General features: G+C 43.4%; 4 protein-coding genes across 7 annotated transcripts; 3 read left to right on the top strand and 1 right to left on the bottom strand.

Moving 5' to 3' along the window:
* Positions 1–60660: 60660 nt before the first annotated feature.
* Positions 60661–63609, bottom strand: LOC139406788 (CCN family member 1-like). The gene is made up of 5 exons (XM_071149824.1): positions 63356–63609; positions 62905–63124; positions 62165–62509; positions 61831–62033; positions 60661–61693 (listed from the first exon to the last, which is right to left on the bottom strand). Exons 1-5 carry the CDS (start codon positions 63401–63403, stop codon positions 61391–61393), a joined length of 1119 nt encoding a protein of 372 aa, XP_071005925.1. The 5' UTR covers positions 63404–63609; the 3' UTR covers positions 60661–61390.
* Positions 63610–68450: 4841 nt separating this feature from the next.
* LOC139406789 (N(G),N(G)-dimethylarginine dimethylaminohydrolase 1-like) lies at positions 68451–178099 on the top strand. Its single transcript, XM_071149825.1, has 6 exons — positions 68451–69033; positions 143751–143850; positions 144699–144772; positions 153050–153169; positions 173836–173979; positions 176191–178099. Exons 1-6 carry the CDS (start codon positions 68740–68742, stop codon positions 176305–176307), a joined length of 849 nt encoding a protein of 282 aa, XP_071005926.1. The 5' UTR covers positions 68451–68739; the 3' UTR covers positions 176308–178099.
* An 11249-nt stretch (positions 178100–189348) lies between these two features.
* On the top strand, positions 189349–203120 carry LOC139406787 (UPF0690 protein C1orf52 homolog). Its single transcript, XM_071149823.1, has 3 exons — positions 189349–189806; positions 197443–197656; positions 199191–203120. The coding sequence occupies exons 1-3, from the start codon at positions 189498–189500 to the stop codon at positions 199343–199345; spliced, it is 678 nt and encodes a 225-aa protein (XP_071005924.1). The 5' UTR covers positions 189349–189497; the 3' UTR covers positions 199346–203120.
* Positions 203121–206535: 3415 nt separating this feature from the next.
* Positions 206536–286719, top strand: LOC139406785 (rho GTPase-activating protein SYDE2-like). 4 transcript variants are annotated; one of them, XM_071149822.1, is made up of 7 exons: positions 206536–206867; positions 227705–228439; positions 244455–245644; positions 248565–248691; positions 272799–272980; positions 273351–273582; positions 283908–286719. In XM_071149822.1, exons 1-7 carry the CDS (start codon positions 206759–206761, stop codon positions 284624–284626), a joined length of 3294 nt encoding a protein of 1097 aa, XP_071005923.1. In that variant the 5' UTR covers positions 206536–206758; the 3' UTR covers positions 284627–286719. The 4 variants fall into 4 exon arrangements, with proteins under 4 accessions (XP_071005923.1, XP_071005922.1, XP_071005921.1 ...); XM_071149821.1 differs by having other exon boundaries at positions 244452–245644; XM_071149820.1 differs by lacking the exon at positions 206536–206867 and adding an exon at positions 207213–208964.
* Positions 286720–288358: the final 1639 nt, after the last annotated feature.

Here is a 288358-nt window from a genome sequence, read left to right as displayed (position 1 = left end):
GTGTGTGTGTGTGTGCGTGCGTGCGTGCGTGCGTGCGTGCGTGCGTGCGTGCGTGCGTGCGTGCGTGCGTGCGTGCGTGCGTGCGTGCGTGCGTGCGTGCGTGCGTGCGTGCGTGCGTGCGTGCGTGCGTGCGTGTACCGAGTCCGAGTTTTTCCACATTTTGTAACGTTACAGCCTTATTCTAAAAAATTTTTTTCAAAGTCGTCAGCAATGACAGACAATATCCCATAATGAAAAAGCAAAAACATGTTTTTAGAAATATTTGAATATTTCCTAGAGCTGGCCGCCCAGCCAAACTGAGCAATCCGGGGAGAAGGGCCTTGGTCAGGGAGGTTACCAAGAACCCGATGGTCACTCTGACAGAGCACTAGAGTTCCTCTGTGGAGATGGGAGAACCTTCCAGAAGGAGAAGCATCTCTGCAGCACTGGTCTGATGAAACCAGGATTGAACTATTTGGCCTGAATGCCAAGCATCACATCTGGAGGAAACCTGGCACCATCCCTACGGAGAAGCACGGTGGTGGCAGCATCATGCTGTGGGGATGTTTTTCAGGGGCAGGGACTGGGAGACTAGTCAGAATCGAGGCAAGGATGAACTGAGCAAAGTACAGAGAGGTCCTTGAGGTCCCTGCTCCAGAGCTCTCAGGACCTCAGACTGGGGCAAAGGTTCACCTTCCAACAGGACAACAACCCTAAGCACAAAGCAAAGACAATGTAGGAGCTGCCAAAGGTGCTTCAACAAAGTACTGAGAAAAGGGTCTGAATACACAAAGTAAATGTAATATTTAATTAAAACATTTCTTTTAAATAAATTAGCAAAATGTCTAAAAACCAGATCCTAGAGAGTGACTGTAGTGTTGCCAGAAGATTGTATCAGCACCCATTTATCCTGTAATAGTGGAGACTATTGGTGAGGTTGACCCACGTGTAGCTTGTTACCCCACGGTATTAAAACCACTCCAAGAACGTCATCGATCAAGATCACGATTTGACTTTTGGTTTGTTCCTTGGAACTCTTTTTTTGTCTCTCTCCCTCTCCCTTTCACTCTCGCCTTCGGGGGTATCAGATGACCAGACCTGACCAGATCTTTAACGCCTACATCCACCCTACAGAGTCTGAACCAGTGAGATGTCAAAAGTAAGAAGAGCACTCCGGTCTTATATAACACACTGGAGCACTGACTAATTCCATTGTTGATCTACTGTTCTTGGAAAGTATTTGAATGCCTACAGTAGCTTGTTTGGCTCCATTTTTCCTCCCAAACAGCATGGCTAACGACAGCCTCACCTGGTCTCCAGGTGCTCTCTTGGCAATGGCTGAAGATACATCAATTGGTCCTGCATTACACAAGCTAGAAACAGAGCAAACCAAGATGGAGACTGGTCCAGAGAGAGGAATGGCCTTATCTCTGAGCCGAAGCCAGGGCCTAAATCTAGCTGGAATCTACACACAAAATATATTACAGCTTGAACTATGTTTCTTTAGACATTTAAGATATAGGAATTAAATTAGGCTGTGGTTTTGGGTCCTGATGTAAAGTCCTACTCAACAGCTGGAAGAGAATGTTTACAATGTGATAATAGAGTCCAAAATCAACACAAGTTAGATGGGTGGTTTGGATGACCTACTCAGTGTGATTTCCATTGTTGTCTCGCCTGAAACGGCTAAACGCATCTTATTACAACAAACCTGCACACACACACACACACACACACACACACACACACACACACACAATGTAATTACTGCGGGGATTTGAGCAACGTTGACTGACTGCTCGACTCCACAGGCGGTGTGTTAAGTCACTGCGTTCTCACGTTCAACACTCAACGGGAATGATGCAAACAAAGCCAATTAGATTCCAGTGAATTACTGCTGTTGAAGTGCACAAGCCGCCAGGGACTGACAGTGAAAAGTTGCCAGTGTGATTCATGAAAGCTGCAATGTCAGTGCTGCAAAGCCATTACATTACAGTATCTTCATTTTGTCCTTGAAGCAGTGCCCTCCAACGAGAAGTCATCACATTCTTTAAAAGTATTGTCGTCATTATCAAGGGGGAAAACCTTGGCTCTCTATATCAAGGTAAATATTTATTCAGTTGCTATAACATGCAAATGTTTTTGGATTGTGTCTCCTACTGCTGTCAGGCCAGCTTTAAATCAAGTCTGTCTCCCATAAATGAGTCTTCTATGACAGGGCCTGACTACAGTATAACGTGGATGAATATAGAAATACCCAGAATATGGCCCAAGTGTGAATTCAAGCCTCCCACCCCCTCCTCAGACCAGACCAAACTATAATGTCACACTTTGTCTTACAGTTTGCATCACATTGAACATGTGTGGTTGCATTTATGTTTTTTTTTTTGGGGGGGGGGGGGGGGGTAATCGCGATAAGCGTGCTGTAGGAAAATATTTGATTTCATGTTGTTGCTGTACATTTCCTGTGGTTTTGTGCCGTAAAACATTTATTGTGGTATTCTGCCCTGAAATTGGATTCGGTGGTACACATTTTTAGCTGGAAACGTGGTGATCAGTCTTAGTGCTCACTGCTCAATGAGTAGCTAAGTAGTACCTCAGTAGAGCGAGCATGCAGCCTAAAGGGTCATGACAAACATCAACACCATCATCCCAGAGACCCTGGACCCACTCCAATTCGCATACCGCCCCAACAGACCCACAGATGGTGCAATCTCAATTGCACTTCACACTGCCCTTTCCCAACTGGACAAGAGGGGAAATAACTGTGAGAATGCTTTTCATAGACTACAGCTCAGCGTTCAACACTATAGTTCGCTCCAAGCTCATTAACAAGCTCGGGACCCTGGGACTGAACACCTCCATCGTCAACTGGATCCTGGACTTACTGACGGGCCAACCCCAGGTGGTTAGGGTCGGCAACAACACCTCCGCCATGCTGACCTTCAACACGGGGGGCCCCTCAGTGGTGCGTGCTTAGTTTCTTCCTGTACTACCTGTTCACACATGACTGCGTGGCCACGCACGACTCTAACACCATCATCAAGTTTGCTGTTGAGGGTGGTAGACATGATCGCCGACGGTGATAAGACAGCCTACAGGGAGGAGGGCAGAACCTTGGCAGTGTGGTGCCAGGACAACAACCTCTCCCTCAATGTCAGTAAGACCAAGGAGCTGATCGTGGACTGCAGGAGAAAGAGGGGAGAGCACGCCCCCATCCGCATCGATTGGGCTGGTCGAGAGCTTCTAGTTCCTCGGATCCACATCACTAAGGACTTAACATGCTTCAGACACACCCTCATAGTCATGATAAGGGCACAACAGCGCCTCTTACCCTTCAGGAGGCTGAAAATATTTGGCATGGGCCCTCGGATCCTCAAAAGTTCTACAGCTGCACCATCGAGAGCATATTGACTGGCAAATGCTCTGCCCTCGACTGTAAAGCGCTACACAGGGTGGTGCAGACGGCCCAGTACACACTGGGGTCGAGCTCCCTGCCATCCAGGACCTCTATATCATGCGGTGTAGAGAAGGCCGGAAAATGTATAGACTTCAGCCACCTGATAGACTGATCCCTCCCCCACCGTTCGGCAAATTTTTGTAAAAATACTAAATAACCATAAGACTCCTAAATAGTTAATTAAATGGTTACACGGACTATACCCAAATTACCCCTGTCTTGCACCGACTCTGTGCACACTCACAAGACTACACTCAATGTACAAAACATTAGGAACACCTTCCAAATATCGAGTCACACCCCCTTTTGTCATCAGAACAGCGTCATTTCGTCGGGACCGTGGACTCTACAAAGTGTCGAAAGCGTTCCACAGGGATGCTGGCCCATGTTGACTCTATTGCTTCTCACAGTTTTGTCAAGTTGGCTGCTAGTGAATCTTTACCCCGACTAGCTCGTTCCATCTCATCCCACAGATGGATTGAGATCTGGTGACGGGGAAGGCCACTGCAGTAAGCTGAATTCACTGTCATGTTCATAAAACCATTCCTGAACAATTCTAGCCTTGTGGCATGGGGCATTATCCTGCTGAAAAAAATCAATTCGCAGATGGCTATTCTGCTGCTATTAAGCGATGCACGTGATTGACAATGATGTTCAGATATCCCGTGTCATTCAAACGTTGCTCCACTTTTATCAAGGGGCCCAATCTGTGCCATGAAAACACACCCCACACTCAAACAACCTAGCAGTGCGCCAGGCACCTACTACCATACACTGTTCAAAGGCACTTAAATATTTTGTCTTGCCCATTCACGCTCTGAATGTCACACATACACAATATTCCTCAATTGTCTCAAGGCTTAAAAATCCTTCTTTAACCTTTCTCCTCTCCTTCATCTACACTGACTGAAGTGGAATTAACAAGTGGCATCAAAAAGGGACCATAGCTTTCACCTGGTCAGTCTGTCATGGAAAGAGCAGGTGTTCCTAATGTTTTGCACACTGTGTACATATGAACTATATACCGTGCCTTAAAAAAAGTATTGACACCCCTTGACTTGTTACAACCTGAATAAAAAATGGATTACGTTGAGATTTTGTGTCACTAGCCTACACACAATACCCCATAATGTCAAAGCGGAGTTATATATATATTTTTATATATATATATATATATATATATATATATATATATATATATATATATATATATATATATATATTTTACAACTCTGTTAAAAAGGAAAAGCTAAAAATGTCTTCAGTCAGTAAGTATTCAAGTCTAAATAAAGTAAAATCAAATTTTATTTGTAACATGCGCTGAATACAATAAAATGCTTACTTACAAGCCCTTAACCAACAATGCAGTTTGAAGAAACACAACTGTTAAGTAAAAAATTGATTAAAAAAATTAATAATAATAATTAAATAGCTGCAGTAAAATAACAGTAGCGAGGCTATATACAGGGGGTACCTGTACAGAGTCAATGTGAGGGGGCACAGGTTAGTCGAGGTAATTGAGGTAATATGTACACTACCATTCAAAGGTTTGTCACTAAGAAATGTAATTGTTGTTGAAGAAAAGCAATACATAAGTTAGCGACCTAACAATGTACCACATCTCTGGTAAGCACAAGAGATTAATGTAATGCTGTAATGCTGTTTAGAAAATAAATGTGTGTCAGCTAAGCTAACAGCAGCTAAATTATGATGGAAGCCATTTTTGTTTACGTTTGACAAGCAAAAGCTCCCTAATTCCAGATTGCAATTCACTATGAAACGCAAATAAACAAAGTCAAAGATGGCTGTGCTCATTGCCTGAAAAATATTAACTTAGTTTAGCCACTTTTCAGCATATTACAAATCATTGATGTACTTGTTACAGTGTATACAAGAACCACTGCACATGACTTGACAATTCGTTTACTGTTTTTGACAAATCACAAAGCAAATAAAATATTTTCTCTTCACAGAATATCACATCAAATTTCAAGCCTACTGCCTAACCTAACAGTAGCGCAAAAGCTAAACAGTGATAAAACCATTTTAGGGGGGGGGGGGGGGGGGGGATTTCGGGGGGTTCATTTCATTTGTGGGGGTTTTCAAGTCCATGGGTGGTAGAAATGGGGGACGGTATCGTGGGGGATATGATGCAGGAAATACTACGATGATGGGGGATTTATCAATAAATGGGGGCCAAACACAAGAGAAGGTTATACGCTAAATAAAAATAAACCACCTGGAAAGGGGGGGTCTGAGCTGGCAACCCTGAGGTACCAAAGTTACAATCTGATGCTGCGTTCAAGACAACTGAGAACTCTGAGACAACTGAGAATATTGGACGGTCATCCAATTCGGAATGCCAAATCTGGAACTCTGGCCTCTTTCTAGAGCTCCGACTCTCCAACCTGAAGATCATTGACGTCAGGATTTACTTAGTATTTTTCACAGTTGTCTTGAATGCACTATAAGTCAGTGTCTGACAGACACTAACATGATAAACAGAATGCTTTGCATGATGACAACAAACATGGTGCCACACATAGCTGGCAAATAGCTTAGCATTAGCTCATCATAATCAGTACAACATTCAAATATTTTACACCCATCATATGTGTCCATTACAATCTATGCAATAATCGGAATGCATGATTTGTCACCAGTACTTGAAAACATTTAAGTACATTATGATCCATACATACATATGGTGTGCTACAGCAGAAACGACAACACGATTTACAGACAGTAAGTCACTTACTTTGATAGGAATGCACACATGTCAAAAGTCCAATTTGTAAGACAAACAATCATGAAGGCAATGTGGGTGCCAGCCAGAAAATGTGCTGGGGGAAAAGCATTTGTGCAAGGCCAGATCTGACTGAGATGCACAATGTCTTCATCCTTGATCTGGGGAAACGCATAAGGTTGTGCTTGGGCTCACATTGAAGAGAGAAGTTTGCCCACTCAGTAAAGGTAAATTGTCCGCAAGAGTGAAATGGGCTACTTCTTATGCGAATTAACAGGGAGGCGGAACAGACCTCAATTAGAACTGTTCTTCAAAAATAAAACTTGTTTGAAAATAATTTGAAATTGACAAGTTGAAACATAGCTTATTGATAATTAGCAGGCAACGTGCCTTGGTTTGAGGATAACTGTCCTGATGCAGACAATCACATTTTGGAACATTGAGAACATTCTGACATCACGTGCATGAAAAAAACTTACTCAGGGGTGACGGGTAGAGATATTTGGAACTCTCGTGAAAAGGTTAAAGTAATGATGGACTGTCGTTTCTCTTTACTTATTTGAGCTGTTCTTGCCATAATATGGACGTGGTCTTTTACCAAATAGGGCTATCTTCTGTATACCATGCCTACCTTGTCACAACACAACTGATTAGCTCGAACTCATTAAGAAGGAAAGAAATTCCACAAATGAACGTTTAATAAGGCACGAATGTTAATTGAAATGCATTCCAGGTGACTACTTCATGAAGCTGGTTGAGAGAATGCCAAGAGTGTGCAAAACTGTCTTCAAGGAAAAGGGTGGCTACTTTGAAGAATCTCAAATATAAAATGTGGATTTGTTGAACACTTTTTTGTTAACTACCTTTTTGTGTAATTTCATAGCTTTGATGTCTTCACTATTATTCAACAATGTAGAAAAAAGTAAATATAAAGAAAAACCCTTGAATGAGTAGGTGTTCTAAAACTTTTGGCAAATACTGTATATAAAAAATTCTAAAAACATGTTTTCACTTTGTCATTATGGGGTATTTTGTGTAAATGGGTGTGAAAAAACTCTATATTTAATCCATTTTGAATTCAGGCTGTAACACAACAAAATGTGAAATAAGTCGAGGGGTATTAATACTTACGGAAGGCGCTGTAAATCCATTTCAATTACACTTTGTAACAATGAAATGTGAAGAACTCCAATGGTGGTGAATACTTATGATATTATTCAATGATACTGTATTATTCAATTATATTGCATCTATCAGCAGGGGGATAAGGCAAACATTATTATGATGGAGAGTCACATTATATATTTAAGCAATAAGGCCTCAGGGGGTGTGGTATATGGCCAATATACCGAGGCTAAGGGATGTTCTTACAAACGAGTGCCTGGATACAGCTTTAGCCATGGTATGTTGGCAATATACCACAAACCCCCAAGGTGCCTTATTGCTATTTTAAACTGGTTGCCAACGTAATTAGAGCAATAAAAATGTATGTTTTGTCATACCCGTGGTATACTGTACGGTCTGATATACCGCAGCTTTCAGCAAGTCAGCATTCAGGGCTCGAACCACCCAAATTATACAATTATCTATATGCCATTAAAATGGAGTGGCTCAGGTAGGAGCCATAATGCTCTTCATCCATACACTGACGGTGGACAATGACATGGCATCCCTTTCCATGCGATAGTTGATTTCAAGTCATCCTCACGTTGGTTGGAAAGAAGACTACGAAGTCTGGCATCGCAAGGAATCCCTCCATGTCAGTTATGTGGCATTGCTCTTTCTGGTAACTGGCATGATGGACATCAATTCCATAGAACTGTCTGGATTCTCAATTATATTGAAACACTTTTGTTTATTCAAAGAAGCTGAATTCCATCAATCTCCTCTTAGGTGGTTGGATCATTGCTGGTAAATAGAATACAGACAGAGACACTACGTCACGTTTGGCCCCCCGACACCTCCCAGCTGTGTGCTGCCTGCCTGCCTTCCCTGGCCTGGCCTGGCCAGTACAATGACACACACTGCTTGGACTAGGCTCACAGCACTGTGACTTAATAAGAGATGAAGTGAGAGCTTTAACACTCATCCCCACAGTAGGAATGTTTTGAATATGTGACGGGTGAACGACATAATAAACACAATGTTCCATTTTCATTTGATTTCATTTTCGATTGCCGGCTTGACAGAAAAAGGCTAACAAAAGGAAGTGAGAATTCATTTTCGGGTGGACGAAATATAACATCTGTCGTTATTCTCCACAGTCCACAGTGTCCTTTTTTTTATTTGGACGTGACTGACTCGAGAAGAACACGATCATAATGCAGTAATACAAAATACAATTGCATACTCCCGAGCTCCAGGGACATTATACTACTTCTACTCTCACCTATTTTCCTGTCCCTAATCCTTCATCTTTCCCTCTAAAAACGATGTATCTTTCAAACACTCTCTTCCATTACTCTCGCTCTCTCACTTCCCCTCACCCCTGTCTTTTTGTTTCAACCCATCTCTCATCCTATTTGATATACAGTCTGCCCTCTAACCTTCCATCCGAGCTCCAGTCATGTCAAGCAGGCTAGAGATCTTTGCTTAGTCTGGCTTGAAGTTGGGGGGGGGAGGGGGGGGGTTAGGGGGTTTTACCTGACCAGGCCTCATTTGTTCCCAGTGTAGACTGTTTACAGCAGGCTCAGACAGCATGGCCTTCACCTGTAACTGAGAGAGGTCCCTCAGACGTTCTTCTAATGGGAAACAGAGTAAACAGTCGTCTGTTTCTCTGTCAAAGTGCCAACTAGACCGCAATACAGGCAGCAAAATAAAATAAATTGGCCAATTTGGATAGGGCACAATAGAAACATTTCAATCAGAAGAAATATAAAAAGCACATGAATGACTATGGTAGCAATTGAAAGAGAACACTTTGGATATTAGACCAAAGGTGAGGACACAACAGTTCAACTGACACAAGACTGATTCCAAACATTAACACTGTTGAGTTATGTGTATTTTACATTCACTGTACTTTTCGCAGCCTTTGTCAGAAAATACTCTGGATACATTCAGAAACATAATAAGAATATTCATGAACATTTTGGGGTAGGTGTAACATAAGAAAAAATGATTACAAGTGTTTGAGTGAGAGGTCTAACTGGTGTTTTCAAGTGTCCACGCACCTATCCAAACTGCACAGTTCATAAGTAATTTCAATGCACTTTTATGACTCAAGGAAAGAGCCTTCAAATATAAGGTGCGTTTTAAAGCTTTTAGCTTTGCCGTGACGAACTGAAGCAAGCACACATGTCGTTTTTTTGTTTGGAACACACCCCTGCGTCCCCACCAACACATAATGAATGTTGTTTACGCAATGCACAAACGTTCCATCATAAATATGGGTCAGGGTGGCATCATTTGAAAGCTTATTCTATTGCCAACATGACTAACTAAGTTATAAAATAAGATCTTACAGTGTTACGATTTCACAAGGCTCTTCAAACAAACAGATTGCAATGTTGGTGCGCATAAAATGGAGTCATGAGTACATTCAAGTTCGTGTTCCGCTGCTTATTTTCTTCGCAACATGACAAACAGGCTCATTCTGTTCGGGACAACCCAGGGTGTGACTCATGTCATCTTTGTTGCTGTACATCAATCATAGTGATCACAAAGGTAATATAATACTGTATATTACACGAGTTTTCAAATATGGAAATGCGAAGTGCACATTTTGCACTCACGGGTGTGTGGTTTGCTTGTATGACATTAAAGTGGCATTTATTATCATCCACAACGTCTCCTCTTTCAGAACACATCGACTCCTCGATTTACATCATTCTCCTCACTCAGACTGTAAAGGAGAATTTCAATTGAAATGTCCTTTTTGTTCAGGAGGGAGCTGGGAAGCTAACGTTAAAAGGGATACTTTGGGATTTTGGCAATGAGGCACATTTTATACTTCCGCAGAGTCAGATGAACTCGTGGATACCATTTTTATGTCTCTGCTTGCGGTTTGAAGGACGTTGCTAACTAGCACTAGCGCAATTGCTAACTAGCGTTCCTAACTATGACTTCAAGTGAGCAGATACCCATAGACTTTTGCGCTAACGCTAGTTAACGTTGGCTTGCAAAACAACCTTGGCTTGACTTCATCTGACTCTGGGGAAGTAGATAAAAGGGCCTCATTTCCAAAATCCCAAAGTATCCCTTTAAATGTGCCCAAATTAGATCACAGTTCTCCTATAAACTGTAGTGTCCATTCCATTGATATCCATTCATTGTGTCTTATCTGGTTACAGGATCCAAAATTAACATAGATTGTAATCTCTTCAAAATTGTTGTCAGAATCCTGTCATCAGTCAGGCATTCTGTCCGTCCATGTGAACATTCGGATTCCCCCTTTACGCCAGGCTCGCCACTCGTGACAGATTTTTCTGGCATGTATGAAATTGATTGAATTGGTTTATGAACATGACATCACTTGCCTTGTAAATTCTTGCAAAGCTACGTAGTGAGAAAGCAGAGAGGAGAGGGGCCCAGCAGGGAATATTTTCACTCCCCCCGGTTTTGATAGCACCCAGTTGCCTCGCCCAGTGCTTGGCTTTCCGCCATTTCCACTTGGTCATGGAAAGAGAGAAAGTTGATCCTCTTCACTCATAGCCCACCGTGCCCTCCTAATTTGGAGGCACTTGTTCTTCTTTGCAAACAGTATCAGTATGACAGTGAGTCTCCCCCATCCCACTCCTGAGATGGTCCTTAGTATCCCAGGAGACCTTCTATCTAGCCACAGTCAGACCACTGACTGTTCTTTTTGATACAAAGTAAATAACACACACACTCAGACAGACACACCACCCTGCACGGTACCCTGCCCTGAATTTTAGTTTGGTCGACCACCCGGTTACTCTACCAGGTCGACCACCCGGTTACTCTACCGTGCACCTTTTACTGAGTTACAGTTCATATAAGGAAATCAGTCATTTGAAATAAATTCAATAAGCCATAATCTATTGATTTCACATGACTGGGCAGGGGTGCAGCCAATCAGAATGAGTTTTTCCCCACAAAAAAAAGTTTTTACAGATAAATAATTATTGATTTGCAACACCTGTCAGGTGGATGGATGCTCGCTAACAGGGATATAAACAAATCTGTGCACAAAATTTGAGAGAAATAAGCTTTTTGTGCATGTGGAAAATCTGCACACAATACCTCATAATGACAAAGCGAAAACACATTTTTATAAATGTTTGCACATTTATAATAAACGAAAACAGAAATACCTTATTTACATAGGTATTCAGACCCTCGAAATTGAGCTCAGGTGCATCCTGTTTCCATTGATCATACTTGAGATCTTTCTACAACTTGATCGGAGTCCACCTGTGATATATTCAATTGATTGGACATGATTTGGAAAGGCACATACCTGTCTATATAAGGTCCCACAGTTGACAGTGCATGTCAGAGCAAAAACCAAGCCATGAGGTCAAATGAATTGTCTGTAGAATTCTGAGACAGGATTGTGTCTAGACACAGATCTGGGTAAAGGTACCAAAACATTTCTGCAGCATTGAAAGTCCCCAAGAACACAGTGGCCTCCATCATTCTTAAATGGAAGAAGTTTGGAACCACCAAGACTCTTCCTACAGGTGGCTGCTCGGCAAAACTGAGCAATCGCAGGAGAAGGGCCTTGGTCAGGGAGGTGACTCTGACAGAGTTCCTCTGTGGAGATGGGAGAACCTTCCAGAAGAACAAGCATCTCTGCAGCACTCCACCAATCAGTCCTGTATGGTAGAGTGGTCAGATGGAAGCCACTCCTCAGTAAAAGCCACAAGGCAGCTCGCTTGGAATTTGCCAAAAGGCACCTAAAAGACTTGAAGACTATGAGAAACAAGATTCTCTGGTCTGATGAAACCAAGATTGAACTCCTTGGCCTGAATGCCAAGCGTCACGTCTGGAGGAAACCTGGTACCAGCACTACGGTGAAACATGGTGGTGGCAGCATCATGCTGTGGGGATATGTTTCAAAGGCAGGGACTGGGAGACTAGTCAGGATCAAGGGAAAGATAAACGGACCAAAGTACAGAGATATCCTTGATGAAAACCTGCTCCAGAGCTCCCAGGACCTCATACTGAAGCGAAGGTTAACCTTCCAACAGGACAATGACCCTAAGCACACAGCAAAGACAATGCAGGAATGGCTTCGGGGGAAGTCTCTGAATGTCTTGGAGTAGCCCCAGCCAGTGCCCGGACTTGAAACCAAAAATCTCTGGAGAGACCTGAAAATAGCTGTGCAGCAATGCTCACTATCCAACTTGACAGAGCTTGAGAGTATCTGCAGAAAAGAAAGGGAGAAACTTCCCAAATACAGGTGTGCCAAGCTTGTAGCATCATACCCAAGAAGACTCAATTTTGTAATCGTTGCCAAAGGTGCTTCAACAAAGTACTGAGTAAAGGGTCTGAATTCTTACAGCACAAGTCAAAGGTTTGAACACAGCTACTCATTTAAAGGTTTTTCTTAATTTTTTACTATTTTATGCATTTTAGAATAATATTGAAGACATCAAAGCTATGAAATAACACATATGGAATCATGTAGTAACCAAAAAGGTGTTAAGAAAATCTAACTATTTTATATTTGAGATTCTTCAAAATAGCCACCATTTGCCTACATGACAGCTTTACACACTCTTGGCCTTCTCTCAACCAGTTACATTGACTGGAAGGCATTTCAATTAACAGGTGTGCCTTGTTAAAAGTACATTTGAGTTATTTCTTTCCTTAATGCGTTTGATCAGTTGTGTTGTGACAAGGTAGGGGTGGTATACAGAAGATTGCCCTTGTTAAAAGACCAATCCATATTATGGCAAGAACAGCTCAAATAAGAAAAGAGAAACGACAGTCCATCCTTACTTTAAGACACGAAGGTCAGTCAATACGGAAAATTTCAAGAACATTGAAAGTCGCATAAACCATCAAGCGCTATGATGAAACTGGCTCTCATGAGGACCTCCACAGGAAAGGAAGACCCAGAGTTACCTCTGCTGCAGATAACAAGTTAATTTGAGTTACCAGCCTCAGAAATTGCAGAAATTATTGAAACACGGGGGGGGAATTGAGTGCAGGCCAGGGGAAGCTCGGGCGGGCTCCCGGAAACAAGGTGCGGAGGCTGAGGCTGGAGCGAGAGGTGTTGGAACAGGGTAAGCAGGTCTGGAGGGGAATCCAAGGGAGGGAGCATAGAGTGGGGAATCCAGGACAGAGTAGCAGGACTGACGAAAGTCGGACTGGAGACGGACCAGAGTCAGAGCGGGCAGAACTGTAGCGGAGAGGAAAACAGCGTCAGGCAAGGGAAACAGGCACAACAGGAACAAACGGCAAGAAACGTAGACTGACTGAGCAGAGATTACAATCTGCCAGTGTGGAAGTGGCAGGACTGAGTATTTGTAGAGGTCCTGATTATGGAACAGGTTGCATCTGGTGGGGGTTTGCTTTGACTCCAGCACACCTGTCTCCACCCACACACACACACACACACACACACACGCACACACACACACACACACCCACACACACACACACACACACACACACACACCCACCCACACACACACACACACACACACACACACACACACACACACACACACACACACACACACACACACACACACACACACACACACACACACACACACACACACACACACATTGTGTGAGTGGCGGCAGGTCAAGGAGGCACAGGATGAGCACTAGTTTTGTTGCCCGCTAGTCCAGTCAAGACACACTCTTTAATTTCTTCCCAAATGGCACCCTATTCCCTACATAGTGCACTACTTTTGACCAGTGCCCTAAATGTCCCAATAGGGTACCATCTAGGACACAATCATCCAACCCCCTGCCCTGACTATTGGGGATTGTCATCCATTAAGACGTCCACAGTCTCACCAACCTACTGCCTGTTAACGACACACACACACAGTCACGTACACACACATGCAGGAAGATGTGGGAGGGAGGAGAGCAGAGAACGGGAAGGGTAAGAGAGGTGACGCAAACTTCAGAAATGTGCTCCTGTCAGCATTATGGTAGACGTCATCTAAGGTGCTTAGTGTGTTAATGAAAGATGTGTAACATTACCCTAGTGGCTAGCCCACCCTGCGACGCAGCACAGCTCTAGCTCAGAGTATAGTAGGGAGGGAAACAATAACAGAGGTGTGACTCTTACTTTCCCTATTAGCTAATCACCACCTCTCTCTCTCTCTCTCGCTCTCTGCCTTCCTGTACTATACTTATGCTAAAAACACGTCTCCTATTCTACTGAGCAACTTACTTTATGTTCATATTCTTATCTTCTATAATTTCATATTGTCGTTGCATTGTCGAGAAGGAACCTGCAAGTAAGCATTTTGAGGGACGGTGTATACCATGTGTATCCTGTACATACGACTAAAGAATCTCTCTCTCCCTCTCCCCCCCTTGTCCCCCCCTTGTCAACAACCTAAATGGCCCTTGGTATGGGGCTTTATAATGGCCTCTCATTGCGTGCAGTGTTTTACGTTTTCTAAGTGTTTATAATCAACATTTATATTGTGCTCTTTTATTAGGACAGACATACTCTCTCGTGGCCAAGGTGGAAGGAATTACCTCATAACCTCAGCAAGGTACAGTTACATAACAGGGCCAGGGCTGGAGCAGTGCATAATAGTGAAGAGGGAACAAGCCATACATGTATTAAGGAGAAGGGGCCCAGGCTCCAAACAGGGGTCACATCTAATTGAAGGGCTCCCTAACAGGGGTCAGTGCATCCCAAGCATGACATGGCCTCCCTCCTCTGTGTAGAATAATAGTGATCTTCTGGGGATTCTAGATCCCTCATATGGAAATTGTGTGATTACATGTTATGAAGTCATTCATGTTCTGTGTGCTTCACACAAAGACTGGATGGATCCTATTTGGCTAGTTTTACCTACTGTGTAGCACACGTATAGTACTCCTCTCTTGTTGTTTTGAGGAGAGGGCCCCCTGGGGTTGAAGGACAATTTATTTATTATTGCATTAAAGGCACAATCAGTATTTCATTTTTCTCTCGAACAGCAGCCCTGCAACTCTTTTTCTATAATATTTGGGGAAGGGCCTCGAGAAATGTTAACACTCCAAAATTCATATTTGCAGCTATGGATGCAAGGGAAGGCAGTCCATTAGATCAACATGTATTGTAAGTATTGCAGATTGCACCTTTAAGTACTTGCAGGTGTGCATAGAGCAATGGCTCTCTCCTGTAGGTCGCCTGGGGCCGGAGTTAGGCCTAGGTTTAAATGGATGGGATTTGTCCAGAACAGTACAACTCACAGTTGGCCACAGGGGCCATCCTTATCCTGTGTTGACTTTCTTACCAAATGTCTGCCTGAATATCAAGTATGAATCAAATAAATGGCTCCTCCTGTGCTAAACATAGCTGTGCAAACAGTAAACATCCTCTTACTGGAAGCGAGGTGGCCCGAGCATCAAGAGCCCGATTCACCTAACCCCTCGGATTGGGTGTTTATTTGTTTAATACTTTTTGGATATGTTTTTTTATTTCTGATTCATTCCACTCATTTGGATCCAGAGGATTTCCTTCCCTCCTTCCCCTAGTCAGCTTGCTGCAGGGTAGAGTAGAGTAGAGACACAAGGCCATGAAGCAGCTGGGCTGGCCAGCCTGAATAGGATAAATTATGTTTAGTTTAAAAACACATACGCGGCGCTCTTAAATACCCCCTTATTGTGTTTCTCTCTGTTTAGCACATGCTTGTATTCAGTCACTTGGAGGTGCCATGGCAAATTCCTTGTATTGTTATTAATACGGCTTAACTAAAGGCCACAACCACAGACCAAACCGCAGTCTGGTAAAGCAGTCACATGCACATACAGTTGAAGTTGGAAGTTTACATACACCTTAGCCAAATACATTTAAACTCAGTTTTTCACAATTCCTGACATTTAATCCTAGTAAAAATTTGCTGTCTAAGGTCAGTTAGGATAACCACTTTATTTTAAGAATGTGAAATGAAAGAATAATAGTAGAGAGTACGATTTATTTCTGCTTTTATTTCTTTCATCACATTCCCAGTGGGTCAGAAGTTTACATACACTCAATTAGTATTTGGTAGCATTGCCTTTAAATTGTTTAACTTTGGTCAAACGTTTCGGGTAGCCTTCCACAAGCTTCCCACAATAAGTTTGGTGAATTTTGGCCCATTCATCCTGACAGAGCTGGTGTAACTGAGTCAGGTTTGTAGGCATCCTTGCTCGAACACGCTTTTTCAGTTCTGCCCACAAATGTTCTATAGAATTGAGGTCAGGGCTTTGTGATGGCCACTCCAATACCTTGACTTTGTTGTCCTTAGGCACTTTTGCCACAACTTTGGAAATATGCTTGGGGTCATTGTCCATTTGGAAGACCCATTTGTGACCAAGCTTCAACTTCCTGACTGATGTCTTGAGATGTTGCTTCAATATATCCACATACTTTTCCTCCGTCATGATGCCATCTATTTTGTGAAGTGCACCAGGCCCTCCTGCAGCAAAGCACCCCCACAACAAGATACTGCCACCCCCATGCTTCCCGGTTGGGATGGTGTACTTCGGCTTGCAAGCCTATCCCTTTTTCCTCCAAACATAACAATGGTCATTATGGCCAAACAGTCCTACTTTTGTTTCATCAGACAAGAAGACATTTCTCCCAAAAAATTGATATTTGTCCCCATGTGCACTTGCAAACCGTAGTCTGGCTTTTTTACGGTGATTTTGGAGTGGTGGCTTCTTCTTTGATAAGTGGACTTTCAGGTTATGTTGATTTAGGACTTGTTTTTACTGTGGATACAGATACTTTTGTACCTCTTTCGTCCAGCATCTTCACAAGGTCCTTTGCTGTTGTTCTGGGAATGATTTGCACTTTTCGCACAAAAGTACATTCATCTCTAGGAGACAGAACGCGGTGTGACGGCTGTGTGGTCCCCTGGTGTTTATACTTGCGTACTATTGTTTGTACAGATGAACGTGGTACCTTCAGGCATTTGGAAATTGCTCCCAAGGATGAACCAGACCTGTGGAGGTCTACAATTGTCTTGGCTGATTTCTTTTGATTTTCCCATGATGTCGAGCAAAGAGGCACTGTGTTTGAAGGTAGGCCTTGAAATACATCCATATATACACCTCCAATTGACTCAAATTATGTCAGTTAGCCTATCAGAAGCTTCTAATGTCATGACATAATTTTCTGGAATTTTCCAAGCTGTTTAAAGGCACAGTCAACTAGTGTATGCAAACTTCTGACCCACTGGAATTGTGATGCAGTGAATTATAAGTAAAATAATCTGCCTGTAAACAATTGTTGGAAAAATTACTTATGTCATGCACAAAGTAGATGTCCTAACTGACTTGCCAAAACACTAGTTTGTCAACAAGAAATTTGTGGAGTGGTTGAAAAATTATGACTCCAACCTAAGTGTATGTAAACTTCCAACTTCAACTGTAGCTGTGGTGTGCTGCATCCTCACTTCTAACTGTGAAGCTCTCTCCATGATTCATTATCCATTTTCATCTAGCTTGCATAATAAGATAGCTGTTGTGGTTTTGATCCCATTTTTTTTCTGTCAGCTTACATAAGAATACCTGTTGTGAATGTTCACCTCTATGTGGTTTAGAGCCCCCACACCCTCTATAAATTAGAACAAAGGAATTCTCTCTGAAGTAACTCCTGAGCCTTATATTTGGCTCCGGTCCTGACCATATCTCACTTCTCTCACCCTTCTCCTTGGCCTAATGCTGCAGCTACCTACCCATTCTTCAGTAATAATAGGTAGCTGTTAGGGGAAAACAATGGAAACCCCCAGGAGACAGCATCCGTGTGGTATGGTGTGCTCGGCTCTGCTCTGCTCGTTGAGAAGAACACTATATACAGAACAGATGTGTGTGTGCTTGGCCCAGCCAGCAACCAGCGCTGTATTTCAGCAATGTCAATAGCTTAGTCTCCAGAGAAACCTCACTTTACTGAGCCCAGGGAGATAGGAGTAGGTCTGCTGTGAGATAGACACTACTGCTTTGTTGGTAAACCAAGGGTGGGTGAGCTTTCTTCCGGTGTTGATCGCTTTTAGGGAAACATGCATGTGTGAGAGTGAGTTTACAGATTTGCCAACTCACAGAGAGGAGTCTGAGCTGGAGCTCCTCCTTTGTTTCCTCTCTATTTATCTCTCTCTTTCTCTCTCTCTCTCTTTCTGTCTGTCTTTCTTTCTTCCTTTCTTTCTGATTCTGTCTCTTCCTGGCAGGAAATGCCAGGAGATATTGCTGTTGACTTGTGGGATTGTGTGAGATCCTCTGCCACCCCAGAAAGGGGAAGTTTTAGGAGTTTTTTTTGGAACCAACCTGAGGTACTGTAGTAAAAACCTTTTTTAAATGTCACGTTGCATCCCAGCACTTGGATTGGTTTGACATGTGGGTATATGTCTCACCCCTTGACTTTTTCCACATGTTGTTGTGTTACAGCCTGAATTTAAAATGGATTACATTGAGATTTATTTTGTCACTTTGTCTACACACAATACCCCATAATGTCAGTGTAATTATGTTTTTTATGATTTTTTTTATACTAATTAATTAAAAATGAAAAGCTGAAATGTCTTCAGTCAATAAGTATTCAACCCCTTTGTTATGGCAAGCCTAAATAAGTTCAGGAGTAAACGTTTGCTTAATTAGTCACATAATAACTTGCATGGACTCACGCGTGTGCAATAATAGTGGCTAAGATGATTTTTGAATGACCACCTCATCTCTGTACACCACACATACAATTATATTATGCAATATACCGTCTGACTCCAAAAAGCCAGTTGGGTTCTCAGTACATCACGCCGACAGGAATAAGCACCATTGTTATACTATCTTCCAGAATGCATTTAAGGCCCTCCCCCGCCCTCCATTCGGCAAATCGGACCACGATTCCATCTTGCTCCTCCCCTCCTATAGGCAGAAATTCAAGCGGGAAGCACCCATGTTAAGGACCATTCAACACTGGTCTGACCAATCGGAATCCACGCTTCAAGATTGTTTTGATCACATGTGCTGGGATATGTTCAGAGTAGCTTCAGAAAATAATATCGACACATATACCGATACGGGGAATGAGTTTATCAGGAAGTGCATAGGAGATGCACCCACTGTGACTATTAAAACCGACATCAACCAGAAAACTTGGATAGATGGGAGCATTTGCCCAAAATTGAAATGCGAACCACCACATTTAACCAGGGCAAGAAGACAGGGAATATGGAAAGATACAAACAGTGTAGTTACCTCCGCAAAGCAATCAAGCAGGCTAAACATCGGTATAGGGACAAAGTTGAGTCCCAGTTCAACGGCTCAGACATGAGACGTATGTGGAAGGGTCTACAGACAATCACGGATTATAAAATGAATACCAGCCACGTCACGGACACCGACATCTTGCTTCCGGACAGGCTGAACACCTTCTTCACTCGCTTTGAGGATAATACAGTGCCACCAACACGGCCCACTATCAAGGACTGTGGGCTCTCCTTCTCCGTGGCCGACGTAAGTAAGACATTTATATATGTTAACCCTCGCAAGGCTGCCGGCCCAGATTGTAACCCTAGCCACGTCCTCAGAGCATGCACAGACCAGCTGGCTGGTGTGCTAACAGAAATATTAAATCTCTCCCTATCCCAGTATGTTGTCTCCACATGCTTCAAGATGGTCACCATTGTCCCTGTACCTAAGAAAGCAAAGGTAATTGAACTAAATTACTATCGCCCCATAGCACTCACCTTTGTCATCATGAAGTGCTTTGAGAGATTAGACAAGGATGATATCACCTCCACCTTACCTGCCACCCTAGACCCACTTCAATTTGCTTACTGCCCCAATAGATCCACAGACGATGCAATCGTCACCACACTGCGCACTGCCCAGTCCCATCTGACTATAGCTCAGCATTCAACACCATGGTACCCTCCAAGCTCATCATCAAGCTTGAGGCCCTGGGTCTGAACCCCGCCCTGTGCAACTAGGTCCTGGACTTCCTGACGGGTCGCCCCCAGGTTGTGAAGGTAGGAAAACACACCACCTCTTCTCTGTTCCTCAATACTGCGACTCCACAAGGGTGCATGCTTAGCCCCCTCCTGTACTCCCTGTTCACCCATGACTGCATGGTCAAGCACACCTCCAACGCAATCATCAAGTTTGCTGATGACACAACAGTAGTAGGCTTGACTACCAACAACGATGAGACAGCCTACAGGGAGGAGGTGAGGGCTCTGGGAGTGTGGTGCCAGGAAAATAACCTCTCACTCAACGTCAACAAAGCTAAGGAGATGATTGTGAACTTCAGGAAAGGGCAGAGGGAGCACCCCCCTATCTACATCGATGGGACTGCAGTGGAGAACGTGGAAAGCTTCAAGTTCCTCGGCATACACATCACTGACAAACTGAAATGGTCCAGGTACAACAACTGCACCACCCACAACTGCAAAGCTCTCCAGAGGGTGAGGGCATTACCGGGAGCCAGCCCGCCCTCCTGGACACCTACAGCACCCGATGTCATAGCAAGTATCATAGCAAATATCATCAAGGACATCAACCACCCGAGCCACTGCCTGTTCAGCTCGCTATCACCCAGAAGGCGAGGTCAGAACAGTTGCATCCAAGCTGGGACCATGAGACTGAAAACAGCTTCTATCTCAAGGCCATCAGACAGCTAAACAGCCATCACTAGCACGTCAGAGGCGGCTGCCTATAGACATAGATTTGGTTATCACTGGCCACTTTTAGAAATGGAGCACTAGGCACTTTAATAATCTTTCCGTATCTAGCATTACTCATCTCATATGTACAGTATAAACTGCACTCCACACTATTCTACGATATCTTAGTCACTTTTAAATTGTGCTTACATATTGCATCACCCATCTCATATGTATATACTGTATTGTATTCTATACTACACCACTGACTGTTAAACAGCCATCTCCAGCACATCAGAGGCTGCTGCCTATAGACATAGATAGGAATCACTGGCCACTTTAAGGAAATTAAACACTAGTCACTTTAATAATGTCTCCGTATCTTGCATTACTCATCTCATATATATAAACTGTACTCTATACTATTCTACGGTATCTTAGTCACTTTAATTGTATGTTAATATTGCATCACCCATGCATCACCCATCTCATATGTATATACTATATTCTATACTATGCCACTGTATCTTAGTCCAATGCCGCTCTAACATATGTTGTGAAACTGTTAGATATTACTTGTTAGATATTTGTCACGACCGTCATATGAATAATTGGACCAAGGCGCAGTGTGAGTAGAGTTCCACATTTAAATGATAGTTTAACTTCCAAAACAACAAAGATATAACGATCGTGAAATACGAAGCGCACATAGGCACTCCTACATAACAATATCCCACATTGCAGGTGGGAAAAAGGACACACTAAGTATGATCCCCAATTACAGGTAACGAATATCAGCTGCCTCCAATTGGGAACCATACACACACACCAACATAGAAATATAATACCTAGAAACCCCCCTAGTCACGCCCTGACCTAAAACACCATAGAGAACCCCGAGGGCTCTCTATGGTCAGGGCGTGACAATATTCCTGCGCTGTCAGATCTAGAATCACAAACATTTCGATACACATAACATCTGCTAAACACGTGTATGTGACCAATATTCGATTTTTGGGGTTTGATTTGATCTCTAAGGTCTCTCAGTGAATTTCGAACACAGATTCAACCACAAAGACCAGGTAGGTTTTCCAATGCCTTGGAAAGAAGGGCACCTATTGGTAGATGGGTAAAAATATTTTAAAAAGCAGACATTGAATATCCCGTTGACCATGGTGAAGTTATTGATTACACTTTGGATGGTGTATCAATACTCCCAGTCACTACGAAGATTAAGGCGCCCTTTCTAACTCAGTTGCCAGAAAGGAGGGAACTCACTCAGGGATTTCACCATGAAGGCCAATGGTGACTTTAAAACAGTTACAGAATTGAATGGCTGTGATAGGAGAAAACTGAGGATGGATCGATATTGTAGTTAGTCCACAATACCAACCTAACTGACAGTGAAAACAAGGAAGCCTGTACAGAATACAAATATTCCAAAACATGCATCCTGTTTGCAACAAAGCACTAAAGTAATTGTGGAAAAAATTTGACAAAGCCATTAACTTTTTGCACTAAATACAAAGCAAATCCAATAGAACACATTACTGAGTACGACTCCATATTTTCAAGTATAGTGGTGGCTGCATTATGTTATGGGCATGCTTGTAATTGTTAAGGACTGGGGAGTTTTTCAGGATAAAAAAATAAACTGAATGGAGATAAGCACAGAATCCTAGAGGTAAACCTGGTTCAGTCTGCTTTCCACCAGACACTGGGAGATTAATTCACCTTTTAGGAAATTGAAAATCTATGGCAAGACCAGAAAATGGTTGTCTAGCAATGATCAACAACCAATATGACAGAGCTTGAATACTTTTTTAAACAATAATGTATAAATGTTCCACAATCCAGGTGTGGAAAGCTCTTAGAGATTCAAAGCTGTCATCTCTACCAAACGTGATTTTACAAAGTATCGACTCAGTGGTGTGAATACTTATGTAAATGAGATATTTCTGTATTTAATTGTAAATACATTTGCAAACATTTCTAAAAACGTTTTTTTTATCTTCATCATTATGGTGGTTGAGGGGAAAAAAGTATATTTAATACATTTTGAATTCAGGCTGTAACACAACAAAATGTAGAATAAGTGAAGGGGTATGAATACTTTTTGAATGCACTGTATACATTAGTTATATAATGTACTGTATATGTTGTTGGCGAATACAGAGTAAACTGGATGGGCTTCAAATGGTTGAGCGTCAATGCAATCCATGTCCCTCCTGAGGCCTGTTAACTGTTTAGCATGATGATTTATGACCATCTCTAACACATGACAGGATTACTCAGGCTCTACTGATGTAATCACAAAGAGAGAAAGAAACTAAGTGAGAGAGCGAGAAAGAGAGACTGAGTGAGAGCGAGAGAGAGAGGAGCTTCAAGGGCTACAGCAGTTTTAGTGAGAGATGTTATTGACTTTCTCCATGAGGATGGATGGGGATCAGCACTGTGGGGTTTTACTGTGCCAAGCCATGACTCCTATCCATCAACCCTCCTCCTTGAAAGACAGACCAAGCCACAGCCATGAAGTCATAGAAAGATTCTAGAACTTGAGCACTCTTGAGCAGATGGGATGTGGAGAGAGAATGTCAACAACGAACAGCGGCCATTTTTGTTTCTTTGAATGGGGGGCAGCTGGCTGCTATAGCTTCTGGTAGTGGCTGTGTTGTAAAACATGTTGTTTGTTTGTTTAGGTATCAAGAGCTGGAGGTGGCAAAGACCCCGAATGACAATTTGAAGTTCAAACTGGTTCACTGAAAGGACCGGGTAATAACAAGCCCACCAACTACACCTGCAGTAGGCTGCAAGTAGGCAATCCAGCATCCAATCCCATCCATTTCCCTTAGAACAACCTCAAGGGTGTTGTTAATGAGGGATCAGAACTCATCCATCTTAACATTAACATGCCATCCCCAGTTAGTTCCAGGAGATCCAAGCACCTAATGTCAGATGATGTCCTGGAGTCTCCTGGTGACTCCCCACTGCCCTTCTTTCATGATGACAACAGAGGAAATGTGTGTGTTCTGTGTAACATCAAACACACCAACCCCCCAATACGTTCCACCTCTGTTAAATCGTGCCAAAAAAAGGATCAAAGATGGTTGATGTAGGAACTGTTGCAATTATGGATGGGGGTTAGGGTTAAGGCAGAAAGGGAGAATGGACAGAACTTTGGTCCTCCTACTTAATCCAAGTCCCATTTTACAGTAGGCTTGTAAGCACTGATGCTGGAGAAGAGAAGCAGGTAGAACATTTAATAGGGAACAGACATCAAACAGGACAGAGACAGCGTCAGAACCGGATAAGCAAAGACAAACAAGCATTAATCCTGATGCAGGGAACAGAGCTTGGGTACAGACAGATACAGGGGAGGTAATGACACAGATGATTGAGTCCAGGTGTGTCCAATAATCGCTGATGCGCGTGACGGGGGGAAAGCAGGTGTGAGTACTGATGGTGGCAGGAGTGCATAATGTTGGGGAGCGGGAGCCGGCGTGACAAGGCTACATCTTCAAGTACAGACTTCAAGTTGCTGTAGTACATGCCTGGAGATTCCAAAGTCAGGGACAGCAACAAAACAAAAACAAACAGGAAAGTAATTTTAAAAAACAGACCCCGTGGCCTCGATAACCCTATCGGACTCTCTGAGACCCAGAACAGATGGAGTGTCTTGCTAAGCTGTTGCGCTGTAACACTACAACTACCACCGATAGTCTCTACAACACTGATAGAAAGGCCTGTAGGAAGTGATAAAGGGTAATCGGGCTGTGGCATTTTATCTGTCTTCGATAAGTCCATGTTGCTAAACTGTTGCTCTGTTGTGTTAATCATAGTAACACTATCACTGATAAGTGTTGGAGAGTCATCACAACACTGAGAGAGAGGCCTGTAGGAAGTGATAACACACACACAGACACAAATCAGACCCTGTGGCGGAGTAGCTGATCTGCTGGCTTTAGCACGTCATGGAGGTCCTAACATCCCTCTGGCAGCTTGGTCTGTGGTCAGTGAATGACGGTCAGTCATGGTTCCTTTGCGGTTATGATATGTCCCACTTTAAGGCCAATGAAGACTTGGAGCGTTCTCGTTGTATGTGCATTTACTTGGACATTTTGTGCACCGTCCTCAATCTGTGCAACACACAAGTCATCTCAGAGTTTCATTAGAGACACTTGGCCTGGTCTCGTAAGAGACACTTTGACTAATTAGACATGTCATAGACCCAACCTCATTCAATGATATTTATGATGTATGCATGGTCAATAGTCTTGTGACATGTTCCAATCAATCTTCTGAAAATGTTTGCAGTGAAATGGGATCTTTTGGTGATTTCTGATCTAACACTTTTATGCCCCTGATTCCTCACCCCAAACATACGTCCACCCTACTTTATTGCGTAACTAATGGCCTGGCATACCGCCTCGCTCAACTAAGGCCCGCTAAGCCAAATGATGCCGTCAGCTTAGCCAGACCCTGCCTGTGCTAGTGCGTAAGAGTGTGTGTGTGTGTGTGTGTGTGTGTGTGTGCGTGTGTGCGCGTGCGTGCGTGCGTGCGTGTGCGTGCGTGCGTTTTTGTGTGTGTGTATTGTGCATGGTGAGACTGCATGTTGTGAGGCCGTGTGTGTATGCAGCATGGCAACTTATTCCACTAATTTTCCCACATCCTGTTAACGATTGCCGAACGCCAGCCTTTCGTTTCAGCGAAGGATGTGTCATCCCTTAGCAGTCCCACAAAAGAGGGGGCATGGTGGGGTTACGGCTAGAGGGAGGAGGGGAGAACGGAGGTCTCACAGCCCCAACTGGACTCTCCTGAGACTGACCCACCAAAGGCGAATAGAGACAAGCGAGAACCAGAGGAACTTGAGGTTGGAAACAGTGACGACGAAGATGAAGCTGATAAGACGGTCAAAGAGATTGTTGCCCATGGTGATGATGATAATGGGGATGATAATGGGGATGATGAGATGACAGTTGATGGTTTCCATGGTGACTGCCAGAGTGATGACAACCCAATCGATGGTAATAACCATGTTAAAGCCGATGCTAGTACTTGTATTGGCGATGCATTGATTGCTGCTACTGAAACAGTTGAGGTCAAAATGACTGTGGAGACCCAGAGAGAGGGAGTGAGCCAGAGCCTGCAGTCTGTTAATCTCTTGAGCCATTGCCCAGTCAATAATGATGAGCTCTCTGGTAAGATTCATATTAGTCATTGTGCAAATGATAATGACACTGAGGTTGATAGTCATGTCAATAACTATGAAGACGAGCATGTTAAAAATATGACTGAAGAGTTGGAAGCAGAGGGAAAGTGAGTCTGGGAATACTTTATGTTTTCTTTAGATACTAAAATGTGATGCAGTTGGACCTACTAATAAAAACGTCTTTGTTGCATTACGTCCTCATACAGTAGAGGTCATTTCAACAGCCAGTATGATTTTCATCTTCGAACAAAGTTCATTCGTTTTTTTTTTGTCATCCATTTTTCATTTACAAATCATCTATTGAGATGCTTTCTTAAATAAATAAAAAGTAACATTGCGTTCTTATTGGACTGGGATATCACAGATGCCTTTTTGATTGCATGGTTGCTTCAAAGTCTGTGATGCGTTATAACAACCACTATAGTTGATTAGACTTGACTCCGTACGAGTGCTAGACCATAACCCTCACCATACATACCCAGTTCAGATTCATCTGTTTCAAAGGAGCTTCTTTAAGTGTTAAACAAGGTTGAGCCTAATTCCAGGGTTTTCCTAGTTGTCTACATGCATCTTCTCCCAACAGAATATTCTTGTTCGTTATAAACACAACTAACTCATGTATGTATTTTCTACAGGAGATGTTAATGGCTATACTACCCTGGTGTTTCCAAATGCTGTGTGTGTGTGTCTGTGTGTTGTCATAACCTCCCGTTAACCCCTATGGATGGGGTGTCTTTGATGTTGGGGATGTGATGACACATTTTCCACCCCTCACACAGGGAGAGGCTGCAATGATCTCACGGCCCAGTGTGTTTCCCTCTCCCATGGAGCAGTACACAGGTCTCACACTCTATCCCTCTTCTCTCTCTCTCTCTCTCCCCCTCTGCCTCTTTCTCTCTCTCTTTCCTTGTGCTCTGACCTTCAATTCAAGTGGTCAAACTACACTGAACAATAATATTAACGCAACATGTAAAGTGTTGGTCCCGTGTTTCATGTGCTGAAATAAAAGATCCCAGACATTTTTCATACTCACAAAAAGCTTATTTCTCTCATTGTGTGCACAAATTTGTTTACATCCTTTTTATTGAGCATTCATCCTTTGCTAAGATAATCCATCCACCTGACACGTGTGGCAAATCAAGAAGCTGATTAAACAGCATGATCATTACACAGGTGCACCTTGTGCTGGGGACAGTTTTGTCTCACAACACAATGCCACAGATGTTTTGAGGGAGTGTGCAATTGGCATGCTGACTGCAGGAATGTCCACCAGAGCTGTTGCCAGAAAATGTCATGTTAATTTCTCTACCATAAGCCTCCTCCAACATTGTTTTGGAGAATTTGGCAGTACTTTGAACTGGCCTCACAACTGCAGACCACATGCATGGCGTTGTGTGGGCCAGTGGTTTGCTGATGTCAACATTGTGAACAGAGTGCCCCATGGTGCCGGTGGGGTTCTGGTATGGGCAGGCATAAGCTACGGACAACAAACACAATTGCATTTTATCAATGGCAATTTCAATGCACTGAGGTACCGTGACAAAATCCAGAGGCCCATTGTCGTCTCATTCTTCCACCGTCCTCACTTCATGTTTCAGCATGACAATGCACTGCTCCATGTCACAAAGATCTGTACACAATTCCTGGAAGCTGAAAATGTCTCAATTCGTCCAAGGCCTGCATGGCCTGCATACTCACCAGACATGTCACTCATTGAGCATGATGCTCTGTATCGACGTCTACGACATCGTGTTCCAGTTCCCGCCAATATCCTGCAACTTCGCGCAGCCATTGAAGAGGAGGGGGACAACATTCCACAGGCGATAATCAACAGCCTCATAAGCTCTATGTAAAGGAGATGTGTCGCGCTGCATGAGGCAAAGGGTGGTCACAACAGATACTTACTGGTTTTCTGATCCACACCCCTACCTATATTTTAAGGTCTGTGACCAACATGCATTCCCAGTCTGGTGAAATCCATAGATGTGGGCCTAATTAACTTATTTCCCTTGACACAATTTGCAAATGTGTATGCTTGATGGATATATACAGTAGTAAGGTGGTTCTTTCCTGCAGTTCATTCACATGCAGTTAATTCGGAAAGTATTCAGACCCATTTATTTTTTCCACATTTTTTCCACATTTTGTTACATTACATTACATTTTATAAAATTATTTTTTCATCAATCTACACACAATACCCCATGATGACAAACCAAAAATAGGCTTTTATACATTTTTGCATATGTATTACATTTACAAACTGAAATTTCAGACACTTTACTTAGTACTTTGTTGAAGCATCTTTTCCAGTGACTACAGCCTATAGTCTTCTTGGGTATGATGCTACAATCTTGGCACACCTGTATTTGGGGAGTTTCTCCCATTCTTCTCTGCAGATCCTCTCAAGCTCTGTCAGGTCATATAGGGAGTGTCGCTGCACAGCTATTTTCAGGTTTCTCCAGAGATGTTCGATCTGGGTCAAGTCCGGGCTCTGGCTGGACCACTCAAGGACATTCAGAGACTTGTCCCGAAGCCACTACTGCATTGTCTTGGCTGTGTGCTTAGGGTTGTTGTCCTGTTGGAAGGTGAACCTTAGCCCCAGTCTGAGGTCCTGAGCACTCTGGAGCAGGTTTTTATCAAGGATCTCTCTGAACTTTGGTCCGTTCATCTTTCTCTCAACCCTGACTAGTCTCCCAGTCCCTATCACTGAAAAACATCACCAGAGCATGATGCCGCCACCACCATGCTTCACTGTGGGGATGGTGCCAGGTTTCCTCCAGACATGACACATGGCATTCAGGCCAAAGAGTTAAATATTGGTTTCATCAGACCAGAGAATCTTGTTTCTCATGGTCTGAGAGTCCTTCAAGTGCCTTTTGGCAAACTCCAAGCAGCTTTTATGTGCCTTTTACTGAGGAGTGGATTCCGTCTGACCACTCTATCATAAAGACCTGATTGGTGGAGTGCTGAAGAGATGGTTGTCCTTCTGGAATGTTCTCCCATCTCCACAGAGGAACTTTGGACCTCTGTCAGCATGACCATCGGGTTCTTGGTCACCTCTCTAACCAAGTCCTTTCTCCCCCGATTGCTAAGTTTTGCCAGGTGGCCAGATCTAGGAAGAGTCTTGGTGGTTCCAAACTTCTTCCATTTAAGAATGATGGAGGCCACTGTGTTCTTGGGGACCGTCAAAGCTGCAGAAATGTTTTGGTACCCTTACCTAGATCTGTACCTTAACACAATCCTGTCTCAGACAATTCTTTCGACCTCATGGCCTGGTTTTTGCTCTGATATCCACTTTCAACTGTGGGACCTTATATATACAGGTGTGTGCCTTTACAAATCATGTCTAATCAATTGAATTTACCACAGGTAATCAAGTTGCATACATATCACAAGGATGATCAATGGAAAAGGCATGCACCTGAGCTCAATTTCGAATCTCGTGGCAAAGGGACTGAATACTTATGCAAATAAGGTATTTCTGTTTTTTATTTTTCATACATTTCCAAAAATGCATAAACCTGTTTTCGCTTTGTCATTATGGGGTATTGTGTGTAGGTTTATGCGGGTTTAAAAAAAAAAACTTTTAGGATAAGGCTGTAACGTAACTAAATGTGGAAACAGTCAAGCGGTCTGAATAGTTTCCTAAGTTTCCACCAGTTTATTAGCTACACCCATCTAGTGCCGGTCAGACTCCCCTTTGCCTCCAGAACAGCCTGAATTATTTGGGGCATTCTACACGGTGATGGAAACTTTCCACAAGGATGTTGGTCCGTGCTGACACAAATTTCATCACACATTTTCTGCAGATTGGAAGCCGGTACATTAATGCTGCGAACAGCCCATTCCATCTCATCCGAAAGATGCTATATTGGGTTGAGGTCTGGGGATTGCGCAGGCCACTCAAGTAAACTGAACTTGCTGTCATGTTCCAGGCAATGTTTTTCCACTCCTCAATTGTCCACTGGAGCCGCTTCTTCTTGTTTTAGCTGATAGAAGTGAAACCTTGTGTGGTCGTCTGCTGCAATAGCCCATCCGTGACAAAGATCGATGAGTTGTGCGTTTCGAGTTTCCGTTCTGCCCACCACTGTTGTACTGCGCAATGATGTCTGTTTGTGGCCCGCCTGTTAGATTGCATGATTCTTGCCATTCTCCTTCAACTTCTCTCATCAATGTGTTGTTTTTTCCCACAGGACTGCCGCTGACTGGATGTTTTTTGTTTGTCACACACTGTTGTGCGTGAAAAGCCCAGAAGGGCAGCTGTTTCTGAGATACTGGATCCGGTGTGCCTGGCACCAATGATCATACTATGCTGAAAGTCGCTTAGTTCACTCGTTTTGCCCATTCTAACGTTCAGTCGAACAGTAACTGAATGCCTCGATGCCTGTCTGCCTGCTTGACATAGCAAGCCACGGCCATGTGACTGACTGTCTGTAGGAGTGATCCATTTTCGTGAATGGGGTGGTGTACCTAATTAACCAGTGAGTGTATACATTGAGTATACCAAACATTAGGAACACCTTCCTAATACTGAGTTGTCATCAGAACAGCCTTATTTATTCCGGGCATGGACTCTACAAGGTGTCAAAAGCTGATTTTAAGTGGATTTAATAAGTGACATCAATAAAGGATCATAGCTTTCACCTGGTCAGTCTATTTCATGAAAAGAGCAGGTTCTTCATGTTTGGTATACTCAGTGTATATATAGAACCAAATCACTCAAAAACAAACTCAATAAGCCGTTCTCAGCTTAACATTATGCCAAAGTCAATTTTAGGAGCTCTGGCTGTCACACAGCTACACTTATAGCTGTTTGTGTTCATCACATATTCTACTTAAGCTTAAGTTGCATCATGTAGTTTTATATGGTGTCCTGGAAGGGCGAAATGTAGTTTATAGAAACACTGCAGAGGCTAAGGGCCAGAGGCGGTCCGGTCCAGGATTCTGCTGTGTTAGTTAGCTTGAACCTCATTTACCAGCCAACCATTACCATCAGTATCTGACACATCAAGAGGTAGATTTTTTAGGGGTTGATCAGCTTTAATATTGCAGATAGATTGTAGCTTCCATCAATGTAATTGTCTGCATCATTTCCAATCACTCATATATTTTTTTAAAGCATTGAGACAATTTAGACATTGATTGTGTATGTGTGTCATTGAAAGGGTGAATGGGCAAGACAAAATATTTTTACAAAATTCCAGTCGTATTTTATCAAAATACTAGGGTATCAGGTAAGGTAGAGGTGATATGATCCTTGACTAGTCTCTCAAGCACTTCATGATGACAGAAGTGAGTGCTATGGGGCCATAGTCATTTAGTTCAGTTACCTTTGCTTTCTTGGGTACAGGAATAATGGTGGCCATCTTGAAGCATGTGGGGACAGCAGACTGGGACAAGGAGAGATTGAATATGTCCGTAAACACACCAGCCAGCTGGTCTGTGCATGCTCTGAGGACGCGGCTAGGGATGCCATCTGTACCGGCAGCCTTGCGAGGGTTAACACGCTTAAATGTCTTACTCACGTCGGCCACGGAGAAGGAGAGCCCACAGTCCTTGGTAGCGGTCCGCGTCGGTGGCACTGTGTTATCCTCAAAGCAGGTGAAGAAAGTGTTTAGCTTGAAGCAAGATGCAAGATGTCGGTGTCCGCGACATGGCTCGTTTTCCTTCTGTAGACCGTGATCGTTTGTAGACCCTCCTACATACATCTCATGTCTGAGCCGTTGAATTGCATCTCCACTTTGTCTCTTTACCAACATTTTGCCTGTTTGATTGCCCTGTGGAGGGAATCACTACACTGTTTGTATCCGGCCATATTCCCAGTCATCTTGTCAATGTTTAATGTGGTGTTTCGCACTTTCAGTTTTGTGCGAATGCTGCCAAGTGTGAGATAATCCCATCGAGTTTGCAGAAAAAAGATTTTGGAATAAAAATAGGTATACATTGAAAGAGGTAAGAGAATTTAGGCAGGGTATTCATTTTAACCGAATAAATTCGACCAGCTAATGATAGGGGGTGTAGTGACCATCGTTTAAAATTTTTCTCCACCAGAGTAAGGAGAGGAGTAAAATTAGCTTCAAAAGGTTATCAAATTTGTCTGTGACATGTACCCCCAAGTATGTACATTTGTTGAGAACTACTCTGAAAGGCAATGTGGGTAATGGGTGAAACCTCACCAGAGCATGCCACATTTAAAGGGAAAAACTCACTCGTTCAGATTTGACTTGTAAACATAGACTAGGCCAAATGCATTAAGAACAGATCGCACAATGGGTAAGAATGCATCTGGGTTTGAGATATAGAGAAGCAAGTCATCAGTATAAAGTGAGACTCTTTGTTCGATGTCGCCTCTGAACACTCCCATTTTATGTGAATTGGATCTAAATGCAATTGCAAAGGGCTCAATGGTGATGGCAAAAATTAAGGGAGACATTGCACACCCCTGTCTAGTGCCTCTGGAGAGAGGAAAATAGTCTGAGTGGGTGTTATTTGTTCTAACAGATGCATGTGGAGAAGTGTATAGTAACTTGATCCAAGCATTTCATTTTTTGCCGAAGCCACATTTTTCTAAGGTATGAAAAGGGTAGCCCCACTCCACTCTTTCAAAAGCCTTCTCAGCATCTAGCGTAATTAGAATCTCTGGGAACTCTCTCAACAAGCTTCACCTGGAAAGCTTTTCCAGCAGTCTTGAAGGACTTCCCACATATGCTGAGCACTTGTTGTCTACTTTTCCTTCACTCTGCGGTCCAAATCATCCCAATTCATCTCAATATTTTGTTATTGCACTCAACACTGCCCTTTCCCACCTGAACGAAAGGAACACTTATGTGAGAATACTATTTATTGACTACAGCTCAGGGTTCAACACCATAGTGCCCTCAAAACTCGTCACTAAGCTAAAGACCCTGGGACTAAACGCCTCCCTTTGCAACTGGAACCTAGACTTCCTGACGGGCCGCCCCCGGGTGGTAAGAGTGGGTAACAACACATCTGCCACGATGATCCTCAACACGGGAGCCCCTCAGGGCTGCATGCTCAGTCCGCTCTTGTACTCCATGTTCACTCATGACTGCATAGCCAGGCATGACTCCAACACCGTCATCAAGTTTGCAGATGACACAACAGTGGTAGGCCTGATCACCAACAATGATGAGACAGCCTGTAGGGAGGAGGTCAGAGACCGGGCCATGTGGTGCCAGGACAACAACTTCTCCCTCAACGTGATCAAGACAAAGGAGATGATTGTGGAATACAGAAAAGGAGGACCGAGCACGCCCCCATTCTCATTGACGGGGCTGCAGTGGAGCTGGTTGAGAACTTCAAGTTCCTTGGTGTCCACATCACCTACAACCTATCATGGTCCAAACACACTAAGGAAATCGTGAAGAGGGCACAACATAGCCTATTCCCCCTTAGAAGACTGAAAATATTTGGCATGGGTCCTCAGATCCTCAACGGTTCTAAAGCTACACCATTGAGAGCATCCTGACTAGTTGCATCACTACCTGGTATGTCAACTGCTCGGCCTCCGACTGGAAGGCACTACAGCGGGTAGGGGCTAAGCTTCCCGCCATCCAGGACCTCTATACCAGGCGGTGTCAGAGGAACTCCCAAAAAATTGTCAAAGACCCCAGCCACCCTAGTCATAGACTGTTCTCTCTGCTACCACACGGAAAGCGCTACCGGAGCGCCAAGTCTAGGTCCAAAAGGCTTCTTAACAGCTTCTTCCCTCAAGCCAAAAACCCCTAAACAACTAATCAAAGGGCTACCCAAACCCCTCTTTTATGCTGCTGCTACGCTCTGTTTATCATCTATGCATGGTCACTTTAACTCTACCTACATGTACATATTACCTTAATTACCTTGACTAACCGGTGCCCAGGACATCGACTCTGTACTGGTGCCCCCTTTATATAGCCTCGCTATTGTTATTTTTCTGCTGCTGTTGAATTATTTACTCTTATTTTAAATTTTTGTATTTCTTTTTACTTATCTACTTTTTATTTAACACGTTTTTCTTCTTAACTTTGTAAAGCATTGTTGGTTAAGGACTTATAACTAAGCATTTCACTTAGGAATGTCCTTGTTTTGAATGAAGAGCACATTTTTTGTCCATTACAATAACATTACATTGATCAGAAATACAGTGTGGACATTGTTAATGTTGTAAATGACTATTTAACTAGTCAGCCTATTCTTGTTCTGAGAAATGAAGGCTATTCCATGTGAGAAATTGCCAAGAAACTGAAGATCTCATACAACGCTGTGTACTACTCCCTTCACAGAACAGAGCAAACTGACTCTAACCAGAATAGAAAGAGGAGTGGGAGGCCCCAGTGCACAACTGAGCAAGAGGACAAGTACATTAGAGTGTCTAGTTTGAGAAACAGATGCCTTACAAGTCCTCAAATGGCAGCTTCATTAAATAGTACCCGCAAAACACCAGTCTTATTGTCAACAGTAAAGAGGTGATTCCGGGATGCTGGCCTTCTAGGCAGAGTTGCAAAGAAAAAGCCATATCTCAAACTGGCCAATAAAAAGAAAAGATTAAGATGGGCAAAAGAACACAGAAACTGGACAGAGGAACTCTGCCTAGAAGGCCAGCATCCCGGAGTCGCCTCTTCACTGTTGACGTTGAGACTGGTGTTTTGCGGGTACTATTTAATGAAAATGTGCTTTTCTTTCAAAAACAAGGACATTTATAAGTGACCCCAAACTTTTGAACAGTAGTGTATTATATGAATATTATATGAATAAATCCTTACTATTTCAGCCAACAATGAGGAAAATCTACATATATTGCAAATAAAAAACAGGAGGCACTGTACTATGTGGCGGGCCTTACCTATCAAACATTGCAATGCAGATAGGCTAAATATCCATCATGTTGCTCTGGTCAGTCTCGGGGAGGAGTTTCTTTCAAGTTCTTGTTGATTAAGTAAATTGCAGCGATCGGGTCGTTGAACTTGTGAAGAGCTCCGCTTGGTAGTGTGATCCTGAGCTTGGCTGGGAAGAAGAGGCCAAACTTTACTCCCGGACAGGTGTGCATTTCACTCCATATATTCTAGGTCAGAACCGTCCAAAGTAGTGATGCTGGACGGGCAGGCAGGTGCGGGCAGCAATCGGTTGAAGAGCATGCACTTAGTTTTACTTGCATTTAAGAGCAGTTTGAGGGCACGGATGGAGTGTTTTTTGGCATTGAAGCTCGTCTGGAGGTTAGTTAACACAGTGTCCACAGAAGGGCCAGAAGTATACCGAATGGTGTCGTCTGCGTAGAGGTGTATCAGAGAATCACCAGCAGCAAGAGCGACATCATTGATGTATACAGAGAAGAGAGTCGGCCCGAGAATTGAACCCTGTGGCACCCCCATAGAGATTGCCAGAGGTAAAAGAGTAATGGAGCCTCTTTGGGAGGGTCTCTTTTTTCATACATTTCCGGGATTTGTGGAACAGTGAAGAGTCAGATTATGTTTCGGAAATGAAGCGCAGCAATAGAAGTCAAGTTGTAGACTAGGCTGAGGTTTTAAATAACAGAAATATGACCGTTTGCTCAATTAGCGGCTGTGCTAGTTTGCTGACAAAAATCCGAGGCTTTGCTGCAGCCAACTTTAGCAATCTTCTATTCTGTAATTCACTGCCATTATTACTGTTATTACTGAAGAGCAACAAGACATGAAACTATTTCAACAATACTTAGTAAAACGAAATAAATTAAAAAAATAAATGAAACTGTGCTCTAAATTAAGTAAATTTGTCACAACTTGGCGGAGCTCCGGGAAATGTGTGTTACGTCATTCATGCCCCCGGAAATTCCCTTTAAAAGCCTTTTCAACGTTTGCTGTGTATACCAGGCTTGTTTTCCCATATTTTTCATAGTGTTCCATTATTTCCTGTACTTGTCTTATATTATTTCCGATGTATCATCTATGTAAAATGAATAATATCCGACAATACCTTTGAAATTCTATGCGCTATACATTTTGCTAGAATTTTTGCATCACAACAATGACATGTAAGGGGCCTTCAATTTTTTAAGTGGACTGGATCTTTATATTATCACATGGGTCTTGTTTCAGTGATAATGAAACCAGACCTTCTTGTTGAGTATCTGAAAATCAAAAATGTTTATAGGAGTGGTTAAAACATGCTAATAACAGTCCTCTTAGTACATTTAAAAAGGTTTGTTATACCTCGACTGGTTTGCCAACCAGCCCTGGAGTTTTCCCGGACTTAAAGGCTTTAATTGCATCAAGAAGTTCCTCCTCTGTAATTTGGCCTTCACATGAGTCTTTCTGTACAGCTGTTAATTTTACATTGTTGATAGAAAAATATCCCTACAATTAACTTTGGTTAGCGGAAATGGAGGAGACTGAATCATGGGTGACTCCATCTTTTATAACAAGTTTCAGTAAAAAAGAAATTGGTAGCATTTATATGTTGAAGATTAAAATATAATTTGGCACATTTTTCCCCATATTCCATCCAGTTAGCTTTATTTTTATAATATATTACACTTGATCTTTCTTGAATAAGTTCAATTAATTTGAGTTTTTCCTTTAACTTATTCTTTGCCAAGGATTGTTTACTGGCTTCAGATGTGAAATGCTATGCCTATTTCTGCAGGGATACAGAGAGAGACATAAAATATAGCTGAGATTTCCTCACCTTCCAAGTTACCCACCAACAAGAATGTGCCCTCCACAGTTCAACACGGGCATTGTGGGTAACGTAGGAAGAGGCAAATAGATTTATGGGTAAGATGGAGAGCGTGCAGATACTGTTGCCCCCAAACAAGAATGTGTACAGCAGGGGGGGTTGTGGGTACCATTCAGCAGGGGGCATTGTGGTTAAGGTGGTTGATGGGGAGCATGTAGTAGAGGCTCTTATTTGATGAAGCTGCAGAGCCAAATTATTGACAGGATATTAGGAATGTTTGCCAATGCTGCAATTGGTTGGTAATGTTTGTAGAACAAGAGAGGGACTGTGTGCTGAATGTGTTGGTTTGGAAGTTCCAATTCACTTTTATGCCCTTTTGGTGATGTCCCAAATTGAACAGAGAATATCAGTGTTGTAACTGGTTGTCAACATTTTTGTGCCCTGCACACCCGCATAAAGCCGTTTGAGTTTTTAATAACACTTTATTTGAATGGTACCCAGTACATAATGTCTTCATAACACATTCATAATATTCATTCAACAACTGCTATTTTCTTGTGCCCTTCTGGTCTAGATAAAGATATGATTATATCACAGCACATTCTCCACCAGCATCGCAATAGTGGGTCCCTACCAAACAACCATTGAGAAACTCTGGGAGAGCCATTTAAAAACCTTTAAACACATCTGTTATTCCAGTCCTGCGATAAACTGCCTCCCACTGGGTTATAGCAGCTGTGTCTTAATTTTCTATCTCAATAAAAAATATAAAAAATACACACGAAAGCACCACTTTTGTTTCTGTTTGCTGTTAAAAGAAAATGTGCCTTTTTTAGTCTGTTGGGAAAGCGAGAGGCATTTGAAATAATTCCTCTGATCCAATTTCACTAAATTACCCCTGATATTTTTGAAGTTGGGTTTTGCAATTAATTAGGCTTGATTTGGTGGTTTGCTTTTAAACGACACTGCGTGCGTAATTGTTTGTTTATGAGAACAGCTTGTAGACCCAGCTACTCTGCTGTGGCATGGTTCCGTTTGGGGGAATGTTAGCAGAAGCACTGTGCATCTGTTGTGGCAGGTACTGAGGCACGCAAAGGCTCAGTGGAGGAGAGCACTGGTTTAGCTCCATAGCAATGTTGCATGGAGAGGAGTGTTGCTGCCTGGGTGTTTGAGGGAGACAGCTTGCCTTTAACAATGCTAGTAGGGGTGTAATACTCTTTTTACACTGCCATTCTGACCCAAAATACAGTGCATTCGAACCCCTTGACTTTTTCCACATTTTGTTACATTACAGCCTTATTCTAAAATTGATTAAATAATTTTTCCCCTCATCAATCTACACACAATACACCATAATGACAAAGAAAAAACAGGTTTTTAGAAATGTTTGCTAATTGATTAAAAATAAAAAAATGAAATATCACATTTACATAATTTACTCAGTTCTTTGTTGAAGCACCTTTGGCAGTGATTACAGACTCAAGTCTTCTTGGCTATGATGCTACAAGCTTGGCATACCTGTATTTGGGGAGTTTCTCCCATTCTTCTCTGCAGATCTTCTCAAGCTAAGTCAGGTTTGATAGGGGAGCATCGCTGCACAGCTATTTTCAGGCCTCTCCAGAGATGTTCGATCTGGTTCAAGTCTCGGCTCTGGCTGGGCTACTCAAGGACATTCAGTGACTTGTCCCGAAGCCACTCCTGTGTTGTCTTGGCTGTGTGCTTAGCTTCGTTGTCCTGTTGTTCACCTCAGTCTGAGGTCCTGAGCGCTCTGGAACATGTTTTCATCAAGGATCTCTCTGTACTTTGCTCTGTTCATCTTTCCCTTGATCCTGACTAGTCTCCCAGTCCTTTCCGCTGAAAAACATCCTCACAACATGATGCTTTCTCCACCATGCTTCACCATAACGATGGTGCCAGGTTTCCTCCAGATGTGACGCTTGGCATTCAGACCAAATAGTTAAATCTTGGTTTCATCAGACCAGAGAATCTTGTTTCTCATGGTCTGAGAGTCTTTAGGTGCTTTTTGGCAAACTCCAAGTGGGCCCTCATGTGCCTTTTACTGAGGAGTGGCTTCCGTCTGGCCAGTCTACCATAAAGGTTTGATTGATGGAGTGCTGCAGAGATGGTTGTCCATCTGAAAGGTTGTCCCATCTCCACAGAGTGACCTTCTCCCCTGATTGCTCAGTTTGGTCGGGCGGCCAGTTCTAGGATGAGTCTTGGTGGTTCCAAACTTCTTCCATTTAAGAATTATGGAGGCCACTGTGTTCTTGGGAACCTTTAATGCAACAGAAATGTTTTTGTACCCTTCCCCAGATCTGTGCCTTTTCACAATCATGCCTCAGAGCTCTACGGACAATCCCTTCTACCTCATGGCATGGTTTTTGCTCTGACATGCACTGTCAATTGTGGGACCTTTTTTTTTTAAATATATAAATTAGCAAACATTTCTAAAAACCTGTTTTTGCTCTTTCATTATGATGTAGATTGATGAGGAGTATTTACATGCAATCCATTTTAGAATACGACTGTAAAAAAATGTGGAAAAAGTCAAAGGGTCTGAATACTTTCAGAATGTATTGTATACTGTTCTATTTTCTTTTCATATGGTCATTTTCAGTTTATAAAATGTGGTAGATGTACAACCAGACCAGCCTAGTACAGATCTACCCAGACCGGCTCAGCTCAAAAGTGTGAAAGTGCATAACTGAATGACAGTTCTGAACATCCTCATTTCTTTTTTCCTCTCCCCATTGTTTGTCTTCCCTTTGTAGAGTGGGTTGGTCTGTGTGAAGCGGATGTGTTTGGTGTTTGCTGCCTCATCTTTAACTTACAAGGTAAACAGACGTCAATGCCTCAAAACCAAATCAAATCAAACTTGATTTGCCACATGCACCGAATACAACAAGTGTAGACTTTACAGTGAAATGTTTACTTACAAGCCCTTGACCAACAGTGCAGTTCAAGAAGAAGAAAACATTTACCAAGTAGGCTAAAATAAAAAGTAATATGAATTGTTCACCAGAGCAAACACATTAGGGTTTAGTGGTTGTTTCAGTCGCCATGGATGCAGGTCTAAGTTACTGGCAAGGAGGTTTCCTTGGTTACTGGCAGGAAGCGTTTTGTTCCCATACTGTTGGGATGTGCTTGGTTCTGTCTTGTGTTACACTGCGATCTTTGACAGACTGAATTTGAATACACACAGTCTGTTTTCTCACTGTTTGTTCCCCTCCTGTCTGTCTCCACTCCACTCAGTTGCCATGGATAAGTCAGTTATTTTTAGAATAACTTGTGTGAGCTGCAGACCCTGTGAGAGCTGTGTTGACCATGTGTCTTCTCCAGTGTCTCAACCTAAGGAATACTAGTTTGGAACTTGGAAAAATGGATATGTTGCGGCAGACTTTGGCAGAGAGGTTCTGGTGAGCTGGACTAGAAAAACATTTCTTAAATGAAAGCAAATGGAACGAAATGGGGATAAACATACCTGAATATGTAAAATTGAAACTCTCATTTGCAACTGGTGGACTAATGATTACACCATAGATCAGTTAGATGCAGGTAAGAGTGTGCAAGGCAGTATTGAAAAATGTGCTCTTCTTGTGTGCACCTACGTTGTAAACTTTAATTCATAGGGTAGGTTGTGGCAACCACATGATGGGTACAAGGAACATTTGAGTATCATTTAGTAGCCTAAACCTATCGATGTTACATTGAGCTGGGTGAAAGGAATATGAATGACAGTCATCAAATATGATCATAATATTTTTTGTTAATCATCCACTGATAACTATGCTTGTAACTCTTAAGGCCTGGGGAGTATTTCAGGATAAAAACTAAACAGAATTGAGTTAAGCACTGGCAAAATCCTAGAAAAAAACCTGGTTCAGTCTTGTTGGAAAAGCATTCCAGGTGAAGCTGGTTAAGAGAATGCCAAGCATGTGCAAAGCTGTCATCAAGGCAAAGGGTGGCTACTTTGAAGAATCTCAAATATTACATATATTTTGATTTGTTTGATACTTTTTGGGGATCTTTTTTTGGTTTCCATATGTGTTATTTCATAGTTTTGATGTCTTCACTATCATTCTACAATGTAGAAAATAGTACAAATAAAGAAAAACCCTTAGGTGTGTCCAAACGTTTAACTGGTGCTATATGTAAATTAGAAAAATACATTTTCTAATATTTCAAAAAACATGTTTTCACTTTGTCATTATGGGGTATTGTGTGTACATGGGTGAGAGGGAAAAAATATATTTATTCCATTTTGAATTCAGGCCATAACACAACAAAATGTGGAATAAGCCAAGGGGAATTAATACTTTCTGAAGGCACTGCATAAGCGTGGACACGTTCAGTGAGGGCACCAACCAGATACCCTGTATGCATAAATCATCAGATACATTTTTACATGATTTGGAAAATAACATAAACTTGGTTTTACCTGCATTAACTATCAGTTTCAGTTTAACAAAGGCTTTCTGCAGGGCTACAAAGGCAGATTGATGGGGGCAAGAGCATACACCACAGTGTCATCTGCATACAGGTAAAATATTTGTATTTTTTACAGATAAACCAATATTGTTAATGTAAATAGTGAAAAGCACGGGACCAAGAATCGATCCCTGTGGGACACCCTCTGTTCTCTCCAGAAAACGTGATGTGTTTTGTCCTTTAAATAACTTTCAAACCATTTACACTCAGCCTGGTCCGGACCAATTGATGAAAGCCTCTGAATAAGTATCAAATCAAGCTTTATTCATACAGCACGTTTCAGACATGGAATGCAACACAATGTGCTTTACAAGAAAAAACAAATCACAAAACAATGAAAATAAAAGTTTAAATATTTACTTCACAACAAACATAAGATGCAAAAACAAAGAATTGACAAACTGAACAGCTAAAAAGCATCCTAAGGATGAGTGGTCCACATTGAGTGGTCCACAATGTTGAATGCTTTAGACAGGTCAATAAAAAGGGCTGCACAGTTTCTTCTTACCAAAACAATTAAGAACATCATTTAATACCAAAGAAGTAGCAGAGAAGTAGAAACCTGACTGGTGTACATTTAGAATACATTTCGTAGTTAAAACATTATCTAAGTTTAGTATTTACCAAGGATTCGAGAATTTTTGCTAGGCAAGAGAGTTTAGAAATGGGCCGATCAATATTTAGGTCACACGGGTCACCACCTTTGTGATGGGGGAGTATATGGGCCACCGTCCAGCATGACGAGGCTAACTGGGGTACATATGTACAGCTGCGTTCCATACATGGTCAGAGCCCCGGGGATGGAGGAGTTTCCGTTTGTGTGTGTGTGCATGTGCATGTGCGTACATGTGCAAGTGTGTGCGTGCGTGCATGCATTTTGGTGTGTGTACATGTGTGCGTGCGTGCCTGTGTGTGTCTGCATGAGTGTGTGTGTGTTTACTGTATTGCAGTAATCAGGGAGCCAGAGCCAACTGGCTAGCTGTGAGAGCCTGGACCCTGAGGTCACTGTTCCCACTCATTACCCAGCATGGAGAGGGAATGTTTGTTATAGATGGAACCTACGTCACTCTCACCCTCATGAATTCCATAAGAATCTCTTCAGAATTACACAGTTATATCTGTGACTACTGGCTCAGTTTAGGCCCACATTCGAGTTACAAATTCCAGAATCACCTTTTTTACAACCAATGGCATTCACAATTTGTCCCATCTTTGTGTCCAAAGTTTCCTTTTGTTAGATTCAGAATCTCTTGCATTTCAAAGCTGAAGGTGGAGTAAGAACTTGTCTCTCTCTCTGTCCAACATGGGTCAGAGACGCCTATTGGGTTCAGTACACAGACGTCAAAGCTGCCTCTCCCATCAATGCTCAACTTGTTTGAGGAAATAATCACAATCCAGTCCCCAGCATCCCAGTTGGGAGAGGCCCAGCTAGAGAGGCCCAGAGTTTAATGTTCCTTAAGCCCTGCTCATCAGTTATTCTTCTGTTTTAAATGCAGTTGGGGGCTCTGATGGTGTGTGTTTTCAGGGGGACTTGCGTCATCACTGACATCTTTAGCCTGCATGCGGGTGGTGTTTGTGCGTGTGTGTGTGTGTGTGTGTTTGTGTTTGATACGTGTGTGCTTTCTGTGTGTGTGTGTGTGTGTGTGTGTGTGTGTGTGTGTGTCTTACTGTACTGAGTACTGTATGTCTTTCTAATTACTGGTTGTGACTGAGAAAGAGCGTCACTCACCCTCTTAGGATTTGGCACAGGGATGCCCTTGATATCACTGGCTCTACTGCTTGTTAGGGGTGTGGAATGGGATACAACATGGAAACTGTGTACAGGCCCTAGCAAAGATTTTTATAACTAAACCAAGATAGACCACAGCCTGTCATTTCTAATGGGAACACATTATGCTTAGTGTGAAGAACACTCAAGGGGGGGGCAGAGCCAAGCACGAGCTAGCGAGATCCTATTGGCGCGTTCTAGCATCATCAGCATATTTCCGTTCTGGAACGCCTACTCTGTAAAGTGTGCGTGTGCAATATCTAAATTTGCCTTTGCACTCCTTCTAAACAACACCATGTTTTAAAATGGTTGCAAAGGTTAAAGTGTACAAACCTTAGTCCATTCTGTTCATAACAGATTCTAGTTTTGGGAACAGAAAACTGTATTGAGATCAAATTTTTCATCGATGAGAAAATGTGCAGAATGTCGGCCAAAACCCATCCCGCTCCATCTTTTCCCACTGCCCGCCGATGGGCTTCCTCTCACTGCCATGTTTGGTAGTGAGTGGAAACGCCAAGCGGATGCTTCACATTTATACATCCAGTGAAATATCTGTCTCATTGTTCTATCTGTAGCCCTAGCCTGCGTACCACAGGAGTGATCATTTGGTTACTACTTATAGATGAAGCAAATTTTTTGGCATGACACTTACATTGAAATTCCCAGACAGTTTGCATCACCGTGCAATGCACAACACATCAAATGTTATGGCAGACGGCATCCCTAGCCGCGTCCTCAGAGCATGCACAGACCAGCTGGCTGGTGTGTTTACGGCCATATTCAATCAATCCCTATCCCAGTCTGCTGTCCCCACATGCTTCAAGATGGCCACCATTGTTCCTGTTCCCAGGAAAGCTACGGTATTGAGATCAAATGTTTCATCGATGAGCAAATCTGCAGAATGTTGGCCAAAATCCATCTCGTTCCATCTTCTCCCACTGCCCGCCAGTGGGCTTCCTCTCATTAACATGTTTGGTAGTGAGTGGAAATGCCAAGCGGATGCTTCGGATGCTTCACATTTATACATCCAGTGAAATATCTGTCTCATTGTTCTATCTGATAATTTGGTTACATTTGGTTATTACAAATGTTTCATAGATGAGAGCATGTGCAGAATGTCGGCCAAAATCCATCTCATTCCATCTTCTCCCACTGCCCGCCAGTGGGCTTCCTCTCATTACCATGTTTGGTGAATGAACTAAATAACCATCGGCCCTGTCATGACGTTGGCTTGGGGGTAGGTTTATGACAGTCATAAATACCTCTTTCCCCCTTTTTCCTCTCTCTACCCTACTGATGTTACATTTGCAAACCCCTTTGGTTAACATAGAGATTCTGGGAACATCAGAAGGTGGGGGGAAATGAACTATATTCTGGTAATCCGACCAATTGAACATATGCGGTGGTACTTAATGAATATGATGTCAGTTCGGTTGTCATCTGAGACATTCTCATCAATGATAAGATGACATAAACTCTACAGTGGAAAGTCTACACATCAGAGTTATCGGATTCACATGGAATTGTTGTTCAATTTAAATGATTGAATATGAAATTATTTGTGATGGGATGAAATGTGATTTTCACTTCTAAAATGTGAGATTTGTGTTTTCATAAGGGTAGGGCTCTGCTCAATCAGTAGCCCGCCCCTGTGAAGGGACATGGGCTATAAAACTTTTCAAACACGCCCTCTTCTCCCTTCCTATATAAAGCCTTGACGACAATATAACCTCCTGTTCCGAGGATGTGAGGACGACGGTCCGATGTCAGAATGGTTCAGATAATATCTACAGAACGAAGCTAACATCAGCGTGAGCTTTGGTTGCGAATGGTATGAACTTTGAACTCTTATTCACTACAGAAGTGATACCTCCTAGTCAGGTTAGGAAGGTATCCCATCTACCACACAACGACGTTACTACAACGTATCCAATTACCAACAGAGATATTCTTCAAAGGACAAAGGACTCGGTTTGGCAACACGGCCTTCCATCTACCACTAACCTACTGATGCGCAGCTCAGAGTAAATATTTATTGCATTTTCCTTTTCCAAATGGGCGGTAATTTAGAATGCATAACATACTATATTTACGATAGCACAGCTTCGCCCTTTGTTCCTCAGTCTTCCCGCTCTTTCACTCAAACCCAGACCCTTTTCTTTTGTGTAACCAGCTGTCATATCTGTTCCACCCGCTAGGGATGTTTTCCTTTATGACGTCATTTGTAATCAAGTTGATTAATTATGTGTATGTGTAACTCTGTGTGATTAGTTAGGTATTTAGTAAATAAATAATTAAACCCAATTTTGTTTTGCTGATTCAACTTGTTAGCCAGGGTTCATGCAGATAGCCAAGAATTTACAACTTTCAGATGAGACTGGATTAAGGTAACGATTAATATTGACTGCTATTGATGTAAAATATTACTAGGTCTTTAAGAGTTTATTCGGAAGATAACAGCTCTATAAAAAATATTTTGTGGTGCGCCAAATCTCTAGTTAATTACATTTACATGATTAGGTCAGTCAGTTAATATTAATTACAGAGAAATGATTTTATAGAATAGCATGTCATATCACTTAATCCGGCATAGCCAAAGACACGACACCCGGTAGCACTCACTTCTGTCATCATGAAGTGCTTTGAGAGACTAGTCAAGGATCATATCAAATCAAATCAAATGTAGCCCTTCGTACATCAGCTGGTATCTCAAAGTGCTGTACAGAAACCCAGCCTAAAACCCCAAACAGCAATGCAGGTGTAGAAGCACGGTGGCTAAGAAAAACTCCCTAGAAAGGCCAAAACCTAGGAAGAAACCTAGAGAGGAACCAGGCTATGTGGGGTGGCCAGTCCTCTTCTGGCTGTTCCGGGTGGAGATTATAACAGAACATGGCCAAGATGTTCAAATGTTCATAAATGACCAGCATGGTTCAATAATAATAAGGCGGAACAGTTGAAACTGGAGCAGCACCACGGCCAGGTGGACTGGGGACAGCAAGGAGTCATCATGTCAGGTAGTCCTGAGGCATGGTCCTAGGGCTCAGGTCCTCCGAGAGAGAGAAAGAAAGAGAGAATTAGAGAGAGCACACTTAAATTCACACAGGACACTGAATAGGACATGAGAAGTACTCCAGATATAACAAACTGACCCTAGCCCCCCGACACATAAACTACTGTAGCATAAATACTGGAGGCTGAGACAGGAGGGGTCAGGAGACACTGTGGCCCCATCCGAGGACACCCCCGGACAGGGCAAAACAGGAAGGATATAACCCCACCCACTTTGCCAAAGCACAGCCCCCACACCACTAGAGGGATATCTTCAACCACCAACTTACCATCCTGAGACAATATCACATCCACCATACCTGTTACCTTAGACCCACTCCAATTTGCTTACCACCCCAGTAGGTCCACAGACGATGCAATCGCCATCACACTGCACACTGCCCTATCCCATCTGGACAAGAGGAATAGGTCCACAGACGATGCAATCGCCATCACACATTCTATGTATGAATGCTGTTCATTGACTACAGCTCAGCATTCCATAACATAATACCCTCCAAACTCATCATTAAGCTTGAGACCATGGGTTCCTGATGGGCCGCCCCCAGGTGGTGAAGGCGGGAAACAACATCTCCACTCTGCTGATCCTCAACACCGGGGCCCAACAAGGGCGCGTTCTCAGCCCTCTCCTGTAATCCCTGTTCACCCACGACTGTGTGGCCATGCACGCCTCCAACTCAATCATCAAGTTTGCAGACGACACTACAGTGGTAGGCTTTATAACCAGCAACGACGAGAGCCTACAGGGAGGAGGTGAGGGTCCTCGGAGTGTGGTGTCAAGATAATTACCTTTCACTCAATGTCAGCAAAACAAAAGAGATGATTGTGGACTTCAGGAAACAGCAATGGGAGAATGACTCTATCCACATCGACGGGACAGCAGTGGAGAAGGTGGAAAGTTTTAAGTTCCTTGGTGTACATATCACCAACAAACTTAAATGGTCCACGCACACAGACAGTGTGGTGAAGAAGACTCTACAGCGCCTCTTCAAACTCAGGAGGCTGAAGAAATGTGGCTTGTCACCGCCTGGTACGTTAACTGCACCGCCCACAACCTCAGGGCTCTCCAGAAGGTGGTGAGGTCTGCACAACGCATCATCAGGGGTAAACTACCTGCCCTCCAGGACACATGCAACACCTGATGTCACAGGAAGGCAAGAATGATCATCAAGGACAATAACCACCCGAGCCACTGCCTGTTCACCCCGCTTCCATCCAGAAGGCGAGGTCAGTACAGGTGCATCAAAGCTGGGACAGAGAGATTGAAAAACAGCTTCTATTTCAAGGTCATCAGATTGTTAAACAGCCACCACTAGTACAGAGAGGTGGCTGCCTACCTACAGACTTGATATCATTGGCCACTTTAATAAATGGAACGCTAGTCACTATAATAATGTCACTTTAAGAATAGTTACATATCTCACATTACTCATCTCATATGTATATACTGTATCCTTCACTATCTATTATATACTATGTAATGCATATTAGCCGCTCTGTCACTGCTCATTTATACTTATATATTCTCATCCCATTCCTTTACTAGATTGTGTGTATTAGGTTTTGTTGTGGAATTTGTTAGACATTAGGTTTTGTTGTGGAATTGTTCAATATTAACTGTTAGATACTGCTGCACTGTTGGATCTAGAAGCATAAGCATTTCGCTACACTCGCAATCTGCTAACCATGTGTATGTGACCAATCATATTTGATTTGATTTGATTTGGCAGTTATGTTTTAAGTTGAGATGACCTGATGAATATTTCATTAAATATCCTTCAATAATGTCCACATCGGGCCAGTGATGTACAGTATGTTTTTTGTACGGGCCAGCGTGAGTCAAGTATTGTGTTAACAATATAATAATAACTTAATATCACTGTAGACCAGTGTGAAGCATCTTGTATGTATGCACCCTGGAAGTCTCAATCGTGCGATCCCCCGACATTACAAAACACTTTACTTGCTTAAATCTCTTCATTCACAATGGGGCATGATGCTACAAAGACCTCCTCCTATAAAAGAGAGATCTTATCTCACTCAGTTCAGTCTGTCTCCATCTTATCCGACGTCTACACACCTGGGCCCGGTTTCCCATTATTAAGCTCAATGGTTCTAACGATGAACTTAGGAATGGGTTAACGATGAACTTAAGATGCTTTTGGGAAAACCAGCCCAGAGACATTACAGCAGCTCATATTGGCTGAAGCCTCTCTCTCTCTTGTTCTTTCTCTCTACTATTTATTTCCCTCTCTCCCACTTTCTTTCCCTCCTCCCCCCATTACTCTCTCTTTCTGTTTTATTTCATAGCGCTCATTAAATGGCCCCGGGGCCCCATAAACGTTGTGTACATGCAAAAAATACGCCAAAACATGCGTGCGTCAGTTTTCCCGTAAAAAGTTTGCATTTATTAAAACTGAACTTGGGGGATATGATGACACCCTCATTCATAAAAAAACATAATAACAAGATGCAGCCATTTGCCATTAGTGAGAAGAGCAAAAATCAATTATTTTTGGAATCTAAAATAATTAGACATAAGAATCTATTTCCTAATTATTTGATTTTCTTAACCATTACAGAATAAATGACTCACTTTTTCTGGCCATGATGGGGTTCATATTCCTGAAGGGCCACAGCACACCACACATGAAGGGCCACACCAGCACCCCACCCCACAGTCCCTCTCCCATTGGTCAACCAAAATCTTCACCACACTACTGACCAAAAGATGTGCCACCTCGGTGAGGAAAATAAAACATGGAAGAGACAGACCAACGGACTTCCCCAAGGCCCCTCTCTGGTCAACCTCTACACAAATGGCTTCCCAGAAACCGTCTCCCGAAAATTAATATACGCTAATTATATTTGCCTGACAATGCAAGCTCCCAACTTCAACATCCTGGAGCAGACCCTAAACGAGGATACGGAACAACTGGAACAATACTGCAACACATGGTGACTCCAACCAAGCCCATTAAAAACTGTGTCCAGTATATACCACCTCCATAACGGCCAATGAAAAGCTCATCATCATCATAATGAACAACCACATGCTACTGCACCACCTCACCCCCACATCACAGCAAACCAGGCCAAAGACCCCTCAGAGACACCAATACTCCTTAGCCGGCCCACAAGAAGGGAATGGTCTACCGCATCAAAAGCTTTGGCCAAGTCAATAAAAATAGCAGCACAACATTGCTTAGAATCAAGGGCAATGGAGACATCATTTAGGACCTTTAAGGTTGCAGTGACACATCCATAACCTGAGCGGAAACCAGATAGCATACCAGAGAGAATACTATAGACATCAAGAAAGCCAGTCAGTTGATCATTGTCAAGGTTTTCCAATACTTTTGATAAACAGGTCAAAATAGAAATAGGCCTATAACAGTTAGGATCAGCTTGATGTCTCCCTTTAAATAAAGGACGGACCGTGGCTGCCTTCCAAGTAATGGGAACCTCCCCAGAAAGGAGAGCCAGGTTAAAAAGGTCAGAGATAGGCTTGGCGATAATAGGGGCAGCAACCATAAAACTTCTTCGGGCTAAGGGGCAGTATTCAGAATTTTGGATGAATGAGGTGCCAAAGTAAACTGCCTGTTACTCAGGCCCAGAAGCTAGGATATGCATAAAATTGGTAGTATTAGATAGAAAACACTCTAACGTTTCCAAAACAGACATTAAAATAATGTCTGTGAGTATAACAAAACTGATAAGGCAGGCGAAAACCCGAGGACAATCCATCCAGAATTTTTTTTTCCAGCTCACCATTGATTACAATGGCTGGGAATGGGAATATAAAAGGAAGACCTCCCAGATTGCAGTTCCTAGGGCTTCCACTAGATGTCAACCGTCTTTAGAAAGAGTTTCAGGCTTGTTTTTTGAAAAATGAGCTAGAATTTGTAGTTTTTCTAAGTGGCTCCCATTTTGGCTGTGGTGTTTGTAGCACGTTCCGGTGAGTGCGTGTACTTTGTTATTTATCTCCGGTTATGGTCTTCGGTATTCTCCATCTTAAATTTGATCGTTTATTTACATAATAGAGTAGCTGAGGATTGATTAGGAACGTTGTTGGACTTGTTTAGAAGAAGTTATTGGTAACTTACGGGATTCATTTAGTATGCATTTTGAACGAGGGAAACCGATGAATTACTGAGTCAAGCGCGCCATTGAAATGTACTTTTTTGGGATATAAAGAAGGACTTTATCGAACAAAATTACCATTTGTTATGTAGCTGGGACCCTTGAGATTGCAACCAGATGAAGAAGGTCTTCAAAGGTAAGTGATTTATTTTATCGCTATTTCTGACTTTCATGACGCATCTGCTTGGTTGAAATATTTATGACGCTGTCCTCAGATAATCGCATGGTGTGCTTTCGCTGTAAATCCTTTTTGAAATATGACAAAGCGGCTGGATAAACAAGAAGTTAAGCTTTTAAATGATGTATGACACTTGTATTTTCATGAATGTTTAATATTACTACGATTTCTGTCATTTGAATTTGGCGCTCTGCAATTTCACAGGTTGTTGTCGAGGTGGTTCACTAGAGTCACGTCTAGCCCAAAGAGAAAGGGTCTAAACCATCTGACCCAGATGTTTTTTAAGGGTCAAGTTTCAGGAGCTCCTTTAGCACCTTTGTAGCGGAACAGGGGAAAAATAGGGGAAAGCATTGGGGATAGATGCATTAGAAGGGGTAGGAGATGAGGACGGGCAAGGAGGCATGGCTGAGTCAAATAGGAATCCTGACTTAATTAAGTGGTGATTAAAGAGCTCAGCCATGTGCTTCTTTTCAGTAACAACCACATCATCAACTTTAAGGGACATAGGCAGCGGTGAGGAGGAGGATTTATTCTGTTTAACTGTTTTCCAGAACTTCTTGGGGTTAGACCCACAGAGAGAGAACTGCTACTTAAAGTAACTAACTTTGGCCTTCCGGATAGCCTGAGTGCACTTATGTATCATTTGCCTGAACGAAAGCCAGTCAGCCTGAGTATGTGTGTGCGAGCCTTTCGCCAAATGCAATACTCGAGGTGGAGTAACTTTGCAAGATCACAGTCGAACCAGGGGCTGAACCTGTTTTTAATTTTCTTTATGGGGGCGTGTTTGTTAACAATACTACTGAAAATATCAAAAAAGAAGGTCCAAGCGTCTTCGACAGAGGGGATCAAGCTGATTCTATACCATTTTACCAGTTTACCAATTTTACCAGTTCATGAAGCAAGGCTTACACATAAAAGTTTTTTAGCAAGTGTCTATGACAAATCAGGACAGGTTGTTTCACTGAGCAGCCATTACAAACATAGGCTGTAAAACAATGATCAAGAAGGTCATTACAGAAAACAACAGACTGATACCTATCAGGATTATTTGTGAGGATAACATCAAGAAGAGTATCCTTTTCTGGGTGATTGGAGTCATGCCTTGTGGGATTGGTAATAATATGAGAAAGATTTAGGGAGTCCCATTGCTTTAGGACTTGGTCAGGTGTCCCAGTTTAGGTCAACTAGCAGGGCAAATTCAGACTTGGTATAAGGGGCCAGGAGAGAGCTTAGGGCAGGTAGGGTACAGGCCGGTGCTAATGGAGGACAATAGCACCCAGTAACAGTCAACAAAGAGCTATTTGAAAGTTTAATACTTAAAACCAGCAAATCCAATTGTTTGGGGACAGATTTGGTGGAGACAACCGAGCACTGAAGGTGATCCTTGGTAAAGATTGCCACTCCCCCACCTTTGGAAGATCTGTCTTTGCCGAAAAAGGTTAAAACCATAAAGGTTAACATCAGTATTCAAAACACTCATTCTTATCCACGTCTCAGTAACAACCAACACATCTGGATTGTAGCTGTGAACCCACACTTTCAATTGGTCCATTTTAGGTAATAAGTTTCCAGTGTTAATGTGCAGAAAACCCATTCTTTTACGGGAGCAGAAATGAGGGAAGCAGATATCAAAGCACATGTCAGAATTGGGGCTAGCAACAGTAGATGGGCCAGGGTGTACATGCACAGATATCATCAGTAATACAATCAAGGCACGGCAGAGGACAGGGAGAGCTCTGCAGTGCGGATTTATGACATCTGTATGTGCATAAGATGGCAACAGATCATATTGTACAGCAATTTCATCAGGTAACGTGAATACAAAGCAGGCGAGGTTAGAATGGGAGGCCAAAAATCTGTAACCAATAGAGAGTTCCGAGTGTAGGAACAAACATAGTCTGTCCCACGGTTGGAGAAAGAAAGTTCGTAGTCAACAAAGTGTGCAGGAGTCACGAGGCAAATAGCAAAATAGCTAAATGCACAATAAATGTTTTATATATATAACGACTTGGGGCTAGCCATTGTAAGTTCAGAGTCACTGAACTTTGTTCAGAGGCGTCAACACCTCTCGCTTCACACGTCAGCGCTAATTGAAATTGTATCTCTTTGTCCTTTGTCGATAGCGCCAAATACATTTAGGGCAGCAATGTTATTGAGAGCAGTAGCAATATATTTGCAGTTCTCCATGGCTAATGTTATATCTTTAAAAAAAACTGCAGTAAAAAGGATTATATAGAATTATCTAGGCATCACAGCCTATTTAAAATCAGAGGCAGGATATAGAAACACAGTTCTCTACTGATCAACCGACTATTGAACAACTAGTCATATTTTGCTTTGAAGTGTGGGCTGTAGCATTTAGCCTACTTTTGAATTGTATATTTAGTTTGAAAAATCACTGCAAAATATCAAAACATTCTGCCCACAGCTCTACGGAAATGTGATCAAATTTGTCATCGCACTTTCTCTTAGAAACTGCTGTAGCCTAATTACAATAGTTCCAAATTACAAACGCACCAAGTCTGGAACCAACAGAACCCCGAAGAGCTTCTACCCCCAAGTCATAAGACTGCTAAATAGTTCATGAAATAGCTTACCAGACTGTCTCCATTGACCCCCTTTGCACTAACTCTTTTGACTAATCACATACACTGCTACAATTGCTTATTATACAGTTGAAGTCGGAAGTTTACATACACTTAGATCGGAGTCATTAAAACTTTGTTTTTCAACCACACAAATTTCTTGTTAACAAACTCTATGTCACGGCTGGCTAGGTGTGTAGCGAGGAATCAGGCGCAGAGAGCAGAGAGGTCCCGGGGAAAAGTGCACTTTAATATGGCACCAAAATGAAATGCCCAACACGCAGGGCGCAAACACTGACCAACCCAAAACAACGGGTAACAAGGTTCAGAGCACGAACAACACCAACGATACAACGTGAACATCAAAATAATCCCGCACAACAAAGGGTTCCATACGCTAAATAGGGAAGAAAATCACGCACACACAAAATAGGAACAGGTGTAAGAAATGAGACAAAACTAACCGAAAAGAAAAAGGGATCGGTGGCGGCTAGTAGGCCGGTGACGACGACTGTCGAGCACCACCCGAACAGGCGGGGGAGCCAACTTCCTTCGTGACACTATCTATAGTTTTGGCAAGCCGGTTAGGACATCTACTTTGTGCAGGACACAAGTCATTTTTCCAACAATTGTTTACAGACAAATTATTTCACTCATAATTCACTGTATCACAATTCCAGTGTGTCAGAAGTTTACATACACTAAGTTGACTGTGCCTTTGAACAGCTTGGAAAATTCCAGAAAATGATGTCATGGCTTTAGAAGCTTCTGATAGGCTAATTGATGTAATTTGAGTCAATTGGAGGTGTACCTGTGGATGTATTTCAAGGCCTACCTTCAAACTCAGTGCTTCTTTGCTTGACATCATGGGAAAATCAAAAGAAATCAGCCAAGACCTCATAAAAATAATTGTAGACCTCCACAAGTCTAGTTAATCCTTGGGAGCAATTTCCAAACACCTGAAGGTACCACGTTCATCTGTACAAACAATAGTACGCAAGTAAACATCATAGGACCATGCAGTCGTCATACCGCTCAGGAATGAGACGCATTCTGTATCCTAGAGATGAACGTACTTTGGTACCAAAAGTGCAAATCAATTCCAGAACAACAGCAAAGGACCTTGTGAAGAAGGTACAAACGTATCTATATCCACAGTAAAACGAGTCCCATATCGACATAACCTGAAAGGCCACTCAGCAAGGAGGAAGCCACTGCTCCAAAAACACCATAAAAAAGCCAGACTACGATTTGCAACTGCACGTAGGGACAAAGATCCTACTTTTTGGAGACATGTCCTCTGTTCTGATGAAACAAAAATAGAACTGTTTGTCCATAATGACCATCGTTATGTTTGGTGGAAAAAGGGGGAGGCTTGCAAGCCGAATAACACCATCCCAACCGTGAAGCACGGGGGTGGCAGCATCATATTGTGGTGTTGCTTTGCTGCGGGGGGGACTGGTGCACTTCACAAAATAGATGGCATCATGACGGAGGAAAAGTATGTGGATATATTGAAGCAACATCTCAAGACATCAGTCAGGAAGTTAAAGCTTGGTTGCAAATGGGTCTTCCCAATGGGCAATGAGCCCAAGCATACTTCCAAAGTTGTGGCAAAATGGCTTAAGGACAACAAAGTCAAGGTATTGGAGTGGCCATCACAAAGCCCTGACCCCAATCCTCTAGATAATTTGTGGGCAGAACAGAAAAAGCATGTGCGAGCAAGGAGGCCTAAAAACCTGACTCAGTTACACCAGCTCTGTCAGGAGGAATGGGCCAAAATTCACCCAACTTGTTGTGTGAAGCTTGTGGAAGGCTACACGAAACATTTGACACAAGTTAAACAATTTAAGGGCAATGCTGCCAAATACTAATTGAGTGTGTGTAAACCTCTGACCTACTGGGAATGTGGTGAAAGAAATAAAAGCTGAAATAAATCATTATCTCTACTATTATTCTGATATTTCACATTCTTATAATAAAGTTGTGATCCTAACTGACCTAAGACAGAGACTTTTTGCTCGGATTAAATGTCAGGAACTGTGAAAAACTGAGTTTAAATGTACTTGGCTAAGGTGTATGTAAACTTCCGACTTCAACTGTATGTAAATGTGATATTTTAGTTTTTTATTTAATAAATTAGCTCAAATTTCTGAAACACAGTTTTTGCTTTGTCATTATGGCATATTTTGTGTCGATTTAAGAGGTGAAAAAAAACATTGAATCAATTTTAGAATAAGGCTTTAACCTTAAATCAAGAGGTCTGAAAACTTTCCGAAGGCAACGTACAGTGGGGCAAAAAAGTATTTAGTCAGCCACCAATTGTGCAAGTTCTCCCACTTAAAAAGATGAGAGAGGCCTGTAATGTTCATCATAGGTACACTTCAACTATGACAGACAAAATGAGAAATAAAATCCAGAAAATCACATTGTAGGATTTTTTATGAATTTATTTGCAAATTATGGTGGAAAATAAGTATTTGGTCAATAACAAAAGTTTCTCAATACTTTGTTATATACAATTTGTTGGCAATGACAGAGGTCAAACATTTTCTGTAAGTCTTCACAAGGTTTTCACACACTGTTGCTGGTATTTTGGCCCATTCCTACATGCAGATCTCCTCTAGAGCAGTGATGTTTTGGGGCTGTTGCTGGGCAACACGGACTTTCAACTCCCTCCAAAGATTTTCTATGGGGTTGAGATCTGGAGACTGGCTAGTGGGAGAACTTACACAATTGGTGGCTGACTAAATACTTTTTTGCCCCACTGTATATATACTGGACTTATCTAGCTCAATTACTTCGTACCCCTGCACATCGACTTGGTACTGGTACCCTGTGAGTACTCATTGTTACTCATTGTTACTCATTGTTACTCATTGTGTATTTAATCCTCGTGTTATTATCTTTCTATTATTTATTTAAATGTTTTTCTCTGCATTGTTGGGAAGGGCCCATGAGTAAGCACTCTTGGTCTACACCTGTTTACGAAGCATGTGACAAATACGTTATTGTCACCATAAAAGATTCATGTTTGTTAATATTTTAACAGTAAACATGTATTACCTATTTGATGTGGCATGAACAAATCACTTAAAAAAGTAAGCTACCTGCACACATTCATCCACTGCAAAACAATTCCAGCTTCCAAACAGTTTACTGTGCACCTGCCAGGCCACCATTTGACGACGGGAAGAGACATCTGCTACAAAACACCAAAAAGTCTAAAGACATTCGGGGATTGTTATTAGGGCAACCCTCTTGTAGCCTGAATTAATTTATGTGTCTTGCTGACAAATTAACTTTTTTTAAACTTAAAAAAAAAAAAAAAATGTTGAGACAGCTGAAAAGGTGCTGAAATACAGGACGCAAATATAGCTGTGTCTGTCCTGAGCTCATCAGCACCATTTATAACGGGAAACATGCGTATGTACGGGCGTGCGCCAAGTTTATTGATCTCATTGTTTTTAGACGTAGGACCTACATATTCTTTTCAGAAGTGACGCACCGGATATTTTGTGTGAAAGTTACGCAGCGATTATAAATAAGGCCCCAGTGCCTCTCCAACTGGTGTGAGAACTTATGCAGGGAGCATTATCACGCTCCTGTGGCAGAGAGACAGAGGCATTTATATTGCTAATAAACCTGGCAACTTGTTAGGATTTTGTGTAACACACTCACTGCCTTGATGCAGTCAGGCATTACTGGTACATCGTCTCTCTCAATGTCAGACATGCCCGTTATTGTTTGCCAGTAAAATCTCAGACTCGGACCGGTGCACACAGCATGCTGGTTATGTTCCCGCTATACTGCTACAGGCCACTAGATGGCCCTGTTCTAGAGGAAGTGGGTCTTTTTCTCAATTTGGTCTACTCAAAATGGCTTTTTAAAACTCTCTGTGCCTCTCGCCCTTGGGTTCCCTATAACAGTGGAAATTAACCTGAGGTTATAGACAAGAGGGCCGTAAAAGAGATGACATCAGTGCCTCGGCAGCTTCCAGAATGCTGTAATGCTGTAATGGCCAAGCTTCCCTCTCTCTCTCCATCCCCCGTTAGCTTCTGGGGCCGCACCACAGTACGTAGTGCCTAACGAAGCCTTCATGTTAATGTCTTTGTCATATAAACACACTTTGTGTTCAGGGGGTGAGGTAGTTAGCGAATGATGTAATTTCAAGTGTGCGTGACATGTGATGTGGTGTGGGGTTTGTGTGTCGGGGTGTAGGAGGATTTTAAGATGTTTTTTTGTGGTCTTTCGGTCACCTTTTCATTCCCTTCTGTCACAACAATGTACAATGTTCTCTGGGCCTAGTTTCTTGACACTGTGTTTCGATAAAGCTGACTTACAATGACTGGTAAATGGATGGAACCCCTCTACGGTGGCCGATTGTTGTACATTACTGAGGAATGGTATGGACGACTGAAAAGGACTGCTCACACAGTATTCTGGTGTCATTACTTAACAACCATCTGAGTTGCATTGTGTTAACAAGCATGCGACAACAGTGTGGTTGTTGTGCTCTTTCCAAACAAAACAGGGATTGAAATGATATTATCTTAAATTCAGGAGGGAAAAAATAGGGACGAAGGAGCAAAAAACAAAAACAGACTTCTTTTAAAAAGTGTTTTGACTAAATTAGACTGGGATAAATGGCCAAACACATCCTTTAAATAAGGTAAATCAAGATGCCTTGTGTAAAGCAGATATTTATGTAAAACATTCAGCAGCGGGCACAGTGTGTTCGGTATGCAGCCTAACCATAACCAAAGTGGATGTGCCCTGCACCCACTCTGCTCTACCTCCTATTAAAAGCACTTTCCACCAGCCTTGCAGGAAAGTAAAGTTCTTCATAGGTACCCTGCCATGGCGGTTCTTGTTAGATGGGTTTTCTGTGTCATGCATTGATATGATGCACTTTCTGTGGATTTGAGCGGGCACTTAGTGTTTGTTTATTTTTAGGGCTGCCTGCCGGACTTTAAGTGAACATGTTACTACTCTGAATCCAACATATTTTCCAACATCTGCCACCCATCAGGATGTCTGTCTGCTTTCTGATCCTCCGCTGCATTCCTGAGTCGTTCCCTTCCCTCTACCTGGATCAAACCCTCAGCTCTGTGTGTGTCTGTATGCGTGTGCACTTGCACATGTGTTTATGTGTGTTCTTACGACCTGAGAAGTTGCCCTTAAGCACTGGTCTGCTTACCCCAATTCAAACCATAGGTATTTGGTGACATCTGCAAACATCCACCCTCTCAGCAGCTGCAGAAGAGAGACTAATATTAGCCTCCACAGGTTATAACCTGATGTCTGCTTTCCTAAGGCTGGGAAGCTTTATCCCACCTGGCTTTATCAGACTATTTACAGCAAGTTAGCAACCCCTTGCAGCTAGCCTAGTGGGGAGGGCCAAAGTTTCTATCCAACCACTACAAATGAGGTACAGTGCCTTGCGAAAGTATTCGGCCCCCTTGAACTTTGCGACCTTTTGCCACATTTCAGGCTTCAAACATAAAGATATAAAACTGTATTTTTTTGTGAAGAATCAACAACAAGTGGGACACAATCATGAAGTGGAACGACATTTATTGGATATTTCAAACTTTTTTAACAATTCAATAACTGAAAAATTGGGCGTGCAAAATTATTCAGCCCCCTTAAGTTAATACTTTGTAGCGCCACCTTTTGCTGCGATTACAGCTGTAAGTCGCTTGGGGTATGTCTCTATCAGTTTTGCACATCGAGAGACTGAAATGTTTTCCCAATTCCTCCTTGCAAAACAGCTCGAGCTCAGTGAGGTTGGATGGAGAGCATTTGTGAACAGCAGTTTTCAGTTCTTTCCACAGATTCTCGATTAGATTCAGGTCTGGACTTTGACTTGGCCATTCTAACACCTGGATATGTTTATTTTTGAACCATTCCATTGTAGATTTTGCTTTATGTTTTGGATCATTGTCTTGTTGGAAGACAAATCTCCGTCCCAGTCTCAGGTCTTTTGCAGACTCCATCCGGTTTTCTTCCAGAATGGTCCTGTATTTGGCTCCATCCATCTTCCCATCAATTTTAACCATCTTCCCTGTCCCTGCTGAAGAAAAGCAGGCCCAAACCATGCTGCTGCCACCACCATGTTTGACAGTGGGGATGGTGTGTTCAGCTGTGTTGCTTTTACGCCAAACATAACGTTTTGCATTGTTGGCAAAAAGTTCAATTTTGGTTTCATCGGACCAGAGCACCTTCTTCCACATGTTTGGTGTGTCTCCCAGGTGGCTTGTGGCAAACTTTAAACGACACTTTTTATGGATATCTTTAAGAAATGGCTTTCTTCTTGCCACTCTTCCATAAAGGCCAGATTTGTGCAATATACGACTGATTGTTGTCCTATGGACAGAGTCTCCCACCTCAGCTGTAGATCTCTGCAGTTCATCCAGAGTGATCATGGGCCTCTTGGCTGCATCTCTGATCAGTCTTCTCCTTGTATGAGCTGAAAGTTTAGAGGGACGGCCAGGTCTTGGTAGATTTGCAGTGGTCTGATACTCCTTCCATTTCAATATTATCGCTTGCACAGTGCTCCTTGGGATGTTTAAAGCTTGGGAAATCTTTTTGTATCCAAATCCGGCTTTAAACTTCTTCACAACAGTATCTCGGACCTGCCTGGTGTGTTCCTTGTTCTTCATGATGCTCTCTGCGCTTTTAACGGACCTCTGAGACTATCACAGTGCACGTGCATTTATACGGAGACTTGAGTACACACAGGTGGATTGTATTTATCATCATTAGTCATTTAGGTCAACATTGGATCATTCAGAGATCCTCACTGAACTTCTGGAGAGAGTTTGCTGCACTGAAAGTAAAGGGGCTGAATAATTTTGCACGCCCAATTTTTCAGTTTTTGATTTGTTAAAAAAGTTTGAAATATCCAATAAATGTCGTTCCACTTCATGATTGTGTCCCACTTGTTGTTGATTCTTCACAAAAAAATACAGTTTTATATCTTTATGTTTGAAGCCTGAAATGTGGCAAAAGGTCGCAAAGTTCAAGGGGGCCGAATACTTTCGCAAGGCACTGTATATATGTAGTGTTATTCCCAATTGGATTAAGAGTGTTTTCTAAGAGGGTACATTCTTTCTTTTATAGTATACTATGTGTAAAATACATTCATATTCACATAGTGTCCTTTGCATTGCTACTTCTAATCAATGCTCATTGGTACTACAGGCACTTAAGATTCTTGGCATTGCTCCGTGCTCATTGCTATGCTTGGATTGACTTTTTTTTGTTCGAATTAGTCAAGTGCGTGGCTTAGCCTGATCTGGTGAATGCAAGCTACCTTGGCTTACAGAGCTCTACAATGACATTCCAATTCACAAAACCCGGAAACGGTCTGCAAAACTCTGTTATGTAAGAACAGATCAGCCCAGAACGATCACTCTGTTGGAGTCATTATAGTGAGAATGTCCATGGTATCACTAATGGAGTTCCACCACTGTATATTGTGACTTTGTTTGACCTCTCTCTCTCTGTATAATATGATCCTACATGTATGTACTTTATGTACTGTTGTTTACTCATCCTAATGAAGATGTTTAGCTCAGTAACCTGATAGTTGTTGGTCACCCATCTTCGGTTTGATCAAAAAAGGAAACAAAGATGGTGTTTACATTTCATAAATAAATATGTTTTATTTTTTAACATATAAAATTAAATCATTTTTACAATTTATTCCAGTAAGACACATAATATCCAAATAAAGTAGCTACATTTTTTTGATAAATAATATTAATAGCAATAATAAAAACATGAATTCATTTATTTCACGTTTCACTTTGTCTTTCTTGATAACGTTGGGAAGTTCGATAGCTGCCACAAAACATGGAACATATATGCCCATGTCAGGAAGGAATGGAACCACAGTAACATGGTGTCTTGGTTCCTTCGGTTACGGGATCATGGTATACTAAATTAAGTTACGTATGTGCATATCCATACAACATCTATATACACACAAGTCAAACATTTTTTGGGGTCATGCCTGGTTGGTATGTATCGGTCGAAAATATAGACAGCGAATTGATTTAAACATAATAACATTGTCATTTACACATGTTAATTTACATTTTGCTCCATAACGAAGCTACTATGATGCTCCAGTAGTATGAAGCGAATCTTGATTGAGAATGCTGATTTAGTCACAGCAGACAGTGCACTTCATAAGGTCCTCATGATGTAAGCCCATAATTCCTTGGGAATCTAGTTACAACAGGAAGTTGATAGTTCATTGGCCGGTTAAGTTGGACCCCTGCGTTTAGATGGACTGCCATTGGTCTGTCAATGTTGTTGTTTTGGGATCTCTCAGTGGTCGGTTCTCAGCCCAATCAGATTTGATTTAGTCTCTGAACTTGTGGATGTCGTTGAAGAGTCTGTAGAAGGGGTAGGAGGCTTCGTTGGAATGAGAACAGTTGAAGGTGCACTTGCAGGACTCGATAATCATGACATTCTTGTTGAAGGTCTCTCCATCCTCGCAGCGGAACTTGATCCGGATGGTGCGGGTCTGCTGGGGGCTGCAGCAGCGGCCGTCCACACAGGATCCACAGTACTTGGATCTGTACTTCTTCAGGCTGGAGCAGCCGGCATAGGTGAACTTCTGAGCTTGGGTAGACTTCTTGGTTCTGCTGCACTTCTTTCCCTTCTGTTAGGGGGAACAAGGGGAAAGAAACAGTCAGTCAAGAGGTTCCATAAACAGGCTGAGCAGTGTTATATAAAAGAAAGAAAAAATGATAGTATGCCATGTTTCAGTATAGTATAGTCTTAGTGGCTTGCGCTTACCTTAAGACTGGAGTAAGGAGACTGGGTGCATGGTCGCACTTCACAGATGCGAGTCTCTTTGACCAGCTTGCACTCATTGTTGTTGTTGGTGACTCTGGTGGAGATGCCTGTGCCACAGGTCTTGGAGCACTGGGACCAAGGAGTGGTCTGGACAACACACTTCTGGCTCTCAAACATGTGGCTCTCAGGCTGGACTCTGAAAGCTGTAAGGAGAAAGATCAAACAAACATTACAAACTGTTCCAGTATGGGCTTGAACATTTGAGTCAATGGAAAATGTTATTGTTGAAAGCTGAAATAAAAAAAATGGCTGCTGCTAGAAAGAAGCTGCTTACCAGGTAGAGACTTGAGTCCTCCCTTGACGATGGCGATGAGCTCATTCCTGTTGGTGAGGTCGCTTTCTGACTCGTCAGTCACGCTGTCTTTGCCAAACAGCTTGCCAATGATGTCAGTGTCTTTGCCGTCATCACACACCCACTCCTCGCAGCACTGGCCTGCCACCTTGACCAGCCTTGGGTTGGCACAGCCCAAGTTGGGCAGGGAGAGCTCCTGAGGGCACAGGGGGACGCAGCCCACAGCCCCATCGATGCATGTGCACTGGTGCTTGCAGTTAGGCTGGAAGCTCTCTCCGTTCTGGTAAATCCTGCTGTTGTACTCACAGGGTCTACCCTCTGACTTAGCTGAGGAGAAGAGAGTGGAAATGGCTGTTATTCCTCTGTTCAAAAGGCTAGCGTCTGCTATAGACATCACAAATCACAAGCTGGCTGATGCTGGCTGAGGGAGGCTTGGTTTAACTGTAAAAATTCCTCAGAAGGTTCTAGGCTAGGGCTGCCTAAGGAGAGGAGCCACTTTGGGGGGGATCACTTTCTACTAGAGCAGGATGTTTGTACTTCTGAGTTTAGACTGAGGCACTGAGTTACATTCCTTAGAGTTGAAATCACATGGTCCTCTTTTTCTCTCACTGGTTCATCTTAACTCTACCCTATTACTTTAACAAGGTTACAAACTTTAAAACTAACATTATTCAGACCTAAGATCAGTTTACTGCATAGTAGGATTTGAATGAGACACCTACCACGGCAGATGCCACGCATAGCTCCGAAGCTGGCCCCAAAGTTGCACTCCAGCCCTTTGGTGTGGTCGCAAGGCTCGGTCAGACTGCAGTCCTCATTGAGTTGTCTCGCGCAGACCTTACAGCACCCGCAGCCATCCGCTACGAGGCTCACACCAGGTGCGCACCTGGTCATCTCCATCGGGCACTCGCATACCGAGGGGCAGGAGGAGGAGGAAATAACCTGCGTGGATAACCGAGCACGTTAATGATAGATACTTTGTAACCAACATCTTAAAAGAGTGACATCGTTAGGTTATATTTACATAGCTTCTTTAGTTCGTTATTCAAACAGTGCGGAAATGATTTAGTAAGAGGCAATAAGTTTACAAACCAGTGTTCTACAATGTTGTATTTCCCATACAATAAAGACAAGAAACTTTCAACTGAAATATTTTATAGAAAAATAATTTACCACGTTGAAGGTTCCAATAAACATCACGACGATTGAGCAAATGAACATATTTGCCTTGTTCTCTTGTTCTATTCAAGAATAAGATTAGTCTTCTTTTGCTATTCCTTTTCGATATATTTAAGTCTTTAAGTCTTTGCAAGTGTCTTTTTATCCTAAGTGTAGCAGTCAGTCGTCTCGTCTGTAGCGGTTTGGTTTGTTTTTTAGTATCTTTGGTTAGGAGTTGCTCTAGCTCTGGTTGCAAGTTGCAGTCTGCTGAAGCTAAGTACCTCCTGTCCTTTATACTGTAGTGAAAGCTGACGTCGTTGTTGGCTGACTGCTGAACTGTTCCAAAACTATGCCAGGAATGTTTCTTGGCGCGTTTTCCATCCAAGCTAAGCACCACCCTGTCTAACTTTTTTTTCTTAAATTACATTTTCCCTAGAACTGAACACATTTTCCCCTCGCTGTTTCCCTTCGATACTATCCTCCTTTCTTCCTTTTTTATTTTCTTTATTGGTTTTCTCACAGCTTTTAGGTTATGGGCCGTAGGGTTAGGGTACATGTAACTTTTTTTTTATAGCAGTTTGGTCTGTTTGTTTCCATTCATTTGACTGCTGTTGTCATTATGGGTAACAGGCTTATATACCAATATTAAAATTATTTAAAAAATATTATAAAAATTATGATCATGTAACATTGTCGTTTTGATTTATTTTTCATTCTTTTGATGTAGGTGTTTTATTACGTGCTATAGATTTGTTAAATCTGTTATTATTTTACAAACTCTTTTGCTGTAATTTGTGCAACAGTTGCCAAAAACAGTTGCTATAAAAATATATTGTCATGCTGTCAGTGCTTCTCCTCATACGTTTATGATGAGAATCATTCTGTAAGGGAAGGTCTTATTATAGCCCATATATCAATAGACTGCAATATTAAATGAAGGCTACTGTAACTGTACACAGTTTAGGAGAGCGAAGTCCCGGTATTCGGAGTTTCTTTGCGCGTCTGAGAGTGGGAGAAATATAGTTTATGGTTTCTATTTTTGGCCCGCTCTCCCCTTTATTCCGTAGAACTAAACTATTCCAGATGCGAACCAGACTTCAGACGTAACAATATTGCCATATTTGGTATGGCAGAAGCCTACATTATTAACATATTTCTCCCCTTCTCTAGCCAACCACAAAGCATTCCTGACAGTTTAAAGAATTTTTAAAATTCTTCATACAGGATATTCTTTAGCATTCCTACTTGGGTTAATTTACTTTTCACGCAATCTGCCCACCACGTTTGAAAACATAATCTACTACAGTGATCCAATTTTCTACATACGATGTTAGTTTGGGGAGAAAATACCCAACTAGTTTCTAGTCCTACTATTCTTCGGGTCTCAAATAAGTTACATTTTATAGAATTTAGAAATTCAACGATTAGAAGTCATTTCAAACCGGATTTGACCAAGAAAGCAAAGATTATAGAATGCTTGAAAAACATGCTTTTTTTCCTGCCAAAATAATGTTAATGGACTGTTCACCGAAGGACGACATGACAATCCCCTATTTATAATAACCATAAACACAAGAATGGAAATATTCTTTGAGTAACTTTATACCTTAGACTTAAATGACGAGATACTTTGAGAGCGCTGAACAAATAACTAACGGAGAATGGTTGTCAAGACCACGGAGAAATCTCCCTCCGGTGAGTTTTTCTTACTTTACCTTTACTAATCCATTTGTTTCAAAATGCATTGTATACGCCATTGCTTTATCACTTTGTTCATACTGTGCAAATATATTGAAGTATCTTAACTGATCCGTCATCCGTTGTAACCTTTCCATTTGATGTTGGAATTTGGCAATCATTATTTCTGTACCGAATGATATTTAATCATCTGTATCTTGATGCGCGCTTGCTTTATTTTTTATTTTCATTTGTCCACATTTTCATAATTCCAGTTTAAGACACTAGATGGTGTAATGCTTTGGTTAACTTGCTTGACATTCCCTCTCGGCATAGATGTCAATTCAACGTCTATTCCACGTTGGTTCAACGTCATTTCATTGAAATTAAGTGCAAACAACATTTATTCAACCAGTGTGTGCCCATTGGGTTGTTAACATTTCCCTCACTGTTGTGACTGTTTTCCTCATTTGTTTGAGTCGTTTTGATGTAGCCAAGGGCTATATAATTTGTCATTCATCTGAAATCTTGTGATTCTTCATCAATTAAACCAGACAAACATCTTTAAAGCTCATGAAATGACACTGGCATTATGTCACAGCTTGACAGTTGGCATCAACAATGTCTGTTTGTTTTGAGTGTCAGATTCCCAATGGGGCACTGCCATGTGCCCATATGGATTTAGTTTATTTTGGTTGTTGGTGTGTGTGTGTATTGTATCTAGCCCCAAGTAATACTTATGTCATCCAAGTGATGGTGATAATGATGCTTGTTTCCCAAACATAAATGGACCCTTAATGTCAAATGTTTCCCATGCCATCCTGCCATTCCAATATCCATTATGACCTCATCAGTAAGTCTCTGTGTGGTGAGTTTGACCCCATGAGCTCAATAAGATGCTTTTCTGATTATGATTGTTCTGCTCTGCCAGCATATTGTTCTGATTCTTTCCTCTTTCCCTTACAAGGACACAGTGTATGTTATAGGAAACAGTGCTGTACACCATGGAACCATTGAATAACATCCCATAATGATATTAATCTTGTAATTACCCATTCAGGAAACATCGCCAGGGCGACCAGGGCTAGAAATGTGTATCCATGTAGTAATGGCAATGATGATATTTTCCATCCCCCTCTTCCCCGTCCCCCTTATGAATCACTGGATCCCAGTCTATTGTCCTAGAGAGACTAGTGTAAAACGGAACAAGACCAAATAGGATTGGCTGTTTATTGTAAGCCTGTTCAAACAAAGGATAACATGCAGTGGTTGTTGAAGCTTCCTCTCTATGTCAGCTCATAGAACTCTGGGACGGAAGCTCAGTGAGTTATGGGGTGTTCTTATGTACACACACTGTGCTTAGTCACAAGAGAGCCCTCTTCCATAATACTTGGGTCTTTCTATTCCTGGACCTGGTATGTCCTTTGTTTTATCTACAGCCCTAACAGATGTGTGTTATGAAGTCAGCATGTTGTTGTTGTGTGTCCTAGCCTGCCAAAGGAATGACAGTCAGTGCATCTGAAGTAGGTGGATGGTGGAAGAACTCACTATGGTAGTCCAATCCATAATAGAGTGGAGAATGTCGGCCATTTTAGTATTCTCCTGCCCACTTTTTCTTTTTTTTTACAGACGGGGCATAACGTTACTCCAAAACAACAGTCAGGCCATCTTGCACAAAAGCTGTCCATTTAAGACAGGGGGCAAGAGTTATAGGTGGGTGACTGCCCCTGTGCCCCATTTATACAAGGTAGGCTAAACACAGCGCTACTGTACTACTGTTGTGTCAAAGCAATGGGTAATTTGCATTAGATTCAGTTGAAAGACTTGCCGCCTTTGCCAGAACCTTAGTGTTATTTGCCACTCAAAACGATATATTATCCCTGTGTTAGCAGGACTTTTTATTGATCTAGAGAGAGTAAAGGCTGGTATTGTTATTGAGGTTTAAATCAACCGCAGACCTGGTGTATGGGTTGTCTCTGTTTTCACAATTTTTTATGGTAGATCTCAGAGTCCCAAGTGGTACCTGATTCCCTTTATACCGGACTACTGTTGACCTGGGCCCATAGGGAAAAGGTGCCATTTAGGATAAACACAGATTCTCTGAATGTACCAGGTGTGCCAATGAGAGGTTTCCTTCAGTCTAACCCAAGCACTTAAGCATGGGAGCGAGATATATTTTTCTAGGGCAGAATGTACCAGACAGAGTCAGACATACACAATGTGTAATGGAGAAAAAAAATTGGAGGACTGAGTTGACAGAGCAGGTAGTCCATCCAGGAGTGGAAAATGGAATGCGGGACTCCTGGAATGTTTGGACCAGTCAGGATAATTGAGTGTATCTGGAACAAGAAAATACAAACTTTGGTCCAGGGGTGTGGAAGAATGTGCTTTAGGAAGTCTGGAGAAACATTCCATTCAAAGCTGAGCCCAGAGGCTTCCTTAGATGGCACCCAGAGAATAGGAATAGGAATATATTCCCTGCTTAGTCTGCACACTGAGCACAGCGCAGGATAAATACAATACACTCCTTCATTCAATGGCCATAAGAAGCTAAAGAACTCTTGACTCTCCTTTCCCATGACGCGGAAGACACATTTGAGTTGAACGCATTCAGTTGTACAACTGACTAGGTATCCCCTTTCCCTTTCCTTTCCCTTTCCATGGGTCTCTTATGACTATCACATTAAGAAGACCAATATTAGAGAAATGAAATGTGTGCTTTGTTCATATTTCAGTGGTGATGTGAAATCTGTTATTCCCATATACTTCGACAATAACATGCTGGTGTATGCTGACATTAGAAATGATTCTAAAATATGTGTTTTGTTCACTGTGAATATCTGGTATTCCCATTATTGCCATACACTTTGATTTGCTGGGGGACACTGTAGTCTGAACACAATTGGGCAGGTGTATCGGAGAGTGAATGGCTCAGAATAGCCACTGCACCTCCTTGTCCTTGGACTGTGTCAAAGAAGCGCCCTTTGTTCTGAGCTGGGGTCAGGGGAGAATGGGTTATTGTCAACCAGGGATATGGAATTATGTCAATAGTAGAGCACCGAGCAGAATCTTTCCATTTTTATTTTGCATTGGCATTGGAATCTGCTAAACTGGCAGGTATTGCAGTAACAAGCCAGAGATGACAGCGACCATTGTTCTCGAATTTTCAAAATACACTATGTTTAAGAATGTACACATTCTAAAATAATTTGTATTTGAATGAAAAGACTGAAAAACCCAGGTGGTTGTAAATATTAATAACGGTTTGATTACTGATTGTACACTCGCTTTGATTAACATTATTTTATGTCTAGACACTGTGGTGATTTTGTAACCCATTTGTTCCTCGATGGTAAAACGTTGTTACAAAGTAATAGAAAGTTGTTACAAAGTAACAGCCAGCGCGTCTGTGCTTGCGCTGTTTAAGAGCCACACTGTCACTTGTCCGGCTTTGCTGTGCGCTTCACTGGAAATTGCTACATTGGTACAAGTCGATGATTTGTTAGTGCACGTCATCAGACCGCTTGCTTGCTTGTTGCCTATTTGACCGAAGTGGAGCTGTCAGTTCAGTACATAAAAAAAGAAAGAAAAACAAAGAAAATCAAACAAAGGTTAACCAACAGAAAGAGAACCGGCAGCATTCGCTCTCTCATACGTTTAGCATAGGCTACGGTTCGAGCTGTTTGTTTGAGCAATTTGAGGGTAACAACAGTTAACGGAACATGGCTGGTGTGATGACAGGTTTTGGTAACTTCACTCACGCCGTTGTACGAGCTATCCCCTCATCCCTTGCTAAAGAGGCACTGCGGATGAACGTTTTGGACGTGGACCTGGTGAAAGCTCAGCGGGAGCATGAGGTATATGTTGGGGTTCTGAAGCACAAACTCGGGCTGCAGGTGATAGAACTCCCCGCCGATGAGTCACTCCCGGACTGTGTGTTCGTGGAGGATGTCGCTGTGGTTTGCGGTGACACCGCTCTGATCACCAGACCCGGGGCAGAGAGCAGAAGGAAAGAGGTAAATAAAGTGTGTGTGTGTATATATATAATATATATATATATATATTATAGAAAAATCATGTCTCAGTTGACCATTTCTTTATTTGGAGTATGGATATATACTGCTGTTGTCATCTTTGGTATTAATGTATCGTATAACTGTCAACGCCATATCGAGATTACAGCTACATTGTAACAGTAATAGGCTACAAAGGAAGGGATATGTGATTAGCCATCATCAGAACGCCAACGCCCTTGGAAAGATGATCAGATAATATGGTCACAGTCACATGAGGGCTAAGACACCACTGTCCAACTCAAATGTTATTGGTCACATAAGTACACATTTTTAGCAGATGTTATTGCGTGTGTATCGAAATGCTTGTGTTCCTAGCTCCAACAGTGCAGTAGTATCTAACAATTCACAACAATACACACATGTGTAAAAGTTAAAGAAAGGAATTAAGAAATATATACAGTACCAGTCAAAAGTTTGGACACACCTACTCATTCAAGGGTTTTCCTTTATTTGTACTATTTTCTACATTGTAGAATAATAGTGAAGACATCAACACTATGAAATAACACATATGGAACCATGTAGTAGCCAAAAAAGTGTTATATATTGTATATTTGAGTTTCTTCAAAGTAGCCATCCTTTGCCTTGATGATAGCTTTGCACACTCTTGGCATTTGCTCAACCAGCTTCATGAAGAATGCTTTTCCAATTGTCTTGAAGGAGTTCCCACAGATGCTGAGCACTTGTTGGCTGTTTTTCCTTCACTCTGTGGTCATACTCATTCCAAACCATCTCAACTGGGTTGAGGTCAGGTGATTGTGGAGGCCATGTCATCTGATGCAGCACTCCATCACTCTCCTTCTTGGTCAAATTGCCCTTACACAGCCTGGAGGTGTGTTTTGGGTCATTGTAAAAAAATAAGTGATAGTCCCATTAAGACCAAACCAGATGGGATAGTGTATCACTGCAGAATGCTGTGCCTTGAATTCACCAGCAAAGCAGCCCCACACCATCACACCTCCTCCTCCATGCTTCACGGTTGGAACCACACATGCAGAGATAATCCGTTCACCTATTCAAGGTCTCACAAAGACACGGTGGTTGGAACAAAAAATCTCAAATTTGGACTCATCAGACCAAAGGACAGATTTCTACTGGTGTAATGTCCATTGCTTGTGTTTCTTGGCCCAAGCAAGTCTCTTCTTATTATTGGTGTCCTTTAGTAGTGGTTTCTTTTCAGTAATTTGACCATGAAGGCCTGATTCACGCAGTCTCTGAACAGTTGATGTTGAAATGTGTCTGTTACTTGAACTCTGTGAAGCACTTATTTGGGCTGCAATCTGAGGCTGGTAACGAATGAACTTATCCTCTGCAGTAGAGGTAACTCTGGGTCTTCCTTTCCTGTGGCAGTCCTCATGAGAGCCAGTTTCATCATAGTGCTCGATGGTTTTTGCGACTGCACTTGAAGAAACTTTCAAAGTTCTTGACATTTTTGGGATTGACTGACCTTCATGTCTTATATTAATGATGGACTATCGTTTCCCTTTGATTATTTGAGCTGTTCTTGCCATAATATGGACTTGGTCATTTACCAAATAAGGCTATCTTCTGTATACCACCCCTACCTTGTCACAACACAACTGATTGGCTCAAACACATTAAGAAGGAAAGGAATTCCACAAATTAACTTTTAACAAGGCACACCTGTTAATTGAAATGCATTCCAGGTGACTACCTCATGAAGCTGGTTGAGAGAATGCCAAGAGTGTGTCACAAAGGCAGAAGGTGGCTACTTTGTGGAATCTCAAATATAAAATATATTTAGATTTGTTTAACACTTTTTTGGTTACTACATGATTCCACACGTGTTATTTCATAGTTTCGATGTCCTCACTATTATTCTACAATGTAGAATAAGTGAAAATAAAGTAGTGAAAATAAAGAAAAACCCTTGAATGAGTACAGTAGGTGTGTCTAAACTTTTGACTGGTACTGTAAATATTAGGAATAGCTATGTCGGAGTGGCATTGATTCAGTAGAATAGAATAGAGTATATACATATGAGATGGGTGAAGCAGTAAAATTTGCCTCCTCATTCCTGGCAGAACTCAACATTAGTAGCCTATGTTAGCAATAACAAGAGTAGATGATGAGCATTGTTCTTTACATTACGTATATTGTGAAATGCAATGCTTTATAAAGACATTTTTCTACCATAACCTTTGATTTGGTTAATACTGACAGCTGTCTAGTCAGATGTGACCTGTCAAAAGATATTACATTGTAAACTGTGATTTCCTGTTTGCACAGAGTACTAGAGCACACACAGTAATGAGAAAGCATCTGCATCTCATCATCTGATCTGTCAAAATAGATGCTTTAATTGAAACAGCCATAATTCCCAGGCAGAGGGCTCTTGCATACAGAAAGAGCAGATTACTGCAATGCATGTCAGTCCATTGAAAGCAAAACATTATTTTTGTGGTATACTGTCCATATTACACCAATAAGTTATACTAACAGCAGGCTATGGACAGGGATATTTCTGCTGCCTGTTAACTTAATAGTGTACCCTAATAAAGGGGTCTGTGTGAATATAAACAGACTAAATGTATGCACATTATTTACAGTAGAAGTCGGAAGTTTGCATACACTTAGGTTGGAGTCATTAAAACTCGTTTTTCAACCATTCCACAAATGTCTTGTTAACAAACTATAGTTTTGGCGAGTCGGTTAGGACATCTACTTTGTGCATGACACAAGTAATGTTTCCAACAATTGTTTACAGACAGACTATTTCACTCTATCACAATTCCAGTGGGTCAGAGGTTGACATACACGAAGTTCACTGTGCCTTTAAACAGTTTGGAAAATTCCAGAAAATTATGTCATGGCTTTAGAAGCTTCTGATAGGCTAATTGACATCATTTGAGTCAATTGGAGGTGTACCTGTGGATGTATTTCAAGGCCTACCTTCAAACTCAGTACCTCTTTGCTTGACATCATGGGAAAATCAAAAGAAATCAGCCAAGACATCAGAAAAAAAGTGTAGACCTCCACACGTCTGGTTCATCCTTGGGAGCAATTTCCAAACGCCTGAAAGTACCACGTTCATCTGTACAAACAATAGAATGCGAGTATAAACACCATGGGACCACGCAGCCGTCATACCGCTCAAGAAGGAGACGCGTTCTGTCTCCTAGAGATGACCGTACTTTGGTACGAAAAGTGCAAATCAATCTCAGAACAACAGCAAAGGACCTTTTGAAGATGCTGGAGGAAACAGGTACAAAAGTATCTATATCCACAGTAAAACGAGTCCTATATTGACATAACCTGAAAAGTCAAACTGACCTAAGACAGGGAATTTTTACTAGGATTAAATGTCAGGAATTGTGAAAAACAAAGTTTAAATGTATTTGGCTAAGGTGAATGTAAACTTCCGACTTCAAATGTATGTGCACCCTGGGCTGTAGACTAAATGTGCTGTTCCCTGTCCTCTGTCTGTTGACTAAGGTTGCACATTTTGGGATATATTCAGAGGTAGAAACTTTTTGTGGGAATTAACGGGAATATATGGGAATGTTTTTTGCATTGGATATATTTAGCATATCATATGGAGGCATAAACATAAACCTTTTACCTTATCATAAGTAGACATAATTGCAAATGATTAAATCCTTCCAATAGAAAAATAACTATTTAGTTACGAATTGAACTTTAATTAAATGAGTTGACTCTTCACATGGAATGATGTCACTGAACAACAAAAGAAAGGGAATATTGAATGATACCCAATGATCCATCGCATCTCCCAAAAATGTTTTCAACATCTGTAAAATGATAGTCTAGAAACTAAAGCTTTGGTTGTCTTCCTCTCAGGCTTCCATGTCTTCTCCCTGGACCTCCTCAATGTCCACCTCTTGAACATCAGACTCTGAGGCCTTATCTTCACTGTCACTTTCCAACCTTGTTGAGGATGGCTCGTTGTCAGGCTCAAAAAGCCTCAAATTTTATTGCGTGCTTTGGTGTGTGTGTGTGTTCCCAAACAAGGACCAGTTGTGCTCTGGGCGGCTGATGTTGGTGGGATTTGGAGAACGACGGAGGCAACGGTGGAAAGAGCCTCAGATCCACCAAGTCCCTTCCACCAGGTGGCTGATGAGTTATTTTAGCACGACTGCCATATAGCATCTCCATCCAAAGCCCTTGCTTGGAAGTGTTCTTCGCCAGACTGCCAAGAACCTTGTCCTCATCCAGGCCAAGGTGGTGAGACACGGTAATGATGATACCATAGGACTTGTTGATCTCTGCACCAGACAGGATGCTCTTGCCAGCATACTTGGGGTCCAACATGTACACTGCGGCGTGTATGGGCTTCAGGCAGAAGTCTTCATGCTTTTTGATGTATTTCAGAATTGCAGTTTCCTCTGCTTGGAGCAGCATTGAAGAGGGCAGGGCAGTACAGATTTCTTCTCTTAGATCTGCAAGCAGAGTCTGAACATCAGACAGGATGGCTACTGCTATAGGTTTCAGGAGTTTCAGGCTGCTTACCACGCTCTCCCAAAATACATAATACATGATCCTCTTGATGGGGCTGTCCATATCGGCAGACTGTGATATTGCCATTTCTTGGAAAGAATCCTTTCCCTCCAGGAGACTGTCAAACATAATGACAACACCACCCCAACGCGTGTTGCTGGGCAGCTTCAATGTGGTGCTCTTATTCTTCTCACTTTGCTTGGTGAGGAAGATTGTTGCTATAACTTGATGACCCTTGGCTTTCTTATAGTGTATCCATTGTTTTCAGTGCCATGATGACATTGAGGAGCAGATTAAATGCATGAGCAGCACAGCCAATTGGTGTGATGTGAGGGTAGGACTCCTCCACTTTAGACCAAGCAGGCTTCATGTTCGCAGCATTATCTGTCACCAGTGTAAATACCTTCTGTGGTCCAAGGTCATTGATGACTGCCTACAGCTCATCTACAATGTAGAGACAGTTGTGTCTGTTGCCCCTTGTGTCTGTGCTCTTGTAGAATACTGGCTGAGGGGTGGAGATGATGTAGTTAATTATTCCTTGCCCACGAACATTCGACCACCCATCAGAGATGATTGCAATACAGTCTGCTTTCTCTATGATTTGCTTGATCTTCACTTGAACTCTGTTGAACTCTGCATCCAGCAAATGAGTAGATAAAGCATGTCTGGTTGGAGGGGTGTATGCTGGGAAAAGAACATTCAGAAATCTCTTCCAATACACATTGCCTGTGAGCATCAGAGGTGAACCAGTTGCATACACAGCTCGAGCAAGACATTCATCAGCATTTCTCTGACTACATACAGTATTTGCAAATGTACACAGCTCTTCCTTCCACATTACTGGAGTGAAATGTATCCATACATCAGATGGTGCCAGTGGCATTTTCCTGTAAAGATCAGATAAAAATGAGTAAAAAATAATAATAATACAATTCCACATACAGATAAATAGTTAAGCAGTTATATTAAATAACTCCTTTGTAAAATAAATGTTTTCAAATTAAACATGTATGGAAACAGGTGAATTAAAACTCCTCGGTTAGCAGGCTCAAGCAAGCTAAAACCCACAACTAGCAGAAATTGTTAACAAGTTAGAAATTATTTAAACACACTTTGCTGTAGGCTATTATTTTCTAGTTAACAAAAAATCATGTATGTCACATAAAATATATTCACCCCACCCAGTATTGTAATCAAAACTTACCAGAAAGTATGTAGTCCTTGGCTCAGACAGTGTAGTAGTGGAGCTCAATAGCATCTTATTAGTGTGCAAGATCTTGAGAATCACCTGTACATGTGATGGAAGAGTGCACTGCACATGTGATGGAACAATGCACTGTGCATGCAGAGGGTTGCAATTCCAATGAATTGGGGATAGTTTAACCAAAATATGCCACAAGACCTAGAATTGTCTTATGTGTATCCCACAAGAAAGGTTCACTGTTAAATTCACCAAAAAAGTTATTATAAGTAAAATTTCCCAAATTCCAGGGCTTAATAACTTCCCATGGAAAATTTTCAGAAAAATCCCGGATATTTACCGGAAAGTTTCCGACCCTTTGTAACCCTACTGGTGACAGTGTGTTTGAAGTTTGGACGAGCTCTCTGAAAGCCCCTGTCATATCGTATCAGACTCACCCTCCGGGTGAGGGCTGCTAATGGACCCCGGCCATACCATTGGGAGAGGATATTGATCTGTAAACCTCCTGGGGTTCATAATGGCTCTCGACATACAGGAAATGTCAGCTGGACTGTTTTGGATCTGACTAAAGTGTGTCCATGCAGTGTAGTGTTTTACTGTATAAAATGAAAGAGGTACGGTTTACTTAGAGTTGTGATCATGTAACATTTAGCTTTCATAAAGCCTTTATGACCATGACATAAAGAGTCGTAATGCCTTACCAAGTCTAAAGTATTAGAGTCGGGCAGAAGACCTGGGATCGATACTCGGTTGGTCACATTGGTGGATCAGAGAACTATGCTTGCGTGACGAGACCTGAAGACGGGTGTTAGCTCCCAGAGCTAATTGCTCAGGGTTTAGTTTCGTCTTGCCACCACCAAGACACACCCATCTGTCAGAACCTTGCCAGCAGCTGTTTCCCCCCACTCAATCACAACAAACAAACCTCCTGCAGGTTGAATTCAATAACTATAGGCAGAGATGCCGTAGAAAGCATTGAATAGGTCAGTAGCCTACAGAGTAATATGAGAAGAATGCAATTGCTAAATGTATGTAGATATTCTAAACTAAATGGTTTGATAACTTTCAAATGTAGTAACAGGTCCATGTAGAATTAACAATCCTTTACATAATACCAAAGAAGCAGTGATAAGCTAATATAACAATGTTCACCTTTCACCTTTCGTTGTTGTCATTCCCTGCCGATACAGGTACTGTGCTAGGTACTGTGCTATCTGCATTTTGTCTGGTGGTAATGGGTAGAGGTGTGCCGAGTAGTCGGACAAAACGAGTATCGTAACGGATATGGACAATTTTCTGGATACGATTATGATCCGAGTAGTTTTAAGTAATTATCCGTGATCGGGGGGGGGGGGGGGGGGGGGGGGGGGGGGGGGAAATGTGGTTGCCAGCATGCACGCATCTTTCTCATGTCAGTCAGTCAAGTAAGGTTTTACGTGGTGTAAATCACTCAACTGGCTAGTTTACCAGTCTGTAAAAAGACGGGTGGGCTGTATGTTGATCCTGCTGCTCTGATTGGATAGAGTGAAGCTGTCCACTCGCTTCAGAATTCCACCAATCACCTTCACTTCGCTGTTTTGGTCTGGTCATTCAGACTGCTGCTGCCTACTGTTAGCCTCCTATCATGATACATCAAAAGGAAAGGAAGTTTGCTATCAAGCTATCAATGTGCATATTATCTAACAAGCGGGGTGAGGGTAAGGAAAACTAAACACTGACATGCATTCTGATTGATAGCAAACTTGTCTGCCCACTGCAAGTTTGAAGACAGACACAGGTCAGACACACACACACCTCAACGGAACCTAATTAGCAGCTTGTTTGGTCTATAAACGTGCAGGGAGATAGGTATTTTGCCAACATCTACTTAGGCACGTTAAAACATTTACGTTTTTTCACGAGTATCATCCAATCCGACTATCAACTGGCTATTTACGGATATGATTTTGAATACAAGTATGGCCATGTTGGCACACCCCTAATAAGGGATCTATCTTGGCAAACATGTCATAGATACTGGTTGGTCATGCACAAACACATACACACAGTGGGCAATGATTACATTATCAATGGTGGTTATGATTAGCATGGTGGAACCAACCTGATCACTGCGTTCACCTTTCTATTTCACTTTTGTGTGTGTGTGTGTTATACAAGTTTTTTCTTAAAGTTTCCGGGATGTGACGTGCATCACACTTATATCAGTACACCAATAAACCTCTGTTAGATCAAATAAGCAATTCATGTTTATCTTGACTAAATTCGACACTCTCATTGCCCCCCCCCCCCCCTCCCCCCATACAAAACCTCTGGGGTATTAACATGCTTCTCTACAGTCTTACATGTGGATTCTCTTCTTCTCTTTCCACTGACAAGCAAACAGGCTGTTTTCTCCATAATTGGCACAGCCGCTGTCTTCTCATCCCAGAGGTAAATGAGTCCAGCATCAGTAAAGAGCTTATATTATAGCCTATCGGTGTGTGTGTTTGTGTGTGTATGTCACCGTGAGCACAGAATTCAGTCTGGATTAACCATGCTTTATTGGCTGGGACATAGGGAAGAAAGCACAGTCCTCTGATCCCTCTTTGTATCCCAGATCCCAGCCCTCTTAGTTAGTTATTTGTGACTGCCACTGCCAATTTACTGCTTAGATGAACCAGGCTTCATATAAACACTGTTTGTGTGTATTGTTGTGAATTGTTTTTAGATACTACTGCACTTATAGATACTACTGCACTGTTGGAGCTAGGAACACAAGCATTTCGCTGCACCCGCAATACCATCTGCTAAATATGGGTAACCAGTAACATTTGATTTGATTCAAACTTTTCACCGAAGCGCTAGTTAGCATTGGCTCACAAAACTACATCTAACGTCCTTCATACTGCACGCAGAGACATAAAAATGATATCCATGGGTCCATCTTAATTGCCAGAATCTATCAGTATCCCTTTAAGTGATCTTGTTTTTGTGACCCTCATAAGGCGCTTGCCTAATGCATTAATAAGTTATTCATAGCTATGGAAGGCAGTGGTAAATTGGAGTAGGCTTTGTTTATGAACAAATTAATCCTGGTCTCATGTAACCCAATGGTGGAAGCTCTAACTATGTTCTTCACTTTGGAGATTATATATGCAAGATTACACTCGTTGACGGTTGACAGAATTTGTAATCAGGCTCATCCTTGTGAAGTCCAGAGGCTTCTTCCACAAAGAGAATTTAGTTGTTAAAGGGGAACGAAAAGCTGGTTGTAAGAGCCACTTAATATGTGGATAGAAACTATATTAGAATATATTTTAGTTGTGTTATTGAATAGAAATGGTATATTGTTTATTATGGGAAATATGTATATGGGTCTTTCTTTAAACTAGGGTACCAGTAAAGATGTCCTACACTGGACAACTTGTTACAGCTGTTGATAAAAATCTGACATTTTATTTTATGCCATTACATTAAGATATAAGGGAGATCATAGCTATACTGAACACAAATCTAAACGCAACATGCAACAATTTCAGTGATTTTTAAGGAAATCAGTCAATTTAAATAAATACTTAGGCCCTAATCTATTGATTCCACATGGCTGGGCAAGGGCGCAGTCATGGGTGGGCCTGGGAGGGCATAGACCCACTCACTTGGGAGCCAGGTGCACCCACTAGGAAGCCAAGACCAATCAATCAGAATACGTTTTTCTTCACAAAGGGGCTTTATTACAGACAGAAATACTACTCAGTTTCATCAGGTGGCTGGTCTCAGACGATCCCGCAGGTGAAGAAGCCGGATGTGGAGGTCCTGGGCTGGCATGCTTACACATGGTCTGCGTTTGGGAGGCCAGTTGGTTAAATATAGCCAAATTCTGTAAAACTGGTCAGCAACCTTTTTTGTGTGGAGTGCCAATTTACAATTTATCCTACCATTTCTAATGAGCTGCGTGCCAGCTATGATTTTCATATCTGCATTACAACTAATTGTGTCTATTGAATGTCTAATTGCCCACAAACTGACTGAAGAATTCCATGGCTCGCTAAACAGAGGCGCTGTCCATTAGCACCACGGAGCTCCACAATAAGCCTGCCTGTATCAGATGAGCTACGCCACACCAAGGCACTGTCCAAGATGTTAAATCCTGTGTGGTTTTTGCACCTTTTGAAATGCATCAATAGAAATGAAGTCGAAAGTTTACATACACTTAGGTTAGAGTCATTGAAACTCGTGTTTCAAACCACTCCACAAATTTCTTGTGAACAAATTATAGTTTTGGCAAGTCGGTTAGGACATCTACTTTGTGCATGACACAAGTAATCTTTCCAACAATTTTTTACAGACAGATTATTTCACTTATAATTCACTGTATCACAATTCCAGTGGGTCAGAAGTTTACATACACTAAGTTGACTTTGCCTTTAAACAGCTTGGAAAATTCCAGAAAATGATGTCATGGCTTTAGAAGCTTCTGGTAGGCTAATTGACATAATTTGAGTCAATTGGAGGTGTACCTGTGGATGTATTTCAAGGCCTACCTTCAAACTCAATGCCTCTTTGCTTGACATCATGGGAAAATTTGAAAATCAAAAGAAATCAGCCAAAAATAATTGTAGACCTCCACAAGTCCGGTTCATCCTTTGGAGCAATTTCCTAATGCCTGAAGGTACCACGTTAATCTGTACAAACAATAGTACGCAAGTATAAACACCACGGGACCACGCAGCCGTCATACCGCTCAAGAAGGAGATGCGTTCTGTCTCTTAGAGATTAATGTACTTTGGTGCGAAAAGTGCAAATCAATCCCAGAACAACAGCAAAGGACCTTGTGAAGACGCTGGAGGAAACAGATACAGGAGTATCTATATCCACAGTAAAAGTGAGTCCTATATCAACATAACCTGAAAGGCCGCTCAGCAAGGAAGAAGCACTGCTCCAAAACCGCCATTAAAAAAAAAGAAACGCCATATTGTGGGGGTGTTTTGCTGCAGGTTGCAAATGGGTGTTCCAAATGGATAATGACTCCAAGCATACTTACAAAGTTATGGCAAAATGGCTTAAGGACAACAAAGTCAAGGTATTGGAGTGGCCATCACAAAGCCCTGATCTCAATCCCATATAAAATTTGTGGGCAGAACTAAAAAAGTATGTGCGAGTAAGGAGGCCTACAAACTTGACTCAGTTATACCAGCTCTGTCAGGAGGATTGGGCCAAAATTCACCCAACTTATTGTTGGAATCTTGTGGAAGGCTACCCAAAATGTTTGACCCAAGTTAAACAATTTAAAGGCAATGCTACCAAATACTAATTGAGTTATTGTAAACTTCTGACCTACTGGGAATGTGATGAAATAAATAAAAGCTGAAATAAATAATTCTCTACTATTATTCTGACATTTCACATTCTTAAAATAGATTTGTGATCCTGACTGACCTAAGACAGGGATTTTTTACTATGATTACATGTCAGGAATTGTGAATCTGAGTTTAAATGTATTTGGCTTAGGTGTATGTAAACTTCTGACTTCAACTGTAGATCTTTGTATTGTACTTCCTGATTTTCTCCATTGTTTGAGTTTGTTTGGCAAGCATCCTTGATGATTGTAAGTAATTCCTTTTGATGTTATTCCTCTTATTCTATTGCATTATGTGTATTTGTCTGACATGCAGTTGTGGTCAGCAGGTTTAATACTATGGTCATTTTAATTTTGATGCCTGTATTTGTAACTTGATGGCCTGTAGTAGTGGCTTTATGCATATTTTGTTCGGTAAAGCTGTCTAAATGTTGGCTTTATTCATGGTTTTGATTTATGGCCAATATTCCTTTGATGCGTTTTATCAAGAATCAAGATTTTGTTGTGGTGCGACGCTTTGCTGTTTTCAATTGTACTTCTCATCCATTTTGATTGTTTATATATGGAAATTTCATTAGAAACTTGAAAATATAATTTATACTTCTTTGTTTATTATAATAATAATAATGTGTATATATTGCTCCTCCAAGTATTTTTTGTGGAATAGCCCCATTTCAATATAGGCTATAGAACTACAAAGGCTATATCATGCCATGACCATAGAGAGCCCTTGGGGTTCTCTATGATGCAATAGGTCAGAGCGTGACTAGGGGGTGTTCTAGTCTTGAATTTATATGTTGGGGTTGTTCCCAATTGGAGGCAGCTGATGATCGTTGCCTCTAATTGGGTATCATACTTAGTGTGGTCCTTTTCCCACCTGCGTTTGTGGGATATGGTTTTGTTTTGGTTTAGTGCTATGTGCGCTACGAACTTCACGTTCGTTTATTCTTTGTTGTTTTTTTGAAGGTTCACTTTAATAAATATGTGGAACTCTACTTACGCTGCGCCTTGGTCCGCTCATTATGTATACGACGAACGTGACAGGCCAAGTATTACATGTGATTACAAAATGACATTATTTATTGAAAAATACAAGGTTCAATAAAAAGACGACTGTTAGGCATACCAACAGCCCTAAATGTAACTGAACTCTGTATCTCCGTATCTGCTGCTGAGAATCGTAGCCCACTCCTCCCCCCCCCCCCCCCCCCCCCATCTTATTCCAAATCCCCTGCAACACACATACACTCTCACGTTTATTGGCATGAACATTACAAGGTTATATAATTTTGTATTGAAAATCTCTTCTTACCGATTTAGTGCGATCCTTCTCCCTGCCTTCCATTGCTGAGCTGCTTATTATCTGGGCTATATTTGGGGACTTTGAGCTACACACAGGCCTCCGAGTGGTCCGTTGTCAGCCGGCTGCGTGAGGGGCTCAGGATCAACTTCATGTGTAAAAAGATCTGTTCACATAGATACGGGGATCTAAATGCTGAAAGCATTGCACATGCAACCTTCTTCAGACTCTCTCAACAGTGGATAATGGAGGCCCCCTGACCTCTCTGTCCCTTCCAGGTCTTTGCGCAGCTCCGTGAATTTTGATGACCAAAGGGAGGATGCCTTGAGCTTGATCAGCTGCATTTCAAAGTCCTCGATATCCTTCCACTGAAACACAGACAGATCCATGTCGCTCTCCTCAAAGTTGTCTGGCTTGATCAAAAAATAAGGCCCATGTTGCTTGACAGAGAACTTGTACTTCAGCTCCAGCTTCAGTACCCACTCCCCGACGCACTGCAGGACGCCATCAAAGGGGACGAACCCAGGGATCAGGAGTGGACTGGTCAGGCCAGCTGAGGCATGTGAACTTGTCGAGTCAGCTTGGACGCGGGAACCTGACAGATCAGTTGAGGCAGGGGAGTCTGGCGATCCGGCTGAGGCATGAGAACCTGACCAGCCGGTGGAAGTAGGAGAGCCGGTGGAGGCATGAAAGCCCGACGATCCGGCTGAGACAGGGGTGCCTGTAACGGTTCCCGGACCCGACGTCATTACACCGACACTCCCTGATGCTTCCCTTAGGTGAGGTGTTATTCTGTAACGACTGCGCTGAGAGTCAGAAAGCAAGTACAGGGAGTGAGTGTTTTAATAAATAAACGAAACAATAAACACAAAACACACCGACATGAATACAGAGTTAATAACACCTGACGAAAGAACCAAGGGGAGTGACAGATATATAGGGAAGATAATCAAGGAGATGATGGAGACCAGGTGAGTGTCATGAGGCGCGGGTGCGCAAGACGATGGTGACAGGTGTGCGGGATAATCAGCAGCCTGATGACCTAGAGGCAGGAGAGGGGGTATATGTGACAGGTGACCTGTTATGTCAGTGAGAAACATCATTTTTACATGCCAATCCACATCCTCTAGCTCTTGGTAGTTTTGGCCCTTTTCAGACAGAAATGCTTTAACCGTATCCAAATACTCCACAAACCATTCCAAAACTTTCCTTCCACTTAACCACCTGACACTGCAGTGACGGGGCAAGTCTTTGTGGATTTGTTCCATCTCTTCCAGCAGTGACCGAAACTGTCTGTGTGTCAAAGACCAGCGAGCAACAAGGAAATTCACGATTTTATCTACAGTAGTCATCACAGTATCCAAATTGGAATTTGAAATCTTGGAACACAGAATCCCTTGGTGAATGATACAGTGAAATTTAACCACGGGGTGGCCAATCTTATCTTCAATCAGCTTTGCCGATCCTTTATGTTTACCCATCATAGTGGGTGCACCGTCAGTTGTAATAGCGAATATGTTTTGAATGTCGACACCTCTCTCTCCTCAAAATGATCCTTGAAGGCTTTTGCTACTTCGTCCCCTTTAGTAGTACCGTGCATGGGTTTTAGACAACGCAGCTCCTCGCATTCCTGCTCGTGAGTCACAGTATCTTGCAACAACTGCCAGACGTGGAATGTCATTCACATCCACACTCTAATCAAGAGCCACACTAAACACGGGTGCAGCTTTTAACGCTACTGTTTGCTGCTCCTTCATATTTTCAACCATCTCAGCAAGAAGCCTTTCAACAGTTCTGACAGACACAGGGATGTCTTTTATCTTTACGATAAGATGTGCATTCGTTAGGTAATCAATCAAATATAGCCTGTGAACTAATGAGGAAGCCCTTCTTGATATATTCCCCATCAGTAAATGGTTTTCCCTGTTTAGCAATGCACTGCGCATCTTTAGCTCCCCTCTGTAGCTTTGATATTTTTGACTGCGTGTAGATTTGAAAACACACAGCTTTACTTTTCATACCTGGACACGGCCCTCTTGATTCCTTCAGCCTTGTCCGCCTCATTCTTGAAGTTTTTCTCATGTCTTGTTTCAAAATGATGATATACACTTGATGTCCGACAAACAACAGTGAGCGCAAACAGCCCGGCCCTTCAGTAAAACAAATCCAAACAAATCCTTTGTCCAAGAGGCAATAAATGAGTCCAAGAGGCAATAAATGAGCGGACAGCTGCCATATTTTTCTTTGCCGATTACTTTTTGCAAACTGAGCTTTTTTTAAATAACACAAGAAGGCTTGCTAGCTGCAAGCCATGTGAAAACAAATCTTCAGTGCCGCCTTGGTTTTGAATGTGGCATGAGAGGCGAGGCGGGTTAACTTTTGCGGTTAAATTCCCAGATAAAAAATACAAGCTAAATGGGTTTTCATCGCATTTTCAACTCTACTGATGGTTTTGTATCAAAAAATGTTGTGGCTTATAGCGAATGTGCCCACTCTGATATTGACATGTGCACTCCTCATTTACAGTGCAGGTATAGCCTACATGACTAGGGCCGAGACAATACCAGTAGCGTCTTTTTTTTCCATGGCAAAAATGAAAACACGTAGTAGATCAAACTCTTGGGTCCTTTAAAAACCTGCTGTATATAAAATATTGTTTGCTATACTTGGGAAATAAATATATGGGACACTCCATGACAACATAGTGTTTGTTTCCAACATTAGGGCTGTTTTCCTAAAGAAGTTATATCCTCTTCATGTTTTGCGTCCTTGCCACGCTACTCATGCGTATCGCGATACTGGTATCGTCCCGGCCCTATAGATGAGATTATTACGAACAAAAGAGCAAGATTATTTTTATTTGTGAAACTTTAGCCAAACGTCGATCATCATGTCACCAGATTAAGACCCTCAATTTATTGGGAAAGGAACATCAAGCTCATCACCGTGCACTTTCACCACCCTGTGAAGTTCATCATAACTTATTTTATCTGTAGCCTAAGAAATTGCTTGCTTTCCTGAGTCTTATGGGAGGACCACACATGTCATGAGATTCCAAGTTTACTTCGATATGTTGGTTATTATGTCAATATTTGCGCATAAAAACGTTTTTACCGCCATTTTTCGCATAATTGATTTTACAGACACAAAAAGATCCCATAATTCCTAGCGTATTTAGTTTTGACATTTTAAACCAGGCCGGTCATGAATTTTGTTTTATATCGACATGTACTTTATTCGCATCAAAAGGTTGGATGGCAACCTGGTTACAAACGCATAAAAAATGGTTGTGATCATGCAACATTGAGCAATTGGAACAAACCACAGGACATATTTATATTTAGGTCACCAATACCAGACCTCTGCCAAATCAATTTCTTGAAGTATGCTCGATTTAGCTCGGAGCATTTTGAAAGTATTTGACAGATACATTTGTCCTAGCAGGTGATAGGTTGGCTGCAGGAGGCTGCACCATACTTCACTCCAATGTTTCCTCTATCATGACACAAGGCGAGACCCAGATGCAGACACAGGAGGCAGTTGGTTGGAGTCTTACAATATGTATTAATCCAATAGGGTAAGGCAAGAGAATGGTTGTGGACAAGCAAAAGGGTCAAAACCAGTTCAGAGTCCAACAGGTACCAAAGGGCAGGCGGAATCAAGGTCAGGGCAGGCAGGATGATAAAGCTGTTGGGAAAGTAGTCCAGAGTCAGGCAGGGGTCAAAACCAGGAAGATGATCAAAAAGAGAATAGCAAAAGGAGTACAGGAAAAACATACTGGTTGACTTGACTAACATACAAGACGAACTGGCACTGAGACCGGAAACACAAGGATAAATACATACTGGTTGACTTGACTAACATACAAGACGAAATGGCACTGAGAGACAGAAAACACAGGGATAAAAACATACTGGTTGACTTGACTAACATACAAGACGAAATGGCACTGAGAGACAGAAAACACAGGGATAAAAACACGCTGGTTGACTTGACTAACATACAAGACGAACTGGCACTGAGAGACAGGAAACACAGGGATAAAAACATGCTGGTTGACTTGACTAACATACAAGACGAAATGGCACTGAGAGACAGGAAACACAGGGATAAAAACATACTGGTTGACTTGACTAACATACAAGACGAACTGGCACTGAGACCGGAAACACAAGGATAAATACACTGGGGAGAATAAGCGACACCTGGAGGGGGTGGAGACAATCACAGGAACAGGTGAAACAGATCAGGGCGTGACATCCTCTCCCCATGCAGCACTTATCTGTCCATCTTGTCTGGTGCGGTTGCCTAACTGTGGGATTGACCTTAAATTGGTTTTGGCTATTGGTTACGCAATGGGAATAGTGTTTGATATGGATTCCCACTGACTCTTCTCTCACGGGCTTGCGTACCCTTGCGTGTCTGTCTGTGGATAGACCAGCTGACGTGTGTATGACAGGCCAAGGGGTGTGTTGGTTTAATAGAGTCCCCTCTCACAAAGGGTTTCTCTCGTTCTGTGCTCCTTGTGTTCTCAGCCACAGAAACGAAACATCACAAGCATGACAGTGATTCCCTTTAAAGCCTGTGTCATTAGTAAAGTTTGTTATGATTACTATGATGATGTCTGGAAAGTATAGCCCTCCATCAATAACTCAAAGTAAAGTTAGACTGCTATTATGACTACTTTTTCAGAAGGTCAATGTGCTATAATCTCCACACAAGTACACTTATCCTGAATTTGATGCCATGGAGTAAAAAAAGTGCAAAGCTCAATGGGGTGAGTTTGCAATAGTTTGCAATATATTTCATATCATCTGTGAACCACTATTCAATTGATATGAAGTGTCTGCATGGCTGGGCCCTGGCCAACACAGCCTCATTAAGAAGCCTGTCTGGACCATTAGCTCTGGCAATAGCAAATATTGAGATAGATTTTCTTGGTTGGGGACCTTACCGATCTATATTGATGGACGCTCTCAGTTAAGAGTACATCGAGATTGTGTTACTCATGTGGCTTCCAGACCTCAAGAAATAGTGTGAGCTGCATGCGTACTTGTGTGTGCGCGCGACCAGGCAAGCATGCTTGTGTGTGATTGCCTATGTTTGTGTGTGAAGTTGAATCCTTCCGTGACATCAATGGCGTCCGCGTCAAAGGAGACGTCTTCCTTGACTTAAATTATATAAATATGCATATTTGTAAAAAAAAAAATGAAGTGACAGTTCAGGGAGGCCACAATGGTCAGCCAGAGCGCAGAAATTAACTATCAGAAAAACGTCTCCACCCGTAATCAAACTCCAATCCATTATCACTATAATAGACCATACCAAATAGATTAAAAAATGAATGGCGTGTGATGCGGCTGTTGGCAGTGTATCATTCAGAGAAACTCTTATCTCGAGTAGCACTCAGATAACTTCTCAATTTCCTGTTATAATGAGTTTCTTGCCTCCTCTTATGAAAAGAAAGAAGACAAAAAGAGTACAGACTCAATTACAGACTCAATTATTCAAACTTGGGATAGTTTCGGCTAAGTAGAGTTGCTTGGGTTTAGTTTTATTGTACCTACAGGTAACTTACAAAATAACGGAAACACCAACATAAAGCGTCTTAATATTGCGTTGGTCCCCCACGAGCCAGAACAGCTTCAATGCAATCTTGACAACGATTTTACAAGTGTCTGGAACTCTAATGGAGGGATATGTCACCATTCTTCTTCGAGAAACTCCATAATTAGTTGTTTTGTTGATGGCGGTGGAACACGTTATCTCAGGCGCTGCTCTAGAATATCCCATAATTGTTCAATTGGGCTGAAATATGGTGATTGAGACAGCATTGGCATATGGTTTACATAATTTTCATGCTCATCAAACCATTCAGTGACCACATGTGCCCTGTGGATGGGGGCATTGCCCATTATTTGTATACATGACCCTAAGCATAATGGGACTTTAATGGCTGAATTACAGCACCTACTTTCGATATACTTTGTATCCCTAATTTGTCTTTCCATTGTTTTGGCAGTTACAATGCCTTCGGAAAGTATTCAAACCACTCAACTTTTACCACATTTTGTTACGTTACAGCCTTATTCTAAAATAGATTAATAAAATCGTAAGCAATCTACATACAATACCCCAAAATGACAAAGGGAGAGAAAAAAAACTGAAATACCTTATTTACGTAAGTATTCAGACTCTTTGCTATGAGACTTGAAATTGAGCTCAGGTACATCCTGTTTCCATTGATCATCCTTGAGATGTTTCTACAACAAAAGATTGGAGACCACCTATGGTAAATTTAATTGATTGGACATGATTTGGGAAGGCACATACCTTTCCACAGTTGACAGTGCATGTCAGAGCAAAAACCAAGCCATGAGGGCAAAGGAATTGTCCGTAGAGCTCCGAGACAGGATTGTGTCGAGGCACAAATCTGGGGAAGGGTACCAAAAAATGTATGCAGCATTGAAGATCCCCAAGAACATAGTGGCTTCCATCATTCTTAAATGGAAGAAGTTTGGAACCACCAAGACTCTTCCTAGAGCTGGCCGCCCGGCCAAACTGAGCAATCGGGGAAGAAGGTCCTTGGTCAAGGAGGTGACCAAGAACCCGATGGTCACTCTGACAGAGCTCCAGAGTTCCTCTGGTGGAGTGCTGCAGAGATGGTTCCACAATCAGGCCTTTATGGTAGAGTGGCCAGATGGAAGCCACTCTTCAGTAAAAGGCACATGACAGCCTGCTTGGAGTTTGCCAAAAGGCACCTAAAGACTCCCAGAAATGAGAAACAAGATTCTCTGATCTGATGAAACCAAGATTGAACTCTTTGGCCTGAATGCCAAGCGGCACGTCTGGAGGAAACTTGGCACCATCGCTATGGTGAAGCATGGTGGTGGCAGCATCATACTGTGGGGATGTTTTTCAGAAGCAGGGACTGGGAGACTAGTCAGGATCAAGGCAAAAATGAACGGAGCAAAGTATAGAGAGGTCCTTGATGAAAACCTGCTCCAGTGCACTCATGACCTCAGACTGGGGGAAGGTTCACCTTCCAACAGGACAACAACCGTAAGCCCACAGCCAAGACCACGCAATTGTGGCTTTGGGACAATTCTCTGAATGCCCTTGAGTGTCCCAGCCAGAGCCCGAACTTGACCCTGATCGAACATCTCTGGAGAGACCTGAAAATAGCTGTGCAATGATGCTCCCATCCAAGCTGACAGAGCTTGAGAGGATCTGCAGAGAAGAATGTGAGAATCTCCCTAAATACAGGTGTGCCAAGCTTGTAGCACCATACCCAAGAAGACTCGAAGCTGTAATTGCTGCCAAAGGTGTAAAGGGTCTGTATGCTTCCTGTGTGTTAATGTGATATTTACATTTGAATTGTTCTCATAAATTTGCAAGAATTTCAAAAAACAATTTTTTCATTGTCATTATGGGGTATTGTGTGTAGATTGATGAGGGGGGGAAAACAATTGAATCCATTTTAAAATAAGGCTGTAACTTAACAAAATGTAGAGAAAGTCCAGGGGTCTGAATACTTTCCAAATGCACTGTACCTGTATATCCTCCTTAATCTTCTCCCACATTGTCTCTCTCTTGCTTCTGTTATCTCTGTCTACCACTCCCTCTCTCTCTTTCCTTCGCTCTCTCTTTCTGCCTCTCTCCCCCTTCAATTATAGCTGTAGCATCAGGTAAATAGTCCTCCCTCCCTACAGGCTTCTTAAAGAGTTTATCTGCTCCCCTGATGCGGTCTGTTGAGCCCTAGTCATCAATCACCTCTTCCGCCCCAGCCAGAATACTGTGCTCTGATGATTCTGCTGCTGTCGCTCTGACAGTGAGGCCATGGCTAATCACATTAAAGGAGACAGAGGAGTCACCCCGCCTCACCTAGCCTAACCCCCACCTCTTCAATCTTTATCTGCCATTATTCTCATTGAGTCACTGAAGCGATCAGAGTTGATTTAAAATCCTATAAACACACTGCAGAGATGCTCTCTGGTCTGATTATGTGATGGCTGACCTCTCCTAGATGCTTGACTGGTGAAGTTGCTCCATTCATGACTGTTTACCTTTCCTTAATACAGCTCATCACTTAATACAGCTCATCACTTAATACGGCTCATCACTTAATACAGCTAATCATGTGTCATCATGACTCACTCTACTTGTTAGATTCACGGAGTAGTTGTTATGATGGGTTTTCATCTGTGATTAGTTTTAATGTCAAATGCACAAGTAGAGAGAAATGCCTTTCTTGCAAACGTAAAACCCAACATTGCAATAATCAATAACAATGTATTACTAGAAAAAACACATGAGAAATAAGAATAAATATGAAGAACACAATAAGTAAGTAAGCGTAATATATACAGGGTCAGTTCCAAAACCATATTTGCAATGTGCAGGAATACTGGAGTGATGGAGGTGGATATATATAAGGGTGAGGTGGCTAGGCAACAGGATATATAATAAACAGGGTAGCAGCAGCTTGTATGTGACTGGGTGTGCGTGTGTGTAGAGTCAGTATAAATGTACGTGCATGTTATATGTGAGTGAGCAGATGATGGAGTGAGTGTATAGGGCACTGTGAGTGTGCATAGAGAATGAAAAGGTTAATAAAGATGCAATGTTAACTCAGATAGTCCATGTAGATTTTATGTTGTTGCTATGAATCAGTCTTAATGCTTGGGGATAGATGCCGTTCAAGAACCTGTTGGTGTCAGAGTTGATACACTGTGCAGAAGTAGAGAACATAGAAGTATGGCTTGAGTAGTTGGAGTCTTTAACGATTTTACTGGCCTTCCTTCCACACCGCCTGATATAGATGTCCTGGATGGCGGGGAGATCGGCCCCAGTGATTTACTGGGCTGTCTGCACCACCCTCTGTAGCAGCATGCAATCGAGGGCGGTGCTATTACCATACCAGGCAGTGATGCAGCTCGTCAAGCTGCTCTCAATGTTGCGCCTTCTTCACAACTGTGCGCATGTTTGGATCATAATGATTTGGACACCGAGGAACTCGAAGCTCTCGGCCTGTTCGTTGCCAGTGCTTTTCATATACACCTAAAGTACCCTTAGCGCAAGGAGTATCTTTCAGATCTCCATCTCATAGTTCATAAATGGACACACCTGTGGGCCAGAACCAGACAGTGACCTTTTTAATAGCAATGTCCAGTTTAGTATTCAACTAAAAAGACCACAACATCCTCAGTCATAGCACAGTCATAATAACACTTACGTGGTACTTTAGGAACAGGATGGGTAGAGGAAGTCTGCTTTTTCTCCATAGACACAATATTTAGAACTGGTCCTAGAGACCTAATATTTAGGCTCAGGAGCTCTTTATAGTTTATCTATCCCACCCTGTCCTGCATTATTCCTGGCCATCCCTCACAGCACTTTTCACCCCGAGTCAGCCCCAGCTCCAACTCCAGCCCCAGCTCCAGACGGCAGAGAGGCCCTGTTTTGACTAGACAGGCTGCAGATGCGGATTCCCCGCCGCTCTACAGTTTTATAAGACTTCCTGTACGGAATCGACCTGGTTTCCTTCTGGAGGCCATGACATCCGTGTGTGAAGGGGGGGACGGGGGAGCAGCTTGAACCCAGCAGCTACAGTATATATATGGGAGAAGCAGGGTCAAGTTGTCTTGGCTTCCCCAACTGACTGACACATTCCTAATCGTCTACACTGGTTGAGATTGGAGAAGGTCTGTCTGTTTTAGCCTTCTCTATTACTGTCTTTCTCTGCCACATTGTCTTGCTATCTCATGTCTATCATCTCTGTCTTCTCTCTCTCTCCCCACCCTCTTGCTCTACCTCCCTATCTCCCCCCTCACCCTTCACACTGTCTTTTTTTAAGACCGACAGACAACACAGGGCCCTCTGTGTGTGTGTGTGTGTGTGTGTGTGTGTGTGTGTGTGTGTGTGTGTGTGTGTGTGTGTGTGTGTGTGTGTGAGATAGCCGTGGTGGTGGTGCACGTGTTGCATGCTTCTGCCAGCCGTGTGTCTGTCTGGGTTATGTAAAGAGTGCTATGTGAACAGACCAATCTCTTCTCAGACCAGCCCCTACTCTTCCCCCTGGGCTGGTAGACAGCTGCGGGACACTTTCGAACAGGAACCCTTCTCAGTCACAGGGTGACCGGGTCATGGTCAACTGTCACCGGGGGTGTGTGAACGTCTGGTCTGGCATGTCGGACTGAGGAGAGACACAGGAAGTCCTGCGGGGCTGGAAGAGGGCCAGGTTGGCAAAGCTGCATTCAAGTCACAGAGGGCCAGAGAGCGAGAGAGTGAGAGTGTGTTTCTGTCTGTGTGTGTGTGTAGGGCTGTGTAGATCTTCCTTCTGTGGTTTCTGTCTGTGCTCACAACTTTTCTCATACCAAATGTAGGCTAGGCCTAACCTTAACTGTCAACTGATGACCTGCCCATTTTTCATGCATGAATATTAATGCAGTTTCGTTTTCCTCTTGAGAGGACAGTACATTAGACACGACAAGGAATTTAATTTTAATGGTGTGCTTTTTGAAGGACATGGCATCCTGGGACACCCAGGCAGGGGCTGCACATGTAACCTCTGCTAACCCCGCTCCCCTCCAGCCTGGCCCACTACCACCCTACCTCCCTGCACCCCCCCCCCCCCCCCCCCCCCGAGAAGGAAACTTTGTACGTCTAGGGTAAAGTTGTATTCAATCATTAGCTGTGAGTTTGTATGCTTGCAGCGTGTTCTAACCAATTAAAAGATGACAGAATAGAATTGATAGTGTTTGTGTGCAGTACTTATCAACAACTACTGAGGAAGAGATGCCTATACCGTATGCATTGCTAATACTCTTTAACTAAATCATTGTAATGAATTTGTGTTTATTGTGACATGATTGTTGTTGTCATCCATCAATGCTTTATTAGTGAGAATGTATGCTAATTACAACACATTTCTACCAGCTAAGAAGGACGTGTTCTCTCTGTGTCGGTGCTAAATCATTACGCTTTCGCTAAAAGGTATGTTTCCAAATACACTAAAGTGCTGAGAGCACTCACTTCTGAATATACTTTCAAATTCCTTGTAAGAAGCGCTGTACTTTTACATGTCAATTTCTGTTGGGTTCTGCCCTTAAGCACTAAACAGCACATCCTCTCTGAGACAGCAGAACATATCATAAACTCTTCACCCCTTCACCCCCATTACTCACAGGGCTGAGTTTGGTGTTTACATGCCAACATTAAGCCAGTGTGAATTAGACCCCTGAGGTTAACCCAACTGTGGAGCCCAGCACAGCACCTCCAACATCTGCTTCAGCACAGATCCAAGCTATAAATGGACTAGTTCTGAATGGGCCTCTAACTAAGCCTCCAGTACTATGCTGTGAGGTGCTGTGCCCAACAATGCCAGTCAGTATCACAGTAACCCTGCTGTAGAAATTTGAACATTCATATTCAAGCATTAGCATGTACATGCGTGTGTTCCTGCCTAAATGACTACCGACCCGTAGCACTCGAGTCTGTAACCATGAAATGCTTTGAAAGGCTGGTCATGGCTCACAACAACACCATTATCTCAGAAATTCTAGACCCCCTCCAATTTGCATACCGCACCAACAGATCCACAAAAGATGCAATCTCTATTGCACTCCACACTGCCCTTTCACACCTGGACAAAAGGAACACCTATGTGATAATGCTATTCATTGACTAGAGCTCAGTGTTCAACACCATAGTGCCCTCAAAGCTCATCACTAAGCTAAGGACCCTGGGACTAAACACCTCCCTCTGCAACTGGATCCTGGACTTCCTGATGGGCCGCCCCCAGGTGGTAAGGGTAGGTAAAAACACATCCGCCATGCTGTTCCTCAACACGGGGGCCCCTTAGGGGTGCGTGCTCAGTCCCCTCCTGTACTCCCTGTTCACTCATGACTGCACGGCCAGTCAACTCATGTACACCAACATCCTCACATACACACACTAGCAAAAGCTTGAAACCCTTTCCGCAACATAAATCCCAACACCATCATTAAGTTTGCTGATGACACAACAGTGATAAACCTGATCACCGACAACCTATAGGTAGGAGGTCAGAGACCTGACTGTGTGGTGCAAGGACAACAACCTCTCCCTCAACGTGATCAAGACAAAGGAGATGATTGTGAACTTCGGGAAAAGGAGGACCGAGCACCCTTCCATTCTCATCGACGGGGCTGTAGTGGAGCGGTTGAGAGCTTCAAGTTCCTTGGCGTCCACATCACCAACAAACTAACATGGTCCAAGCACACCAAGACAGTCATGAAGAGGGCATGACAAAACCTATTCCCCCTCTGGAGACTGAAAAGATTTGGCATGGGTCCTCAGATCCTCAAAAGGTTTTACAGCTGCACCATCAAGAGCATCCTGACGGGTTGCATCACTGCCTGGTATGGCAACTACTCGGCCTCCGACCGCAAGGCACTACAGAGGGTAGTGCGTACGGCCCAGTACCTCACACGGCCTAGATTCCTGCCATCCAGGACCTCTATACCAGGCGGTGTCATAGGAAGTTGTCAAAGACTCCAGCCACCCTAGTCATAGACTGTTCTCTCTGCTACCGCACAGAAAGTGGTACTGTAGCGCCAAGTTTAGGTCCAAGAGGCTCCTAAATAGCTTTTACCCCCATGCCATAAGACTCCTGAACAGCTATTTGCATTGCCCCCCCCCCCCCCCACTTTACTTCACTTTGCATTGTTGGTTAAGGGCTTGTAAGTAAGAATTTCACTGTAATTTGATTTGATACACACTACAGTGTGTGCTCTTATACACACTTAAACACACACAGACACACTTGCAGGCTTACATAACACTTAAATATACTCTAAATTCCTCACGAAGTTACGCACATACACATTGGGTCATATCACCATCAGTCATATTTTTGGATAGGCGCCTGAGAGGACAAGATAAAGCAAGCCTCGGTAATGTAGAACGTTCCAGCTAGGGTTGCAAAGCTGCTGGTAATTTACCAAAGTTGGCAGAATCAAAAGATGGTATTTAACAGAATCTATGGCAATCTATCCTGACTTTGGAAATGTATACTTGAATCGCTTAAAAACATATTCATTCATATATAATATTCACTTCTAGTCGATAGACCATGTGGTTCAAGAGAAAATACCCTAATTAATGAGGGAAAAAAGCATCAAATCAACAATGGCATTATTTTCAATTAACTCTGCAACTCTTCCAACTATTGACTTTTTTCAGAGCTGCCGCCAGTTTGACGTCAAAACATTGACAACAAATACATATTTACATATACAAAAAATCTATTGAAAGGATATGTCATGCTGAAACCCTCATATTAAACACCAATGGTATTCACAAAATTGATGGTTTATATTTAGGATAATGTTTTACAGCTGTCGTTCTACTTTTTATTTTAAAACCATATTTTTCAATTATTTCATATATTTTACATGTGATAAGGCCACACAGAGGGCCACACAGAGGGCCACACAGAGGGCCACACAGAGGGCCACACAGAGGGCCACACAGAGGGCCAGAGATTATTACAGACACCTGTGATAATCTAAAGTAACCAAAAGGGCCACTAGATGTCTCAAGTTCAGAAAGTGGGGGGGACATGTCCCCATCCCCAGTGAAAGTTGCACCCCTGGTTAGGACACACAGTGTCCACGGGACCAGACCCAGCCAATGCAAACCCCTGCCTGCCTGGCACTCGAGATTCAAGGCTAAACTAAGCCAACATTGAATCAAAAGTCTCTTGGCAGGAACAGAACACGAAGTGAATTGGCTCAATGAGCTGAGATGCCGCCTTAAGTTGTACTTCATCATCACTCTTTCTTTTTGTTGTGCCTTGTCTCGTTTGTGATTTATTGTGTATCGCTGTGGTGATTGATAGGCTTTGTAGTGTTAGGGAGTTTATAGTCTAACCAGGGGCCTGCAACCTTTCCTAGCTACTTCAAACATGTCACAAGTTACAATTTATTTTAAGCTTTCAAATAGGCAAATTCTTCTCTTCTCCTCTACCCTGCAACTCTTCCCTTGGTCCTTGGTGTACAAGAGATGTGTTTTCAATATACCCTGTAAAATAATGGTTAATAAACAACTCTAAAGGGCCCCATTTTTTAAAATTATATTTAGTATTTTCCAGTTTTTTTTCCTTCTCTCAATATTACAATTATTCATAGAGACACAGTGGAAATTGATGTTCTGAGTCCCATGTTAATGCTTAAATCACATCAGAAGACACATTTTGAGGTCTGGGAAAAAAAACGACCTTTCAAAAAAACGTTGTGCATTTAGAAAGGAATGTGTGGTGTAGCTACGCTTCTGTTAGGCCGACCACTGCAGCACATGTCATGCCTTCTCACTGTGTTGGCCAATTTATCAGAGTAATGTAATAAAATGGGCAAAGCAGCATTTTGAAGCAGCAGTGTACTCTAGTTCTGTCATTTTTAAACCCACACAGCTTTAACGACCAGATTTATTTGATAGTTTCTTTCCTGGAATAAATGCGCCTAGCATGTTGCCTTCCCATTGAACGATAAAATTCTGGAATACGCTGTAAGATTAAGGAATACACTGTAGCTCGCTGTTCTGTCCATCTGGTGAACCCTCATGGAAAGCTGAGGAGACAACCGTGGTTGTCAATACGTCTTAGCACTGTGCTCACGGACTTCATTGATTCCAATCTGAAGGTGCTCAGACATTGCTGGTCCGATGATGCTATGTTGTTGTGGCTCCTTGTTATGTCGTTGTTGAATACTTTAGCAACAGGGTAGATATTTTTCAGTTGTTGTACGCATTTTTGTGTGCCTCGGTGCCGGTCAGAGTGCACGATTACCATGTGCATTTTCCTGTGTGTGTAGGTTTGCTGTATCTGCTAGATTCTCTGCAGGTCGTAGGATGACTGAGTGTGTCTCGGGCCGTTGCCAGAATGTGCCCTGGGAGAGGTGCACAGGTGCAGTGGGCCAGGTTGTGGTGGGACAGTAGGGTAGTAGAGGGCCTGCCTGGCTCATAGGCTACATGAACACATACGCACACACACACATGCATCCAAACGGGAACACTAGGATGGGTTGTAGAGGGCTGGTCAGTAAAAGGATACATGTGTCGCCACTGCCCGGGTTTCACAGTCGGGTATAACTTCGACAACTCAGTCTGTTCTCACGCTCGCCAGGGCCGACCATCCCACCAACACCTCTCTTCCTGTCTGCCCTGCTGAACACAAACAAACACAGGCTTCGAGTCGTGAGATCTCCTGTCATACAGTATATTGCATATTATAGAATCATTTTGGATGGATATGTGTTGCCAGTGTGTCAGTACCACTAAACACAGTGTCAACAGTCAGCAGTGATTACTATCACAGTGACTATGAAGGTGAAGGGTCATGCTATGGTTACTGCGAGGGCTTGAACCACAGGCAGTCATAGGCAGCCCTAGTCGTGTGGTGTGGATGGATCTGGGACAGTATGTAGACACACTGAGGTGTGTCTCAGTTCCAGGTATTTGACTAGGATCATTCCCTAATCCCCCATGATACGATGTTAGTTCAGATGTTAGGAGTTAATGCTGTTATGCCATATGCTGCATAGCAGGGGTGTGTGTTTGGTTTGATGGGGTAATGGGGGGGCAGAGGGCAGAGAGGGGATGTGTTGATAAAAATGTGGGATTTGGAACGTAGCACGGGGTGAGTGCTGACTGTTATGTGACTAAGGAGCTTGTGTAGCTGTGCTTATTTAATATTCCAGGGAATCGTTTATTAAAGAGGTGAATCTCTTTTGTAAACTAAATCAGATAAGGGGATGCTTGGGCCTCTGAAGTGCTTTAGATGAAGTGTTTTGTTGGCATGGCTCTTGGAAAAAAAGACTTCAATGTTGTTGGGAAAGGTTTTTTGGAGTGAGTGTGTGTGTGTGGGGGGCCATGGATTCTCGGGTAGGTTGTGTTATCTTCCCGATAGGGCAGACCCATCCGTTTCACTCTATTTACTCGATAGCGCCGGTTTGGTTTGGTTCGCCTTACTGGAAAATATTAATGCATTTCACTGTTTCACACCGTGGCTGATCTGGCTCTATGTTGTTGATGCTGGGAGACGAACAGCGCTACTGGTGTTCCTTCCATCTGTCCGCAGAGTCAGAGTAGTCATCATCCTGGTTGCATCCCAAATGGCACCTATTCACTATTTAGTGCACTGAATAGGGTGTCATCTGAGCTGTAGACCCTCTCTGGAGGGGATTTGGGGGCCTCCAACCTCTTGTGGTTGGTGATGTGCCTGACCGGAAAGCATGAGGCAACATGAGCCACCTGTCTCCTTCTCCTTTCATCTGGCCCTGGTTAGAGCTGACAGTACCGTGCAGACCTGGGTTCAAATAGTATTTTAAATCATGTAGCTTCATTGAGCTTGCCTGTGGCTTAATGGAACCAATAGAAAAGTCACAAAGGTGCAAACCCATTCCACAGATTATAACAAACACAAAAATTATGTGAAAGATTTCAAATAGTAATTGAACCCAGGTATGGTTATTGCTGCCAGTAACGTGGCCCCTGTCTGTCAGACGGTCAGACTATGGAGCCATGGGGAAATTGGCCCTGAAAGGATGACAGCCTCCTCCGCGTCTTTAGCGCTCAGTGTAAACTAATTGCTCTGCGGCTCAGACCAACAATAAGAGCTCATCCGCCGGGACTGTTGCCAGGGGTCCAAGCAGCAGGAGACATATGCATGTTTGATAAGTCATCACCACGCCGGCAGTGCAGTATACAGACACACTTTCACAAACACACAGAGACACACACACTTTTTGTACTTATTTTTTTTACCTAACACACACACTTACTGTAACTTACATAACCCACCACACACATTTCACCACACACATTTCCCCTCAGCAGGTGACTGTAGAGGGATGGATCTGTGTCATTAGTGCAGGGCAATCAGACTGTGTAGGGGGGGAAATCACCCACCCTGGGCTAGTCTCTCACTCTCACTGTTATAGCAGACTTGTCGGGGGATCAGGGGACGGCTAGGGTGGGTGTGTACGATCTATGTCTGTGTGTGTGTGTGCGAGCTAGTGATGTGCAGTTTGTGAAAGATTCGTCCTTTTTGAATGACTATTTTTACTGACTCAAGTCATGATTAGTTTTCGGAGTGACTTGTTCATTTTAGTTGTTCATTTGACCTGCTGTCCACAATGAGTCCTACGGCAGGATTGATACACGCTCAGCGGCTCCAGAGACGTGCTCTGACCAACAACAGTTGGTCATATATGCCCGCAGGAAAACAGATCACGCTGCAGACAGCATAGAGAAGAGAAATACATGTTTAGAACTGATAATTCATCTCATGGTGCAAGAATGAATGCAATGAATTAATTATTGAATGTTATGCTGGACACAGCCTTATAGGACCTAAATATACACCGCCTTTGCTCAACAAACTCAAACTCGAGAGCGAATCGTTTGGGGGGCTGCAGTTCAAATAATGTTGTGCTTTTCACCATCACGGCAGTCAATCAATCAATCAAAATTATTTATAAAGCTCTTTTTACATCAGAAGATGTCACAAAGTGCTTATACAGAAATGCAGCCTAAAATCCCAAAGAGCAAGCAATGCAGACGTAGAAGCATGGTGGCTAGGAAAAACTCCCTAAAAAGGCAGGAATCTAGGAAGAAACATAGCGAGGAACCAGGCTCTGAGGGGTGGCCAGTCATCTTCTGGCTGTGCCAGTGGAGAGAGTACATGGCCATTAAGGCTAGATCAGGGGTCAAATACAAATCACAGGGGTTATAGAGGGTACAACAGGTCAGCACCTCAAGAGTAAATGTCAGTTGGTTTATCATAGACAAGCATTCAGAGGTCGAGAAAAATAGTGCGAGAGAGAGAAGGGGGGGGTGTCCAGGATAGGGTAGTACGTCCGGTGAACAGGTCAAGGTTCAATAGCCAGTAGGCAGAAACTGGATCAGCAGGGGGGGCAGCCAGGTGTTGTCAGGCCAGGTAGTCCTGAGGCATGGCCCTAGGGCTCAGGTCCTCCGGGAGGGGAGAGAGAGAGATGGGGGAATTAGTGGGAGCAGACTTAAGATCACACAGGACACCAGATAAGACAGGAGAAAAACACCAGATATGACCGATAACGTCAGTGACTCAACCCACTCAAGTTGAGTATAGTGGGGGAAAAAGCCTGGCAATGACGTGATGCAGTCAAATGCATTCCACCAAGAGTCGTTCACAACCTGGCACCATGCCTACGGTGAAGCATGGTGGTGGGCATGCTGTGGGCATGTTTTTCAGCTGCAGGGACTGTGAGTCTAGTCAGGATCGAGGGAAAGATGAACGGAGCAAAGTACAGAGAGATCCTTGATGAAAACCTGCTCCAGAGCGCTCAGGACCTCAGACTGGGACGAAGGTTCACCTTCCAACAGGTCAATGACCCTAAGCACACAGCCAACAATGCAGAAGTGACTTCGGAACAAGTCTCTGAATGTCCGTGAGTGACCCAGCCAGAGCCCAGACTTAAACCTGATCAAACATCTCTGGAGAGACCTCAAAATAGCCGTGCAGCGACACTCCTCATCCAACCTGACAGAGCTTGAGAGGATCTGCAGAGAAGAATAGCCAGTAGCCAAGAAAACTTGACGCTGTAATCGCTGCCCAAGGTGTTTCAACAATGTTCAGAGTAAAGGTTTTCAAGAGTTAAGTAAATGTGATATTTAATTTTTTAAACATTTGCGTTGATGTCAGAGTGATTAGAGGGACAATGGAGTGTTGAGTACCAGGCAGTTAGCAAGTTTGGTAGGCTACTAATGACCATCAGTAGCATTAGAACTTGGAGAATCATAGTTACCATGACTAAACGGTCATTTGGAATTTCACTGGGCTCATAACTTGTGACCGCTGGTGTGCCAGTAATACAGTCACCATAACAGCATAAAGAGTCATGTGAAATCCATAGATTAGGGCCTAATGCATTTATTTCAATTGACTGATTTCCTTATGAACTGTAACTCAGTAGAAGTCGCATTTTTGTTTAGTATATATAAGAGCTAAGTTTATCAGAAGACGTGAAAAGTCATTCTGACAGATGTTATGTCATGGAGGGTCTTGGAAAGTATAAGGCTGACTATCTGACTGTCTATCTCTCTGTCTGTCTCTCACATTGAGACTGGCACTGTCTGGCACTGCCCAAAGCAGAAGTCAGATAATAGTGTAATACAGTAAGTTATTTCTGCACATGCAGACACATGCTCAAGCATGGTGCTTTGCGGTTACAATGCCATGTCATTGTAAACAAGGGGCAGCAGGTAGCCTAGCGGTTAGAGCGTTGGTCACTAGTTCGAATCCCAGATCTGACCATGTAAAAAAAAAACTGTTGATGTACCCTTGAGCAAAGCACTTAACCAAAATTGCTCCAGGGTCACTGGTATATATTTTTGTGGGGTTATATCTTTTTTGTCATTGTTGTTCTTCCCTCAAGTTGTCTGTTCGTCGTCAAAATCACCACCCCCAACTCCCCACCCTCACCCCGTCCATTGGTTGCGTCTGTTGGTCTGCCCTGTATAGAGCTTATGTAATGAAAGACAAATTATTCACAAAATGGCCTTTACTGGTTTTATCAACAGACCTATGAGCTTGCTGCCAGCTCTTAACAAACTGTTGGAAAAAAATGTTATTGGCTAAGAGTTGAGGAAAGATTGACTGTATTACTTCTTGTTTATATAAGAAACAATGTGTTGGACATTCCAGATTTTACACACAGCACTGACACACACACTTACCCCACCAGACATGCCACCAGGGGTCTTTTCACACTCTCCAGGTCCAGAACAAATTAAAGGCAACATACAGTATTATACAGAGCCATGAGTGCATGGAACTCCCATCTCATACAGCGCAAGTGAACAGCAAACCTGGTTTAAAAATACAAATAAAGCAGCACCTCACGGCACAACACCTCTCTCCCATGTGAACTGCTTGTTGCGTTTATGTACTGACATGCATGTGTAACTGATAGATGGTCACTCACATACGCACACTACATGATAATGTTTTTAAATCTATGTCAATTGTAAAGTATTTCTCCTGTAATGTCTTTTTCGTTTTGTGTCGAACCTCCGTAACGTGACAAAATGAAAGATTAACTCAATCCACTCTTTACTCTCTCAATGAATGTTTTTTTTGTTGTTGTTGTCAGGATTAATGACGCTTTAAGAAAAATCCTTCCTCCTTTCATGCTCTGACAAACAGAGCAACACTGCCAACCACGCTTTAGTAGAGCCTGTCATACCCGACTCACGTTTTTCTGGGGGCAAACTAAGGATTAAAAATAGCCTTTACTAGAATAGATGTGTCACTTCCAAAGACTCTAAGCCGCCCGCCTTATTATCTAAAAGTCACAACTCATTATAATCTGATTGACCCGAAGGACAGTAACATCAAACTCACACTCGCTCTGTAAACTTTCGGGATGTGGCTAATGTGTTCATGCATACTCAAGAGTTGTCAAGTGTCTCATAATGATGGAATTAACAACTTTATTCCTATACCATACTACTGGATGAGATCGACTTGACCGGGAATGTTCATTACCACCACATGTGCTACGACTCCTACTATGAACACTGACCAGCAAAAGTTTATTTGAGACTTGAGGAAAATAGATAAGGTTGAGCTTTGTGTATTTCCTTGAACTGTTTTCTGCTTTGCTCCCCAGTAGATGCTGATATATTGCCGCAGAGCGAGATTTATGGACGCAGTTCGTTGTGGCTCCTGACACTTTGACGTGTTGTATTAAACAAAGCCAGGTACCTGTACAAGACTTCCATTACAGATTCTCAACAACCCTCTCGGCTCCAGGCCTCTGAGGAATGTTCTCTCGTTGTGTCAGGTTCCATTTAATCTACACAAGGACTTTAATTGTGTGTGTGCCGACGTACGGCCGTATTCATGAATACATAATGAACGCTGCCATGCTTTGTGGTTCGCTCTATGTGTATAATAGAGGGTTGTAAATGAGACCCTTATTTACCAAGGACCTAATGGTCCTTAGAGTGAGAGAGAGGAGGCGTAGAGTAGGCATCATCATTGCAGCAGGGCAGGAAATGTCTGGCACTGGCACGGTAATAACTTGGCTAGGCTGCACTTAAAGAGGTGTTACAGAAAACCTATTTGCTTTGTTGTCATAGGGCGTGGTCGTGTCCAAGACGAGATGCTTTTAATGTGCTTTGAGAGTGTGGTAACGATATAAGGCTGCCGTAAACATTGTAGATATCATTTCAAAGAATGTGAAACCTCTGAGACATGACCTGGAAGTTGACCTCACCGCTGCTGTACTGCAGTAGGGAGCCAGCATTCATACTCCTCTAGGATTGGTGGGATAGCTGGGCGCTTGCGTTACAGAAACACTCCTACAATGCTGACCTTCTGTATAAACTTAGATAGGACCTGTTGCATTATGTCACCCCCTCACACACACATGGCCTGTGTATGGCGTCATACACTGTAAATGGTGCAACTCATGTTCCCGGAGACGTGTGTGTGTGTGTGTGTGTGTGTGTGTGTGTGTGTGTATGTGTGTGTGAGTGTGTGTGTGTGTGTGTGTTCCCCTCAGATGTGACCGTATCCCCACCACTCCCCCAAACACTCCCCATTTACCTCCCACCCTGTCTGTGAGAAAGGCATAAAGATGACATCATTGCGTTGAAGCCTGAAACCTACTGGCTACTTTGCTTCCCGGTCCAACTGCCTCTGCCATAACTCCCTCCATCAGACATAAACACAGCCAAGACAGGAAAACATAGCTGAACGGAAGACAGGCAGACAATAAAGGCCAGAGAAAGAGAGCTAGAGGGGCAGACAGACACAGGTATACTGAGAAATATAGTGGGACAGACAGATGGACAGATATAGCGTAACGCTGGTCAGAAGCTCCAGTCTCTGTCAGGCCCCCTCTCTGGCAGTGCTGCTGCCCCAGTCAGAGCACCTGCTTTCCCCATCAGCCCTTCTCCGCGGTCCTCTCAGTGTGGAGCTCGCTGTTCCACAGCCCACTGACTTCCAACATGAGCTACTCCAGGAATGATAATGACAGAAACTTGCCTGGAAAAATATATTTATCATCCAAAATACACTGAGAGCATTGTGATTTACGACTGTTCTCTCCTACTGGTTTACCACCGTACCACTCTGATTGGCTGCATTCGGTGGTCACTGGGAGGAAGTGTTAAAATCTTGGTGGGGATTGGCAGGGAATTTTCCATTCCATCCCGCCCTCATGAGCAGAGCACACCTGTCCGAAGCCTGAGCCGAGCCCCGCCAGCCTTTCTCATTTCCCACAGTGCTCCACTACACTCTTACATTCCTGTCCTGTGACAGCATGTCTGGAATTCTAACTTATATTCATATGATGTTATATTTAATTTCCTAATATTTCTCTCTAATTAGTATTTTCAGAATGGTTTATGTGCCTGATACTATTATCCAGTTTTTCAATGGGCCTCAGTAGCTAGTAGCTACATCCCCTTTAAGATATCAACAGTACATCATCAGTAGCTACAAATCCCCTTTAAGACATCAACAGTACATCATCAGTAGCTACACATCCCCTTTAAGACATCAACAGTACATCATCAGTAGCTACACATCCCCTTTAAGACATCATCATTGATTACTTCTAGCATTGAGTTTTATAGCGCAATGTAGTTTGATCATGATTGTTTAGCCAGACAATCAGGATGCTCTAGTTTATTGGTGTTAAAACATCCCAAGGCGCCTCTGGGCCTTTATCAGCTGACCAGCAGTATGACATTAGTCCATCCCATTCCAGGCCTCACATCATCTTCATAGATGTGCCGCTCCGCACTCCAGAAAGAGACCCACAAACAGTCGAAATGTCACGCACTTCCGAGGCAGAATATCGCCGGCATCCCGACCGTCCCAGGAATGTTCCCCAGACCCCTTAGCCTCCTGCTTGGTCCCAGCTTGGGACATGACTCAACCCCCTACACTCATAACCCTCAAAGGGCACCCCGCCCCCCCCTTACCATAACACGCACTAGATGGATTGACCATGTGGAAAGGCAATACAGGGTACCACTACCTGACCATGTAAGGAGTGCAATAACCACCAGAAGGTCTCCATCACTGAAAGATGAGGACATGAGGTGTAGATGATGGTTATTTACTAGTGACCACAAAACCCACAAAGGGCAAACAAAACTAAATCGATTTACCGTGGTGAATGGGTGACCCTAGTACAGGTCCATGTAAGGAGAGGAGTGCCACCAAGTCTCCATCCCTGGGAGATGAGGTATAGATGACTGCTCAGATGGTTATTTACTGTTGACCACAAAACCACAACTGGGGTCAACCACTGACCCACATGTATTTTTAATGTGCCTCTTAGTCATGAGACCTGATATAGCGCCCTGTGTCTTGTTGCCATATCTGACCATCCATTACATACTATTCACCATTTGTTAGAATGGTTTGTTCACTATGTTGCATCATAAAAGCTTCATTCCCAACTACTAGTCAAGTTTGATTATTTCCTCACTTTGGATGGAGTGTGTGTGAGAGAGAGTGTGTGAGAGAGAGTGTGTGAGAGAGAGTGTGAGAGAGAGAGAGTGTGAGAGAGAGAGTGTGTGAGAGAGAGAGTGTGTGAGAGAGAGAGTGTGTGAGAGAGAGAGTGTGTGAGAGAGAGAGTGTGTGAGAGAGAGAGTGTGTGAGAGAGAGAGTGTGTGAGAGAGAGAGTGTGTGAGAGAGAGAGTGTGTGAGAGAGAGAGTGTGTGAGAGAGAGAGTGTGTGAGAGAGAGAGTGTGTGAGAGAGAGAGTGTGAGAGAGAGTGTGTGAGAGTGTGTTTGAGTGCATTACATAGGTGCTTGTTTGCTTGAGTTTGTCCTTCCTTGGTAAGGAAAGTGCTATGTTCCCCTCCACAATTTTGAGGACAATGGGAATTGGGCCATAACATATTCAATGTCTTGAGAGATCGTTTCTGACAGGAGATGGGCATTCTGCTTGCCACTCATTCCTCTTCTCGTCTCCTTTCTATTCAAACCAGTAGTTTCTACATGAATCTCCTATGTCCTATGAAATGGAAATGTTTTCGATTATTGTTATGCATTCACAAATTGTGACGCTCAGGTAAGAGTTTTGTAATGGGAAAATAGTTCATTTGGAGAAGCTTTGAATCGTTACATACTCATTTCTGGTCATTCTTCCCTCATCTCTGGCAGAGAAATCCAGATTTTCCTTCAACTAACATTCAGCTCGGTGGTTCTTCCACGAGGGGAGTCGTCCAATCGTGTTCCTATGACATCATTGGGTGATAACAATGAGAGCGTTTACAGGGAAAATTCCTGAATGAAATCAGGCAACAAAAAAAAAAACAGAAAGTTAAAAGGGGATTAGAAATAGCTTCGCCATGATGTTTGAGTTGAGGAACGAGAACCATGCTGTCTGTTTCTCTCCATTCCGTGGCCAGTGAGTGTGTCTACTGGAGAAGCACATTTGGTCCTGGTTTGTAAAGATTACAGCATTAGTGAGGAGAATTGGTCATGCTGTCTCTTCCCTATATACTGCACTAATTTTGTGCTTAAATAACCACGTTTACGTCATGTGATTCTGGTTTCGGGGTTCTTTTCTCGAGTTTATTATGCAACTCCTCGTACCTTTTTGGTGTCAGTGGAGATGCGGAAAGGATAAGTGGAACAAAACACCCATGGTCATGACCCTTTCTATGATGTCATGGTAGTGGTTGAGAGCGGTTGATGTCAGCTGGTCGATATCTAACAGTCTCTGAGATTTACATCATGATGGTTTATGACCATACGCCCTTAGCATGTGAGCTAAGAATAGTCAGAAAGAACAGGCCCTGACCATTGTCATGTAATCTGATCTGTTTGTGCCCGTGCTGTGACCTTTGTTTGGCTAGAGGTGACATCCAAACAAGACATTGGATTCCAAAAGTCCTCACATTGATAGTAAAAGAAGGAAGATTCTGACAAGTTGGGACATTTTGCCAATCGCCAAAAGGAAAAATGCTATTTTAGGCTTAGGTGTTAGGTTTAGGGTTAAGGTTAGGCTTTGTGGTTAAATGGGAATACGTTTTCGTCCAAGTGGGGCCGAAAACGTGTGTGTGGATAGTAAAACCAACGTGTGTGTGTGTGTGTGTGTGTGTGTTTGTCTAGGGGTGACACTGTGAGACAGAAGTGTAACTCAAGATGAAGGAATTACTCTTATCGTTTGCCCCAGAGCTCTTCTACCGTGTGTTGATTAGATGGCCATGAGCCACTCTAGGATGTGCTGTACGGAGAGACCATCTCTTATCTTCGCCTCTTGTGAATGTGTGTGTTGTGTGTTATTTACTGTCAGTAGCAGAAGTGGACCGCTCCACAGAAGTTTCCTTGCCTGACGACTCACCCTGAATTTAATTCCGCTGCTCTATCAATACATACATTGTCTGAAACTGCCATCCTAGAAGTTGTTTGTGTGACTTCAAAATGAGGGGCGTCTTCTCATCGTGGAGAAGAAACGTCCGTTGGCCCGGGGCGATGTGGATGAGTAGCCAGGCAAATAGCTTCCTCTCCCAGTCCCCCTACATGGTAAAAAATAGAGACGATTCAGAGCAAAGGAAATGTCGGCCATTCCATGCTCAAATAGTAAGGCACTGATTCATGTGACAGGCTTATTCATGTGTCAGTGTGTGTAGTAAAAACACAGGTGCTCAGAGTTGAGCTTCCTATCAGGAAGCCGCACAGAGATGACATCACTGGGTTTTCTATAGAGCCATAATGGGTGGGATGGGGGGTGGGGGCAGCCAAAGAGTTCCTTCCTCCTTCAAAAGAACTGGAGCTTTTCTAACTTTTGTCTTTCTTTTTCTCAGCTGTAGATAATATACATTATTTCTCTCCTCGTCTACTCCTCTCCTCTTTACTCAGCATCACTTAACCTGCTGAGCCAGCCAGAAAACATGGCTGCTGAATTGTTGGAACTTGGGATGGTTGAGGAGATTCTAGAACACAAAACACAAACGACATCGGACATCTACCAGAGAGAGAGAGAGAGAGAGAGAGAGAGAGAGGTGGCCCTGCACAGGAAGTGAGTCTAATGATTTAAAGAATGCTTTAAAGAGCGATTGAACGTCCCGATTTGGCCTTGTTTTGAAATATGGCCATTAAAAAAGTGCTAGCAGCCATGACTGAAGCCAAATTCTTTTGATTTTTTATTGTATTATTTCACCTTTTTTTAACCAGGTAGGCTGGTTGAGAACAAGTTCTCATTTGCAACTGCGACCTAAAGCATAGCAATTCGACACATACAACAACACAGAGTTACACATGGAATAAACAAAACATAGTCAATAATACAGAAGAACAAAAGAAAACAAAAAGTCTATATACAGTGAGTGCAAATGAGGTAAGATAAGGGAGTTAAGGCAATCAATAGGCCATGGTGGCAAAGTAATTACAATATAGCAATTAAAACACTGGAATGGTAGATGTGCAGAAGATGAATGTGCAAGTAGAGATACTGGGGTGCAAAGGAGCAAGATAAATAAATAAATACAGTATGGGAATGAGGTAGGTAGATAGATGGGCTGTTTACAGATAGGCTATGTACAGGTGCAGTGATCTGTGAGCTGCTCTGACAGCTGGTGCTTAAAGCTAGTGAGGGAGATATGAGTCTCCAGCTTCAGAGATTTTTGCAGTTCGTTCCAGTCATTGGCAGCAGAGAACTGGAAGGAAAGATGACCAAAGGAGGAATTGGCTTTGGGGGTGACCAGTGAGATATACCTGCTGGAGCGCGTGCTACGGGTGGGTGCTGCTATAGTGACCAGTGAGCTGAGATAAGACGGGGCTTTACCTAGCAGAGACCTGTAGATAACCTGTAGCCAGTGGGTTTGGCGACGAGTATGAAGCGAGGGCCAACCAACGAGAGCGTACAGGTCGCAATGGTGGGTTGTTTATGGGGCTTTGGTGACAAAACGGATGGCACTGTGATAGACTGCATCCAGTCATTGCGCAATCATGTGTAAAAACAGAGTTTTGACTGGTCACTATATAAAAGAGGATCCCAGCTTTCTCATGCTGCTATTCCATGACATAGACTGACCAGTTGAATCCGGGTGAAAGCTATGATCCCTTATTGATGCCACTTGTTAAATCCACTTCAATCATTGTAGATGAAGGGGAGGAGACAGGTTAAAGAATCATTTTAAGCCTTGAAACAATTGAGACATGGATTGTGAATGTGAGCCATTCAGAGGGTGAATGGGCAAGACAAAATATTTAAGTGCCTCTGAACGGAGTATGGTAGTAGGTGCCAGGCTCTCCAGTTTGACTGTGCCAAGAACTGCAAAGCTGATGGGTTTTTCACGCTCAACAGTTTTTTTGGGTGGTCCACCACCCAAAAGACTTACAGCCAGCTTGACTCAACTGTGGGAAGCATTGGAGTCAACATGGGCCAGCATCCCTGTCGAACGCTTTTGATACCTTGTATGGTCCATGCTCTGACAAATTGAGGCTGTTCTGAGAGCAAAGGGGGTGCATCTCAATATTAGGAAGGTGTACCTTATGTTTTCGACACTCAATGTATGTTAGAAGGCTATATGTAAATACCAGGCTAAATTGAGAATAGTCTGATTGGTGAGAATATTATCAAGTGCTTGTCAAATTGTCAATGAGAGACTGATGAAGTGTGTCCAGCTTGCACAGGAAACAGAGCAGAGGTCATGACTTTCATGTGACTTTTTTCAAGTCATCATTGCAGCCTTAGAATGTATTACAAATCAAAACATATAGCCTAAGGTGTGTATCTCCACTAAAGTTGCATCAATAACTCTAAGTTAAGCATTAAAATGATCACTTTGTTAACCGCTCAACACAGAATGTGTGCACTCCCTCAGAAATCATTTGGGATAAATATACTTTCTATTTTATTGAGCTATGTTCAATTGTATTCTTCTTACTATAAAATACTATAAAAAAAATGCCATGGAATTATAATCAAGTCGAAGTTTACACCGTTTATACCCGGAGGAAAATGGGGCAGGGTCATGCTTTTCCAATTTCAGCCAGGGGGAGGGTTTAGTCTTTTTTTATTTAGTCCAGTGGAGGGTCATGTAATTTGTTACCGATTAAATGTCATAATGCTCAGTGTTTGAGAATGAATTACTTATTATATCTCGATGTGTGCCCGATGTTGGGTGAGCAATATCAGTGCACCTAGTGTGGACTCAGTCAAGTGATCCATAGCCTATACGGCTATACGAAGAGCATGCTCAGAGACGCACCGGGCAAAGTTATATTTCTAAGAAAATGAACTTGAGTTTTTGTGCTACTGGGATGGTGTATTTAAAACTAGGCTACACTACATTTTTATATTTAATGAGGCAAGTCAGTTAAGAACACATTTTTATTTACAATGACTGCCAGTGTGTTAACTGCCTTGTTCATGGGCAGAACTACAGATTTTTACCTTGTCAGCTCAGGGATTCAAATCAGCAACCTTTCAGTTACTGGCACAAAGCTCTAACCACTAGGCTACCTGCCGCCCCATATGCATTACATACTGCAATGGATAAGCTATCCCAATCATAAGCCCTGTCTATCCAATGGCTGTGCTCTGTACCGGTGGCACTTGAGGAGACAGGTCTAAATACATTAGTAAAATAAAAATATATATCTGTGCGGTGGACTAGGCCTACTGATGTCCTGTTCAATTTGAGAGGGAGAGTGTGAAGATGGGATGGAAGACCGGAGCTAAGCTTGCTACTGCTATAATTGATTTTAATAAAAATGTTTCGTTGTCCGTAATGAAGCTATTTATTAGAGTTATTGACCTCACAATAAGTCATATTCAAGTAATTTACAAAATGTACATTACGATAATGTCTAATTAATTTAAACAGTCTTCATTTCAATTTGACTTTGGGCTACAAACAACAGGATGGTCTTTGTCTTAGAGCCTATTTCTTCCTATTCAAGAAATAAGAGGTAGGCCTATCTGTTTGACAGATTAAATTATAGTCTACCAGCCATAGAGGTTATCAGCCAATTCCTTCAGTCACCATGCACTCCTTAAATATCTCAGTGTCAGTGAATGGCTTGGTGTGTTAAATTAAAACCAGGGCTCGAATTGAGGGGGTATGTGAGGGTATTGTGGCTTTTGTTAAAGAAAATGGCTAAAAAACATAGTTTAAGATTTTGAAAAAAAATGGGGTGGACCTGATTTATTAAAAGTGATCTGTAACGACCACTGCAATGTTTTACGCTAGTAACAAGCTGTAAAATGCCGGGGAAAGACGTGACTCCGATGCACATGGGATTTATTTTGTTTGTCTCTATGACATTCAGAGGCTGCTCTACAACCTTCTATAGCCGAGGAGACAAACGATGTACTTTGCTTGGGAAGTAATATGTGATTCTGTCACTATCAATTGACGTTCAACATTTCAACAGGCTGTTAAACAACATACTAACTTTAAATCAGTCATGAGCAAGCCAGGTAGCCTGAGAAGGAACTGAAATTTATTATTTTGGCTATATTTTTATTATTTCAAGGCTATACCTGCCATTTAGGAAATCAATTGTGAAGCATTTGTGACACTACAGGCTGGCAGGAGCGCTGAGCACTTCAACAACGCATGCGACAACAGGACTTCAACAACATTGCCATGTAATGCTTACAAAACGAAGAACAGTTTCCAAAACTGTTCTCTGCTATACACTTTATGTTTTAATTATTATTTGGGGTATTTGGTGGATCGTTCAGGGAGGGTCAGGTAAAAATATTTTACTGACGAGAGAGTCATCCATTTTCATTTCAGAGAGGTCAGATTTTCTCCAGGTATCCCTCATTATAAATTTTACCTTTGTTTAATCAGGAAGGGTTCATTGAGATGAAAATCTCTCTTTAATCCGGCCTAAAATAAAGAGCGGATTTATTGTGATGGTGTACAATTTATTAGACCAAAATGTAGATGTATCAAAGGTCAGCACATTGACTTGTAGGCTATGCGTGGAAGCATAGCTTCTGAACGTGTTTATGTTCATTAACGGTCAATTACCGTGGGACCGGCAGTTGTTTGCATGACAGTTACCTGCTGACAAATTTTCAGGACCACCACAGTTCTATGAGTGAGTACAGCGAGGTAAGCTAAGCTAGCTTTGCTATGTTGAGAACAAAGTTGAGGACTTCTCTCCTCCTGACTGACTAGCCATCTTAAGATGGTCAGCTAATTCAGTTGCACATGTAGGCTAAAGCCTGCGCTGACCGTGTTTAGCCAAGCTGACAGCAGCTAAGCATAGCTTTGGGATAGCTGCAGCTGACTAGCCTATCTATCTGATATTTCTCTGTCATATCAGTTACGGCAAGAGCCTGGAATGTGTTTAATAACACACTCATTCTACAACACCTTGCTGAAAAAGTAGCTTGCAACTTAGTTTAAAATGTTCATTATATTTGCTGACAAAGCTCCCAAATGCTAGCTAGCTAGCCTAACTTGTCAATCCAGGTTAGTTATCAATATTTTGTCCAAGTTGAAATTAGTTGGCAATTTTTTTTTTTTTTTAACTAGGCAATTTAGTTAAGAACAAATTCTTATTTTCAATGACAGCCTAGGAACAATGACAGCCTAGTTAACTGCCTTGTTCAGGGGCAGAATGGCAGATCTGTACCTTGTCAGCTCGGGGATTCGAACTTGCAACCTTTCAGTTACAAGTCCAATTCTCTAACCACTAGGTTACGCTGCCGCCCCAATGGTACAACACATTGCACATTAGTTTGATGCATTTAGCTAGCTACAGTATCAATAGTGTGCCTACCCTCCCCACCTGGGGACAGCCCATTTGGAAGTCCAGGATCCAGTTGCAGAGGGAGGTGTTTAATCCCAGGGTCCTTAGCTTAATGATGAGTTTGTTGTAATGCATTTGAAGTTTGCAGCAACTTCATGGAAGACTATTTTCACTTCTATTTGCCGAGCTAAATGTGTGTGTTGCACCCATACAGTATGCAGACTTGACAACATTGTCCACAAACTCCACATGGCAGCTGGGGGCGGACCACAGCGTGTTGTCTCTGGGCAATTGGGCATCATTGGCAAAAGTGGGCATGTAAGTATTACATACCCAACTCTCAAGTAAATCGTGACGAACTCGATTACAAAACTCAGTTTTGGATGAGACTGACTTCATGATCAAAATGATCCTATTTACTCTTTACTTAATTTTGACACTATAATATGATTCTGACTCATATCGATGCCACACAGGCCAATTTCTACGAGATAAATCATTTATTGCCTTCAGTTGCTCTTTAAAGATCTTCAACAACCAGCTGCTCTCTAAGCCACAGAGAGAGGAGTGGGTTTGGACGACTGAGCTCTAGAATTCTAGCAATGTTCCAGACCCCACCTGGAGATTATTTTGTGTGTGTGTGGCTGGATGGAATGGGAGGAAGGATGATGACTGGAATTGGATGCTAGGATGTCTACTGGTGTCTATGGCTTGTTGCCTTCGTCTGGGGTTAAGCCTTTCTAAACCAGTTGTGATTGGAGGGGTACCATTCCTGGAAGATAAGACAGCTTCACCAGCTGGTAAAGGTATGATGCCCGGAATCCACGCAGGTTCACCCCTCAGGCCATTCTCTCAGCCCTTATAAGGTAAAATCACAGGTCTGCCCGAGAGCAAGAGTGAATCTATTTTGCAGCATTGAGACGAACTGAGGTATTCATGGCTGGGAAAAGCTTGAAGTATGTAGAAGACAGTGTTTGTTTTCTCTGATTCCCTGTACATATCCTGGAATTCTGGACTGGCTGCTGGCATTATACAAAAATACAGAATTGGAGCTATTTTTTTATCCACTTCGGAGTCTTTGGTAAACGCATCAGCGAAGCCTAGCAAAATGTGTGTTTTCAGAGCTCGGTTATAAGCATAAACAACCCTCCATTTCTTTTGGCCCTCTTGCAGAAATCTGTGCCGATCCTTCCAAAGCTTAGCTGTGTCTGTGGGTGTTCTGGGCTTCTTTTTTGTTGTAATATCTATTTTTGTCCAGTAGGGTTGTGGTCAGTTCCATCTCAACTCCCATCAGTATAAGAATCCTCATTTGAAATAAGTGAGACTTTTCAATTCTGTATCGACTGAATTGAAATGTATTAAAACCTGGTCTGTTGTCCAGTGCTCTCTGCGTTTGTTCTCCTATGCACCATTTGTGTGCTCCCATCTCTGTGTGAGGTGTACGGTGTGTTCTGGAACTTCCCCACCTGGCCTGTCTGTGTGTGTTCTGACTTGGTCTGAAAGTGGGGGTTTCTTCACAGGAGGAATCCATATTTATGAACAGATTCACAACTATTTTTCTTAGGTTCTGCCACAAGAAATTATATAGAACTTTTAGAACACAAGGCTTGAAAAAAATTTGTGAATTTATCTAGGCGTTTATCTATGCCAACAGTGCGCAACAATGCCTCATTTATCATAGCCATATCAGATAACAAATCCTAATTGCTAAATTGCTCCATATATATTCAGTCAATAAAAAAAATGGTGTTATTTAAGGTTGATTTCAATCGGAATATCAACTGGTTATATTATTTTGTGGCAGTGGTGCCTCTTAGTAGAAGCCTATAGTTGTGCAATGGCATACATAGCCTTGTTTTGTTTATTTAGAAGACAAGACACTCTTATTTCCTGAGCCCTTATCACAGTCAAGACACACCTGTTTCATATTAGTTTGCAAACAATGTAAAATATATATAATTGAGTTAATAAAGCCGTATACAAACATGGTCTCTTTTTTGTTTTCTTGAGTAAGGCAGCTCCAAAATACAGGTCTTTCAGCCTAGCTCAGTGCTTTCTGTGGTGGTGGGGCGGGCCAGCAGATAATAGGAGCATTGCGCCTTGACTGGCTCAGTATTCTGTCACTCATGGACTCAGTATTCTGTCATTCAAACCTTGCGCACTCACCAAGCGTTCAGTCCTTATAAAGGGTAGATATCCAAAATTTCAGCCCCTTGGGTCCTACCATAGAGTTATATTGCAAGTGCCCTTCCAATAAGGCTCAAGGTCATTGGCCACAGAAATGACATCAAATCACTTTATGTACAGTTGCTTTGATTGGACTAATCATGTCAACATCTTCCTTTCACAATCTTAGCTAGCAGTCATCATCATGAATCAAGTCTACTGGCAAATCCTTTTTAATCCTTGTCATATATATTGTCAAAATATAGTAAAACGTATCGTTGCTCATTGGCCATTGGACATAAACAAGTTGGAAATCGCAAATCCAACAATGACTGGTTTGGAAGGAATCAGTGGCTAACTGTGAGTTCAAGACAACTGGGAACTACACCAGCTACAACTGGTGAAATACAACACCAGCTACAACTGGTGAAATGTGTTTTGAACAGTCATTCAACTCGGATTTTGTAAATCGGGCATCTTTCTCTTTGATGACAAAATTTGCCCGCCGCGCAACTTTCCTCTCCAAGCACATCACAATAACGTGAGTCCAAAAATGTCTTGTGCTGCTTCATAAATTATGTAGGATGCCATAGAGATATGTGTACTGTAGCTAAGAAATTAATACTAAGTGTATGTTGTGTAGTAAGCTGTTAGTAGCCCCTGTGCCTCACCCTAATAATTTGGTCTATTTTCACCAATTCGGTATTGTAAACACATCGTTCGTGGCCGGTGTGTGCTTGTTTGCCTATAACCTGGTTTTAGAGAAATGTAATCATTGAATATTGTAAGAGCTTTCTTTGTCTGTTTATATGCCCCCTTTATTTATCCTACGATTCTGTAAGAACGGCCCACGTTCTGAATTCTGTCGCTGTACAGTTCAAAAGTGCTGAACAAATAGTTTTATTGACCCTCGTCCGTCGTCGCTCGCTCATTAATGTCTTAATCGAAATTACAGATTGCCTCTTATCTGCTTGTTGTTCCCTTATGCCATAGTTTGTACATCTCAATTATCAGTAGAAACCACATTTATGCAAGTCAGCCATGTCAGCTCTGTTTAAAAAAAAAAAAAAAGGCAGTTAATGAGGCTGAATGAACTGTTTCGCTGCCAGACAAGGCTCCGCTGAAAGCCAGATCTGGCAGTGGTAAGGTGTTGAGACTGCTGTTTGGACTCTGCTGTTGGGACAGCTTTATGTAGGCCCTAACAGTTTGTGGGCACCGTTTGTCACCGTTATAGTGCAATTAATGTGTTGTGTTGTGTAGTGTCTTTGCTGGCATGCATCCCATATTTTATTTTTGTTGCCCCACCAAGATTTACATGGTAAAATGGCCACTGCATACAGACACAGCCTGGCTACATTGTAAACGCGAAGCGGCCATTGTGTGATCACATACGGGGCTCAGCCAGGACAGTTACTTTTGTAAGTGAGTGAAAACATTTGAACAATGTGATTTAACCGATTGATGTTCGGAACATAGATGGCAAAAATGCAGAATGGTGTTAAATGCCTGTAAACAGCTTGTAGAGAAAATGTATTATTATTATTATTACTACATATAATGGTGTAGTATTAGGCCTACTGTCATATGCCTGTGCTCATCGTGGTTCTTACAGGCAAAGTTAAATGACAAAAATGTGCTTGTGGTTCACACAGCTCAAATGATAGGTAACAGCAACCTGAGTGCATCAGGACAACAAATATAAAAAAATGCAGGTGCCTTTTCATTTTAAACGCCAGTGGTACAACTAGTGCTTTCTAACTGTACTGAACCAACACAGTGGTGCACGGGAGGGAAGCAAAACTTTCCTGTGGGCAAAACCATTCATCTTCAGGTGATGGTGGGGGGGGGGGGGGGGGGGGGGGGGTGCAAAATGCAATCTGTTAATTATTATATAATACATGCAATCCATTTTAATACAGACTAGCTCAAAACATGAATCATTGAAAATGACAAATTACCCAACAGATCGTGATACTTTTCTGGTAAATGTGGTAAGTACTTTTCTGTTTGGAATGTGGGGATGCAGCTGCTCCATTGCTCATGTGTCTATGTGTGGAGTGTGTGTGTGTGGCAGTGTGTGTGTGTGTGTGTGTGTGTGTGTGTGTGTGGCAGTGTGTGTGTGTGTGGCAGTTTGTGTGTGTGTGTGTGTGTGTGTGTGTGTGTGTGTGTGTGGCAGTGTGTGTGTGTGGCAGTGTGTGTGTGTGTGGCAGTGTGTGTGTGTGTGGCAGTGTGTGTGTGTGTGGCAGTGTGTGTGTGTGGCAGTGTGTGTGTGTGGCAGTGCATACCTCAGTTCCCTGTTGTGTAGTTAATCATGTCCAGGGATGGCCATTCAACCATTCAATCAACCCCTGGAGGAACCCCCCCCCCCTCTCTCGCTCTCTCTCACTCCAATAAGAAGAATGTAAGCTCTGTCTCTGAGACACGTGCATAGACCTACACACTGAGTGCTAGATTGGCCGAGCCTAAAGAATGCAATTGCACCATATTCCAGGAACAATCTATAATGCAGATGCCATATAATTGCTTTCTGCAGGACTGTAGGCATTGTGACAAGGGTGTCATCCAATCCTCAGGGTCTCATCCAATCCTCCTTTCCTCTTTCTCTCCTTCCATAATTCAAGTCGTTCTCAGATGTCAATTACGCCTCTGTGTTCTAGCTTTAACTCAATTACGTTTTATATCTCACTCAAAATGACTTAGCTGACCGACTTAGCATTGGCAAACGTTAGTGTTGGGACTACTAGGCTAGTGTGCCTCCACAGTGTGGACTGTTAGTTGTGTCTCTGCACTCTGGCCTGACCCGTACTGTCACTATTAGCCCCAGGCTAATAGTGACAGTCACAGCAGCTCCCTGACAGCTACAGAAGCGCAACACTGAGACTGTGTGTGTGCTTATGTATGTGTGTGTGTGTGTGTGTGTTTGGTGGCATGCATCCACACACACACTGGGATGCAAGCAGATGCGCTCAAACACAACACAGGTATGCACAATCGCCCATACACACACACACGCTTGTATGCAAAAATACACTGAGTATACTAAACATTAAGACATTTCTATAACATAGACTGATCAGCTGAATCCAGGTGAAAGTTGTGATCCCTTATTGATGTCACCTGTTCACAAATCCACTTCAATCAGTGTAGATGAAGGTGACAGGTTGAATAATTAGTATTAAGCCTTGAGACAATTGAGACATATAATTGTATTGTATATACTGTATATATATTGTATATACAAGCACATGCACATGCATAATATAAGAACTTTTCCATGTTGAATCATAGGCCATATTTTCCTGTTGGCTTCTCTTATCCAATCAAGTCACACCTTTCAGAATTCTGAGAATCCCAGAAATGGGTTAGTTTATGAGCTTCTGAACATCTCTGTGTGTTATCAGATTGAGAACGGGCTTATGGAGAGGGGTGGGAGGGACTTTGAAATCTGATCCACTTTCATACTAGTGAAATGAAGGGAAAGAGCGACACTGTCCTTCTCCCTATAGGTTTTGCACTAAGAAGTCAGCTGGAGTCCCAACCCAAGGTGGGTGTTTTACTCTGAGAACACACTCAGCACAAACCAAGGTTCACCCACATGTACTTTAAGGTGACACTAATCTTTCCACAATGTAAACAATCGGGTTAAAATGGGATAAATGATACAGATTTCACACTTTCAGAGAATTCACACAATTACACTGCTGTTTGTTTTGTTCTAGGTCAAGTTTGAATGTAGATTGATCATTGTCTGGTGGCCTCTTGCTGTAGCTAAACCCAACAGAAGTTCATTGTGTACAAAGTAAAAAACAAACATGCCCACTAGGGTGTGTAACAGTAACAGTTGGTCCTGAGAAGACAGTTTTCTGGTCAGTTACTTATTTAAAATAGATTTAATTTGTTCTCCCGCTTCCCTTCACATAAATCAAAGCAGCAAATGTCTGTAATAGTGGAAACTATCACTCACTTAAAGCTACTATCTGGGATTTGCATTTCAAACCCAACGGCAGCCCCACCATTTAAACTGAGGGATAGGCTGGAGAAACTCACTGTAAATATCACAGAGTGGGCATTTAAGTGTTTGGTTAACACAGGGTCACACGGGAAGCTAGAGCAGGAGAGGATCAGGGCGTAGTAGTGAGTAGTGGAGGGCAGTGTCAGTGTCATACTGACAACCCTATGTACTGTCAGAGCCAAGCCAGAGTTCCTGAGAGCTCCAGTTCCGGAACAAGAACCTTTAAATAACAACATATGGATTATTTTTTTCTAGGTCAGAATGCTGTGGAATGTCTGCCTGCAGTTAACAGAGGAAATATGGAATTACATGCAAGCCTTACATCACATAGCAAATTAGCAGACCCCTACTTTAATCCCCCCCCGTGCCAGTAAAGCACACATAATTAGAGCATGACACAGTCAGTCGCCCTCTTCGCTGCTCTGTTGTTTTTTCCCCTCCTATTCTTTCATCTCTTTTCCTCACTCTCTTTTTTTCATCTGTTCAAAATCCTCAGTATGACTCGAGGCTCTATTGTCTGTAATGTACTGTATGCTAATCGTTATAAAAATCTGCCAAGTTATTTCCTGAACGAGGAGATGGGCCATTATACGGAGGAGGGCTGGCGAAAGGGGGGAACAGCGAGGCAGAGGAGGGGGACTGTTGTTTTGGATGGAGCTCAGGATAGGGATGCTTGCTATTCCCTTAAGTGTCTGGAAAGTGTACGTTTCCATTACAGCCTGTCTCGTTTCGCTGCAGTGCATTGCGTTGGTTGTTTTTGCACTGAGGCCAGGGGGCACGATGGCAGAGGCAGGCCTGAGACCCTCTGTGGACAGGGCATGCAGCCCCAGGTAGGGTGAGGAGTTTCCCCCCAGGTGGTGGGCACACATGGGCTACATGTGGAGCTTCAAACGCATATCTGTTGGACGGGTTGGCTCTTCTGGCTGCTATCACAAAGAGACAGGATAAATCAGAAGCAGAGGCTGTGTGGGATTGGTTTGAGGCTGGCTGGCTGTAGAGATGGCTGACTGTAGAGGTGCCTGTTGTGTTATTGTTTTGTTTTTTTAGTCTGTGGCTGGGATGGTTTGTTTTGAGCAGACTGTGTAGTTGTAAGTGACTTTTTCACCTTTATTTAACCAGGTAGGCTAGTTGAGAACAAGTTCTCATTTGCAACTGCGACCTGGCCAAGATAAAGCAAAGCAGTGTGACGCAGACAACAACACAGAGTTACACATGGAGTAAACAATAAACAAGCCAATAACACAATAAACAAGTCAATGACACAGTAGAAAAAAGAAAGTCAATATACAGTGTGTGCAAAAGGCATGAGGAGGTAGGCAATAAATAGGCCATAGGAGCGAATAATTACAATTTAGCAGATTAACACTGGAGTGATAAATGAGCAGATGATGATGTGCAAGTAGAGATACTGGTGTGCAAAAGAGAAGAAAAGTAAATCAAATAAAAACAGTATGGGGATGAGGTAGGTAGATTGGGTGGGCTATTTACAGATGGACTATGTACAGCTGCAGTGATCGGTTAGCTGCTCAGATAGTTGATGTTTAAAGTTGGTGAGGGAAATAAAAGTCTCCAACTTCAGCGATTTTTGCAATTCGTTCCAGTCACTGGCAGCAGAGAACTGGAAGGAAAGGCGGCCAAACAAGGTGTTGGCTTTGGGGATGATCAGTGAAATATACCTGCTGGAACGTGTGCTACGGGTGGGTGTTGTTATCGTGACCAGTGAACTGAGATAAGACGGAGCTTTACCTAGCATAGACTTATAGATGACCTGGAGCCAGTGGGTTTGGCGACGAATATGTAGCGAGGGCCAGCTGACTAGAGCTTACAGGTTGCAGTGGTGGGTGGTATAAGGTGATTTGGTAACAAAATGGCACTGTGATAGACTGCATCCAGACTTCAAGTGTTTACAATATGGTTATATAATGTCTTTCCAATTTACTTTTTCAACATTTTCTGAGGATTCATTGCAGTGGGGTTTTAGCCTAGCTGCTTCAGCAGTTGTGACAGTTGTCACAGTTGTGATACACCAAAAGTCCTATAACCAAAGGAGAGGAACGTAACACATTGTTCTATTTCTCTTCAGCATGTATTTTTCTATAACCACTAATCTACCCTGACATTAGCCCTGGGCCAGAAGATCATGATTTTGGTGACCCTGGCTGTTTCAATGAGTCATGCATGCAAAACACCCACCCAATCAAGATAAAGAACCTGGCCGTAGGTTGGTGAGAGGCCACCACACACACACACGTACGCACGTACATATTGGCATATTTAATAGGAAACAACCTCCTCCAGTCCATTTTACAGCAGTATTAACATTACATTCTTAATCTATAAATAGATGGCTCACTGCACAATCCATATTTTAAATACATATCATTAATTTAGTGTCTATAAACATAAATGTAACAACAAAATGGAACTGGTTTTACCTCATTTCAACCCAAAGATTAAGACTAAATGGAAAAGGCTTGAATCCTTATTGGTATTGCCAGAGAGTTTTCTGAGGACAAATGGTGTCCTTGAACCGAGAGACTATTGATTTCGAGGAAGAATGGAGTGAGAATAGTGTCTGGACACTGTAAAGAGATTTAGGAACTAGCTGACCCTAGTAAAGCCTAAAAACCTATAGTTAATGTCCAGTTCCTTCCAGTGTTTTTCCCTCCTCTCTACCTCCTCTTTTAGGTAGACCCTTACTGGTTTACATCAGCATCTGTCTGATCCCTTGTTTCATATTGCAGGAAAAAAAGAAACGCCTGGGAAAGCCCTTCATTAACATTTATGGGAAACACGGTCCTCTCGCTTTTTTCTATTCTCCCCTCCCTTTAAAATAATAAAAAAGCCCTTACTTTCTTTTAAAGGGTTCAAGCAGCAAATCTGGTGAAACCCTATTGTATTTGTTGACGTTCATTATTAATAAAGCGTCCAAGCCACAAAGGGGCTGGAACCCTATTATAATTGTTAGGATTATTAGGATCCAAGGCCCCGAAGGGCATGGGTCCTCAGATCCTCAGAAGGTTCTACAGCTGGTTGCATCACTGCCTGGTATGGCAACTGCTCGGCCTCCGAGCCTCCAGCGGTACCGGAGCGCTGAATCTTGGTTCAAGAGGCTTCTAAACAGCGTCTACCCCCAATCCATAAGACTCCTGAACATCTAGTCAAATGGCTACCCAGACTATTTGCATTGCCCCTCCCTTCTCCACACCACTGCCACTCTATGTTGTCATCTATGCATAGTCACTTTAATTTTTTATTCTACCTACATGTACATACTACCTCAACTAACTGGTGCCCCCCCACATTGACTCTGTACCGGCACCCCCTGTATATATTATTGTTTTACTGCTGATCTTTAATTACTTGTTACTTTTATCTCTTATTCTTTTCTGTATTTTTTTAAACTGCACTGTTGGTTAGGGGCTCGTAAGTAAGCATTTCACTGTAAGGTAAGGTGTTGAATTCGGCGCATGTGACTAATAAGGGTTTATTAGATTTGAACTCTATAATTCCTAGGATTATTATTATTTTTCCGATCTTTGGAGAGCTATAACTCTTAAATGGTAAGACCTATAGAGACCCAACTTGATAGGCAAATACATTTGATTACACGTGGTGCAACTCGGCCAAATGGTGGCCTTATAAACAACATTTTACTTCAAAAGGTCACCCCCGCCGCCTCGTTTGACCTAGATTCTCGGAATTTGGTACAGCGTTTCCTCTCAACCCAAGGAAAACATTTTCCTCTAGAACCTACAATGTCACCATGATGAATCATCCGAAATTTTGAAAATAGTGTATATTTTCCAACATTTTTAACAAGATCTCCTCAGACACCGCTTAATTAATTCCTCCATTTATAGACCAAGCAGCTGAAAATTGAGTGAGGTTGGGCGTGACAATTCAAGTCTTTCAGACGCTCTTGGTGGAAAAGGAGCCCCCTGCTGGCTATGTATCTCAATACTCTCCAGAGTTTCCTGATGTGTGCACAACCCACATGGATTCAAAGTGTAAAATTGGTGTGAGTACCAGAAAGTAAGTCAAGAATGTAACCCTTTAGATCCACACCACAACTTTCTGAGAACCAGACCAAGGACCAGTGTATCAACACCAGAGCAATTTAGAGGAGAAATTAGGGTTAAGTGCCTTGCTCAAGGGCACATCAACATATTTTTCTTTACCAAGTCAGCTCGGGGATTCAAACCAGCAACCTTTCGTTTACTGTCCTAGCGCTCTAACCGCTAGGCTACCTGCCGCCAGTCTTGCTAATTTCAGGCCAGAGGGACAGTTAAAGCACATTTATTGCTTTTGTAGTCCAATAAAAACTGAATGATTCTGAACACTCCCAAGTCCCAACTTCGGCAGATAAGTTTCAAATTGCGGAGAAATTTCTAGCCACAAGCATAATCTAGCTAGGTAGGGAGGGCTCATGAGGACGACTGACTGAATTGACTGAACCGAATCTGTTTGGGCACCAGGCATGTCCGTAAAGCCTCCCCCTTGCCTTCAGGACCCATAAGGTTCGCCATTATGGATTTTCTGTCATTTTAAATTTTGAGAAAAACACATAAAATGATACTCCTCTAGCACCGAAATAAATATCTACACGAAACTTGATACACTACATATACAAATGTATGTGGACACCACTTCAACTTAGTGGATTTGGCTATTTCATCCACACCCGTTGCTGACAGGTGTATAAAATCGAGCACACAGCCATGCAATCGCCATAGACAAAACATTGGCAGTAAAATGGCCCTACTGAAGAATTAATTGACTTTCAACATGGCACCGTCATAGGATGCCACCTTTCCAACAAATCATTTCATCAAATTTCTGCTCTGCTAGCACTGCCCCGGTCAACTGTAAGTGCTGTTATTGTGAAGTGGAAACGTCTAGGAGCAACAACGGCTCAGCCACAAAGTGGTAAGCCACACAAGCTCACAGAATGGGACTTGAATAAGTGCTGAAGCTCCTAAAAATTGCCTGTCCTTGGTTGCAACGCTCAATACCGAGTTCCAAAATGCCTCTGGTAGCAACTTCAGCGCAAGAACTGTTCGTCGGGAGCTTCATGAAATGGATGTCCACAGCCGAGCAGCCACACACAAGCCTAAGATCACCATGTGCAATGCCAAGTATCGGCTGGAGTGGTATAAAGCTCGCCGTCATTGGTCTCTGGAGCAGTGGAAACACGTTCTCTGGAGTGAATCATGCTTCACCATCTGACAGTCCGACAGGAGAATGCTACCTGCCCCAATGCATAGTGCCAACTGTAAAGTTTGGTAGAGGAGGAATAATGATCTGGGGCTGTTTTTCATGGTTTGGGCTAGGCCCATTAGTTCCAGTGAAGGTAAATCTTAGCGCTACAGCATACCATGACATTCTAGACGATTATGTGCTTCAAACTTTGTGGCAACAGTTTGGGACGGCCCTTTCCTGTTTCAGCATGGTAATGCCCCAGTGGACAAAGCGATGTCCATACAAAAATGATTTGTCAAGATCGGTGTGGAAGAACTTGACTGGCATGCACAGAGCCCTGACCTCAACCCTATCGAACACCTTCGGGATGAATTGGTACGCCGATTGAGAGAGAGGCCTAATCGCCCAACATCAGTGCCCAACCTCACTAATGCTCTTGTGGCGGAATAGAAGTAAGTCCCTGAAGCAATGTTCCAACATTTAGTGGAATGCCTTCCCAGAAGAGTGGAGGCTGTTATAGAAGTAAAGGGGTGACCAACTCCATTAATGCCCATGATTTTGGAATGAGATGTCCACATTCTTTTGGTCATGTAATTTATATGGCATCTGTGGACCAAGGTTTCTCAAACCAATGCACTCCAGGCTAGTATGTGAAACAACGTATTTTCATTTTGTAACAATTTTGGGACACGTTTCAAACACTGAAGACTCAACATGCAAGCACAATCAGATCGACCACACGGTTGCTCTATAAGGTGCACATGTTTATATATTGTGATCTGTTTGAGTCAGAGTGATGAAATTTGGCACACATGCTCAGTGATATGAGTCTAGCTGACCTGTGGTTCAGTTTATCCGCATGGTAGGGTTGTTGGACAGGAAACAACATTAATGCAAGCTCATCGGCTCATGGCGGCTATATTGTTTCAGCTAGTCTTGGAAAATATTGCGTTTGACGACATGGGTACAAGATGCTATATACCCATTTTGGTGTCAATCTGTCCAGCAGTTCTGGAGAAGATGTTTAAAGTAGTCATCATCATTGAAAATGGTCCAAAATAGTGTACATCAGAAGCATATTAAATAATCAGTTTGATTTTGAGTTCTGATATTTGGCAAACATGGAAGGAGTACAGAAGTAGCTCATCCTAGGGTGATGTGTCCAATTCGTCCTGATGGTGGCAGAGTGGGCACACAACTTGAACCCCGGCATTGCTGCTTGTAGCTAGCTATACCTTATTTTTTAATGCATATGAGCCACTCCCATACGTCTGGGTTTACATGGCTGCCCTATTGCTGTTTTGGGAGATCCCTTCACAATGGGCAGTTAGTTTATACCCTGGCTGGTTGGCAGAAAACTCCCCTTTTTGCCTTTGGGAACGTGTCCATCACATTCTTTGGAAAGTCTGGGTGTTGCTGTGTGGTATGGTGTTCTCTTACTGCACACAGCTCTCTCGCTCTCTCTCTCGCTCTCTCTCTCTCGCTCTCTCTCTCGCTCTCTGTCCAAAACCATTTCATTGTTCTGGAGCAGAGAACAAATCGCTGGGAACACCTCAAAAATATAAATTAGTTGGAAAAATAATGATTATAGAGTCTAGGAATGAGAAGAGTCACTACAATGCATGGATTATGGCCCCCATGTTATTTGATGTTGAATTTGGGATGTTCAGTACTTATGAACAGGATGATGATGGCCCTGCGTTGTCCGGGTTTGGCCGGGGTAGGCTGTCATTATAAATAAAAATGTGTTCTTAACCAACTTGCCTAGTTAATTAAATAAATATTTGGCCTTGTGTTTTAGGTTATTGTCCTGCCGAAAGGTGAGTTTGTCTCCCAGCGTCTGTTAAAAAACAGACTGAACCAGGTTTTCCTCTAGGATTTTGCCTGTCTATTCTGTTTCTTTTTATCCCCAAAAAAACTCTCTCGTCCTTGCCGATGAAAAGGATACCCATAGCAAGATGCAGCAACCACCATGCTTGAAAATATGAAGAGTGGTACTCAGTGATGTGTTGTGTTGGATTTGCCCCAAACATAACACTTTGTATTCAGGACATGAAGTTCATTTCTTTGCCAGAGTTTTGCAGTTTTACTTTAGTGCGTTATTGTAAACAGGATGCATGCTTTGGAATATTTTTTTTCCACAGGCTTCCTTCTTTTCACTCTGTCATTGCATTTAGTATTGTGGAGTAGCAACAATCTTGTTTATCCATCCTCAGTTTTCTCCCGTCACAGCCATTAAACTCTGTAACTGTTTTAATGTCACCATTGGCCTCATGGTGAAATCCCTGAGCGGCTTCCTTCCTCTCCGGGAACTGATTTAGGAAGGACGCCTGTATCTTTGTAGTGACTGGGTGTATTAATTCACTATCCAAAGTGTAATTTATAACTTCGCCATGCTCAAAAGGATATTCAATGTCTGCTTTTTAAATGTTGTACCCATCAACCAATAGGTGCCTCTCTTTGTGAGGCATTGGAAAACCTCCCTGGTATTTGTGGTTGAATCTGTGTTTGAAATTCACTGCTCGACTGAGAGACCTTACAATTATCTGTATGTGTGGGGTACAGAGATGAGGTAGTCATTCAAAAATCATGTTAAACACTATTTTGCGTTGTTCGTAACTTGTTTTGTACATAATGCTGATTCAATCAATCCTTATCCCAGTCTGCTGTTCCCACATGGTTCAAGAGGGCCACCATTGTTCCTGTTCCCAAGAAAGCTAAGGTAACTGAGCTAAACGACTACATCATCATGAAGTGCTTTGAGAGACTAGTCAAGGACCATATCACCTCCACCCTACCTGACACCCTAGACCCACTCCAATTTGCTTACCGTCCAAATAGGTCCACAGATGATGCAATCTCAACCACACTGCCCTAACCCATCTGGACAAGAGGAATACCTATGTGAGAATGCTGTTCATTGACTACAGCTCAGCATTTAACACCATAGTACCCTCCAAACTCGTCATCAAGCTCGAGACTCTGGGTCTCGACCCCGCCCTGTGCAACTGGGTACTGGACTTCCTGACGGGCCGCCCCCAGGTGGTGAGGGTAGGTAACAACATCTCTACCCCGCTGATCCTCAACACTGGGGCCCCACAAGGGTGCGTTCTGAGCCCTCTCCTGTACTCCCTGTTCACCCATGACTGCGTGGCCATGCACGCCTCCAACTCAACCAACAAGTTTGCGGACGACACTACAGTGGTAGGCTTGATTACCAACAACGACGAGACGGCCTACAGGGAGGAGGTGAGGGCCCTCGGAGTGTGGTGTCGGGAAAATTACCTCACACTCAACGTCAACAAAACTAAGGAGATGATTGTGGACTTCAGGAAACAGCAGAGGGAGCACCCCCCTATCTACATCGATGGGACAGTAGTGGAGAGGGTAGTAAGTTTTTTAAGTTCCTCGGCGTACACATCACAGACAAACTGAATTGGTCCACCCACACAGACAGCATCATGAAGAAAGTGCATCAGCGCCTCTTCAACCTCAGGAGGCTGAAGAAATTCGGCTTGTCACCAAAAGCACTCACAGAACACTACAGATGAACAATCGAGAGCATCCTGTCAGGCTGTATCACCGCCTGGGACGGCAACTGCTCCGCCCACAACCGTAATGCTCTCCAGAGGGTAGTGAGGTCTGCACAAAGCATCACCGGGGGCAAACTACCTACCCTCCAGGACACCTACACCACCCGATGTCACAGGAAGGCCATAAAGATCATCAAGGACAACAACCACCCGAGCCACTGCCTGTTTACCCCGCTATCATCCAGAAGGCGTGGTCAGTACCGTTGCATCAAAGCAGGGGCCGAGAGACTGAAAAACAGCTTCTATCTCAAGGCCATCAGACTGTTAAACAGCCACCACTAACATTGAGTGGCTGCTGCCAACACACTGACTCAACTCCAGCCACTTTAATAATGGGAATTGATGGAAATTGATGTAAAATATATCACTAGCCACTTTAAACAATGCTACTTAATATAATGTTTACATACCCTACATTATTCATCTCATATGTATATACTGTACTCTATATCATCTACTGCATCTTGCCTATGCCATTCTGTACCATCACTCATTAATATCTTTATGTACATATTCTTTATCCCTTTACACTTGTGTGTATAAGGTAGTAGTTCTGGAATTGTTAGGTTAGATTACTTGTTGGTTATTACTGCATTGTCGGAACTAGAAGCACAAGCATTTCGCTACACTCGCATTAACATCTGCTAACCATGTGTATGTGACAAATAACATTTGATTTGATTATTTGATTTAATGCTACCGTCTCTTATGAGAGCTTCTGGACATCAGACATCAGAACTGGGATTGCTCATCTCAAATTGGACAAGGAGTTCTTCCTCTATGAGTCGGACGTGAGGGACATATTGCAGACACCCAAATAGGCCCTGATCCCCGTGATTCACTGGAGAAGGAAACTGAGATTGAGGCAAAGGATCCAGGTGCCTTGCGAGGATCAGGCGCCTGAGTGGCTAATCTGTCCTTGCCTTCCATTCTGCTAGCTAACGTTTAATCTCTGGAAAATAAATGGGACGAACTGAAAGCACGTATATCCTATCAACCTTGACATTAAAAACTGCAAAAGCTTATGCTTCACAGAGTCGCGGCAGAACGATGACATTAAGAACATACAGCTGGCGGGTTATACACTCTATCGGCAAGACAGTTAAGCAGACTCTGGTAAGACATGGGGCAGGGGCCTATGCATTCATGTAAACAACAGCTGGTGCAAGATATCTAAGGAAGTCTCAAAGTTTTGCTCGCCTGAGTTTGAGTATCTCATGATAAGCTGTAGATCACACTATATACCTTATTTTTTTATGTATTCATTTCAACTTTATTTAACCAGGTAGGCCAGTTGAGAACAAGTCCTCATTTACAACTGCGACCTGGCCAAGATAAAGCAAAGCAGTGCTACAAAAACAACAACACAGAGTTACACATAAACAACCGTACAGTCAATAACACAATATAACAATCTGTGTGCAAATGTAGAAGAGTAAGGCAATAAATAGGCCATAGAGGTGAAATATTTCAAATTTAGCATTAACACTGGAGTGATAGATGTGCAGATGATGATATGCAAGTAGAAATACTGGGGTGCAAAAGAGCAAGAGGATAAGTAACAATATGGGGATGAGGTAGTTGGGTGTGCTATTTATAGATTGGCTGTGTACAGGTACAGTGATCGGTAAGCTGCTCTGACAGCTGATGCTTAAAGTTAGAGAGGGAGATGTAAGACTCCAGTTTCAGTGATTTTTGCAATTCGTTCCAGTCATTGTCAGCAGAGAAAGTGTTGACTTTGGGGATGACCAGTGAAATATACATGCTGGAGCGCGTGCTATGGGTGGGTGTTTCTATGGTGACCAGTGAGCTGAGATAAGGCGGGGCTTTACCTAGCAAAGACTTATAGATGATCTGGAGCCAGTGGGTTTGGCGACAAATATGTAGGGCCAGCCAACGAGAGCATACAGGTCGCTGTGGTGGGTAGTATATCGGGCTTTGGTGACAAAACAGATGGCACTGTGATAGACTACATCCAGTTTGCTGATTAGAGTGTTGGAGGCTATTTTGTAAATGACATTTGTAACGACGTTCGTCTGTAGGAGGAGAAGCGGACCAAAAAGCAGCATGGTGGTTATTCATGTTCTTTAATGGAAAACTGAACGATACATGAAATAACTCAAATCTACAAAACAACAAACGGAACGTGAAAACCTATACAGCCTATCCTGTGACAACAAACACAGTGACAGGAACAATCACCCACCAACACACAGTGAAACCCACTAAGTATGATTCTCAATCAGAGACAACTAATGACACCTGCCTCTGATTGAGAACCATACTAGGCCGAAAACATAGAAATGCCCCAAAACATAGAAAAACAAACATAGACTGCCCACCCAACTCACGCCCTGACCATACTAAATAAATACAAAACAACGGAAATAGAGGTCAGAACGTGACAGTACCCCCCCCCCCCAAAGGTGCGTACTCCGGCCGCAAAACCTTGACCTATAGGGGAGGGTCTGGGTGGGCGTCTGTCCGCGGTGGCGGCTCTGGCGCGGGACGCGGACCCCACTTCACCATTGTCTTAGTCCGCCTTATTGTCCGCCTCCGTGGCTTACTCACCATGGCCACCCTACTCAATGACCCCACTGGACAGAGGGGCTGCTTGGGACAGAGGGGCAGCTCGGGACAGAGGTGGGGCAGCTGCTCGGGACAGAGGGACAGCTCGGGACAGAGGTGGGGCAGCTGCTCGGGACAGAGGGACAGCTGCTCGGGACAGAGGTGCGGCAGCAGCTCTGGGCAAGGTGGCAGCTGCTCGGGACAGAGGGACAGCTGCTCGGGACAGAGGGGCAGCTGCTCGGGACAGAGGGGCGGCAGCGGCGCCGGGCAGAGGGGCCCCGGCAGCGGCGCCGGGCAGAGGGGCTCCGGCAGCGGCGCCGGGCAGAGGGGCTCCGGCAGCGGCGCCGGACAGGCGGGAGGCTCCGGCAGCGGCGCCAGACAGGCGGGAGGCTCCGGCAGCGGCGCCGGACAGGCGGGAGGCTCCGGCAGCGGCGCCGGACAGGCGGAAAGCTCCGGCAGCGGCGCCGGACAGGCGGGAGGCTCCGGCAGCGCTGGAGAGGAGGAAGCCCCTGTAAGGATGGGCCGGAGAGACAGCCTGGTACGGGGGGCTGCCACCGGAGGGCTGGTGCGTGGAGGTGGTGACGGATAGACCGGGCCGTGCAGGCGCACTGGAGCTCTTGAGCACCGAGCCTGCCCAACCTTACCCGGTTGAATGGTCCCGGTCGCCCTGCCAGTGCGGCGAGGTGGAATAGCCCGCACTGGGCTATGCAGGCGAACCGGGGACACCGTGCGCAAGGCTGGTGCCATGTAAGCCGGCCCAAGCAGACGCACTGGAGACCAGATGCGTAGAGCCGGCTTCATGGCACTTGGCTCGATACCCACTCTAGCCCGGCCGATACGCGGAGCTGGAATGTACCGCACCGGGCTGTGCACCCGCACTGGGGACACCGTGCGCTCCACAGCATAACACGGTGCCTGCCCGGTCTCTCTAGCCCCCCGGTAACCACAGGAAGTTGGCTCAGGTCTCCTACCTGGCGTAGCCATACTCCCTGTTAGCCCCCCCCCAAGAAATTTTTGGGGCTGACTCCCGGGCTTCCTTGCCAACCGTGTTCCCTCATATCGCCGGCTCCTCTCTCCGGCTGCCTCTGCTCTTCTCGCTGCCTCCACCTGTTCCCATGGAAGGCGATCCTTTCCCGCCAGGATCTCCTCCCATGTGTAGCAACCCTTGCCGTCTAACACATCGTCCCAAGTCCATTCCTCTTTGCGCCGCTGTTGCTTCTCCTGCTGCTGCTTTTGCCGTTGCCCGTTACCACGTCGCTTGGTCCTGTTGGGGTGGGTGATTCTGTAACGACGTTCGTCTGTAGGAGGAGAAGCGGACCAAAAAGCAGCGTGGTGGTTATTCATGTTCTTTAATGGAAAACTGAACGATACATGAAATAACTCAAATCTACAAAACAACAAACGGAACGTGAAAACCTATACAGCCTATCCTGTGACAACAAACACAGTGACAGGAACAATCACCCACCAACACACAGTGAAACCCAGGCTACCTAAGTATGATTCTCAATCAGAGACAACTAATGACACCTGCCTCTGATTGAGAACCATACTAGGCCGAAAACATAGAAATGCCCCAAAACATAGAAAAACAAACATAGACTGCCCACCCAACTCACGCCCTGACCATACTAAATAAATACAAAACAACGGAAATAGAGGTCAGAACGTGACAACATGGCCGAAGTTAAGGATCGGTAGGATAGTCAGTTTGACGAGGGTAAGTTTGACAGCATGAGGGAAGGAGGCTTTGTTGCTAAATTAATTTGGGATTGGAGATGATTAATGTGAGTCTAGAAGAAGAGTTTACAGTCTAACCAGAGACCTAGGTATTTGTAGTTGTCAGAACCGTCCAGAGTAGTGATGCTAATCGGGCTAGAGGGTGCGGGCAGCAATCGGTTGAAGAGCATGCACTTAGTTTTACTAGCATTTAAAAGCAGTTGGAGGCCACGGAAGGAGTATTTTATGGCATTGAAGCTTGTTTGGAGGTTTGTTAGCGCAGTGTCCATAGAAGGGCCAGATGCATACAGAATGGTATCGTCTGCATAGAGGTGGATCAGAGAATCACCAGCAGCAAGAGCGACATCATTGAAATATACAGAGAAAAGAGTCGGCCCAAGAATTGAACCCTGTGGCATCCCCATAGAGACTGCCAGAGGTCCGGACAACAGGCCCTCCGATTTGACACACTGAACTCTATCTGAGAAGTAGTTGGTGAACCAGGCGAGGCAGTCATTTGAGAAGCAAAGGCTATTGAGTCTGCCGATAAGAATGCCTAGAGAGGTTTCATCTTTGTTTCATAGCTCTCTACATACCACCACAGAACAAAATTGGCACTAAAACCGCACTCAATGAGCTGTATTCCGCCATAAGCAAACAGGAATATGCTCATCCAGAGGCGGCGCTCCTGGTGGCTGTTGACTTTAATGCAGGGCAACTTATATCAGTTTTACCGAATTTCTATCAGCATTTTAAATGTGCAACCAGAGGGGAAAAAATTTTAGACTACGTTTATTCCACATACAGAGACGCGGACAACGCTCTCCCTCGCACTGCATTTGGCAAATCTGACCATAACCCTATCCTCCTGATAGAACCAGTAAAAGCTTACAAGAAAAAATTAAGGCAGTGAGCACTAGTGACTCGGTCTATAAAAAGTGGTCTGATGAAGCAGATGCTAAACTACAGGACTGTTTTGTTAGCACAGACTGGAATATGTTACGGGATTCTTCCGATGGCATTGAGGAGTACATCACATCAGTCAATGGCTTTATCAATAAGTGCATCGAGGACATCGTCCCCACAGTGACATACCCCAACCAGAAGACATGGATTACAGGCAACATTCAGAGCTAAAGGGCAGAGCTGCCACTTTCGAGGAGTGGGCCTCTAAACCGGAAGCTTATAAGAAATCCAGGCACAGGCAAAGCATCAATACAAGATTGAGATCAAATCGTACCACACCAACTCCGACGCTCGTCGGATGTGGCAGGGCTTGCAAACTATTACAAAGCGAAGCACAACCGAGTGCTGCCCAGTGACACGAGCCTACCAGACGAGCTAAATAACTTATATGCTCGTTTCGAGGCAAATAACACTGAAACATCAGCTGGTCCCGATGACTGTGTGATCACGCTCTCCGCAGCCGATGTGAGGTCAACATTCACAAGGCCGCTGGGCCAGACGGAATACCAGGACGTGTTCTCCGAGGATGCACTGGCCAACTGACAAGTGTCTTCACTGACATTTTCAACCTCTCCATGTCTGAGTCTGTAATACCAACATGTTTCAAGCAGACCACCATAGTCCCTGTGCCCATGAACACTAAGGTAACCTGCCTAATTGACTACCGAGCCGAGCCACTCACATCTGTAGCCATGAAGTGCTTTGAAAGGCTGGTCATGGCTCACATCAACACCATTATCCCAGAAACCCTAGACCCACTCCAATTTGCATACCGCACCAACAGATCCACAAATTATGCAATCTCTATTGTACTCCACACTGCCCTTTCCCACTTGGACAAAAGGAACATCTATGTGAGAATGCTATTCATTAACTACAGCTCAGCATTCAACACCGTAGTGCTCTCAAAACCCATCACTAAACTAAGGACCCTGGGACTAAACACCTCCCTCTGTAACTGGATCCTGGACTTCCTGAAGGGCCGCCCCCAGGTGGTAAGTGTAGTTAACAACACATCCGCCAAGCTGATCCTCAACACGGAGGCCCCTCAGGGGTGCGTGCTCAGTCCCCTCCGGTACTCCCTGTTCACCCATGACTGCACGGCCAGGCACAACTCCAACACCATCATTAAGTTTGCTGATGACACAACAGTGGTAGGCCTGATCACCGACAATGATGAGGCAGCCTATAGAGAGGAGGTCAGAGAGCTGACCGTGTGGTGCAAGGACAACAACCTCTCCCTCAACGTGATCAAGACAAAGGAGATGATTGTGGACTACAGGAAAAGGAAGACCGAGCACGCCACCATTCTCATCGACGGGGCTGTAGTGGAGCAGGTTGAGAGCTTCAAGTTCCTTGGCGTCCACATCACCAACAAACTAACATGGTCCAAGCACAGAAAGACAGGCTTGAAGAGGGCACGACAAAACCTAATCCCCCTCAGGAGACTGAAAAGATTTGGAATGGGTCCTCAGATCCTCAAAAGGTTTTATAGCTGCACCATCAAGAGCATCCTGACGGGTTGCATCACTGCCTGGTATGGCAACTGCTCGGCCTCTGACCGCAAGGCACTACACTACAGAGGGTAGTGCGTACGGCCCAGTACATCACCGGGGCCAAGCTTCCTGCCATCTAGGACCTCTATACCAGGCGGTGTCAGAGGAAGGCCCTAAAATTTGTCAAAGATTCCAGCCACACTAGTCATAGACTGTTCTCTTTACTACCCCCTTACGCTGCTGCTACTCTCTGTTGTTATCTATTCATAGCCCCTTTAATAGCCCTACCAGCATGTACATAATTACCTCAATTACCTCGACAATGGTGTCCCCGCATATTGACACATTCTCTGAACCGGTACCCCCTGTATATAGCCCGCTATTGTTATTTACTGCTGCTCCTTAATTGTTTGTTTTTCTTATCGCTTACTTCTTTTTTGTTGATATTTTATTAAAACTGCATTGTTGGTTAAAGGCTTGAACCATCTCCTAAAGTTGATTCAGCTGTGGGATCGGGGCACCACAGCTTGCTCAGGAATGGCAGTAGGTAGGTGTGAGTGCATCTGCATGCACAATGAGGCAAAGACTTTTGGAGGATGGCCTGGTGTCAAGAAGGGCAACAAAGAAGCCAATTCTCTCCAGGAAAAATATCAGGGACAGACTGATATTCTGCAAAAGGAACAGGGATTGGACTGCTGAGGACTGGGGTAAAGTAATTTTCTCTGATGAGTCCCCTTTCCGATTGTTTGGGGCATCCGGAAAAAAGCTTGTCCGGAGAAGACAAGGTGAGCGCTACCATCAGTCCTGTGCCATGCCAACAGTAAAGCATCCTGAGACCATTAATGTGTGGGGTTGCTTCTCAGCCAAGGGAGTGGGCTCACTCACAATTTTGCCTAAGAACACAGCCATGAATAAAGAATGGTACCAACACATTGTCCAACACAACCATCCAGGAATAGTTTGGTGATGAACAATGCCTTTTCCAGCATGATGGAGCACCTTGCCATAATGCAAAAGTGATAACTAAGTGGCTCAGGGAACAAAACATTGATATTTTGAGTCCATGGCCAGGAAACTCCCCAGACCTTAATCCCATTGAGAACTTGTGGTCAATCCTCAAGTGGACAAACAAAAACCCACAAATTCTGACTAACTCCAAGCATTGATTATGCAAGAATGGGCTGCCATCAGTCAGGATGTGGCCCAGAAGTTAATTGACAGCATGCCAGGGCAGATTGCAGAGGTCTTGAAAAAGAAGGGTCAACACTGCAAATATTGACTCTGCATCAACTTCATGTAATTGTCAATACACTTAAAAAAAAAACATTTTTACCCCCTTTTCTCCCCAATTTCGTGGTATCCAATTGTTGTAGTAGCTACTATCTTGTCTCATTGCTACAACTCCCGTACGGGCTCGGGAGAGACGAAGGCGCATCCAACCCGGAAGCCAGCCGCACCAATGTGTCGGAGGCTACACCGTGCACCTGGCAACCTTGGCTAGCGCGCACTGCGCCCGGCCCGCCACAGGAGTCGCTGGTGCGCGATGAGACAAGGAGATCCCTACCTAACCCGGACGACGCTAGGCCAATTGTGCGTCGCCCCACGGACCTCCCGGTCGCGGCCGGTTACGACAGAGCCTGGGCGCGAACCCAGGGACTCTGATGGCACAGCTGGCGCTGTACCCCTTAACCTCTGCGCCACCCGGGAGGCCAGCCTTTGACACTTATGAAATGCTTGTAATTATACTTCAGTATTCCATAGTAACATCTGACAAAAATATCTAAAGACACTGAAGCAGCAAACTTTGTGAAAATTAATGTTTGTGTCATTCTCAACTTTTGGCCATGACTGTACACTGTACAGACATTTCTTCTGAATTACTCATTATCAGTATCCTCTGGAGACCAGTGGTTCTTCTGACCTCCATGGACAGGGTCCCTCTCTTAGAGGCCCAGAGCAGGCTAACCCTGCATGGGCTGACCTCACCCTGTCCAGCCTCCCTCTTCCGGGCATTGGAGGATTAGAGATGAGATGGGGATTCCTTTAGTGATAGCATTAGTATCATCACCTCCTCACTCATGACTCGTCTCTCTCTCTATCTCCTTTCTCTATCTCTCTGCCTATTTTACCGCAGTCTAAACTACCTATCTCGTTTCTTCTGTCTCATCTCTGATTCTCTCAAAGCGTCAAACCAGATTTTTTCCATTACCCCCTCTGGAAGAGTCATCTGGGGTCACGCTCTGGGAGACATTCAGGGAAAGTATTTGCTTGGAGCTCTATGATTCAGTGTGTGTGTGCGTACATGTGTGTGGTAAGTGTTCATGAGCTTCACTGAACAATTTCCCTCTGTTTCCTCTAACTCTCGTCCAGACAAACTCTGCCTAACAGTGTCTTTTAGTTAGTCTAGAAGTCCCTTGCCAAACATTTTACAATCTTGATAGAAGCTTGTGGAGTTGTAGACACACACAACATGCTATATCGGGGGAGGGGGGGTTGGGTTGGAGGGTGAGTGTTTGGGATGGTGGATCCAGTCAGGTCAGTGTTTTAGTTATTCACTGCTCCACTAAAGATGTGGGGGGTCCTGTATACCTGGCCAGGTAGGCCAAAGGTGGTCTGGGAATAGGTTTTTCCTCCTATATTAGCCAGAGAAAGGGAGAGTAAAGTCACTATTCAACAAGTGTGGGAGGTGAGTTAGTGGGGCCACCTCTCGTTGAGCGCCTACACATTCGGGCAACCTATCTTCGTCCAGGCTTTTTACTTTATAGATCAAAGGACCTTCAAAGGCAATCATGTTCGAATTTATGTTCCCCTTTTGAAGTTAACTTCTGGCCTACATTGTTGTCGTTAAACCCATCTGGTCACAGAATGTATCATTGTGTCAGTACGATTTAACAGAGCCCTTGAAAGTGAATGCCAGCCGTTTGTCTTCTCTCTAAGGGCCTGTTGTATGATGGCGTGACTGACCGGCTGGGGGTACAGAGCTGTGTGTGCGTGTGTGCATGCTCCCTCACTGATGAACGGAATGTTATTTCTGATCAGGCAGAGGCGGCCAGGCAAGGGTCCACTGTAATCCTCCTAGGGGGTGTGTTTATTGTTTCACCTCCTGTGTTGGGGTAGAGGGGTGTGTGTGTGTGTGTGGGGGGGTATATATATATATATAGATATATAGTCCCTGGTGGTCAGGGCAATACGTGGGGGGGATACAGAAGGGCAACCCATACCCCCCACCCCTACACCCACCTTCAACAAACCCTGTTGCCCTGCAGTTCTACTTTCTATATTTGTGGAGCCATCGCAGTGTGAGGTTGCTACTACAAAAACATACACACGTATCTTTCTGGCTCTGCTGCTGATATAAGGAGGGAGATTGGAGGTTGGAAGGAGAAGCTTTATTTTCCCTGAGACTGGAATGCTGGCCCTGGGCCGGCAATGCTGATACCTTTGTTTGTTGTAGTAGAGCTCTGTGTGTGTGTGTGTGTGGGTTAGGGAGGTCTTGAATGAATTGAGGTGTCTTGAAAGAATTCTCTCTTATTCCACTCATTCCCATTCTCGTCTTTATGTATTTTTCTTGTTTTTCCATGTCCTCTAATCTGTCTCCCTTCCTGAGAGCATGCTGCCTAGAGCTCTGAAGATAATCTAGGGTTCCCCCCTGGCTTGTAGCTAGGCTACATAAAAGAGTAGTGTCGGGAGTGAGTTTGTGTGCTGATTACAGTGCTAGATCTATACAGCTCTAAAGTTCACATCCTATGAGGCTTCCCTTGTATACTGAAGCACACTAAGAATAAGATGCTGTTTTAAAAGATGCCATTCCACAGTTGCTGTGCCGAAGTTTCTTGAAACTCATCTTTCTAATGGATAGTGATAGTGCTTTTTACTAGAAGTATTTCTTAGTTTGTTAGAAAGAGTCAATTCTGACTCGTTCCCAGTGTGGAAGGGTAGTTGACTCTTCCCGGAAAGGGAAGGGGTGTGAGTGAAGCACTTTGACAGAAAAAACACAGAAATGGAACATCCTTATTGTGATGCCTTTAACAAAGCCAGTCTTCAACATGACACGTGTATCTAATGACAGTGACAGAGAAACAGCCTTTGAATGCCCGAGGTAGATGCCTGAGCTGGTATGATTGGTGCCTTGATAAAGCTGGAAACAAACTCTCCGTTTGGTATAATAGGTATAGGTATAATGGTTTCCCCTCTTGCCTAACACCCCAGCGGGTTGGAGGGTTTGGTCCATGGTAATACCAAAAGACGTGACTGAAATGTACCCCCAGCAGGGTGAAGGAGGCTACCTGGGGACTCACTCTGGCTCGCTAGGGTAACAGGGTGGAGGAACATAGATAGAGAGAGCCCTACCAAGTCCCCTAAATGCTCTCTCTCCTCTCTCTCGCTCCCCTTTTTGTATCTCCCTGTAACTCTAACTCTTAGCGTTTTCTATGTGAGTTTCCTTTTGCATAACAATCCACACTCAGACCATAATATGCCCCCCACCATGCCACACCCTGCTCTGCCATCTCAACTCCTTAGTGAAGCCATAAATATGTCAGCCTCATAGGCTGTTTGGGGCATTTTTCTGCTCCAGCTCCGAATATCCTGGGAGTCCAAATTAAGTCGTTCTGGCAGCGGTTGGATCTAGTCTCCCTCCTAAAAGGCACCCTGTTCCCTATATAATGCATTACTTTTGACCAGAGCCTTGGGCTCTGAAAATGGGATGCTATTTGGGACAAAACCTCAGTCTGGCAGTGGTTGGATATAGGTCTCTGGCTCTAGCTAGCTTCCTCTCCTTTCCTCTGCTGCTGAGACAGGCGGCCACATCTCCCGTGGTTGTTGTTCTGCTCAGCTGTGAGGTTCTTGATGATCTACTGTGGCTGCTTTACTTTGACCTACTGATCAAACGTTTATGTAATCCCTAAGCAGATAGTTGTGTGTTATGCTAAATAAAAGAGAGAGAGAGAGAGAGAGAGAGAGCGAGAGAGGGAGAGCGAGAAAGATGGCTTGGTTACCATAGCCGCAGGTTTTTTCCAACGTATTGCCTTGGGATTTGTTTGGATACCGCCTGCCTGGCCTGGACAAGTCATTGAGAGTTTATTTTCATTAGACTGTTGCATAAATAGCCTACTTTTTGTCACATTCCTGCTGTGAACTGGGTTATAGCACTGCCACAACCTGTTAACAGAGGAATGGTGAAAAAACAACTCAGTTTTGCAACAACAAAGATAATTGACACATGTGTGCATGTGGCGTGTGTGTTTGCAAGCATGTGCGCATGTGCGCATGCATTTAGGTTGTGTGAGAGAAAGTGAGGTTGCACAATTGCCACAGGAGAGGGACCTGTAGGGCGTGGCATGTTGGTTACTGGAGAGGAAAGGCCCGGAGGTGGCACGCTGACCACTGGAAAGGAAAGGCCCTGGGTTGGAGTTGGACTGGTGCCTCCCTGGATCCGAGCTGGAGGATGAGGCTTGGTAGGGTCTGGTGTGCTAGCCACAGGAGGGGAGCTTGGAGGGGCTGGCACACTGGCCACAAGAGGGGGGTTTGGAAGAACTATCGACGGAGGCTGTATTAGATAGGAGCTTGATGGGGATGATGTCCGCTGTACCCGCTGCTCCAGCGTTCTCTTGTAGATTACTTTAAATGTCTCTTAGTATGCCTAGGAGGAGCTGGTACTGGAAGGGGGTGAAGATTTCTTTGTGCTTCTGGGTTCGGTGTGTGCGTTTTGAAGGCTTTTGGGGATGACTCCTGCACCTCCTTCTGGTAGGTTGTCTGGTTCCAAGGCAGCAGTCTTATCCGGCTCGAAGGACCATGAAGAAAAGGACTAGGTCGGAACAGTAAGCTAGGTTCCAGACTGTTTCTGCCACAACGGTGCATCGGTCATAACGTGAATCAGGATGTGGTGGTCTGGAAGAGAGATACAAAAATGAAACATTAGGACAACAAAGAAATTAACATAAAGGTGCAGACATGTCAAGGTAGTGCCAAGTGACTATGTGTATAAATAGACTTAACATATAACATCTATAAACTAAGGAGACCGCCAACACATAACTAGAACAAAGGGCCCATAGCATTTAGCATCATTAGAAAACTGAGGGCATGGCTATACAAATAAATAATAGGGCAAGTACTATATATTATTTAGGATTTACATTCTCCAAACAGTATAATAACAAAGGGCACTTACTTCATCATATAATGCAGGAGGAATGCTAGGGCAACCCAGTGGCATCACCAAAAGAATATCCTAGTGTGTAGGAAGGAGCATGCTGCATCAATAAGGAACTGAAAGGGGTGAAAAGGGCAGAGGAGAGATGATTTGGGAGTGTAAACAGGTGTGAAGGAAAGGGGTGTTGCCCAAGGTAATTGGAGACAGTTAGAAGACTGTAGGGGGTGGCATGACCCTTCACAACACTAGCCTTAAATTAAGACCAAAAAGCAAATTTTTGTTTTCATGAATTGTTACGATATAGCCAATTATGTCTTTGCAGCTGGTGCATCTAGCGGAAATCGCTCAGTTCTGCCTACAAGGCAAGATTCATGACTATAAACGTCAACCTGCGTGCGAGTGTGTTACCCTCTAGGCCAAGTATGCAAATCCCAAGGTAACCACTCGGTGAGAATCACTGACCATAGCAAACCTCTCAGTCTTTTAAGGCTCCAAGTTACTCCTATCATCACTGAACAAAGACAGTCCAGTCGTCTCTCTAGTCCTTCCATGACGTCAAAGATGTACTAAATACCTGGAAAGATCTGATAACGTTATCCCGCTGGATGTTTTGTATACCTAATGAAGTTCAGTGTGTTTATTGAAATTCCTTCTCTGGGGTGCATAGCTTTGTCATTAGCCTTTTCCATTCTGATTGGCATTCCCATTCCATTCTTTAACTTTTCCTTCTCTGCATTAGTCTTATATGTTCATCCTCATCTATGCTATGGGATGTCCAGCCGAAGCTCCAACGATCATTGATGCCGCATGAACTTGACTTTTCCAACTCAATTGCCCAATAGCCATGGAATAAAAATTAAGCTATTTATTTCTGTATTCATGCTCCAACTATTAGTAGCCTAGTCCCAGATATGTTTGTGCTATCTTGCTTGACAGTGACCATAGGAGTTTGAAAGACAGCATAAACAGATCTGGGACCAGGGTACCTAGGACAGAACAGTCAAAACTCCGTCGTGAATTTTAAAAGGCCCTTCTCATTCATAGGAGGGCCTAGCTCTCAGCGTGTAGCCCTGGGCAGGGCGGGCGGTTTAGCAGCGGAGTGGATATCAGTTGGAGAGTGGAGCTGGCACCCTCTTTACATAACAGCCAGGGTGGCCACTCAGTCTGTTCGACTAGGCTATCTAGATGTAGGCTTGGGCGGTATCCAGATTTTCACACCGTTTCTGTACCATATTGGGATATGCATTATTACTGGAAGTACACACGAGGGCCGCTATTTCTCAAAATAAGTATTATTACAATAATTGACTCACTAAAGTGCAAGGACAAATACCAGAACGTGCACCCATGAAGGGCCCCAGGACAGAGTTTGGGAAACCTTGTACTAGCCTATATTTCCCCCTCCACCGCATGTATCTGCACACCCTCTGAGCTTTGTTGGACTTTAGGGAACCCCTCCACCAGTCCACCACCCACACACCTCTAGTCTGTATCTGTCATGCACTGAACACCCCCAATTGTATTTCCAGTCTGGGCTAATTTACTCATCCATGCAATGTAAATATCAAATCCGGAACTGTTTTGGGGGTCCAGGTGGTAAGAACGAGACGGACGGGCCCCAGAACTGTTCCCCACTCTATTTCTCACACACACACACACACACACACACCAGCGCTTGTCTGTATTCAGGGGTCGGTGCGTTTGACTCCCGGGCCCCTGAGGGCCCCTGAGGGCCCCAGTTGGCGTCCCTGGGACAGATCACCTCCTGTGAGGTCACGTCAGAGGAAATGCCTGAGGGGTGAAGTCAAGGGGGTTAGGGTTAGTCTGTGTGTGCGTGCGTATCTGCGTGGTGCGTGCGTTTGTACTCCCTGGAGGCTGCAGCTGTGATGGCACAGGCAGAGGCTCCAGTCCTGTCACAGTGTGCCACATCGGGAGGCAGAGGGGAAGGAGAGGGGCAACCACAGTGGTGGAGGCTGGGCGGCTGTGGGGGAATGGTGGAGTAGCCCTGGGAGAAGGGAAGAGTAGTGGTGGAGGGAAATGGAGATGAAACTGAATAAAGGGGAAATCTTGACTTATTTGATTTGGTTCCTTACGCAATATGAGGCCAAAGACAAGTGAAAAGTAGATCTGAAATCTATTGTGGATCATTCAAAACAACTTGTGTACCCTTAGGGCAATTACTATGCATCTTAATTGGAGTGCTGAAGGTGTTGCACTGATAACCTTCTGAAGGAAAACATGTCTGTTCTAATTTCAATAGATATTTGGTCCAATTAAAACGGCTATTTTCCATGCTGTTTATTAGATAGACATTCAGTTGTGACTTCATAGTATCTACTTATGACCACTAATGAACTAGAGTACGGTGTACCTATAGGTGAAAAGGAGACAATGTTCTTGGGAGCTGAAGAAAGAAGAGGGAGGAGAGAGAGAAGAAAGGGGAAAATGTGGATGAGGTGGCGGAGGAGATGCCTTTGGTTTTCTGTGAGATGCTGCAAAAGTGGTTGAGTTTGTGTGGAATGAGGTTGAGCCGTAGCAGATGAGGAACCAGCCGGTAACCGCCTGGTCTGTGTGATGATTGTTTACACAGGTGCTGTTGTGTCTGAGAGCCAGAGCCACAAGATCATCCAAAATCACACGTAGAGTCCCTCTACAAAACAAACCCTCGCAGCCTTTCAAAAAAAACAAAAAAAACATAGAACTTAAAGGGTAAAGGGTCTCATGTTCTACTATGTTTCATTGAGGATCCAAGGGAGGTCTTGGATTTGTGTGTGGATGTGTGTAATGCATAGCAAGTGTATGTATGCGTGTGTGGGAGAGTGAGAAAGAGTAAGTGTTTGTGTTATCTGTGTTGTGCTGTGCCATGGCCCGCGTGGCAGTCTCTACCTGGATGACTTCATGGCTTGGCCCGGGTGTCTGGTGTGAGGAGAAGCAGAAGCCTTCGATTAGCGAACAGCTAGGCTGAGGTCATGGTGAGATAGGGGCCTGTGGAAACACTGATGTTACACTAACATCACATTGGCCCCAGGCCCCACGGCAGTCACAGCTCCCTGGGGACCCCCAAAACCCGGGACAGTCAAAACCAGAATAGGCGGACCTCAGACCAAGCTATACTGACCAAATCTAGTCCACCACCAAACAGCTGGTCCTCTTCTATGGAGACACACACACAGGGGCAGCTGACCCCGAGAACGGGCCAGGAACTTTGACTTGGATGGATTGTTTTTTAATCCGCCAAACCTTTTTTAGGTTAGTGTTGGTCTCTTCCTACCCCATTTCCACCACCGTGGCCATATAAAAAGTTTTACATACTTCCTCTGTTATGACATAACCTTGTGGCTCGCAGAGATGATGTCATGATGATCTCTTGGACAGACTGGTTTGGTTTACGTGATTCGGTACTCTACTCAGGAACCTGGCTGATGGTGGATCATGTGCCTTTTCGCTCGTGTTATGTAGCAATATGATGACTTGATCATAATACCTTTCTCTGGACGCTGTTTATTAGGCTGTCCCAGGTATTCATTTCCATATATCATTGAGAGCTCTCCTATTGGTGTGTCATGTGTGTGTACTATATCTCATTGCAATAAACGTCTTTCCAATGAATGCTTTGTGTGTGCATCTGTCCGTGACTGCACGCGCCTAGATATGCACTTGTGTATGTGCCTTAACCCTGTCTGTCTATGTGTGTTTTCTAGACGGAGGCCATGCGGCGAGCTCTGAAGGAGCTGGACCTAAACATCGTTGAGATGTCAGATGAGAACGCCACTCTGGACGGAGGAGACGTCCTCTTTACAGGTACACAACGTTCCACTAATCGCACACCATTAAAACCATGGGCATCACCATCCTCTTAGTTATCACTATGGAAACGGATACAGTATACAGGTATTCAGCAAAGCTAAACATGTATGACCACTTGATCATGCATATGACCCATCACCACAGGTGGTGAACAAACATTGTTCCCGAATAACTAATTCGGAATAGTCAAGTAGTTGAGGTGACCTCAACTGAAATGGCGTACAAATTACAACTGTCTGACTGTTATATCTTTCTATGTGACCTCACAAGAGTGTTTTTCCTTACAGCAGTCTGCCCCATTGCATGATTGAAAATGATTATCTCAGATGGCAATATTATACACCCATCTCTCACATACACACACACCCTATTTCATCACAATAGGAACCTTGTTCCACAATAGTCATCTCACAATGAACTAGCTGAGAACGTACTGTAGGTAGAGTGCTAGTGAGGTGAGGTCTTTATTATGGTCTACTCTGTACATTCTGTAACAGTTGTGCAGCTTTGCCTGTGAATGTTATGTGGGTCATGCTCTACACCATGCAGGGCTTGGAAAAAGCACTAGAACACTTAATTGAGTTTCTAGACGCTGGCTCTCTGTGGTACGTTCCTCCCATCTCCCATCCAGCTGAAATTGGTTTCACTTGGCAGGCAGGGCTAGGAACATTTCCTCTTGGCAACGACGTCGCTAACGGCTCATTTATAAAAGCTCAACGGCTACACCCATTCTCTCTGCAGTGCTCTTGAGTGGCGACCCAAACAGGCCGTACTTTCTCTCTTTCTGTTCTATCTTTCTCTCCATCCATACTGACCACAGGTTGTTGTCTGTTTCTCCTCAGGTAGAGAGTTTTTTGTGGGGCTTTCCAAACGCACCAATCAGAAAGGAGCAGAGATCCTGGCCGATGTGTTCAAGGTGAGTGAGAACAGACTAGAGCAGTGCACCCTGGGAATATTCAGACTGACTTCCTGTGTCCTCAAGCCACCATTACTGCCCCCCTGAGGTAATCATGGTCTCATTCAGGGGCCTCAAGGGCCTCAAGGCATTTAAATACGCTATTGTCTCTGCAATTGATTAGATGGCAAACATGGTGTCTCAGGAATGTATGGCTAGGAGAAGAGGATGATTCCAGTGGTTTCGGGAAAGAATGCCTTTTGCTGATTCATGGGGTCATTTCCTGGCGAGTTCAACACCCAACAGGAATTTGACCTTTCCTCGCTGCCCTGTTTCCGCTCCTGTCTGTGTCCAATTTAAATTCCACCATGGTATCTCTCTCAGCCTCTCACTGTTATTCATTATCCTTGATAAGTCAGGTATTGATGATGCGGCTCTTGGAAAACGTACAAGGCTTTTTCCCCTCTACAGCTCCCATTGTTTTTCCTCCTTCCTTTATTAAATTCAGGATAATTTTACAGCCTGTTCTGTTCAGGCCAGGATTATCCACATATGTGATTGGGGGGTTAAATATGTAAAGGACAGTCTCTTACCCTTGTTGAGTGAAGGACATGCGAGAGGAAGATCAAAGTGCATGGGGAGACATCTTTGTCTTGTCTTCCATTCAAGATCATAACACTTAATACTGTATCTTCAGGCCAAAGGTATGTGGACACCTGCTCTTTGAACATCTCATTCCAAAATCATGGGCAGTAATATGGAGTTAGTCCCCCATTAGTTAGGCTTTCCATTAGATGTTGGAACATTGCTGCAGGGACTTTCTTCTATTCAGCCACAAGAGCATCAGAGAGGTCTGGCACTGATGTTGGGTGATTAGGCCTGGCTCTCAGTCGGTGTGCCAATTCATCCCAAAGGTGTTTGATGGGGTTAAGGTCAGGGCTATGTGCAGCTAGTCAAGTTCTTCCACACCGATCTCGACAAACCATTTCTTTATGGACCTCGCTTTGTGCTCTAGGGCATTATCATGCTGAAACAGGAAAGGGCCGTCGCAAACTGTTGCCACAAAGTTGGAAACACAGAATCCTCTAGAATGTCATTGTATGTGGTAGCGCTAAGATTTCCCTTCACTGGAACTAATGGGCCTAGCCCTGCAGCTGCTCGGCCATGGAAACCCATTTCATGAATCTCCCAATGAACAGTTCCTGTGTTGACGTTGCTTCCAGAGGCAATTTGGAACTCGGTATTGAGCGTTGCAACCAAGGACAGACATTTTTTACACGCTTCAGCACTTGGCTGTCTCGTTCTGTGAGCTTGTGTGGCCTACCACTTTGCGACTGAGCCGTTGTTGCTCCTAGACGTTTCCACTATAACAGCACTTACAGTTGAATGGGGCAGCGCTAGCAGAGCAGAAATTTGACAAACTGACTTGTTGGAAAGGTGGAATCCTATGACGGTGCCACGTTGAAAGTCAATGCCACGTTGAAAGTCAATTAACTCTTCAATAAGGCCATTCTACTGCCAATGTTTATCTATGGAGATTGCATTAATGTGTGCTTGATTTTATGCACCTGTCGGCAACGGGTGTGGCTGAAATCGCCGAAATCCACTAATTGACCTGGGGCTAGCGGGTATTTGCCATCTCCCTGTAAATTAATTAACATATATTACAAGTAGGGCAGTTAACGTTGTAAGGAATCTTCACTCAAAACTTCTCTCTCTGCTGAACACAACTCTAGGATGGTCCATGGGATATGACGGGTTGTTATCATGTGACTCACGATAAGCTCAGGGGAGGACATTTGCCTGCTGCTATCTTTTCTGAGTCACTGTTTGGGCTAAACTGCCGCTTCATAAAGGAATGAGGACTGTATTGAACTGTGCTTATAATGTCAAAATACCCTCAAATGGGAAATATCCATTGCCAACTGGACAGAGGCGCTTTCCATTTCAGCACCACAGAGCTCCGCTATACCTGTCTCAATGAGTGGAGATGCAGGAGAAGCGCTGTCCATTCAGCGGTGCTGAATATGGGCGCGTCCTCATCGCCCTATTAAAACGTATGTGTTGAGTCTCCCTTTGTACTTCCGGGTTTCACCATTTGTTTGGTCAAGTTTTCTTTTTTCAATGTTTTTGACTATAGAACCATGGCTGAACTAAACTTGACAAATAATTAATGGTTCCTCTGATATTCCTGTGTGGAAGTTGTAGCTCTATTTGAACTTCTCCCTCAAATGGTCACCTCCTGTGTCCTCTCTCACCTCCTTTTGAAAAAGGTCCAAGTTAATCGAGGAGAGTGAACATGGATGGGCATTTTTCAAAGTATGCACGTTTTTCTCCTCTGACAAAACAAAAGCTGATTCAAAGGAGGTGTGGCAGATTTAAACACACTTCTGCGCTGGGATGCACATGAGTATCCTCGATGAAAAGGTGGCTATCGAGGAGGGGAGGACACTCTTCCTTTTGCATACTAACGAATTGATGTACTCCTCTACTACTTATTGGTCTCCGGGCCATGGAGGAGAGAGGACGGTCTTTTGCCCAAACCCTATGATCTCGATCCCCCTCTACCTCTGCTAGCCCGTGGTCATGTTACGCTAGCCCTTTCTTAACCTCAGATAGCCCCTGGTCAAACCGTGCTAGCGCCACCTCAACCCCTAGCCCCAGGTCAAACTAAGCTATCTCTTCAACTGTTAGCCCGAGGTCAAGCTACACTAGCTCCACCTCAACCGCTAGCCCCAGGTCAAGCTACACTAGCTCCACCTCAACCGCTAGCCCCAGGTCAAGCTGTGCTAGCTCCACCTCAGCTAGCCCCAGGTCAAGCTGTGCTAGCTCCACCTCAGCTAGCCCCAGGTCAAGCTACACTAGCTCCACCTCAACTGCTAGCCCCAGGTCAAGCTACACTAGCTCCACCTCAACTGCTAGCCCCAGGTCAAGCTACACTAGCTCCACCTCAACCGCTAGCCCCAGGTCAAGCTGTGCTAGCTGCACCTCAGCTAGCCCCAGGTCAAGCTACACTAACTCCACCTCAACCGCTAGCCCCAGGTCAAGTTACACTATCTCCACCTCAACCGCTAGCCCCAGGTCAAGCTGTGCTAGCTCCACCTCAGCTAGCCCTAGGTCAAGCTACACTAGCTCCACCTCAACCGCTAGCCCCAGGTCAAGCTGTGCTAGCTCCACCTCAACAGCTAGCCCCAGGTCAAGCTGTGCTAGCTACAACTCAGCTAGCCCCAGGTCAAGCTATGCTAGCTCCACCTCAGCTAGCCCCAGGTCATGCTGTGCTAGCTCCACCTCAGCTAGCCCCAGGTCAAGCTACCCTAGCTCCACCTCAACCACTAGCCCCAGATCAAGCTGTGCTAGCTCCACCTCAACAGCTAGCGCCAGGTCAAGCTGTGCTAGCTCCACCTCAGCTAGCCCCAGGTCAAGCTACCCTAGCTCCACCTCAACCACTAGCCCCAGGTCAAGCTGTGCTAGCTCCACCTCAACAGCTAGCGCCAGGTCAAGCTGTGCTAGCTCCACCTCAGCTAGCCCCAGGTCAAGCTATGTTAGCTCCACCTCAGCTAGCCCCAGGTCATGCTGTGCTAGCTCCACCTCAGCTAGCCCCAGGTCAAGCTACACTAGCTCCAGCACAATATCCTGATGGCGCCCATCCTTGGTATATGTTCTCAAACCCCATGCCTGGAGCATACCATGTACCCCCTGTCAGTATACCACCAGCTGCCAATGTGGTAAACCTGTTTATAGTTAGCATCAGCCCATGGGATACCAAATCCATCATTGCCAACCTTCAGAAGTGGAAGGGAAAGTGATTTTGCACATTCTGCCTTTCAGAATCTTCCTTTATTTACCTATAAACAATCAAGAAATCTATCAGTCATGTTGGTCAAATCAGAAGGAGCCCTCAGACTTCTAGCCCTCAGACTCCTAGGACCTATGAGATAAATGGCATGTATAATTTGCACTACTAAAGGAGTTAATTATATGTGTTCTTGCAATAAGATCTACACTGTGTACAAAACATAAGGAACAATATTGAGTTACACCTCTTTTTGCCCTCAGAACAGCCTCAATTCGTCACAGCATGAACTCTACAAGTTGTCGAAAGAGTTCCATAGGGATGCTGGCCCATGTTGACTCCAATGCTTCCTACAGTTGTGTCAAGATGGCTGGATGTCCTTTGGGTGGTGGACCATTCAGATTGTTGGGTTAAATGTTGAAGACACATTTCAGTTGTATGCATTCAGTTGTGCAACTGACTAGGTATCCCCATTCCTGTTCCCTTTCTCATTCTTAATACACACGGGAAACTGTTGAGTGTGAAAAACCCATCAGTATTGCAGTTCTTGACACACTCAAACCGGTGTGCCTGGCACCTACTACCATATCCAGTTCAAAGGCACTTAAATATGTTGTCATGCCCATTCACCCTTTGAATGGCACACATGCACAATCCATGTCTCAAGGCTTAAAAGTCCTTCTTTAACCTGTCTCCTCCCCTTCATCTACACTGATTGAAGTGGATTTGATAAGTGACATCAATAAGGGATCATAGCTTTCACCTGGAACCACCTGGTCAGTCTATGTCATGGAAAGAGCAGGTGTTCCTAATGTGTTGTACACATGTGTTGTACACAAAAACATTCCACGCCTTAAAAGTACACCTGGGAGAACATCAATCCACTATCAGACATCAAAATATCACCTCGCAAGTTGCGAGACATTTTATAGCACAAAGGCACTATAAATTAATGACTTGGTGTGGCGGTCGGAAAAAAGCTTATCCACAATGCAGAGGATATACAATTTTAAATTCCGTATCACCACACGGTTTAAACAAAGAACTAGATTTCACCTCCTTCCTGTAGGCCAAATTTAGACTCATACAAAAACACTGTCCATATCATATTTTGCATAGAATTTATGAGTTATCCCCACATATTTATGAACAATCAAATGTCCTTTATGGTTAGCTATCTCATAAACCAGACACCTAAGGCAATTGATTCATGCCTGATACCCCCAGTAGCCCTTTGTGTCTGCTCCCATACCCTAACATTCTTTGTGATTGTTACTTGTCTATAGGTAGACCAGAGAGTCACGGTTATTATAGTAAACTAAAACTAACACGGAAACGAATCGTGAAAAAAAAACAATGAATTAACAAACCTTCTTGAAAATCTAAAACTACACTGAAACTATTATCTTAGACACTAAAACTAAATAAACATAAAAAACCCATCATGAATTATGTTCACTTTTAGTTTTTTTCCCTAAACTTTGGGCAGAAATCTAATGGGGTTGTCAATAGGATCGAATGGGGTTGTCAATAGGATCGAATGGGGTTGTCAATAGGATCGAATGGGGTTGTCAATAGGATCAAATGGGGTTATCAATAGGATCTAATGGAGGAATCAATAGGATCTAATGGGGTTATCAATAGAATCTAATGGGGTTATCAATAGGATTTTCAAACTTTTTGGGGGTGGGGGTTCAAGCTACTGAATCTGGTGGGTAAATGCAGCCAGGAGATAGCTGTAACGATATTCATAGGTGGAAGAAGGTGAAGAGGACCAAGGTGCAGCGTGGTACGTATTCATGGTAAATTTAATAAAGAAACTGAACACTAGAACAAACAAAAAAAACAAAGCGGAACAAACGAAACAGTTCTGTCTGGTGCAGACACACAAAGACAGAAAACAACTACCCACAACTCAAGGGCGAAAACAGGCTGCCTAAGTATGGTTCTCAATCAGAGACAACAATTGACAGCTGCCTCTGATTGGGAACCATACCAGGCCAAACATATAGAATTACAAACATAGAACAAAACATAGAATGCCCACCCCAACTCACGCCCTGACCAACCTAAAACAGAGGCATAAAAAAAGAAACTAAGGTCAGGACGTGACAATAGCGATGTTTCAAGTAGGGCTAGCTTTTGCATCACTATTACTAGCTATCACTAGCTACCAGTGAAAAAAAAATTGGGTAGGTAGCTAACTTGATTATTCTTACATATACTACATTTGTCATTTGAATAACGATTTAGCCTAGTTATTGTCAAAATGACAAAAACAGTAGGCCATTTCAGTCAACTAAATGCCCTTTCTTTTCAGTCATATTTTAGCCACATCACATTTGTATTGCCTCAGTAACCTACAGTAAACATCACTGACTTTCATGTGCACAAAAATACAGGAAACATCAACAAAGTGTCTTAATAGGGCGTTGGGCCAATACGAGCCAGAACAGCTTCAATGGACCTTTGCAAACATTCAGCATAGTGTCTAGAACTCACTTGGAAGGATGTGACACCAGTATTTCACAAGAAATTCCAGGTGCCGCTCCAGAATCTCCCATAAGTGTTCAAATCGGGTTGAGATTCTGGTGACTGAGACGGCCAAGGCATATGGTTTACATCATTTTCATGCTCATCAAACCATTCAGTAACCCATTGTGCCCTGTGGATGGGGGCATTGCCATCCTATGGGGGCATAGCCATGGTAGCCAAAATAATTGCCTGCCTAGCATTTTTATACATGACCCTAAGCATGATGGAATGTTAATTGCTTAATTAACTCAGGAACCACACCTATGTGGAGCATCTGCTTTCAAAATACTTTGTATCACTAATTTACTCAAGCGTTTACATTATTTTAGCAGTTACCTGTACATAGCCTTGTACTACCAACATATTTTTCTGCATAACATCCTATCGCATGATTCTCTTCTGAACAACCAAACTGGCAGAAGAACACTGTACACTGTATCAGATTTTTTTTTTAATAGCACACCCCTTGACAGGGCTCCAGATTAGTGTGAGCAACTTTTTCAGTTGGTGGCACCAGCCCATAATTTGGTCACACTATTTTGTTTTCCCGGTGAGACGCTATATATTTTTTATCATTCACTCTATAAAGTGCTTTAGACTGTATACTAGACTACTGAGATGGTAGGAAACCAAATAAATAAGTTGTTCATCTAACATGTTCAAGCAGGAATGCATTGTTCAAAATATTTTTGTGAAGCCTAATCCAGTGATTGTCATGAATTGTGAGTTGTCAATTGGGTGTTGTTCTATTTTACTGTTAAGATAGGGCTCCAGGAGGACAAGGAAGAGCTGGGAATGAGGAGGAAAGGACAATAGTGGAAGTGCATAAAGATGGCGGCCCCCATGCACTTACCACAAATGCCTCATTTGCTGTACTGTACATTGCTCTCCTTTACCTTGTGTGTAGTCAATAGCACAGTATACATGATCCCAATTCTAGCTCCAAGACGGCGACAATTTGAACCTAAAAAGTACTGATTTATTGGCACGTTGAAACATGTTGCACGTCGTAGTTGGATAGTGGTAAAACAAACATTCCGACTGTCAGGAAATGCTGTTCCTTCAGAGAGGATCAATTTGCTTTGATCTAGGCCTACTGTTAAAGTGGCACACCACTCTCCCTTTTACCTCATTTAACACCTCAATAGGTGGCCCAGGTAAGTCATGACACACTTAATGTGGACCAGGCCAGAGAAACAGGGGCAGATATGATGTGGCAGATATCGGTCGGATGACAAAGCGGAGTGAATTGACACTCCATATAACATGTCCATTCCTGCCTCAGTGAACCTGGGATTCCAACCCATGTCACAACACAACATACTCCAGAAGCTAATTAATAGCCCACCAGAACCCCTGTTACCATGGGGTAGATATGGTATGACAGACCAAAGTAGGATGACACCACATCATCAGTCGCTCTCTGAGCAGTAGCAGTAGTCTGGTCCTCCAGAAACAAACCATGGAACAGAGAGCTCTAGACTAGAACTATATAGGAGTGTCTGGCACGCGAGGCTAGAGAAAGACGCAGCCCTGTAAAAAATAGCCTCTGCCAAGTCCCAAAAAAGTCCTCCTACTCCACATTTACTGAATTGGTTGAACAGTGCGGAAGAGAACCTCCCGACAGCTTCTTCTCGTCGAGACCAGTATATAGGGGATCTAATGTCAAGCGTTTAATTTACGCCTGCTAGTTTAGGTTTTTACAGACTGAGGGGAGGGGCCAGTGGCCTGGGGCTCTGGTGACCTCAGAATCTCAACCAACCAGTGGCCTGGGGCTTTAGGGACCTCATCTCTAAGACTCTCAACCAATGCCGGTTCGGTTACCTTTCCCACTGGGACCTGTCTAGTCCAATGATGTTAGGGCTTGCATGTTTGCAGGACTATGCTGTGTAATCCAGTAGGTTTGTTGTGTGTTTGCAAGACTATGTCCACGGTCCATGTAATGCAGTAGGGTTGTTGTGTGTTTGCAGGACTATGCCGTATCCACTGTCCCTGTCACTGATGGCCTACACCTGAAGAGCTTTTGCAGCATGGGAGGACCAGGCCTCATCGTGATTGGCACCAGCGAACCGGCTCAGAAAGCCCTGAAGGTATCAGTCACCATTGAGTGCATGGGTCATGCAAGATAGGTTCAGAGGACATAGTTCTTACTTTCCTTTGCAGCATCTTGTAAATTATGTTTAGATTAATACATGTTTAATAGCGTTTGCAGAAAACATAACTGAAATAACTCCTATCTCATCCCAATAGATTTTCTTCAAGTTCAATTTGTGGTGGTCATTCTCATACAAGCAAAAAATTATTAAAACAGTACCGTGCTTAATTGCTTTCTCTTTTCAAGAGCTATTTCAAGTTACCCATAATCATAAGTCAATGTTTATAAGTCCAGGTAGCAGATAATGGACCCTATCAGTTTATGTAGTTGGTGCTGTATATTAACTAATGGGTTCTAACTTGAAACATTTTTGTCAGTTTACAATTTTACAATGTATGCTCGTCGTATTTCAAAAACACAAAGACCAGGCTCTGTCGCAGCCGGCCGCGACCGGGAGCTCCATGGGGCGACACACAATTGGCCTAGCGTTGTCCGGGTTAGGGAGGGTTTGGCCGGTAGGGATATCCTTGTTTCATCGCGCACTAGTGACTCCTGTGGCGGGCTGGGTGCAGTGCACGCTGAGACCAGGTCGCTAGGTGTACGGTGTTTCCTCCGACAAATTGGTGCGGATGGCTTCTGGGTTGGATGCGCGCTGTGTTAAGAAGCAGTGCGGCTTGGTTGGGTTGAGTTTCGGAGGGCGCATGGCTCTCGACCTTTGTCTCTCCCGAGCCCGTAAGGAAGTTGTAGCAATGAGACAAAACAGTAATTACGAACAATTGGATACCATGAAATTGGGGAGATTTATTTATATATTTTTTATAAAAAAACACAAACACTGCTGGATTATCCCAGATGCCAAGATCAGTGGAGGAACATATTCCCTGTTGCCTACTGTACGTGGTAAACTGTAAGTGGCACTTCACTTTTTAATATGGAACATGGCTGAAATAATTTTTATACAATATTCACAAGACACAATTACAGTCTTTATGGAATAAAAATCTAATTTCTTTCAATTATATGTGGAAATCAATGATGTACAGTGACTTCAGAAAGTATTCACACCCCTTGACTTTTTCCACATTTTATTGTTACAGCCTGAATTTAAAATTGTATAAATCGCTGGCCCACATAATGTCAAAGTGGGATTGTGTTTTTTGAAGGAAAAAATCAAATTAAAAATGAAAAGCTGAAATACCTTGAGTCAATAAGTAGTCAACCCCTTTGTTATGGCACACCTAAATAAGTTCAGGAGTAAACATTTGCTTAACAAGTCTCATTATACGTTGCATGGACTCACTCTGTATGCAATAACAGTGTTTAACATGATTTTTTTTATGACTACCTCATCTATGTACCCCACACATACATACAATTATCTGTAAGGTTCTTTAGTCGAGTAGTGAGTTTTAAATACAGATTCAACCACAAAAACCTGGGAGGTTTTCCAATGCCTCGCACAGAAGGGCACCTAAATCAGATATTGAATATTGATAATTTATTAATTATGGTGACATCAAAACAGTTAGAATTTAATGGCTGTGATAAGAGACAAGTGAAAATGGTTCAACAACATTGTAGTTACTCCACAATACTAACCTAATTGACAGAGTGAAAATAATAAACATATTCCAAAACATGTATCCTGTTTGCAACAAGGCAATATTCAAGTAATACTGCAAAAAATGTGGAAAAGCAAATAACATTTTGTCCTGAATACAAAGTGTTATGTTTGGGGAAAGCCCAATACAACACATTACTGAGAAATACTCTCCATATTTTCAAGCATAGTGGTGGTTGAATCATGTTATGGGTATGCATGTAATTGTTAAAAATGATTTAAAAAAAGAACAAGGAAAATCCTAGAGGAAAACCTGGTTCAGTCTGCTTTCCACCAGACACTGGGAGATGAATTCACCTTTCAGCAGGACAATAACCTAAAACACACTTACCAAGAAGACAGTGAATGTTCCTGAGTGGCAGAGTTACAGTTTTGACTTAAAGCTACTTGAAAATCTATGGCAAGACCTGAAAAAGGTTGTCTAGTAATGATCAACTACCAGGTGTGAAAAGCTCTTAGACTTACCTTGAAAGACTCGCAGCTGTAATCGCTGCCAAAGGTGCTTTTGCAATGTATTGACTCAGGGGTGTGAATACTTAAGTAAATTAGATATTTCTGTAATTCATTTTCAATAAATTTGCAAAAATTTCTAAAAACATGTTTTCACTTTGTCATTATGGGATATTGTGTGTAGATTTTTGAATTCAGGCTGTAACAACAAACTGTGGAATAAGTTAAAGTGTATGAATGCTTTCTGAAGGCATTGTATATAATCCCTGGATAGCCTACGCTATGTCTTGGCCAATAAGAGCCTTTGAAGCCACTGAGCTGCCATTATCCTACTCCTCCTTTGATTAATGGAAGTGGATCAGGGAAAAACGATATCTCCACATTAAAATAGCCAATTTGTCAACAATGCCACAATGTGCGCCAGCCAGCACCAATTCGAGGGATGTGGGAAGACATTTCATATGCAAGTATCTAAAATTTTGTTTTTGGTCTATTTTGAGAGTCAGACTGCTCCTGACAGCTTCTGGTACTGTGTAACCATAGCAACACATGCATGCAAATGTCTGTGCATGCTAGCTAGCGACCCCTTAAAATTAGTGGTCGGCTATTTCAGCATCACCCGTTGCTGACAGGAGTATGAAATCGAGCAGACAGCCATGCAATCTCCATAGGAAAACATTGGCAGTAGAGTGCCCTTAATGAAGAGCTCAGTGACTTTCAACGTGGCTATAGGATGCAACCTTTCCAACAAGTCAGTTTGTCAAATTTCTGCCCTGCTAGAGCTGTCCCAGGCAACTGTTAGTGCTTTTATTGTGAAGTGGAAACATCCAGGAGCAACAACAGCTCAGCCACAAAGTGATAGGCCACACAAGCTCACAGAACGGGACCACCGAGGGCTGAAAAAAATGATCTGTCCTCGGTTGCAACACTCACTACCGAGTTCCAAACTGCCTCTGGAAGCAAAGTCCACAAGACCTGTTCGTCGGGAGCGTCATGAAATGGGTTTCCATGGCCGAGTATCCGCACACAAGCCTAAAATCACCATACGCATTGCCAAGCGTTGACTGTAGTGGTGTAAAGCTCACAGCCATTGGACTCATTCTCTGGAGTGATGAATCACTCTTCACCATCTGGCAGTCCGACAAACAAATCTGTTTTCGACGGATGTCAGGAGAATGCTACCTGCCTGAATTCATAGTGCCAACTGTAAAAGTTTGGTGGAGGATGAATAATGGTCTGGGGCTGTTTTTCATGGTTTGGGCTAGGCCCCTTAGTTCCGGTGAAGGGAAATCTTAGCGCTACAGCACACAATGAAATTCTAGATGATTCTGTGCTTCCAACTTTACGGCAACAGTTTGGGGAAGGCCTTTTCTTTTCTCAGCATGACAATGCCCCAGTGCACAAAGCAAGGTCCATACAGAAATTGTTTGTTGAGATCGGTGTGGAAGAACTCGACTGGCATGCAAAGAGCAGTGACCTCAACTCCCCCATCGAACACATATTATAAAAACAGCACATTTTTCTCTCTGCACCATGGCAAAATGTGTTGCAATGCAGTAAGTTGGTTGAATTTATAGATTTTTTTTAATGCCGGGGCCTCAAATGCGGTCGTCTCGTCAAGCAGGTGTGTGTGCTCCATTGTCTGACGTGTCACATTCTGTTTCGTGTCTCTACCTCGTACTGTGTATTGACACAGAGTTGCGTGTCAGGTGTGTGTGTACACTACACGACAGTCTGTGATTTGGAGTGGTGTGTGCATGCCAGTGTCCTGCTTTGATAAACAGGGCCATCTGGCATCATTGAAGCATAAGATAATAATTCTTCTGGGGACTCCTCAATATGCACAAGGACTTAATTAACTTGATGCTAAACACTTTAGATAATATTATTTGGCATTACACTCACTGGACAGTTTATTAGGTACACCCATCTAGTACTGGGTTGGAACCCCCTTTGCCTCCAGAGCAGTCTGAATTCATCGTGGCCAAATCCTGACTCTGCCATCAGCATGACGCAACAGGAACCAGCAAGGTATTCCACTCCTTAATTGTCCAGTGTTGGTGATCGCGTGCCCACTGGAGCCGCATCTTCTTGTTTTTAGCTGATAGGAGTGGAACCCGGTGTGATCATCTGCTGCAATATCCCATCCGTGACAAGGACTGATGAGTTGTACGTTCCGAGATGCCGTTCTGCACACCACTGTTTTACTGCGCCGCTATCGGCCTGCTTGGGGCCCCAGATAGCATATGATAGCATGCTAGCAGAATTGCAGGAAATTTGCTTTAAAACGGCAACATTTTCTCTCAGCCTCATGGCAAAATGTGTAGAATAGCAGAAAATGTGTTTTAAAACTGCTAAATGTTCTCAGCCTTGTGGCATAATGTGAGCCAAAGCATGATATGAGCTATAAAAATAGCATTGAATAAATTTTTTTTTTCATGGCAAAAAGTATAAGAATTGCAGGATATTTGCTTTTAAAACGGCTTCATTTAATCTTACCTAGCCTCTTGACAAAATGTGTAGAATAGCATTATAATACAGAAAATTATTCTCTTTGTACCATGGCAAAATGTGTTGAAATACAGTAAGTTAGCTGACTCATTTTTTTTAAATGCCCCTGGGCCCCAAATGCGGTAGTCCCGCCAAGAAGGTGTATGTTCTCCCGTCTCTCCTGGATTTCAAAACGCGTCACATTCTGTTTGGTGTCTGTACCGTTTTCCCGTTTTATGACACAGAGTTGCCTGCCAGGCGTGTTCACACTACACTTACCCCAAATCCTGACTCTGCCATCAGCATGACACGACAAGAAGCGACAAGGTTCCTCCACTCAAATCTAATTTTAGTTGTCACATACACATGGTTAGCAGATGTTAATGCGAGCGTATTGAAATGCTTGTGTTTCTGGTTCCGACAGTGCAGTAATGTCTAACAAGTAATCGAACAAATTCACAACGACTACCTTATACAAACACAATGTAAGGGATGGAATAAAAATATGTACATATTTATTTGTTTTTATTTCAACTTTATTTAACCAGGTAGGCTAGTTGAGAACAAGTTCTCATTTGCAACTGCGACCTGGCCAAGATAAAGCGTAGCAATTCGACACATACAACAACACAGAGTTACACATGGAATAAACAGAACATACAGTCAATAATACAGTAGAACAAAAGAAAACAAAAAGTCTATAATAATAAGGTAAGATAAGGGAGTTAAGGCAATAAATAAGCCATGGTGGCGAAGTAATTACAATATAGCAATTAAACACTGGAATGGTAGATGTGCAGAAGATGAATGTGTAAGTAGAGATGCTGGGGTCCAAAGGAGCAGGTGGCGATGTAACTACAATATAGCAATTAAACACTTGAATGGTAGATGTGCAGAAGATGAATGTGCAAGTAGAGATACTGGGGTCCAAAGGAGCAAGATAAATAAATAAATACTGTATGGGGATGAGGTAGGTAGATAGATGGGCTATGTACAGGTGCAGTGATCTGTGAGCTGCTCTGACAGCTAGTGCTTAAAGCTAGTGAGGGAGATATGAGTCTCCAGCTTCAGAGATTTTTGCAGTTCGTTCCAGTCATTGGCAGCAGAGAACTGGAAGGAAAGACGACCAAAGGAGGAATTGGCTTTGGGGGTGACCAGTGAAATATACCTGCTGGAGCACGTGCTACGAGTGGGTACTGCTATGGTGACCAGTGAGCTGAGATAAGGCAGGGCTTTACCTAGCAGAGACTTGTAGATAACCTGTAGCCAGTGGGTTTGGCGACGCGTATGAAGCGAGGGCCAGCCAACGAGAGCGTACAGGTCGCAATGGTGGGTAGTGTATGGGGTTTTGGTGACAAAACGGATGGCACTGTGATAGACTGCATCCAGTTTGTTGAGTAGAGTGTTGGAGGCTATTTTATAGATGACATCACCAAAGTCGAGGATCGGTAGGATGGTCAGTTTTACGAGGGTATGTTTGGCAGCATGACTGAAGGATGTTTTGTTGCGATATAGGAAGCCAATTCTAGATTTTCATTTTGGATTGGAGATGCTTAATGTGAGTCTGGAAGGAGAGTTTACAGTCTAACCAGACAGCTAGGTATTTGTAGTTGTCCACATATTCTAAGTCAAAGCCGTCCAGAGTGATCGGTTGAATAGCATGCATTTAGTTTTCCCTGCGTTTAAGAGCAGTTGGAGGCCACGGAAGGAGAGTTGTATGGCATTGAAGCTCATCTGGAGGTTAGTTAACACAGTGTCCAAAGAGGGGCCAGAAGTATACAGAATGGTGTCGTCTGCGTAGAGGTGTACCAGAGAATCACCAGCAGCAAGAGCAACATCATTGATGTATACAGAGAAGAGAGTTGGCCCGAGGATTGAACCCTGTGGCACCCCCATAGAGACAGCCAGAGGTCCGGACAACAGGCCCTCCGATTTGACACACTGGACTCTATCAGAGAAGTAGTTGGCAAACCAAGCGAGGCACTCACCACATGCCAATAAGAATGTGGTGATTGACAGAGTCGAAAGCCTTGTCCAGGTCGATGAATACGGCTGCACAGTAATGTCTCTTATCGATGGCGATTATGATGTCGTTTAGGACCTTGAGCCTGGCTCATATAAATTGTCCAGTGTTGGTGATCGCGTGCCCACGGGAGCCGCTTCTTGTTTTTAGCTGATAGGAGTGGAACCCGTTGCGGTTGTCTGCTGCAATAGCCCATCCGTGACAAGGACTGATGAGTTATACGTTCCAAGCCTTTCTGCACACCGCTGTTGTACTGCGTCGTTATTTGCATTGTTAGCTTGAGCGATTCTTGCCATTCTCCTTCGACGTCTCATTAACGAGCTGTTTTCGCCCACAGGACTGCCGCTGACTTGATATATTTTGTTTGCCGCACCACTCTCAGTAAACCAAAGAAACTGTTGTGTGTGAAAAGCCCAGAAGGCCGTCTGTTTCTGAGATACTGGAACCGACGGTCATAGCACGCTCAAAGTCGCGTAGGTCACTCGTTTTGCCCATTCTAACGTTCAATCGAACAGTAACCGAATGCCTCGATGCCTGTCTGCCTGCTTTATATAAGCAGGCCACGGCCACGTGACTCTCTGTCTGTAGGAGCGAACCATTTTTGTGAACGGGGTGGTGTACCTTATAAACTGGCCACTGAGTATATATGAACATTCTTCATAGGTGACGAGAATGAACAGATTTGAGCGACTCTCAAACATTGCCAAGCTGGCCGATTCTTTCTCACTCAAAATGTAGATGCCGAGGTTGTCTTCTCCTGGTGGGGCTCAACAAAACCAAAACCTGAAACATTTTGGCCCTTGATGGAACCCTGTCTCTTACAACAAAGAACACAGGCGTTAAAAGGAGGGAGAGGAGTCTGCAGGAGAGGGGAAGGGATGAATTTGGAGAAAGGGATAGGCAGGAGGAGAGAGATGGGGGAGAGAGTTGGGATGGAGAGAGAAAGTTAGATAGAGGCACAACTGCTCTGTGTAGCATGGGGATGGAGTGGGAGAAGGGAGAATAGGGGGTGGGGGAGAGCAGGCTGCAGGGGAAGGGATGGAGGTGGAGAGAGGAAGAGGCAGGAGGAGAGATGGAAGGAGATGGAGGTGGAGAGAAACACTGGAATATAATACATACTTGTACGTATGTCAAATAGGACCAATGTAAGCACCCACCTAATTATTTGTATTATTATAATATTGTTTCTTCATTTGTCTTTGATATTAATGGATTTGTCAGATGTTTTACTTAATTTTTTAATAGTTCCACCTGGTAATAAATCACCACAATAAGAATAATGGAACTCCTAAACAATGTGTAAACAGTTCTTAATGAGTTTGCAAATGAAAAAGTTTTATTGATTTGGTCTTTGTATTGAATAGTATTTCCGGTGACACATTTGTTGCTCGAAGTAACTGCAGGCCATCTTGCCCACACCCTTGTACTGGGATCAAACTGGAGATCACATTGCTCTAACGTAACTCATCCCTGTGTCATGTAGAACAAACAGGGGAGGACACGTCATTGAGAGGAAGGCTTCTTCAGTCTAATGCAGAAACAGTACGATACAGACAGGGCAATGCATGCTTCACTACTTGGTCATTTTCTATCTCGCAGGAGCTCCCATATACCCCCCAAGCATTAAATCAAATCAAATCAAATGTATTTATATAGCCCGTCTTACATCAGCTGATATATCAAAGTGCTGTACAGAAACCCAGCCTAAAACCCCAAACAGCAAGCAATGCAGGTGTAGAAGCACAGTGGCTAGAATAAACTCCCTAGAAAGGCCAAAACCTAGGAAGAAACCTAGAGAGGAACCAGGCTATGAGGGGTGGCCAGTCCTCTTCTGGCTGTGCCAGGTGGAGATTAAAACAGAACATGGCCAAGATTTTCTAATGTTCATAGATAACCAGCATGGTCAAATAATAATAATCACAGTAGTTGTCGAGGGTGCAACAAGTCAGCACCTCAGGAGTAAATGTCAGTTGCCTTTTCATAGCCAATCATTAAGAGTATCTTTACCGCTCCTGCTGTCTCTAGAGAGTTGAAAACAGCAGGTCTGGGACAGGTAGCAGGTCCGGTGAACAGGTCAGGATTCCATAGCCGCAGGCAGAACAGTTGAAACTGGAGCAGCAGCATGGCCAGGTGGACTGGGAACAGTAAGGAGTCATCATGCCAGGTAGTCCTGAGGCATGGTCCTAGGGCTCACGTCCTCCGAGAGAGAGAAAGAAAGAGAGAAAGAGAGAATTAGAGAGAGCATACTTAAATTCGCACAGGACACCGGATAAGACAGGAGAAGTACTCCAGATATAACAGACTGACCCTTGCCCCCCGACACATAAACTAATGCAGCGTAAATACTGGAGGCTGAGACAGGAGGGGTCAGGAGACACTGTGGCCCCATCCGATGATACCCCCGGACAGGGCCAAACAGGCAGGATATAACCCCACTCACTTTGCCAAAGCACAGTGCCCACACCACTAGAGGGATATCTTCAACCACCAACTTACCATCCTGAGACAAGGCCGAGTATAGCCCACAAAGATCTCCGCCACGGCACAACCCAAGGGGGGGCGCCAACCCAGGCAGGAAGATCACGTCAGTGACTCAACCCACTCAAGTGACACACCCCTCCTAGAGATGGCATGGAAGAGCACCAGTAAGCCAGTGGCTCAGCCCCTGTAATAGGGTTAAAGGCAGAAAATCCCAGTGGAGAGAGGGGAACTGGCCAGGCAGAGACAGCAAGGGCGGTTCGTTGCTCCAGAGCCTTTCCGTTCACCTTCACACTCCTCAATCATTTGACCCACTGAAGAGATGAGTCTTCAGTAAAGCCTTAATGGTTGAGACCGAGTCTGTGTCTCTCACATTCCATAGAAATGGAGCTCTATAGGAGAAAGCCCTGCCTCCAGCTGTTTGCCTAGATATTCTAGGGACAATTAGGAGGCCTGCGTCTTGTGACCGTAGCGTACGTGTAGGTATGTACGGCAGGACCAAATCGGAAAGATAGGTAGGAGCAAGCCCATGTAATGCTGTGTAGGTTAGCAGTAAAACCTTGAAATCAGCCCTTGCCTTAACAGGAAGCCAGTAGGGAGGCTAGCACTGGAGTAATATGATCACATTTTGGGGTTCTAGTCAGGATTCTAGCAGCTGTATTCTAGCAGCTGCGAGGGCAATTTTGGGGCTTCACCATGTTTCATTGAAATGTACAGCTGTGTGTCATCCGCATAGCAGTGAAAGTTAACATTATGTTTTCGAATGACATCCCCAAGAGGTAAAATATATAGTGAAAACAATAGTGGTCCTAAAACGGAACCTTGAGGAACACCGATATTTACAGTTGATTTGTCAGAGGACAAAATCATTCACAGAGACAAACTGATATCTTTCCGACAGATAAGATCTAAACCAGGCCAGAACTTGTCCGTGTAGACCAATTTGGGTTTCCAATCTCTCCAAAAGAATGTGGTGATCGATGGTATCAAAAGCAGCACTAAGGTCTAGGAGCACAAGGATAGATGCAGAGCCTCGGTCTGGCGCCATTAAAAGGTAATTTACCATCATCACAAGTGCAGTCTCAGTGCTATGATGGGGTCTAAAACCAGACTGAAGCATTTCGTATACATTGTTTGTCTTCAAGAAGGCACTGAGGAATGGAAGATTCGATGTAGGCCGATAGTTTTTTATATTTTCTGGGCCAAGGTTTGGCTTTTTCAAGAGAGGCTTTATTACTGCCACTTTTAGTGAGTTTGGTACACATCCGGTGGATAGAAAGCCGTTTATTATGTTCAACATAGGAGGGCCAAGCACAGGAAGCAGCTCTTTCAGTAGTTTAGTTTGAATAGGGTCCAGTATGCAGCTTGAAGGTTTAGAGGCCATGATTATTTTCATCATTGTATCAAGAGATATAGTACTAAAACACTTGAGTGTCTCTCTTGATCCTAGGTCCTGGCAGAGTTGTGCAGACTCAGGACAACTGAGCTTTGGAGGAATACGCAGATTTAAAGAGGAGTCCGTAATTTGCTTTCTAATGATCATGATCTTTTCCTCAAAGAAGTTCATGAATTTATTACTGCTGAAGTGAAAGCCATCCTCTCCTGGGGAATGCTGCTTTTTAGTTAGCTTTGCGACAGTATCAAAAATAAATTTTGGATTGTTCTTATTTTCCTCAATTAAGTTGGAAAAATAGGATGATACTGCACGGTACTGTCTTTCCAAGCTAGTCAGAAGACTTCCAGTTTGGTGTGGTGCCATTTCCATTCCGATTTTCTGGAAGCTTGCTTCAGTGCTCGGGTATTTTCTGTATACCAGGGAGCTAGTTTCTTATGACAAATGTTTTTTAGTTTTTAGGGGTGCAACTGCATCTAGGGTATTGCGCAAGGTTAAATTGAGTTCCTCAGTTAGGTGGTGAACTGATTTTTGTCCTCTGACGTCCTTGGGTAGGCAGAGGGAGTCTGTGTCACACCCTGACCATAGTTTACTTTGTATGTTTCTATGTTTTGGTTGGTCAGGGTGTGATCTGAGTGGGCATTCTATGTTACATGTCTAGTTTGTCTAGTTCTATGTTCGGCCTGATATGGTTCTCAATCAGAGGCAGGTGTTCGTCATTGTCTCTGATTGGGAACCATATTTAGGTAGCCTGGGTTTCACTGTGTGTTTGTGGGTGATTGTTCCTGTCTATGTGTTTCCACCAGATAGGCTGTTTAGGTTTTCGTTACGTTCATTACGTTCTTTATTTTGTAGTGTTTGTATTGATTCGTGTTTTACGTTTGTTTATTAAAACATGGATCGCAATCGACACGCTGCATTTTGGTCCGACTCTCCTTCTCATATAGAAAACCATTACAGTCTGGAAGGGCATCAAGGAATCTTTGGGTTGTCTGAGAATTTATAGCACGACTTTTGATGCTCCTTGGTTGGGGTCTGAGCAGAGTATTTGTTGCGATTGCAAACGTAATAAAATGGTGGTCCGATAGTCCAGGATTATGAGGAAAAATATTAAGATCCACAACATTTATTCCATGGGACAAAACTAGGTCCAGAGTATGACTGTGACAGTGAGTAGGTCCAGAGACATGTTGGACAAAATGATGGCTCCGTAGACCTTTTGGAGTGGGTCTGTGGACTTTTCCATGTGAATATTAAAATCACCAAAAATTTGAATATGATCTGTTATGACTACAAGGTCTTATAGGAATTCAGGGAACTCATTGAGGAACGCTGTATATGGCCCAGTAGCTATAAAAAGTGATTGAGTAGGCTGCATAGATTTCATGACTAGAAGCTCAAAAGATGAAAACGTCTTTTTTTTTTTTTGTAAATTGAAATTTGCTATCGTAAATGTTAGCAACACCTCCGCCTTTGCGGGATGCACGGGGGATATGGTCACTAGTGTAACCAGGAGGTAAGGCCTCATTTAACACAGTAAATTCATCAGGCTTAAGCCATGTTTCAGTCAGGCCAATCACATCAAGATTATGATCAGTGATTAGTTCATTGACTATAACTGCCTTTGAAGTGAGGGATCTAACATTAAGTAGCCCTATTCTGAGATGTGAGGTATCACGATCTCTTTCAATAATGGCAGGAATGGAGGAGGTCTTTATTCTAGTGAGATTGCTAAGGCGAACACCGCCATGTTTAGTTTTGCCCAACCTAGGTCGAGGCACAGACACGGTCTCAATGGGGATAGCTGAGCTGACTACACTGACTGTGCTAGTGGCAGACTCCACTAAGCTGGCAGGCTGGCTAACAGCCTGCTGCCTGGCCTGCACCCTATTTCATTGTGGAGCTAGAGGAGTTAGAGCCCTGTCTATGTTGATAGATAAGATGAGAGCACCCCTCCAGCTAGGATGGAGTCCGTCACTCCTCAGCAGGCCAGGCTTGGTCCTGTTTGTGGGTGAGTCCCAGAAAGAGGGCCAATTATCTACAAATTCTATCTTTTGGGAGGGGCAGAAAACAGATTTCAACCAGCGATTGAGTTGTGAGACTCACCCACCCTGTAGAGCTCATCACTCCCCCTAACTGGGAGGGGGCCAGAGACAATTACTCGATGCCGACACATCTTTCTAGCTGATTTACACGCTGAAGCTATGTTGCCCTTGGTGACCTCTGACTGTTTCATCCTAACATCGTTGGTGCCGACGTGGATAACAATATTTCTATACTCTCTACACTCGCCAGTTTTAGCTTTAGCCAGCACCATCTTCAGATTAGCCTTAACGTCGGTAGCCCTGCCCCCTGGTAAACAGTGTATGCTCGATGGATGATTAGTTTTAAGTCTAATACTGCGGGTAGCGGAGTTGCCAATGACTAGGGTTTTCAATTTGTCAGAGCTAATGGTGGGAAGCTTCGGCGTCTCAGACCCCGTAAAGGGAGGAGTAGAGACCAGAGAAGGCTCGGCCTCAGACTCCATCTGGCTGCTTAATGGGGAAAACCGGTTGAAAGTTTCTGTCGGGCTGAATGAGCGACACCGGATGAGCATTCCTACAGCATTTCCCTCCAGAAGCCATGAGAACGTTGTCCGGCTGTGGGGACCGTGCGAGGGGATTTGTACTAACGTTACTATCTGTAGTTACTGGTGGCACAGACGCTGTTTTATCCTTTCCCTTCTACATACTTCAACCACAGACAGACTGACAGACAGACAGAATTCCATGTCCGTCTAAGTACTTATTTGTTCATGTGGATCCCCATTAGCTGTTACATTACTTTGGAAGGACCCGAGTTGGACCTATGCGAGGAATGTTTGGATCTTTGGGGATTTGCAGGGTTGTCATTGCCTTTTCCCAGGTATTCCCAACTTTAACTCTGATCGGGATTGTAGTCATGAAAACCTAAGAAATCGTATCAAGTTTAAAGTGTTTATTTTACATTGACACTATTTATTTTTTTCTCTTTTCATTTTTGGCTCTGTCTCAATATACTGTAACTGTACAGCCCTGTGCTCCCTCCTCCCTCCCTCCCCCCTCTCCTTGCCCCTCTGTCAGGCATTCACAGCGCTGCGTAACACGCAAGACAGGTCATCACACGTGTTGACTCAACCCCCCCCCACCTCACACGACAACAGGTCCCCCCTCTCTCTGCGGTATGATGCCTGCCTCTGACTCCAACTTCTACAAGCCTGCAGAAACCACATGTGAACGTGATCTCCCGCTGATAAATGTGTGTTCGTAGTTAATCTATAGTATAATCCATGTTATACACAGCTGAACCTCAATTATACAACTATTGTTTAAATGTTTAAAACGCTCACCACCTCATTACCAAAGACAGGGCTTCTGAATCAATGGGGCTAATCTAATGATAGTCCTTGAATAACCACTATAGGGATGCACACACACCCTGTAGGGAATACAGATCCTCTTCATAAAAGATGTGGAGCAAACACAAACACACTGACAGTGACATATTGCTACCTTTCATGGAGACTGTTGCAATAAATCTCTGTCTGTTCTTTTTTGAGGAACAGACACAAGGAATTCCCCGGCATCAAAGCAGGAGACTGGCATGCACACACCACTCCAAATCACAGATTGTAGGGACGGGGGGGTTGAGTCACGAGCCTGGCACGCAACTCTGTGTCAATACACAGTACAGACAAGAAAACAGAATGTGATACTTTTTGAAACCTCAGAGACAAGTGAGCACACACACCTGCTCGGTCGGACTACAGCACTTGGGGCCCCGGGGCACCAATCTTTTTTTTGTTCTTTATTTTGGAATTCTGCAAACATACTGCATTTCAACACATTTTGCCATGGTGCAGAGAGAATAATGTGCTGTTTTATAATGCTATTCTACACGTTTTGTCATGAGGTTAAGTAAGAGAAAATGGTGCAGTTTAAAAGGACATTTCCTGCAATTATACACTTTTTTGTCATGGAAGAAGAAGAAAAATGCTGTTTTATAGCTCATTTCATGCTTTTGTTCACACTTTGCCATAAGGCTGAGAGAATATTTTGCAGTTTTAAAGCAAATTTCCTGCAATTCTACACATTGCTATCATATGCTATCTGGAGGTCAGGGGCCCCGGGGCATGTGCCCTGCAATCCTGTTCAGTATTCTGGCCCTGCACACCGGGGACAGACACACCTGAAAGTTGACAGCCAGGCTTTCTCAGTGGTAGAGTTCTTCCTCATCTGCCTTCTCAGTGAGACGTCACCCCCTACTGGCCCAGGGATGCAAAGTGTTGAAATAAGTTGAGAGGAACTATCTACAGATTCTACATACTTCAACCACAGACAGACAGACAAAATTCCATGTCCCTCTAAGTACTTATTTGTTCATGTGGATCCCCATTAGCTGTTACAATTGCATCAGCGACTCTTCCTGTGGTATACAATTATCCTTATCAATGAGATGTGTAAGGACTGTACATATGTTTATTCTCCAATGTTATCCTTAGCTCATTCAACATACTGAGGCAAACATATCCAAGTATTAGTTATTTACACTGGTAATGAATTATTACATACGGTGCAGGATCTTAATTTGATCACTCTTTTGTTGCTGAGAATTTTTGCAATGCAAACTTGTAGTGTATTTGAGTTTTTAAAAGGCTTCTCAAGTTTGTAATTTCTGATTTGATTTGCCCTAATAACAAAAAATGAAAATTAATTGAAATTAAAAAATATCGACGCCGACAAAAATGTACATTAATTATAATTCACATTTTCTGTTGCTGCAGAATTATCTTCCTGCTGTATAAAACTGGCTCAAATTAAGATCCTACTTCTGTAATAGTGATAGCTAACTTTTAGTTGACACACACTGGAGCCCCATTAAGATTCCATTAGCTATTGTAGAGAAAAGCGAGAAGGGCCATTAGCATGAGTTAATGACATAATTTCTCACAGCATTGTAATTCCTGATTACCCCTCCCCCTTCCTCCAACAAGCAATTAGCTGTAGTTACAGAGGACTTTAATGAACGGCTGAGATCATAAGGTTCACCTGATCCAACTTGTCAACTAATCATTAAGCCCTCAATGAGTTGAATCAGAGAGGAAGAGGCGACGTGAGAGGTTTTACTCAGTCCAAAATCTTTCCACGAAAATTAGCCCACAACGTTAGGAATTTGAGGTCAATGAGTGTTGAATTTGCTGCGTGAGGCTTATTGGATCGAATAGAAGTTTTGTTATGGTTCGGTTGTGATGAATGCACTGACATAAGTGGACACACATGACATTTCGCCAACTTTGAAAAAATGACTTTATATCGGAGTTGTGCCTGTTGTCATAGAGCTAAACAGAGAACTCATCATGGATATAACACGTTTTAGCGTGGCCATTGCCATTGAGTGCTTACACCATCTTACACCATTGGGCTCCCAAGTGGCACAGCGGTCTAATGCACTGCGTCTCAGTGCTAGAGGCGTCACTACAGACCAGGGGTGGGCAACTCCAGTCCTCGGGGGCCTGATTGGTGTCACACTTTTTCTCCATCCCTAGCAAACACAGCTGATTAATCAAATTGCATTCTAAACTGAATATCATGATTAGGTGAGTGTGAGTGTGTTAGATAGGGGCTGGGGCAAAACTGTGACACCAATCAGGCCCTATCGAGGACTGGAATTGCCCACCCCCGCTACAGACCCAGGTTTGATCCCGGGCTGTATCACAACCGGCCGTGATCAGGAGTCCCATAGCGCGGCGCACAATTGGCCCAGCGTCGTCTGGGTTAGGTTAGAGGAGGATTTGGCCAGGGAAAGGCCGTCATTGTAAAAATGTAAATTTGTTCTTAACAGACTTGCCTAGTTAAATAAAATGTTTTTAAAAAATGTAAATAGTCAACTGGGTGGGGATTCCTGTGAGTTGGGAGCAATCAGCCAATGAAGAGGAAAAAAACAGACTACTTTAAAATTGAATTTTCTCAATTGTGCTGCCCATGCTGTCGCAGATGCTATAATGGCACCGATACAAAGATGAGTCCTCTATCTCTATGGCCTGTTCACGTGTATCTGCTAGAATGGTCCCACCTGATCTCACCTCCTGCCTGCCTTTCATCTTGAGGACATGTATTTCCATTGTTAAAGCGGTCACTTGACTGTCTTGTCAGTATAATAGGCAATCTTTGGTGGAATCAGGTGAGTTTGTCTGGGGCTGCAACAAAAATGTGTGCTGTTGGGGGTACTTAAGGACTGGAGTTGGGAAATGCTGCTATAATGAACGCAAAAGGGGTTGTTGTGAATGCTATTGTAAAGAATGTAAATGGGTTGCTGTTGCTGTGAATGTAGCTGTAATACACGTAAAGGGGTTGTTTTTGTGAATGTAGCTCAAATCTAATGATAATATCATTAGATATTATTACATGCCTGCTGGCTGGATTTCCTTGGTGAGCTTTTGTGAACGCACACCTAATTTTGAGTAGTGAAGTAGTGGTATAAGGTTGGCATGTTATTCACAGACCAAACTATGACTTTTTTACTAAAGCAGGCTATGACTGTATTACCATGTTACCATGTCTGGTCTGATACTGAGTCATGGTTCTGATACAGTATAGTTGACGGCACACCAAATGTGGCAGCCAGTGTTTGTGTGTGTGCATCTGTGTGTCCTTGCATGCATGTGTGTGTGTGTGTGTGTGCCTTGCATAGTCTGCAGTCAAACTATGTTTAGCCCTCCCAAGTTGAGGACGTGTACCGGATGAATTCCATCATCTGATCGTACTCATAACAATTGTGGCTATCACTGCCAAGCCTCAGCCGTGAAGTCATCTCCCCAAAATACTCCCTCTTACTTATACTGAAGTGCTAATGCTCTCTCACGCACACTCTCCCTTTCCAGTGAACCAGGGTTCCAGGTTGACTTATGCTTAAAGGACTCACTGATTGGCCCATAACTGACCCCAGGCCCAGCTTTCTGCCCCAGCCCTATCCCCAGGCCCATACCACCACCCTATACCCAGACACCAGCCTTATATCCCACACCCCAGCCTCAACCCCAGGCCTATACCCCAGACCCAGCCCTTTACACTACAAAATACTGGGTTGCAGGCATTGCTTCAATTAGTTGGGTTATTTTCTTTAAAAAGAGAACTGTTGAGTTGTTGATTCTGGGTTATTGAGGCATGATCAGAAGACTTGGGGCATGGCTTTCAAATAGTTATTTTTGGCCACCTGTGAGAGTAAATGTATTTGTTAGTCTGTTATGTTGTATTGTTAGCGCATGTTAAGGCTGAACACTGATCGTTTTAAAGCTTTTATGAGGCTTACAGAAATGTGTGTTTCTTAAGACCCTATACAAATCCCAAAGTTGGGATACTTACCACTTCATTACAATATGCAATTAGTAATGTTCATATTATTCATATTTTATAATAATGAAATATGCCAACTTAAGGCACATTCAAAATTGCAGTGTACAATCTTAACATTTGATACAATACAACAGATAAACAGGAATGACATTTACCCTTACGGGTGGCCAAAAATATCTATCTGAAAGCCACACCTCTATTAAGCCATGCCTCCTGAAAATAACCTAAGGATTACATTAAAAAGACCCAGCTGCTGGGTTAACCCAGCATGAAAGTGAATAAAACCCATGTTTGTGTAATCCCAACCACACAACATGTTGGGTTATTCACGCAACCCAACTGGCTGGATCAAGATAACCCAGCGTGTGTTCTGTCCAATATTTACCCAGGACTGGGTTACCAAATAACCCAAAAATTGGGTTGTTTTTAACCCGTAATGTTTTGGTGTACCCAGCCTCAGGTCAGAAGGAGCAGCTAACCCCCCCCCCCCCCCCCCCCCCCCCATTCACACAGATGCCACTACTTGTGCCCCCGCATTCACCTTCTTGAAGAGACGCTGGCCTAAAGGGACAGGAATAAACATGGACCATAAGCCAATAACAGTCAGTTCTCTGGGAAGAAATGTGTGTCAAGGACCAATCCCAAATAATGACATCAACAGGTAGCCATTACAGTCTAATAACCATTCCCCTGGTCCATTGGATAGCAACTGGTTTGTGAGTGTGTTTTTGAAAAGAGACATTGTAACAACTTAGTTTAATGGCTACACGGGTCAGGGAAAATTGTGTGAACTGTGAAAATTCCACATATTGTAAGTGTGCTGCAAGAATACTCTGTGTACTGGTGACTTTAGAGGAATGGCATCCCATATCCCTTCATTGAAGTGACAGTAGCTTTTGTTATGTGTCTGTTTGTTGCTCGTAGGGTATTCCGTTACCTCCCAGTGAATATTTTGTTTAGCAAGATTGACTCTGCACATTCCGTCACACATTCAGCAGTTTTTCATATTAAACAGTACTTCGGGGGAATGTACACAGTCATTGTGAGAGAGGCACTGCTCACTGTAGAGATCGTTCATTGGTTCTAATCCAGTTCTGTTGTGCCCCATTTGTCTTACGTTAGAGAGCAAGACGTTCATCTGAAGGGGGTTTGTAAGCTTGACTGAGGTAGTAACAATTCCTACAGTATATGGGGAAGAGTTCAGTGAAGGGAAAATTGTGCCCAGGAGGACTGAAATGGGGAGTACTGGTTTAACATCAGTCAGTTGAGATTAGAAAGTAATTGGACAGCTCATCAGACAGTCCTCGTCCTGTTAGTGTAGCATTTCCTATAGACTGCCTTTCAGTGTGTCTCCTCTCCTCTAGCTGTGGTCTGCCATTATGTTCTATCGGCACCCAAAACCAGATCTCACGTGTTTTCTAGCCCGTCTGTCATGAGACTAGCTGTTATGCCACATCTCCTCAGGCATTGGCTACTGCTCTGTGCCCTCTGACCCACACGATGGAGTGATGTAATGATGTCATTATGTGATAAAGAAACTGAGGACTTGCCTGAAGTCCAAAAATGATCCCTCATCAATGTCCGACTTGGATTTGAGAGGAGAGAAAATGATAACTATTATAAAACTGAGGGAAATACTGATCTGTGTGGCGTGAGTGTCATATAGTCTCTCACCTCTCTGACTCAGTCTCTCATGCCAGACCGCTAATCCTCCTGTGTGTGAAGAGAGCGCTCGCGGTCACGCACATGGACTGTGTTTCATTTAGGACTGCTGCGGTCACGCAACACGCCATACATAAGCCAAGGTGTTTATGGTCATTTTCTCACCCCGCCAGGCCGGGCGGAGCCGGCAACCGCCCTTCTGGAAGAGCAGATCTGGGAGATACAAACACATACCAGACACGTGCACATTTCTCACACACACGCACACCGGCCAACCCCAGGGTAGAGGGGAATGTGTGAACAGGCCAAACCACAAAGCCCATTGTTCACGTCATGATCCACAGAGACAAATGGAGCATCGTGAGGGGTTTTGAGATTTATCATTATGGATCAACACCACAATCTCTCTTCTAACCCAAATTCTCCTCAAACACACACACACACACACACACACACACACACACACACACACACACACACACACACACCAGCTCAGACTCTCTCTCTGCATGATATAAAAAAAGAGGTGCAGAGCAAAAGGGGCGAGAGGAAGGAGTCAGGGAAGAGGGGAAGGAGATGACAATTCCTTTTCAATGTTTACTTTCGTTCTCCCTCATCCTTTTCCTCCTCTAAGGTATCCACCGGTGTTCAGGTCGTAAACATTGGACACACACACACACACACACTCTCACACATCTGCTCTTCTCTGCATTCAGGTCATAGTGCTTGAACTAGTGCTGCTCCTTCTCCCCCAAGCCCCGACCCAGCAGATTACATAAATAACATGACATCTGCCATGAAAGAATGTCAGTCAGTCTGTCTGCCCGTCTGTGTTCTCCATTAAGGCCCAGCCACCCAGATAGTGGTTTGGAGGTTAGGACTGGAGCAGGCAAAAACAGCAGTGGGACGAAGAGTTCCTTTTTGCCCAGCCACAATATGATCCTTGCCCCTCCTCCTTCGACCGTTCCCTTCAATGTTTGCCTGGAAAGGTATAAGCAGTGTAGGGGTAGCGCTCCCACCATATTCGTTACATATCTAGAAACATCAGAGAGCTATGGCCAAGAGGTTTAGGAGAGAATTTGGACTGGGCTTCTTTCCAATCTCACCGTGGCTCTGTGTGCCCCGCTTACAGCTTACCAGACATCTGTCTGTCTGTCTCCCTGTGTGTCTGTAGATCATGCAGCAGATGAGTGACCATCGCTACAACAAGCTGACGGTGCCTGATGACATTGCAGCCAACACCATCTACATGAACCTCCCCAGCAAAGGCCATGTACTGCTACACTGCACCCCAGAGGAGTTCCCAGAGAGTGCCAAAGTGAGCACACACACACACTGTGCACTAGCACACACACACTGTGCACTAGCACACACATGCCAATCTCTGTGCTCCCCCAGTTATTAGCCACTGAATATTGTATATTTGTCGTCTTGTATGCATATGTTTGTCGTAAATATCCCTGCACTTTGTCGTGACCCTTGGATGTCAGCTCGTATGGGAGCAGTGAATGACATGTTATTGTCTCTGTAGCTGTTAGAGACGGCTGAGGATGAGCCATGTCATTTAGACTCCTCATTGTCGCTACGCATTCCTGTGTCACTATGACAACCAACACCCTGCAATCTGCACAGACCTCAAATGTTCTCTGCGGTTAAAACCCAAACTTGAACATTTTATTTTTAGTACGAAGCATTTATTGAAACACGTCTCGTTGGATTTGGAACTGTTGTCCGATTTCCCAAGGCTTAATGTAATATGTGTCTTGAGGATTGGCTAAAGGGGAATTCAACCCGAAACATAAAACCAGAGTGTCTGCGTCAGTGTCCTGTATCAGGCCACTGTAGAGTGTATTCATATGGGTCTTGGATCGAAGCTTGGGGCGCTTTCTGCCTCTCTGCGCACCATCTGTGGGACGAAGAGTCATTAAATGTAGAGGTGTTGGAATCACAATCATCAGGGGTGTCGGAACACAGGGATACATTTCTGCGTGTCAGACTGTCAGACACAGTTCCATGTAATCTCTCGCAACCACCACTCTGGAAGAGCAGATCTGGGAGATACAAAAACAAGCTGTGCGCCCTCTCAGCCTGATTGAACTTAACACATCTATATAACAGTAATCTAGACAGACAGACCCCCCCCTTCAGATAGAGAGAGAGGGAGGAAGAGAATGAGAGAGAGATTCGTCAACCCAATCAGACCGAACCCGCTCACTGCCTGCAAAGCCGCTCCGCTTTCTAACAGTATAAACATTAAACATTCTCACCCTAAAAATTCTGTCTCCGGCTATTTTTAGTAGAGTTACATAAAGAGGGGGGGGGGGGGGGGGGGGCTGAGAAGAAAGATCGAAGTCGACTAGACAAAAGGTCTCAGCCATCCCCCACAGTGAAGTTCTCCTACCCCTTGTATAAATTTCAACCACAGTAATAACAACCCAGCTGGAAAGAACAGACTCACTGCCATAAAAACAGAAACACTTGAGTGAAAGAGAGCGAGAGAACAGATTTAGAAGAAAAAAAAGGAGTTAGGCGGAGAGGAGTTTGGATAAAGTGCATCGCCCCCCCCTGACCTCGTGATCCCCCTCCAATGGTTGATGGGGTTTATCCCTGTTCTATGTATTGGTTGTAGGAAGGCCAGAGTAAGACCTGTTGATTCATGGCTGGAGGATCTGATAGGTCAGAGTTGGGTGGGTTGCTTGTTGCTCTTACGGTACTGCAAGCCCAGGCTTTTAGTATGACAGAAGGGGATTTTTTTTTTTTTACTTTTGTGTGTAATGTTTACTGTTAAAGGGCAATTCTGCCAGTCAACCTCATATTCATTGTCTCCAGCACCCAAACCAGTGTCTACATGTATAAAAACAGTATGATTCTATGATCTGTGGTTAAAAAGATAAGAAATGTCCTAAGAAATGCTTCTGTGTGACATCACAGGGTAAAAAAAAAGTGATTTTTAAACCCTGCAATGAGTTTCTAGCCAGAGGGAGGGTATTTCCTAGCTCCCATGTCACCGCAAATCTCATAGTGTTTGAAAATCACTGTTTTTAAAATGTTTAAACTTTTGATGAGGTCATCGTTTAGAACTTTTTTACTTTACATTTTTTTATACAAAATGTAGAAATGAAAATTGTTTAAAAATGGTGGTGACCTTTTAATTATTTCTAAGTTGTTTTTTTTGGTTGTTGCTTTGGCAATGTTAACATGTGTTTCCCATGGAGAGAGGGAGAGAGAAAAAAAAAAATATATATATATATATATTCTGGCTTGGAAGTGTCTTAGGAAAACAGTGGTCTTCTTCTGGAGGGGCTCCACAGGGTGACACATTGCGTTGAGGGTTTCTGGAGATGCTGTAATATTTCTCACTTAGTTTTTCTATCTTCAGAAGACTGAGAACTCGCTATACCTAAAATGGTCATTCTTAGATTTGCATCCCTCGTAAGTGCTTCCAAATCATTGTAAAATGAACAATGCCTGTAAACAATGTTACGGAAGGTGAAGACAGACATATTCCCTCTCTCACTCTCTTCCCTAGGTGTTTGAGAAGCTGAAGGACCACATGTTGATCCCAGTGTCGAACATGGAGAAGGTCAAGGTGGACGGAGCCCTCACCTGTTGCTCCGTTCTCATCAACAAGAAGGCCAAAGTCTGATCTGAGCATGCTCCGTTAGGGGTCTCTCCTGCAGACCTGGGTTCAAATACTATACTTGAAATATTTCACATACTTTGATGTGCCAGGAGAGCGGGGTTTGCAATTTTGGAACTATACTATTGGGCCATTATTAAGCCAGGCAAGCTTAATCAAGCAGACAATGTATTTAACATGATTCTGAATAGTATTTAAACCCAGGTATGCTCTCAGGGCAGGTTCGGCCCACTGCTGCCCCCTTGCCCGAAACAAGTCTGTTTCAACTGTGTTACCCCTCGATAACAGAATGTTATCCAGGCTACCCACCCCCTCTAAAAGTGCTTATGTGTCAATCATTCCCTGTGCTTACTGGTCAATGTTTACAACCCTTTAAAACAACCACTTACAGTAGAACACTGGAGAGGCCAAAAGGATGGTGTTTCATAGAAAAGTATTTAAAAAAAAACAACTGTGGAGGATCTATATAATGTTACGGTATAGTGCAGTATGCATAGTGCAGGAGGCGGTTTATGAAGAATAAACTAAAAGCAAATCCGCCAAGATACATTTACAATCATCTGCTGATTGCACTCTCAGTATTTAATTGTGGATTCAATTCATAATGATTCATAGTCATGCCATGTAACAAGTACAAGTTCTTATTGGGGGGGGGGAAATGTATGAAATCCACCCAGTTATCTTAATAATCTGGAAATTGGCATAATGAGCTGTTCCTCTCTCTGCCATGGAGACCTGAGTGCTCTTACTACATTATTGTCTGTTCAAAAATAAATGTATATGATTATTGAACAGGAATGTTGATTGATCCCTAGCTGTGATGATGGTGCTAGTTATTCCATCCAGCTGAACATAGGGTCAATTCCTCTTATTAAACTGTGATTTCTGACATCTAAAGCCAGGGTAGGAAACTAATTACAAAATGCACATGCAATTGTCATCAAAAAAGGCCTTTTAAAAACAGTCATAGGATGTTCATTTCCTACTACCCTGTCTTAACCTAAGCTGTGCCCACTTTATGAAGGACTGAGCACTACTTCCCTGCCGTGTATGACATGTTTGTAATGACCAATACTTGTAATTTCTCGTTACACTATACATAACATGTCTCAATTTGCTGTGTGCCTCCATCTTAAGTGGCTTAATAACTACTGCTGTATAGTCTAGTCAAGAAGCCATTATAGGGGTTTCTTCAATGTTTTAAAGCCCTTTATTGTCCCTGTATTGACTACTGTATTCTACGGGTAACTGACAAAAATAAAGAAACACTTAAATGAGGGATACAAAGTATACTGAACACAAATATAAAAACACAACACGTAAAGTGTTGGTCCCATGTTTCATGAGCTGAAATAAAATGTCCCAAAAATGTTCCATACTCACAAATTTGTTTACATCCCTGTTAGTGAGCATTTCTCCTTTGCCAAGAGAATTCATCCACCTGACAGGTGTGGTATATCAAGAAGATTAAACAGCATGATCATTACACAGGTGCACCTTGTGTTTATTAAACTGTGGGTTGCTACCATGTTGTTGTCATGTAGTGTTGCTACCATGCTGTGTTGTCATGTGTTGCTGCCATGCTATGTTGTCGTCTTAGGTCTCTCTTTATGTAGTGTTGTGTTGTCTCTCTTGTCGTGATGTGTGTTTTGTCCTATAGTTTTATTACATTTAATTTTTATTACATTTATCCCCACCCTCCATCCCCGCAGGAGGCCTTTTGGTAGGCCGTAATTGCAAATAAGAATTTGTTCTTAACTAACTTGCCTAATTAAATAAAGATAAAAAATAAATAAAAGGCCACTCTAAAATGTGCAGTTTTGTCATACAACACAATGCCACATATGTCTTGTTTTGAGGGAGCGTGCAATTGGCATGCTGACTGCAGGAATGTCCACCAGAGCTGTTGCCAGAAAATTGAATTCATTTCTCTACCATAAGCTGCCTCCAACATTGTTTTAGAGAATTTGGCAGTACGTCCAACCCGCCTCACAACTGCAGACCATGTGTAACCATGCCAGCCAAGGACCTCCACATCCGTCTTCTTCACCTGTTGAAATGTCTGAGACCAGGCACCCGGACAGCTGATGAAACTGTGGGTTTGCGCAACTGAAGAATTTCTGAACGCTGTCAGAAATCGTCTCAGGGAAGCTCATCTGCGTGCTCGTCGTCCTCACCAGGGTCTGACTGGTTTTCTGATCTACGCGCCTACTTTTTTAAAAGGTATCTGTGACCAACAAATGCATATCTGTATTCCCAGTCATATGAAATCCATTGATTAGGGCCTAATTAATTTATTTACTGATTTCCTTATATTAACTGTAACTCAGTAAAATCTTTGAAATTGTTGCATTTCTATTTTTGAAAGCAGGTGCTTCTATACATGTGTGGTTTCTGAGTTAATTAAGCAGTTAACATCCCATCATGATTAGGGTCATGGATTAAAATGTCCAGTTGCCCATTATTTTGGCAACCATGGGTAGAAGAAAAGCTCTGACTTTGAAAGAGGGGTCTCAAAAGAGCAAAGGGGGTTTAAAGTGTATGTGTGTGTCTCAGTCACCAGCTCTGAACCCAATTGAAGACTTATGAGAAATTCTGGAGCTGGGCCTGAGACAGCGTTTTCCACCACCATCAATAAAACACCAAATTATGGAATATCTCATGGAAGAATGGTGTCACATCCCTCCAATAGAGTTCCAGACACTTGTAGCATCTATGCCAAGGAGCATTGAAGCTGTTCTGGCAGCTCGTGGTGGCCAAACCCCCTATTAAGACACAATGTTGGTTTTTCCTTTATTTTGGCAGTTACTTGTAAATTCTCTACTACTGGTACTTTTTTTCTTGCCATGCTCTCGCTGTATAAGAGCATGCTGGGTAATGTGAGCTCTGAGAAATCCAATAGGACTTATCACCAACTGTCCCTCCAGCTGGAGAGATGATAATACACACTTGGGAGTGAATGACACTCCACCATCCACATCTGATCTAGCTATCCTCGGCGTATTTACATTGCATTCGACCTTGGTAGCCATCTGCAGTGGGGAGAACAAGTATTTGATACACTGCCGATTTTGCAGGTTTTCCTACTTACAAAGCATGAGGAGGTCTGTAATTTTTTATCATAGGTACACTTCAACTGTGAGAGACGGAATCTAAAACAAAAATCCAGAAAATCACATTGTATGATTTTTAAGTAATTCACTTGCATTTTATTGCATCTCCCGTTTGGCATCTCTTGTGATACGGTTCACAGTAGCACTGACTGATGTATTGACATGACAACTGCGTCAGAGGCGTCAGAGTTTTGAATGACCCTTCCCCACCCTTTTGTTCCGGGCTGGCTGAAGACCAAGCTAGTCAAACACAGATGAAGGGGAAAGACATAAGTATCTTTGCCATATATGAAGTGTAAACGTTTAATTATATTTGCTGACAACCTACAGTCAAATGTTGGCACCAGTAGAGTAGCTATTTAAACTAAACACGCCTTCTCCGATGTTGGTTACAAGGCGGGCCTTATTTAAATTAGGTAAGAGAGTATCATGTTACCATTGGTGTATTCAAAAGTCACTCGCACATCTGCGCTATCTTTGTTGTAGACGCATGGTAACAATTGAATAAGATGAGAGAAAAAAAAGAAAGAAACCCGCAGACTGCTCTTGCTAGTATCATTGCTCTTTATTAATCTTTATGTATCGGCCTCAAGGCCTTCGTCAGTGTATTACAATTAGAGTTAGGGTGACGTCACTCTATCCCCTTAATAATGCCTCCTCCTCCCAAGTGTGTGACATTTTGGAGGGGGACCAGTAACTTTACATCAATGTCAAAGCAACAGTCATTTTTCATTCTTTGTTCATTTTTACTTTGATCTGGTTTCATCACATGTACCAAAAAACATGACTGACTGTTCGTGACCTTTAAGAATCGATCGTACTATAGAGGATGGAAGATTGTGTTTTTGTTTGACTGCAGGGAAAGAATGACGCACCATGTTGAGGATGAATTAAGCCATTTCCTGTTGCCACAGTAAACAGAACCTCAACTATAAAGTCAGGATGGGTTGTGTGGCAGGACGGTTAGCTTGCTTAATTGCAGTCCACGGATGAGGCATGGTTATATGAGGGCTGTAGGTAATACTTTTCTATGGAAAAGTCGTTGTTCTCTATGTGACCAAGTTTTTACTGTAAAGAGTTAATTTCACATGGTCAGGTGTAGGCTTGCGTTCATCGGGAGCGTCTGTTGAACGATCCTATACCTGAATTTTGTTTCTAGTCTAGATTCAAAACTTAGTTTAAGCATTTGCACACATGTTAAACACTGACATATTGGTAACATTCAAGTTGAACCTTTTCTGCAAACTGAAAGCCACAAACTTTCCAAAAAAGGTGTAAAAAATCCAAGGTTGTGCTCAGTGCAACAATGCTTAGTTCATAACCATGATGAATCTAAACTTTTTATAAACCCCAAATTGACAGCCTGCACATTACATTTTGGGATTTTACATCTGGCCTGTACCTCTGTGATTCCACTCAGTACACAGTAACCTAAAGGTGAAAAGACAAATCTTAAGAGAAACTGTTAATAACCGTTCTGCCGATGTCACTCAATAGCACATTAACTCTACGTCAGGCTTCAAGTGAGGCCTACCTTTCTGCAAAGTAGTGGGGGATAGAGCTAAATCATCTGTTGTTCATTAGGGTTGTCTAGAGTTACTGGACAAGACGTTAAGGTTACAGCTAGGGTTGAGCTGAGAAGGGTTAAGGCCTCAACCTTAGAAATATTTATTAGTCGTATGTACAAGGGAGACATTACTTGCAGGTTCCTTCTCGACAATGCAACTTCAATCAAGTACAGTCTTAACGGAATGAACAACAAAAACAAGAAGCAATATGAATCTTTATTAAATAGTTTGGGGTATGGCCTCGTCTCCGAGGGAAGATCCTCTGAGCCAGATTAAGTGATGGCAGGTACCATCGAAACCCCCTCACTGGGGTAAAGAAGTTCCAATGATGGGCCTTCAGGTTATTATAGCTTGTTGGGAGGTGGATGGTTGTCAAACTGTTGCTGAAAAACAGCAAATGAGAGAACTAAGGTAAGTTGACATAAATACATCCCAAGATTTACGCCAATTGGTTGAGAGGGAGTAAGGGGATAATTTCCAAAGTGAGCCCATAGGTGAAATAGAAACCGTGCTATAAGGTACTGTAAATCGGTGATGGACATTCCAGGAAAGAAGAGAAGGAACAAGAAGCTTTGCTGATGATACGTTTGTATTCATTCCTACTAGGAAACAAAAGTCATGCTTACTGAATGAAGTTAAACGAGCATTCAGACCAGATTTCCTGACTGAACTTTCGTGAACTACATTACAATAAAAGATCAGAATACAAACAAAGTAAATGGCTCAGTAGAATAGAAAAACATTTTAGCATAAAATGCTAAAATGTGGTAAGAGTCGGTGTGGAGGAAGTGTTTTTGACCATCCTCACAGCCTGTGGTCTGCCAGTCAGGGTGTCCAGAATCCAATTGCAGATTCAGGGCTCTGAGCTTGGTGTTGTGCTTGGAAGGAACAATGGTGTTGAACTCTGAACTGTAGTCAATGAACAGCATTCTCACATAGGTGTTCCTCTTGTCCAGGTGTGTTAGTGCTGTGTGAATAGCGATGGAAATGACATCTTCCGTGTATCTGTTGGAGTGGTAGGAAAATTGGAGTCTTTCTAGTGTGCTTGGCATGCTGGCCTTGATGTGCGCCACGATCAGCCACTCAAAGCAGTTCATGATAGGGGTGAATGTGACGGAGCGATAGTCATTTGGGCATGTCACCTTGGTTTTCTTGGGCACTGGGATGACGCTGGTTTTCTTGAACCAAGTGGGGACTACAGCCTGGGACAGGTTGAAGATGTCCGAGAAGGCACCCTCCAGTTGCTCAGTGCACACTCCGAGGACACAGCCAGGGATGCAATCTGTGTTAAGCTTGTCTGGGAGGGAGGCTTCACTCGGCACCAGACAGCTGGATTTGCCTTTGTAGTCTGTGATAGCCTGTAGTCCTTGCCACGTGTCACTATTAATTAAGTCGGCCCACCTTTGCAGAAAGGTAGATCTTACTTGAAGCTACCCATCCTTTCACACAACCCATCGTTACCTTACAGGGATGGCCTGTGTTGACACATATTTATGTGTCAATATTCTGTCTGTGGAGGAAGGAGAGAGGGGGAGAAGGAGAAGTGGGGAGAGAGAGAGAGCAGAGAGGGAAAAAGAAAGAGCAGTAAGGAAGAAATAGAAAGCAGAGGGAGAAAGAAGAGATAGGGATAAGGAGGATGGGGGATAGATACAGGCAAAGAGAAGGAGAGACTGTGAGAGGGGGGAATAGAGAGACGTCTGTCTGTCTAACTCCCCCATTTACTGGAAAGTATTGACATAAGCATCAACTCTGTGACGCTCATCTTTTCAAATTGAACACAATGTATTGACATACACGTCAACCCTCCAACACTGATCTTTTCCCATTGACTGCAGTGTATTGACATAAACATCAAGTGGTTGACGCTCATCTTTTCCCATTGGCACCGCAAAGCCTGCTGGGAGCATGGCCAATTGACATAAATATCAGTTGACGAATAACTTCAAGCAAAAATGAGACAGGATAACGTTATCCTATGATATGCTGATCCAGCTCAGAGCAGATTTCACTCAGTCAGTGGCTGTCTAGGCTTACGTCCCAAATGGCACCCTATTCCCTACATAGTGCACTACTGTTGACCAGAGCAGAGCAGGCAGTAGAATACAAATGGACTGCAGTTGTATTCTACTGCTGAAAGTTAGAATAATGACCTCATCCCACCAAGGCTTTTGCATGTGATAATCTGAATTTTTGCCAAATAGATTCGCCAAAAGACAAATCTATTCAAGGATTCATATTTTTTTCTATCAGTGATGACAACTTTCATTGCTGATAAACGTACCCCCCCCCCCCCCCCCCCCCCCGCAAAATAATGTGCTGTTCCACATGACAACATTTTACACCAAGAGCCTAGATAAACCAAAGCCTTGGTTTCATGCATGTTAACATCAGAAGCCTCCTACCTAAGTGTGTTTTATTCACTGCTTTAGCACACGCCGCCAACCATGGTGTTCTAGCCATGTCTGAATCCTGGCTTAGGAAGGCCACCGACATTTCTGAAATTTCCATCCCCAACTACAACATTTTCCGGCAAGATAGAACTGCCAAAGGGGGCAGAGTTGCAATCTACTGCAGAGATAGTCTGCAGACTTCTGTCATGATATCCAGGTCTGTACCAAAACAGTTCGAGCTTCTACTTTTAAAAATCCACCTTTCCAAAAATAAGTCTCTCACTGTTGCCACATGTTATAGACCCCTCTCAGCCCCCAGCTGTGCCCTGGACACCATATGTGAATTGATTGCCCCCCATTTATCTTCAGAGTTTGGACTGTTAGGTGACTTAAACTGGGATATGCTTAACAACCCGACAGTCCTACAAACTAAGCTAGATGCCCCCAATCTCACACAAATTATCAACAAACCTTCAAGGTACAACCCTAAATCCGTAAACACGGGCACCCTCATAAATATCATCCTGACCAACCTGCCCTCTAAATACACTTCTGCTTCAACCAGGATCTCGGCGATTACTGTCTCATTGCCTACGTCCATAATGGGTCCACGGTCAAACGACCACCCCTCATCACTGTCAAACGCTCCTTAAAACACTTCAGCGAACAGGCCTTTCTAATCGACCTGGCCCGGGTATCCTGGAAGGATATTGACCTCATTCCGTCTGTAGAGGATTACTGGTTATTCTTTAAAAGTGCTTTCCTCACCATCTTAAATAAGCACGCCCCATTAAAAAAAATGGAACTAAGAACAGATATAGTCCTTGGTTCACTCCAGACTTGACTGCCCTTGACCAGCACAAAAACATCCTGTGGCGTACTGCATTAGCATCGAATAGCCCCCACGACATGCAACTTTTCAGGGAAGTTAGGAACCAATATACACAGGCAGTTAGGAAAGAAAAGGCTAGCTTTTTCAAACAGAAATGTGCATCCTGTAGCACAAACTCCAAAATGTTCTGGGACACTATAATGTCCATGGAGAATAAGAGCACCTCCTCCCAGCTGCCCACTGCACTGAGGCAAGGAAACACTGTCACCACCGATAAATCTGCGATAATCGAAGCATTTTTAAACGGCTGGCTATGCTTTCCACCTGGCTACCTCTACCCCGGCCAACAGCTCTGCACCCCCCCACCCCCCCCCCCCCCCCCACCCCACAGCAACTTGCCCAAGCCTCCCCCACTTCTCCTTCACCCAAATCCAGATAGCTGATGTTCTGAAAGAGCTGCAAAATCTGGACCCCTACAAATCAGCTGGGCTAGACAATCTGTACCCTCTCTTTCTAAAATTATCCGCCACAATTGTTGCAACCCATATTACTAGCCTGTTCAACCTCTCTTTCGGATTGTCTGAGATTCCTAAAGATTGGAAAGCTGCCGCGGTCATCCCCCTCTTCAAAGGGGGAGACACTCTAGACCCAAACTGTTACAGACCTGTATCTATCCTACCCAGCCTTTCTAAAGTCTTTGAAAGCCAAGTTAACAAATAGATCACCGATCATTTCGAATCCCACCGTACATTCTCTGCTATGCAATCTGGTTTCCGAGCTGGTCATGGGTGCATCTCAGCTACGCTCAAGGTCCTAAACGATATCAAAACCACCATCGATAAAAGACAGTACCGTGCAGCCGTCTTCATCGACCTGGCCAAGGCTTTCGACTCTGTCAATCACCGCATTCTAATTCGGCAGACTCAACAGCCTTGGTTTCTCAAATGACTGCCTCCCCTGGTTCACCAAATACAATGAGGGCAAAAAAGTATTTGATCCTCTGCTGATTTTGTACGTTTGCCCACTGACAAAGAAATTATCAGTCTATAAATTTAAATGGTAGGTTTATTTGAACAGTGAGAGACAGAATAACATTTTAAAAAATCCAGAAAAACACATCAAAAATGTTATACATTTATTTGCATTTTAATGAGGTAAATAAGTATTTGACCCCCTCTCAATCTGAAAGGTTACTGTCTCCCAGGTGTTTTTTATACAGGTAATGAGCTGAGATTAGGAGCCATTTTGACACAACTTTGGAAGTATGCTTGGGGTCATTGTCCATTTGGAAGACCCATTTGCGACCAAGCTTTAACTTCCTGACTGATGGGCTGGTGCGTGGGCTGGTGCGTGGAGGTGGCACTGGGTAGACCGGACCGTGCAGGTGCACTGGAGCTCTTGAGCACCGAGCCTGCCCAACCTTACCTGGTGGAATGCTCCCCATAGCCAGGCCAGTGCGGCGAGGTGGAATAGCCCGCACTGGGCTGTGCTGGCGAACCGGGGATACCATGCGTAAGGCTGGTGCCATGTACGCAGGCCCGAGGAGACGCACTGGAGACAAGATGCATAGAGCCGGCTTCATGGCACCTGGCTCGATGCCCACTCTAGCCCGGCCGATACGAGGAGCTGGAATGTACCGCACTATGCACACGCACTGGGGAAACTGTGTGCTCCACTGCATAACACGATGCATGCCCGGTCCCTCTCTCTCTCTCTCTCCGGTAAGCATGGGAAGTTGGCGCGGGTCTCCTACCTGCCTTCGCCACACTCCCTGTGTGCCCTCCCCAAGACATTTTTGGGGCTGCCTCTTGGGCTTCCAGCCACGCTGCCGTGCTGCCTCCTCATACCGCCGCCTCTCCGCTTGTGCCCACCTCCGCTTGTGCCCGCCTCTCCAGCCTGTGCCCATGGTCCCTTACCGTCCAGAATCTCCTCCCATGTCCAGGAGTCCTATGTTTTTAGCAGCTGCTGCTGCTGCCGGTTACCACGCTGCTTGGTGCTTGGTTGGTGGGTGTTTCTGTAATGTTCGTCGTCTTCCTCTGATGAGGAGTAAGATAGATCGGACCAATTTGCAGCGTGGTAAGTGTCCATAATGATTTATTACGAAAACAACTGAACACTCGAACAAAACAAAAATAACGTGCATCAACAAAACAGTTCCGTGTGGTGACAAACACTGACTCGGAAAACAAACACCCACAACTCAAAAGTGAAACCCAGGCTACCTAAGTATAATTCTCAATCAGAGACAACTAACGACACCTGCCTCTGATTGAGAAACATACTAGGCTGAACTCAAAACCCCAACATAGAAAAACACACATAGACTGCCCACCCCAACTCACGCCCTGACCATACTAAATAAAGACAAAACAAAGGAAATAAAGGTCAGAACGTGACACATTTGCAACAACACAAATAATTAATCGTAATATTTAAAACTATATCAATATAAATATATATACAACAATAAGACTCATAAATATCAAGACATAACAAAGACAAATACAAACAAATATTAGTATGTAAATACAAATAAAAATGATAATCAAATTATTATACTATTGCTAACAAAAAACACACCAATAAAACTAAATTGCACAAATCCTATATCACACAAATACACAAATAGAATAACACACTTACAAAAAAGAGAACCTGATTATTACACTATTGTACTTCAAACAAGAAACACCTAAACTAAATTGCACAACTAATTGCATAGTACAGTACAAAGTTAGAGGTGCGCTATTTGATAGATTCCCCCGCTCCCCCTGGGGAGACCTGAGGTCAACCTACCCCCGCCCCCTCCCCGTCTCGTACTTCTGAGTGGGAGACCTTCCCAGACAGTAGCCTTCCTAGCTCACAATCTAGAATCAGGGTGCCAACTCCGACAAGGTTAATTGACCAGCAGTCCCACACGGTCACATGATATCATTGGCATTACGTGCATATGAGCGAAAGAAAACCGATTGTACAAATGTCACCATTCGGAATATTTAGTTGTATATTTTTTTATTGAATACTTTATTTGATTTTTGATTTTTGTGCGGGCGCCCCATGCCACCCTTGGCAAGATGCCGCCCTGGGCGGCTGCCCATGTTGCCTATGCCTAAATCTTCCACTGCATAGAAGGGTTTAGAATTGTCCATGTTTTGATGGGCAACTCCATTCCTCAGGGGCCTGATTGGTGTCACACTTTATCCCCAGCCCCAGCTAACACACCTGACTCCAATAATCAACTAATCATGATCTTCAGTTTAGAATACAATTAGTTTAATCAACTGTTTGCTAGGGATGGGGGGAAACGTTTGACAATACTCCAGCCCCAAAGGACTGGAGTTGCCCATTTCTGTTTTAGATGTTTGGTTAGAGTGGTAGTCTAGCTCAGCCATAGTACTTTTACACTGCATCTTGATTTGAGCGTTTCATCTACTTTGTACAATAAACTTAACTCAAATTGAACTGTTGACTTCTTAGAGACATATGTACATGATATGGAGGCTGATATAGTAGACAGTGATTGGGCTGCACTAGCATTATCTTGCCTCGGTCACACATTCAAAAATAAGTGTTATATTGCTCCCTGGTGGTCGCATATTTGATAATTGAAATCTTTTTACAACTGGATGGCCTTGGAAGATGAACATGAGAACAAATTATTCAGAAAATATTTAGGTGTGTTTATTTTAAAAATCTTTGGGATTATGACCATGTGTTTTGCAAGTGCATGAGGTCTGAACATTTTCATAACATATAAATCACATTTAAATATGTTTATTTTCCTAGACCATCATGAAAAGGGGCATGATGGAAGCCCTACAATATTACATTTTGCTAAATAGAGAGAACACTCGGGAGCAGGCAATGTTGAAAAGTAATCTTTTGTACTTTGTACTAACTATACAGTAGTGACTGGAGTTACAAACAGACTATGCTAAACCAGCTAAATGTCTTATGTGTGATAAAATGTTTTGCATACACGTACTGTAGCTCCCTGTAGTCGGCCTCCTTTGACATCGGGTCCTGACATCTCCCACTCTTCCACACCGAATAGCCTGAAGCCGCACAGGGCTCTTCTCTCAGGCTCCATTTCGCTACATTGGAGCATTGTGAACCATAGGTCGGGATTTTTGGCCTGGTTACAAGTACATTGAACAACAGAGCAGCTTTTTGGCATGTTTTGTTATTTCCGTATAACAAAAAAATCTGCAACTAAGTTGACTCTTTTGCAATGGGAAATAATTGTATTTCACCAATTTGTGGGCGTGGTCGAAAGGGAATGACATAATTTGACGTGAATATCGACTCACCTGAGATAAGAGACAAGTATAAAATGTACTCATTCAATCCATTGTTATGTTCACAATATACAATATAACATAACTATATTTATTAGATGGAGTCCTCTGTGTCAAGGGTCGGCAACAGGCGGCCCGCGGACCAAAACAGGCCCGCAAGTGATTATTTTTTGCCCCCAAAAGAGTTTTACAAAAACATATACACTGAACAAATATATAAAAGGCAACATAGATTTTACTGAGTTACAGTTCATATAAGGAAATCAATCAATTTAAATAAATTCATTAGGCCCTAATCTACGGATTTTACATGACTGGGAATACAGATACATCTGTTGGTCACAGATACCTTAACAAAAGGTAGGGACGTGGATCAGTACTGCCAAATTCTCTAAAATTACATTGGTGGCGACTTATGGTAGAGAAATTAACATTCAATTATCTGGCAACAGTTCTGGTGGACATTCCTGTAATCACCTTTCCAATTGCACACTCCCTCAAAAATTGAGACATCTGTGGCATTATGTTGTGTTACAAAACTGCTAATTTTAGAGTGGCCTTTTATTGTCCCCAACACAAGGTGCACCAACAGTCTATATGTTGTGTTTATATTTTTTATCAGTATATACTGTATACTATACGAATAATCTGTAGGTTAGGAGACACTCACACACACTGTATATTACAGCCCTGGTTTAAGAAATTAAAATACATTTTGATTATGGTAAATATACAATGTGGTTGTGCATTGAGCTTGAGGAAAATAACTGTTCACAAAGTTATGTTGAGTGTCTTGAAAAAAGGGACTACTGCTCCTTTAAGAAAATAGTTTTACGACAACTTTTTAGGGTATTACAAATTTTACGGCAATAGTGATTCAAAATGGAGTAACCAGCAAAATCATCAAGGTTGCTTGCTAATTAGCTAGGGCATTATATTCCTAGCTCTAAAGTTAAATTCAATGTATTACTAGCTAATGTAATAATTTCATCAGTATGGTTGATAAGAAGAAACCAGACTCGTTCCATTACTTCATGAGTTACGATGATCTGAGTGACAGTAGCGATAGTAACAGCAGCGATTCTGATGAACAGGGCCAGAAGAAATCAAGAGGAAAGGGGGAGGACGATGCTACTGGAAGCGGCAACAAATCTCCCCAACACGGGACCAAGCGGGCGGTTAGTGGAGTTCCTCTACCCAAACCCGACGAGCTCTTCAAGTCGGTGGCCAAGCCATCCTTCCTGTACAACCCATTGAATAAACAGATAGATTGGGAGAGCCGCGCCGTGAAAGCTCCCGAAGAGGTACTGTAAAAATACGAAGCTAGCTAGCATTCCGTTGCTATGTAACTAGCCAGCTAATTCCCACAGCGATACAACAATATAGCAGCTACTGCTAGTAGCTAACGTTAGTGTAGTGTTACATTAGCCAGTGAAACACCACTGTACTGTATTCTACCAGCTAGATAACGTTAGTTTTACAAGCAAGCTAAACAACAGTGTTGCCACAGGTTTAGAGAGAAAAATTAATTATTTTTGTAGACACTCCGCCATGGTTCCTTGGACAAAAGGCTGCTATGAGGAAAATTAATGGCGGTTTTAGGATAAAATCAGAAAATAATGTATGTGGTAATCACAGGCTTTGATCTTATACGTTTTGTTCTGTGAGATAACCTTTATCAGCTAACGTCATTTTTTGTGATTTTTTTTTAAAGAATTTGTGGTAATAAAAAACATAAATCACAAAAGTTTCATAATTCATAAAGGTCTCGTTAACTGACCTCTATCTCATATAACAAAACGTATACGACCTCCTAAAGCTTAGACTTAATTTTCGGCGTTTATTCCCAAACCCTCTTTTTTTGCCATAGGGATGTCTGAACAAACCAGAGTTAATTTATTTCCGTGTTTTAGGACTACAAGTTGGAGAGTTCTTCTTTGCTCTATTGGCGATCACACAATTTAATGTGCATTCCGCCACCTACAGTGCGGGATGGAAACAGGATTCCCACAAATGCAATTAAATACCAAAACTATCAAACTAAACAGTAAATAAACTAAATCAAACTTTTTCTGTTAATAAAAAAAAACAGATCTCATCCCAACAAAGGCTCAAGGGAAACCTGGGAGGTCTGGTCTTCTGGCGCAAGTAACCCTTGCAAGTCTTCAGATTTAAAATCATTAAGTCCCAAAAACATTTATTGGCGCTCCGGTACTGCTTGCCATGCGGAAGTAGAGAGAACAGTCTATGACTAGGGTGGCTTGGGTCTTTGACCATTTTTATGGCTGTACAGTTTGTAACTGTGGCCATGAACGCCACAAAATCCACATTTTTAACACACAGGGTACCTTTTGACTTGCAGCTACGCTGTGGTGCATCACTTGTTTTCTCAATTATTTTAATCCCCTCTACATAGGAGATTTGATTGACCACTCTAACGTTTGCCACCTAAATCTCCTTCACCCTTACAGGGCACTCCAGGAACTTGGGATCATGATCCCCACCACAATTGCAACACCGTCGTTCTTCTACACACCGTTCTTCAATATACTCTCTCCATCTGCACACACTATCCTTTACAATTCTTACACTGCAATGGTTTGGGGACGAAAGCTCTTACAGCGTATCTTACATAACAAAGCTTCACATGCGTAGGTATTTGCTCTTTATCAAAAAACAACAGGACTGACAGACTTTCTTATTTTTCTCCATTCACCCAGCGGGTCAGACGCCAGGCACCAACCACACCAGGAATTTTCTTCAGGGATTCAACCTGAACATCCGTCTTCACCCCTGAGATGACTCCTCTGACTGGTGCTCTACTCCGAAGTTCAAAACACACCACCTGTTGTCTGGATTCTCACTGCAACCTTCCTCTGTTCTTCGGAAATACAATTAATCCAAATAAGACCACTCCTGGTCACTATGACCGACTACTTTTCAGAGCGCATACTTCACCATTTTCGACACCTCAAACGAGTCTCCCACATATGCTTTCTTACTCAGCAAATGCATCCCAACAAGAAATGATTATCATTATCATTCATACAAGTATCCTCCACTCCAATTTTAGATACTTTCCTTTTTGTTCCAGTTTTTCGATACTACTGTTGTCCATTCAGAACATTCGTCTTCACCAACTTTGCTTGACGCGCTGCTTGATTCAACTCGTCAACTGGCAAGCTCTATTCCAGGGATTTTCAGGCTTTACTTGACTGCCAGCTCATGTGATGCTCCATTAGTGTTACAGGATAGGTGCTGTTTGGCGTAGCAGAGATTTTTCGACCAAGCTGAACTTGACGATACCATCTTTGTTCTCGATTCGGCCAAACATGTATCTTTTCTAATGTCTGTGTCCAGTTGCAGGTGGTTCGTTAGAATTTAGAAAATGCCCCGTTTATTAAAATAAATGTTTTACTCGATGAAGCAATCCAACAATGTGTATGCCTCCATTTGTGGACTAAGTGAAATGCTCTTCCCAACAATGCAAAGAAAAAATTATAGTAGAAAAGTAAAACACGTAATAATAAATACATCAGTATATACAAGGGGTACCAGTACCGAGTAGATGTGCAGGGGTAGGAGGTAATTGAAGTAGATTTGTACATTTAACTAGGAATAAAGTGACAGGTGGTAAATGGTAGTAACAATGTATGTGATGAGTTAAGGTCAAAGAAGATAGTTAACCAAATAGCTACCCAGACTAACTCTTTAGCAGTCTTATGACTTGGGGGTAGAAGCTTTTCAGGATCTTGTTGGATCCAGTCTTTGCACATCTGTATTGCTTGCTGTGTGGTAGCAGAGAGAACTGTCTATGACTTGGGTGTCTGGAGTCTTTTACAATTGTTAGGGCCTTCCTCTGCCTGGTATAGAGGTCTTGGATGGCAGAGGGTTCGACCCAGTGATATATAGGGCAGTATACACTACCCTCTGTACTGCCTTGCGGTCAGATGCCAAGCGGTTGCCATACCAAGTGGTGATGCAGCCAGCCAAGATGCTCTTAATGTTGCAGCTGTAGAACTTTTTGAGGATCTGATGGCCCATGCCAAATCTTTTCTGCTTCCTGAGGAGGGAAAGGTGTTGTCATGCCATTTTCACGACTGTGTTGGTGTGTTTGGACCTTGATAGATCCCTTAGTGATGTGGACACTGAGGAACTTGAAGCTCTTGACCCGCTCCACTACAGCCCCATCGATCTGAATGGGGGCGTACTCAGCCCTCCGTTTCCTGTAGTCCACACTGCCAGGTCTATGACCTCCTCCCTATAGGCTATCACAGTGTCGGGGATCAGACCTTCCATTGTCGTTTCATCTGCAAACTTAATGATGGCATTGGAGTCAAGCATGGACACACAGTCATGGGTGAACAGGGAGTACAGGAGGGGACTGAGCACACACCCCTGAGGGGCCCCCGTGTTGAGGGTCAGCGTGACGGATGTTGTTGCCTTTCCTCACCACGAGGGGGCGTCCCATCAGGAAGTCCAGGATCCAGTTGCAGAGGGGGGTGTTCAGTCCCAGGGTCCTTAGCTTAGTGATCTTAGAGGGCACTATGGTGTTGAATGCTGAGCTGTAGCCCAATGAATAGCATTCTCACGTAGGTGTTACCTTCTGTCTAAGTGGGAAAGGGACATGTGGAGTGCAACAGTAGCGGTGCATGGGTGAAATCACTGGAGGAGCCAAGCCAGAAATAAATAAGCCGTATTACAACCTATGTTGTGATAATTGTGTTTGCTCTATACCGTTAGTTCATTTGCCTTGCGACCATGATATATAGGCCTAAGGCCGAGACACGAAGAAAACAGTGGCAGAATAGATTAAACCACACCTTTGTTTCATCACAATACCGGATGGCAACCTCTATCCTGTGAAGTCCACAAAGCATATTGCATGGAACAAACAGTTACATAACCTACAGTTGCATAACCTGCAAGTAGTTTTTTTCCCTGACATTTTCAGACTACTAAATAACTATTGATTTAGAACCACAGTTGGCGTAAGTCGCAAAGAAAACAGGAGCTACCTCCACTATTCCATCACCATTTCAACTTTAACATTTCAACATCATTAAATCACCTATGCTTATTAGTCTACAGTGACAACTAAAATAAACAAAAAAACAATTTAGTCCAATGAACTTAAGCTAAAGATGAGGTGGCTGTCCATGGTTCTGATTTGTGTGTTTGCGTGTGTTCTTGACTCTGTCATACAGTACAAGCTTTTAGTTTTTGCTATCCTAAGATTCCTGGCTAAAATGCTTGCTCGCTAGCCTAATTTCCTTTCATGGGCCTGCATTATCTAGTTAACATTAGCTTTCTACATGTTGAATTTCCATCCTTTCAGTCCAGGTGCACAATGTTTGAATTTATGGTTGGATCAGAATTGCCGTTATAATCATTGGCCAGTATGGAGAATTAAGTAAAACCACAAGGCTAATTTAGGAAAGGGTCAATTTTAGCTAGCTAGCAACCGGAGGAACACAACAAGATGCAACAATTCAAGTTCTTTCTGTCAATTGCGTATTTCTCTTAATTCGATGTGATCGGAGTGAAGCCAAATCCAAACTGGCTTCCCTTGACACTTTTTTTGGTGTGCTAGGACTGGCTATTTTATACTGATTGGCTATTTTGGCTATTGGCTATTTTATACTTTTTATACAAGGGAGGCAAAATGCTCTCTGGCTTCCATTGCATTCAATGCTACGGGCGGCAACAATGTCATACTCTTTATGACCAGATAGCATCAGATAATGGCCTACGGAGACAGAGGGTTGCCGTTTCTCCGGTGAGATACATTCAGCCTCTTGCAAAGTGAAGGAAAATTATGAAAACGCAGACAAAATATATATATATATATATTTTTTTTCTAGGTCTGTTTTTTGGGGGAAGCTTGGCATCCATGAATATATGCCACTGGAGCGCAATAGAGATTACGTCATCTGTGGATCTGTTAGGGCGAATGGGAGTGGGTCCAGGGTGTCTTGGATGATGGTGTTGATGTGAGCCTTGACCAACCTTTCAAAGCAATTCATGGCTACAGATGGGAGTGCTACAGGGTTATAGTCATTTAAACAGGTTACTTTGGCGTTCTCGGGCGCAAGATCTTCTCTCATTGATTGAGACACTTTGGGGTGGACCCACCTGTCTCAATCAATGAGAGAAGATTTTAAATAGACAAGATGGCGGCGTACATATTGTTGGATTACTTCATGGAGCAAAACATTTTCTTTTTTTAATAAAGGAGCATTTTCTATGTTCAAAAGAACCACCTGCAGCTGGAGCAGATCATTTTGATTTGACACAGACATTTTAGAAGATAAATGTTTGGCCAAGGGATCTTAACCGTTAATCGGTTTTAGATGCTGAAAATATATTTGACCGGTCATGCTTTAGTGGGAATTCATTTTCTCGACTGTATTTTCATTTGTCGTCATGTATCTTATTTATCACACGCACAAAGCATACAGAAACTAGTTTGAGGATCGGAATAGCCTTTCACCTGAGAGCAGCTCCTCGAAAAGCTAGTACTAGAGTGAAATGTGTTTTTTAAAAACCCAGTCATTGTGCAACAAATTCTAAATGCAGTCGCGTGTTAACCTCTTTTGATGACCACAATTTTAAAAATAGCTATTTTTATTTCTCAGTTTCAACTCGTAATTAAAGCGCGCCCGCCATTCGAGTGCATAAGCTATAGGCAGGTAGGCAGGCTATCAGTTCGTCACCCACCACATTACCACGGTTGAGGCAGTATCATTCTTTGAAACCTGAACGTTTGACTTCAAATAATGAGGAATGTCTTACCTTGCTCCAAAGTAGCTTAGCAAAAATCCAACCATAGAAATGTGGATTACTTATGCCAATTACCAGCATTTCTCTCCTATTCGTTTTCATATCAACTTTTTTTTATATCAACAAGCCAATGGCACAATCTTAGTCATATTAGCAGCACATCCTAGTTGTTGCTATTAGATTCAGCCTCTTTTTTTCTAAATTGCTGATAGTAATTTTAATCTCTGTCATATATGAAACCGCTCGTATTAAGTGCACTGTTTAGAACAGTGTTTTCCTGCGAATTGCATTTTGGTAAATGTTTGAAAAAGGAGGTTTGATGAGCTGCTTCATTACAGCAGTTGTGTGTTCAATAATAGGCTTTAGCCTTTTGAGCGTTAGACGATAGGCTTGCTATTGTTGCTTGTTTTCATTCAAATTAATCTCTTAATGAAAATGTCCATTCCTTGTATTACATGGATAGTATTTTCTGTTAGTCATGTCATTTGACAGTTTGGAAAATGTTCTGCTGTTTATTGCCCAGTTACTGAGTGTTGGTTAGTCAATTTGCACCCCTAGGTTGGCCAAATCGAGAACGATGATCGTATCGCCAAAAAGTGTTTTTGATGCTAGTGGTTATATTAATTTGGGATCTATCGCATCCCACAACTGTCCCAGACTGTTTGGAATATTTATTCCTCGCACAGAATGGAATAAGTCAACTTTTGTACTATGGATGATAGTAGATTGACAGGCTAGTGCTTTTGCTGTTTGTTAGGCCTACTCATCTTGTTGGCTGACGAAAAGTAAATGTGAACACTTCCAATATCTTCAGCATGCGCCTCGGAATTGGATAAGGTTGCACGCAGTTGCGTCCTCGACATGTGTCTTCACTTGTAGCCTGTGAGAAAGACCCAGTCACGTGATAAAGAGCCATGTGAGTGAGAGATGCTTCTGAATACGCAGCACTCGGGAGAAGGGAATTATAATTATTATATTGAGCACAAGGGCACAACGGCTACTGGCCACAAAAGGCATGGATTGTTTTAGGGTACGTTATGGCCACACAAAGGGGATGCCACCGGGAAATTCAAGGCAATATCAAGTGCTTGTCAAATTGTGAATGAGAGACTGATGAAGTGTGTACAGCCTGCACAAAAAAAGCAGAGCTCATGCCTTTTCAAGCGACTTTTTTAAAATCATTAGTCGCATCATATAGCCTTACAATATATTAAAAATCAAACACATAGCCCAACATTTGTTGAACAACAAGTTACATTAACAACTCTAAATTAAGCATATAGGAGTACCTATTTCTTTGTTAACTGCTCGACACAGAATAGCCGCATGTGCGCACTCCCTCAAATCGTTTGGAGAAAATATCCTTTCTATTTTATTCAGCTTTGTTCAATTGAATTCTTCATTAAATAAAATAATGCCACGGAATTCTAATCAAATCTTTTCTGCTAATTGAACGAGTGTAGCCTACAGCCAAATGGCATAGCCAGATCAGGACCTAATTTCAGGACAACTCCGAGTATGGTGTTCTGTTCTTCTGAAATAGACAAAATTTTCTTAATATCATGCATGTTTATTTAGACCTGTCTAAAATAAATAATGGATGTATTGTGAAGATGTAGTCTATATTACATGGATTTATTAGACTTTTTAAAATGTAGATGTTCCAAAGGTCTCCATCAGTGGCTTGTAGGCCAGGAAGCCAGGAGATGCTAAATATTTGTTTATTAACAATCAATTACCGTGCAACCGGCAATTATTTGCTTGACAATCACCAGCTGATGAGATTTCGTGACCGCCACAGCCCTAGAACCGGCACGCCTGGCACAGATCATACAGCGCTCAGTCGCTTAGGTCACTCGCTTTGCCCATTCTAACATTCAATCAAACAGTAACTGAATGTCTCGATGCCTGTCTACCTGCATTATATAGCAGGCCACGTGATTCACTGTCTGTAGGCGCAAACTATTTTTGTGAATGGGGTTTACCTAATAAACTGGCCACTTAGTGTATATGTTTTGTCACATACACCGGATAGGTGTTGTATTATAACCCCATGCATTGTAAACCGTACCCTTAAGGCACCAATGAATAGGGGAACCCTTTTTGTTTTTTTTTTAAGTAAAAGGAGAGTTGATTATGAGAATCTTTTGCCTGCAGCCTGCCAAGGAGTTCAAGATGTGGAAGACAAATGCGGTGCCCCCTCCTCAGAGTTACGCCACAGAAACGGAGAAGCCCAAGAAGGGAGCTCCCCCAGGTATGGACATGGCCATAAAGTGGTCCAACATCTACGAGGATAACGGAGAAGACGCTCCACAGCCTCACATGGGCAACGCTGTCTTCCTGCCCACAGAGGAACAGCCATCAGATTCAGGTAGGGGGAAACAATATCTGTATGACTGACCAGGGTCTGCCTGCTTTAGTATAGGCAAAAATACTGATAACTAACCCAATATTTATCAGTGGTGTTCTTTCAAATTGGAGCAAATGAAGTAAAATGGGCAGAAACGAGCAAGAACTAGCAAGATCCTATTGGTGCGTTTTATTATGTATTTGCATATTTCTGTTAGGGAGCGCCTACTGAACGACTACTGAAACACACTCACTCAGCATACCAGGTGATGCACACTCACTCACACAAAAGTCACTCATACGCACTCAAAGCCAATGCTGCTTTCCCATCTCGTAGAGACATTGAATCACTTCCTGTTTGGTCACTGTATCCCCGACCATAGCTTATTCTAATATTTCTACTACTCTAAATTGTATTTAGTTGTTTGGTTTATACACACCATTTATTTATATACTGGATTGTGAGTGTGCAAAGCTGTCATCAAGGCAAAGGGTGGCTACTTTGAAGATTCTCAAATATAAAATATATTTAGATTTTTTGGTTACTACATGATTCCATGTGTTATTTCATAGTTTTGTCTTCACTATTTTTCTTCAATATAGAAAATAGAAAAAATAAAGGAAAAAAAAACTCTTGAATGTCTAGGTGTGTCAACTTTTGACTGGTGCTGTATGCATAATTACGTTTTGATACTGCTACAGTGCTATTTGGGTTGTTAATTGGATTCGTTCCCGCCATTCTTAATCTTGCTTTTTGTTGTATTTTTCGTACAATTGTAATTGTTTGACATCCGACTGCCTTGTTAGGAGCTTGCTAGTTCATTGCACTGCTATAACACCTGCTAAACTGTGTATGCGACCCAATAAACTTACATTCGCCCTTGCACTCCTAAGCAATGCAATTTTTAAAAAAACTTTTAGAAAGGGTCAAGTAAATATTTAGCGGCGAAGTTCTAAACGGATGCTTCAGATTTATAGCCCCTGTGATTTGTCTGGGTTTCCCCTTTTTGTCTGTGGTATAGTTTCCATCTTATTTAGTACTACCCGAGGTACACTGTACAAGTTCATACAGCTGCTTGAGCCAGGGCCCAATGACTCGCAAACCGACATTACTGCTCGCTTGACAACGTACTAGCCAGTTGACAACGTACTAGCCAGTTGACAACGTACTAGCCAGTTGACAACGTACTAGCCAGTTGACAACGTACTAGCCAGTTGACAACGTACTAGCCAGTTGTGCCACTGAGAAGTTAGCAATTCTGTGACGCGAGTGGAGACATTTCGAGCTGTGGAGTGAACTTACGCCACGCCACCATCTTTAACTCTGTTGTATCTGCTTATCTGCCTGAGTTCTATATCTATGCCTGCACATCTCTCAATGACTTTCATACAGAAAATAATGACTCTCTCTCCCGCTCTGATAAACAGTAACTTGATATTTATAGCAGGGGGGAAATCGGTGCTGGTTAGGCAAGACTTAAGCACAGTAGGTGGCTATGCAATCTCAGTTCATTTCTGAATTACAATTCTGACGTGCTGTTTTCTCCCTGTTGTAGACGAGGACGGAGACAAGGCATCCGTGTCAGCAAAAAAGAGGAGGGTAGAGAGCTTCCAACAGAAGGAGAAGAGGAAGCGGGATCTGGGCCAGGCCACCTCTGACAAGAGTTTCGTAGAGGAAGAGAAGAGGATTCTCAGGCAGAACGCGGACTGAGGCCTAGATCTGGTTGAAACCTGGGCTTTGATTTGGGTTTTGATCCAAAGTCTGGGTGCACTAACCCTCAGGGACTGTCCTACAGCTTTCCCCCTCAGACACCCTCACACTCCTCTCTCTTCTCCCGTGTCCAGCCCCTGGTTGTGTGAATGGTCCAGTGCTCGTCTACCCAGTACACATGATATAGATGTTATTGTTATTGAAACATTTGAACTGTTATTTGTAATCCCTTGGTATATCTTTGACGCGCATATTATCCAGACACTAGTGGAAAACGCATTTGTTCCTGAGTTTGTGTGTCATTAAGGTATTGTCCAATGTTTTCGTTGTAAATAGACGACTACCTGACCTACATATGAACTGCTTTGGGGTAAATCAAAAATGGGTTCATTTGGATCATGGGTAGATTTTTTTTTTTTATGTGGCTTTTTATTTTTGAATAGCAAGAAATGTACGGTAAAGACATTGCATTATTAGTGTGTCTGTTGGCGAGAACATTGATTGCGGTCAAGAAAGACTGCATTTGATAGACTGATTGAAACCAAGTGGATAACTTTTCATTTACATAAAATATCCACCTGATGGCGCCATTGGGCCACATTTGGTACACAACATTTTCACTGGAGGGAAAGGCTAATTTGCAGTAGTAGTAACTTATGTTGCCGTGTCTTTTACTGCGTCTGTACAATATGTATACAGTTAACCACAGACTGACAGTTTTTAATGTCAGTTTTTTAGTAAATTCCCTTGTCACACACAACTGATGCAATAAAGGGAATGTTAATGACTTGTTGATTAGCTTTCATTCTTTAGCTTGACCAAAGAAGTCTACTGTACATTGACGCGAGCGCTAAATGGTCAATCAAGCATAAGTGTAATGAACAAAGCAAAATGTTGAGTGAGACACCAGGGGGGAGCAAGGTGACGTTCAAGGTGCCATATTGTGAAACGAGTGTGAAAAGAGTCACTTGGAACGTTTTACCACATGCTGTACTGGCAGTGTACTTCAGATAAGTAAAGGATGTTTCACGTGGCTGGAAACACCTGTGAAATGATTCCGTCTGTTCAACATTACTTTAACTCTTGTTCTGTTTTTAATTTTTAATTTCCTTAGCCCTCAAGTGCTTTATAGCTAGTCATGTCCAATTAAACTATATTATGCTGGTATGGACATACTGTTTATGAATAGATGGTTCCTATTATCATACATTGTTCATATTCCGCATTTCATTCTAAGGTTTAACATCACTTGGGTGTATTTGACATTTTGTAACCTGTTTTTTTTAAGAATGTGACATGCATGAAATGTGCATTTCCTATTCTGAAATGTACAGTAGTCAATGGAGCAAATATAATGGGTGATTTAGCCCTAGGGGGAAAAAAATATGTTTCCGCAATTCTTAACTGCAACTGTTCTGTGATCAGAGGAATTCCTGACATATCGGTCATCGACCGCTAATCTGAAATACTGGTAAATATGCTTTTGATCATATTCCTGTTCCACGTATGTGCCTGGCCTTCCCTGAAATGTGTACCAGATCCAGCTCTGGAGCAGGAGACTGATAAATCAACCATATTTGCGGTTGCTATAACTCTTCTCCCCTGACTCGGTGGATGATCAGCAAGGTAACATCCATCAATGTTCAAGATAGTGAATGCCTCACAGAAGACGTGGGTTTTGCAATGTAGTGTGGAAATTCACATGTACGACTGGGAGGAAGGAAATAATGCCTGTCAGCAATGCATAAGCCATATACAGTCCATGACCGTCTCACTGGTGGGGAAGGATAATTTGCTCTAGTGGTACAGTGCCTTCAGAAAGTAAGTATTACCTCTTGACTTATTCAGCAGTGCGAGGCATTGGACAAGTTTCCTGGTCTTCGTGGTTGAATCTGTCTTTGAAATTCACTGCTCGACTGAGGGACATTACAATTAGGGACATTACAGATAATTGTATGTGTGGGGTACAGAGAGGCCATTAAAAAATTAATGTTTAACAGTATTATTGCACACACAGTTAGTCACACAACTTATTATGTGTCTTTGTTAAGCACAGTTTTACTCTTGGAACTTGTTTAGGGTTGCCATAACAAAGGGGTTGAATACTTATTGACTCGACATTTCAGCTTTAAATGTTTTATTAATAAGTAAAAATGTCCTAAAACAATTCCAATTTGACTAAATGGGCTATTGTGTGTAGGCCAGTGGCACAATCTTAATTTAATCAATTTTAAATTCAGACTAACAACAACATTTGGATGAAGTCAAGTGGTATGAATATTTTCTGAAGGCACTGTATATTTAGTTAATTTAGCAGACGCTCTTATCACATCATAGTGCCATCAGACTGTTTATACCAATGCAGGGTGAAAGGTGTCCACAAAATGGTGAACCGCTATTACAAATGGTATAGAAAATTATTTTGAACAAAAACAAATTACAGCTCTTGAAAGTATCTTGTTACAAAATACATTGGAGTGTAGTTCAGCCCAATGTAATTAAATGTATTCCTAAGTAACCTGAAATACTGCCAAATACTGCCGGTCTACATAACATTTTCTTTCCAAATGATATACTGTCTATACACACCACCTACTTATACTCTGGATTCTGACACATGCTCAGCTCACTCTAATATATTTACTCTAGGTTGTTGATTGGACCCATTCTGTCATTTCTTGATTTATTGTTGAGATTTTTGTGATTATTTGTGTGTTCATATGGTACTTGCTAGACATTTTACTGCATTGTTGACGCTAATAACACAAGTATTTCCTTGCACCTGCTATAACACCTGCAAATCTGTGTATGCGACCTATGACCTTTTTGTTTTTGTTTTTCTTAATTCAGATGAATTCATCCATCACCAGTGAACTACTCCAAGTGTAGATTATTATTTTATTTTTTACAAGCGGGCATGACATGACACAGCATGCACCACGTTTACTGTAAGGTCAAGTATATGTCCCCTGTAAATGTCATGTATAAGTCAAACGTCCCATATTATATGCCTGATAAGTGAACAACTCCCAAGTGTAATGTTGTATCATATGATGACATGACATCCTGTACAGTCTGTTATGTGTCACGTATCCAGTAAAGTCAAGCCCTGATGATGATGATGTCCTGGAAAAACAGAGTGCCCTCTGGGACGAGACCTCTTTAATCCACAGCTCTGGGTGTTGCTACCTTGCTCTTAAAAGTCCTTAACTACTCATTTCCAGTGACCCTATACCTTAGTGATATGGACATACTTCGTTAATGAAGGCCTTGTTTGAATTCATACTCCTAGTTTTTTTTCCAAGTGCTAGTTGTGGTATCAAACCCAAATGATGATGGTATAATATAATTCCATGGCTCTGGCCACTGCTGTTATCTGCTGCTTTACTGTCCTGTGGTCTACATTTACAAAATGTCCAAAACCTGCAAACCTTGCCCATCTGACAACTCCAGACAGGCTAGCTAGAGCAAGCGCTCAAAGTATTTTGAACGATTTCTAATAGTATTTGAACCCAGGTCCGCTGGATGCTGAGAGGCAGGCCCTGTGTTGTCTCTTCTCACTCCCACTGCCAGCAGGGGCCATGGGCAGATGTTTTCTAGAAGCAAACAGTTGGTTTTAACACCACTGGCTGGCCCATTCTGACAAACAGATGTTGCAGAGGAGATAACCCGGGATATCAGCTAGGGACAAATCCTTTCTTTAAATATGTCATTAAATGCTTCATGTAAAGCAACACATTGATGTCCCAGCTGTACATTAAACACATGTTATCAAGATGTGTGTGTGTGTGTGTGAGGTAACAACATAATTATCATAATCATAAAATGTCTAAACACATAGTGGATCAGGGCCCAGGTTCCCAAAAAGCATCTTAAGGCTAAATTCATCGTTAGAACAATCGATTGTTCTAAAGATAATCTTAGCCTTAAGATGCTTTTTGGGAAACTGGGCCCAGGGCATTTTGGTGGTATTATAGAGGAAAGACTCTCTCTAGCGTGTGGACATGCCTGAGATCAGTAAAATGGAGCCACACCCCAGAGAGGGAGAGGAGAGGTTGTGGATGGATGGTGAACAGTAGCAGGGAGGGAGATAAGGAGACCTCTTGTGATGATAAAACTGTTATTGCCTGTCTGTTGATAAAGCCAAGCAGAGACAAAGGCAGAGCAGGGGGCCAACCCCAACCCACTGAGCCAGAGGGATAGCCTTCCTGGACAGCAGTAGGTTTATGGTTAGAGATGTGTTTCTCTACATCTCTGTCATCGTCATGTTTTGCCTGAAGAGGCTTAAGTGTCCGGAGAAGGTCAAGTAGCAAACACATGCACTGGACTGGAGGCTTAAAGATAACCCTGCCCTGGTCTAGCCTGGGAGGGCCGTGTGTTATCTTGATGCTTAACAGTGTGCACTACTTATACAGCTGTGTCGGGATTTGTAAGATTTCGGGGAAGATGTTGCGATTACAACATTTTGTTTGGCAGTGGTTGAAATACAGATGAATGTCTGTATATCAATGTATAAACAAATTCTAACTATTCACTTTAGGGACAATCAGGGCTGGTCTTAGCCTTTTGGGGTGCTAGGGCCATTAGGTGGGGAGAAAAATGTTGTTTTAAAACAAAGTTCCTGAAATTGTACACATTTTGTCATGACTGTTGCCATGTTAAAATATCTGTGTGAGAGTGACTAACAAAATCAATGGTGGCCCCCTGGAGGTCAGGGCCCCTGGGCACATGCCCTTCATGCCCGGTTGGTAATTCAGCCATGCTAAGCTAGCCAGCAAATTTACCAATCTGAAACATTTTAGTGAGTGACATAACAAAAGGCTGAGGTCGTTAAGCGACTGCTTATGTTGCCTATGCCTGGAGTCGGACCTGGGGACAAGACCACAAACTCAGTTTCAATGCTATTTCCCCCAGACATTTTGAAGTTCGAATAGAACATTTAACACTGTGTTCTCAACTGAAAACAGTTTGTTTTGTGTTGTTTTTCATGGTTTTCTCATCATTCCAAATGGTGAGAGGATACAGAGGAATGCATGTGAAAGGAATAGTGACTCTCTTGAGCATAAAGGAGGCCCTTTGCAATGCTGCAGCTCCGACAGTGGGATCCAGTCTAATTTATAACCTGAGAAAGGCTGCATGTCATGGCCATACATTTAGTTGCGGTGCGGATTGAAAAATGTGAAGGCCCATAAACCAGGCTGGGGGGAGAGACTGGGAACAATGGCCAGCCATCGGGACGAGAGCCCCAACAGCTGCAAAGCCTTCTGTCCACCACATTCTCTCTCTCACACACACACACACAGCCTACGCACAAGCACACAACCACAGGTTTGTCTGAATAGGGTCCAGCCAAGCAGATGTTCTGCCCCTGCCATCCATCACAAAGAGTAAACTGAGTGATTGAAAAAAGAAACCAAACATCCTCTTCTTTCCCTGTTGTATCATGGAGCTTGCAGTGTAAATTGCAATGTCCTCTTACATGTATAAGGCACTTGGAACAGGCTAGGATGCTCTCACTACTTGGCAACGTTGGTTGTTGCCCAACTGTAATGTTACTATGAGACTATCATTCTACTAGAGACCTTAAGGAATGTTGCTTTGCCATGTGACTTCACTCACTGTGTTATGCTTAAGGAAATAAAACTAGACTGCCCACGTTTTATAGGCTCATCTATGACAGCCAGGGGCGTCATGCATCCCAACAATCTGGGGGGGGCACAAAGTACATGAGGATGATTGGAGGGGGGCAACTCCCCTTGTCTGTAAATTGGAGAATTATGATTAATTCTATGTTTATTCAATAAATGTATTTATTTTTCTGCATATCCAAGCACACTTCTAGAGCCATCTTACCCCCTGACTGGTGTTATTTAAAACATTTTAATTTAAGAAACTACATCTGCTTCTCTGCATCACTGCTAAAATCTGGGTAAAAGATTGAAAGGAATGTGTGTCTTTTTTAGTAATTTCTTGCTTTTCAGGTCTACCAACCTGGCCAGCAGGCATGGCAGCTAAGATACTTAGACAAGCTAGCTACTCTAAATTCATTGAAAGCCTGAAATGGCTTCTTGGTAGCTAGTTATGAAGTTGGGGGAGAGCGTCCAGCCAGGCCAGCTAAAGCCCACTTCATAAAATGTATAAGTGGCTAGTGTTATTACAGAGAAACAACAACCCTTTTTACAACAAAAAAAAAAAATATGGATTTTTATTTAACATTTTTAAACAGGACAAATCTGAGGGGGCCCATGATGCCTTTGAGCAGAAGGCTACTCATGGTCTTGCACTTGTATTAAGCAGGTCAAGGACCAAGTGCTGTCGGATTTGAACACTATAAAGGCTGTTCACTTAAAAATAAGGATTTCCCAGCAACACTATCTCATAGGTCTTATTCCAGAATAACAAAAAAAAGGGAATCATTTGTGTAATTACACTGTATCAGTGCATAAAGTAACATCAGTTTATCTTATTTTCCAAGAAAGTACAGAAAAATGAATGCATAAGTAATCAGTAACCTGTTCCATCAAGTGGTTTAGCTTACTGGTTTAGCTTAAGGGAGATACATGATAGTAATACTTAGTCTACTCACTCTGTCTACCATCTTTTGTTGTGATTTTATTGTCACGCTCAACTCATTAAAACAAATCTTGAGCATCTTGTAAATCTGTTCTGCAGACATGCACAGAAGTCATCAGGTTCACTGATGCCTTGTACTCCATATCCTCCGGGAAAATACGTGCACTCACAAGTCGGTAAAAACCAATAAATTATATTGAGATTGACAAACATGTTGGTGATAAACACTTATATATTATAGCTATATGAGTTGTCTAGAGTTTGTGGATTGGCTTGGAAACCACATTTGAAACCGTTATTATATTATTATTAATAGTATAATTGTATTATGCACGACCAAGCCTATAGGACTTTGCGTAATGCGTTTATTGATTCACTGGAATGTAACCAGTGGTTTACTAATCTGTCACATGTTACCTCTAGGATACAATGTCACACGTTGTGTCGTTTGGATACTATGTAGCCAAATTCACAGCATATTCGGTGAAGTTGTGCAATGTAGCAGCCAGCTCAACATTTTGAACCCACTAGTTGCGCACGAGTTTGCGCAATGCGCTCCTATCACCGCCAGTAAAATATTCCAAATATTTTAACTGCAAGCACAGAGATGAGGGGAGACAGATAGCGGAGTGCGGAGGGAGTGAAAAGCGAGAGGTGCAAGTGAGCTAACAAGCTAACTAGCTATAGACAGTGAAGGGGGCATATTAGATGTGACAGTGGAGAATGGAGAGGACTCCGTACGCTCGGCGAGTTTTGTCCACAGAAAGGGTACTCAAACTCGGTCTCTACCGACCAGGGGGCGTGTGCTGAAACTGGAGAAACACCAGTGGAAAGTAAGGAATGGCTGATCCTCTGCGGAGGACTTTACTAGCAAAACTTCGGGGGAAGAAATCCAAGAATGGGACACCGGTTGGTGGATATGGAGCTGCAGCTAATGGGGGCAGAGAAGGTAAAGAAAAAGTTTCTCAAAACCCAAACGGACAAGCTCATCCAGTAGTAATGTTCGCAGAGTTGCATTGTGTGGCAGACAATATCATGAGAGGCAACGAGAGTTATGTGAATGGGATTGTAGAAAACAAGGTTGGATCAGTTTGGGAGCAGAGCACGGTAGGAGTTGTTAAGACTAGTGTGTTTCCCCAGCAGTACGAGGCTCCAGCTACCATGCACATAAACACTAGCCGGGGGCCGGGAGACAATCAGGGCAGCGGGGGCTCGGGGTTTAGGGGTCGAGTTAATGAAGAACTCTTGGGGGTCTCACTTCAAATAGCAACGCAGTACGGGGGGCACGATGGGTACGAGATGGGCAGAATCCCTAACGGCTACTTCTCGAGACAAGTACAACAAGAACAGATCGGGAAACCGCACGAACAGAGAAAACACTTTGGCCCCATTCCGCGACAGTACGGCGCAGGGGACTCCATAGGGTTCGGTGGCAGTAGTCCTAATTATAACATTATATACCACAGACGGCCTGGTGTTGTAGATCGAGAGGGAGTTAAGCTGACAGGTGGCCACTATCCTGCTTCAAAGAGTAATGGGACAAATGTCTGCTTTGACGCATATCTAAAGACTCGAGTCAGCGACGGGCAGGCAGACTCCTGCCATCAAACTGTGTACAACTACAAGGCAGAGAACGCGCAGAGGTCAATCAATTATTTAAAAGGCAAGGCAAAATTGCATCCTGGCCACAAACAAATATTGGAAACAAACGTTACAACTAACTGGATGCAAATGTATCCGCTGGGTGCCCTATGTGGACATCATTCGACCAGTAGTTACACGGAGGAAAACATTGTTATTAGAGACATCGAGCGCTACCGGAGCTCGCCTGAATTTACCGGGGACAACATTAGGGTGACACATTTGCAGAGCCCCACATTCTTCCCCACTGAATTGGAGATATGCGACGTAAACGTGGCTTCCCATTTCATATGCGCTAGAGAGGGAACACTCCGAAACAACTCTATAGATAGCGAGGATGACGATTACTATGATAACGAAATTCTCCCCTTTTACATATCGGAGTCAGTAGGACCAAGTGACAGAAAGGGCTCTGATAAAGTAGGAAGCATAGAGTCGGGAATAGATGTTCCAAAAGGACATGTCATCAGTGACAGTGTGCATGAGACAGACAGACTACACAGCCAGTTGAAAGAGGCGTATTACCTGCTTATAAACGCCATGCATGATATTAGTTTTGATGGTCAGGTCAGTGTCAATGGATTTAAAGATCAGAAGAGCATGTGCTCGTGGTCGTCCTTCAAGCACGTGGGCAGTGATGCTTTGTCATCTGGAGAGTACAGTGCCCAACAGGTGTCTGACATGGACTCGCTGCCATTGTGCCTGCTGAGTGAAAATAATACTAATTTAATTTGCAAAAGCCTTGTAAACTTATCTGCTAGCAGGATTAGGCCCCCCTTACTGCGATCCACTAGTGACAGAACTATCAAACACTCCAGTGGTGTGCACAATGGGCCCTGTATCCAGGGCCTCGGTTCCCAAAGCCCTTTGGTTGTTGGGGCCTGTGAGGATGGGGATGGAGCAAATAGGCCGAAGGCTGTTGGAGCCTCTGACCCATTTGAGAAACAGACTAGCTACGATGGTGGCACGAGCAGCGACGGCCTGCTCCAAGACACCAGTGACAATGGCAAGTTAAATGAGAGTAGAGGCTCGGTCAACAGCCTTACCGGGTCATCCGACAATGCAGAACCCCAGCAGGGTGGTAACAACAATCGGGACAGAGAGATGAGCGGTTGGACTCTGGACCAGGGAGGCTCTGCCAAGGCCCACGGTGTCACCGTCAACAAGATGCAGGAGTGGATGCACAAAGGCCGCCTACTGTCATCTGAGATGAAGCAGCGCATCGCAGGGTCCACGCCCCAACCCCATGGGGCTCATGGTGGCCTGGATAGGGCACCACGGCCCAGACAGGGCCAGGTCAGCTCAGGGCCAGGTGGTTCTAAACCAGAAGCCCTGACGACCAGAGTTGACAGGGCTAAACCAGCCGCAGTGGTCTCATGCCAGGGCCAGGCAACACAGAAGTCAGGTAGGAAGGCCTCTCCTGGGGTGGTGGTGGCCCCCCCCAGTGGATTCACTCTCCCATCCAGGGAATCTCCCACCTGTTGTCCTCCTCAAACCTCCTTCACCCATATTAAACTACTTCGTCTGGTGGTGGTGGTCTCAATCTCCCCCCTCTGGATGCAAACCAAAGGGACGGAATGAATGCCTGTCTGACCGGCCTCTTTGCTTTCCTTAGTAGGATTCTCTAAAGTCTAACTTGTGGCGGGTTCTGGTTCTTCTCCTTCACACACTAATTTACGATACATTTTAACACTGAATATCGCATCACAGGGTTATAGAGGTTCACGCTGTAATAGTAACAATAACCACTAACTCACTCTGTAGTCTCATGCCCTTGATAACAGTGATACTGGTGGTGGTGGTGGATACAGTTGAAGTCGGAAGTTTACATACACTTAGGTTGGAGTCATTAAAACTCATTTTTCAACCACTCCACAAATTTCTTGTTAACAAACTATAGGTTTGGCAAGTCGGTTAGGACATCTACTTTGTGTATGACACAAGTAATTTTTCCAACAATTGTTTACAGACAGATTATGTCACTTATAATTCACTGTATCACAATTCCAGTGGGTCAGAAGTTTACATACACTAAGCCTTTAAACAACTTGGAAAATTCCAGAAAATGTCATGGCTTTAGAAGCTTCTGATAGGCTAATTGACATAATTTGAGTCAATTGGAGGTGTACCTGTGGATATATTTCAAGGCCTACCTTCAAACTCAGTGCCTCTTTGCTTCACATTATGGGAAAATCAAAATAAATCAGCCAAGACATTAGAAAGAAAATTGTAGACCTCCACATGTCTAGTTCATCCTTGGGAGCAATTTCCAAACGCCTGAAGGTACCACGTTCATCTGTACAAACAATAGTATGCAAGTATAAACACCATGGGACCACGCAGCCGGCATACCGCACAGGAAGGAGACGCGTTCTGTCTCCTAGAGATGAACATACTTTGGTACGAAAAGTGCAAATCAATCCCAGAACAACAGCAAAGGACCTTGTGAAGATACTGGAGGAAACAGGTACAAAAGTATCTATATCTACAGTAAAACAAGTCCTATATTGACATAACCTGAAAGGCCGCTCATAAAACCGCCATAAAAAAGCCAGACTACGATTTGCAACTGCACGTAGGGACAAATATCCTACTTTTTGGAGAAATGTCCTCAGGTCTGATGAAACAAAAATAAAACTGTTTGGCCATAATGACCATCGTTATGTTTGGAGGAAAAAGGGGGAGGCTTGCAAGCCGAAGAACACCATGCCAACTGTGAAGCACGGGGGTGGCAGAATTATGTTGTGGGGGTGCTTTGCTGCACGTCACAGAATAGATGGCATCATGAGGATGCAAAATGATGTGGATATATTGAAGAAACATCTCAAGACATCAGTCAGGAAGTTAAAGCTTGGTCGCAAATGGGTCTTCCAAATGGACAATGACCCCAAGCATACTTCCAAAGTTGTGGCAAAATGGCTTAAGGACAACACAGTCAAGGTATTGGAGTGGCCATCACAAAGCACTGATCTCAATACTATAGAAAATTTGTGGGCAGAACTGAAAAAGTGTGTGCAAGCAAGGAGGCCTACAAACCTGACTCTGTTACACCAGCTCTTTCAGGAGGAATGGGCCAAAAGTCACTGGCTACCTGAAACGTTTGACCCAAGTTAAACAATTTAAAAGGCAATGCTATCAAATACTAATTGAATGTATGTAAACTTCTGACCCACTGGGAATGTGATGAAAGATATTAAAGCTGAAATAAATCATTCTCTATGCTATTATTCTGACATTTCACATTCTTAAAATAAAGTGGTGATCCTAACTGACCTAAGACAGGGACATTTTTACTCTGATTATATGTCAGGAATTGTGAAAAACTGAGTTTAAATGTATTTGGCTAAGGTGTATGTAAACATCCGACTTCAACTGTATGTAAAAAAAATGGCTCTTGAACAATAAATATAATAATGTGTATTAATGTTTAATGTTGCTTACCAGAAAAAATTGAGATGAAAACATTGTATAATAAACACAAATGGATATCCTGTTTTGATATTACCATGTTAGAAAACCTATCCCTGTCATGTCCGGTTGTTGTTCCATGGTGTGTGTGTGTGTGTGTGTGTGTGTGTGTGTGTGTGTGTGTGTGTGTGTGTGTGTGTGTGTGTGTGTGTGTACGTGTGTGTGTGTGACTGTGGTGGGTTGAGAGTCTGGTCCAGGGTAAACCAATAGGGCGTTAGGCCACATGCTGGGTGCTGTTGTTGACTCTCTCTGGTGCAGTGCTAGAAATAGTGTGATCTCCGGACTGCAGCGGAAAGGGCTCTCTGTTTGTCTTTAGAGACACATATTTCCCTCACAGTGTGCAACAGTGTGCATTCACACGGCAGCAATATTTGTGACCTGTTGCCACAAGAAAAGGGCAACCAGTAAAGAAAAAACACAGTTAGAAAATATGAACCATATATATGTTTGTTTATCTTCCCTTTTCTACTTTTTTTTGTGCACATAATATGACATTTGAAATGTCTTTATTTCACTTTTGTGAGAGAGGGGGGGGAGAGAGAGGGGAGGGGTGCTGCTAACCTTCTACTCTCTATTTTTCTACTCTCTCATGTCTGTATCTCTCCTCATCTTTCTCTCTTTTTTTCCATCTCTGTCACTCTATTCATCTTTTTATACTCTACTCTCTTCTTCTGTCATCGTGGAGAAGTTCAATCACTTCTGAGCTTTTCCACTGTCCAACCATACATGTTGAAGTTGACAAACATGAGAAGAAAGAGAGGGGAGATAGAGATACAGGCCTCTAGGCTATTTCTGCTGTGTACGAACTGGGATGTATAGAAAAGACTAGCTCAGGAACCTGGGAAGGGAAGGTGTCTCTCAATTCAATTCAAGGGCTTTATTGGCAAGGGAAACAAATGTTAACATTGCCAAAGCAAGTGAAGTAGATAATAAACAAAAGTGAAATAAACAATAAAAATTAACAGGAAACATTACACTCACAGAAGTTCCAAAAGAATCAAGACATTTCAAATATTATATTATGTCTATATACAGTGTTGTAATGATGTCCAAATAGTTCAAGTATAAAAGGGAAAATAAATAAACATAAATATGGGTTGTATTTACAATGGTGTTTGTTCTTCACTGGTTGCCCTTTTCTTGTGGCAACAGGTCACAAATATTGCTGCTGTGATGACACACTGTGGAATTTCACCCAGTAGATATGGGAGTTTATCAAAATTGGGTTTGTTTTCAAATTCTTGTGGATCTGTGTAATCTGAGGGAAATATGTGTCTCTAATATGGTCATACATTTGGCAGGAGGTTAGGAAGTGCAGCTCCGTTTCCACCTCATTCCTCCTCTCTCTGTAGGTTGTTGTTGGGGATGGGAAATAAGAAAGTGGGGGGATTGGGCTGTCATGCCCCCCCCCCTCGTTACTACATAAGTTTACCCAACCCACATCTCCATGGTAACTTGCATTTTTAAAGGACCTGGGAGTGAATATTTAGAATGCCATTCATGTTGTTTAACATGTTTGCACCCTGTTACTCAATTCCTCAGTATGAATGAACAAAATGGGGAGTGATGAAGTATTTACCAAGGTCAGCCCTAGAGCTTATTCTACCCCTGTGGGTCTCTGTCTCTCTCTGTCTTTCTGTCTCTCTCTCTGTCTCTCTGTCTCTGTCTCTGTCTCTCTGTCTCTGTCTCTCTGTCTCTCACTCACTCCTTCACTCCCTCACTCCCTCACTCACTCACTCACTCCCTCACTCACTCACTCACTCACTCACTCACTCACTCACTCACTCACTCACTCACTTTAAAAAAGAAATACACAAACCTCTCAAAGCGTGACTCAATTGCTACCACCAAACTGTAAACTCTCCTTTTATAGGCTCTCTCTTAATATATGTAGATGTTTATATGTGTCTGGGCTGACAGTAACAGCGATCCCTTTTAATCCCCCTCCTGGTTTTTTAAATTGGAAATTAGAATTCACTTTGAAGTCAGGAAAATCATTCATTTGATTTGGAGTGTAAATTATATTTTACTACAGTCGTTTTAAAGTCTAGTGTGAAAATCCTCTGCTGATTCATCACCTACACTGTACTTGCTATTCACAGTGATGTGAGTCTGAGTGTCTAGGGAAGTAGGTTACAATAGACTAGTGAGAAGTTGTCAGATGTCTTATCGTGTGTGTGTGTACGTACACGTGTGTGTGCATGCCATGCATGCATGTAAGCATGCATGTGTGAAGTGAGACCAAGGTTATTGTATTAAACAAAAACTGAAACTAAAATAAAAACTACATCACACAGTAAAAACTACAACCCACACCGACCAACTTGCTGACTCGCGACTGGACCAAGCGAGAGCAGCTTGTGAAGTTGCCGGACCCGTTCGCAACCCACACCGACCAACTTGCTGACTCGCGACTGGACCAAGCGAGAGCAGCTTGTGAAGTTGCCGGAGCCGTTCGCAACCCACACCGACCAACTTGCTGACTCGCGACTGGGCCAAGATAGAGCAGCTTGTGAAGTTGCCGGACCCGTTCGCAACCCACACCGACCAACTTGCTGACTCGCGACTGGGCCAAGCTAGAGCAGCTTGTGAAGTTGCCGGAGCCGTTTGCAATCCACACTGAGCACCTTCAAACTGACAGCCACTTGCTGTCTGACGTAGTGCCATGCATTTTCAACCTTGAGTAACACTTGCAGTCAACCACTTTTGCAAAACAGTTGTCACGTGCTTTGTAAACCCCTGGTGTAGACTAATAGTGAAATGCTTCCTTAGCTTCCCAAGAAAGCAGAGAGAAAAATAGAAAAAGAATAGAAAAAAATAACACGAGGAATAAATAAAATGAGTAATGATAACTTGGCCGTATACAGTGCATTCGGAAAGTATTCAGACTAGTGATGTGCCGATACCGATATCTGATATTTTCCTTGCCCCCAAAAATTATACCTATAACTGATATTTAACTTTTTAGCTGCCTTTTAAACGTTCTAGTACAGTTAAATAGTTAACACACACTCATGGACACAGTAGTCTAAGGCATTGCATTTCAGTGCAAGGCGTGTCACTACAGTCCCTGGTTTGAATCCAGGCTCTATCACACCCGGCCGTGATTGGGCTCACGTATGGCGGCACACAATTGGCCCAGTGTCGTCCGGGTTTGGCCCGGGGTAGGCTGTCATTGTAAATAAGAATTTATTCTTATCTGACTTGCCTAGTTAAATAAAAGTTACACACACACCACACACTGACCAAAAAGTTATTTTGTTGACATGTACGTGTGTCCCCATTACGAGTAAAACATAATCAAAACCTATTTCTTTCACTTACTTGCTATGCTGTTTCATTGTTCAGTCGTTTCATTCTCAACCAGCATTTCTATGGAACGCCGTTTGGGTCTTTGCGTGTCAAAAAAAGATACACGTCAAATAACACTATTTGATGTGTAAAATAACACTGTTTGATGAGTGTCAAATAACACTGTTTGAGTGTCAAATAACACTATTTGACGTGTCAAATAAGCTTGTTGACCAATCAGGACCCTAACATGACTGCACGTCACATAATAATTTAACACGTTCATATATTTTTTACGTAGTTATTACACATTGATTACACTATCACTCGTATTTCATATGTCACAACGATTCATCGATACGTATGCTATGATTCTGGTGAAGTTGTCTTGCGCACCTACAGTGCTGGTCAATAAAAAAAGCTAGCTAGCTCATGGATGAAAAAAAATATATTCCCCAAAAACATAGCAAAACGACATAATCTGTTTCAGTAGCTATATAGTTAGCTAGCTAACTATGTAGCTAGGGGTCATCATCTAAAATAGCGCTAATTTACAAGACAGTTCTTATTTGATTAAATGGTGGTCGGACCCATCTATGTGAAGCTGGCCACAATAAAGATTAGCCACAATAGTGGACTTTGCTGTTAGTCTTCAAAATCAAAGTATGTATTTGACAGTGATGCAAATTAATACAAATAGTAGAATTGTGCCATAATTGAATAGATCATGCTAAATGAGGTCAGAATGTTGTTATATAAAATCAACAAAAGACAATCATTTGTTCACTTGACAGAAATCTGTTGAAATCACACTGAATGTATTATACTTTAGAATTACATTGGGGGCATACTTATTTCACTGTACAGCCTTACCTATGGATTGTGGATCAATGACATGGGGTATCAGTCTACGCAGTGACACCCAGAGAACATTAGCGCCGTAGCTCTTATTGCGGGACTCTGAAACAACTGTGAATTGAGCCACAATTATTGTCAATCTATGTGTATTAAACACTATTCCCGAGGAAAAACAACACTGCAAGGATATTTTGGGGTCTGATAACTCTGAGGAGGATGTTGGGAAAAAATATTTTAGGTATTGAGTAGACTGATACCCCATTGCATTAGGTAAAGCTGTACAGTGCAATAAAATGTCATTACACACAATAGGCTGACTGGGGAGGTGATTTCACACAGTCACAGTCCCGCGATAAGAGCTACAGCGCTAATATTTGCGTAAACTCTTCACAGTTGTGTTCTGTGGGTGACACCGAGTAGACTGATACCCCATTCCATTGCTTCCAATTCCAACCTTGTTTAACATTATCTAGTCTAAATATGGCATGATTCCACTAATTGTAACCTTCTGCATCACTTTCAAATAGGTACTTTTATTTTGAAGGCAAACTGCAAATTCCACTATTGTGCCATATCCTTATTGTTTCTAGCTTCACAACACATAACCTTAGTCCGGTCGAGCCTCACTAGCCAAATGAAGCTAGCTGGCTGCTTATAACGTTAGCTTTAGGCAACAGGGTAAGTAGCTGGCTAGCTATTTATTTTCATGAACTGAAGTTCAATTTCAAGAGGTGAACAACAAGTGGCTACCTAGCTAATACTTACTCACAAAAGGATTCCTAAATCATTGCTAAGAATAATAAAAATGACTGCAGTTTCCACTGGTCATTGTTTTCAGGCTGGTTGTATTGGTGCTAGCTAGGCACATCGGCGTTAAACTAGACATCGGGCTGATACGATGTTGTCATTTTTAGCTAATATTATCCGATTCCAATATGTTCACCAATATATCGTGCCATCCCTAATTCACATGACAGCCCACTTGGAGTTTGCCAAAAGGCAGTTAAAGGACTCTCAGACCATGAGAAACAAGATTCTCTGGTCTGATGAACTCAATATTGAACTCTTTGGCCTGAATGCTAAGTGTCACGTCTGGAGGGAACCTTGCACCATCCCTATGTTGAAGCATGGTGGTGGTGGGAGCATCATGCTGTGGGGATGTTTTTCAGCGGCAGGGACTGGGAGACTAGTCAGGATCGAGGGAAAGAAGAAAGTGTGCCAAGTACAGAGAGCTCCTTGATGAAAACCTGCTCCAGAGTGCTCAGGACATCAGACTGTGGTGAACGTTCACCTTCCAACAGAACAACAACACTAAGCACACAGCTACAACAATGCAGGAGTGGGTTCGGGACAAGTCTCTGAATGTCCTTGAGTGGCCCAGACAGTGCCTGGACTTGAACCTGATCGAACATCTCTGGAGAGACCTGAAAATAGCTGTGACGCAGCGACGCTCCCCATCCAACCTGACAGCTTGAGAGGATCTGCAGAGAAGAATGGGAGAAACGCCCCAAATACAGTTGTGTCAAGCTTCTAGCGTCATACCCAAGAAGACTTGAGGCTGTAATTGCTGCCAAAGGTGATTCAACAAAGGACTGATTAAAGGGTCTGAATGCTTATGTAAATGTGATTTTTTTAAATATATATTTTTTTAATACATTTGCAAAAATGTCTAAAAACCAGTTTTTGCTTTGTCATTATGCGGTATATTGTGTGTAGATTGATGAGGGGGGAAATAAACAATTTCATCACATTTAGAATAAGGCTGTAACCTAACAAAATGTGGGAAAAGTCAAGCGGTCTGAATACTTTCCTGAATGCACCGTATACCCATGCTAGCCAGCAGGGTAAAACACCCACCTGCTGTTTGAACTTTGAAAATTAGACTTTCTATGTATCCCTGCCTCTCCTTTTCTCAGTTCCTGTCATGCCTCCGTCTGTGGCTCAGTCTGTTTCCCTCGTAATATTTGTCCGTGGTCACACTATATAACTTATAAGGTCGCAAAGGCTTCATAAACCCTTGACATAGATGTTTCACAAATAATAGATGTTTCACATACTTTATAAAGGTGACATATCTGGTCTTAAGCTGATGAGAAGATGCTTTGCAAAATGGTGGCATAGCCCTTTTGCCATAACACATAACCCAGGGTAAAGTGATCTCCCTTGCTCTTGTTAATCTATTAAAGTGGCTACAAAATCAAAAAGAAAGGAAATATGTCATCTGATCCTCTTTACCTACTTCCCTCCACTGTTAAGTCATGTTGTTAAGACTGTCGCTCTCAGTGTCTGTATCACGCCAAGTCTTGTTACTGAGCTGCATGGTTTTCTCTCACAAACATACACAGCACCAGTTCCAGGTTACCAGGTACAATGCTTCCTCTTGTCTGCTGTTTGTGTAAGTGGATAGATTTATGGGATGCTGGTGATGCTAATGACAGATCAGGTGATGAATGAGGTAGAGGAGGCACCAGGGTGGCAGAGCCAGACATCTTAATGTAGAAGATGACTCGGCTATGAATCATACGATACTCTCCAAGTCAAAGTCAAGCACCAGCATCTTCATTTTCATCTGATGACTTAGTCAGGAAGCTATCTGTCTGTTTTGGGGTTTTTGTTGTTTAAGATTCCAAAGAAAAGGAAATAGCTGTATGATTGAATAGGCAGGAGAGAATTATTATTTTTCTCTTGAATTCTATGTGAACAGGAGGGTGAAACTGTTTCCAATTCTCACACTTGCAACAGGGTGGCAGGGTCATGTGATTGCATGGAAGAGGACTAACTGACACACACACACACACACACACACACACACACGCACACACACACACACACACACACACCAGTGTGTTATTTAACCAGGCCATCTGTTACCCCTAAGGTCTTGAATGTTCATTGGGCAGGAAGGACACTCTCCGAGACACAGTGGTACAGCACTCACTCTGCGTGACTTTTAATTGGCCTGCACTGTGTGTCTGTCTGTCTGTTTGTATGTGTGTGTGTGGAGACCATGCTGGACACTGGTGGTGAAGGTCACCAGACTCTCACGCCAAATAGCAGCTCGGGTCGATTGAAGCCTCAGGATAACTACTGTTATCTTGGGGTCGGGTCAGGGTATACACACACACACAGACAGCGCACACACACCGTGCTCACACTCATACTGCGCTCACACGCTGGTGTTGGGGTTGACCCAGTTTAAATGTTTTTCACCATTTATTTAGTTCTCACACAGCTTACTGAGTTGATGGATGATAGGAGTAACTTTTCTAGAACATGCAGAAGTTATTTTTCAGTTGTCTCTTTCCTGCTTGAGTTTCCATGGCAAAGGTGTTGTCCTACTAGAGTATTTTTTATTGTATGTTGATACGAAGGGCATATGTGTTTACAGTGTGATGGTACAGTAGATAGTAGCAAAGGGAAGGAGTAGTGTTAGGGGAAGGTGGTGCCGTGCCGTGTGGGATGGAGGTCTAGGAGAAGGCTGTAAATCTAGAGGAGCTGTGGTCTGGAATGTTCTACGTGTTGGCGCACGATCCCTCTCTCTTAAAGAAAGACCCCTTAAAGGAGACAGCTCTGCAGTGACCAGCTCAACTCACACTGGGCTGTAAGACTGCTGCCTCTAATTCAACTTGAGCTAAGACTAGGGCTGTTGCGGTTACCGTATTACTTCCACACCGGCAGTCATAACTCATGACCGCAGTCAAATTCTACTTGACCGCTGAGTCACGGTAATCTCCTCCTATTCGCTCTGTACACAAATGGCGCTGATGCGAGGGAAGTACCCAACTCGCTAACGACCGCCAGCTCACTAATGGCCTGGTACTCAGCGCTCTTGTCCCTTCATTCTCATGATACAAATCCACTCGAAAATCACAAACACTTATCATCAACTTATCGTTGGGCTACATTGTTTGACCTCACTGTGATGGATCAATTTCAAGAAAGAACAACATCTTGAAGCTGAGTGGAAAACGTAGTTGTTGTGGATCTTGTTTCAAAGCCAAGCAACGGAATAGACACCGCTGACACCGTTGAAAGGTGATGATTCATTAAAAGCGCTTAAAACGTCTCATGTAGAACATCTATAAATATATTGGAGCTTATGCATATGCATAGGCCTATATAAACTCAGCAAAAAAAAATAAACGTCCCTTTTTGCAGGACCCTGTCTTTCAAGATCATTTGTAAAAATCCAAATAACTTCACAGATCTTCATTGTAAAGGGTTTAAACACTGTTTCCCAATGCTTGGTCAATGAACCATAAACAATTCATGAACATGCAACCTGTGGAACGGTCGTTTAACACTAACAGCTTACTGACGGCTGGCAATTAAGGTCACAGTTATGAAAACTTAGGACACTAAAGAGGCTCTGAAAAACACCAAAACAAAGATGCCCAGGGTCCCTGTTCATCTGCGCGAATGTGCCACCAGCCATACTGCTCGTTCTGTGCGTGATTTCCTGCAAGATAGGAATGTCAGTGTTCTGCCATGGCCAGCGAAGAGCCCGGATCTCAATCCATTTGAGCATGTCTGGGACCTGTTGGATCGGAGGGTGAGGGCTAGGGCCATTCCCCCAGAAAGGTCCGGAAACTTGCAGGTGCCTTGGTGGAAGAGTGGGGTAACAGTAAAAACTGGCAAATCTGGTGCAGTCCATGAGGAGGAGATGCACTGCAGTACTTAATGCAGCTGGTGGCCACACCAGATACTGCCTTTTGATTCTGACCCCCCCCCCCCCTTTTTGTTCTGGGACACATTATTACATTTCTGTTAGTCACATGTCTGTGGAACTTGTTCAGTTTGTGTCTCAGTTGTTGAATCTTGTTATGTTCATACAAATATTTACACATTAAGTTTACTGAAAATACACGCAGTTGACAGTGAGAGGAGTTTATGAGCCCAAGCCCCCAAAAAAGCCTGAATTAAAATAATGATTGTGCCATTGTACAATACATAACCTAATAGCCCACCGCATATTAAGCACAGCAACAAAAAACATGATTGTGATGTCTTTGGTACATAATTGCTCTAGCCTATAGGCCACTGCAAATTTGGGGGATTTGTTATTATTTATATTTCACCCCATTTTTCTCCCCAATTGGTAGTTACTATGTTGTCTCACCCTACAAATACCCAACGGGTTCAGGAGAGGCGAAGGTTGAGACATGCATCCTCCAAATCATGACCTGCCAAGCAGCACTGTGCTGCTTCTTCACACACTGCTCACTTAACCTGGAAGCCAGCCTTGCCAATGTTTCGGAGAAAACACTGTTCGACTGACAACCGAGGTCAGCTTGCAGGCACCCGGCCCACCACAAGGAGTCGCTAGGGCGTGTTGAGCCAAGGAAAGCCCCCCGGCCAAGCCCTACCCTAACCTGAACGACACTGGGACAATTGTGCACTGCCCTATGGGGCTCAACGGTCATGGCCGGATCGAACCCCAGGCTGTAGTGGCGCCTCAGTTCTGCGATGCAGTGCCTTAGACCACTGCTCCATTCGGGAGGAAGCTACTGCAAAATTAAGCTAACTCTAGTAATCACCTTTGACTGTGGACTGAATTAATATGCATACTGGATGGACTGGTTACCTTATTCAAACTTTATATCCATGAGCCTGGTCTATTTGAGCCAGCTGTCTATTTCCTTAATGCACACAGCTTTTGTCATTTCAACCCCAAAAATCTATGTGATGACATTTAATCAATGTGGAAAACTAATTGGATTTGCAAAAAGTCATCAACATAAGGGCATTTTAAACCGTCCATAAAGCATGGTGAAATGTTTTGTTGATTTCATGTTGAATTCACTTCAGTTGACAACTCAACCAAATGTAATTCAAAACTAGATGTTGAAATGACGTATTTGCCCAGTGGGATGCTATTCTGTTCTTCTGATATACATTTTCTTCTTATCATAACGTTTCTTTAGACCTGCCTAAAATAAATAATGGATTCATTGTGATGGTGTATATAAAATGGATTTACAGTGCCTTGCAAAAGTATTCATCCCCCTTGGCATTTTTCCTGTTTTGTTGCATTACAACCTGTAATTTAAATGTATTTTTATTTGAATTTCATATAATGAACATACACAAACTAGTCCAAATTGGTGAAGTGAAATGAAAAAAAATTACTTATTTCAAAAACACAAACGGAAAAGTGGTGTGTGCATATGTATTCACCCCATTTGCTATGAAGCCCCTAAATAAGATATGGTGCAACCAATTACCTTAAGAAGTCACATAATTAGTTAAATAAAGTCCACCTGTGTGCAATCTAAGTGTCACATGATCTGTCACATGATCTCAGTATTTTTTTAATTTTTTTTTATATATATTTTTTGTATTATTATTATTTTTTTTTACATCTGTTCTGAAAGGCCACAGAGTCTGTAACACCACAAAGCAAAGGGGTGCCACCAAGCAAGTGGCACCATGAAGACCAAGGAGCTCTCCATACAGGTCAGGAACAAAGTTGAGGAGAAGTACACATCAGGGTTGGGTTATAAAAACAATATCTGAAACTTTGGACTTCATTAAATCCATAATTTAAAAAATGGAAAGAATATGGCACCACAACGGCAGTGGTGGAAAAAGTACCCAATTGTCATACTTGAGTAAAAGTATTTGTTTTAATTTATGGACAGCTAGGGGCACACTCCAACACAATTTATAAATGAAGCATTTGTGTTTAGTGAGTCCAATAGATCAGAGGCAATAGGGATGACCAGGGATGTTTTCTTGATAAGTGCATTCATTTGACAATCGTCCTGTCCTGCTAGCCATTCAAAATGTAACAAGTACTTTTGAGCGTCAGGGAAAATGTATGGCGTAAAGTACATAATTTTCTTTAGGGATGTAGTTAAGTAAAAGTTGTCACATAGAAATACCCCAAAAAACAACAAGTAGAACTTTAAAGTATTTGTAATGAAGTACTTTACTCCACTTCCATGCGGTAGCAGAGAGCACAGTCTGTGGGTTGGTTGGGTGGCTGGAGTCTGAGTTATTCTTTAAGTCAAACAGTCATTTTTTAATTCAAACAGTCGCAAAATGTGACTGTATGGTCGCAGTCTAAAATCCTGTTAATGAGAAAAACCTGTTCTATTTCACCTGATTTTAACATTCTGTCATAAAGAGCACAACTTAATAAAAAACAATTTTTCCTGTCTCAAAGTTCAATTAAACAAATACTATATTAAGTTCCTTAATAAAGTAACAGGTTGACTGTAACCGTGCCAAAAAAAAATGTCTGAATTTTGACACTTTAGCAAGTCTTTATTTATATAAAACATTTAAATATCAGAGACACAAAATGCACTCATTTCGTGGAACTTTAGTCAGCACCTGCTAAATCTAACAGGACATCTCCTTTACTCAGCACCTGCTAAAGCTAACAGGCCAGTCCCTAAACTTAGCACAAGCTAAAGTAAACACACCATCCCTTCCAAGAGGACATGAGCTTAAGCTGAGCTAATACTAACACACTGCTGGCTCGCTCACTGTAAACAGATTCCTGGCGTGCTTCTTGCTTAGTTGTAGTAAATATAATGTGGCGAAGCACTTTCTAAGATTTTTGGTATCCTTGAAGTGTGCAGAGTCAGACTTTTTGAATTGAAGTGGTTCCCTCTTTAATGTATGTGTGTTCCCGTATGCAGATAAGAGTGTATTATGAAGTAGGGCTGTCTGTTCATTTGATTGGTCGACATTTTTGGACATGTATTTTTCCATATATTGACACATCCTATGTGTTTAAATCAACTATATTCACTGAGTTTGTCTGATGCTTTAGGCACACATAATTAAGACACACAAATGACTTGAGGGTGTCTGACCAGCAATTGATTTGATTGTGCTGGGCCAGGCACAGACTTGCTGCGCTGTGTTTAAAAAATAAAGATAACGAGTGACTGTGACTAGCACCCGTTGTCTCACTGCTGCAGCGATCACCACAGAACATCAAAGTGTTTATCAAATTACTGACGTGGCAGATTCGGATGTGACAAAAATGACAGATGTGGTGTTTTATGCTCGTGCACATAATTACATTACCCGACCTCCCCCAGAAAAACAAATCCTGTCTGAATAGGGCACAATAGTGCCTGACCAATAGCCAGGGCTGATCTTTGCCATTCTGCCGCCATAGGTGAGACCACAAAATGTTGCCCCCGCAAAACTAGAATAGTCTTCGTAAGCAAGACGTCTAAAATACGTAATTTATGTAAGTTAGGTCCAATTTAGCTTCTGGATGAAAGGTGAAATGGTATTTTCCATATGTTTTAAATATATATTGTCCAGGAAGCTGAAAAGGTATATTTTCCGAATTTTGAAAAATACATATTTCTAGGTGTTGAAATCAGGCTTATTTTTGGTTCTGAATGAAAGTTGAAAATAAGTAATTTATAGACGTCTATGTTTGGACCAAATCAAGTCTGGTCCAGACTGGAAAAAATCTGAATTGAAATTAAGGCCTGTCTGGACCGCACCAAATCTGAACCAAACATAGACATTAATGATTAGTTCAGATTTGGTCCGACCAAAAAGTGATGTCTGTGGATGTGGAAATCAAGGCCGGTCCGGAACTGTACCAATAATTATGTCTAAAAGGCATCGATGTCGGTCCATGCTTACTAAGGTGTCATTGCCTGAAGTTGAGTTTTTTTGTATGCGGTAAGCCTACCGTTTGTAAAACACCAAAAAACAATGTGCAGACAGGATAAAAAAACAAACATCCAAAATAAATCTGCTCGTGCTTACTAGGGTGTAGCCCATCCATGTGGTAGGTCCACCTTTTGTAAAATATGCCATTGCATTGGCTTTGTTAGTCTTGATTCCTGTGACTAATCAATATGGCTATTTAAGCACTGAATATCAGCTACCCAACTTTATCAGGAGTTATTGCAAGCCTATTTGCAATGTGTTTACACTGTGGGAATGGCAAAAATATTTTATTTTTTCGCTATGATCAGTTTGTCCAAAAATGTACGGATAGTTTTCATGTTTTCACTATTATTCTACAATGTAGAAAATAGTAAAAATAAAGAAATCTGGCAATGAGTAGGTGTCTCCCAAACTTTTGACTGATATATAATATATATATATATATTTATTTACTTTTTGCTACTGCTCGACTAAAGAAAACTCGGTCAATCAGCAGCCTATTGACTAAACAATCAACCATCGACTAAATAGGGTCAGCCCTATTATGAAGTGGCTTCTATTCAAACCAGGGATGGGCAACTGTCGGCCCAGGGGCCGACCACCTTTTTTGTAGGCCTCAGTAGGGGGACTGAGAATCATAGGAATATTTTTTTCTCAGGAAGCATGAAATTATTCAATAACTCCAAAAAACCATCTGTTTTGGTGAGAGGAACTTTACACTTTAAGGCTCGGTTGAAGGGATTTGGGTAGTGTAGATGGCAGCAATTATTCCAAAGTCAACAGTTGCTTTCTTTTAAGAGTTAATAAAATGCAGTCAGTCGATGTGAGAAGAGGAAACCCAAGCCTAAGCTCAGAGGTTTATTTTATTTTTTTAATTTTCAGGGAAGTTATCCCAGTGGAGCTCGAGTCTCTCACCATGAAGTCCACGCACGCACACAAACATACTCACAAAAGCATCTTAGTCTCAATCTAGAGAACTCAGAATAGCTAGCCAATTTACAGGCCACGTGATATCTGTTTTCTTAAATTCCTGATTGTACTGGTTAAAAAGAAATGGAAAGCAATTTATTCTGACACAGACGTGTCCACACACACAAACACCCAACCCTGGACTCTACACTACCGTTCAAAAGTTTGGGGTCACTTAGAAATGTCCTTGTTTTTGAAAGGGAAGCAATTTTCTTCTCCACTAACATAACATAAAATTGATCAGAAATACAGTGTAGATTTTGTTAATGTTGTAAATGACTATTGTGGCTGGAAACGGCTTTTATTTTTTTATGGAATATTTACATAGGGGTATAGAGGTCCATTATCAGCAACCATCACTCCCGTGTTCCAATGGCACATTGTGTTAGCTAATACAAGTTTTTATAATTGTAAAAGGCTAATTGATCATTAGAAAACCCTTTTGCAATTGTTAGTACAGCTAAAAACTGCTGTTCTGATTAAAGAAGCAATAAAGCTGGCCTTCATTAGACTAGTTGAGCTTCTGGAGCATCAGCATTTGTGAGTTCGATTACAGGCCCAAAATGGCCAGAATCAAGTGACCCCAAACTTTTGAACGGTAGTGTATGTATTTTTGTTTTATACGTGAAATATTCTCGGCAGCCAGTCTGTTATTTAGTGGTTGTAGACTGGCTGACATGAAATCTGTTTCCTTAAGGAAACGAGAACTTGTCATTAGCGTGTCCTGTGAAGAGCTCATCTAGGCTGAGAGAGGAGAAGACTGCCATGCCATGTGCGTAGCAGCAGGATCCAGCCCACTCAGATCCAGCTGGTCGGTTTTTCTCTTTCTCTCCCAGCAGGCAGCATCTGCTCATCAGCCCATGGCTTGTCAACACTCCCAGCAAAAAAACAGGACCTGTCAGACAGACAATCTTTGCATGATTTGCAGGGTTAATTACTTTGCGACTTGTAAGAGTCTTTTTACTATCTGCTAGGTAAACTGTACACACAGAGCTGCGAGCTGTACAGACAGACACCCCTTCTCTTGTTGCGTTGAATGGGGGATGTAACTCTCTGAACCCTTTGAGGAATATCAAGCCAGAAGCCACCACATCTCCACCTTTTATCAGTTCCTATTTATGTTCATATTGCCACTGGCTGTACTTACACTGAACAAAAATATAACGCAACATGTAGTGTTGGTCCCATGTTTCATGAGCTGAAATAAAGGATCCCAGTATTGTTTCATACACACAAAGCTTATTTCTCTCAAATTTGGTGCACAAACTTGTCTACATCCCTGTTGGTGACCATTTCTCCTTTGCCAAGATAATCCATCCACATGACAGGTGTGGCATATCAAGCGGCTGATTGAACACCTTGTGCTGGGGACAATAAAAGATCCCTCAAATGTTTGTCGCACAATACAATGCCACAGATGTTTCAAGTTTTGAGGAGGCATGCAATTGGCATGCTTACTGCAGGAACGTCCACCAGACCTATTGCCAGATAATTAAATGTTAATTTCTCTACCATAAGCCGCCTCCAACGTCGTTTTTGAGGATTTGTCAACGATGTGAACTGAGTGCCCCATGGTGGCGGTGGGGTTATGGTATTGGCAGGCATAATCTATGAACAATAAACACAATTGTATTTTATTGATGGCAATTTGAATGCACAGAGATACCATGAAGAGATCCTGAGGCTCATTGTTGTGCCATTCATCCGCTGCCATCACCTCATGTTTTAGCATGATAATGCATGGCCCCATGTCACAAGGATCTGTACACAATTAGTGGAAGTTGAAAATGTCCCAGTTCCTCCATGGCCTGCATACTCACCAGACATGTCACCCATTGAGTGTTTTTGGGTATTCTGCCAGTTCCTGACAATATCTAGCAACTTTCACACAGCCATTGACGAGGAGTGGGACATCATTCCACAGGCCACAATCAACAGCTTGATCAACTCTATGCGAAGGAGATGTGTTGTGCTGCATGAGGCAAATGGTGGTCACACCGGTATACTGACTAGTTTTCTGATTCACAACCTTTTCTTTTTTGGGGGGGTATCTGTGACCAACAGATGAACTGTAACTCGGTAAAATCTTAGAAATGGTTGTGTTTTATATAGTTGTTAAGTATATTTCAACTGCCCCAACCATGATTCTCATCCCTCCATCCCCTCCTCCTCTTGATCCCTCGCTCTTCTATTTTCACAGCTGTTTTTTTCTGATTTTCTTTCCGCTCTGTTTGAGGAGTGTAGAGTGTTTTGAGGCGCTCTCACTCTATTCCCGTCTGTCTTTGTAATCGCCTGTTCGGTTTGAGCTCGCACATTCCCCAAGCAGACATTTCCGAGATGGGAAGTCATTGGAGTGAAATGTGCCAGTGCGGTACAGGGCCTGTAGTGTAGTAGTTCAAACATTTGTTTGGCCAAAATATACAACAGAAGAGGATATTGACAAAACACCCATTTCATTCTGACTGTCAGAAGTGAAATACAGCCGCGAGGAGAGATGGCGTGTTTGGTTTTCGAATAGTGTGTTTGTGGTTGAGTGTGAAAGAGAAAAGACACAATGTTATCCTCCCAAAGCAAATAGAATCATTTAATCAAATGTTGGGTTTAGGAAACAAGTGGGAGGCTATGATTCAACAGGTGGTGATAAGGGTTATAAAACAGCCTCCACAAGTTCCACAGTGATAGTTGCCTGGATATCTCTTCGTGTGTTAGGGCTCCTGTATGAAGAGGCACAGGTAAGCAGATGGTTGCGTGAGATACTAGTGTTAGAATGCGTCCAAAATGGCACCCTTTTCTCTACATAGTGCACTACTTTTGACCAGACAATGGGATGCCATTTCAGATGCAGCCTCAGTCTCTCCTGCTCTACAGTCTGACACATGTCTCTCTCTCTCTCTCTCTCTCCTGCAGCTCTGATAGAAAATGACCACTCCTCCTTCTCCAACGGCCTTGATGTGGGCGGTGGCAAGGCTGTCGAGACGTCGCTATGGAGACCCCCGCTCAACACCATCACCGTCTCCAAGAAACGTAACTGGCTCCAGCAGAGCTCTGGGAGGCCGCGTCATGCCACGGACGAACCCCAGTACCTTCTGGGAGCAGAGGAATACAATGGACACGGAAATGCTCCACTCCACAGCCCCTCCCCAGAGAACCTAAACCCTCCCGGGCCAACCCTATCTCACCCATTCCACCTACACCTGCCCCTCGTAAGAATGGGCCACACCCGTGTGGCGCCTCGTTCCAGGTGTGTGGAACCGACTGAGGAGAATGATGCGGACGATGAGGGGGAGATCTGGTACAACCCCATCCCTGAGGATGAGGAACCAGAGCTGCATCACAGCCACAAACCCACTCCCACCCCCCAGGTCAGGCTGATGGTCCAGACACGGCCCCAGGGTCCTCACATCCCCCAGACCCAGAGGAGGCCCAGCAGGGGAGAGGAGGTTGGGGTCAGACGGGCCCTGGAGGGATGCAGCCCTAACCTGGAGGGTGTGGGGGAGAGCATGGGTGGCGGAGGTGGAGAGCGGAGTCAGCAGGGGATTGCCATGCGTTGCATGGGGCCGTCTCTACATCTGCAAAGACAGATGCTGCTCGCGTGCAAACCTCAGGAGTGGCCAACCATTTCCAGCAGAGCCACAGCTACAGGTAAAGCACACGCTCTCTAGAATTCTAGGGCTACCTATTGTTCACACCCTCTTAAGCCAGCCCCACCCATATTTTTAAGGATTCAAATGTAACGTCATGTGCTAAACAGTGAGTAGTGTAGTAATAATTAAGACTAAAAGTGGTAGTAGACTACAATAAGGGAAAGTTCCAGGTGAACAGAAAGTTTCCAGATTAAAATATTTTATAAATATTACTTGTTATTGTTTTGGCCACTGCAGTTATCACAATTCAGGTCCACACGTCTTTCCAAAAACTCCGTAGTTGGTGAAGAAATGGTGCATGTAGTTGATGATTGCGCTGCTGCCTTTGCTGGATGACTATGCATTTATCATTAGCATTTTGTATCACGCCTTTATGTTGAAGAATGAGCGTAAATGACTACATTGCGTAAGTGGCCAGCTGAGGGCTCTCAGAGTGATTCTTGCGTAAAAGACAGAGGTAGTCATTTTTCCTCTCGCTCCTACTGAAAAGCCAATTGTCCCGGTTGATATATTATCGAATAGATATTTTAAAAACACCTCGAGGATTGATTATAAAAAACGTTTGCCATGTTTCTGTCGATATTATGGATATAATTTGGAGAAGAAAATTGCAGTTTTCGTGACCGCTATTTCCGGTGGATTTCTCAACATAATGTGACAAACAAACGGAGGTATTTTGGGTGTAAAAATAATCTTTATGGAACGAAGAGACCATTTGCTGTCTAACTGGGAGTCTCGTCAGTGAAAACATCCGAAGATCAAAGATAAACAGATCATTTGATTGCTATTCTGATTTTCGTGACCAAGCTTCCTGCTGCTAGCTGGACATAATGCTATGCTAGGCTATCGATACACTTACACAAACGCTTGTCTTGCTTTGGCTGTAAAGCATAATTTCTAAATCTGAGACGACAGGGTGATTAACAAAAGGCTAAGCTGTGTTTCGCTGTATGTCACTTGTGATTTCATGAATATTAATATTTTCTAGTAAGATTATTTGGCCGTTGCGCTATGCTAATTAGTGTAGTTGATGACAATTCTCCCGGATCCGGGATGGGTAGTTCCAATTAATCAGTATAAAGGAGGAAATGTTACTTGTTGGGCAAAATCAAAGCTGTAATGCATCCTGATGTCTTTGTTTGCTGGTTCAGTAGGGGCCCCAGAGACAACTGCAGGTCTTGACAGCTGGTATTGCAGTCAACGACCATCTTCTAGTAGACAGACCACTCACTCTGAACAAGCAGGAGATGCTGCTCTTGCTTCCTCAGCTTGGCTGACTCGACAGTTTCTAGCAGATCTGAATACCTGATAGTTAAACCTCTGGCACTGCAAGCACAGGTCTGTACTGGGCTTAGTGCTTGAGATGTGGGGCAGCACTTTTCTCCACAGATTCCTGAAGGAAGAGACCCCACTACACATACCTCTGGTAATGCAATTGCATTATCCTCTGTGTAGTTGTTGAAGTTCACCACTTGCTACAAGGCCTCATGCCTCAGTTGTAATCAGTGCTTGCTTGGGCCAGCTCTCTTTTTGATGGGAGTCAGTAGACCATTCTCCTTGTATGACCAGTAGAGGAGAGTCAGGCGTGTTCTACTGATGCTGAAAGACAAATTACAGATACAAATATTTGAGCATTATTATACAATAGATGTGAAATGGCATTCTGAGATTGTGTATGAACCATGTTAGCTAGCAAGCCAGCCATCAAACTTCAGCTGGCAAGCTAACAGCAAGATTTAACTTGCAATGCAAACCGATTGTCATAGCTAGCTAAATAGGTTCAAACCACTAAAAAATGTCTTTACCTAAATCAGCGATTTCCTCATCGTCTGATTCATTTTCAGTCAGAGTCCGCATGGCACGATCGTCCTCCAGAAAGTCCATCACAACTTTTCCCTCTGACCTTTGTCGATATCGCCTGATAAATTCAGGGCAGCAATGTTATTGAGAGCAGTAGCAACATATTTGCAGTTCTCCATGGCTAACGTTATGTTTCGAAAAAATGCAGTAGAAAGGATGATCTACGCATAACGAGCAGCTCATTTTATAGACACATGCTACACCACAGATCAATCTGTTCAAACTCATCTCTCGGCATGTCCAGCCCACTCATTATCTCAGCCAATGATGGCTAGCGGGAAGTTTGCTGTCTTTTTCTGTGGCTAAACCAACTACGCTCATAATTTAACAATTGTATTCATATTTACAGATGGCATACACTTTTGTTAAGGCACATGAAAGTTCACTTGTTCGAGAAGGCATTTCTGCCAAAAAAACAGATTTTGATAATATATTTTACGTTTAAATGTCTCTCCTGTGAAGTCGTGACTTGCGACATACGCCTAGTTTCCTGAATCGGGCCACACATGTAGCTTAGACCCTATTTTACACAATCTGAGTTTGTGTTGTGCACACCATCGATTGAGACACAACATGCTCTTGATTACAGGGTGCATGTCATGTTTTGGCTGATACATTTATTAAAATGGGGGGAAAAAATACATTTCTACTTTCAAATGGTACCACAAGGATGGTTGGAGGTCCACACATAAGAGAATGTTGACTTGAATGGGAATATTGATTGTTTTAAATTATATTGTCAATCCTCCATAGGAAATCTTTTGAAATTAATCAATATAATTTATAGAAATGACCATGTAAGTTGACATTCAACGGTGAGTGGCCGGCAGCCATCTTTGTGGTAGTAATTAGAAGTTACAATTTCAATTCAACTTACATGTCAATGGTGTACCAGCTAAATTGCAGTGGTCTGAAGGGATAGGTCCATTCTATTTTTATGATTAAAATGACACTGACCCTGTATTCAAGAGCATGTTGTGTCTCAACCGATGGCAGGAACAATACAAAAACCTCAGATATAGAGTCTAAGCTACAAAGTTAGCAATTATGAAAAAAAACGGAATTTACGCGTTTCCCGATCATATATGTTAAAGCAGGGGTTCCCAAACCTTTTGACCCACGACCCCATTTTGATATCTGAACATTCTTGTGACCCCACCCATGTGAAATAAGGATGTACAGTACCAGTCAAAAGTTTGGACACACCTACTCATTCAAAGGTTTTTATTCATTTTGACTATTTTCTACATTGTAATAACACACATGGAATCATGTAGTAACCAAAAAAGCGTTAATCATATCAAAATATATTTTAGATTCTTCAATGTAGCCACCCTTTGTCTTGATGACAACTTTGCACACTCTTGGCATTCCCTCAACTAGCTTCATGAGGTTGTCACCTGGAATGCTTTTCCAACAGCCTTGATGGAGGGCTGAGCAATTGTTGGCTGCTTTTCCTTCCTTCATCAGACTAAAGATTTCCACCATTGCTTGTTTTTTTCTTATTATTGGTGTCGTTTAGTAGTGGTTTCTTTACAGCAATTTGACCATGAAGGCCTGATTCACGCAGTCTCCTCTGAACAGTTGATGATGCTACTTGAACTCTGAAGCATTTATTTGGGCTGTAATTTCTGAGGCTGGTAACTAATGAACTTATCTTCTGCAGCAGAGGTAACTCTGGGTCTTCCTTTCCTGTGGCGGTCCTCATGAGAGGCAGTTTCATCATAGCACTTGATGTTTTTTGAGACTGCACTTGAAGAAATGTTCAAATGTATAACAATTTTCCAGTGTCTGACCATGTCTTAAAGTAATGATGGAATGTCATTTCTCTTTGCTTATTCGAGCTGTTCTTGCCTTAATATGGACTTGGTCTTTTACCAAATAGGGCTCTCTTCTGTATGCCCCCATACTTTGTCACAACACAACTTATTGGTTCAAACACATTAAGAAGGGAAGAAATTCCACAAATTAACTTTTAACAAGGCACACCTGTTAATCTCATCGAGCTGGTTGAGAGAATGCCAAGATTGTGCAAAGCTGTCAAAGCAAAGGGTGGCTACTTCGAATCTCATATTTGTTTAACACCTTGTTTTGGCCGGGTGGGTTGGTTTTCCCTCAGCTTACATCTCCAACGTTTACAAGACCATAGTCTTTGTGACATTCCTTCCAAAACAATGTGTTCTGAGGGGACATTCTCTCTGAACCTTTCTTTGTGAGAGTGAGTGACAACACAAGGCTTGACGGATGGATTGCAAATAGCTCGGCCAAAAGGACAACAGCAAAATTCCGTCTCTCAGTTACACCACGTGCTGACCTTTTGGGGTGCTTCAGATTATCACAGTTGTCTGTAATGATTTCTGGCCCTCTGTGACCTTATCACATGTAAAATTTATGCAGTTATTAAAACAGAATTACAAAGCTGTAAAACATGATTGTAAATATGAGAGTTTCAGCATGATATAGATGTGTGTGTGTGTCAAGCCTTGTGATGATTCCTTGCTGTCCCCAGTCCACCTGGCCGTGCTGCTGCTCCAGTTTCAACTGTTCTGCGGCTATGGAACCCTGACCTGTTTCCCAGACCTATTTTCAACTCTGTAGAGACAGCAGGAGCGGTAGAGATACTCTCAATGATCAGCTATGAAAAGCCAACTGACATTTACTCCTGAGGTGCTGACCTGTTGCACCCTCTACAACCACTGTGATTTATTATTATTTGACCCTGCTGATCATCTATGAACATTTTAACATCTTGGCCATGTTCTGTAATAATCTCCACCTGGCACAGCCAGAAGAGGACTGGCCACCCCTCATAGCCTGGTTCCTCTCTAGGTTTCTTCCTAGGTTCTGGCCTTTTCGAGCCACCGTGCTTCTACACCTGTATTGCTTGCTGTTTGGGATTTTCAGCTGATTTTCTGTACAGCACTTTGTGACATCAGATGATGTAAGAAGGGCTTTATAACTACATTTGATTGATTGATAAATATGTAGTCTATGTTTTGGCGTCAAACTGGTGGCAGATGTGGGGGGGGGAAATCTATAGGTGGAAGAGTTTTAGAGTTAATTGAAAATAAAGCCATTAATTAGGCTATTGTCTCTTGAACCAAATGGTCAACAAGACACAATAAGTTGCATGGACTCACTCTCTGTCCAATGATAGTGTTTGTAAGTATTTTTGAATGACTACCTCACCTCTGTACACGCATACAAAAGACCAGGGAGGTTTCCAATGCCTCGTAAAGAAGGACACCTATTGGTAGATGGGTAAAAAAAAAAAAGTAGACATTGAATATCCCTTTGAGCATGGTGCAGTTATTAATTACTCTTTTGGTGGTGTATCAATACACCCTGTCAATAGAAAGGCACTGCCGTCTATCCTAACTCATTTGTCGGAGAGGAAGGAAACCGCCCAGTGATTTCACCATGAGGCCACTGGTGACTTTAAAACAGTTACACAGTTTAATGGCTGTGATAGAAGAAACCTGAGGATGGATGAACACTATTGTAGTTACGCCACAATACTAACCTAAATGACAAAGCGAAAAGAAGGAAGCCTGTACAGAATAAAAACATGCACCCTGTTTGCAACAAGGCACTCAAATTAAACTGCAAAAAACCTGTCAAAGCAATTAACTTTTAGTCCTGAATACAAAGTGTTATGTTTGGGGCAAATCTAATGCAACACATTACTGAGCACCACTCCTCATATTTTCAAGTATAGTGGAGCTGCATCATGTTATTGGTATTCCTGTAATCATGAAGGACTGGGGAGTTTTTCATTATAAAAATAAACAGAATGGAGCTAAGAACAGGCGAAATTCATGAGGAAAACCTGGTTCAGTCTGCTTTCCACCAGACACTGGGAGATTAATTCACCTTTCAGCAGGACAATAACCTAAAACACAAGGCCAAATCTACACTGGAGTTGCTTACCATGAAGACAGTGAATGTTCCTGAGTGGCCGAGTTACAGTTTTGACTTAAATCTGCTTAAATATATGACAAGAAGAAGATATATTTGTGTTTTATTTTTAATTAGTTGTTTACGAATGTTAAGAGGTTCTTACACTGACATCAGAGTAATTTGTTGATCGTTGATGAAAAATTACATTATTTTAATCCCACTTTGTAACACAGTAAAAAGTCAAGGGGTGTGAATACTTTATGAAGGCAATGTATGAATACATTTTTTAAAAGTTATTCAAGTGTAAATAAACAAAGTTACCATAGATTGCCATATATTTCCTGTTAATTGCCAAAATTACTGAAGATTCCAGTGACTTTGGTAAATTACCGGTAGCTTTGCAACCCTAGCTCTGATTAACGTGGCCAGGTCTCTGTAAAGTGGTAAAGATACTCCCATAATCCTTTGGGATGTATCTGGAGCTGACTGCTCCATCTAAATGTGACACTAACAGAAGGGAGTGGCAGGGTGACAGGTTTTGTTTTGGGTTTGCAGGAGGACAATGCATCATACGTGTCCCTGATTTAAGCAGGGGGTGCTACTAGCTGGTTGGTGAGGGATGTGGGGAGGTTGAGGACTTCATTTAAAAAGACATGTCTAATGTGCTGTGTTCTTCGCCTCCTATCTGTGATTGACTGACTGGACTATTTGGTCATGTAATGTTTCCACTCCTCTCCCCGCAGGGAGTAATGGAGACCTGTCACTCAATCTACCACGGGTCGCAGGCTATGTAAACAGAGGAGCAGGGAAAGACAGGGGAGTGGAGTAGTAAGGTCACTGCTTTCAGTAATGCCAGATTCGTCCCCATGCAGCCTGTAAAAGAAGGCCTAGATTAGAATAAAAGAGGGAGAGAGGAACCATGATGTCCTCCTCTTCCAGGTTTTTGTGATGCCTACATCCTTTCAAACTCCTCTTCCTCCTCTTCTCCTATAAAGTCTCAATATCCCTTCTTCACTTTGTGACAAAACTATGAAGAGGACAAAAGCAACTTTATTACAACTGGCTAAAAATGGATAACGCTTTGTATTGGCTCGAAATAATGTCTGTTGAATAATAATGTATTTGTGCACGTTAGATTAGAACACAAGACCCTTTATCTCTCCGTCTGTCCAGCTGGTTGGTTCGTTTTCCTAACCGGATACACCCTTAGACTCTTTGCTGAAATCTGTGTTTGTATAGAGGATAATGATTGATGGACTATAGAGCACATTTAGAGGCAAAGTGTTCCCTTAGCGCCTGGACGGGAATCTGGTAGTTGGACCGATGGGGTCATATGTGGTCAGCTCTATTTTTATGGTTGTTTTGATTGGATCAGTCAGCAAAAGTGCAGTACTGTAGTAAATTAATGATCATTTCATGAATTTTGAAAATCGACGAACACACACACAAATACACTTGTGCATGCACATGCATGCACACACACACACACTGTTACTGGTGATAGAGAGGAGGTCTGGGCTGATATTAAATTCCTGTTGTAGTAGCTTCCTTAGCCTACATAGAGAGCAGGACAAGCTGCGTTGGCAGGTAGCCATGTTGCTGTGCAAATGAGACCAGGAAGAGACTGCCTGCGTGTCTGGTTATTGTTGCACCCCAATTGGCACTTTGGTCAAAAGTAGTGCAATATATAGGGAAAACGGTGCCATTTCGGACGCAGTCTATGTTAGCAGGGGTTTGGTCACCATTGTAATGAAATGCCTTCGGGGTCCTGAAAGGAATCCAGCACTGAATGATTTAGAGCACAAGGAGAGCCACCAATAGAGTAGAATCTCTCGCTGCATCCCAAATGGCATCCTATTCCTTATACACAGATGTTGGATCTTAATTTGATCCCTCTTCTGTTGCTGAGAACTTTCATGCACAGCCGGAAATGCAAACTTGTGTGTTCAAGGTTTAAAAAGGCTTCTAAAGTTTGAAATTTCCACTTAAAAATGTCAGAATTGATTTGCCCTAATGGAAAATGTATCAACCGGGTTCAAGTCCGGACTCTGGCTGAACCACTCAAGGACATTCAGAGACTTGTCCCGAAGCCACTCCTGTGTCGTCTTGGCGGTGTGCTTAGGGTTGTTGTCCTATTGAAAGGTGAACCTTCACCCCAGTCTGAGGGCCTGAGTGCTCTGGAGCAGGGTTTCATCAAGGATCTCTCTGCTCCATTCATCTTTGCCTTGATCCTGACTAGTCTCACACTCCCTGCCACTGAAAAACATCCCCACAGCATGATGCTGCTACCACCATGCTTCACCCTAGGGATGGTGCAAGGTTTCCTCCAGACGTGATGCTTGGCATTCATGCCAAAGAGTTTGTGATACAGTGAAATAATCTGTCTGTAAACAATTGTTGGAAAAATGACTTGTGTCATGCACTAAGTAGATGCCCGGACCGACTTGCCTAAACTATAGTTTGTTAACAAGACATTTGTGGAGTGGTTGAAAAACTAGTTTGAATGACTGAGCAAAAATATGAATGCAACATGTAAAGTGTTCCATATTTTATGAGCTGAAATAAAACATCTCAAATTTTTCAGACCCACAAAAAGCTTATTTCTCTAAAATGTTGTACACACATTTGTTTACATCCCTGTTAGTGTGCATTTCTCCTTTGCCAAGATAATCCATCCACATGACATGTGTGGCATATCAAGAAGCTGATTTAACAGCATGATTATTACACAGGTGCTGTGCTGGGAACAATAAAAGGACACTCTAAAATGTGCAGTTTTGTCATACAACACAATGCCACAGATGTCAAGGGAGTAGGCAATTTGCATAATGACTGCAGGAATGTCTACCAGAGCTGTTGCCAGAATATTGAATGTTAATTTATCTACCATAAGCCTCCTCCATCGTCATTTTAGGGAATTAGGCAGTATGTCCAACCAGCCTCACAAATCTAGACCACATAGTGCTTTGTATTCAGGACATTAAGTTAATTTCTTTGCCATATTTTTGCAGTTCAGGACATAGTTAATTTCTTTCAGTTTTACTTTAGTGCCTTATTGCAAACAGGATGCATGTTTTGGAACATTTTTATTCTGTACAGGCTTCCCCCTTTTCATTCTGTCATTTAGGTTAGTATTGTGGAGTAACTATAATGTTGTTGATCCATCCTCAGTTTTCTCCTATCACAGCCAATGAACTCTGTAACGGTTTTAAAGTCACCATTGGCCTCATGGTGGTGGCTGAGCTGTTTCCCCTGAGCTGTTTCCACTTTGACATTATGGGGTATTGTGCGTAGGCCAGACACAAAATCTCCATTTAATCCATTTGAAATTTAGGCTGTAACACAAGAAAATGTGGAAAAAAGTAAAGGGTTATAAATACATATATATATATATATATATATTTTGATGGCAACGCGTAGAATTGCAGGAAATTTGCATTAAACTGTATCATGGTATCTCCACCACATGGCAAAATGTGTAGAAGTACAGGAAAAACTTTAAAACAGATTATAATTGTCACTGCGGCCAGGAGGAGGGCCTCTAAAATGTTAGGTTGGCGACTGCACCATTGGCCACACCCATGGCCACGCCCACCACCTAAGCCCCATTTTTATTCCGGAAAAAAACCTGCACACACACACACACACAGTCCTTCGAAAATAAACAGACCGTTCCCTCTCTTAGCAGCTGTCTGGGCCCAGAACATTGTTACAGGCAATCAAGCCAAGGGACATAAATTCCTGCTCTTTGTGAGAGGTGTCAGTGGCAGGCTGCCTGGGGTCGGCCTGGGGGTCACAGAGGGTACGGGGGCGAGGGGTATGGAGGGGGGGGGTGACACTGGTCACTCAGCTCCGGTTCCAGCGGGTGGAATGCAACCCGTCGCCCTTTGACCTTATGAACATGACCCCACGATGTTAAGTATCAAACAGTGCCCCTGAATATCAGGTAGAGGGTGTCGGTGTCTTTCCTTCTGTCTCTGCTGTTGCCAGAGGGTAAATGGCTACAGAAGAGAGCTGTGAGGGAACTATGGAAAACAGCACAGTAGTCATTGGAAATTGTTTTTTAGGTAATATTATTATACTTGGTAAATGTTATATCCACCTGATTTGACCCGGTTGGCTGTTGTGGATGAGGGTTCTGTTTATACCATTAGATTTTGGATAATTGCCGAAGACATTTCCACATCATGTACTAATCTGAAAACAGATTTCAAATAAGACAATGATTTTGAACAGACACTTAACACGTTTTTTTTCTTATGGGGGAATTATGAAACGGTTCGTTTTGGGTACGCAGTCTGATTGGTCAAACGTGTGTTTCAGTGTGAGTCGTGAGTTTGGCCAAACCTAAACCTCAATATCTGGGACATGGCCCAACTTTAGATGTTGTTTGGCACTTCTTCCCGAGGCTTTTCCCCCCTCTCTGTGTTGGTGTTTGTTATTGTGATGAAGCACTAGCTGACAGGGAAGTATGTTCAGCAGCCAGAGGAAAAGGAAGGGAGCCTAAACATGGTTTATTATGGAATGTCAGAACACCCCTTTTCACTGGCCAGGCCTCTGAATCTCAGGACAAGGGGTGCCTTTGTCCCCCCCATACTCCATACCTCCTCTTTTGCACCTCTCCATGCATGCAGCAACCCACCCTGCACTATTCTTTCCCCCATGTTACCCCTTTTCTACAGCCTCTGACACCTCCTCTGGCCCCTCCTTGCCCCCTTCTTACCCCTCCTCTGCCCATTCCCTGCCTCCCTCTTAAGGCGTCCGCATGATTCCCATCCAAAACAGTTAGAAACATTCCGTGCATATATAATGATGGCATTTTGTGACAGGTTTTTTTTCGTTTTGGTCTTCGGTAAGGTTTTTTTTTGATGCGCACTACATTTTTTCTCAAGGCAAGATGAATTTCGGAGCTAAAGTCTACGCCCTTTCGTCGGTCAACAGTAGGGGTTCTTCAATTAAAAATTTGTTGTCATTCAACAACAGATGACTCGTTTTCATGCACATTTTTTCACTTGAGAAATACTGCACCAAACATTTTAGTCCGATTGTCAAACACGTCAAAATGAATGACAGATTTCTTGAGTTACGGTATCTTAGATTAATTCGGACTATTTTGAGGAAGAGTATACAGGCCGCGGAGTCATGATGGACAAACAGTACTGTTGCTGCTTTGTCTCTTTTTTTCAAGTGAAGGTCTTTTAAGGGAGTATGGAGCACACTCGTTCGGTTCGCCTAACAGAGTTCAGCTAGGCGCCAGCCGAACCAAAGCATGCAAAGCTTTTATCCCTCACCAGAATAGCACAGCAGGCCTCTCTGAAAATAGAGCAGGGGATGTTGTCATCTTCTCTAAAAATGTTTACTCTCATCTCTCTTTCTCTCTCTTTTACTCCTATTCCCTCTCTCTATATTGCTCTCCTACTTTATCTTGCCTCTTTTTCTCACCCTCTTTCTGACTCCCTCTCTCTCCCTCTGCTTTGCTCTCTTTCAGTGATTAGCCAATAGAATGACTCCTTTGTCTCAGCACTGTGGAGGAACTTGCAGTTTGAAAACAGAAAAATGGAATGATGCACACGTGAGAACTGTAAAGAGAGAATAGGCACATTGTAGCCTGTTTTCAAGTGATTTAATGTCTTATTTTCAACTGTAAAATAATTGTGCCCAGAAAGTAATGCAATGTTGAAGAAATTAAATCAAGTTTTTGTTTTACCTGTACTAGTTATTGACTGTCTTCGGAGGCCATGAATGTAGATACTAGTACTGCAGTGCACCAAATCAAACACTGGTGAGTGTTTTAGGTTCTGTATAATATACCGTGCCTTCGGAAAGTATTCAGATACCTCGACTTTTTTCACATTTTGTTGCTTTACAGCTTTATTCTAAAATGTATTAAATCGTTTTTTTCCATCATCAATCTATACACAATACCCTATAATGACAAAGCAAGAACAGGTTTTAGAAATGTTGCTAATTTATAAAAACTGAAATATCACATTTACATAAGTATTCAGACCCTTTACTCAGTACTTTGTTGAATCACATTTGGCAGCAATTACAGCATTGAGTCTTCTTGGATATGACGCTACAATCTTGGCATGTACTTCCAGCGCTGACAGAGATAGCCGCCTCGCTTAGAATTCCTAGGAAACTATGCAGTATTTTTTTATGTGTTATTTATTACATTTCTTTGTTATTTCTTACATTGGTACTCCAGGTAATCTTAGGTTTTATTACATACAGTCGGGAGGAACTATTGGAGCAACGTCAACTCACCAACATTACGACCAGGAATACGACTTTCCCGAAGCAGATCCTCTGTTTGGCCTACCACCCAGGACAATGGATCGGATCCCAGCCGGTGACCCAAAAACAACAGCGCCGTAGAAGGGGCAGATGGAGCGGTCTTCTGGTCAGGCTCCGTAGACAGGCACATCGCGCCCGAGCATACTACTCGCCAATGTCCAGTCTCTTGACAACAAGGTAGACGAAATCCGAGCAAGGGTTGCCTTCCAGAGAGACATCAGAGATTGTAACGTTCTTTGTTTCACGGAAACATGGCTCACTCGAGACACGCTATCTATAGTGAGCAAAAATCCCAGAACCACACGGGGGGACCTAGTGAATGACCTGCAGAGAGCTGGGACAAAAGTAACAAAGCCTACCATCAGTAACACACTACGCCGCCAGGGACTCAAATCCTGCAGTGCCAGACGTGTCCCTCTGCTTAAGTACATGTCCAGGCCCGTCTGAAGTTTGCTAGAGAGCATTTGAATGATCCAGAAGAAGATTGGGAGAATGTAATATGGTCAGATGAAACCAAAATATAACTTTTTGGTAAAAACTCAACTTGTCGTGTTTGGAGGACAAAGAATGCTGAGTTGCATCCAAAGAACACCATACCTACTGTGAAATATGGGGGTGGAAACATCATGCTTTGGGGCTGTTTTTCTGCAAAGGGACCAGGACGACTGATCCGTGTAAAGGAAAGAATGAATGTGGCCATGCATCGTGAGATTTTGAGTGAAAACCTCCTTCCATCAGCAAGGGCATTGAAGATGAAACGTGGCTGGGTCTTTCAGCATGACAATGATCCCAAACACACCGCCCGCGCAACGAAGGAGTGGCTTCGTAAGAAGCATTTCAAGGTCCTGGAGTGGCCTAGCCAGTCTCCAGATCTCAACCCCATAGAAAATCTTTGGAGGGAGTTGAAAGTCCGTGTTGCCCAGCAACAGCCCCAAAACATCACTGCTCTAGACGAGATCTGCATGGAGGAATGGGCCAAAATACCAGCAACAGTGTGTGAAAACCTTGTGAAGACTTACAGAAAACATTTGACCTCTGTCATTGCCAACAAAGGGTATATAACAAAGTATTGAGAAACTTTTGTTATTGACCAAATACTTATTTTCCATCATAATTTTCCACCATGTTACATGTTTTGGGCATCATCTCCCTTGAAGCTAAAGGGATTTTCCCTGTAGTGCGTGAAAAGGGAAAGGATTGAAAAGGGAAGAGGGTAACGAAGAAGGGAGTAAATCCTATTTAGAAAGCGAATGGAAAAGCACTATTTTACATTTGAAAGGGCTCAAGCATCCGGTCCAGGAATGGGCAACTGCCGGCATGCAGGCCCGCGACCCCACTTTTGAAGGACCTCCAATCAATCCCCCATAAAATGTTTGAACTCAGGGTCTGAACTTGTTGCGAGTTATAATAGTAGAATTTAATACACCACAGTCTGTAGTTTGATTGCTGCCAGACAAAAGATACCATGTGTGTTAATACGGTGGATTTGCGTTGCGTTCATTGCCACAGTTAGAAACTGTACAGCACAGGTCTCAAAAAAGTGGAAGAAACTAGACATTATTGTGGCTGCAGCAGAAAAGTTTTTGGGACTCAAGGAAAGACTTGCAAGGGGTACTGGTGCCAGAAGACCCGCCCTCCCAGGTTCCCCTTGAGCTCGTGTAGGGATCAGATCTGTTGTTTTTTTTGGGTTTTTTTTGTAGGTTTTTTTATATTTCCGTTTTTTGGGGAATCCTGATTCCATCTCGTATTGTTGGTGGCAGGATGCACGTTCAATTGTGTGATCGCCAATATACCATAGAAGAATAGTAGAATACACAAGGTACCATTTCGAAATGTGGTTGTGCATCAGCAGTTTTTCTCTTATGTCAGTCAACATTTTTAGATTGCTAAATTAGATTAGCAGCCAGCTATCTGAACTTGTTATCATGGTCCCATTGATTTTGTAAGTCAGTCTCACTCAGATATAATAATTAAAACTGTAAACATTTCTCTCCGCCCCATGGCAAAATGTGTAGAATTACAGCAAACTTGCTTCCAGGTTGCCTATCCCTGATCTACACTGTAGCTAGCCTGGCCTGAGGCTAGCCTGGCCTGACCCGCCACCGCGGATAGATTCCCACCAGGACCCTCCCCTATAGGTTCAGGTTTTGCGGGGGTACTGTCACGCCCTGATCTTAGAGAACCTTTTTATTTCAGGGTGTGATTTGGGTGGGCATTATGTTCTGTTTTCTATGTTTTTGTATTTCTATGTTTTGGCAGGGTATGATTCTCAATCAGGGACAGCTGTCTATCGTTGTCTCTGATTGGGAATCATACCTAGGCAGCCTTTTCCCCTTTTGTCATTGTGGGAATTTGTCTTTGTTAGGGGTACTATAGCCCTTGTAAGCTTCACAGTCGTGTTTGTGGCGACATTTTAACAAGTAAAAGAATGTACGCTCACCACGCTGCGCTTTGGTCTTCCTTGAACGACGGCCGTGACAGCTTCTGTCTTGTCTCTGACTAACATTCCTGAATGTAAGTTCATATCCCTATTAGGCAAGTTATAGATGCATACCAGACATACAGTATCTATACCTAGAGTAACAGACTGACTTCAGTAATGTTAGCCTTGCGCCGTGAAGCATTCCTCTTTGTGAAGCAGTTTGTTTCAGCCGTGGCTTGCGTGCACCTTTGCTAATAAGATCTGGCGTAATCTAATTTGAATTTCCCCAGCATTTAATTCAATTAAACACAACACTAGAATGAATTATTAGCTAAGGGCTGACCTATTTTTTTCAATGGTGAAGTTTGTCATGGTCTGACCTGGTATGCAAGTGGTTGCCAACAGTGTAATGCGATTGAATTTAGTCCCATATTAGTCTAATTTAAACCCCTGTCTAAATGTCAGATGTCTAATCTTTGCTCACAAAGTGAAAAGCTAAACACTGACTTACAGTTGAAGTCGAAGTTTACATACACCTAAGCCAAATTCATTTTAACTCCGTTTTTCACAATTCCTGACATTTAATCCTAGTAAAAAATTGCCTGTTTTAGGTCAGTTAGGATCACTTTATTTTAAGAATGTGAAATGTCAGAATAATAGTAGAGTGATTTATTTCATAGGACTCGTTTTACTGTGGATATAGATACTTCTGTACCTGTTTCCTCCAGCATCTTCACAAGGTCCTTTGTTGTTGTTCTGGGATTGATTTGCACTTTTTGCACCAAAGTATGTTCATTTCTAGGAGAGTGAACACGCCTCCTTCCTGAGTGGTATGACGGCTGCATGGTCCCATGGTGTTTATACTTACGTACTATTGTTTGTACCTTCAGGCATTTGAAAACTAGACTTGTGGAGGTCTACCATTTTTTTCTGAGTTCTTGGCTGATTTCTTTTGATTTTCCCCATGATGTAAAGCAAATAAGCACTGAGTTGGGAGGTAGGCCTTAAATTACATCCCTAGGTACACCTCCAATTGACTCAAATGATGTCAATTAGCCTATCAGAAGCTTCTAAGCCATGACATCATTTTCTGGAATTTTCCAAGCTGTTTAAAGGCACAGTCAACTTAGTGTATGTAAACTTCTGACCCACTGGGATTGTGATACAGTGCATTATAAGTGAAATAATCTGTCTGTAAAGAATTGTTGGAAAATTACTTGTATCATGCACAAAGTAGATGTCCTAACCGACTTGCCAAAACTATAGTTTGTTAACAAGATATTTGTGGAGTGGTTGAAAAATGAGTTCTATTGACTCCAACCTAAGTGTGTGTAAACTTCTGACCTCAACTGTATACAGTAAGTACATGGCAAAAAATTAATTTTAGAAATCTTTCCAGTGCCCTTCTTTAGTGCCACGAGGTTGAGTGTTATCTTGGTGTATTATCTTGGTAATCTATTATCTTGGTGTATTTTCATAGTTTAAAATGATGTCTACCGCTCTCTCTGTCCTGGTTGTTTCCCTGCAGCAGAAGCCCCTGACCTGGCCATCCCTGACTTCCCGCCGCCCTCAGGCCTCAACCCTGCCAAAAAGGGAAGCTCCCTCAACTGGTCATTCCCAGACAGGATCAAGTCTCCACGCACTGTCAGGAAACTCTCGATGAAGATGAAGAAGCTTCCAGAACTCAGCCGCAAGCTCAGCGTAAAAGGGACCCCTAGCAACAACAACAACAGCAGCTGCAACGGAGCCAGCGAGAGCAGCATCTTAAAGACAAGGACCCAGTGTCCCAAAAACAATTACGGGTCAGAACCAGGCCCAGCTCCTCCCAGGTTGTCCCCAAGGGGTGGGCAGGGGGCGGTGGCTAGCCATAATGTGATCTCGAGGTATCACCTGGACAGCAGTGTGTCGACGCAACAAAGCTACAGCAAGAAGAAGAGCAGCGGGACCTCCAAGTCGGCTAGCAAGGGGGGCTACCTCAGTGACGGGGACTCCCCAGAACTGGTGACCAAGTCTGGGAAGCACGGGTCCTCAGAGGCCAAGGGAGGCAATGGGAAGGAGAAAGACCCAGCCACTGGAGGAGGAGAGAGAACAGGAGCTGGAGGAGTAACAGGAGGAAGTGGCAGCCCCAGGCTGCACGGCACAGAACTAGACATTGACGCTTTCCGCCACTACGCCTTCACAGAACAGCCTAAGTGCACCCAATACATCTCGGGCCTGATGAGCCTGCACTTCTACGGCGCCGAGGACCTCAAGCCACCACGCTTCGACTCCCGAGACGTCTACTGTGCCATCCAGGTGGACTCGGTCAATAAGGCGCGCACTGCCCTGCTCACCTGTCGGACCACCTTCCTAGACATGGACCACACCTTCAACATCGAGCTGGAGAACGCCCAGCACCTGAAACTAGTGGTGTTCAGCTGGGACCCCACACCCAGGAAGAACCGGGTGTGCTGTTACGGCACAGTGGTGTTACCGGCACTCTTCAGGGTGACCAGGAGTCATCAGCTGGCGGTGAAGCTGGAGCCTCGAGGCCTGATCTACGTGAAGCTGAACCTGATGGAGCAGTGGCAGAACTCCCTGGATGGAGGCTACAATGGGGACCGGGAGCCACAGATGTTTGGGGTGGAGGCCTGGAGGGTGGTTGTGAGGGAAAACACAGGACTCATGCTGCCCCTGCTCATTGAGAAGTGCATCACGGAGATCGAGACGAGAGGCTGCCAGGTGAGTTCAGTTCATGGTGTTAATGTTTAATGTTTTTACAGCCTTTAACATCCAACAATTAAAATTTGGCCCACGGGTCTTGGACTGTCAGAGAACCCTTATTTAGACCTTGGACTTTCTTAGTTAGCCAACTGCCGATTATGGCAAGAAATATCCAGTACAGTGCTTTCATATTGCGACAGCCAGCAAGGTGAGTGAGTGGCCTGGTTACTCAGCATTCGGTGAGAGAGGAACATGTCCAGAGGCGAGTTCTGGATGATTCTGGTTGAGTGGCAGACATTAGACCATGCATCACATAACAGGCCTTCTTGTTTTCATGTTGCAAGTGGCCTTTTATGTGATACAGAAAGAGAGAGAGAGAGATGGAACAGAGCGAGACAGGCAGCAGACTCTCTAATTAGTCTCTCTCCTTTGGCACTGGTTTCTTCTAATTAGCTGAGATGCCACCCAGCAGTAAAAGTGTCTGGCTGCTGCCGTAGAAATTCCATCCATCTTAGGGAGGATGCAGGTGCCCTGAGTGGCTGGTCCTTGGTGGGCAACCTCCATCGGGCCATTCTCCAGGGGCCTTTCTCCAGGCCTCTCCTACACTACATAACACAGCTCATCTATCAGTCCTCTGGCCGACTGCTCTACATGGGCTCGCCCTCAGTAGGGGATGGGGACTATATGGCTACCAGCAGTCTCATAGGTAGACCTTCCTTCAGGTTCTTATAGAGGACATTTATCAGTGTTACTCTGAAGGGGCTGTCTGGCCTAGACACTGAGCATGCCATGGGACTGTCCCTAACTGGGGTGGCTATGCATTTGGGCCAATCAGTGTTGTGCTAATGGTTTTAGCAACTGGCCAAGTTAATTTATTACCTGTGTTTTCTTTGTACTAGTCCATTTATTTCTCTCTCCCCTTCTCACTCTCTCCATGCTCTCTCCATTTCTCTCTCTTGTTCTCTCCATTTCTCTCTCCTGTTCTCTTTCTCTGTTGTTTTAAAGAGACACACATATGAGCTTATGTAAGGGGATATGACTGTATCACTAGATGTAGTTTGGAGTCGTCTTTACCCCGTGGTCCCCCAGGGGCCCATGCTGAGAGAGGTTAGGAGGGGATCTACACCAGATTACACAGGAATTTATAGGACTTGTCACTGAGGCAGGCAGAGAGAGCCAGACAAACAGCATAGCATGTCTTTAGAAATAATTATGTGTATCCCTAGATGGAGACTACTCTCGTTTCAGTGTCTCCACAAATGCATGGCCCGAGGGGCTCTGAAGCTTTTAAGGCACTTGGGGATGATTTTGGCTGTTCTGAAAAGACTGCAGATTGGTGTCACAGAAGCGAGTAATGTGTGTGTGGATGCTGTAATGCATGTTTTTTGTGTTTAGTAGAGTCAGATGCCTTTAAGAAAGTACAGTATCTCTACCAGACATATTGACAAAAATAGCCAGCTGAGATCAGAAGCTACGAGGGGTCAGAAGTCTGGAAATGGTGCAGGTGCAACCATCTTTTTTCAACCTGTGAAGTTCCACTCCCTACTGATTGGCTTAGTTAGGGGTGCAACCAGTGTCTCTGTGTGTGTGTGTATGCTCGCTCATTCAGGGTTCATTCAGAAAGTCCCTAACTCACCAGAGTAAACCATTCTGTTGTTTTTAATTAAGACGAGGACAGACCATTATTTCCTGTGCGTGTGTACATGTGTATGTATGTTGCTCAGCAGTGCAGTAGATAAGGCCAAGGCCTCTTCACTAGCAGCTGCTAGTGCCTGCTGCTCTGCTCTCTCCTCTGAGCTTCTACTGACCCTAAACTAAAGGTAGAGCTTTCTCTCAATGGACTTGTTCATTGTGCCCAGTGACTTCTGTTTACTTTTGCACAAAGCTAAATCCTTGCCTAATCTGCCCATTTTTCTCCCTCTCGTGTGAGGGAGTGAGGTTTAGAAATGCTAGACAGAACCGAGAGATCTCAGGCACGAACAGTGTGGCTAGTAGCCTGTATAGACATGTGGTTGGAGCCAGTAGGTCTGTAAAACCTATAGATATTGTGTCCAGCTAAGTGTTGTCACGATACCAGAATTCTGACTTCGATACCAGGTTCAGTATCAAGATAGTCGACACTGAAACATTACTCAATACCAAAACGATACTCGGTACCGAAACGATACCACAGCAACTGATTAGCTAAAGTCACAGAAAAACCAGTGGGCTTTCTTTTTTTTAAACATGAAACAATATGTTAATAACCGGTAGTACTAAAATAACAAGTAGAATATCTTCTATATTCAATTTTTTTCAAAGAATAAAAAAGTTTTCCTTATGCAAAACCATATGAGACTCAGAGCATCCAAAATGACATAAAAAAACAACACTTTGAAACTCATTTCTGAAGCTTGCAATATAGTCTACACACCATAGAAACAACAATGGATTTTACACAGCATACTACGATTCCCAGAGAGCATTTCAACTCCCAGGGTGCAATGCTCCACCCATGGCTGATGACTGGCTACTGATAGCAAGCCCAGACAAATGCAAAGTAGTCTAAATAAATTGCTGTCATGTCTAATTTATGAGTGCATTTCACATTCATTTTGGGTTGTGGTGATATTATAATGCTCACATGAATGTCATGCTGATTATACACAAAACATTGCTCTAACACCTGCTCTTTCCATGACATAGACTAACCAGGTGAAAGCCATGGTCCCTTATTGATGTCACTTCTTAAATCCACTTCAATCAGTATAGATGAAGAGGAGGGACAGGTTAAATGAGAATTTTTCATCCTTGAACCAATTTAGACGGATTGTGTATGTGGGTGAATGGATGGTGAATGACCTGGTTATATTTGGGAAAATATTTAAGCTAGGTGTGTGTTTATGCAAGTTGTGTGTGTGTGTGTATGTATTCAACCTGCTTGTGTGTGTTTCTGCAGGTTGTGGGCCTCTACCGTCTGTGTGGCTCAGCAGCAGTAAAGAAGGAGCTGCGGGAGGCCTTTGAGAGGGACAGCCTAGGAGTGGAGCTCTGTGAAAACACCTACCCTGACATCAACGTCATCACGGGTAACATTACACTGCCAACCGCATCAGAACCTCTGTCCCCTAACATATATTAAAACACTGGCTGTGTGTGTGACATATACACATGTCATACAAGTGTGTGTGTGTGCGTTTTGTAGTAAAAGCATTCCAGTCAGCAAACCACCCGTATGTGAGTTTGCCTGAGGGGAGAGTCCTCACATGAACCAGCCAACCATCCAGGCCAACGTGCATTTAGGTCAATCCTCCATTCCTCTCTTCCAGGTTCAGACACACAACTCTGACCACCTCCGGAACACACACACACACATACACAGTTTTGCCATTATCTACACAAGAGAAGACAATGATCCAGTTTCACTCTGCTTAAAGTACTGTAATTCCTCACTGGTTTCTACCAGTGTCAGCGACAAACTGGGACAAACTATTTCATTTGCTAAATATTTGTATTTGTTCTGCCTGAACATGTGGGGACTTGCGTGAATGTCCAATTTTCCTCTTTCCCATGCAGAAGGATATTAGCCTGATCAAAATGGCTGAATTAACCAACACCAGTTATCTGTTCACATCTAGAGTCTTCCTGCCATGTCATCTTCAGTCAACCAATGAATACAGATTCCGGGAATAGACAGTTAAGAGAAAAAATACTTGCTCATGGATTTCTCCCACCGGAAAAAGAGGAAGACCATGGAAGCCCTCGGGCATTGTGGGATTGGGAAGAGGCCCATATAGGAGTCCTCGTATGATGCCTGCTTTGATCTGAATGCATGGCTGAGCAAAGAACACAGTTAACAGTTGAGTGGGTAATTTAAAAAAGGGCCAACACTAGCGTGGATTGTTGGTTTTTGCTTGCTGCCTAAATTTGCTCTGCCGAGCATTCGGCTGTTGCAGATGGGCTGAGGAAGTGGCGTGAGGGAGAAAGAGAGGAAGGGTGGTTGTCCTGGGTTGGGCAGGGCTGGGTCAGGCTGGGCAGAGAGCGGTGGTAGATAGAGGGTATGGGGGTTGGTGGTTTGAGTGGAGTCAGGCCAGCCAGAGAGAGAGACAGAGAGGCTAGCTAATAAGCATGCCAAATGTATGAGCTAAGAGTCGGTGAGGGCTGGCTTGTCACACGGCTAATTTAAAAGGCAGAGGTAGTAAAAAGGAAGACCAAGTCAAAGTTCAAGCCAGAGTTTTGCAAAACATGTGCACTGCCTGGCCTTCCTTTGTTTCAAACCTTGATCCCAGACAAAGTTACCAACTTCAGCAAACAGCCTCATCATGGTTGTCATGCTCTGAATACAGAACAGTAGCTGACATAAATTAACTGAATTTATTTTGCTAACTCTCTTTTTGTATCAGCAGATTTTCTGGGGTTAGATTTTCCTTGCACTTTCAGTTTCACCCCATAAAGTTTTTGCTATGTACATTCAGACGTTTTTTTTGTAGGTTAACATGGAGTCAATAAACACAGACAACGGGAGTCTGGACTTTGCAGATCTGTACTGTAATTGAATCAGAGTCTGTGTTAACAGCTGGGATGTGGCTTAAATCAGGGAGGGAGGTGGAGGGGGGCAGTCGCGCTCTCTCTCTCTTAGCCCCCTTTGACTAGGGGACAATTCCTGCAGGGCTGGGAGGCTTTGGCAGGACCCAGTGTCCACAGACCCACCCTCCAGTCCCCCAGCCCCTTTAGACAGGAGCACAGATGGAGGGACAAGCTGGTCATTTTTTTTTTAGATAATCAAAACATGGGTGGAATAAATCATGTTTATCTTGAACAAATATTTATGAAACAAGGTTTTCATCACTATTGATGTTTATTGCTTTGAAATGAACAAATTGGAAGGACACATTTTATATACACTATTTTATGGAAATGATAAATGAGCCCCATTGAACACAAATTAAGGCCGGTCTATACACCACATGAGGGACAGAGTTTTAATGTGTGTTGAAAATGCTTTTCTTGCACTTGATGCATGTGTACTGTGTCTTCCTGTCCTTCTTGGGTCCACACACATCGCAGCGCTTCTTCTTGTTGCAACCGGCTGCAATCTAGAATGATAAACACTTCGTTCAGGAATTTTACTAACATCTCACTCACATGTATAGTTACAGCAGGCCAAGGTAGGAGATTCAAACACACACACATGCAACAACATCACTCACACCAGCATCCTCCTCCTGAATCCTCCTCACGATGGCTGCAGAAGCTGGGGTCCTTGGGATATGTTGCCTCCTCTGGATTTGAGGTCTACCCAATGACTTGCCCAGCTCCTCGAGAAAGAGCCGTCTCCTCTGGAGCTTCCCCCTGTTCCAATCTGTGTTCAATGTCATTCAGATGACAAACACATTGTAAGCTGAGATGTCCAAGATGTTGAATATCACAAGTGGCCAGCGTAGGGTTCTTCTATTGCAACTGTAGCCAGTCACCAGCTTGTCTAAGTTGTCCACCCCTCCTTTTGTGGCATTGTAATCCATTATGATTTCTGGTTTCCTGGCCACACAGACTCTCCCATCCCTATGCAGCGTACTCATGAGTACCACATTTTTGCCTTTCTTTGGCACATAGGACACTAGGGACGTGTCAGCCGTGAACACAAACTCAGAGGAATTAATACGCCTGTTCCGTGTATTTAACATGCTGATAGAAATGTTGTAAAATGGATTTGCAGTGTATAACCAACCAGCTGTATGTTGATAGTGTTGTCGTTCATCCACGACTCTGTGAAGCATACAATATTACTGTTTTGAATGCCCTGTTGGTAGTTTAATCCTCCGCGAAGGTCTTCTATTGTATTCTCCAAAGAATGCACGTTTGCTAGCTGAATGGAAGGAAGTGGGGGATTTATTCGATCGCCTACGAATTCTCAAAAGGCAGCCCGCCCTCCGGCCCCTTTTTCTCTGCCTCCTCTTCGTGCAAATCACGGGGATCTGGGCCTGTTCCCGAGAAAGCAGTATATCGTTCGCGTTGGGCTCATCAGACTCGTCAAAGGAAAAAAAGGATTCTGGTAGTCCGTGGTGAGTAATCGCAGTCCTGCTGTCCAAAAGTAATTTTTGGTCATAAGAGACGGTAGCGGCAACATTATGTACAAAATAAGTTACAAACAACACAAATTAATAAACCAAAAAACACAATCGGTTGGGGGCACATAAAACTGCCCTTTTCTCCTGCGCCGTTTTACTCCGTGGCCGTGATGTTGCGGCCACAGAGTCCCTGTCACGTCCAAGACAACCTGCATCCCTTGGTTCTTCTCAGGGGCTCCTCCATCTGGCTTCCCCGTATACACTTGCAAGTTCCACGCATATGATGAAGCAGCATCGCAGTAAGCCCAGATCTTGATTCCATATTTTATGGGTTTAGAAGATATGTACTGCCTGAAGGGGCAGCAGCACCTAAATGCATAAGCTGCTCATCAACAGTAACGTTGGGCCCAGAGTTGTAAAACAGGGGAAGGCGGTCCACCCACTTGTCCCACACACCGACCTGATTTGCAGCTAGCTTGTCCTTCTGCCGCCGAACTGGTCTGGTGTCTCAGTTATCGAAGTGGATAATCCTGGAAATAATGTGGGAAGTTTTCCAGATAACTTTTTCATGCAACAATGTATCTGCCAGTTTCTGCATCCCACAAGGATTCTGTGGATTCCCTCATTGGATCTGAAAACACCAGCAAGGATAAGAACCCCAAAGTATGCATGTAAATGAGTTTGGTCCATCTCCTTCCGTCTCTCTCCAAAAACATACCTTCCCTCCAAATGAGTGCAGTCCACAATGATTTTCTGAACGGTGTCTGGGATGAACAGTTCAAAAGAAGACATTATGTCCTACACATGAGTAACCAACCGCCTTCTGCGTCGGCCCTGGTTGCATCCTTATCACATTGGCAGCCATGCGGGGTGGCTCATTCCTTGGGCAAGAAAACCACTCAATTTCACAATTTTTTTGACATCCATATTTCTCCTCCTTCAAGCTGCTGTTGAGCTTGTGGACTTGTGGTCCTGGGGCTGGCTGGGAGTCAATATCTTCATCTTCATCTTCACACAGTACAAAGGGTAAAGAGTGCGAGAAAAGCGGGAGACAGGCAGGGACACAGACAGACAGGTTCTTGGTGCTATGTTGAAACAGCAGGCCCAGGGAGGAGGAAGACAGAGTGAAGGCACACAGCAAACCTTTTTGTTTCATTTGTATTTGTTTTCACCTACACACACACACTTTTCCATACTATTATTACCCTCGGTTCCAATGGACCGAAACACCACATATGTAATATACATGTGTAGGGGGGTTCAGGGTGCACTCAATGAAAAGGTGTTATTTTACATGTTCTTCACAGAAAATTAGCTAAGGTCAATGAGTCTCAGGTTCTATCATTGTATCATTTTTATTTTAGTAAACATTGAAAATGGGTCCTTACAGACCCGAACACCACACAAGGGTTAACTGATCTTGTTGCTCCACCTGGTAGCTAATGCAAGGACAGTTGACAGTTATCTGAGAGGATAGCCCTATCAGCCCTTTCAAGCAACTTTCTGCTTGGCAGGAAGCCAACAAGAAGCCTCAGTGATGTGTTCTAAACTTAACAGAACAGTGATAGGCCAGTGTGTTGAGCTGCTAGTTGCTCCAAAGAAGAAACAGAAAATTGAGACTCCTTTTTCACTTGTTGGTTTGTTACAGGTTTGCAAAGGGATTGTATTATACACTGCTCAAAAAAATAAAGGGAAGACTAAATTAACACATCCTAGATCTGAATGAATGAAATATTTTTATTAAATACTTTTTTCTTTACATAGTTGAATGTGCTGACAACAAAATCACACAAAAATGATCAATGGAAATCAAATTGATCAACCCATGGAGGTCTGGATTTGGAGTCACACTCAAAATTAAAGTGGAAAACCACACTACAGGCTGATCCAACTTTGATGTAATGTCCTTAAAACAAGTCAAAATGAGGCTCAGTAGTGTGTGTGGCCTCCACGTGCCTGTATGACCTCCCTACAACACCTGGGCATGCTCCTGATGAGGTGGCGGATGGTCTCCTGAGGGATCTCCTCCCAGACCTGAACTAAAGCATCCGCCAACTCCTGGACAGTCTGTGGTGCAACGTGGCGTTGGTGGATGGAGCGAGACATGATGTCCCAGATGTGCTCAATTGGATTCAGGCCTGGGGAACGGGCGGGCCAGTCCATAGCATCAATGCCTTCCTCTTGCAGGAACTGCTGACACACTCCAGCCACATGAGGTCTAGCATTGTCTTGCATTAGGAGGAACCCAGGGCCAACCGCACCAGCATATGGTCTCACATGGGTTCTGAGGATCTCATCTCGGTACCTAATGGCAGTCAGGCTACCTCTGGCGAGCACATGGAGGGCTGTGCGGCCCCCCAAAGAAATGCCACCCCACACCATGTCTGACCCACCGCCAAACCAGTCATGCTGGAGGATGTTGCAGGCAGCAGAACGTTCTCCACGGCGTCTCCAGACTGTCACGTCTGTCACATGTGCTCAGTGTGAACCTGCTTTCATCTGTGAAGAGCCAGTGGCGAATTTGCCAATCTTGGTGTTCTCTGGCAAATGCCAAACGTTGTGCACGGTGTTTTTCTGTAAGCACAACCCCCACCTGTGGATGTCGGGCCCTCATACCACCCTCATGGAGTCTGTTTCTGACCGTTTGAGCAGACACATGCACATTTGTGGCCTGCTGGAGGTCATTTTGCAGGGCTCTGGCAGTGCTCCTCCTGCTCCTCCTTGCACAAAGGCGGAGGTAGCGGTCCTGCTGCTGGGTTGTGGCCCTCCTACGGCCTCCTCCACGTCTACTGATGTACTGGCCTGTCTCCTGGTAGCGCCTCCATGCTCTGGACACTACGTTGACAGACACAGCAAACCTTCTTGCCACAGCTCACATTGATGTGCCATCCTGGATGAGCTGCACTACCTGAGCCACTTGTGTGGGTTGTAGACTACCACTAGAGTGAAAGCACCGCCAACATTCAAAAGTGACCAAAACATCAGCCAGGAAGCATAGGAACTGAGAAGTGGTCTGTGGTTACCACCTGCAGAACCACTCCTTTATTGGGGGTGTCTTGCTAATTGCCTATAATTTCCACCTGTTGTCTATTCCATTTGCACAACAGCATGTGAAATTTATTGTCAATCAGTGACAGTTTGATTTCACAGAAGTGTGATTGATTTGGAGTTACATTGTGTTGTTTAAGTGTTCCCTTTATTTTTTGAGCAGTGTATTACTGCTAACTTTCTATGTTTACCTGTAAACTACCAGAATTTGGCCTCCCGGGTGGCGCAGTGGTTAAGGGCGCTGTACTATCAGAGACTCTTTTGGGTACTTGAGATTATCACAGGTGCCTAATTATCTTTGGGCCTCTGTGTGGCCTTGTAAACTCAGCAGAAAAAAGAAACGTCCTCTCACTGTCAACTGCATTTATTTTCAGCAAACGTAACGTGTAAATATTTGTATGAACATAAGATTCAACAACTGCGACATAAACGGAACAAGTTCCACAGACATGTGACTAACAGAAATTGAATAATGTGTCCCTGAACAGGGGGGGGGGGTCAAAATCAAAAGTAACAGTCAGTATCTGGTGTGACCACCAGTTGCATTAAGTACTTCAGTGCCTCTCCTCCTCATGGACTGCACCAGATTTTCTTGTTCTTGCTGTGAGATTGTACCCCACTCTTCCACCAAAGCACCTGCTAGTTCCCGGACATTTCTTGGGGGAATGGCCCTAGCCCTCACCCTCCGATCCAACAGGTCCCAGACGTGCTCAATGGGATTGAGATCCAGGCTCTTCGCTGGCCATGGCAGAACACTGACATTCCTATCTTGCAGGAAATAACGCACAGAACGAGCAGTATGGCTGATGGCATTGTCATGCTGGATGGTCATGTCAGGATGAGCCTGCAGGAAGGGTACCACATGAGGGAGGAGGATGCCTTCTGTAACGCACAGTGTTGAGATTGCCTGCAATGAGAACAAGCTCGGTCCGATGATGCTGTGACACACCACCCCAGACCATGACGGACCCTGCACCTCCAAATCGATTCCGCTCCAGAGCACAGGACTCAGTGTAACGCTCATTTCTTCTACGATAAACGCGAATCTGACCATCACCCCTGGTGAGACAAATCCGGGACTCTTCAGTGAAGAGCCCTTTTTGCCAGTCCTGTCTCGTCCAGCGACGGTGGGTTTGTGCCCATAGGCGACGTTGTTGTCCGTGATGTCTGGTGAGGACCTGCCTTACAACAGGCCTACAAGCCCTCAGTCCAGCCTCTCTCAGCCTATTGCGAACAGTCTGAGCACTAATGGAGGGATTGTGCGTTCCTGGTGTAACTCGGGCAGTTGTTGTTGCCGTCCTGTACCTGTCCCGCAGGTGTGATGTTCGGATGTACCGATCCTGTGCAGGTGTTGTTACACATGGTCTGCCACTGTGAGGACAATCAGCTGTCCGTCCTGTCTCCCTGTAGCTCTGTCTTAAGTGTTTTTACACACTTTATTTATTTTACAATATCAATGTATTTGTTGTAAATATTGACGCCAAACTGGTGGCAGTTGTGAGTTAAAGTCAATAGTTGGAAGAGTTGCAGAATTAATAGAAAATAATTCAATGTTTGATTAGATGCTTTTTTCATTAATTAGGCTATTTTCTCTTAAGCCATATGATCTTTCTACTAGAAACGCATGGACAATATGGACACAGATTTAAAACATTTGCACTATATATTAATACTTTTTTAAAAGGTTATTCAAGTATAAATGACCAAATTTACCATAGACTGCCATAGATTACCTCGTTTTGCAAGCCTAGTTTATCAGGGATACAGACCCCAGTTTGTAGCTCAGCTAGCTAACTTGAATTATTTTTCATACCGCCAGTCCACTTCCCTCCACTCCAGCCCAGCCCTCCCCATGCAGTGAAGACATGGAAAGACGTTAACAAGTGCCCCCTTTGTTGCCGAACAAATACAGATGGTATTTGGATCACTCACGCGTGGTGGATTAGCTGAGCTCTAGGCCACCAGGAGGCAGGGAGGCCCTCGGAGGGAGGTGGTCAGCCTGCCATACAAAGACCTACAGCCATGGCCCTGTGTGAGTGGGTGGATGGGTGTCAGAGAGAGTAGCAGGCAACACCTGGAGGCAACACAAGGACTGAACACCCCCCGGCCCTCTCTCTACTGGTCTGCTGGTTAGAGGGGATGGGGGAGTAGTGGGGGTGCTGAAATTGGGGTTGTAGTGTTGGTAGGGGAGAACATGTCCGTAATTTATTGCTTTAGGGTGGCACTGGCCGACGACAGCAGTGACCTGCAGTTTTTGTTCAAAATTCAAAGGTTTTGGAACATTTCCCCCATTACAGTATTGGTCTTGTAGTGTATGGATGTCATAATGTTTCCTGATATTTCTGTAGAGATTCTGCAAAAGTCTACTCTACTGTTTCAGTTTTTGGGCCGGTCTACAGTGAGATTTGCCTTTCAGTGATTACAATTTGGACCAAAAAAACTATTTCTCAGGCAATTCAAAGCTAATTACTGGCACAAAATCCCAAAACAACTTCACCGAAAAACCAAAACACCTTCCCTGAACAACAGTTCTCCTTTCCATTGCGTGTTTGTTGCCTGTCAGACAGGCTGTGGAAATAAGGGTAACACCTGCAGAGCAAGGACACCTGTTCACCCCTGAGCCTGACCTTGACTTGTGTTTGTGTGAGTGTGTTTCATTTAATGAAAAACCTGATTTTGACTGTTCAGGACGTTTAAAGCTACAGCGAAAATTGCAGGTGAAAACTCAATAAAAACAAGTCTCAAATGTAATGAAAATGTCTATACATTTCAGCTGTTTCAAAAACATCGCTCTGCTATTATTATTTGAATGAATGTTGGGCTCAACAAGACATTTCTGTTTACGCTGCCCTACTTATAGAGGGGCAACTGTTGTGGGAGTGTCGTGTGCGACCTCCGGAGGTAGCTTTCTACAATACGCAGTTTGCATTACAGTAATGTCTCTCGCGAATCGATATTTCTCGAAGTTCTCCTTATTTCTCATCAATGCGAATAGACTCTAGAGAGAGAAGTCTGCTTTAAGTGCCTTCCCTGATTGGTTGACACAGCAGACTGAGTTTTGCAGGATTTTTTCCTGCGATACAACCACGGCTGTGTGGTGTTGGAATGCATAGACCGCAGACTCTCTTCTCTGTACTGCTGTATTGAGCAATGTTGGGTCTTGAGTCCAGTTATGGAGGGGGCTCAGTTCAGGCTCATAATGTGCAAACAGACCTGGGTTAGGCTCAGCGGAAGGGGAAGAAACGGTCACACACCATGAGTTCTATGACACAGTATAGGAGCAATATGGGAAGGAAATAGTTTTTTTTTACACAGCAAAGACAAAATAAAACACTGAATGAGCAGCCTCAATTCGTCGGGGCATAGAAACTGCAAGGTTTTGAAAGAGTTCCGTAGGGATGCTGGCCCATGTTGACTTCAATGCTTCCCACCGTTGTGTCAAGTTGGCGGGAAGTCCTTGGGTGGTGGACCATTCTTGATACACAAAGAAGCGTGGAAAAACCCAGCAGCGTTGCAGTTCTTGTCACAACCCAGTGTGCCTGGTACCTACCCCCATACCCCGTTCAATTGTCTCAAGGTTTAAAAATCCCTCTACACTGATTTGAAGTGGATTTAACAAGTGACATCAATAAGTGATCATAGCTTCCACCAGAATTAACGTGGTCTGTCTATGTTTTGGAATAAGCAGGTGTTCTTAATGTTTTGTGCACTAAGTGTATAAGTATCTTTAACATACAGTAGGACCCTACTATACATATTTTCTTCAGATTCGTTTAGTACATTCACACCTAGTGTAGTCGTTGTTGATATTCTTATCTCTATACTGTACCTATGTACTATGCTCTTGCCCGTGTGTTTAAGTTGGATGTCTCTGCTGAATAAATCACAACTGACCCAGAGAGTCATCTTGGACTTTTCAACAGTGAACTGAATCTAGAGTGCATTCGTAAAGTATTCAGACATCTTGACTTTTTCCACATTTTGTTACGTCAGTCTTATTCTAAAATAGATTCAATAGTTGTTTTCCCCTCAATCTACACAACGCCCATAATGACGAATAAAAAACTGCTTTTTAGAAATTTTTGCAAATGTATTCAAAATTAAAACACATATTACATTTACATACAGTACCAGTCAAACGTTTGGACACACTTACTCATTCCAGGGTTTTTCTTTATTTTTACTATTTTCCACATTCTAGAATAATAGTGAAGACATCAAAACTCTGAAATAACTAATTTGGAATCAAGTTGTAACCAAAAAATTGTTAAACAAATTCTTTGAAGTAGCCACTCTTGGCATTCTCTCAACCAGCTCCATGAGGTAGTCACCTTGGAATGCATTTCAATTAACAGGTGTGCCTTGTTAAAAGTTAATTTGTGGAATTTCTTTCCTTCTTAATACATTTGAGCCAATCTGTTGTTATAACAAATTATGGGGGTATACAGAAGATAGCACTATTTGGTAAAAGACCAAGTCCATATTAAGGCAAGAACAGCTCAAATAAGCAAATAGAAATGACAGTCCATCATTACTTTAAGACATGAAGGTCTGTCAATCCGGAAAATGTCTAGAACTTTGAACATTTCTTCAAGTGCAGTCGCAAAAACCATGAAGCGCTATGATGAAACTGGCTCTCATGAGGACCGCCACAGGAAAGGAAGACGCAGAGTTACCTCTGCTGCAGAGGATAAGTTCATTAGAGTTACCAGCCTCAGAAATTGGCAATTAACTTCCTCAGATTGCTGCCCAAAAAACGCTTTCTCAGAGTCCATGTAACAGATACATCTCAACAGCAACTGTTTAGAGGAAACTGCGTGAACCAGGCCTTCATGGTCGAATTGCTCCAAAGAAACCACTACTAAAAGGACACCAATAATAAGAAGAGACTTGCTTGGGCAAGAAACACGAGCAATGGACAGTAAACCGGTGGAAATTTGAGTCCAAATGTGAGATTTTTGGTTTCAACCGCTGTATCTTTGTGCGATGCAGAGTAGGTGAACAGATTATCTTTGCATGTGCGGTTCCCACCATGAAGCATGGAGGAGGAGATGTGAGGGTGCTTTTCTGGTGACAATTTCTGTGATTTATTTCAAGGCACACTTTTCAAGGCACACTTAATCAGCATGGCTACCACAACATTCTGCAGCGATATGCCATCCCATCTGGTTTGCATTTAGTGGGATTATAATTTGTTTTTCAACAGGACAATGACCAAAAAAACACACCTCCAGGCTGTTTAAGGGCTATTTGACGAAGGAGAGTGATGGAGTGCTGCATCAGATGATGTGACCTCCACAATCACCTGACCTCAACCCAATTGAGATGGTTTGGGATGAGTTGGACCGCAGAGTGAAGGAAAAGCAGCCAAAAAGTGCTCAGCATATGTGGGAACTCCTTCAAGACTGTTGGAAAAGCATTCCAGGTGACTTTCTCATGAAGCTGATTTGAAAGAATGCCAAAAGGGTGCAAAGCTGTCATCAAGGCAAAGGGTGGCTACTTTGAAGAATCTCAAATATAAAATATATTTAGATGTTTAACACTTTTTTGGTTCCTACATGATTCCATATTTGTTATTTCATAGTTTTGATGTCTTCACTATTGTACAATGTAGAAAATAGTCAAATAAATAAAAACCCTTCAAAGAGTAGGTGTGCCCAAAATGTTGACTGGTACAGTAAATATTCAGACCCTGTACTCAGTACTTTGTTGAAGCACCTTTGACAGCGATTACAGCGTTGAGTCTTCTTTGGTATGATGCTACAAGCTTGACGTACCTGTATTTGGGGAGTTTCTCCCATTCTTCTCTGTTGATCCTGTCAACCTCTGTCAGGTTGGATGGGTAGTGTCGCTGCACAGCTATTTTCAGGTCTCCAGAGATGTTCGATCGGATTCAAGTCCGGGCTCTGGCTGGGCACTCAAGGACATTGAGACTTGTCCTGAAGCCATTCCTGCGTTGTCTTGGCTGTGTGCTTAGGGTCGTTGTCCTGTTGGAAGGTGAACCTTCACCCCAGTCTGAGGTCCTGAGCACTCTGGAGAAGGTTTTCATCAAGGATCTCTCTGTACTTTGCTCCATTCATCTTTCCTTCGATCCTGAATAGTCTCCTAGTCCCTGCCACTGAAAAACATCCCCACAGCATGATGCTGCCACCACCATTCTTCACCGTATGGATGGTGACAAGTTTCCTCCAAACGGGACGCTTGGCATTCAGGCCAAAGAGTTCGATCTTGGTTTCATCAGACAAGAGGATCTTGTTTCTCATGGTCTGAGAGTTTTTAGGTGCCTTTTACTGAAGAGTGGCTTCCTTCTGGCCCCTCTACCATAAAGGCCTGATTGGTGGAGTGTGCGGAGGTGATTGTCCTTCTGAAAGGTTCTTACATCTCCACAGAGGACCACTAGAGCTCTGTCAGAGTGACCATCCGGTTCTTGGTCACTTCCCTGACCAATGCCCTTCTCCCAGATTGCTCAGTTTGCCTGGGCAGACAGCTCAAGGAAGAGTCTTGGCGGTTCTAAACTTCTTCCATTTAAGAATGATGGAGGACGGTGTTTTTGGAGACCTTCAATGCTGCAGAAATGTTTTGGTACCCATCTCCAGATCTGTGCCTCGACACAATCGTGTCTCGGAGGTCTACGGACAATTCCTTCGACCTCATGGCTTGGTTTTTGCTCAGACATACACTTTCAACTGTGACCTTATATAAGCATGTCTGCCTTTCCAAATCTTATCCAATCAATTGAATTTACCGCAGAGGGACTCGAAGTTGTAGAAACATCTCAAGGATGATTAATGGAAACAGGATGCACCTGAGCTCAATTTTGAGTCTCATAGCGAAGGTTCTGAAAACTTATGTAAAGTTATTTCTGTTTTTTATTTTAATACATTTGCTAAAATGTATAAAAACCTGTTTTCACTTTGTCATTATGGTGTATTGTGTGTAGATTGCATAGCGGAGAAGGTATGGTGGGAATCGAAATGGTCAGTAATCTGTTTTGTTAACTTGGCTTTCGAAGACCTTAGAAAGACAGGGTAGGATAGATATAGGACTGTAGCAGTTTGCGTCTAGAGTGTCACCCCCTTTGAAAAGGGGGATGACCGCGGCAGCTTTCCAATCTTTGGGAATCTCAGACGATACGAAAGAGGTTGAACAGGCTAGTAATAGGGGTTGCAACAATTTCGGCAGATAATTTTAGAAAGAGAGGGTCCAGATTATCTTGCCCGGCTGATTTGTAGGGGTCCAGATTTTGCAGCTCTTTCAGAACATCGGCTATCTGGATTTGGGTAAAGGAGAAATGGTGGGGGCTTTGGCGGGTTGCTGTGGAGGGTGCCGGGCAGTTGACCGGGGTAGGGGTAGCCATGTGGAAAGCATGGCCAGCCGTAGAGAAATGGTTATTGAAATTCTCAATTATAGTGGATTTATCGGTGGTGACAATGTTTCCTAGCCTCAGAGCAGTGGGCAGCTGGGAGGAGGTGCTCTTATTCTCCATGGACCGTGATGAGGGGTGGTCGTTTGGTCGCAGACCCATTAATGGATGCAGGTAATGAGGCAATGATCACTGAGATCTTGATTGAAAACTGCAGAGGTGTATTTGGAGGGCGAGTTAGTTAGTATGACATCTATGAAGGTGCCCTGTGTTTATGGATTTGGAGTTGTACCTGGTAGGTTCATTGATAATTTGTGTGAGATTGAGGGCATCAAGCTTGGATTGTAGGATGGCCGGGGTGTTAAGCATGTCCCAGTTTAGGTCACCTAGTAGCACGAGCTCGATAGATAGATGGGGGGCAATCAATTCACATATGGTATCGAGGGCACAGTTGGGGGCAGAGGGAGGTGTATAGCAAGTGGCAACAGTGAGAGACTTGTTTCTGGAAAGGTGCATTTTTAGAAGTAGAAATTTGAATTGTTTGGGTACAGACTTGGATAGTAATACAGAACTCTGCAGGCTATCTTTGCAGTAGATTGCAACACCGCCCCCTTTGGCAGTTCTATCTTGGCGGAAAATGTTATAGTTAGCGATGGAGATTTCAGGGTTTTTGGTGGTTTTCCTAAGCCAGGATTCAGACACAGCTAAGACATCCTGGTTGGCAGAGTGTGCAAAAGCAGTGAGTAAAACAAACTTAGGGAGTAGGCTTCTAATGTTAACATGCATGAAACCAAGGCTTTTACAGTTACAGAAGTCAACAAATGAGAGCACCTGGGGAGTGGGAGTGGAGCTAGGCACTGCAGGACCTGAATTAACCTCTACATCACCAGAGGAACAGGGGAGAAGTAGGAAATGGGTACGGCTAAGTGCTATACGAACTGGCCGTCTAGCACGTTCGGAACTGAGAGTAAAAGGAGCAGGTTTCTGGGCACGATAGCATAGATTAAATGCATAGTGTACAGACAAAGGTAAGGTAGGATGTGAGTACATTGGAGGTAAACCTAGGCATTGAGTAATGATGAGAGAGATATAGTCTCTAGAGACGTTTAAACCAGGTGATGTCATCGCATATGTAGGAAGTGGAACAACATGGTTGGTTAAGACATATTGAGCAGGGCTAGCGGCTCTACAGTGAAATAAGACAGTAATCACTAACCAGGACAGTAATGGACGAGGCAAATTGATATTAGAGAGAGGCATGCATAGCCAAGTGAACATATGGGTCCAGTGAGTGGTTGGACTGACTGGGGACACGGCGATTCAGACCGTTAGCAGGCCGATGCTAACAGTTAGTAGGCCGGGGCTAAACAAGCTAGCAGTTAGCAGACCGGGGCAGGCAAGCTAGCAGTTAGCAGACCGGGGCAGGCAAGATAGCAGTTAGCAGACCGGGGCTAGCAAGTTAGCCTTTGTGGCACGTCGCGATGGGGGTAAATTTGTTTTTGCCTCTTCGTGCAGTGACGTCGATAGGCCAGTCGTGGATTAGTAGGGTTCCAAGTAGCTCTAGGTAGCTAGCAGGCCTAGCAGGTTAGCAGAATGGGCCTTCAGCGTGCGTCGCGCCTGAGGGGCCTGTTGGAATCCTCGGGCAGATTATGTCGGTATTCCAGTCGTAGAGGATCGGCGGGGGTCGGGGTCCGGATATTGTAGCCCAGGAGTGGGCTTCGGTGGTAGCACAGGAGCCCTGGCCGGGCTAGCTTCAGGCTAATTGGTGCTTGCTCCGGGATGGAAACGCTAGCCAGGAGTGGTCACCCCGGATTGCGGTTAGCTAGTTGCGAAGATCCAGATGAAAATGTTCAGAGTTTGCGGTAGGAATCCTGGGATATGGAGAGAAATATGTCCGTTATGCTCTGGTTTGAGTCACGTTGTTCAAACTGGCGTGAGCTTTCCGAGCTAAAGGTTAGCTGATGACCACTAGCAGTGGTTTGCTAACTGATAGCTGGTAGGTAGTTAGCCGGCTAGCTTCAGTTGAGGGATTCCAGATCCGAAGTAAATAGAAATACTTTAGAAAAAAAGCAGATCCACGCTACATTGGGTGAGGCGGGTTGCAGGAGAGTATTTTGAAGTTGAGGTTTAGAAAAATATTTTTTAAAGATATTCGAAGAAAAATATGTAATAAGATGGAACAAGGGACACGACAGGACAAAGACGTCTGACTGCTACGTCATCTTGGAAGTAGTCTGTTAAAGAACATTGTCACTATGAAACTGCTAGACGGTGAGTTGCAATATGGAATGTTAGAAATAAAATATTGGTAAAAATGTACATTAAACTCTTCCTATCCTTCCCTCAGCCCTTTGTTCCCTCAGCCCTATGTTCCGTCAGTACCCACTGAACCAATTTTAATTCAAATTGGCACAAATGGTTATTGTTATAAGATAGAACATTTTGATTCAGTATTCAGACCCCTTGATAATTTCCACATTTTGTTACGTTACAGCCATATTCTAGAATTGATTAAATAGTTTTTTTCCCAAAGTCACAATAAAAAATAAATGTGTTTCCATGATTAATCAAATCAAATTGATTGTTTTTAAAGCCCTTCTTACATCAGCTGATATCTCAAAGTTCTGTACAGAAACCCAGCCTAAAATCACAAACAGCAAGCAATGCAGGTGTATAAGCACGGTGGCTAGGAAAAACTCCTTAGAAAGGTCAGAACCTAGGAAGAAACCTAGAGAGGAATCAGGCTTTGAGGGGTGGCCGTCCTCTTCTGGCTGTGCCGGGTGGAGAATATAGCAGAACATGGCCAAGATGTTCAAATGTTCATAGATGACCAGCAGGGTCAAATAATAATAATCACAGTGGTTGTCGAGGCTGCAACAGGTCAGCAGCTCAGGAGTAAATGTCAGTTGGCTTTTCATAGCTGATCATTGAGAGTATCTCTACCGCTCCTGTTGTCTCTAGAGAGTTGAAAACAGCAGGTCTGGGACAGCTAGCACGTCCCGTGAAATTGTCAGGGATCCATAGCCGCAGGCAGAACAGTTGAAACTGGAGCAACAGTATGGCCAGTTGGACTGGGGACAGCAAGGAGTCATCAGGCCAGGTAGTCCTGAGGCATGGTCCTAGGGCGCAGGTCCTCCGAGAGAGAGAGAGAAAGAGAGAGAGAATTAGAGAGAGCATACTTAAATTCTCACAGGACACAGGATAAGACAGGAGAAATACTCCAGATATAACAGACTGACCCTAGCCTCCCAACACACAAACTACTGCAGCATAAATACTGGGGACTGAGACAGGGGGAGACACTGTGGCCCCATCCGACGATAGGATATAACCCCACCCACTTTGCCAAAGCACTGCCCCCACACCACTAGAGAGATCTTCAACCACCAACTTAGCATCCTGAGACAAGACGGAGTATAGCCCACAAAGACCTCCGCCACGGCACAACCCAAGGGGGATCGCCAACCCAGACAGGAAGATCACGTTAGTGACTCACCCCTGCTAGGGATGGCATGGAAGAGCACCAGTAAGCCAGTGACTCAGCCCCTGTAATAGGGTTGGAGGCAGAGAATCCCAGTGGAGAGAGGGGAACCAGCCAGGCAGAGAGAGCAAGGGTGGTTCGTTGCTCCAGAGCCTTTCCGTTCACCTTCACACTCCTGGGCCAGACTACACTCAATCATAGGACCTACTGAAGAGATGAGTCTTCAGTAAAGACTTAAAGGTTGAGACCGAGTCTGCGTCTCTCACATGGATAGAAAGACCATTCCTTACAATTTGAGCTCTATAGGAGAAAGCCCTGCCTCCAGCTGTTTGCTTAGAAATTCTAGGGACAGTTGGGAGGCCTGCGTCTTGTGACCGTAGCATACGTGTAGGTATGTACGGCAGGACCAAATCGGAACGATGGGTAGGAGCAAGCCCATGTAATGCTTTGTAGGTTAGCAGTAAAACCTTGAAATCAGCCCTTGCCTTAACAGTGTAGAGAGGTTAGCACTGGACTAATATGATCAAATTGTTGGGTTCTAGTCAAGATTCTAGCAGCCGTATTTAGCACTAACTGAAGTTTATTTAGTGCTTTATCTGCGTAGCCGGAAAGTAGAGCATTGCAGTAGTCTAACCTAGAAGTGACAAAAGCATGGATTAATTTTTCTGCATCATTTTTGGACAGAAAGTTTCTGATTTTTTGCAATGTTACGTAGATGGAAAAAAGCTGTCTTTGAAACAGTCTTGATATGTTCGTCAAAAGAGAGATCAGGGTCCCGAGTAACGCCAAGGTCCTTCAGTTTTATTTGAGATGACTGTACAACCATCAAGATTAATTGTCAGATTCAACAGAAGATCTCTTTGTTTCTTGGGACCTAGAACAAGCATCTCTGTTTTGTCCGAGTTTAAAAGTAGAACATTTACAGCCATACACTTCCTTATGTCTGAAACACAGGCTTCCAGCGAGAGCAATTTTGGGGCTTCACCATGTTTCATCGAAATGTTCAGCTGTGTGTCATCTGCATAGCAGTGAAAGTTAACATTATGTTTCCAAATGACATCACCAAGAGGTCAAATATATAGTGAAAACAATAGTGGTCCTAAAATGGAACCTTGAGGAACACCGAAATTTGTCAGAGGACAAACCGATATCTTTCCGACAGATAAGATCTAAACCAGGCCAGAACTTGTCCGTGTAGACCAATTTGAGTTTCCAATCTCTCCAAAATAATGTGGTGATCGTGGTATCAAAGGCAGCAATAAGGTCTAGGAGCACGAGGACAGATGCAGAGCCTCGGTCTGACGCCATTAAAATCCAGGTAATGGTCTGACGCCATAATCTCCAGGTAATGAATTTGCATATGTCCTATCTGCTTGGATTTCGAAAAAGTTAACCCCAAATAAGCTAGCAGTGTTATTAAATGTCTTAATTCAGTTAAAGTTTTTTATGGGGGTTTATCGAGCATTGGCTTCTTCCTTGCTGAGTGTCGATGTCGATATAGGAATCGTTTTACTGTGGATATAGATACTTTTGTCCCTGTTTCCTCCAGCATCTTCACAAGGTCCTTTGCTGTTGTTCTGGGATTCATTTGCACTTTTCGCACCAGAATCATAAAACACGGGACGAGATGTTAAAAACTGTCCATTGTGCCAATAGATGGAATGCACTCACATGAAATTTGCCGTGATGTTGATAGAGTGGCATGGGAGGTTTATTTGTTAGACTGGGTTAAGATGTCAATTTTGGGACACATCCTCAGTAGTGTGCCTTCAAATCAGTGGGTGTTTCGGCCTTTAATCACTAAACACCCTCATCAAAGGTGGCCAGCTAAAGGGTGATCAAGCCTTAGCTTGTGTCCCATGCCCAATTAAGATGTCCCACGGGACTATGCAAGGCAGGGGCGTCCTCTTCCCTGAGCCAGCCCTACAGCTGACCGCATACCTCATATGCCCTCCTCAAGTTGGAGGGATCTGAATTGGGTTCTTAGGTGGGGGTGGGGGGTCATGAAGTTATAGCCCAGCAAGGGTCCTTCCGTTTGATCCAGATCCACTGGCTGCCTCTTTCAGCTGCTTGAGAAACTGCTCTGACGGTCTGACGCAGAGCCTGTCCATGGATTCCAAGTTCTTTCAGCAACCTGATGGTGGAAGAAGCCACAAATCCTCTGCATCCCACTTCAACTGGCCAGACTTTTGCATTCCAGCCACGCTGAGTTGCGTCTGCTGCCAACTCTGTGTAACGCAGTTTCTTACGCTCGTAGGCCTCTTCAACAGAGTTTTCCCACGGGACTGTGAGCTCTATGATGTACACAACCTTTAGTGAAGGGGACCAGAGTACCATGTCTGGCCTAAGGTTGGTAGAAGCAATCTCAGGTGGAAAAATTAGTTGCTGGCCAATATCGACAAGCATCTTCCAGTCCCGGGCCATGGCTAGGTGTCCAGTTTCTGGCTTCGTAGGAGGATGCTTGGGCCTTTTCTGTCCCTCCCGGATGAATGTTGTTGTTTTGACGGGATTGCTTGTTTTTGGAGGTAATGAATTGGTTGCACTCCTCTTGGTCTCAAGTGCTGCAGCCAGGCTCTTGAGGACCTGATTGTGCCTCCAGGTGTAGCGGCCTTGTGAGAGGCTGGTCTTGCAACCTGTCATTATATGCCTGAGAGTCGCTGGAGCTGGGCAGAGGGGGCAGTCGAATCCTCGCCATACCATTGATGTAGATTTTTAGGTGATGGAAGCACATCATAAACAGCTCTTATGATGAAGCTGATGTTGCTTGCCTCCATTTGCCAAAGCTCACTCCAGTTGATCTTTCTCCTCTCCAGGCCTTCCCACTGCGTCCATTGCCCTTGTTTAGCAAGAGAGACAGCCTTTGCACTTCTTGCAGTCTCCTCCTGTCTGCGCACCTCCTCGACCACCAGCTTTCTGCGTTCAGATGTTGTTGCCTTATGGAACGTTGGTTTGCTTGCTGCCAGGCCAAAGCCTCCTCTTCCATGCTGGATATTCCCCACAATGTTTTGGTGTCTCAGGGCTGATGTTGCTTGCTGCACAGCCTTGGATGATGTCCATTTCCGTCCAGTTTGTAGGGGAGGTGCAGCCTTGCTAATGGTCTGGTCTTTGGAGTCCTTCAATGTCATCTGAAGTCTTACTTTAGAGCACTTGTACTCCTCCGTTAGACTTGTAAGAGGTAGTTCAAGGAACCCTTTGCCATAGAGGCCGATGTTACTCAGGCATCGTGGGACACCCAGCCATTTCTTCACGTATGAGGTAATGGTTCGCTCCATCTTCTCCACTGTTGTTATTGGGACCTCATAGACGGTGAGTGGCCACATTACCCGGGGGAGAAGTCCAAACTGTAGGCACCAAAGCTTGAGCTTCCCAGGCAGTAGGGTCTTGTTGATATTCTCAAGACCGTCGGCGATGTCCTGCCTTACTTGCTGCACTTGATCTTTATCCCGGAGGCTTTCGTTGTACCATCTACCCAGGCTGTTGATGGGTTGCTCAGACACCGTTGGTATCGGGTCATCTCCAATGCAGAACCTCACATCTTTAAGCTGTCCCTTGACTATGGAGATGCTTCGAGATTTGCTTGGCTTGATTTTCATCCGGGCCCACTTGATGTTATCCTGCAGCTTTGCAAGTAGCCGCCTGGTGCATGCTGCAGTGGTGGTCAGTGTAGTCATGTCATCCATGTATGCTCGGATAGGTGGGAGACGGAGCCCTTCCTTAGTTCTCTCACCGCCGACCACCCATCTCGATGCCCTGATGATGACTTCCATGGCCATAGTGAAGGCCAGAGGAGAAATTGTACAGCCTGCCATTATGCCTACTTCCAAGCGCTGCCATGTTGTTGTGAAGTCAGGTGTTGTGAAACACAATTGCAGGTCTTGGAAATAGGCCTTTACCAGTGTAGTGATGGGTTCTGGTACGTGGAAAATGTTGAAGGATTCCCAGAGGAGTTCATGGGGAACTGAGCCAAAGGCATTGGCCAGGTCGAGGAAGATGACATAGAGGTCTCTCTTGTCCTTCTTGGCTGTTTGGATCTGGTGCCAAATCATACTAGTATGTTCCAGGCAACCAGAGAAACCAGGAATGCCTGCTTTCTGTACAGATGTATCAATGTACTTGTTCCTTTCCAGATAAGTGGACAGCCTCTGTGCTATTATACTGAAAAAGATCTTCCCTTCGACGTTGAGAAGGGAGATTGGTCGGAATTGACTGATGTCTGTCGCATCCTTCTCTTTCGGGATTAGCACACCACCAGCCCTTCGCCACGCCTTTGGTTTTATTTCCTTCTGCCACACTATCCTCATGAGCCTCCAAAGAAAGTGTAGAACATCCGGGGCATTCTTGTAGAGCTTGTATAGTACTCCATTAGGCCCAGGAGCCGAGGCCGCTCTTGCTCTTCAGACAACGTTCTCTACTTCCCTCCATTTTGGAGGGTCAGTGTCCAGATTGAATTCTGGTGGTTGAATAGGTGGGATGTCATGTGGGATGATTATCTGCTCATGCCTTTTCATGTCCTGGTGGACCTTTTCCAGATGTTCTTCCAGTTCTGGCTTGGGAGTTTTTAGGATTCCGCACTTTTCCTTTGCGAAGAGGTCTTTGACAAACTTAAAGGGGTTTTTATAGAACCATGTTCTTGAGTGTTCCTTCTTCCTACAAAATTTCCTTAAGTTTTCCGCTCTTCGCAAGGTTGCCAGCCGACATTTAATGTCTGCTTGAAGTAGCATGAGACCTTCTCTCTCTGCATCAGAGGCCTTATTCCACTGCTTCAAAGGTCTGTGCCCTTTGATCTTTTCCTCTTTTAGAGGTCTCTGTGGTTGGGTGAGTTCATCCACTGGCATTTCTGTGCTTGTGTTATCCTCCTCCGTTACAGGGGTGCTGATGCTCTGCGAACTTTGGTTTGCGTCCCGTCGCTGTGCTTCATTCGACTGATTTGACTGGCTGCTTCGTAAGAAGTACTGGTCAATGCGAGGTCCCTGTCTCTGCTCTCCCAAGCACCTTTTCCTCCCTTGATGGATCCTTAACCCCCTTGCCGATGTTACTCTCTCCCAACCACAGCTGCACACCTGAAGTGTGTGTCCTGCTGCTGTTATGGTTGTCTCATGTGCTGTGTTCCTACTCGTAGTCGTTTCCGTTCCTGGGTCCGTAACCGTGTGATCAGTCGTTGAGCCATCTTGCGCCCCAGCTCTCGCAGGCTCTAGGGGTATATTCCCTCCGGTCAGCTGTCTCTCCAAGCTGTCACACAGACTTTCATATGTTGTCAGCTGTCCTTTCACAGCAGTCACTGGACTGGTCCAGATGATTAGAATCATAAAACACGGGACGAGATGTATGTTCATCTCTAGGAGACAGAACGCGCCTCCTTCCTGAGCGGTATGACGGCTGCGTGGTCCCATGGTGTTTATACTTGCTTACTATTGTTTGTACAGATGAACGTGGTACCTTCAGGCGTTTGTAAATGCTCCCAAGGATGAACCAGACGTGTGGAGGTCTACACATTTTTTTATGATGTCTTGGCTGATTTCTTTAGTTTTTCCCATGATGTCAAGCAAAGAGACACTGAGTTTGAAGGTAGGCCTTGAAATACATCCACAGGTACACCTCCAATTGACTCAAATGATGTCAATTAGCCTATCAGTAGTTTCTAAAGCCTTGACATACTTTTCTGGAATTTTCCAAGCTGTTTACAGGCACAGTCAACTTAGTGTATGCAAACATCTGACCCACTGGTAGTGTGATACAGTGAATTATAAGTGAAATAATCTGTCTGTAAACAATTGTTGGAAAAATTACTTGTCATGCACAAAGCTGATGTCCTAACCGACTTGCCAAAACTATAGTATGTTAATAAGATATTTGTGGAGTGGTTGAAAAACGAGTTTTAATGACTCCAACCTAAGTGTATGTGAACTTCCGACTTCAACTGGAAAAATAATATTAAAATATAACACGTAATAATAAATTCACAAGAAGTAACGATAACTTGGATATACACACGGGGTACCAGTACTGAGTTGATGTGCAGGGGTACAAAGTAATTGACTTAGATATGTACATATAACTAGGAATAAAGTGACCGATAATAAACAGTAGCAGCAGCATATGTGATGAGTTTTAAAAAAGCTAGCTCAAAAAGGGTCAATGTAGATAGTCCGGGCAGCTAATTGGTTAACTATTTAGCAGTCTTCTGGCTAGGGAGTAGAAGAACGCCCTCAAAGTTTGTTTTCAAAAATATATATATATATATATATTTAGCAGTCTTATGTCTTGGGGGTAGAATAACATTCCCAGAACATTTCTTCTTAGAACGTAAATACAAAAAAGTATACGTTCCCACAACTTCCAATGAACCAAAGGTGCTAGCTGGGTAGTTAGGCACTGAAAAAAAAGAGAGAAGAAAAAAGGTATTGACAGCGTGTCAATTCTTTGAGGTGGACTGGAATATTTTCTTTCTGTATTTGTCTGTTATTTTTTGTCCTCCCCCTTCATGAAAAGAAAAGGCAAGGGGCTTAGTGTATATAGACAGTGTGGGCTTCATGTTTGTTCGTCTCTTTTGTCTGAGCCTGGGGAAGGCTGAATGTGGCTGGAGTTACAGGTGTGAATGCCCACGCCATCACAGACCCGAGCCCCCCCCACCCTCTTCGCCTCACCACCACCTCCGACATTCTGAGGCTGCCATGTCATACCCAATTTCAATCAGAACAGAGCCCACCACAACAATGAGTCTTAAAAGCCTTGGCAGCCAGCAGAGTGTGTGCCAGGTCTGGCCTGCTGTATAAAAGAAGGGGAGAAGAAAACACTTAGCTTTTCTCAATAATGACTCTTCGTAAAGATAATATTTTTAGGGATTTGTCAGGTATTTTAAGCTGTCTTGTGAAGTAGTACATAAGAGGAATTTCACTTCATTGAGCCGTGTAAAAAAAACGTATGAAGCCCAGCTGATAAGGTCCACAGAGCACAAACAGACAGTGGTGTTGTTCATTGTGTCCTTTCTGGTGAAAATCTTTGCCGTCCTCTTAAGTAACATCTGGCAGCTGTAATCATTATCAGAGTTATGATCAGAGATCATTTTTCTGTTAACTCAATGAAGGGTTTCTCATGCTTTCTCTCTCTCTCCTCCCTTCCCCTACTTCTTCTCTCGCCATCTCCTCCCTCTCTCTCCCGCTCCCTCTCATTCACCCTTCTCTTCCCCTCTCTCCCTCTTCTTCCCTCTCCTCTCTCTCTCTCTCTCTCTCTCTCCAGGTGTTCTGAAGGACTACCTGCGTGAGTTGCCCTACCCCCTTATCACTAAGCACTTGTATGAGACTGTGTTGGACTCTATGGCTCAGAGACCTCTGCGTATCGGAGCAGGAGGATGTGAAAATGACCCGGCAGACACAGAACACACCGTCAGTCTCCTGGAGAACCTGCCAGAGGTGGAGAGGGTAAGGGACAGTTCCTCTTCAATCGATCAATGAAGTTTATTCATAAATCAACATTTGTCACAAAGTGCTTTTGCAGTTGCCTTTTTGGGTTCACAGTGCTCTTGGTTCTCTACATTCACCAAGTTCCTTCAGTAATGTTCATTAGTACAGTTTCAAACCCTCTTGATGTTAGGAAATAACAGTACCTGAGAGAAATAGCAATAGCATAAACAAAGATCCAATAAGCGACACATTTCTGTTGAATGCATTGTTGTGCAACTGACTAGGTATTTCCTTTCCCTTAGTGTGCTTGTGCTTCTAAAAGGAGCCGTGTCTTTGGTCAGTGTTAATCCGCCCTTACCCAGCATGTTTTCTGTCTCTGTTACCCCAGTTGACCCTGCGGAGGCTGCTGGACCACCTGAAGCTGGTGGCGTCATACCATGAGGTCAACAAGATGACGTGTCAGAACCTGGCGGTATGCTTCGGCCCCGTGCTGCTCAGCCAACGCCAGGAGGCCAGCTGTCATAGCAACCGGGTCTTCATCGACTCGGAGGAGCTGGCCAGCGCCCTACACTTCAAGAAACATATCGAAGTGCTACACTACCTGCTGCAGCTATGGCCAGGTAACCTCCACCATGGAGATACACTACAATACTAGAGTGGCCTTTGAAATGAACCTTCATAACTCTAGAATGAGGTGATAATGGCAGCCATCTTGGTCAGGGATGCATTCTAAACCAGTATACTTCATGGTGTAGTACCATGCACACAGTGTAGTTTCCATCCCTGGCTAGAGCCTAGAGGTGTGTCCTGAGTGAGTAACTCTAACCTTGACCAAACTGAAATTCAAGTCTTGGCTGGCCCGCAAATCTATGTTTACACGCACGAACGCATACACAAACACACACACACATGTATGCCTCCTGTTCTTTATGCCCACTTCCTCAGCTCAGTGTGTAATGCGGCAAGTCTATAATTAAGGACATTCCAGTCCTAACCTTAGCCCATAGCTCTCCCAGCTTTAGTCTAATGTTTAAAAACCATTATAGGATATTTTCAGCTTCTTCACAAGGTCCACACCTTCCAATGCATTGTTGCATAGGCCTGGAGTGTGTGTCTGGGAGTGTATGTCTGGGAGAATGCTTTGCTTGGTCTCTGTACATGCTTTGTTTTGTGTTAATTTACTGTATGTGTGAACAGTGCCGATTTTAGCATGTCAATCTTGTGGGGCAAACAAATATATTTTTTAGATGCATGCCAGCAAAGCCACTACACAACACAAAACTAAACAATACATGAATTGCACTATGACGGTGACAAACGGTGCCCACAAATTGTTAGGGCCTACATAAAGCTTTCCCAACAGCAGTCCCAACACCTTACCACTGCTACACCTGGCTATCTGCTGAGCCTTGTCTGGCAGCAAAACAGTTAATTCAGCCTCATTTACTGCCTTTAAAAAAACATAGCTTATATGGCTGACTTGCTTAAACCAATATGGTTTCTATTGACAATTGAGATGTACAAATTATGGCATAAGGGGACGAAGAGCTGATAAGAGGCAATCCATCATTTCGTTTTAGACATAAATGAGCAAGCTAGGACAGACGTAGTCAATATACAATGGGGAGAACAAGTATTTGATAACCTGCAAAATCGTCAGTGTTTCCTACTTACAAAGCATGAGGTCTGTCATTTTTATCATAGGTACACTTCAACTGTGAGAGACGGAATCTAAAACAAAAATCCAGAAAATCACGTATGATTTTTAAGTAATTAATTTGCTTTTTATTGCATGACATAAGTATTTGATACATCAGAAAAGCAGAACTTAATATTTGGTACAGAAACCTTTGTTTGCAATTAGAGATCATGCGTTTCCTGTAGTTCTTGACCAGGTTTGCACACACTGCAGCAGGGATTTTGGGCCACTCCTCCAAACAGACCTTCTCCAGATCCTTTAGGTTTCGGGGCTTTCAGCTCCCTCCAAAGATTTTCTATTGGGTTCAGGTCTGGAGACTGGCTAGGCCACTCCAGGACCTTTAGATGCTTCTTACGGAGCCACTCCTTAGTTGCCCTGGCTGTGTGTTTCGGATCATTGTCACGCTGGAAGACCCAGCCACGACCCATCTTCAATGCTCTTACTGAGAGAAGGAGGTTGTTGGCCAAGATCTCGCGATACATGGCCCCATCCATCCTCCCCTCAATACGGTGCAGTCGTCCTGTCCCCTTTGCAGAAAAGCATCCCCAAAGAATGATGTTTCCACCTCCATGCTTCACGGTTGGGATGGTGTTTTTGGTGTTATACTCATCCTTCTTCCTCCAAACATGGCGAGTGGAGTTTAGACCAAAAAGCTCTACTTTTGTCTCATCAGACCACATGACCTTCTCCCATTCCTCCTCTGGATCATCCAGGAAGTCATTGGCAAACTTCAGACAGGCCTGGACATGTGCTGGCTTGAGCAGGGGGACCTTGCGTGCGCTGCAGGATTTAATCCATGACGGCGTAGTGTGTTACTAATGGTTTTCTTTGACTGTGGTCCCAGCTCTCTTCAGGTCATTGACCAGGTCCTGCCGTGTAGTTCTGGGCTGATCCCTCACCTTCCTCATGATCATTGATGCCCCACGAGGTGAGATCTTCCATGGAGCCCCAGAACGAGGGTCATCTTGAACTTCTTCCATTTTCTAATAATTGCGGCAACAGTTGTTGCCTTCTCACCAAGCTGCTTGCCTATTGTCCTGTAGCCCATCCCAGCCTTGTGCAGGTCTACAATTTTATCGCTGATGTCCTTACACAGTTCTCTGGTCTTGGCCATTGTGGAGAGGTTGGAGTCTGTTTGATTGAGTGTGTGGACAGGTGTCTTTTATACAGGTAACAAGTTCAAATAGGTGCAGTTAATACAGATAATGAGTGAAGAACAGGAGGGTTTCTTAAAGAAAAACTAACAGGACTGTGAGAGCCGGAATTCTTACTGGTTGGTAGGTGATCAAATACTTATGTCATGCAATAACATGCAAATGAATTACTTAAAAATCATACAATGTGAATTTCTGAATTTTATTTTAATTCTGCCTCTCACAGTTGAAGTGTACCTATGATAAGAATTACAGACCTCTACATGCTTTGTAAGTAGGAAAACCTGCAAAATCAGCAGGTTATCAAATACTTTTTCTCCCCACTGTAAGTATTTGTTCAGCACTTTTGAAATGTAATTCTGAACATGGGTCGTTCTTACAGTATTCTCCCTGTACACCAAGTCAGAACCATATGATAAATAAAGGGGGCGTATAAGCAGACAATGAAAGCCCTTATAGTATTTGATTACATTTCTCTAAAACAGGCGAGGCTACATGTGTACCACGAAGTCAGAACAGTAGTCAAAATTAAGAGGGGGAAAAGGGACCAAATTATTAGGGTGAGGCACATGGGCTATTAACAACTTACTACACAACATACACTTAGTATTACTTTCTTAGCTACGGTATACATATCTCCCTGTCATACTATCCAGGTCTGTGCCGAAACAATTTGAGCTTCTACTTTTAAATATTCACCTTTCCAGAGACAAGTCTCTCACCGTTGCCACTTGCTATAGACCACCTTTTGCCCCCAGCTGTGCCCTGGACACCATATGTGAATTGATTCCCCCCCATCTATCGTCAGAGCTCATACTGTTAGGTGACCTAAACTGGGGCATGCTTAACACCGCGGCCGTCCTACCATCTAAGCTAGATGCCATCAATCTCACACAAATGATCAATGAACCTACCAGGTACAACCCCAAATCCGTAAACACGGGCACCCTCATAGATATCATCCTAACCAACCTGCCCTCCAAATACACCTCTGCTGTCTTCAACCAGGATCTCAGCGATCACTGCCTCATTGCCTGCATCCGTAATAGGTCTGCGGTCAAACGACCACCCCTCATCACTGTCAAACGCTCCCTAAAACTCTTCAGCAAGCAGTCCTTTCTAATCGACCTGGCCCGGGTATCCTGGAAGGATATTGACCTCATTCCGTCAATAGAGGATTCCTGGTTATTCTTTAAAAGTGCTTTCCTCACCATCTTAAATAAGCATGCCCATTCAAAAAATGTAGAACCAGGAACAGATATAGACCTTGCTTCACTCCAGACCTGACTGCCCTTGACCAGCACAAAAACATCCTGTGGTGTACTGCATTAGCATGGAATAGCCCCGCGATATGCAACTTTTCAACGAAGTTAAGAAAGCAAAGGCTAGCTTTTTCAAACAGAAATTTGCATCCTGTAGAGCACCTGTAGAGCTCCTCCCAGCTAAGGTCTTCGAAAGCTAAGTTAACAAACGGATCACCAACCATTTAGATTTCCGCCGTACCTTCTCCGCTATGTAATCTGGTTTCCAAGCTGGTCATTGGTGCACCTCAGCCACGCTCAAGGTCCTGAATGATATCATAACCTCCATCGATAAGAGACATTACTGTGCAGCTGTATTCATCGACCTGGCAAAGGCTTTCGACTGTCAATCACCACATTCTTATCGGCAGATTCAACAGCCTTGGTTTCTCAAATGACTGCCTCGCCTGGCTCACCAACTACTTCTCAGACAGAGTTCAGTGTGTCAAATCGGAGGGCCTGATGTCTGGACCTCTGGGAGTCTCTATGGGGGTGCCACAGGGTTCAATTCTCTGGCTGACTCTTTTCTCTGTATACATCAATGATGTCGCTCTTGCTGCTGGTGATTTTCTGATACAACTCTACGCAGACGACACCATTTTGTAAACTTCTGGCCCTTATTTGGACACTGTGTTAACTAACCTCCAGATGAACTTCAATGCCATACAACTCTCCTTCCGTGGCCTCCAACTGCTCTTAAATGCAAGTAAAACTAAGTGCATGCTCTTCAACCGATCGCTGCCCGCACCTGCCCGACCGTCCAGCATCACTACTCTGGACGGAACTGACTTAGAATATGTGGACAACTACAAATATCTAGGTGTCTGGTTAGATTGTAAACTCTACTTCCAGACTCACATTAAGCATCTCCAATCCAAAATTAAATCTAGAATTGGCTTACTATTTCGCAACAAAGCACCCTTCACTCATGCTGCCAAACGTACCCTCGTAAAACTGACTATCCTAGCGATCCTTGACTTCGGCGATGTCATTTACAAAATAGCCTCCAACACTCTACTCAGCAAATTGGATGCAGTCTATCACAGTGCCATCTGTTTTGTTACCAAAGCCCCATATACTACCCACCACTGCTCTCGTTGGCTGGCCCTCGCTTCATATTGGTCGCCAAACCCGCTGGCTCCAGGTCATCTATAAGTCTTTGCTAGGTAAAGCCCCGCCTTATCTCAGCTCACTGGTCACCATAGCAGCACCCACCTGCAGCATGTGCTCCAGCAGATATATTTCACTGTTCTCCCCCAAAGCCAATTCCTCCTTTGGCTGCCTTTCCTTCCAGTTCTCTGCTGCCAATGACTGGAACCAATTGCAAAAATCACTGAAACTGGAGACTCATATCTCCCCCTCTAACTTTAAGCACCAGCTGTCAGAGCAGCTCACAGATCACTGCACCTGTACATAGCCCATCTGTAAACTGCCCATCCAACTACCTCATCCCCATACTGTTATTTATTTTTTCGCTCCTTTGCACACCAGTATCTCTACAGGGGTGCGATTTCCAACTTGTTGTGTAATGTTTATGTCCAATGGCCGATGAGCACCGATACGTTTTATTTATAATTTCTCTTCATTCTTCATCTCCGTATGACAAGGATTAAAAACCATTTAGCAGTAGATTGTCAACTTGATAAATGATGACTGCTAGCTTACAAGCTAAGATTTTGAAAGTATGATGTTGACATGATCAGTCCAATCAAAGCTACTGTAGATATAACGTGATTTGACATCATTTTACCTGTTGTCAATGACCTTGAGCCTTCTTGGATGGGCGCTTCTTATGTAACTCTATGGCAGCACCCAAGGGGCTTGAATTTTCAAGCTCTACCCTTAGATTTGGCAGTGAGGTAGTATCCCCATGAGTGACAGAACACTGAGCCAATCACGGTGCAACTAGAGAACATTACCCAATCATGGTGCAACTAGAGAACGTTACCAACCCCTACCCCTAGGTATTTTCCGCTGGCTGCCCCTCCACCACAGAAAGCGGTAGGCTGAAACACCTGCATTTTGGAGCTGCCTTACTCAAGAAAGCAAAAAAAGAGACCAATTTTGTATGCAGCTTAATTAACTCAATGATTCTTTTTAAAAATTGCATTGCTTGCAAACTGATGTGACATGTATTAATTTCAAAAATAACATGCGAAACAGACGCCAAAACCTTAGCTTAAAAGGTGGGGCTCAAAACAGGTTGACATGATCAGTCCAATCAAAGCTACTGTAGATATAACCTGATTTGTCCTCATTTTATTTGTTGTCAATGACCTGCGCCACCTGCCCTGAATGACGGGTTGCCAGTGTGTGCGTGTGTGTGGGCTGATATGTGTATTACTGTATGTGATTGTCGGGCCTTGGAATTTGGTGTATTTCATGAGGAGGTGAAAATGTGCGTGTGACTCATTGGCTTTGGTGCATGCTGTGGTGTTTATTTTGTGGCCAGAGAGAGATCATTGGATATTTTTAACTGATCCCAGTACAGTGGGAGCAGCCCTGGATGTGGAAGTTTCCAGGAAGGTGTGTGGCAGGATGGGGTGGAGAGGAGTTCAGGGTTATTTCCTCAATGGGTTTGCAATGATTTGAAAGTATTATTCATACAGTATGATATCAGAACCAACGGTTGGCTCTACTGTACCACTGTGGGATTTGAGTACTTTACTTTCTTCCTCCTCCAGCATAAAGGAGATGTAAAAGTCAAGTCACATGCAAAGGTGTTTTCCTGTAAACTGTCTGACTGACAGGTTGCTCTTGTTGCAGTGAGTGGACATTGTCTGTTTTACCTCTGAAATGTAGGAGGTATCTAAAGATGTACTGTCGGGACACAGTGTACTAGGTACACAGAGAGACCGACAGGAGGACAGGTAACTGGGAAGTGGTGGTTGGAGTGCTCAGTGTTCTTCTCATTAGATCAGACATGCTCATATCATGTGATCCCACCCTCCTCCTTCTTCACCCCAAATACAGGGATGTGTGTTGAGTTAGATGTGATTTGTACCTAATATTTGAAAACTAAGTTAAAAAGTAGTAGAGTGTGTTGGAGTGGATTTAGCATGTCGGAAATACCACTTTTAGATCCTGAATTTAACTCCAGGAGGACCTTGTGTGTACAATGTGCTTAAAACATTTCAATTGAGGGCCTCCCGAGTGGCGCAGTGGTCTAAGGCACTACATCGCAGTGCTAACTGTGCCACTAGAGATCCTGGTTCGAGCTCTGTCTCAGCTGGCCTCGACCTTGAGACCAATGGGGTGGCGCACAATTGGCCCAGCATCGTTAGGTGAGGGTTCGGCTGGCAGGGATGTCCTTGTCCCATTGACCTCTAGCAACTCCTGTGACGGACCGAGTGCATGCACATTGACACGGTCGCCAGGTGTTTTCTTGGACACATTGGTGTGGCTGGCTTCTGGGTTAAGAAGCTTGGTTGTTTCGGGGGACACACAGCTCTCAACCTTCGCCTCTCCTGAGTCCGTATGGGAGTTGCAGCGATGAGACAAGACTGTAACTACCAATTGGATACCACGAAATTGGGGCGAAAAAGGGGTCATTTAGATGTTTTTTTAAATAAACATTTTAAATAAGAATATTGGATTTGAGTAATTGGTTTACACCAACAATGCTTGAAGAGCATGTGCCATACACAATCTGAAAACAAGACTCCCCAAATTTTATCAGCATATCGATTGCGCAACCAGGGGTGGAAAGACCTTGGATCATTGTTACTCTAACTTCCGCGACGCATATAAGGCCCTGCCCCGCCCCCCTTTCGGAAAAGCTGGCCACGACTCCATTTTGTTGATCCCTGCCTACAGACAGAAACTAAAACAAGAGGCTCCCACGCTGAGGTCTGTCCAACGCTGGTCCGACCAAGCTGACTCCACACTCCAAGACTGCTTCCATCACGTGGACTGGGAGATGTTTCGTATTGCGTCAGATAACAACATTGACGAATACGCTGATTCGGTGTGCGAGTTCATTAGAACGTGCGTTGAAGATGTCGTTCCCATAGCAACGATTAAAACATTCCCTAACCAGAAACCGTGGATTGATGGCAGCATTCGTGTGAAACTGAAAGCGCGAACCACTGCTTTTAATCAGGGCAAGGTGTCTGGTAACATGACCGAATACAAACAGTGCAGCTATTCCCTCCGCAAGGCTATCAAACAAGCTAAGCGCCAGTACAGAGACAAAGTAGAATCTCAATTCAACGGCTCAGACACAAGAGGCATTGTGGCAGGGTCTACAGTCAATCACGGACTACAGGAAGAAATCCAGCCCAGTCACGGACCAGGATGTCTTGCTCCCAGGCAGACTAAATAACTTTTTTGCCCGCTTTGAGGACAATACAGTGCCACTGACACGGCCTGCAACGAAAACATGCGGTCTCTCCTTCACTGCAGCCGAGGTGAGTAAGACATTTAAATGTGTTAACCCTCGCAAGGCTGCAGGCCCAGACGGCATCCCCAGCCGCGCCCTCAGAGCATGCGCAGACCAGCTGGCCGGTGTGTTTACGGACATATTCAATCAATCCCTATACCAGTCTGCTGTTCCCACATGCTTCAAGAGGGCCACCATTGTTCCTGTTCCCAAGAAAGCTAAGGTAACTGAGCTAAACGAATACCGCCCCGTAGCACTCACATCCGTCATCATGAAGTGCTTTGAGAGACTAGTCAAGGACCATATCACCTCCACCCTACCTGACACCCTAGACCCACTCCAATTTGCTTACCGCCCAAATAGGTCCACAGACGATGCAATCTCAACCACACTGCACACTGCCCTAACCCATCTGGACAAGAGGAATACCTATGTGAGAATGCTGTTCATCGACTACAGCTCGGCATTCAACACCATAGTACCCTCCAAGCTCGTCATCAAGCTCGAGACCCTGGGTCTCGACCCCGCCCTGTGCAACTGGGTACTGGACTTCCTGACGGGCCGCCCCCAGGTGGTGAGGGTAGGCAACAACATCTCCTCCCCGCTGATCCTCAACACTGGGGCCCCACAAGGGTGCGTTCTGAGCCCTCTCCTGTACTCCCTGTTCACCCACGACTGCGTGGCCACGCACGCCTCCAACTCAATCATCAAGTTTGCGGACGACACAACAGTGGTAGGCTTGATTACCAACAACGACGAGACGGCCTACAGGGAGGAGGTGAGGGCCCTCGGAGTGTGGTGTCAGGAAAATAACCTCACACTCAACGTCAACAAAACTAAGGAGATGATTGTGGACTTCAAATCAAATCAAATTTTATTTGTCACATACACATGGTTAGCAGATGTTAATGCGAGTGTAGCGAAATGCTTGTGCTTCTAGTTCCGACAATGCAGTAATAACAAGTAATCTAACTAACAATTCCAAAACTACTGTCTTGTACACAGTGTAAGGGGATAAAGAATATGTACATAAGGATATATGAATGAGTGATGGTACAGAGCAGCGTAGGCAAGATACAGTAGATGGTATCGGGTACAGTATGTACAAATGAGATGAGTATGTAAACAAAGTGGCATAGTATAGTATAAAGTGGCTAGTGATACATGTATTACATAAGGATACCGTCGATGATATAGAGTACAGTATATACGTATGCATATGAGATGAATAATGTAGGGTAAGTAACATTTATATAAGGTAGCATTGTTTAAAGTGGCTAGTGATATATTTATATTCAGGAAACAGCAGAGGGAACACCCCCCTATCCACATCAATGGAACAGTAGTGGAGAGGGTAGCAAGTTTTAAGTTCCTCGGCATACACATCACAGACAAACTGAATTGGTCCACTCACACAGACAGCATCGTGAAGAAGGCGCAGCAGCGCCTCTTCAACCTCAGGAGGCTGAAGAAATTCGGCTTGTCACCAAAAGCACTCACAAACTTCTACAGATGCACAATCGAGAGCATCCTGGCGGGCTGTATCACCGCCTGGTATGGCAACTGCCCCGCCCTCAACCGTAAGGCTCTCCAGAGGGTAGTGAGGTCTGCACAACGCATCACCGGGGGCAAACTACCTGCCCTCCAGGACACCTACACCACCCGATGTCACAGGAAGGCCATAAAGATCATCAAGGACATCAACCACCCGAGCCACTGCCTGTTCACCCCGCTATCATCCAGAAGGCGAGGTCAGTACAGGTGCATCAAAGCTGGGACCGAGAGACTGAAAAACAGCTTCTATCTCAAGGCCATCAGACTGTTAAACAGCCACCACTAACACTGAGTGGCTGCTGCCAACACACTGACACTGACTCAACTCCAGCCACTTTAATAATGGGAATTGATGGGAAATTATGTAAATATATCACTAGCCACTTTAAACAATGCTACCTTATATAATGTTACTTACCCTACATTATTCATCTCATATGCATACGTATATACTGTACTCTATATCATCGACTGTATCCTTATGTAATACATGTATCACTAGCCACTTTAAACTATGCCACTTTGTTTACATACTCATCTCATTTGTACATACTGTACTCGATACCATCTACTGTATCTTGCCTATGCTGCTCTGTACCATCACTCATTCATATATCCTTATGTACATATTCTTTATCCCCTTACACTGTGTACAAGACAGTAGTTTTGGAATTGTTAGTTAGATTACTTGTTATTACTGCATTGTCGGAACTAGAAGCACAAGCATTTCGCTACACTCGCATTAACATCTGCTAACCATGTGTATGTGACAAATAAAATTTGATTTGATTTGATACACCAGGAATTGGCACTGACTGAATAGCTTCCTGTTTACTCTTTCTATCTCTCCTTCCAGTGATGGACCCACGTGACAAGACCTCGTCCCCCATCCCAGGGCCCCCCGGCCCAGCCGACCAGCTGGCCGTTCCCCCCCTGCGTCGGAGGAAGGAGCGCCCCCAGGTGCTGACCTTGAGCGATGCAGAGATGGCCGGGGTGCTGCGGCCCAGGCCGGGCCGTCTGGACAGCCCTAGCAACCGTTACGCCGGGGACTGGAGCCGCTGTGGACAGAGCTACTTCCCCCCTCCTCGGTCCCGGGAGGAAAATTACTATGCTGATGTTCCTTCTGAGGATATGGAGGTCACTGAAGAGGAACTAGAGGGGGTAGAGGACAAGGGACAGGAAGGAGGAGAGGAGCAGAGACAGGAATGGTTACTGGACAGGGGACAGGCAGAGCCAGCCACAGCCGAACAGGAGCCCCCATTACCCGAGGAGGTGATGGAAGGACCTGTAGAAGTTGAGAAAGAGGAGAGGGAAGCAGAGAGGAGAGTGGAGGAGCGTGATGGCTCCAGTGGTGGTCAGCCGTCAGACAACAGGGTGTGTGATGATGATGATAAGCGCATCCTGCCCCTCCACCTCCCCAAAGAGCACACGTACCAGGCCTACATGAAGATCCAGGACATCAGCCCCGTGCTCAGCAACAAGGTCAACCTGCGAGACCTGCAGGAGAGCATCGACACGCTTATAGGCAACCTGGAGAGAGAACTCAACAAGAACAAGCTCAACGTCGGCTACTGACTCAACACACATACAGCTCAACAGGCTACTGACTCAAACGCGTGCCCCCGATTGGGGGGGGGGGGGGGGGGGGGGCTTAACTATTCTAGGAGCTCAAGACTCGAGTTGTTGGGGTTCACGAATGGTGCCCCAGAGTTGCCGTGGTGAATCCATGACGACACAGTGGCGTGTGCACCAACAGTATTGTGTGTTCCTGCAGAACTCTGGTGTTTAGAACTCTGGTGTGTGATTGGCTGGACACCTCATTTAGCACCTACCCGCAGTACATTCCGTGATGTTTCATTAATGTTTTGTTTTTGTTGACTATGTTCCTGTCCGGTTGTGTGTTTGTTTTTGCCTCTCTTCTTATTAGAAGAACCCATTGACCCCCAGGGGTGTAAACAGTGCCTTATTTGTGTGAAGGTTGGACTTTAAGGCAGGGGACAGCTTTTCTATTGAGGTACGATTATGATGTACAACAATGCACTTGTGAGGCAAGCTTTATTGTATAGAAGATGACGTTTAGGTACAGTATATGGTACACGTAGTATGGCTGGCTATGGACTGGGAGGAAAGCCACCAGCTAGCGGCTAGCCCACTGAACCCCCCCTCCTCCTGGGGCACGAGGACAACGCTGCTGGGCTCTGTCGAATGGGCAGATGGAGCCTGGGATAGACCCACAGACCCTATCATGTACAAAGTCACAGACATAGCTGCTTGAATACGATGGATATACACATATAAATGAGGAAATACGGGTGATAAGTGTCTCTCTACTTGCTAGAACATGCAGAGTAGCTAATCTGAAGCAAATTAAAGAGGGATAGGAAAAATTGTTTTATGTATTTGAAAAAATAAGTGAATATGATGACATTGCTGTCTGTTTTTCTTTCATTACCTTCTCCCCAACCTCCTACGTGATCTAGAAAACAGACAGTGATCACTTGCGGGTTTAAAGAGCAAAAGCCAAATATGGTAAACTTATGTACGGTACGTACTGCCTAAAGAACAGCAGTTCCCATGTTTCATAGAAACAGTTAGTTTGAAAAGGGCTACAGCGAGGGCTATGGGAGTCCGCTAGCTAAATACATAGAAGCAAGTTTTCAGCAATCCAGGGATTCAGAATGACCAGTATTTAACAAATGTATATATATATCAATGTTTTGAGTATATTTTTTACAGCTAATATATATTTCCATACAGGCATATTTAAATGCTCTCCATTACCTTGTAGTATGGATCTATAGATTGTAACTGTCTCAGACTATATGTTGTGTTGCTTTGTTTCCTCCCCCCATGCTATCTGTACACTTCTTAAAACGTGCTGGACTAATGGTACAATTTAAGCTGTAAAATAAATTAGATAGAAATATGTTCTTGCAGGATAAGAGATATTGCTATTTTTTATTGTATTTTTATTGTACATATTTGTTATATCTGTTGTACATATTTGTTATATCTGTTTTTGTTCGCAGGTTAGTCTGAGCTGTGTATATATGTGTTTTAAAAAGGTACTGGTGGGGATTGTTGCATGGTCAATAGCTTTATTACTGACATAAACAAGTATATTTCCCATCTCCCGAGATTACCATAAATGTGTGCATACAGAGATTATTTAAAATGTGTTCCTATGCCACTTTGTCATCCATTTGGCAGCTGCTCATGCACACAGCCTAACAACAAGGTTGTTCAAACTGACATTAAATTCAAATAATAAAACAAAGGAAAATCATTGTTAGCTAGCTAATCCCTGAGGCTATGGCAGTGCAGTCGTTTCTGATGGTGAAACTATCCAGTGTCAAGCTGTGGTTGTGTCCGAAATGACACCATATTCCCTACATAGTGCACTACTTTTGAACAAAGCCCTATAAGCCATTACATAAGTATGTTTTTCTGGTTGAAATTCTGGTCTGGCACTGGTTCCTTACCTCCAGGCATGGATGGCGCCTGGACTGGAGGTTCAGTTTGAAAGGTTCAGCAGAGTGCCAGTAGAGTCTAACAGCTGTGTATCACTCACAGGTGACTAAGCTCGTCAAGCATCATCTCTGTCTCTTTTCTTCTTTGTACTGATCTTGAGAAATGTGTGGTCATATTAAATTATATATTTCATGTGTCTTTGAGTCTTTCTGGTTACAACATTTATTCCATTTGATTTCAATCATCTTCTGAGGCCAAATGATTGCCCTGTTGAGAGTAAAGTAAAACGTCCCAAGTGAAACAGTGAAGCGTTCCATTTCGAGATGCAATTGTCTGTTATACATAATTTTGCTATTCACTTTTGACCATTTATTACAATGGCATAACACTAAAATAACAGTCAATTTTGGATCTTAGTTACTACTGTGTTGCTTCCGGAAATCCATTGTGATTTCGATGTTGAGTTCTGCAGGAATTGTGGTTAATCTATTTTCGCTAACAGTTGGAGCAAAGCAATAAATCACAAGAAAGAAGAGAAAAGTTCCTGGCTTCTTCCAAATGGTTTTGGGAATTGCCCTAGTACTCTGTGGGAATCTCCCGGTGCACGGCCCTGCTTCTGGGACATTCCCAAAAGACAGCCCTCATCATAGGAGCCCTGTTGAGTGGCCCATCCCAAGTGGTAACATTACAATTATAAACACCTTCAGCCGTGAGTGAACAGAGAACTCTAGCTGATCCAGAGGAATTTGAGCTGTAAATGGTTTTGTAACGTTTTTCATGTGATGGACGTTCGTGTGGCATTACAGTGAAACTTCAGGGTACAGAGTTTACTGCACCAGTGACTGTAGTACTTCTGTTGACTGTGAAAAAATCTATAATTCTCCCAGGGCTTTTGATTCAGTCTAAATCTAGATTGGCTTGCTCTAAAAGGGCTGAAATGTCAAAGTCCTCAGAGAATTTCAAGTTGTATATCAGCCAGTTCTGCTTACCAAAAGTTGCCCACTAGGCAACTTGCATTCCACGCCAGGCTTGGTTCATCCCACAGTGCCAGTTCTGCTTACCAAAAGCGGCCTACTAGCAGTACCATAACGTAGTTTCTCTGAACCGCCAAAAGGTCGAAGTTCGCCTCCATAAAATATCATCCAATTTCATGAAATTGGATGATATTTGGATTATATTTTAGGGAGGCAAACTTTGACCTTTTGATGACCGAAGTATGATTGATTTTTTTCTTATACATTTATAAAGTTTGATCATAAAGTTACTAGTCCTCTCCCCCATGTCAAACACTTGCATTCAGGAGGCGGGATTATTAAGGGGATAGAGTGACATCACCCTCTCATTTTAATACACCAATGGTAACATGATATTCTCTTACCTAATTTAAATAAGTACCGCCTTGTAACCAACATCTGAGAAGCCATGTTTGGGGGGCATGGTTTATATAGCTACTCTACTAGTGCCAAAATTTGACTGTGGGTGTCAGCAAATAAAATGTTTACAATATTCATATATGGAAAGCACTCGTATCTTCCCTTTGATCTTTCTCTGGTGTTAGCTAGCCCGTAACTATCTAGGTCTTCAGCCAGCATGGAACAAAAGGAGGGGAATGATCATTCAAAACTGACACAGTTGTCATATCAACACTTCCGTCAGTGATGATGTGAAATGCATCACTGGCGACATGCCAAAAGGAAGATTTTTTAAATGTAGATCAATAGCTATGTTTCCATCCAATTGGTGACAGATTTTCATGTAAATGTTCTAAAATCCACATAACTGATCATAATCAGTAAGTGATGACGTACAACTTTTTTGCTTAAGTTTTCATGTACC

This window comes from Oncorhynchus clarkii, chromosome 4 (assembly GCF_045791955.1).
Source record: "Oncorhynchus clarkii lewisi isolate Uvic-CL-2024 chromosome 4, UVic_Ocla_1.0, whole genome shotgun sequence".
Taxonomy (NCBI): Eukaryota; Metazoa; Chordata; class Actinopteri; order Salmoniformes; family Salmonidae; genus Oncorhynchus; species Oncorhynchus clarkii.
Note: the sequence above shows the minus strand (reverse complement) of the source record. Positions and strands in the feature narration are given on the sequence as shown.

Excerpts from the sequence above, each read along its gene's own strand:
- LOC139406788 (XM_071149824.1), bottom strand. The coding sequence starts at position 63,403 with ATGTTCATTTGCTCAATCGTCGTGATGTTTATTGGAACCTTCAACGTG. Across the intron at positions 63,125-63,355 it reads TTATTGGAACCTTCAACGTG|GTTATTTCCTCCTCCTCCTG; the intron begins GTAAATTATTTT and ends TTATCCACGCAG. Across the intron at positions 62,510-62,904 it reads TATGCGTGGCATCTGCCGTG|CTAAGTCAGAGGGTAGACCC; the intron begins GTAGGTGTCTCA and ends TCTTCTCCTCAG.
- LOC139406789 (XM_071149825.1), top strand. The coding sequence starts at position 68,740 with ATGGCTGGTGTGATGACAGGTTTTGGTAACTTCACTCACGCCGTTGTA. Across the intron at positions 143,851-144,698 it reads AGGAGACGTCCTCTTTACAG|GTAGAGAGTTTTTTGTGGGG; the intron begins GTACACAACGTT and ends GTTTCTCCTCAG. Across the intron at positions 153,170-173,835 it reads CGGCTCAGAAAGCCCTGAAG|ATCATGCAGCAGATGAGTGA; the intron begins GTATCAGTCACC and ends GTGTGTCTGTAG.
- LOC139406787 (XM_071149823.1), top strand. The coding sequence starts at position 189,498 with ATGGTTGATAAGAAGAAACCAGACTCGTTCCATTACTTCATGAGTTAC. Across the intron at positions 189,807-197,442 it reads CCGTGAAAGCTCCCGAAGAG|CCTGCCAAGGAGTTCAAGAT; the intron begins GTACTGTAAAAA and ends TTTTGCCTGCAG. Across the intron at positions 197,657-199,190 it reads GGAACAGCCATCAGATTCAG|ACGAGGACGGAGACAAGGCA; the intron begins GTAGGGGGAAAC and ends TCCCTGTTGTAG.
- LOC139406785 (XM_071149819.1), top strand. The coding sequence starts at position 207,218 with ATGGGCAGAATCCCTAACGGCTACTTCTCGAGACAAGTACAACAAGAA. Across the intron at positions 248,692-272,798 it reads TGACATCAACGTCATCACGG|GTGTTCTGAAGGACTACCTG; the intron begins GTAACATTACAC and ends CTCTCTCTCCAG. Across the intron at positions 273,583-283,907 it reads CCTGCTGCAGCTATGGCCAG|TGATGGACCCACGTGACAAG; the intron begins GTAACCTCCACC and ends CTCTCCTTCCAG.